General features: G+C 41.6%; 8 protein-coding genes across 21 annotated transcripts; 2 read left to right on the forward strand and 6 right to left on the reverse strand.

The window, feature by feature from the left end:
• The first annotated feature begins 11,067 nt into the window (after positions 1-11,067).
• Positions 11,068-59,090, forward strand: b3gat2 (beta-1,3-glucuronyltransferase 2 (glucuronosyltransferase S)). Its single transcript, XM_084375333.1, has 4 exons — positions 11,068-12,236; positions 35,496-35,640; positions 48,084-48,232; positions 56,600-59,090. Exons 1-4 carry the CDS (start codon positions 11,703-11,705, stop codon positions 56,684-56,686), a joined length of 915 nt encoding a protein of 304 aa, XP_084231459.1. The 5' UTR covers positions 11,068-11,702; the 3' UTR covers positions 56,687-59,090.
• On the reverse strand, positions 58,834-166,694 carry smap1 (small ArfGAP 1). Of its 6 annotated transcripts, none has more exons than XM_084375332.1 (11): positions 166,385-166,694; positions 151,736-151,869; positions 149,658-149,743; positions 144,201-144,276; positions 121,778-121,843; positions 117,291-117,365; positions 92,687-92,750; positions 84,942-85,063; positions 69,915-70,107; positions 65,235-65,476; positions 58,834-61,773 (listed from the first exon to the last, which is right to left on the reverse strand). In XM_084375332.1, the coding sequence occupies exons 1-11, from the start codon at positions 166,500-166,502 to the stop codon at positions 61,627-61,629; spliced, it is 1,323 nt and encodes a 440-aa protein (XP_084231458.1). In that variant the 5' UTR covers positions 166,503-166,694; the 3' UTR covers positions 58,834-61,626. The 6 variants fall into 6 exon arrangements, with proteins under 6 accessions (XP_084231458.1, XP_084231454.1, XP_084231455.1 ...); XM_084375328.1 differs by having other exon boundaries at positions 65,235-65,479; XM_084375329.1 differs by having other exon boundaries at positions 121,778-121,846.
• Positions 166,695-170,167: 3,473 nt separating this feature from the next.
• On the reverse strand, positions 170,168-187,775 carry slc1a4 (solute carrier family 1 member 4). Its single transcript, XM_084375892.1, has 8 exons — positions 187,104-187,775; positions 181,468-181,510; positions 178,420-178,485; positions 175,867-176,033; positions 175,499-175,732; positions 174,044-174,238; positions 173,715-173,849; positions 170,168-173,389 (listed from the first exon to the last, which is right to left on the reverse strand). The coding sequence occupies exons 1-8, from the start codon at positions 187,616-187,618 to the stop codon at positions 173,140-173,142; spliced, it is 1,605 nt and encodes a 534-aa protein (XP_084232018.1). The 5' UTR covers positions 187,619-187,775; the 3' UTR covers positions 170,168-173,139.
• Positions 187,776-193,218: 5,443 nt separating this feature from the next.
• On the reverse strand, positions 193,219-231,166 carry sertad2b (SERTA domain containing 2b). 2 transcript variants are annotated; one of them, XM_084376053.1, is made up of 2 exons: positions 231,022-231,166; positions 193,219-197,769 (listed from the first exon to the last, which is right to left on the reverse strand). In XM_084376053.1, exon 2 carries the CDS (start codon positions 197,763-197,765, stop codon positions 196,473-196,475), a length of 1,293 nt encoding a protein of 430 aa, XP_084232179.1. In that variant the 5' UTR covers positions 197,766-197,769; positions 231,022-231,166; the 3' UTR covers positions 193,219-196,472. The 2 variants fall into 2 exon arrangements, with proteins under 2 accessions (XP_084232179.1, XP_084232178.1); XM_084376052.1 differs by lacking the exon at positions 231,022-231,166 and adding an exon at positions 207,788-207,933.
• A 3,336-nt stretch (positions 231,167-234,502) lies between these two features.
• Positions 234,503-244,076, forward strand: inaa (internexin neuronal intermediate filament protein, alpha a). 5 transcript variants are annotated; one of them, XM_084375375.1, is made up of 8 exons: positions 234,560-234,648; positions 235,444-236,806; positions 237,972-238,223; positions 238,482-239,507; positions 240,867-241,097; positions 241,282-241,809; positions 243,282-243,406; positions 243,540-244,076. In XM_084375375.1, exons 4-8 carry the CDS (start codon positions 239,214-239,216, stop codon positions 243,730-243,732), a joined length of 1,371 nt encoding a protein of 456 aa, XP_084231501.1. In that variant the 5' UTR covers positions 234,560-234,648; positions 235,444-236,806; positions 237,972-238,223; positions 238,482-239,213; the 3' UTR covers positions 243,733-244,076. The 5 variants fall into 5 exon arrangements, with proteins under 5 accessions (XP_084231503.1, XP_084231500.1, XP_084231501.1 ...); XM_084375373.1 differs by having other exon boundaries at positions 237,983-239,507; XM_084375374.1 differs by lacking the exon at positions 235,444-236,806 and having other exon boundaries at positions 234,558-234,648; positions 237,983-239,507.
• A 924-nt stretch (positions 244,077-245,000) lies between these two features.
• pcgf6 (polycomb group ring finger 6) lies at positions 245,001-251,723 on the reverse strand. 2 transcript variants are annotated; one of them, XM_084376621.1, is made up of 11 exons: positions 251,666-251,723; positions 251,232-251,348; positions 250,961-251,060; positions 250,276-250,372; positions 250,027-250,082; positions 249,860-249,919; positions 249,364-249,481; positions 248,879-248,906; positions 247,617-247,715; positions 246,046-246,132; positions 245,001-245,928 (listed from the first exon to the last, which is right to left on the reverse strand). In XM_084376621.1, exons 2-11 carry the CDS (start codon positions 251,298-251,300, stop codon positions 245,878-245,880), a joined length of 765 nt encoding a protein of 254 aa, XP_084232747.1. In that variant the 5' UTR covers positions 251,301-251,348; positions 251,666-251,723; the 3' UTR covers positions 245,001-245,877. The 2 variants fall into 2 exon arrangements, with proteins under 2 accessions (XP_084232747.1, XP_084232746.1); XM_084376620.1 differs by having other exon boundaries at positions 251,511-251,707.
• Positions 251,724-257,539: 5,816 nt separating this feature from the next.
• On the reverse strand, positions 257,540-269,009 carry LOC311270164 (RING finger protein 122-like). 3 transcript variants are annotated; one of them, XM_084374899.1, is made up of 6 exons: positions 268,520-269,009; positions 263,920-264,088; positions 262,085-262,127; positions 261,932-261,973; positions 260,903-260,985; positions 257,540-260,199 (listed from the first exon to the last, which is right to left on the reverse strand). In XM_084374899.1, the coding sequence occupies exons 2-6, from the start codon at positions 264,039-264,041 to the stop codon at positions 260,079-260,081; spliced, it is 411 nt and encodes a 136-aa protein (XP_084231025.1). In that variant the 5' UTR covers positions 264,042-264,088; positions 268,520-269,009; the 3' UTR covers positions 257,540-260,078. The 3 variants fall into 3 exon arrangements, with proteins under 3 accessions (XP_084231025.1, XP_084231024.1, XP_084231023.1); XM_084374898.1 differs by having other exon boundaries at positions 263,932-264,088; positions 268,017-269,009; XM_084374897.1 differs by having other exon boundaries at positions 268,017-269,009.
• A 3,061-nt stretch (positions 269,010-272,070) lies between these two features.
• LOC311270422 (uncharacterized protein) lies at positions 272,071-273,560 on the reverse strand. Its single transcript, XM_084375274.1, has 5 exons — positions 273,481-273,560; positions 273,292-273,384; positions 272,928-273,176; positions 272,721-272,813; positions 272,071-272,361 (listed from the first exon to the last, which is right to left on the reverse strand). Exons 1-5 carry the CDS (start codon positions 273,517-273,519, stop codon positions 272,188-272,190), a joined length of 648 nt encoding a protein of 215 aa, XP_084231400.1. The 5' UTR covers positions 273,520-273,560; the 3' UTR covers positions 272,071-272,187.
• Between the last annotated feature and the right edge of the window lie 3,239 nt (positions 273,561-276,799).

Here is a 276,799-nt window from a genome sequence, read left to right on the forward strand (position 1 = left end):
TTTGCACGTGCACTACTCAGGTATGTACATGTTAAAATAGATGTTTGGTCAATGTCAGTCACGAGGATCGATGTCGTCACTGACTGTGTTTTCCAAACCACTGCACTGTACTGCCTTTCTCAAACAAATCAGCTTGGATTGGTTCAGCGTGCTCAGAACGAGGGAGTGAGAAAGAATGATAAATACACAATGAAATAAGAAAAGAGCGGGAAAGAGATGAAATGGGAGAAGAATAAGACAACCAGCCGGGAAAAGTCACAAAGAGGAAAAAGAGACAAAAGTGAGAGAGAGAAAAGGCGAAATTGATAAACAGGCACAGCAGTGAAAGAAAATCTTTATTGCATTTTTTATCCAGACTGTCTGAGGAAAGGAAGGCACAAGAACAGAGTTATTCTTTTGGAGATTTGATTGTGCAGGCAGAGAATAAATTCAGTACGCTGCAAGGTCCTGAAGAACACAGGTGAGGCAGTTTTATCCTCTATAGCCTTTCTCACAAGGTCTAATATTGTTAAGCTTTCAACCAAATGGTCAAAGGTATTATTATAACAATGAACTCGACAGTATTAAAACCATGAGTTTATTGTGTTGGTTGATAACAGCATAATCTGCAGTCATTCAGTCTACTGAAATCAGAAAAAAGGAACTGAAAGTTTGTCACAATTCGTTGAGTTGTTCATTGTGACATGATTGAATTGCTCTGTTGGAAATTTTCCTGGATCAATTTTCATGTATCCAACTATGTTCCAACTATTTTTTTTTTTCCAGGCATGATTTTTCATGGGAGCGCCCTTTAAAGAAGGCAGCCTTGATTCACATCATGAATAATCATGTTTCCACCGAGCATTGTCCTGCTGCTCAGGGAAGCATTAACTGTGGTTCCTGCCGACACAATGTGACCACTGAAAGCTCATTTAAAGGATCCTCGGCCCTTAGTTAGTGTTTTAACTATCGGGCGAAGCAGCACAACAGATGGATGGTTTACTGAATGGGTCTGCCCGGCTCAGGTCCAAAATGACCTCACAGAGATCCCAAACGACCGTAAAGATAAGCAAAATGACCACAAAGTCACACAGTTACCACAAAAAGATACAAAGTGACGACAAAGAGATAAAAAAAAATAATAATGAGCACAAAGAGACACAAAATAATGACAAAGAGATACAAAGTGACCACAAAGAGATATAAAATGATCACAGAGACACAAAATGATTACAGAGACACACAAAAAGATCACAAACAACCACAAAGGGATGTAAAATGACCACACAGGCACAAAGTGATCTCAGACATACAAATGACTACAAAGAGATAGAAAGTTACCACAAAGGGAAAATGACCACAATTAGAAATAAATGATCACAAACCAATGAAAAACATCGACAAAGACATGCAATATGACCACAGAGACACAAAATGACCACAAAGAGACGTCAAATAACTAAAGAGACATGCAATATTGTTAAAATAATTCTGCGTAAATTTAGAACTGGAGGAAGGAGATCGGAGTCAGCTCAAAATACAAACAAGGGGTTTAATCTTGTACAAGAGGAGCATTCACAGAGCAACACGCAGGTCAATTACAAAGTGAAGACTGCCTTTCTAAGGAGGGAATCAGGGTATTTATCTCTCTCTCTCTCTCTCTCTCTCACCCTGGGTGTGTAATGACTATAACAGATGCTGATTCAAACCTTCCTACAGAGAGGAGGATGTTTACCTTTAGTGTCTGTCAGTTCCTTACTTAGGTCATAAAACAAGTTTCAAAAAAAGTAATAAAACAAGGTCAAAGGAGAGGTCACAAGCTACAGGTCACAGTTCACATTTAGCAGTCTCTCTCTCAAGAGGGCTGTGTAACATCAATTCACATTCCTCTACAAAATTCTCGTCACAAATATGACCACAAAGAGATGCAAAACAAGCATATAGACACAAAAAAAACGACTACAAAGACACGGAAACTGACTACGAAGAGATATAAAGCGACCACACAGATACAGGATGACAACAAAGAGACAAAATAAAACGACAGCAAAAAGATGCTGAAAGACCACAAAGACACTTTTAGACTTTGTGTCTTAAATGGGACTTTCACATGCATTTGAATATGAGGCAAAACCTTAACTACTGTCCAGAGGTCTGGCGTCTGATGGCAACGCTGGAAGGCAGGGTAAAAAACTGCCATCATATCCTCCTCATGGCTGTCCCACACTGCCTCCCCCATCAGACTCCGTGAACTCTGTCTTTTATGTGGTTGCTGTCTCAGTGGGATGCATCGTACAAAGGCGCACACTTCAGTCTCCCCAAGAAGGCCTTCATGCTGTCTCCCTCAGTTTAGCCTATAACGCACTGAAGCGAGTTCACATCAAACATCTACTGTTTATTTCAATTCATTAAACATTGATTGCATTATCATTTTATGTTATAATTTATTACACCAGTCGGGTGGTGATGAAGTAGTTTGATTATTCATAAGCTTTTTTTAATCTTCAGTAGAAAATACAAGCAGTGTAGCAGTGTTGTGTTTGGTCACGCTATCCCTACTGTAGCTCCCTACTGGAAACATTACATGATTTTTAAAAATAGCTACACGACCCAACCGCTACACTGATCATGCTGGCGATGTTATTGCTGCACAACTGGTCATGTCCTTCTTCACTGCCATTATTTGCATGGCAAAAAAAGATATGAATAGTGCTCTAGCCACAAACAGATTGCAGGTGCACATATGACAGGCTGTAGCTGGTGCCCTTTTGTAATACATAAGAGAATTTGAGATGGCAATGGATTGGATTACATTATATAGCTCTGTCATCAACATAGCTGGCAGCAACTAATATCAAATGGGTGTCGAATATAAGTGTGACAAGGTGGTCCGACTCCAAACCCTTCCCAATACATGAAAAGTATTATGTATTGCACTGTATTTTTAAGCGTTCATCTAGCTGATAGTTATCAGACTGCATTTCAATATACTACAGTTTAATACAACAACACCATAAACTTAGGCCTTGTAAAAAAAAAAAAAGACATCTCTCAGACAGTATCAACCAAGGCTGAACTTCATTGTTACTTTCTAATTTTGACTGAGGCGATTTATTTCATGACAGCCGTATTGGATTGCATCAGGACGCACAGGGGTTTCTAGCTTTTGGTCAGTCAGTGTAAAAAATATATAACCTGACAACCAAAGAGAGATGTCTCATGGGATCTTTAGTCTGATCGCGAACATTTGGTGATCTGTTGTCTGCCATCTTGTCTCACAGTTCTGTAGACTCTTCTATCTGCATCCCTTACAGAATTGTATGTTGAGGAGTTGACCGTAATATACAAGTGCAGAAATATTGAGAAGAAAGTGCAACATAACCCCCAGAGTGCAAAAATACACGTAACATGAAGTAATAACAATGCCAAATTAACTAATACAAAAGAGGGTAAAATAACTGTTGAGGCTCTTCCTACATATTTAAATTATTTTGAGTTAAACCATTGTTCTGTCAGCACTGGGAGGTAAGAACTTCGTCACATTCATCTGTTGTTGTCTTCCACATTGAAGAAAATGTCAGGAGTCAGGAGACTGACCAATTTAACATCCAACAGAGTATTAAGCTCTTGACTTTTTTGGTGCTGCTGATGCATTCAAATGTCAAGCGGCGCCTCTCATCCCGGTGCAGAATGTATCGAGTCAACCCCCCCCAATCTGAAGAAGTGCTGGACAGAAACTTATTTCTATGCTAATAGTGCTGACAAATGTGTTGTGATCGGTTTGCCATTTTTGAGCGGATTTGAATTGTCCCCTTGAATTGAATTGTACTGTGAATTATCATATAATTGCATTTTCAGCCGTGATTTATGTGCACACTGGAGCCGCTGTGCTCCAGTTAGTTGGTCGTGGCATTTCAGCAGCTGGTCTAACTCCAAACACTGCAGGATGTTTCTCCACCAGTAAACATCAATCTTTTAGCCCTGCTCCCCTCCCCTCTTCCTGCTCTTTTCTTTCTTCATTCATTTGTTCTTTCTCCATCTTCCTGTCTTACTTCCTTCTTTTCATTCATTCATTCTTTTTTCTTTAAGTTTCCCTACAGGCGATGCTTTCACTTACTCCTTTATACCTTCCATCTTCCATCATCTGTCTCAGCTGTATGTGAAGAAATGACAGTGAGGTACCCTCAGGGTTATTCAGTTGCTCTGCCTCCTTCATACTGTGCACGCACATACACATGTGAACACACTCATCTCCTCTTCTCTGTCATTTCTGTATCCGAACGCTTGGCATTGACAGATTCTCTTTCCGTCTTGTTGTCTACGCTCCAGTCTGTCATCCTGCCTACAGTAATAATATTGGAAATTTGAACATGTATGCCAATATCTACAATTTGTGTACCAAAAAGCATGAAGATTGAGACATTAACACTCCTGATAATTGCTTAATATTAATAGTAATTCATATCCATATTAGGACAGAAGTGATTCTTAAGCCTGTCCATTGAAAATAGATGGAAAAAGTGTATTTTTGGTAATTTTTATGACATTTAGTATATTTTGGAGTCTTTCTCTGACAATGTTGATGAGCCACACTGTTCCCCCAATATTTTCTGACAAATAACTTAATTGTGCTCAGTGTTACAAAATTGAAGCTGCTGCTAAAATGCTGAACAATGACATATTACCATAGTAGAAACTGTGAGTAGTGCGTCCTACCAGCCTTAAGTAGTGAGTGTACTACTTCAGGATACAATGTAGTATTGACCAATTGGACCAATTGGACAACAGATATGACAAACAGCAATATAGAAATGTATATGTAATATACAGTCCTACATTGTGTCCTCTAGTCTGACCTTGATGGTGGTCTTCCTCTTCTCTGTGGACAGACTCATCTCTGTCTTCCAGCAGCACATCCCACTAACACACAGAGCCTCAGCCCTCCACATCTCTGTGTGTCAGCACACTGCAGGGTCCTGGCAGCCCCCAATCACACCGACATCCTGACATTTGACATCATGTCACTATAGCGAAGCCTTCAGGGTCAAATCAACAGCATGTACATATCCAACCCTACACTGATGACAGGCAGCTGACTCAAGTCTGTGTCAAAGGTAATAGTGCTGGAACGTCATCATGGTTGACTTTACTGGGACCAGCTTGTGTAGCGGTGATGCTTTTAATAGCCAGATGTAGAGAGTTGTTCCAGGACTGGTGTGTACATTTACAAGGGTGGAGGAATAATGGACTGTGTGGTTTTTTTTTTTCAAACTGCACCAACTGCTATCACACTTTGACGAAGTGTTCAGGTAATGCTGAGCAGATTGGAGTTTTAGCTGTACAAACATTCCTCAGAGCTCTGCAGGTAGAAATGGAAAGAAATAACACACACTGGCTGATATAAACCTCCAAAGATTTTTTTAGAGTACAGGTTGAGGCAAAAGCTTGAAAACTGGCCAAACAGCAAATGAAGTTAACACTGCACTAATCAATATTTTTATATTAGCACTGAATCAATGGTATGTAGAGTGAACGGTGTTGCTCTTTGTGACAAACCCGCAGAGAATTTGCCATCTGACTCTTCAGTTTGCCTCAACTCTATGGAGCCTTACTCATTAATTGCATTTCTATAGGCAGCTTTTATTTATTTATTTTTATTTTTTTAAAGCCTGGTTGCAAGCAAGCTGTCTGACAAAGCTAGCAAGTAGCTAGTGCACAGTGGGGCATTATAAACGTACAAAGGCTGATACAAAATATAATGCATAGAAACAACTCCAAACTTTATTGTCACTGCACAGTTTACAACGAAATTTCAGTGCAACTCTAGCAAGTGTAAGAACAGTAATAAATATATATTGCACTCGTCTTGATAAGAACTCAGCAGCACATTATTGCACCTAACCAGATATACAGCGTTGCACCAGATATTTAATAAAAATAAAATATAAAAAAATTGCACAGGGGAGTATTGCTCATAGCCAGTTTTTGGCAGAGTTCAGTTCTTTGAAATCTGGAGGTGTGGGTCTCAATAGACCTGTGGTGCCTTCCAGAGGGCAGCAGAGTGAAGAGGTGATTTCCTGTGTGAGATGAGCCCTTGATTATGTTAGTGGCCTGGCGCAGACAGAGGTTCTGTATATGTCCTCAAGTGAAGGTAACTGTGTGCTGCTGATTTGTTGTGCTGTTTTAATGACTCTCTGAAGTGCCTTTCTATCAGCTGCAGTGCAGCTAGCATACCGCACCAGGGTGCCGTAGGTGAGTACGCTCTCTACAGAGCAGCAATAGAGGCACAGCAGCTGGGACAGGTTGGCTCTCCGCAGTGTCCTCAGGAAGTGGAGCCGCTGATTTACCAGAGAGGTTAGGTGCACCGTCCATGTGAGATCACAGTGTCATCCGCAAATGTAAAGATGAAAATTGTGCTGTGGGGTTGGTGTGCAGTCGGGGTGTAGAGAGAGTAGAGGAGAAGATGCAGCACATAACCCCGTGGATGCGCTACTTTAGCTCTGAGGTAACCTGCAATTTGCAAAATAACTACTAACTAAAGTTATGAATTAAATGTAGATTAAAAAGTTCAATATTTGCCTCTAAATTGTTCCGGAGTGGAAGAATAAAGTAGCAGAAAGTAAAATGCAAGTGCCTCTAGACTGCACTTGATTGTTGTATTTGAGTAAATCTACTTAGTTACATTCAATCACTGGTTTATTGTAAAGAGGGATCTGGATAAGAGGATAATGGCGGGGAATCAGATCCAGCACCTGCAGGGCGAGGGAGGATAATGGAGGACTGTGGCTGGGCGTGAGCCTGGAGGGATGCGTGGCTGGCAGGGATAGCATGCAGGCTTGGAGGTGGTTGGCAGCTGAGTGATGATCCTGGGACATGGAGAGACAAGTTAGTAACATGAAACACAGCGAGAATAATCTCTGAGACAAAAAACTAGATTGGCCTTGAACTGCAACTACGGCAGGGGTGAAATAACAATCTGACGAAGAGCGCTTGAGGAGCCGGAGGTAGATGTACTGAAGGGGACGAGCTGATGAGAGGCAGGTGTGCAGACTGGGAGGGGTGACGGGCTGATTTCAGGCAGGTGTGTGTGATGAGCAGAGAGAGAGCCAGGAAGAGGAAGGGCGACCACGCCCTCACTCAAACACAGACGAGACATAAACAAAGAGACGCAGACAGGGGAGCGCTGGGAACACAGGGAAACGCGAGGAAATCATCTGGGGGTACGAATATAGCATAGAATAAAGGTTTGACTACATTTCATGGTTTGAGTTATTAGCACCAGAGTGTGTCCTCATTATATAAGCTAGCTCGTCTTTTATCCTTTGCTTTTCTCAGGGCCCACGTCTAATTTTACAAACCGTTTTTCCGCCCGTTGAGGTTTAATTCAGTCTCAAAAGCAGTTCTAACCCTGAAAAATCTGCATTTATCATCCGACAAAGCTTCTGTTATTAAAAAATATGACTTGATTCCTTAGCTGAGAGACTTAACAAGATACTGAGGTAATTTGTTGGAAAGCTGCTCTTTTGCATAACAGAACAGTACGAATTGTATCTGCTGCAGGACTGGTTGAGTGACAGAAAGTTACAATAATGTATATTTAAAGGTGTCTATTTTTGGCCCAACTGTCCCTTCAGTTTTCTGTCACTTACATACTTAGACAGGCACAAATGCTTGCTACAGATAAAATAGCATTTATAATGTGGAGACAGGTGAGTGACAAGGCAGCTTGACATGTGATTGACAGGTCTGACAGCATGACAGGGGGAGGAGATGGGAGATTTTTACAAAGCTTGATGGATCAAGACAGGAGTCACGGCTTGACACTGGACTGATTTTTATTGTGCCTTGGCAGAAAATGGTTAAATTAACCTATGACTTCTTACTCTCAACATGTTCCACCCAAGCAAATTTGAAAAATAAACAAGGTTGCTACAAATCAAGTTTCCAAACGCTTGATTATCCCGTGTACATTTCCATGTCTTTGAACAGCCCCCTTTAGATCTTGTTTTCAAAGTCCTGTACATAAAATAAAAATGCTGTTCCTCCTCCGTGTCCCTGCTGTGCTACTAATAATATCTGAAGCAATTTTAATCAAAATGATCTCATTTCAAATTACATTTTGCTTGACGAGTCCTCTTAATTTCCAAATTGCTCATTGTGTATGAACAGATGGAAGAATGTGCAATCACGGCTGATAAAGCAGGGCCATTTAATATCGGAATAGAGCCTGTTAAATCACTCGCTATCATCACATCACTCTCTTTAAAGTGATTTACCACTGAGTGAGCCCATTACCTGATTTTCACCCAAATCACTGAGCATGCGATTGATTAAGCCTCTAAGAGTCATTTTGTTTGGGGACAATGCATTCGATAAGTTTCAAGGTGCCGAACATAGCGGTAAAAACAACCGGTGGTTAGTACCGCCCACCCTCACCCTCAGCATTCCCTTAGCTGCTACCTTATCCAAACAATCAAAGGTGCTTTCATCCTGTGAAATTATGAGCTTGTTTGCCTGCAATTAGTTTGGTGTGAACCAACTCTATTAGTGTGGTTCAGTGATTTCTCTTCTCTTGCCTCTCGACAGATCCCTTGATCCGTGTTGTGTGCATAATTACCCATCAATGATTAGCTTCTCGGCTGAAGTGGAGAACACCAGTAAGCCAGGAGCTGCGCACTTATCTGCATCAAAGACCCCTGAACGGATTCACGATAGACCACAGACTTTTGATCCAATTCTGTTCAGATGAACCCCATCTGGGAAGTCAGCTGTTTGGTATCTGTGACCTTGAAGAGTGTGGGTGATAATAGAGTGTTGCAGCAAAGAGTCCTAAAACCTGGAAGTGAGTTAGCGTTTTATTCCCTTCTGGATCTCTTGCCTCATAGTTGATGGGATTTGTGAATGGGTGTTTTGTTAAATGCCTGAAATAAGGTCTGTGGTTAACACAAGCTTGAGGTAACAGAGTATCAAACTTCATCATGTCGAACATGGCAGGCGGACTTTAGTTGCGAACTGTTAAAAACATATAAGTGGTGTTCCTTATGGAGGATCTTGCTGAAAGAAATGTTTAAGTATCATAAACTTGTTTGCCACAGAGTTTATTTTCTATAATTAATCAAAATCCAATTGAAAAACCCCCTGGGCCTTTTATCAAGGAGAACTAGGGTGATGCTAACTTCCGGCTTAGCCTACAGAAATACGTCATCCCTGCCGCTTTCATGACACAAGGGAAGAGAGAGCCTATATCATCAGCTATTTTCTTTATATTATTTGTGCCTTTGCGGATGGCAGCTGTGTCAAGTTTGGTCATCGTGAAGTCAAAAAGACGCAAGATTTGGTCGGTAACATGTTACCACTTTTCCTTTATTTTACTCCATTGAACTCTGTCAGTGTGTGTGTAGTTTAAGAAACGCGACCCTGACTCACTCTAGTTTTAATTAAAGCAGTCACATTTATTTTGTTTATATAAAATGTTAGAAAATAGTGAGGAATGCAGGTTCCTACAGCTCAAGGTGAAGCCATCAAGTGCTCGCTTTGTCCAAACAACACCTCGAAACCCAAGAACATTCAGTTTACTGTCATATTAGAGCAAAACAGTTGACAGGCTGGAAGCAGTTATTTCTTTGCATTTTTCTTTGTATTTAAATCATGTGAGCACTGGACGTCCTGGTAGCCTGTAGATTTAGGATCCATACCACTGACTCAGTATTGAACATCGTTAGACGTTGATATTTGGTTGGTTTCAAGTTATGGTATTAAGTTACCAAAATTCAACGTCTGTCATTCCAATGTCAAGAGTCCAACATCTTTCTGATGTGACATTGACGTCTGGTGCCAGCTGGGTCCCCTCCTTATGACTACTACTACTACTACTACTAATATTAATATAATTTACAGTAAAGCTAGTTTTAGATAGATTGATCCATCTTTAGATTGTTGTTTGCAGCCTTTCTTCACATTGATCTGTCTTCAGATCAGCATAAAGTAGCCCGGGGATACACTCAATTATTATTTTCCTTAATCCGATGATTACTTCTGCCAAAGAGGTTGTCCATTTGTGTTTGTTGGTTGGTTTGTCAGCAGGATTGCATAAAAACTGCTGAACACATTTCCACAAAACCTGGATTGAAGATGGGGCTCAGCCCAGAATATACCCCATTAACTTTTGGTGCAGATTCTTCTTTAACATTACGACATCGGGCATTTTTCAACATTTTCTTTTATTTCTCTGGTAAATTAGGCTTAGATCTTGATGAAAGAAAAAAACCCAGCCATGTTTAAGTGGCTGATATCTGTGAATGAGTACAATTCGATGTGGATCCTATCTATTAGTCTGCCACGACACGTTGGAGATGATGATACTGTCTGCATTGTTTTGTTGTACTCTCGGTTGGTTGAGCTTAAATTATAATTAAGCAGTAATGGGTGGTTTAAAATTGAGAGTGATACAGAGCTCTTTTGGGCCTTGGTGAAGGTATGCAGTCTATTCAGTCCCATTCCAGTCGTTCCATTAGTCATTTCATCTGACAGTAGTGACAAAAGGCCATCATAATTACCTAAAACCCAAGGTGCCATCCTCTGGTAGCCTGTTTTGTGCATCCAAGACCTCAAAATACGCAATCAAGGGAAAGAAAACAAATCTTCACAATCCGTAAAGAAGCTTAAACTATGTTTTCAATTTCTGTTCAGAAATGTGAACATCCAACTAACCAAAATGCTTGCCGGTTAATCTGGACCTCACATGAAGTCTCTCCACACAGCCGACATATCATGATTATCTCTCATCACTTTGTCCTGACATTTTTACAAGATGTAAGTTTGAGTCATTGCCTTGAGTTTGGGATAACAGTGTGTAAGGAGAGATGGGAGTGAAAGGCACGTTTGCATTAGTTATGCTGTATTTCTGAAAATTAATTTTTCTAGTCTTATCAGTGTAGAGACCCCCGGAGGTCTCCATGTCCCGAGACAGCTCAGATCAAATCCTCCCTGTTTCTGATTTCATAATTTATTCTTAACAAACACAGCAAGAGCTCCGGCAGCACAGGCTGCCCTCTCTCTCCCTCTCTGTCTCTGTGCTCTCTCCATCAGCTGGGTTTATTCTCAGCGGACTCTGATGCACAACATAACAAGGCCTTTCTCCCTTTTCCCCTCCTCTCTCTCTCTCTCTCTCTCTCTCTCTCCAGGTTCTCTCCTCTATCCCGTCTCCCCTCCTCTGCTCTGCACCTGCTCCTCCCCTCCTGCCTTATTATCCTCAGACTCAGAGCAGCGCTCCGTCCTCGCCAAGTGATGCTCCACGGCGGCGCACATCGGTGGGTTATCACCGCCCGCTGCAGGGGACACCGCTCCGGCTTGTTTTTCTCATCTGGAAACAGGCACTGAAGGGCGACAGAACATGGGAATTTAACGGGGCTTTTGAGAGAGTGAGCTGGAGGAGGGAAGGACGACGAAGAAGCACTTAAGTCCCATCCGAGAGAGGAGGAGGAGGAGGTGGAGGAGGAGGGGAACTCCGGGGAAACGGTCCCGCCGGGACGGGGGAACGCAGCGGAAGGTTTTGCGCTTGATATAGTTTGAAATGGACTCAAGAGGTCTGCTTTTGTTGTTTGTTTGTGAGGAGCAACATCACAGGATTTAAAGGAAAGGGGTTCCTGGAGTTGCGGTCGGTGCATTTGGTGTGTGTGATGGAGTGAGTGAGAGAGAGGGCGCACGGTAACTTCAGCCTCGCCATGAAATCAGTGTTTTTCAGCCGCTTCTTCATCCTGCTGCCCTGGGTCCTTATTGTCATCATCATGATCGATATCGACAGTAAAAGAACGATCCGGGCTCCAGCAGCCGCTCGGACCGGCAGGGCGCAGCGGGCGGCCCGGACCGGCGCGCCGGGGGTCGGTGGCACCCACAACCAGACCGCCCTGCCGGTCATCTACGCCATCACTCCGACTTACACCCGTCCGGTGCAGAAAGCGGAGCTGACCCGTCTGGCCCACGCCTTCCGCCAGGTGCCCCGCTTCCACTGGATCGTAGTGGAGGACTCGACGACGCGCACGGAGCTGGTGGCGCGCTTCCTGGCCAAGTGCGGCGTGCCGTACACACACCTGCATGTGTTCACTCCCCGCAGGTTCAAGCGCGCCGGGATGCCACGCGCCACGGAACAGAGGAATGTGGCTCTCGCGTGGCTCCGGCAGCACCGGAGCAGGCGGGACGCCGGGGTGGTTTTCTTCGCGGATGACGACAACACGTACAGCCTGGAGCTGTTTGAAGAGGTAGCCCTACATTTCATATATCACCTGTGTTATTACCGGATATCCCTCACTTTACAGCTGACCGAGGGGATATTCGTGGCGTGTGTCTAATCAGTATTTCTTAAACTTTTTTGTAAAATATCTTAATTTAAAGTGTTTTAATTTGAAAACCAAGAGGAAGCATGGGGTTTATTGTGATGCTTCATGGATTTATTGCTTAAAACAGTGATGATGGAAGAAGATCCTGATGAATCCTGATGAATCACACACAAGTCTTGCATTGAACAAATGGTAAAAATATAAAATTACAGAAGTATCATCAGCATTAAGGCTGGTTACAGCAACACAATGTACCATCTGAAAGCAGAAATAGCACATACATTAGTTTACAAATTTAAATTTAAACCTATAAGTAACTAAAACTGGCACTCAGTAGAGCGCATACCTCCGCATAGGCCCAAAAAGTCCCCTTTAATTCCACCACTATCAAACTCCATCACCCATAAATTGAACTCATCAGATAGGATCTGCACATTGTACTCACTCATGGATCCAGCCTGATCCATACACTATCACCTGAGAAATGAACAGAAAATGTCCTAAAACGCCCTATATTGCAATTTTAAAGAGATGATTTTAAGTGAGGCAGCTCACTGGCTTTATGAGTGTACATGTGCTACTGTACTGATGTGTTGCTGCTAGACTACATTTTAGGATCTACCATTGTCTTATAATTGGCACCTGGTGCCTTTTGGCAAAGGTTTTTGTTGACTCACTTTACAGTATCAGAAGCAGTCATTATGCTGAATGGCCCCTTTCTGAGTCCTGTTATTACATCATTAGATGACATTAGATAATTATTCATAATTGCAGCATTAACGAGTCAACAGAATTGAAATGTTGCAGTCGATGTACATGGCACTAACTGCTGTAGGTACTGTTGGGTTGCTTAATCCAACAGTATTGCTTCATATCTTCATGTGCTGATCACCTTTTTATGTGAAGAAGGTTAAATTGTTAAGTAACTATGAACTGTAGCTGTCAGATGAATTAAAAGTACCTGAAAATTGTATTTAACAGCACTTGATCAAATTCACTTAGATCCTTCCCCAATGGTGTCGGAGCCCTCTGCCAAACAGCCCTGATGAATCTTAAATGCATCCCTGCACACCCTGTTGCAAAGGATATTGTCCCATAGATTTAGTTACTGATGTCATGTCAGGAGATAATAGAGGTAAGAGCCATAGAAATTGACTATTTGGGTCCTTTTTTCCTACAGCATCTACACTATGAGGGTAAAAGGTCTATTTCCCCGTTTCTGAATACGTTTGTACCGTGCTGGAACGATTATGCTGCACAGGAGAAGCCATTGTTTAGCATTCCCCATACGAGATCACATCGAAATTCACCAGTTCTTCATGTTGATGGGATCCCACCGGAACGTTGCTAAAAAAAACTCTGGGGAGGCTCCAGACCTTGTTTCAAGACCCGCTCGTTCCACCCGAGATGCTGTTGTTAAACCAATGTATTCTAGTCGTGGAACTGGTAAAACTACATGACAGAAAGACAGATGAGAGAGATGGATGGTGGCCGAGGTTGTGCTGGTGCTCACTCGGGGTGTTTCGGTTCACCAGGGCTGCCACTTCTTTCCAATCTTTATCACAGCACCACCACTGTCCAGATTTCTTCTGATTCACTCACCCACACTGAATTAATGTGACAAGCAGGGTTGTGTGTGTGAGAGTTGTAAGATGGCGATGCTGGACTTTTTGAATCATTATAAGACATATTTTCATTTTTATGGTTTCAGTATTTCTAGTTTTATGATTTTATGCCCCTAAATCAGTATACTTATCTGGATGTAAAAGCCTCTGATGTAGCATGTAGACCAATTTGAGACACTCAGAGTCTTCTGATACATAAATACTGATAAAAAACATATCGACCGACAGTCGTCTGTAAATCTGAGTATGTCGACAGGCCAGATGCTATGCCAGCTATATCGACTTCTCATATCGGTAAACTGACACTCAAGTTTATGTCTGAGAGTATGTTTCCGTAAGCACATGTGCATACGTATATGGGTGTCTCTTTTCACATCACTGTTAAAGATCCGTCGTCCTCGATATTAGAGACACGCAGCTCTAAATGTCCAGGTAACAAAGAACGACGAGCCAACAGTAGCGGCAGACGCAACCAAACAACCCTCTCACTTTCACATGCACAAACACTCTGAATGAATGCTTCTCTGATTGCTGATTGCCTGCTCTGATTACTGCCATTCAGAGAAAGCTAAAATTGCTATCATTTGTTCCAATAATAAATTGTTCGGAATGCACAACATTTTTTATAACTTATCTGTTAACTCTGCGCTGAATAATGTAGTAAAAACCGAATGGAAAAAAATGATTTCAGTAGTTGGAAAATAAATTCAATTTCACAGGTTCTTCATTGAACGATTTACTGGCTGGCGAGCGCTGATGATGATCTCTGATCACGATGGACCCATTCAGAAATGTTGTGCTGTCCTCTACCTGAGCATTATAACGAATGAAAACGATGAAAAATGAATGTTTGCATTGCAACATGTTGATATGAAAAGGCTCTTTTCTTTTCCTTTTGAAAGCAATCTCAGCTTGCATCTAAAATCTGTTCTTCAAACAGCAGGGTAAACCGAAGACGAATTTACACTAAGTGTGTTTGACGCATTGTATTTGAGCTCTGCAGCTTTTCTTCTTTCCGTTTGGTCTGTTTGGACATGTGAGAGCGGAGCCTGATGACTGATGAGTCTAAGAGAAGTCTTGTTCACCAGAGAAGACAATGTAACCGCTGGAGAAATGCTCTAAATATATAGGTTTAAGGCTGCAATGGATGAATTTCCACTATTGATTGATCTGACAATTCTTGACAACAGCGGGAGGTGCTCCTTGTAAGTCTTAAATTTGCTTGTTTTCGTCAAGCCAAACAGTCCAAACCCAATATTAGTCAAAGGAGGAAGAAGAAAACAAAAAACAGTCAATGCTTATGTTTTACAAGCTGGAAATATTTCACAGTTTTGCTTATCAGTTACTTAAATTATTAATGGGATATCACAGTATTGGCAGCGTACATTTCTGTCCTTTACTAATTGATTAATCAATTATGTAAAGGGTTAAACAGAAAATGAACTGCAGTCTGGGTTGGTGCTCATACCCATCATGCTTAGCTAAAGTTACACACAAATGACCCAAAGGTCTGTCCAATCAATCCAAATGCAGCAAAGTAAATTATTCACATTGGTTCAGCCCGAAGAAATCCAGCTTTGATTTGAATCACATGCTGACTCTCGACGGCTTATCCATCTTTTGCGACCCTGAATGCAGCACTTGGGTAAAAAGCCTCTATATTGTGAGCCCAGTGTGCTAGCAGAGACTACCCTGACACGTATTCTCAGTGTTAGATTGTGTGCCTGTGGCTCATCGTATAGAGCGTGTTTGATTTGTTGATAGCACACTGTCTTCTCTCTGTCCTCCTGCCTATTTCATTACTTAGTTCCTCTGTGCAGGTAATGGCCTGTCATAGAGAGATAATAGGCTGTCATACGGCAGTAATAACCTGCAGAAACTGTCTGCAGGCTTTAGACTGATGGCAGTAACTGTGCTTATAGTGGGTGGCAGCTTCAGATTAAAAACCCTTATATCACTTCAGGAGGAAAAATGAACGAGTACACGTTTCTGCAACTAAAATATTATTTCAACGTGACCTTTTGGAATATTAATTCTCATTGTAACCTTTTGTGAGTTTTTCTTGCAATTCCAGCGATGATTTTGTAAAACTGGCATTCAAGGAAAGTCGGGATTTTTCAAACCCATCTTAATGCAATACTATCATATCTATAGAGTCACGGCAAAGCAATACCCTAGGGATGTATATCAGATCAGGCCAATCAATTATCGGCCCACTGATGGCTGAATTTATATTATTATCTATTTATCATTGTAGCCAATAACAAGAGGTGACAATGCGAGGCTAAATTGCTTTCATGGACTTTACAAACACAACATCTGCACATTCTGATAGATGTGGTGGTATCCAGCTTAAAAGTTGGTTTGCAATCTGTCAATAAAGAAGAAGAAGAAGAAGAGGAAGAAACAAACTTGTTGCTCTCATGAATTTACCTTTTTTACTGTTAGGTGTGCATAAACTACAGGTAATGAACTTCTTTTACAAATACAGAAAAATATGAATTATCCGTTATCTTACTGGCATCAACCATGAGAAGCAGGTCACTATCACTTATCAGAATTGGCTTTAAAAAATCCTTATTGTGCAACCCTAAACAAAAACAACAGTCCCTGTTACACATCCTGTTTTATGTCCCCTGCCCACCAAGTTATATGAAACCCTGACCAGTCATTAGAAAAAAAGCTAATACCGACATAAGAAGATTTTTGTAATTTGAACATCTGCCTATGGAGATTATGCTACACAAAGCGCAGTGAGGGGGAAAATAGACTTAAAGCATTACAGTACTGCAGGCACCGTGTGTTTGGTGGCACTCTGAACCCAGAACACAATACCCAATACTGTAGGTACTGGTTTAAAAAATTGCTACACATGCTCTGCATCATGGGATTAAAACCGAAGCTGATGCGTTTAAAATGGATGATTGAAAAACGTGGCTTAAACACTTACTGTGTAGTCAAACAACAACAACAAAATGCTGCCAATGTGGATGGCCCAGAAGCCAAATCAAGCGTGTCTTCATCCTGGTAGGTGTGTTTGTAGGTTTGTTGCTGGTGTTGTGTCCTGGTGACAAATGTAAATCCACCCACCATGGCTCAGATAGGGTCAGGGTCAGTATAGAGAGGAGGAATGATTACAACATGAGTAATGTACAGTATTAGACCAATTAGACCTAGAAACCGTGATGTCAGTGCTATGAAAAAGCAGGAAAAGACCTGGTTGTATTAATAAGTAGGCAGGTCGTGTAACTTACTGGTCTAGTAAGGTGGAGCACATATCAGCAGGGGGAGCAGGCTCAACACCGGAGCTCTCCGTCATGTGAACGCCTGTTCGCTCACTCTTGTTTTACCTCGGTTTCTATCACTCTCCCTCTTCACCTTCTTTGCCTCCTCTGTCAGTGTGGTTCTTTTTCTTTTGCACACTTAATTCAGTTGTTCCACCGTTACCTGGAGGAAAGTGACCGGGGGAAAACAAATGCCTCTCCCTGTTTTGGTTGCGCAATTGCAGACGCGCTTCCTTGGCGCTGTAATTTCGTCTTTTGTTGTTCCGTGAAAAATCCAGCCTGGTGGTAGACCGAACAGCATGGTGGAAGTGAGATTGGTGTCATTTCCTGTGCAGCCATTACTCTGTGCATTCAGTACTTATGTCAGAATGATATGTAGAAGCTGAAAAAGTCAATTTCTTGGACAGTAAATGTACCACAGTTATCCTTCCAGAAATGTTTCCTTGCATGATTCTGCTCCTTAGCCCTCACTGACTCAGCAGACCAGAGATAATTTTAACAAGGAGCAGATCTAGAATACAGTACAGGAGAATTAACTCAAACTGATATAATATATTTAGACATTGAGCAAAGGTGATAATCACAGCTTTTGGGAGGTTAAATCCATGTTGATTTAAATAGGAAAAAGAATGTTTCTCAATATTTAGATTTAAACCAATTTTATCAGTCTAGTTTTTACTGTAGAGCTGAAGGTACGTCATTTTTGACCCGCAGTTGCCCAATTAACAAATGATGAACCCCAGCTGGGACAAAATCTGCCTCATGCTCGACTCTGAGCTGTTGATTACATGAAGGTATCTGCCCAGGCAGTTTTTGCTCCAAACCACCGCAGAGTAATGAGCAAAGTGTGTCCCCCTCCCCCCTAATGAAAAAAACATCGGTACATAGCAAATGTTTAACAGGCCTTCCTTCTCTCTGGCAGCAGAGTGAGAGCGAGAAGTCAGGTGGAACGGCATTTAGCATTAAGACTAGAGTTAAAGGGTGTATTTTCTGATTCTCGCACATTAGTCAGGTCTCACTTTGGCATGGTTTATTATGCACGCGACACGTTCCAGCTGAGTCGACTCCTAGTAGTCAATAGGGTGTCAGAAAACGCAAGGCTGCTCATTGAATGCCACCCATGCAATTACACCTTGATTGCTCACACACAGAGAGACAGATGCACACACACACACACACACACACACACACACACACACACACACACACACACACACACTGCTTCCTGTTGCTTCCTGATGGTGATTTCTTGATTTTCCCTCAAGATTCAGTGTGCCACCCTCATGGGGGCTCCCTCACTTTGGACCACATTAACTTGGTGTTTATAAAAGTTTGAATCTCTCAGATTTCTTTTTATATCACCTCTCAATCAAATACAGTTTTTGGAAGGCTTACCCCGGCTGTAGTTTCTTCTAGTAATGTATTCTCGTGAGGACAGTGAAACAACACTTACACCCAGAATGAGGGGATTGTAATAGGGTTATGAATTCCCTAAGCCACAGTGAATGAGGCTCTGTTGATGACTTTTGGGTTGTTTTAGTGAAATATCTCAATAGCACAGTGGAAGGAGTTTTCTTGTGGGAGAAATGAACAGGGAACAATATTTGACTTTGGCAGTCCATTAACCAAAAATACAGACTCATTTCTGAGATCTGGGAGTCTCCCCACATCACTAAACTGACGTCAAGACAGCTAGACCCCATTAATATACAAGCTAACCATCTCTGGGGATTGTTTGAGATGCATTCGAACCAAAAAAGGTTGAAAAGGTGTAAATGTACCTGTCTCTCAAAGACACATACGCAGTCTGTACTCATGCTCATAGTGTATCTACAGTACATCAGCATGGAGTCTGTGAATATAGCCACTGTCTGATGTTCTTAAAGGTCCCATATTATGTTCATTTTCATGATCATTGTTTTTCTAATTTTGGGTGTCCACTAGAAAATCTTTATATGATTTACTGTCAAAACCACGTACAATTTTTCTAATATTGTCTGTGCTGCAGCTCCTCTTTTCACCCTCTGTCTGAACGCTCCCTTTAAGGCTCTTTAAGGCCACCCTCCCGAAAAGTCCCGTCTGCTCCGATTAATTAGATCTCACAGACCTGAACAGGCACTGCCCACTGATCAGCTCTGTCTGTGTTTTTGCAACCACAGCTGTGCGGGGGGCGTGGCTGAGGGCGTGACATTGTGTAGGTGTGACATCACAACCTTTCTGAAGTCCTGACAGCTCATTTGAAGGCAAAGTTCGTCCTTTTGGGTTTTTTTGCCCCTGCCCCCCAAACATCCTGAGTCTACCACTGATTACCAACATTTTATATTTATTACACTCATTGGCTTTACCTCCAAATAAAGGGCTTTACGATTCAACTCTGATCATCTAGCTTCATGTTTCTTGTGTTTTATCATAACCAATAGAAATTATAGTTAAAACTACAAAAGTAAGATCCAAAATGTAATAAAACCCGAGTTATCCAATAAAACTACTGCTGACCCCAACTATGTCTGGCTCAGTCAGTTTTACAATGGAGGAGCCCAATCAAACTTGGCTGCGAAACCAGCAATCAGGAAAATTAAGCTGTGCCTTTTCCTCCTTCTTCATTCCTGAAAAGCTGACTCTGGGGATGGAAGCTTTTTCAGCTGACGGCAGCATGGCAGGGCTGTTTGATTCAGCTGCAGCAGCCTGTCAGCGAGGCAAGACTTTCGTCAGACCTTTTTTGAATAATTGAACTCCCCCGGCCCTGAGAGCTGCGCAGCAGTCACGGCGACTATTTTAGGGAGCAGGTACTTAGGCAAATGCTCTGTGCTGAAGTGTGACTCTGGGACACCTTCCTCGAATGGTGCCACAGCAGATCTAGCGTTGCTTTTTTTTTTTAGTTCTAAATTTGGTGTGATGGCTTTTCAGATTGTGTATTTGTGATGGAAATCCGTTGCTGTGCTGAAATGCAACTGAACTGGAGAGCTCAGAAACTCTAAGAATAATTTGTTCCATTTGATTTTTTTGATAATTCATCTTTGAAATTAAATTGGATTTTAATTATACTTTCATACTGCTAATATTCCCTTCTCTCATATGTTATTCATCTTACTGGGCAGTCAGTCGGTGTCGGGGAATTAGCTAAATTACTTTCTATTTTTTGAGGAAATGGTCCAAAGACACGTAAGCAAACATTAAGGATATATTTGATCAAGAGTCCGAGCGGCAGACTCCAGGCCTGCAGAGAATCGCGGGGCGATGGGGGGTGGCACAAAGAGAAACTGCTGGGATAACGGAGCCAGAGCGAAATGGGAAATTCAATTTCCTCAAACCCCTATGAGCAATTATCATAATTACATAGTGTAGTGGGAGAAGCGGGGATGGGGGGGTTGTAATGTCAGGGTAGCGAAGCATAAAGGAGATGAACCTTGGCGAGAGAAATTGTCCGTGGTGGGGTTGGTGGGAGGATAAGGACGGGGGAGACAGGAAGGTGACGGAAAGGTTGAAGGCTTTAAAGGGCCAGTTATAACGTAAGACGATGTTATGCACCAGCTTGCTGCATATTTTCCCAGCCTTTTTTGACTACCCCCTCCCTGTACTCACTACTCCCTCATCAAACCCCCTTTTGTCTTGTTTCACCCCTGTGTGTAACAGCGAGTGGCATACATTTATGTTGAACAGAAGCTGTGTCTCTAAAACCCGTGTTTATAGCTTCTCATGTCTACAGACGAGCTTCTATGATATCTCAGACATTTTCAAAAATGATAACGAAACTACACTAACCCTTTCCTGTGAACTTGTGTGGGCAGGAACCACTGATGAGATCTTCTTTCCTTTAGGACCAGCACAGTATGTGGGCTAGTGGTTCTCATGGGTTTGTTGTAGACACAGTGGTGAAGCTTTCTAATCCCTAAACTTTTCGGTTGATGAAGTTTGTCTACTATTTCAACATAATAATTAAAGGATGAGTTAACCAAAAAATGAAAATACAGTCATTATCTAGTCACTCCCATCTTTATGGAAAGTCGGTTAAAGCTTCACAGATAAAACAGCACTGCAGAATTCTCCCAACAGCTAAAGTAGCTGGTCATGTCACAGTTTCTGGGATTTTTTCCATAATAGTGAAATGTTGTGGAACTGATTATGAACCAGTCTGATTAGTCATTATACATTAATTATGTCAGCAATGCGTCAGGGTCTGTCATCAGTCTGATCTCTGCTGAGAGCTTGCCACCCACTCACAACCTCGAAGGAACTCTTTATTTCACAGTCATCCTTTGGCTATGGTTTAACCGTCTTCCTGTCGCTACTGCTACTTAGATTGTACAACGTTTTCTATAGTGTGTCCTAAATTAGCCTCGAGAGTAAACAATGTAGTAAGGCCTTCCAGTTTCTTAGGTTAAGTAACTATAACTAATCCAGAGAGGTGTTGATTCAACTGTGTGATCATTTCAGATGATTTAGCTCACAGTGCTGTTGAATTGTAATGGTTATAAGAGAGGTGTTAGGGCTAAGAACTAGCAGTACTCTGACCAAATGAAAAACTACCAACTCTTTTGAAGCTGTCTTTACACAGTGTATCACCTTTCGGTAGGGAGGTCGTATTCACTGGGTTCATATCGTATCATATTGATATGTTAAAACACTAAGTTATCAACAAACTAACAGATCAAGGCCACGGTAGATCAGCAAATCCCATGTTCTGTGAGCTAAAATTGCTGTTTTTATCTATGTAGTTTGGTGGATTTGAAGAGAGCACAGATGGATATCACTGATATCATTGATTAATCTCTCACATATAGTATGTCTGTGCAGGGAGGATTGAAGGCTACGCATCCCAAGTCCCTTATGTCACATTGTCCAAAATTTGGCGTCTTTTGTTATAAAAGACGGGGTGACGACAAACATGAACATTCAACAGGTCAACACACATTGTCACGAGTTGATACAAGTGCAGAAAGATTGACTTTGTTCCAAAAAAGTGTCTTCCTCGCTGTGTAATATTTGCAATCATCGCATGAACCCCTCCTCGTGTGTAAAGTCCTTAATACATAACCAAAAAGGTAAAAATGACAAGTTATGATTTTATGGAGTACCCAGTTCTTTAACTCAGCATCTACAGCCACAGTACATTGTGGGTATCCAGACACAGTTTGTGAACACAGGTTTTAGTTTCCTTACAGGCAGAGCAGCAGTAGACATGAGAACTGCTACTCTCATCTCAGTCTTGGCAACATATAAAAATACATACACAATGTTAAGGTTGCCAGAAGTATCAGTACCTCTTTATACCATGCAAAATCCAGATTGGACAATATCAGATGTTCCGAAGCTATAAAAAAAATCTACTGAAAGATCTATAATCAGATTTTCAACCCAAATCTGCACAGATGTTAAAGGGATATTTCGGGTCTTTTGATGTGAGCATTGTTACACTGTGAACGGTACCAGCAGTGAGACGTCTTTAAGACACCTGAAAGAAGGCCCACCGAAAGAGCCGCCGTCAGACAGCAAAAGTGCAGTGCACAGCAGGCACAGCTGCGCCTGATCGTAGTAGTACACACGTTGTTCGGTTCAGGGAATGTAGTGCCAATGGAAGAGGCTGTGTGACGGTATGTAAAGGGGCAAAAATGCTCTACATTTAGTGACACTTTAACGGATATATATATTTCTTTTGGTGGACCTTCTTTTTACTGGCTGAAATATGTCTTGCTGCTGGTACCGTTTACAGCAGTACACTGCTCTGCTTCCTGCCGGTGCTGTGCGCTGCTTCTCCACACAGGGTGAGAGCTGACGGTCATGCACTGCAGGTAACACACTGACTAGAGATCAGCGAGTACATCATGCAACCCAACATCAAAAGACCTGAACTATCCCTTTAACATTATTACAACTTGACTTTTCTGTGCCAGCACTGTGTGCAGGTTGATCTTTAAAAAAAACAAACACATTTTTTAATTATTATTATATAAATATTGATATCGTATTATTTTTTTTGCAGTGGTATTGAAAGATGTGTCGAGTTTGCACACAGGCAGCTAGTTCCCCTGCTGGAAAGAAACACTGTGACATTACAGCATCTCTGCACGTTTGTGGATATTGTCACAGAAATCACTCCGTTTCATACTCCACACACACACGCACACACACACTTAATAAGCATGCACCCCCATCTCTTTCATCTTTTTCCACATAAACCCATAAAGCATTCAACCTGTGCACGTATCATGCACCATTGCATCACGGTTTCATAGCCCGTCCCCAGACTCTCTAATTTGATTCATTCATTTTCTCCCAGCTCATTTCTTCCCTCCCTTTCTCCGATTGCCTCTGCCATGCATATTAATAACACACAGATAAAAATACGCTTGATTAAAATCACACCCGGCCCAGCCACCCGAACACTCGTCCCAGTGCGTCAACAACACAATGACGGCTCTTTCTCCGGGGCAGGAGGCAGGAAACGAGAACATCCATAATGGATTTCATATACCTCATCATTAAGAGTCTCTTTGTGTGTACACACAATTCACTTCTCACCTATTTGTTTGCAGGGGAGGGAGTCAGAGTTGATTACCCGACTGAGCCTCAGTGCTCCCAGACAGAGTGTCCTGGCTGTGAGTCAGATGAAATGTGATTCCTCTCAGCACTGTATTTTTCACCCCAGCTTTTCTTTTGTTTACTTGTAAATAGCATGCGTTTACTGACTGAGCTGCCAGCGCTGTAATTTGTCAGGACTTGGAGGTTGTCGTGCACCCAGCTGCATCTGAAATGATTTTTCATGTGCGGCAAAGATGAATTATTTGTTATCTCAGTGCAGCGTCTGCCCTCTGGTGAAGATATCCATATTGATAATGAGACAGGAGCTTTTGTAACGCATGACAGTGTCCGCTTGTGGCTCCTTCTATACAGCCCACTGATGTACAGTACAGAACAAAGGGCTAAAGATTCAGCAGGGAGTGAAGTGAGTGTGCTGAGTGAGAGCAGAGAGCGTGTGTTGTTTTACGGTCTTATTAGGGGAGGCAGAAGACTGTTAGTTAGTTATATTTCCCTGGAAACATTCTACAAAATATTTTTCTTGTATGAATTTTGTTCCATTTCACTCTCCATAGGTGTATGAAATTGCAGACTTTTGGACTTGAGTCACATGACGAAACTCGATAAAGACTTGACTTTGACGTCCAGGACTCGTCACATACATTCTAGCCTCGTTAGGACTTAAAAGTCCACCTTAAATGTCCAGTTTGTAAGAAAGTTGTCTCATTTCCAACTTGTCAATTACATCTTCTTTGGGATTGTAGGTCGGGTCGGCCCCCATCCCAAAGCATCAGTGTTTGACGAGTTGGAAACGAGACAACTTTCTTACAAACTGGACCTTTAAGAACAGAAATGAATATTATTTTTAGCAGCTTTATAGGTCATTCTGTCGGTCCACAAACAATCCCCCACCCTTTTGGTGACCACACCTTTTGTGTGTGTCTGTGTCTTGATGACTTTGTCACTGTCTTATTCATGGAGGACACCAGGAGATAGTTTTGGCATCCAGGTAATTCAGTATCAGTGCTTGTCTTGGCACCACCTGGAAGTTGGTTGACATGTTCTCTGATCCAAACCATATGTTTTCCATTCTTATCTTATTTCTGTCTATTCTGTATATACTATACAACATCTATCATCGCTCCACTGTTCATCTTCCTGCCTTTTCTTTACCCATTTAAAGCGTTTTGTGGGGTTGGAGTATTCCTAACCTCATTTTGGCACGTCATAGCAGGATAAATACAAAATTATTTGACATGAAAATCGGGGAAAAACCCATCAGTCTGGAATGATTGTCAAAAAAAGCTTTTATGTGTAACATTTGGAAATAGAAGAAAGTAGTAAAAAGTACTTCACATTCCAGGATATGAACATAATGTGCTTTTCAGTTTTGCCTTTAGAGAAAACTCCATTCAACCAGAAGCTTAGGGAAGGCACATTGGGATCTCTACACAGTGTTAAAATGTGAACAAATTGTATTGGTATCCAATGAGGAAAATATTTGCCTAACGTGAACAAAACTAAGACGACTCTCTTCAGATTTAAAATGTGTAGCAGCTTCAGAGACAATGAAAAGAAGACTGAATGTGTGGACCATCAGAATCTTTACACCCTGAGGAGAGATGCTTTCTCGCCTCGACGAATGAAGCTCGACCAGAAAGAAAATACAATATCGCTAGAAAATCCCACTGTGAGCTCACACAGAAACCTTTACTCTTTCTCCTTCCCTAGTTGAGTCCCTGTGGGGAGCTGCAGAGCTGGCTCTTGATGATGAACCTGATCATAAGGATGAACTCTGTGGTTTCTGAGAGACTTGTTTGTGTTCTCAAATATGAGCTAGATTACTGTGGCCTGTTGGAGTGACATGTAGTACTCATAGCTTCTTTAAGACCTGGATCCTACTCTGTTGGGACTGAGAACAGGTGTAAAAGCCAGCTGTGTTCACACTATTACTGTTCTTTGGGTAAAATTGTTACAACAACCCAGTTGCCAGGATAAATGTAGGCAGTGTATGTTTCTGCAAACAATTAATATGTTGAAACTTCACGCCTTCATGTTGCTTCTTTAGGTTCAGTTTTCAATTTGATGACAATGCTCTGCTCGTGGTCTGGTTCGGTGTAGGCTCAGAAACCACTTCACTTAATATTAGGAAAAGATCATGTTCTGGCTAACTGGTTCTGTTGCCACAAACACGGCTGGAAATTGTCCCGAGGTGAAGGTGAAGGTGATATGACAGGTATGACATGTAAAAAAATTTAATGTATCCGTGTCTTCATTTTGTGTTTTTCCTTTTGAATCCCTTCCTTCAGGCAACTTTTTGTTTCAATCTGTGTTGAACACACTGTATTGATTTCAAAGAGCTGTGTCTTGGCCTACAAAGATAGGGTGTGTGCTCTCCTTCCCACTGTAACAACTATTTGTATGTTGTTTAAAAAATATGGATTTTTACTCAACTTCTAATGAAAAATAAGCACTAAAAAGCATGCACACACACACACACACAAACAAACACACACACACACACGTCCCAAAATAGCAGCCTTTCTGCACGGAGGATTACATTCGAGGTTGCGTTGACTCTCTCTACGACTCCATATTCTCCTAAGATCATTGCAGTGTTTTTCTTCTCAGATAAAGGTATAAAATGTCCCAACAATGAGTCCTCATTGTTTGAAATTGGTTTTGTTAGCAGTAAAAAACACGAGTTGATAGTAAAATCAATGACTAAGAGAGCTCCTGGTTTACTCCTGAACTGGTGCTAAATAAAACCTGAGCAGCAGCCAGAAACAGAAGAACCAACTCACTGGTTAGCTTTCAGGCATTAAAGGAACGATCGTGCAGCTGCAGTCACAGCTGCCAACTCAGGGTACTACTCACAGTAGCTCATAATTCCTACTTAGAGCAGCAAAAGTCTGGAAGGTAAATTCAATAAATCTTCATCTCCCGATGTGAAATCTAATGGCTGTTTATCTTTCTGTTTTCCCTTTCTGTTTATCTATCTGTTTATCTGTTTACCGGGATCAGCTTTCACATTTCTCACTTTTGCTGCTGCTGGCCATTTGTTTGATCTCACAAATTCCTACTATTAATTTGTCTTGTCAGTTACATTGTGGAGGAAACATGATTGCTGCCCAGATTATGTTCAGTGGAAATTATTTTTTTCGTCCCAGTGAATGAAGTGTAATGTCTTTTTTTTAACATCATGTTATGGAAAGATTGCCCTTGTTAATGAAGTAAATACATCATGTGCTTGAAGTCTCTTTGGACAATATTCAAACAAGACTTCAATATTTCTCTTACCTGAAGCACAAGCGGATGTTAATATTGCCAGCGCGGATATTGTTGGAAAACAACATCAGTGAGCATTTTGCAGATAAATATCATTATCAACATCTTGCAACTTGGCAGATTAGTTAATTAAAAATGTTTCCTCAATGTGCTGCTAAAAATAGCTTTATGTTTCTTCCAAAATGTGCCTGCTTTTGCAAACTGGAAGAATATAAATGTGATTTCTGTGAGACAAAGTCGTCTGAAGATATTCACTCTGTTCTTCTCACAAATCAGTCACTTACACCCTCTGAAACTTCAAACCGTCCTCAGCAAAAACCCTGTAGCTGCCTGTAGCGTCCGCTCTTACATACCAACTCAACCTAGAACATTCTCAACTATCAACTTCATTTACTGGTTGAGACAAGTTAGGAAATGTAGCTTCCTTTCTCACATTCATTATTCTGTATGGCCTCAGAAGGGTTGTCTGGATGCAAAGCTGTTTATTGGATAGCTTCAAGGTCTGAGGTCTATTTGTCATTATACAACGCAGGGCTGGATACTGAAATGAAAATGTGTACATGTGGTTCCTTCATGCTGCAAAAACATAGAATATATATACAGTAATTTATATACATATATACATAAACGTAAAACGCAGATCCACCGCTCCTGGTCCTGCATGGTATCGGCTCAGAACATGGTCTGCTGCATACAGCACCTTGATTCGGGATGTTGTGGTGAAGCCAGGTCTCTGCAAAGATGTGAGAACAGCAGTGTCTGATCCCATTTCGTACATTTCATTTGGACTGGGACAAGAAGCAGCCTTGTCCCAGTCCAAGCTGGGATCTGTTTCCTCTCCTCCTGTTGGTCTGGTTGGATGGTTGAAAGATGCCTTGGGTAGTGATTGTCTCAAAGTCTGCTGCTCTTAATCAAAAACCTGCACTTTTTATCCAGTGCTGATGTATTTCTGTAATAGGTAATATGTGTTTACAGCAATAAAGCTGAACAAATAACATTTACAGCAAAAATGAAGCAGAATTTAAAGGAGCAACTGGCCACTGCGCCCACATGTGCCTCATCACATAATACACTTCAGCGTGTAGTGGTAGAAATCTGATCAGGTTCACTTTTGGTGTATATTTACATGGTGATCAGACAAATAAGACAAGGGAGAGTCAGAGTTTGCTTTTGCAGCTTACTAGCTGAGCCTGGCCCACTTTAATTTAATCTACCAGTCACAACTGAGTCAGATTTTCGTGTGTGTACACATACTTTGCCAAAAAAAGGTGATTGTGATGTCTCTTGAATACGGTGTGTAATTTATTTGTACCATTAGCTAGCCTTGGCTTGCTAACTGACGGCTGAACTTCACTGCCACATTCTGGTCTGACCAAGCCTCGATGCAATATTGCGCTGTTGGACTGAGTCTATTAAATTATCCATGGCTACATTAAAGTTGCCCTTTAATGCGATGCAACGCACTCCTATTAACTTTAATTGGTGCCTAATGCAAATTTAAAAAAAAAAAAAAAAAATCGTGCTGTTGTGAGGATCCACAGACAGATTATAATTATATGCATATATCTACAGTGGCAGGGTCACAGAGTTGAAATTTCTTGGCATCTGGCTGTATCAGAATCGTATATTAGATATTTTATAGTCAACCTGGAACTCGATGTGGCTTCTGAAAGCAGCTTTACTCGAAGATGTGAAAGGAGGATAGTGGAAGCAATTGTCCTCATGTGTGTCATTTATAGAAATGCTGCTGCTTCCACTTTCATCATTCAGCTCTTAGGTTCATTACTGGAGATAATTACAATACTCGTCACAGCATGCAGACATAATAACCATTGTGCTCATTTATATAAAAAGCTCTTGTCTGGAAACGGCTGAACTTAACCTTGTTCAGGAACCTCATTCCAGACTGAAGACTGCTGTTGTGGCAACCTGATCGTCAGAATAAATGTTGGCACTGAAGGTTTCTGTAAACCACGCATATGTTGTTGTGCTTATGGTCTGGTTTGGGTTAGGCACAAAAAATACTTGTTTAGGGTTCGGAAAAGATGGTTTTTGGCTTACCCGGCTCTCTTGCCACAAACACGGCTGGAAAATGTTCCAGCATCTCCTAAAAAATATCCAAAAATCCAGTGGTTTCGTGCTTACAAATGTTGAAATGCAGTCTTGAACAGTGGTTTCTGACTCGGCATCCATAACTGGTCATACCTGACTGTAACTGCTTTAACCGAGCTCCCCTTCTCTTTTCTTTTCTCTTCTCCCTGTGTCGGTTTTTGTCACATTATTTGATGTATTTTTCATCGTCCCTGCCAGGCAGGTAGTTGCTGTAAAAACAGCATGTACTGTGTGCTCAAGCAACCTAAATACAGTTAAGACTACAAGTTTGTGCTACAAACTTTTCTTGTGCCAGCAGTAATCTGCAGATGGTGGCATGAAAACCAGCATGTACTAAAGCAGTCGCCACCGGGCAGAATAATGTACCATCTGTCGAAACACTGTCACCCCACAGCTTTGTTTGGCTCCCAGCAAGCATTGTGACATTGAGTTGTTGTTGAAAAGACAACCTGCACTGATGTTGAAAATGAAAAACAGAGACGACATCTGTATTGAGCTGCCACTTGCATCAGGAGTCCAGTCCAGTATCATTCTGATATCCGATTAAAACTGTCTCCAAAGCTGGTTTAATATAACTTTTTTTTTTTTTAATAACATATTTCATATTAGAACATCGCGTTGTTGAAAGGTTGGGCTTGATTAAACTGACACCGAACTTGCACGTCCTCTGATCATCTGTCAAATACTTGCTCTGTATGCCGGGGCAAAGATTAACTTGTCATTTAAATGTGATTTTTAACCTCAGACGCTCTAACATGAAGATTTGAGAGGTACTGAGTGTGAGTCTAATGACACTGCCACCCTAGATAGACAGACTCAGTGTGGCGCCTGGCCACAGTCCAGTCATAATGGATAAATGAAAGCTATAAAAACAACAAGTAGGGTAAGCAGCAGTATAATGTGCTGTTGATATAGCCTGGTGCTGGCAGCCCGCAGCTCTCAGCTCTCTCATTTAACGCAGTCTGAAGAAGCTCAACAGGCATTTGTCTGGGTGTCATTTTTAACTAAGCTGTGCAATGGATTATTGACATCTTACTCCTTCAGTCAGACATCTGCCTGAACCCTTCCTGCATCTAATTGGTCGAATGAACTACTCAGCGAGCCGTCAGTCGTCTTTGCTTCTGATTTTTTGGACTATGAATGATTTGGTCTGAACCAACAAAATCACGTCCACACCCACAGGTCCCATACTTTGCTCAATTTCAGGTTTATACTTCTGTCTTCTAGAAAATGTTTACATGCGTTGATGTTCAAAACATTGTTTTTCTCATGCTGTCTCTAACTGCAGCACCTCTATTCGCCCTCTGTCTAAACGTGTCATTTAAGCTTCCGTCTCTTTAAGACACCTATCTCCATCAGATAAATGGCAAATGGCGGTGAGATAAAAGCAGGAGACAGGAGACATCACCAAAGCTGAGGACAACATATTGAAAAAATCCTGTCTACATAAACGCGATTGATGACAACTGATCACCTGTGAGGGTCTTGAAGGGTTGTCCCATTTCACAGGGGGAGATTTCAACCACTGCACCATGTCACTCTGTTCTGAGGAGCAAGGAGGCACTCCAAAGCGAGAAAATGGAAATGGGATTGAGCCTTAAAGCGGGACAGTGTAAAAAGCTTCAGAACGCATGAATTCAAGAGAATATTTATAAATTGACGGTCCCGAACTGTGAATTAAACACATTATTACTTTTTTGACCTTCTCTCATGTACAAACATGGTCCAGTGTGAAAATTCATTAGGTTGTTAAATTGTGCCGTTGTGGACTAAAACTGAAATCCCTCTGCTCTTTATGAGCGTTTATGGGTTTTTTATGCAGATGTTTATAAGGCAATAATTTCATCTACTGTAGGAGACTTGACCTTCTAGAGGATGTAAACAAACAGTCATGTTTTTTCTTCACTGCAGAGAAACTTCAGAGAGCTGCAGCTGCTTGTCAAAACTCTTTTAATGTGCTTTGAAAAGTGCCAAAGGCCAAAGACAACAAAGACAGATATTTCTGAGTGTGTTTATGCCCGAAATAATGTATGTCTTTCACCATGTTGTGGTGCAGATCTTGTTAAAGGCAGGCCAAGCAGAAACAGCTCAAAATGTTATAGAGCTGGGTCCCCTGCGCGCACAGGTAGCCTCTCTGAATATCTTTGCACAGCGATGGACCCTGTTTCCATTCTAACTCTCTAATAATGTGCGAAACTGCACTAAGCTTGCTCTGAGGTGCAGCATTCAAACCAGGGGATCATTAGCAGTCAAAATAGGACTTAACCACTAAGCCAAAATAACGATCGTACTCCAGGAATGATCTGGGAACGACCGACGCGCACAGTCAGCCTCCCTTTCTTCTTCCTCACATTTTCTTTTCATCTGTTTCTTTTTTTTTTATAAAGCAGAGGAGTCTTTGAAAAATGACCTGAGAGAGAAAGGCAGACAGCAGCAAAAGAGAAACGACGGGCGAAAGGTTTTAGCGTCACGCAGGCAAACTCAAGGGGCCACGGTATTAACGGGGAAACGGCTTCAAAGCTGCTGACGTCACTCGGGGGCCCTGATGGAGAGTTTGTTGGGGTGCAGGACGAAAGAGATGGAAAGGAGGAGAGAAAAGGAAAGGGGGGAAGAGATGCTCACCACTTCTCTGGAGGTGCAGGATCCAAAGATAAAGTCACCGCGCCTCATGAAGATGAATAATTACAGTTATCATCTGTGACAGTTTGATATTAATAAATATCCCTTTCCTGTTCTTTGTCTCTCTGCTTTAAAACAAAGGGGATTCAGTCAGCTCATCAAAGCTTTTACATTTAACTCTGAGTAGCTCTTTGCTCCGGCACACAGGAGGTGACGTTTTTTTATATACTGACAGTTTGTCTATGCTGAAGAAATGTGATATTTTTCATGATATGTAGTCAACATCATGAAGGGGTGTGTTGAACATAACAGTCAACATCTGGAAATGTTTTAATCTCTGTGTTTGTATTTCATATCAACTTGACTGACATCCCTACTTTTGTCAGTTAGACCAAACCATGTGAGATACAGGTGTGAAACTTGGTCGAGCACTGAGGACTGAGTACTCATGTAGAAATCACTACTGAGTAGTCACGGCACATAATGGGAACATGTTGACATGTATCGTGGCTGGTCTCTATTTTAGACATATTACTCACCTAAACCAGTCTGGTGACCAGGTGTTTTGGGAAATGAAGTCATGTGGAGAAATAAAGAAAATAGTAATTTTGCAGCCTGTCAAGAGTTTTTAAGAGACACAAGTTGTCTTTCATGGACCTTTAGTCTGACATCAAATTCCCCAGCCCATGAAAATGACCATGTAGGTCGACCCATATTTACGGTTGTTGTTAGGTGCGGTCGAGTGGTCGTAGTAATTTTTACAGCAGCAAAGGAGGAAGTCAGGTGAAATAGTATGAAGAGTCACATGTCTGTTAAGGGAGGAGGTCTGGGATGGAGGGGGACTCAAAAATCAACTATCTTTCTTCAGAATAGCTCTAAGAGTTTCCCTTCATTAGTCCTACATAGTGTTGCTTTATTTGTCCACCTTAATGCACACACTCTGGCTCGCCTCTCCTTTCTGTTTTCTCTCTACCAGCGACGTTATTTGCTTTCTTCTGTCAGCAGTCCGTTTTATAAAGGAGACCAAATAACACACCACACGTTTAGGATTGTTCCACCAGTGACTCTGTTGTCATAACGGCATGTGAGCCGCATGTGGGCGACGCTTATTGTTAATTATCTAGCCGATCGAAACCCAGTGTGCACCCAACGACAATGCAATAACCAGGTCCACTTGGTGCACCTGTACAAAACAACCGCACAAGTAGTCCTACATTAAAAAGGAGAGGACGCAACACAATCAGTGTGTTTACAGGAAGGATGTAATAACAGAGTGCGTCTCTCTCTTCCTCTCCGGAGCTTGCGTGATTGACAGTAGATGGGAGGGGAAGAGCGAGGGCTGATTGTCACCAAGTTAATAGATTGCGAAAGGCGTCGTTCTCGTGGATGGATTAAAAAATAAAAGTAAGTATGGTTAAAGGGGTCGCCGAATATACTTGGGCGGCTGTTAGTATAGATGCCCAGGTAAAGTGTATTTGTGGGAAACTCTGCAAATCATACAAAAAAAAGCAGTCTGATCAATGTCAGTCAGACTTATCTTAAGTTTATATTATGCATATAACGATCCATGCAGTCAAGTATCTAAGATACCATGGCTTTTGCCCTGAAGGCCTTTATTGTTGTTTGCTTTGTCAACTGACAATTAGGTGGCTGCTGCTGCTGGCTGACAGATAACACTCCCTTTAAACACTTTTCCCAGCCCTTATGTTTTAAGAGGTGCACCAGCACACTTAAATGGAGCGGAGCCTGTAAGTACAAGGATGTCGTTTCACATTGTGGGTACCTATTTAAGGTCCATGGCTGAAACTTGGTGTCTCCAATAAACTCCACTAACTCACATTTTCTGGTCAGGGTCTTGTACATTTGCGTAGTGATTAACATATCTGTTAGAGGCCAGTACTACAGTCAGCAGTGCCTTTGAGCTACACGTTCATATAAACTGTGTTATTCTTTCTTTGCAACTCCGTCTACAGTTCTGTGTCTGTCATTGAACTCTGGCGAGGTTCGATATGCACTTGCTTGAGGCAGACATCTTTTAATGAGGCTGTCAATGGCTGACTGACAGTTCTTCCCTTCCCTGGTACAACAACACAAACCTTTTCTTCATCTGATTGGATACTCACTGGGCTGTAATTGGTTTTTGATGTCTTCATCCAGCTAGACAAACATTGCAAAAATGTCAAATTTCTCCTAAATTATTTACCAATAAAAACATTTTAGTTGAGGTAAAGCTATTTTTTATTTTCCCATGGACCATGTTATATTCTCAGCTATGCTGTGATCTCATGCTCCAGGTCTTCCCCTCCATGACAGCTTGGAAGTTTGCAACAGGACTGTAAATCTCTCTATATGCTGTGCTATACCTACACTTGGCTTCCCGTGGCTTTAAAAGCCAGAACTCAGTGTGAAGTCTGGGCGCAGTAATGCAGTGCTGCTTACTGATTTGGTTTTGTTCTGTTGTTCTGTCATGAGCGACTGGCTGGAGGCTGTTTGGGTGAGCGATGAGGAGCAGTGTCTGAATGAACGGGCTTCGGGGTGGCCAGGGCTGGAAAATAGAGTCTCACACACACACATATATGCATCCACACACAACGGCAGGATACAGATGTCTCATACTCCCAACACAGAAACTCAGCCGTCCTCACACAGTCCGGCCCCCCACACCCCCTGTCTTTTATCTCGCTCTCTCTCCGTCTCATTTCTCGTCGCACCGCTTCTGGCTGTGTGCAAATTCATTCACTGTGAAAATGGAAGGCAGCTCCGCACAGCACAGTTTCATTTAGTCTTCTATTCAGTTAGCCACAGACTCCCTGCATGCTGCTCTCACCCACATTTCATATTAAATTAAAGGTCTCTAATCACTCACACAAACTGACACACGGGTAATTCATTTCAGGATCAACGTCACCGGCAGATTCGCTGACTTTCTTTCTGGGGTTTTTTCGACTTAATTGCATCGGCTCAGAGTGGACATCGGCTGTTGGCTCAGACTTCACTTCCAGTTTGCTTTTGCAGAGCTTGTGCTGCGACAGAAGAGAAAATGATTGTTGATCAGCAAGTCTGACCGCAATTTGCAAGAGATGGCCAGAATTTTAGTTTCAAACGTTATAAACAGAGTGTGTAGAAACAACAGTGTTGACTAAGACCTCTATGTCTGCTGCTTCACACCTTTCCTGTCCCAACCTGCCATGTCTTCTGTGAGGCTGTGTTCAGTCCCAGTCTAGTGTTCAGTTGTGTTTACTGTGAGGTGGCTGAGCCGACTGAGTGAGCCCCGTTGATTCCCCTGTCACCCGAGTTTGCAGGCACACTCCCATCAGCTAAAAGGATCTGATCAGATCACCCTGATTTTGTATTCTGATGTTATTATACAAAATGTTAATGTATGGTTTTGTACAGTGGAATCGTCATGGCTGTTGCATATTGTTTGCTGATTATTTTTTTAAGTGTATCTGTGTTGCTGAATGTGACTTGGTTGGATTCTCCGCTGCTCAGCGCCTGATTATTTAAGGAAACACCTGTTGGCAATTAATCACAGAGCGAATCTGAGGAAGCTGCATGCAAAACACATAGTTCGCTCCTTGTTGTTTTAAATGAAACTGCAGTAAAATAGTGTCAATCCGTTCTGGTGTGGACAGAGAGGACAGCTTTGTGTTTAACTGTGTTGTCTCATTTGATCTGTATGCATCTGTACATGTTTAGCTTGAGTTAATGCAGTTGTGTATTTTTCTTCTTTGCAGATGCGCAGTACTCGAGGTGTGTCCATTTGGCCTGTGGGATTTGTAGGCGGTAGAGCGTATGAGCGCCCCCTGGTGTCCGGGGGTAAAGTTGTCGGCTGGTACACCGGCTGGAGACCAGACCGACCGTTCGCCACCGACATGGCAGGTAAGGAACAACTCCAATGAGATATCAAATTACTACTACTCGTTGTGTTACATCAGAATGTCTTTAATGAGAAATCCATGGAGACTTCTCACAATGCAGTCATCAGCATATTTGTTTCGTTGTGACTTTAATTTTGCATCACACTAATGTAAATTACTCTGGAAAGATCTCCAGAGGTTGATTTCTAATGAATGTGGTTCACCTCTGACCTTTCCACTCCATCACTCATGTTGTTTCATAACGTTGGTAGATTGACATCAAATTTAAAGAACACGTTCCATTCATGAATGATTGTAAATCAGAAATAGGGATATTCCCTAAAATCGACTCATTTCTCATCATGAGGAGTAACACTCAGCCAGGAAGCGTGAAATATGAGGTGTTGTGCCCCAACTGGAAGAAAGGTCTGGCAGAAGGATGACATAATTTTGCTTAATCCAAACTGGAAATAATAAGGCTTAATAAGGTGCTTTACAAGAAAGCTTTACTTGCCTCTCTTAAGACTAAATGGATGACTGGTACTGAATTTATTTTGTAGATGATCCATGTCTAGTTACCCCCTGTATCCTTATTACTTATCCTGGATTTAATAATGTATTTGGACTGAGTAGATCATTCATGTAACATCTGGAGGTAAAAACCTGGCGAGTGGCAAAAACTGTTTGTAGAAAGCTCATGGCATTCTGGTCTGAACTGTTAAATGGTGGTGAAAATGAAACGGTTCCTCTGTTTAGTCTTCACCGCCTTGTGGAAACATGGGACGATTTTATTGATCAGTTCATTGATTACAGAACAGTTACAGTCAACTGGACCGTTTTGGCCTGCCGGCTTTCATCAGAGCAGAGAACAAACAGGAAACAAAACGCTGCTCTGTCTTTCTATGAGTTTACCTGAAGAGATTGGACAGCTTTTCTATTGAGCCTCTGTTTATTCATGGATTAATTTACCAGAAAATGAGATCAGATCTTTCCAATTCACATCCTGACTGTTACTCCTCCACACAGGAGCTTCGGTGCAACTTTGCTTGATTGTTTATTCCTGAGATAAATCACAAAGCAGGATTGCAGAGAGTTGAATAAAACTATTCTGAAAAGATGCAGATTGGATTGGATCAGAACTAAAAGAACCCAGTAGACTCAAAAAGAAAGTCTGAGGTTTCAGGAAGCTCACCAGTTTATGTGTTGTCAGTCTGTTCAGTAGATACTGCATGTAAGAGAGACTTCTATCTATACTGACAGGTGTCGACATCATGTCGTCTTTTAAGGTAGCTCTGAAATCTAATTTTATACTTCAGGCCTTGACCCTGATGTTACAGTTTCATTTGATATTTTCTAGTCCTGCTGTTAATACTTTTGCTTTCTGAAATTTCGCAATAGATGAGAGCAGGCATATGTCACTTTCCTTTCACCAGGGTGACCATGCCCTCTTTTGGGTGAACACAAACACTGCAAGAGCAAGGACGTTTCATTAAAACCTGGATATAGTGTTGGAGACGGAGCCCCATTCATTCCTATGAAAGCTGCTCAGTGGCGCTTTGAAGCCAAAAAAGCTTGACTTCCCGTGTATGAAAACACCTGAATCTTCTGTGTTGTGGGACCCAAGAAGCAAACCATTTACAGATGCTTCTTTCACAATGTAAGCTTATGGGAAAAAGTATTTTTGGGTCACAGTGCATCACCTGACGTTGTAATTACACAGTTTGGCCACTATGAAAAGTGGCTTCAAAGCCTGGCGCCCCCTCTGGGGGCTTGTGTGAAACTGCCAGCGCCAAATTGAAAAAAACTAGTAGCACCATGCCTAAAAGCGACCTCATGGCATTTTGCACATCAAAAAACAAAAAATAATTAATTTAATTAATTTACATTAATTGAGCTGATCTACTCTCTAATAATAAACCTCGTAAAAAAGCACAAAGTTAAATAGGAAGTCCGGCTAAAAAACGCCCTGTTTTCCACTCCTCTCTGCTCGTAGTGAAGTCTCTTCATTAGCACAAATAGCTATAAAAGCAGAGGCAGTGATTCAGCTCTGCCACAGTGATATGATTAGTTAACTGTAATATTGGACGGATCATGAAACAGCCAAATAAAGTTTCTTAATGACAGAAAAAAATGACAGATGACAGAAACACATCACCAAGACATCCATTAAGGTAGATGTGTGTGTGTGTGTGTGTCCACTTTGATTGAGGTCGGAATGGAAGGACACTCATCAACCCCTAAAGAGCAATACTGCAGTCTAATTTTGTGCTATTAAATTAGCAAAGACCTCAGCATTCACCACCAGTCAAATTAGGGCTGTTTTCACCCAAAAGAGCAAAGTGTACCCATCTGGGCTGCTCTCATCTGTCTAAATTTCCCTGAAAGCCTGATGCTGAAAGAGTTTATGACTGAACTATCCGACCTCATCAGAAGTAGGTCTTTACTCAGATGTCCTCAGAAAAGGTGCATTATGATACTTTGCCACATACAAACTTGTCAGACAAGTTGAAAACCTTATTTTTTCCACTGTGTCAAATATTCATTCAAATACTATGAAATAAAAACAAAAAGTAAGTATAGCTGACCAATGTAACACATGTGTTCCACAAATTACTTCACACGTCACATGTGTGTGAGTCCAAATTTGTCTTGTAGTTATTATGGTTCTAATGGAGAGTAAATACTCAGCGAACATCTCCATAAATCTATCTACATCTGCATATCTCCTGAGTAAAAGCCAATCGAAGGAGCGTTCAGGACTCCAAAGAGAGAATAATTTATCACGCTGACCAAATAATAATAGCCTGTCACTCCTAATTCCACCTCAGCCATATCCTGTATTTAGACATCTGCAGGAGACGTTAGTTGTTAATAAATAATATTAAACGTAGAAGTGTTGTTTTATCTAAGATACAAATGACGACTGCGTGCTTATCATTCCAAACACATATGTGGACATGGCCGAGGGCGCTGCCGCAGAGCACACACATGCACACACACTCTCTTCACACACACGTGCACAGGTCTGCCCCTGGGATCAGTGTTAATTAAACCATGATAACAAGAGCGAGCATCTCTTTTTCTCTCCTCCACCTTTTCTGCTCCACCACGGCCCAAGATCTCATCCCTCCATCCTCCTTCCAGCCATCCCATTCCACCTAATCTTACTCTGACACACACACACACACACAAACACACACACACATACACACACACTTATGCTGACTGTAATTATCAGCCTTACTTTTACACGGCGCTATATAATTACACTGTCAATTTGCAACGCAAAGATTTACTGCTGTGGCTGTGTTATGAGGCATTTCTTCGCTTTAAATTCTGCAAGAACAACAATGGCTGTGCCGAGCGAACGGCCCAAACTTTATTCACTCTTAAATTATTATTCATAGGATTTACAATGGGGTGTCTGCAGAGCGCTGAGTGAGTGCCAGTGCGTGTCCTAATAGTATTGTGTTATACAGCGCTGTATTGTTAGCAGATCACTAAAGCCTCCCATCTATTGCACTGTCTCATTTAGCTAGACCCAATGGAGCCTGGACAATGATGGTGTGTGGAGTACTATTCACCTCAGTGTGTGCGTGTGTGCACGTGTGTGTGTGATTATAGACACGTGCACACACTGACGCACGCAATTACTGAATCATGTATCTGGTTGAAGGCACACAAGCACGCACCTGCCAGCACTTCAACTGATAGGCATGCACACGCAATTTTCAGAGGAAGCATCTTAGCAAAACAGGGCAATTGAGTATATGCATGTATATCTATGTACTGAGCAAACACAAAAATATAAGGTGGGTGCGCACACAGACACACCAACACAAAGACATTGTACCTTTGCTGAAGTGGTACTTGTGCCTCAGGAGTGTTCTCTGAGATAGGACATAGAAGTGTTTAACCCTCAGTAACCCCACTGTTTACCCTGCTCCTGAGATGGTGAGATGAGAGGAGCAGAGGGGAGGATAGAGACAGCGTGTAGAAACGGTTACAGACCCGTCCTCCTGCACTGAAGTACTGGTGTAAGAGTAGAACAGAGCAGAAGCAGCTGAACAGGGGACAAAGACATTAGCCAAATGTGTGTCACTTCTAGCAGAATATAAATGAAGCAGATAAAGAATAAGTGGTGCGGATCTTAATTTCTCATTTGTAACGTTTAGTCACTTACAGTGTTTATTGTGACAATAAAATGCACTTTAATTTGACAGTTTGGCTCTGCTAATGCATTGTGTCGCATTGTGTCCGGCTGTGCTGACTTGGAGTTATTTCAATTTGAAACTTTTAGTTTAAACAGCGCACTCTGCTAGCTCCAAGTGAGACGACACCGGGACCGAACAAAGCCTCAGACTGGCAGAGGCAGCTGGCACACCGGGGTTGAGTCAGCTAATAAGAGCACTAGCTGCACGGCTAACTGAGCTAACTAGCTAATGGGGGACAGCTACAGTTTGCAGCGGTTAGCTTACTTAAGCAACAAGGAAAACTCCAAAAATTACTTTGGTACTTATTTCCTGGCGTCAGACTGGCCTCATAACAGTTAATGACATCTTAATGACATGTCCAAATTATGCTACTGTAGTGAAGGTTGTCACCTTCGTATTGAAAGACCCCTTTGTGTTAATGACAGGTGTTACGTCATGGATCTGATGGTGTCAGGTCAGTCTTAGCCACATCCCTTCAAATAAAGTGCTGCCAAGTTTATATTATGTTGTAGTAAAACAACAGTCAAAGTCGCTGTGATCGTCTTCACAATTCATCCCGAGGCAGTGTGAAGTGCCAGAAAAGACAAATCTGTCCCATTCTGCGTGCACTTTAGATAACAGCAGTGTGGTGTACAGTTTAAAGTTAGAAGGCTGATTCTGTTTCACTCGATGCGGCAGCCTTTGAATGCTGCTCTGCACTCTGGTATGGAGATGGAGCCTTCATCCTCCATGTCTGATTAAGCCCCTTGTTGAAACTCTTGCATATTTTTTGGTTTGCAGATTTCCACTTTGTTCGCTCTAAAATGTAGTTTGCCTCGCAGCATTTTAGCATGAAAAAAGAAACTGGAAGACACCACTGGAGGTAAAACGTTGAGCTGCTATGGTACCATAATTATGGCATTTCAGGATCAGACTGTTGGGTTTTAGTAGTGACAGTCGTGTGGTAGCATTAATGAGGTTTGGAGAAGGTGTCTTTATTTCACTACATGCATGACAGTACAATAGTCTTTAGTGAGTCTTCAGTGTGTGAATATAGAGGCAGACACACACACTAAATATCTTGGGTTAGAGAGGGATTTTTCTTGGGATAAAAGGACCAGACATAGGCAAGAATACCTGAGAAATACCACGATATTGAAAGCCTATTTCCTACCACTAACCAGTCCTTCTCTTGTTTTTCGATTTCATATTTTCTGATAAATTTTGAGAAGATAAGGCGGTAGTGTCAGTAATGTCTTCCTTTGGCTTCTGAAGAGACATATGAAAGCCTGGATTTGGATTCATTCCTCAACTCAAACAGCAGAACAGACAGTGCTAGTGGAAAATGAGTCATTTACTGTCTTCTGAGAGAAGTTTGGACTGTTTCTGAATCAACTTCAGTCTTTCCTGGACCCAGCACGTACTGTAAGCGCCATTAGATGAAGGTGTTTCTGCTTGATTTTGTCTCAGTTGGAGGCAGGTACTTGTTGCCATGGTGTCTTTGTACCCCACATCCCAGTGGTGACCTGTCAATCAAACTGTATGGGTGGTACTGGGACATGTCTCTCCTTGGATTTTCATTTGTCTTTGTCTTTATTGAAACAAGAAGAGAAGCCTGTCACCGCAGTGTTACAACACCTGCTGATCGAGGTTGCTTAAACAGTTAATTTATTGTTGGCTTATGATTTTATTGTCATAACGCCATGGCTGCCGAGTGCGCTCCTATCTGTTTTTGCCCTGGAGGTAAACTCTTTTGAGTTTCATCGCAGCCTCTGAACTGAAAATGAATCACAGGGCGATGGGATGGAACACAGATGGGGAGAAGGGATGAATAAAGGGAGGAAACAAAAATAAAAAATTGATTGCATACTTGCATGTAAACCTAGAGCACAACAGAGTGATCCCCTCGGGCTGCCAAAGCTTCGGGTTACACTACAATGAGACAAATCAATAAAGCACGAGAGACCATGCCAGGCATTGTTTTCTATCTCATTTTATCGTCTTGTTTATTCTTCTATCAACCTATTTTCCTCCAGATCAGATCCTTATTATGTATTGTTCCCTGTTTGATTTTCATAGCTGTAATATGAAGTTAATTAGGATTAGAATTGGGCCAGACAGCATATGAATATTATTTTGTTATGATTATTAGACTACAAATCGTCTGCATTGCAGTAAAGCGATGTCATTTTCTGACTGCTCTACTTAATACTTGCCTTTACCCACTTGGTCATTTTATCCACATTACTGATGAATTTTTATCAAAAATCTCATTGTGTTAATATTTAGTGAAGCAAAGTTTTCTTTCTCTAGTTCACTCATAAGCTACATAACTTTGTGTTTAAATAATCCTTGAGGTTCAACAAGCCAGAATTTGTCTCCTTTGTCATTAAGCATTTGCAAAGGGATTTTTTTTTTTTGTTTGAAATGTGTTATTTATCAGCTTGGAGTCTTTTTTCCGCTGCCTTTGCTGGGGCAGGATTTCTTGACATGTTACCAGCACCTGTTGATTAGTGGAATAGAGTGACACCATCACTGTGTGTCAGTATGTGTGCATGAGAAGGAGCTAACAAAACCGGGACCAACACTTCCAAAATATTCCTCTGTTGCACAAAAAGTGGTGGTTCAACCATCGTAAACATTACAGGAACTGTCTCAGCTCGTCCTGAAATTGATGTCAGTGGCTTTAATATGTTGAATAAACCGTGTCTGCGTTACGTACTGTAATTCTGTTCATATAATTCATTCATTGCTATCAGAAAGTACCACCCCAGTGCGGGCAGGGTCTATTTTGGCCACATGAAGTACAGCTGAGGAACTATATTTAGACTCCAGTAAAAACAAAGGTAAAGTTCAGTAGTTCCTGAAATGGTTATGGGCCCCTAGAAACAGGCGCTGAGCTCACACAGTAAACTCTAATCTCACTCTCTCTCTCGAATGATGAATTACATGCAAATCTTTTTTCTCCAAAAAGGATAATGTGGCATTTAATGATGCATATAGTCATATAGGTCAGCTAGAGTAGGTCAGGAGTAAAGTGGGACAAAGTTAGTGCAGAGCCTGGACGATAGCCTCTTGGGCAAATGGGGCTCAGATAAGCCCTGATCTCCATATCACTGAGGCTGGCTGCAGGTTAGAAGATGTCTATCTTGTAATTGCTCTCATATCTGTCTGCTCCACCTGAGCTGCATTTATCTCTGTGATTAGCCTACAGTATCGCACACACAACAGTAATAAACCTGATACCAGAGCAACCTAACAAATGGTATTATATCAGGGTCTGTATGTGGCTTTGTGTACGTATAAGGCATTGTGAAGTTGCAGAGTTTGCCTCTGGCATGGAGAAAACTCAGTGGTAAATATTTTTTTTTTTTTCATTCAAAGCTTCTGTTGAGGCTTTTGTATGAAGCTTTGAATGTCTGTTGTCAGATTTCAAGGTCACCCTAAAAAATTAAATGAATAAGAAATCCTCAAACAAAATCTCTAAATAAAAACTCAATTGAATAGAGTGATCCAAGGCAAGTACATAATATGGTCTCTTTTTTCTTCCCGACTTCAGTAATTCCCTGTAATCGTGTTAGAGCCAAAATAGATTATTTTATATTTTGTGCTTTTATTGCTTATTGTGCTGTTAGGACTCAGACGCGGCAAAACAATGTCAAAGAACTTGCAGAAACGAAGGCTGACTGTTGCATCGCCTCGTGTCGCCGTTTGTCTCGGCCAAAAAGCTGCACTTGAATACACCGCAAAGATGACAGCAGTATGCCAACTTTCTCATATGTCCGCACCTGCGTGAGCGGAAATAAGTCTCCAAACCAGGCACCAGTGGTCGTATTCGTCATTGAAAAAGGGAAACCGGAAGACTCTGGACCGCAGAAACACACCGTTGTTATGATAAAGAAGCACCACTCTCGTTTATATCGAATCAGAAATATGTCTTGACACTGGCGAAGAGGCGAGGCTCAGTGGGCTTACCCTTCTTTTTCTGTTTCAATCAGAGTGATTTCTCTTACTGACGAGCTCTGCCGCCGATTCTACACTCTTAATCGGTCAAAAAGTCGCCGACAAGGACTAACTATCAGGACACAACTGTGGGCATAGATGATTGGTGATGTATCAGGGTCCTTAGACTGCTGCTACAAAGCCCTGTTAAAAGTGGAGAAAGACTGTTGTCATTCTCTCTCATCCCCTGATCATCAAATACCAATGCTTGGGGTTGGTGGTTCGGTCCAAGCCAGCATCTGTATTTGACGACCTGGGTATGAGACTTAACAATCAACCATCATGCAAGCAACAGCAGTGCAGGATTCAAATGTTGATTTTGAATCTGAATGTCAATGTTATGGACGAAGCTTCAAAGCTTGGAGCTGTTGGATAGAGTACAAAGCATAACCTCCAATTGCTTCTGTATGAGTCTTTAAAATGGCTCCCAGTCTCACCCTGGTGTGTATTTTTGTGTCTGTTTGTGTGGGTGAGTGCAGGATGAAGGGTGAGGCTGTTTGTGATGGTTGACCTGTTCTAAAATGCTGCAAAGTTAAGCCTATAGAGAGATGATAAGCAAAGCCATTTGCATGTCTACAGTCTGTGTGTGACCCCAGCTGACACTCGCATTACTCAGAGGACGGCTGTCTGCTGGCCATGTGTCAGTACCTCAGGACAGCTGCAGCCTAGAAAATGCTGTTCAGCCACGAGGGAGAGGGAACAGAGAGGAAGGAAGGATGGTGAATTATTTGGGGTGAATTCCCACACTAATGCGCTGATTGCCAAGGCGTGCCACCCACTAACGATTTGCATAAATAAATATTCAGTCATTTCTGTCGAGACCTTGCGCACAGAGGATCGCAGACATTTCTGGAAATATTCTCCGGTCACGCTCTGAACTGGAAACTTCAGCAACCCTCGGAAAAATACTGCTCTGCTTAAAACCTAACTACACCTACACTTTCATTTTTCATGCCTTGATGGGGCATTTAATGGCCGTACCCATTTACTATGAATTACACACACTTTAAATTTGCCTACACCATGGTTTTGGGATTTTCTGTGTTTTTCCAAGCTTCCAGGCAGCCACCGATTTCAGCTTGTATGAATATTAACTTGACACTGAGTCAGTTTGACTTTTTAATAACTAACATAATGGTCGCAAAAAAAAAAAAAAAAGCACAGATCATTTTAAAAAGGCTTCGGGCTTCGTGCAGTGTCAGGGCTCTGACATCCAACACTTTAGGTTCTGGCCAAACACTGAAAATGAAGGAAAGCACATCCATGTTTGGTCATGCATGCTTTCCACGTTTAAAGGAATAGTTTCACATTTTAGATTTTAGAAACAACATTTTTTGTTAAGACAGGTAGTTAGACAACGGTTGAGCACGTTGCTGTGATTAGCTACAGACTGGATGTAATGAGAAAGCCTGGCTCTTTTTAAAGTTTTGAAAAAATGCTAAAAATATAATGAGAATCTCCTTGTTTAATCTGTACACAAATACTAATGTAAAATGTTGTAGAGGGAGTTAAATGCTATAAAATATCGCAGGTTATTCGTCCACCCAGCAATGTGCAATGTGCTTTCACATTAGTGTTTGCATAAGGATGAAACAAACGAGATACAGCGTGTTAATTAGTGAGTTTTAGATTTCTTTGGAGGGGGATTTTTGAAGTTTACCAGGCTGTTTACCCCCTGCTAGGTTATGCTAAGCTGGGCAAATCACTTCCCTACTTAAAGCACAGTTATGCGACTAATGATCTTCTCTTACTTCTAGCAGCGAAGCTCATTCACAGCCTACAAATGGTCCCGCATTCATAGTTTGAGAAGGAAGATTTTGTAGCTTGCGAGAATTGACCTTGTATAAAATGTTGTGTTTTGGGCACTGTTATCTCCTTGACTGGCCTCAGTGAGAATAGTACACAATGTGAGCTCCTACCAGTTCTACTTGGTTATTAGGCTTAGGTTCGACAGTTTCTTTCTTATTTCTGTCGACTGACTCAGCAGGAAGACTGAGACAATGACTCCAGAGGCAGCATGAAGGAGAGAAGGTGCTGATGGGATTTGTTTTCAGCCCAGTTGGGGTGTACTGGCTACAGTGTGGGGTCCTGAAGGGGAATGCCACAGAGGACGAGACACTGTACTGATCACTGTATGTTACCTCTGGACAGCTCGTTGTGAAATTTGACAATCCAGCAGGATTAGGAGTAATTCAAAGATTTCTAATAAAAAAAAAAAGCATGCTGATAATATTTTTAAATAGAATATTTTTTAGACTGGTGTGTGCATTATGTGTAGGGAAAGCTGGCGTAGCGTCAGGTGATGTTGGTCGCTTGGATGAAACTATTTGATGTATTGCATGGAAGTTTTCCTCCCCACACAATGAATTGTGACAGCTTTAGTGATTCTCAGACTTTTCACCCCATTTTCTAGCCAGTATTGTTCCATTTTTGAGGAGGTGAACGTCGACTGCTAGATAACTGTGGTGGCTTCATGTGTAGGCTTCTTATGCCTGAGAACATGAGCGTAGGAATTATTTAAAATGTGGGGAAAATGTAACGAGCTTCTGGGGATTCTCCCTCAGAAACTGTCTAACAGGGTAGATGCTATTTTTAGTGTCTTTTTGGTGTCTTTCATCACGCTGCTTGATTCATTTATCTTGCTATACTGGCTATGAATGAGTGCATTTTGCAGTTTCATCTGGAGAACATGTTTGGTCCCAGATCACATAGTGGGGAAGATATTAAAAAGCTTAAAGTACAGAAATTGATTTCATGCATAATTCATAATAGCTGCATGGCACAGGCTCCTGATATACACTTTTGGCTTAAAGTACATATTTGCTAACATTTCAAATAGCAAATAACTTAAAATACAATACATAGAACCAAAATAACCAAACAAAATCTCATGAAATCCTCATATAATAGCTATGACACTGATACCTTAAAGCCATAACACAAAAGCATAAGTCAAGGTTAAGTTTTTGTAATTCAGTCAGTACCTTTGAAAAGCTAAAGTCTTAATTATCCGTCTTTCCTTTATGGTTGGCCTGGGATAGGATAGGATTATTACTTGTGCTACCTTCTTGCCTTTGGATGTTAACTCTGAAGACGTTGAGGGAGAAACTGGAGCATCACATGACAAAGCACTGCAAACAAATGCGACACAGTTCAATCATATTAAGCTTTGGGCCAACTACCAGCATTTGCAAGCTTTAGGTCTGACAATCATCAGTTTTCTGTTTTCAATATAATTTGAGAGAGAATCGCATAGGAAAGAGTCCTGAATGTCAAGAGCAACAGTTAATAGAAATGCAAAATTACTTCATGTGGCAATCACAATAACACAGATAACCTGCGGATTACCGACAGAAGAATAGAGGCCAAACCTCTTTGTGCGGCAGAGAGACACTTCACATGATAAAACTGCGCTCTGAAAAGCCTTGTATAATGACAGACTGGAAACAATTTATAATAAAACCTTTACTTTGAGCTCATACATCTATTTTTTAGTCTGCAGTTTTTATTTCCCACCGTGATCCACAGCTCCGTCTCTGAGCACATCTCTGAGTCAGCTAGAGTTGGAGGCAGAAAGATGTAAAAGAGGCACATCATGTGTCACGTTCAGACCTCTGCCCTCAGGGTCAGACAGCACATCAGATGTGTGAATGATGTGTTCTCCACACACATGTTGATGAGGACAAGGTTAAGCGCAGCAGAAGAAAGGGGTCAACTGGAGCTTTTGTGTTATAGATTGTTGCCTTTATGTAAAGTGGATATTTTGAGTTATGGAAAATAATTGTGAAGACTAGTCTCTCAATCAGATTCTCTTTTCAACCTTCAAACGCGTTTCTGGTTGTAGGACAGCTAATATCTCTTTGCTTTCAAAGTAATTATGCCGTGTCAGATTTTCCCTCACTGCTTCCAATTTTTCTAATCAGGTTGATTAAATCTGGTTGCAAGCCAGCCATTAATCTCCACCTCTCCTCTACTACAACACACACACCGGCACCCTTAGCATTCTGACTTCTCTCTCACTGTCTCATGCTTTTCTTCTTCTCATGTATAGTAAGTACAATTATCGCAGGAGAATGGCAGACCCCTGTGGTAAATGAATTTCATATCAGCCATATCATAGTCATTAGATACACTAATACACTCACTCATTTTCTGCTGTGATTATAATAGCCTCATAATGTGCTTTTAATTCACGCTGGCTAACCTCAGCACCCTCTTTACGACATTGTTCCCACTCGTCCTCATCTTCCTCCCTCTCTCTCCCCCGCAGGTTTCGCAGTGAACCTCCAGGTGATCCTGGCCAACCCGCGGGCACAGTTCAAGAGGCGTGGCTCCCAGCCAGGGATGCAGGAGTCGGACTTCCTCAAGCAGATCACCAAGGTCACTGAGTTGGAGCCTAAGGCCAACAATTGCACCCGGGTCAGTAACCAGGCACTTCTGATGCCAAAGTTTGCAGAAACATTTCAAATTAAATGTTTTTTCCTCCAATGACCTGTCACATTATTTGCTGTAAACATCACAACAGGTGCTCCTTCTAACTTCAGACCATTGGATTCAGATTTTTTCTCCAGTTTTAAAAGTAATCCAGCTGAATTTTAATAGTTAGGAATTCATTGAGGTTCACACTCTATAACTTTTCATTAGTTATTGCCACATTATTTGAGTGATGTTTCACAGGTGTTATTTTTACCTCATGAAGTGATACTGAAACCTGGCACCTTGGTGACTTGACAGGAAATGAATGAGCTAAAGTTAGAGACTGCATGAAAAATGGCCCAAAGATTGTTTTTATATGTGTTTCAAAACCAACTTCACCAACCAAGACCTCCTCTCATTGCATGCACACCTTCCATTTGGCCATTCGACAATAATGCCAAATGCAATTCTGCATTTTTTCACTGTTAAAATGTATTTTCTATTTTGACTATTTGATTTCACAGAGAACATTATTATTTAGAGATTTTATCAAGATTCCCTTCAGACTTACTTTGAATGATCTTAAACAGACTTGATCTATTATTTCATTAATTTAGGCGCATGGGTAAAATATTATGAGTTCAAACTTGAACATGAATTTCTACATCGAAGCCCTCAAGACAATTTCTAACAACTTTCTGTGTACGCAGTAGGCAATTTATTTCCCTCCACTCAGTCTTCACACAACTTGAAAATAACAATAGCTACGTCAGGATGCTGTTTGTTGGCTCCAGCTCAGCATTTAATCCAATCTCACCGATGAAGCTAATTGGAAAATTTAACACTCTGGGCTTGAGCACCAAACTCTGCTGTTGGATATTGGACTTCCTCACCAACAGACCCCAGACAATACGGATTGGCAGTCACACCTCCTCTATGTTAGTGCTCGACACCAGAGCCCCCCAGGACTGTGTGCTCAGTCCCCTCTATAGTATAATATATATATAGTAAGTATGTGGATGACACCACCATCACCGGCTGCATTGCAAACAACAGTGACAGTTCATATCAGGAAGAAATCAACAATCTTGCGCGGTGCGGTCCCCCAGAAATTAACAAACCCCTCTTGGTATGAATCCAGATATTTTGGGTGAAATTATCGGACAGCAGCTTTGCATCACACCACTGTATTTTATACAAAGCCCTAAAGGTCAAAGGTCATTTCTGTTGTCAAGATTTAATTTAAAAAAACAGCCATTATGCAGTTTAGATTCTCTTTAAAATGAAGTGATTTTTCTTCGTTTCACCCCTCAAAGTCATTGTTGTTGATGATGGGTGGGCAGGATTGGTCAGTAATGTAACAAGTACGTTATCAGACTGCATTGACCTGCATATGGGAGGTGGGTGACTCAGACTAGGGTTCAGTTTTTCGTCTTAATAGTAATATATTTGTCTTAATCTAGCACTTGTGTGTTTGTATATGTGTGTGTGTGTCGGATATTAAACTGCAGTCACCATCACAGCAGTATCTAACCATGGGGCACCTCTCCCCACTATTGACAGCATGACTCATGCTTTAAGCTGGTGGCACAGGCTAAACTTAGACACACACAGCTTGAATTGGATAGAAATGGCGTTATAGCGCTATCAATTCTAGTTGTGTGCTTAGACAGCTGAGATCGATGCAGCTCATCTCAAATCACCACAGCCCCTGTTGGCACTTGGTTTTATGAAGCCACTCATCCTCTTGACAACCATCACCGAGCCGCCTTAAAGGACTTTTGGTGAGAAATGGATTCTATTACATTTTTACCCTTAAAGGAATACGAGAGCAAAGATTGTTAGTCCCCAGTCGGTCCAAACAAAGAAAATTCATTTTAAAGGACTTTTGTCTTGTTTGTTGTTTTAACCGTTTATGGATTTTCTTTTTCTGATACTGTTTTAGGTGATATTAGCAGTGGGCAAGATCCATCAGAGCCCAATAATCATAATAATTCTCCAATCATTTCATGAAGGAAGTCCACTTAGAAAAGTTTGTTTATCTTTATCAGTCTTATCCACAGTTGACACCATTTTTGTGGCCATTGTTTCTGTCACTATTTTCCTGGTTCTGACAGATGACATCCCTGCTCTTTATCATGGCTACATATCTGATTGATTTAGTCAGGGATTGCAACACAAGACGCAATTCAGAGGTCTGAAACCAGGCTTGGTCTGTTGGATACTTTGGTACAAACCAAATACTTCGACAATTAATTGCCACACAGCCATAAGGGTTTGGTAAAGCTATTGTTAATTTCTGGAGGATTCTTCTTATTAACTTGTAAGCGTCATAAGTAAATATTATTATTGACCTACACATTTTTTGTTTCACAGTTTCACCTCAGGACCTTACAGGTACAGCACCTTACCCTGAAAAAGGCACTTGTGGGTTAGTCCACTCCCGCAATAGGGTCAGGGCAGCCCGTACACTCATTGGCACTGAGGCATTGGCTAAAAACTGGGACTGATTCTGCGGGTGCTGTACCTTGGCTGCCCACTGCTCCTCCAGAGCTCCAACCCCAGCTTTAAATGTGTCTGTGTTAAGTTGTTGAGTTAGTTATTTGTACATGACAGTAGATGTAATAAGAAAGGAAGGGGGTTCAGAGTATGTTCAGACTTCCCTGCTTCCCTTCAATCCTGTAATTTCTAGTTGTTTGACTGCAGCATCCAGCGGGGCTTTGGTATTGTTGATTTTTATTTAATATATTTAGTCGAAAACAAAATTGTTTTATGCTGTTTCATCCTGTTTATCTCTGTCCATTACATCTGCAAACAGTATTTTCAGCCTCTGTGGAGAAAAACTCAGCAAGCGGTTGTTTCATCTGGACTCAACAAATGTGAATTGTAAATTTACCAATTCACCAGATGCGTGTAGGTCACATTGTTGCACTTTTAAGTCCCTGGTGGGTTGTGGGTAAATGTTTTCTGCAGGGAATAGAATAAAGACCCCCAGTGCTGCTGGATCATCACTTACTGGTGGCTGCTGCTGGCTGGCTGCTGCTGCTGCAGACAGCTCCATGTTGAAACTATCATCATCATTATCAGCCCCATTACACTAATGGAGGTGCCCTGCCGCTGATATTAATATAGGCCATTAGCAGGCTGTGACATCATCAGTCATCGCCCAGCACCGCACAGACAAGAAGATGTGATATCAGCATTTATCACGTCACAGTGACAAAAGCAGCGGGATGTGACATCATCGTTCATAAAGCCCCTGTTGTGTAGTTAGAAACTGTGACAGTTTATAAAGCGGTCATACCTCAAAACCAAGTGACCAACTCGGCCCTTTGTCGTGTAGACAGAAAATGTGATGTCATCATGAAATGTTCTTGTGAGTAAGAGATGACATCATCACGGATCATAGATGTGTGAGCAGAGAAGATGACAAAAGACTTTTGTACAATGAACAGAAAACAATACAGAAAATAAATGATAAAGGGGTCAAATGTAATTATAATAGCATGATTATTTTTAAATAAGTGATCAAAAATAATGATAATCATAAAATTTAAAAATGAATAACAACAATCCATTGTGCAATGTTAACAAAATAAGCTAAACAAAAGCTGTTCTTTAAGTTTTCAATAGGTTGTATTTGAGCTTATTATAGCTGAATATTGAATAGACAGAGATGAGACAAGATAAGCCTTTATTTAGCATGCTGCAACACAATACATAGACATCTTTGACATAGCATCAATATTGGTATTTCTTCACATTGTGCTGATAATTTGAGTTCATTTTTTAAACGTTTTAAACTAAAATCCTTACATATTGCACCTTTACATTGACCGTAACCTTGTTAGCAATGTAGCATTTATGGAGAATCAATCAAGCCGTCTTTAAATCCACGAAGAAATAATCCCAGTGGATGCTTTCCTGAAGGGCTCAGTGCGGATGTTACCAAGCAGAGTCACACCTCTCAAGAATAACCCCAGGAAATCCTCTTTAATATCCTCCCATAAAACCAAAGTGACAATTCATGATGAAAAGAATAAAATATCATTGTCATCATTACTCATAAATTATCATCTACCACCAGTGGTAATCCAGACAACTAATAACATCATCATAATTTAAAATGTGAAGAGTATACTGTACAGTGCATTAAATGAACATCATCATTAGTCATTACACAAGTCCTAGTTTTGTTGATATATTGAAATATCTGGGTTTCCACACCTTGTGCTTGACAGATTTAAGTAACCCTCAAGCTGAAGTTGTAATGAAAACCACTTTCTGTTGGTTTCGGCTGGTCTGAACAGTTGTGATTGAAATGATTTCCAGCCACTGTGACACACCCTAACTCCAGGCTCTAACCACTTTTGAAGAAGGTATCTAGGATCAGGATCACAGAGCCTGAATCCTGACCTTGACAATGGAGGGCAGAAATGCTCATCTGATGGCCGGTCAGTATGTGGAGACGACTGACAGGAGCTGTGATGTAGTTAGAGCAGGAGACTAATGGCAACAGACAGCAGTGACAGGACAAGAGAGGAGGGGGAAAGCAGGAACAGATGGAGACAGATGATAGCACAGGAGGAAAATGAGATAGAGTGGAGAGGGGGAGAGGAGGGAAAATAAAAGCAGAGGATAGGTGGATGATCTGACTGGATGTGTAGTTAAAAAGAAGACACCAAGGAAAGAAAAGCGACACAGAGACGTCTGCTGCCATCGACTGAAAGACTATACCGATGTTTATTGCATTTGCATTGGCTTTCAGGTTTCTGCTAAACCTAATTTTTATTTTATGAATGTGGCTAAGTGCATCTCTGACCACCACTGCATCTGGTTTGGAGGATCTGATCCTAAAATCACTACAAATGGATTTGATGCACATTTTCCTCTCGGTCCCATTATGGGACAGTCGTGGTTTATCACAACTTGGGTCTTGAGACGTGTGTGAGAAGTTTATTCCTGGAAACTGCAGGTGACGAAAACAGTCTCAAGTTGTTAAAGTGTTCGGAAGGATGGAAATTTGAACATCGGCTGAGAAAGATTGTGTGATAAGATCAGCTATTACGGGACCTGGTGGTGTGATTGTTTCCATTGAATTTATGTATTTTTATTTCTTTGGTTAATTAATTTAAAGCATAACTCATGTAGCCTTATTCTGAGATGTAGAACTGACATGATTCTGGTTTGCCTTGCATCTGCAAGTGTCTCAGCATTTTTGTCATTACTATAAGTAAGACAGCAGCAGTATCTTGTAAAAGCTGCATTGACCTAAAAGCTATCTCAGATGTAGAGAATTATGGCTCATCCATTCATTGATTTGTTTGATGCACTTATTCAGCATTTGTAATGGACTGTAGTCATGTGGTAACACTATTGTGTAGAGTTAAGTGTCATCAGCGTAAGTGTGGTAGGAGCTGTTATAATACTCTAAGGTCCGTGCAAGGAGAAGCATATAGATGTTGAACACAGGGAACTCCATGTGATTTTTGTTTGCTCAGATTCATGTTTACCATCATCTTGTAGGTATGATTTGAACCAATGTTTGAGGGAATTTAAAACAATGTCTCCATAACATGTTGTGTCCATCTGGGAGCACTGACAACTGTAACATCTTACTCAGCACATCTTATTCCTCAAAAAGAAGTCCGATGTATCTTTATCAGCTTTTGTCAATGACTCAAATGTATTCATATCAGTCTGATGATCAGCCTATAATCATATAAGATTCACAATGTAAATTTTGGCCACAAGTTGCAATAATCTGGAATTAAAGTTATTTCAAGGTCAAACTAGAAGCTGTTGCTACCCAATCGTCCTTTCGCTGCTTCTCTACCAGTTCCTCCGTCTGCTGGGGAGAATCTAGCCTGTCCTCACGTTATGCTATTAAGGCAAAAAAAGAGAAGCAGCTCTAACCTGGTAAAGCTTTTTGTCTCAGAGTTGCCTCAGGGAAGGAGAGAAAGATAGCGCTGGAGAAAGAACTGAGAGGTAAAAACGGGAGCAAGGCCATAAGAGAAAAAGTGGACGTGATGAATGAGGAAAATGGAGAGCAAACTGGGAGAAAGAGAGGTGTTTGAGTCCGGGGGAACGGGGGAGGGCACTCCGACTGCATAATTGGTGCGAGTGCACACACACGTGCACATCCTCACACACGCTCAGTACCATTTTCCCCACAGCTCTGGAGTGATGCTTTAGTGGCTGCTACATTAGCCTCGTTAGATATGCAAAGTGGGCCAATTAGCAGCACAGTGTGCAGGAAGTGACATGTTCCACCTGAAGAAGCCCAGAAACTAAGGCAGCCAGCAATAAATCATGCTCCTGTGAGTCTGTGTGAGTCTGTGTGTGCGTGTGTGTTGCTTTGGACGCAGAAATGTCACGTGTGAATTATAAGCTCATTAGCTCTTTCCTAAAAAAGTCATTCTTAATCCACACGACCTCACTTGAATCTCCGAGGAGGAAAACTTGTCCCGCTCTCCAGGAAAATATTAATCTTTGCATCCATTGCGGTGTTTTGTCACCAATATATTGCTGTGAAATTGGCTGCAAACGCAAGACAAACAGCTGCGGTGAGGTGCGTGCTGCTTTTGATTTGATCCATTTCAGGAGGTGTCAGACTGTTTCCTGTGTGAGGAATCCCTCCTGGCAGGCTGGTGAGCGTCAGATTCACAGCAGGAGGATACAATTCCATCTGTTTCAAAGAATACAGCCGTGTCTTTCATTTGACAGATATTTCATCAGAGCATCATCAAGGAACGAAGCCCTTTACTTCAAAAAGTCTGAACAACAAGGGAAAAACAACTACCCAGTAGCTTTAGACCAATACATGGGGGTTTCATGAATCCCATACAGTACATTTAACTTCAGGGGTGAAGTGTGCGTCAGTCTGAGGTTCACTGATCTTTGTGTCAAGACGTATAATACTAAAGTGGATCTGAAGGGACTCGTCATCACGTCCGATCACATGTAATTACCATCACAGGAGAGATATCAACCTTTTTGATAGAAGCTAGAGAGAGTGATCTGTGAAGAGCAGAGTGATATTACATATTTCTACTCTTTGATCGCACGTGATCACTTAGTGTTGTTGGAGCAGTCTTGCTTCTGGAGTGGTGTTCTCTTTGGTTTGGCTGGTCCATTTAGATCGGGTCCAACAGTCCACGGGTCTGCTTTGGACGTCTTGTATTTTTTTTTGCTGGCTGGGTTCAAGACGGTCTTCAGTGCATCCGTTTCGTCTCAAATCCAAAACTTCACTTTTGTGAGGACAACATGCTACAACAAAGTTTAACGAGGCAAGAAATACAAGCAATCAGACAATCAGCGCGCTCAAGGGCTCAGTCCCATTTCCAATTTTTCCCCCTACCCCTTGTTTTCAAGTGCCCCTCAGAACAGATCTACAAGAGGTAGTTGTCAAATCTCCCCTATGACTTGAGACAACCCTTTAAAACACACAACTGGACATTTCCAACACGGCATCTTCTGCTGTGTTGATTTCTCTTACTGCTGTTACTGTGCCAATCCAGGTATATTGTCACAATGCAATTTGCCATTTGTCTGATGGACGTTTGTAGTTCATTAACTTCATGATATCAGTCAAGTCATCAAATAAAAAGGAACACCACTTCATTACCTGTCCACTAGCGCTGCTTTATTAACATTAGCAACCAGTGCTCCTGCCCTGCCAGTCAGCACTGCTATTAGAGGAGCAGTACCAAGTGCAGCAACTTTGATGTCATATGCCATCAAAGAGAAGACATCAGCAAACTAATAGCAATTGTTTTTTGCTTGTTTTAATGAAAAAAGGACCAAAATAGATTGAAACGAGTCCTCACTACCCTTGGCTGGAAGTGTGCCTCTGTTTGGGGGTCATGTAACCCTAAAACTTCACCCTACCCCTCCTTGGATCATATTTTTTTATGGTTTGCATTTGTTTTAATGTCCAAATAGGTGAGGCCACACTTGGGTTTAGTCCAATAATCTGACTGCTTGAACATTATTGGACCTTTTCCTCAGATAGTTTACACCTGTTAGAAAGATTTACTATAAAACAATAAAAAACAAAATCGTCCTGTAATCTACTCTGTTTTTAGTGTCACTTTCATTGTTTCTTCATGATTTTCTAAAAGCTTTCTCAGATATTCTTCTGCTCTGACACACACAGAAATTCTTGGGCACAAAATATCAGGTATCAGCTGATTTAATCCAAATAACATCAACCTGAGTCTTTGGTCTTACGTGGTATCAGTTTAGCTCCGCCAACCACCTGCATCTGTGCTGTATTTATCCAAGCATAACAGCCTGTTCATTCTTTATTTATCCCCCAGCATTTCCACCGTCAGCAGATTTCCTCACCCCTCGCCTTCTCTTTTTCAGGTGCTGGTTTGGCACACTCGCACAGAGAAACCACACCTTGCAAATGAGCCCAAACATCGGAAAGACACTGTGGTGATTGAGGTGTGAAAAGAGGAGCTGAGCAGCGGATCCTGAACCAGAAGCTGATTGTGGCTGGCCATCATCTCTTGGCTGGGACTAACGGCAGCCCCCTGCTTTCTCTCCTTATCGGACTAATACAATCTGTTCACGGCGAACACAGACTCTGAGGAGCTGCATGATTCAAGACTTCTGGCTGTCCGTCAAACGTGCTCCGTGAGGACTGGACAGCGCTGAATATCTTTGTGTAATAAACTGGGATGACTCTGACTGCGTATTTCCTCCATCCACGGCCTGCTGATGTAAAAAAAAGTGAAGTATATGTGTAAAAAAACAAATGTCGCTTATTTGAAAAGTGCCATGTGAATCATCAATGTCATTTTTAATCATTAATACATCATTGTCAAATTAACTGTGATACCTATAATTACCATACAAACCAGACTTGTGGTCCAGGTAACTGCCTACTTCTTATGACAGCGGTCGTGAGATGCTGCTTTTTTTAAGCGGCTAAGAAGATTTATACCAATTTCTTGTCTGTGCATGTATGAAGCAGGTATCAGGAGGATACTGTTAGCGTTTAGCATAAAGACCATGAACAGCCAGCCTGGCCCTCACCAAGAATATGCCTACCAGCACCAGTACATATTAACACGCCTTTTCTCGTTCAGCTGGGCGCAGCGACAGTGAGCTAGCATACAACTAGATACAATATGTCAATTACTCAAGTGTGGCAATTTGTAAGATATAACCAGAGTTTTTAGGTCAAAACGTTCAAAAAATGAACTAACATTATCAGCTGAATGCGAAGAAACAACAGTGTTGACGTTATGTCGAAGACGTCTGTGTGCTGCGTTGCTAACCAGCGAGCCCTGCCTGTCCTGTCACTTTGTGTCAAGTGTCTCTCTTTTACCGGACTTAGACGAGCTTAATTGCCTTTTAAGCTCATGAAAAAAAAAACTGTTGAGTTAAACTCAACAGAACGAGGCCTAAAACTCTTGGTCTTGATTTGTCTTTTCTGCAAACACCTCTGGTTTGGTCGAGATAAATCCTCAACTGACAGAGTAAGATGTGAAATATATCAGCTCCACATGCTGATGACTCTCCTGCCCCCGCCTGCTGTGTCTTCTCGTCCCTGGAGTCACAGTCCTGGTCTGGCCAACTGAGCTGACTTGCTAACGGCAGCTAGTAGCTACAGCCAAAGATAGCTAACGTTACAGCAAGTATAGTGAGCAGCCGTCGTCTGTAACTCTGGTGGTATGCTGCCTCTTAAATTTTCGGATACCGTCGACAGGCGGCCATATCTTACAAGCTACACTTTTAAAGGTGTTGGTACATGTATTGTTGAACTTCGGAGAGAGCCAAGCTAGTTGTTTTCCCATGCTAAGCTAAGCTAGGTTAACCACAACCCAACTCCAGCTCTGTACCTGCACACAAAATTGGTATCGTTTTTCTCATCGTACTGAAATATGGCAAGTATTTCCCAGAATATTGAACTATTTGTTTCAAACAATATTTCTGACTTCGTTTACATATCTCTCGCTGAGCAGATTAAAATGTTGGAATGGAATTTTTTGCATCAGCTTTTCACTGTTTATCGTCTGCTAAAGGTTGTAGGTCTGTTTGTTGATGAAGAAAAGTACCCTCTTCATGTGTTCATGGTGGCTCGTACCTGTAAAATGCCAATGAGTGACTAACACACGCAGCTAGACTTTCCAGCTCTGGTCCTCTTTGTTTAAATGAATTACATGTCAAACTTAATGTGGTAAAGACTTACTAATGCTCTTTAATTACATCACCCCGAACTGCTCATATATAATGAACTGGAACGACCTTTGTCCTCCTCTCATTCTCTATGTATGTGAAGTATGTGATCAGGTTTGGAAATGGCTCACGTGAAGTCACAAGTAACATCTCTCGTGACAAGCTGCTGTCAGTAATGTAGTCTGTGGGCTGACAACAAAGAAAACAAGCCTCACAAGTTAAACGCACCTGCCAGCGGAGGAATAAAAAGGTATGAATTGAGCAGACGGGGTAAAAAAAAGAGCACATCAGACGGGCCGCTACGAATTTCCTTCAGTGCATGTTAACGTCAGTATTTGTCCCGAAGACTAAAGTTTAGGGTGGACTGTGTTGGTGTATGGTGTAAACGCAGGGAATAAAAACAGGATTAAATCCAGGATTCAACAGCCTTTATTTCCAAATGACCCTCTTGTAAAACTTGGAACGGAAAAAAGGAGCGAACAAAAGAAACTCCAAAAAGATAAAACGGTACTTTTACAGTTAAAGAGTCATTGGACAGAGATGAACACAGAAAACTTCCTGTATATCTTTTAAATGCACGGAAAACACTTTTTTTTTTTTTTCTCTGTACTAGGCACCAGAAAATGTAAACACATTGGAAATAAACCTGGAGGACAGTAGATTTATTGAACATGATGATGTGTTCTTCACACTAACCACATGTATGTGCAACAGTTATTGCATGGCAGAGGGACCCTGTGTATACGGACATGAATCTCTGCATCGGCGCTTGGCAGTGTGATCGTAACTCTGTGTGCACATGAGTGTGTGTGTGTTTGCTCATTCCTCCTCTGTTCTCACTCTCACGAAAAAACAAGGACTGGACAGTGGTGATGGGACCCATCCAGCATTTTCATACAGGTCCCCTTTTTGCTAGCACCGTCCACTCCAGTTTAGCCCTGTGATCGGTCGTCCAGGTTTATTTGCTTCAGACTAACTGTGCTTCTCTTGTACTGCACACAACAAAACACCACAATAAAGATGGCGGATGGCAGAACATACGGTTACAGCGTCATACATGAAGGGAGCAACATTTTGGGTGTCACATTTATCCAGTTTTTTAAAAAAAACAGAAAAATGTTGGAAGTGAACTGACGGTTCACTTATCTCCGCTGTTGCCTGACAATGATCTGAGAGACGAAACCACAACACAGCGAGAGATACAGTACCTGCTCTGCTATTTAAAGTGCAGAAAAAGACAAACCGCTGTGATTCCAGTAGTGCGAACATTTGCCTCGGGGAAATGGTACATTTGAACAACAAGGAATGTCGTAAACTGGGTCGGAGCCCAGTTTTCCTGCAAATCCAGCTCGCTTGGTTTTAAAACACTTCAAAACGCCGCAGCATGGCTACCAAAGACACCCCGGGGAGCCAGGGGACGCCCAGCAATTACCGAGACTTGAAGGAGGAGGATACCAGCGAGCAGTATGAGAAACAGGGCAGGATCAATTAATTCAACTGTTGATACAACTATAGATAATGAATAGCTGGCCAGACGGTGTTGTCACAGCCAGTATACTGTGTGTGTGTGTGTATATAATTTATTTATCAGTGGTTCCCAACTGCTTTCGACTCTATTTTTTCCTTTTCAGAGGAATGTCTACTTGCAACAGAAGCAGGGCAATAAATTGAATAAATTTTAGTTCTTGTGTTTTATGTGTGAAGTGTCTGCAACGCTGAATTATTACAACATTCACAAAAAGGATATTTTCAGCCTGTAGAAGTGTAGAAAGACAGACAGCTGGCTTCGTTAGCCGTCTTGAGTTACAGCAGACCCTCATACTGCGACAGGATATCTGTAGTTTTCAGGACTGTGGCTCGAGACACTGCATCTACAACAGGGTTGGATTTACGGACTTGATATTTTTGGATGTGTGACTATTAGCTCTCTTACAGACAGAAACAAGAATTTATTAATTGCAAATTCAGGTGGCACATGGTGCACGTTTTGCACATTTAGGCCTTGAAATACTGATGTTTCAGGCTAGTTTTAGTGACATTGTATTGTAACATTTTAGCTGTATTGCCCGGCCCTACTTGCGATCTCTTGCCACAGTTTGAATTGAACCGAGTTGGCAGAAGTTCGAAGAGTGATGTTGCATTTTCTTACAGTTGTTGAACAGTTTTTAAAATCCTTGGAGCCAAGGCTCTCCAGTATGTCGCTATACAAAAGCATTTTTTTTATCTTTCAATCCTTTATGTCTATCTTGTGACCCCACCCAGAGGTTAGGAACCACCGGTGTGTAAGATCTTTACTGTGGAGCAGCTCTTACACTGGCTGCAGGGGGAAAGAAATTACAAGCGCTTCTAATGAGACACTGTTTGACTTAATACTCTGAATGTCTTAGAGTTCCTTGTGGGAAAATGGTCAAATTACATAACAATGACTCGCTGAATCAGTGCAAAGTAACGTCTACTGTATAAGCAGCTTTGAGCCCACGTCAGTCAAAGTGACTCGAAAGGAGAGAACTGGAGAACCTGATCTCCAGATGTTTTCCTTCCGAGGAGCGATGAAGAGAAACTCAAACCAAACAAAGTTGCTGAGAGTCGAAGCATCGACCTCTCTCTTATGGCTCTGTAAAGAGGAAGGTTCACATCTTATTCACATAAATACAGTACTGTTCAGACGATTATCTGCTACGAGGCTCTGCTCGCCCTACAGAGAGGGGGGGGGGGGAGGGGAGAGGGAGGGCTACAATACACACAGCAGAGAGAGGGGTGAGGACAGGGTAGCATAGACCAACCACAAGATAGCCATATCTACTGTAGGTACTGAAAGACTATTCACTAACTATCCATTTTGGTAATGATATCATATCACTAGAATAGACACTCGGCGTTATTGGTCCAGCAGCTTTTCTTGTTGTCGATTCTGCTGTTTTTTGTCTCTTTCTTCAGACAACAACGACTAAAGGAAATCAAAAAATGAAGCAGAAGGATGAACAAAGACTGGAAACGACAGCTGCCAGTCTTTCTTTTTCTTCCACTCCATCCAGTGTGATGTCATCTTGTTATTTTTTTCATTTTAAAGGAACCATGGTGAAGGTGTGTCGGGTTTGGGAGGGGCAGTCGGACTACCCCCGCTGTGCGTTGTTTATGCTGAGGAGGTGGGTGGCAGGTCGTTTTATTGCCGTTTCCCCCCAATCATCCTCTGGAGCCTCTTCTCGTCACTTCCACAGCTGAGTGCTGAGGGTCTGGCCGGAAGCCGTTGGTGACGCCGCGGGCCAACCAGCTGCTGGAGCTCCTGATTGGCTTAAAGTGGCTGGCGCTGGCCCTCCACCACTCATGTTCATGCCTGACATCTGCTGGGTCATCTGAGTGAGAAAATAAAAGCGAGGGGGGGCGAGAGAGAGACAGAGGGAGGGAGGAGGGGAGTCAGTTAAGAATTCATCTGAGCAAAAATAGACAGCTATTCTCTCCTCCTGTTAGCAGGGCGGCTGCTCTCCATCCTTTACCCCGACTCCCCTGCCTCCAACACTCACTTTTTACCTTCACCTCTGTTCTTAAATGCTTTTGGCTCCTCCTGCTCTCTGCCCTCTCTCCCTCCCACCACTTCCCTATTCCCCAACAGACTCTTCACCCCATGCCTCCCATCTACCTCCCCTTCTCCTCCTTCCATCCTGTCCTATCTATTATTAATATGCTTTGGTGCAGCGCTACTCACTTATCTGGTCATCTGAGAACTGTGGGTGAGTGTGTGTGTGTGTAGGTATGTGTGTGTGTGTGTGTGTGTGTGTGTGTGTGTGTGTGGCTATGCATGTATGTCAGCCAAGCTCGTACATATTGCAACCAAGCGCTCGTTCATCAGATCACCATTCCATGACGTCTTTCTACACAATACACACACACACACACACACACACACACACACACACACACACACACATCTCACCATCTACCTCCCACTTTGACAGTTCAAAGGTGGTGATGTATGTTTGTGTGTGTGTGGTTTATGATCTCTCATTAACCTTCGCAGCTGTCAAGATGCTGACTACAGTTTTGATTGCTGAGTGCAACCACACACACACACACACACACACACACACACACACACACACACAGTATGATAAGGACTGGGTATAAGCGGTGTGTGTTTGAGCAGCAGGTAACTGACTTAGAAAACTCTGAGACAGATGTGCTGACAAGCCTCCCAGTATAGATCCAGTATAGACACAGCTGGCAGTCATCATCAGTTCGGACATTTTACATATTTTCACATGAAGACACTACGTTTGCTATTCAAACAGATGATTGTTTTTAAACTAACAACCTGTGGAAATCATGTAATGGAACGAAGAAACACTGTTATGAAAAGAAGGGAGTAAAAGAGTACCTGGATGAGAACAGGCTGCTTTTAAAAACGTAATAGAAATATAGAGTTCAACTCTGGAAACATTCATGTTAAATTTGTTCAGAAAAGTTTGAAATTGTGAAATAATATGTGTGTTGAATCGAGGAACTAAGATTAGCTTTTTGGCCGGACACAGATAACAAGATGGTATCATCTAGTATGCAACAAAACAAGCCATTACAAGCTGTAACTTGCCAATTTCCTAAACATGATAAAAAAAAACTCAATAGGTATCAGAAAAAGATAGAAAAGCTTGAAGTCAACACAGTACAAATATCTACTGATGAAATAAAACCACTGAATGTGATATTACAGCCGGTGAAAAGAACGAAAACATCGCAATTTTCCCAAAAATGTAAAGAGCATTCTCAGGGTTTCTTGGATGTTCAGTACAAATTTTAACCCAATCAATGAAAAATAAGCGATTAGTGAGGCTAAAAACACACATTTTTATAAACACAAGATTTGAAAAAATAATGAAATTTAGCTTCGAGGACCAAAATTTATAACTAGGAAAATATTTTGACTGCAGCTTTATAATTTTGCAAGGTCCCATTAATTTAATAAAGGTTTTGAACTTTTTTTTTTCCTAATAGGTTAAAGAAGAGTTATTTGTGAATCAATCATTTGATTAATGTCTCTTTCTCATTTGCAGCCTCGTCAGACAGTTTTCCTGAAGCGAATGAATCAGATATGAATTTTCCTACAATGTACTTGCATACAGTATGATCTAATATTCCTCCCTTGATGTTGACTGACAGACTACTTAAACATAAAATTAGCTTTAATCTAACATAGTTGACATTTTTATTAACAGTGTCCTTGCTGCACTTGGGCTTGATAATCAATGTCTTGCTTAATTAAATCCTTAATTGGCAGAAACAGTTTAAGCTCTTCGAGACAAATGCGCGATTATGGGCTAAATAAATAAACTTGACTTCACTTGACATTTGGGAGCTTTCTCTGTAAATATTGGCAAGTTTGATCCAGATGTAATTACACGCATGACACAATCAGAATGCTATCGGATCAGCCAGACCTCATCCGAGATGAAAAGTCTAAATGACACCTCCTCAGTTTGGATACATTCAAAACCTATTTTCCTAAAAGGGGAAACAGACGAACGCTTCCTCTGTAAAGGAAATCCAAACAGAGCTCATACAGATGGTCTCCTGGAATGAGGACACCATGTTCGCTGACCCGTCTGCCAGCCCCATCTACTTAATTTGCATTGCAGTCATCCAGTCGCTGTGTGGGCAGAATCATAGTAATAAGAAAGCTCGATCTACCACCAGCAGGTTTAAATGGAAAGACCCATGATAACATGTACTCAGATAAAGATGCAGGTCGTATGTTTATACCAGGCGTAAAGACAGTCCACAAAGGTAAGACCAGGGCAGAACACACTGACCTGTTGACAGAGCTGCTGTGACGAGAGCACAGCTACTTTACTCTGTAAATCCACTCTGTGAGTAGTGGATCTGTTACTGTGTCTGCTGAGAGGTGTGAGGTGGGGAATACAGAGCTGTCTGTTTCAAATCAAACACGTCACAGCTGTCCTATCAGAGGTTGGCAAGGTGGAGGTCAGCAGATTGGATTTTAACTACAGGACCAATATTGGGTCCATACTGTATATTGGTCTAATCCCACTGGCCACAGTCAAACGTTTAATTGTTCAATTAATACAAATAAGTGGCTACAACACTGAAGATGTGAACATGATTATGTATGATAATTCACTTCATTAAATGTCGAATGTCAAAAAAGATCTTCACATTATTTTAAAGGAGACATATGCTCATTTTCAGGTTCATCATTTTATTCTGGGTTACTAGTAGAATAGGTTTACATGCTTTAGTGCTGGAAAACGCATCAGTTTTCTCAGACTGTCCAGTGCTGCAGCTCTGTATTCCTCCTCTGTCTAAAACGCTCTGTTTCAGCTCCACTCTGGGCTCGTTTTATGTTTTTAAACGACTCTATCACCACTCCTCGACCAATCAACAAATCCCATCAAATGTTGGTGAAGTCATTATGTCCGCGCTGATCAGTTCATGGTGCTGGGCAGAAAATTACTTATGAAATAACCTTGACTATAAAAAAAAGATTAAATAGTTGATTAAAGCTGCGCAAAATTAAAAACATTGTGTGAGACCATATATCAACTTTTACGACCAGGATAATAAAACTATTTCACAGGTGGTGTGACACAGGCGGGAAAAAACAATATATTTATGACATCTTTATTTATGTCACTAGAAATACGTGTAAGTAATTTTTAAAAATGAATGTGCAGAGAAGCTGGAGTTGAATTACAATCAGTTAAATGTTCAAATGAGTTCATCATCACCATGAAATTAATGAAGCACCTCATTCTGAGTGTGTTTTAGATGTATAACATATATTTTTGTCTGTCCTGAGTGTTACCTGGCTCATATTCCACTGTCCTTGCTGCTGTCCTTGCTGCATGCTGTACATGTTCTGTCCTTGGTTGGCTGGCATCGCGCCCTGCTGCTGCTGCTGCATGCCCATGTAGCCGCCGTTGGGCATAGCCACGCCGGGCATCATGGCCCCTCCGCCCATCATGGTGGTGGGCGGGACAGGTCCACCCATCCCTGGAGCAAAACCCTGCGGAGCGAACTGCATCTGAGGCTGGCCCATGTACATCCCTGCTGGAGAAAAGAACAACATAAGCACAGAAAGGTTTATATAAGTGCTCAGCAGGACTACAAGTTCATTTTCCGGCTACTGAGTGTATTTTTAACTGAACATAATAGAGAACAGAGCCGTGCTGAAGTTTTCCTCACATACTGTAATGAATCCAGTTTCGCTTTAATTCACTTAAAGATAAAAAAAAAAAAGGGTTCGTCCTCGCTGCAGCAGCCCAGGGTTCGAGTCCGACCTGTGGCCGTTTGCTACATGTCATCATGATTACTATTTATCATAATTTCATCTCATTAACAAAGGCCTCACTGATTTCTCTTCACTTTCCAAACACAAACAACACATTTTGTATTGCTCCTTCACATTAAAAGCATTCAACTGGCACAACAGGAGGTGGCTTTTATGGCAAAGCAGCCATAAATAATGCCATGCATTTGGCACCAAGGTTAGCCCTGATGAGTCAACTCTACTTTAACGACAACAAATCAACTTGGACTAATATCTTGTGGCAGTTTGAAATGAATGCATGACTAATTTCATAACGAACATAAATGCCCGGTCGGGGCGGCTGTAGCTCAGGAGGCAGAGCTGCCATGCAAGGTGCCGACCTACTCATCAGGAGCAAATTGAGGCTCCTGATGAGCAGGTCGGCACCCTGCATGGCAGCCTCTTCCATCAATGTATGAATGTGTGTGTGTGAACGGGTGAATGTGACAAATGTTGTTAAGCGCTTTGAGCGGTCAGTAGACTGGAAAGTCCAGTCCAGAAACATCAAAACAACCACATTAGACGTTTGCTTGACTGGGTAAAGATCAGCACACCCAAAAAGCAAAAATACTTTTTTATTGCTGCCTCTAAAGATGAATCTGAAGCTGTAGAATATCATATTTCTAAGAAAATATATCACCCATAAATCCATTTGCACGTCAGCGCTGCATGAGACCGCTGTCGGGATGTGATAAGTGGCAAAATAAAACATGAATTTATCAGATTTGTACTGAGTGGAGAGATATAGTGACTGCATGTACAAAATGTCTTCCACCTGATACTGAAATATAGCTTCTTTAAGCACAGTCCCTATCACAGTGGTGAGAAATATGGCCAAAATCTTCTTCCACGGTATAAATAATGTTATATCACAGTCACAGTATGTTTCACAATACGGTAACTGTTTTGTAAATTCAATTAAGAAATGGTTTCAAACAACCGTATTGTGCCACACTTTATCACATTTGATTATTCTTCTGTTATTTGGACCTTGAAACTGAAATACTTTCAAAATGATGTCTCTACGAGAGGCTTTATGTGAGTCCTGCTGCTCAAATCTCATTACCAACACAGCTGGATCCCCAAGATCACACGAGAAACCAGACTTGATGTGCCCTAAACATACAGCATAGACACTAAAGGCGTTTTCTCAGAATCGGGTCCGGACTTTGTCTGGAGTTGCCCTTTCACACATGTAGCACACAACAGCAGATTGCTTGTTTCGGATGTTCTCAGCCACTAGAAATACTGTGTTTGGTGAGGGTAGTAGGAGGACTCATCAGCAGTGATGGCTGTTTATGCGTTGATATCAAAACCACACGTAGTTGGACGTATCCGCAACACCAACGAAAGAGTAGAAAAGCAATATACAGGCGATGAGAAAAGAGTACGAAGCAACTGCACTCCCACGCCCACTCGCATGCTGTGAATTCTCCAGACTGCGACCTGCTGTACTCACAAATGCTCGATCGGACATTAGCCAGACTTTGTACTAGGGATCTGGGCAACGGTATTGCCAAAATCTCCAAAAAGTATGCGCATCATATTGCCTAACTCTATCCTATCATGTCTCAACGTTTTAACATCCCTGACTGGTACAGACTCAAAGTGGAAATGTTGGTAATATTTTGTAACTTCTGTTTAATTTCATCATGTTGGTATTAGCTGCAGTTAGAGCTACATCCCCCATCCAGAGATCACATCTCCACCCATCCACACACACACACACACACACAGAGGATGGAAGTCTGTGATTTGGGGCATTTAGCCTGGCGCAGTTCTCTTGGCTTTGATCTCCATCAGCATTTATTTGGATTCAGAGCGGACAATAAGGCAGCAGAAAGCCCTTCATCCGGATTTCCATTCCTAATCCTCTATACATCAGTGTAATCATGCAGCAGTATAATCAATATGCACGAACTGCTGCTGTACAAATCTGCTGCCTACCCACTACCATTCAGAAAACATGTACCACTTATGCTTTCCCACACACTCCGAACATGTTCAGGTTGATGCGTATGTATATACTGTATGCATGAACGTCCGCCTACACTCACACACATAAACAGCCTTGGCACTTCAGTCTTTCCACATAATAACTGTGAGATGAGTGTGAACCTGCAGACACTTCTCTATTTTTACTGCTGCAGTGGGACTCCGGTAAATGCAGCGTGGAGCGGACCTGCCTCTTTTTCAGTACACTGACCTTTCATCTGCCTTCACTCTCCTCCATTTTTATGATGCATCTCTCCTCTGATGCATGTGGGAAAGTGTGTAGGTGTGTGTCTCCGTTTGTGCACAAACACCTACATCTGAGTGTCTCACTTATGTTATGGTACTGTATGTTTTTCCCCCGCTTATGAAACACAGCATGTGGATACTGTTTGTTTACGTTCTTCATGTACAACACATCTAAGCTGTTTGACTGAACGAGGCACAATATTTTTTTACATGGCTTTGTATTGCATTCAAACTGCATTAACCCATAACTGCCCCAACCTGCGGATCAGCAACCCCACAGATGTCCCAAGGTAAGTCTGAGGGGCCACGAGATAAATTAGAAGATAGGAATAAACAAACCACACTGCATATCTGCTATTACATTTTTCCTGTTTTGTTGTTGTGATTTCCCAAGAACACATTCTGTTGAGCAGGGATTCAGCCGGGTCCTCGGCTTGCAGTCCAAGCACAGCGCTCTAGGCTGAAAACAACTTCTCTTTAACCCTGCAGTGAATAGTTAGAATAATAAGACCCAGAATAAAGGACAGGCTTTATTCCCAGTAGCCTTGGTAGGTTGCTGTTCCATTAGAACAAATAATATGACTGGTTCTTGTTTGGCATTTGATTGGCTGCTATTTCGAGACCTAACTAAAGATTGAATGAGAAATTATGAGTTATTTGGCATTCAGTAACTAATCTATTACTCATACAACAGAGTAATGATGAGAAGACCATTTCTTTCGAATCAGGACTTACATTTTCATTCTGGTCTGTCTCTTAAGGTTTCGTTGGACTGACCTTAGATGAAATGGCGCTGTTTTTTTCCATTGCGAGGCAGCTGGATTCACAAGATCATGTGATCTCACAAATGATCGAGTGCATCACATTACTTTTCTATCACTTGTGGTTATAAAGGGTTGATCTATGTGAATTTTTTTTTCTCTTATAAATTTTAAATGGAGAACTTATTAGCAAAAAAAATCGCAATGTAAGTTCAATATATACTCTCCTTTTGGCTCTGTTTTGGTCTCCACCAACTCCTGAAGGAAAGATAAATGCTGCACGATGTTCGCCAGCTAATTGCTAACTGTGTCTTACTGTTGTCTGGCGACAGGCAGTAATGAATTGTGGATTTAGCAGAACTTTCATGGTGAAAAAGGCTGCCTGCTGCTGGAAACGAGGCTGATGAGTGTGGTGAGACGGAACCTAAACAATAAAGTTGCCAGTCGTAAAAACCAAAGCAATTAAATGAATGATGCCTAAATGCACTGTAAGGCTGAGGTGGCAGAGGTGTGAGATGGTAATTGTTTGTGGGTTCATTTCACAGCGACACCTTTCATAGTTGTTTCATTTGTCAACATTAAAAAAATACTGATTAGTGCAGCTTGACATTTGGTCTGAGCACACACGAACACTGTGGGCTCATACATGAATCCCCTTGTTTTCTATAGATTGGCTTTTGTATGATATTCAGCTGATTTGTTTGCTGTGAGCATCAGCACATCATTTGAGGCCATCAAGATAAGGCCAAGTGAAGATCAACCTTATTTGTTTCCACTTGGAGCAGAAAAGGCTTGGATTCAGGTATATGCTCGATAGGCAAGATGCTACCTGGTGTGGGGGCGGAGTTTGTTGCATTAGCTTTAATCTACAGTACGATAGCTTTGGTTGAGCAGCTGAGATGTACAAAAGGTTATTTTTGACCACTATAAGCCTTTGCATGCTTTGATTATTTTCTGTAGTTGAACAGAATGTATCCAAACTAAAGGAGTATGTGCTTAAAAGTTGAGATTAACTGCTGCAAAATACTTTGGTTTGAACCCATTTTAGCTTGTCCGCTTCTCTACGTAAATTATGTAGAAGCTGTATGGGACGATCAAGCTTAACTGATTCAATATGGATGACAGAGGGTTAAAAAAGATGCTACGTGTGTGTGTGTGTGTATGAGTGTGTTACCTTGTCCTGGAGCAGGCTGTTGCTGGCTCTGCGGCTGACTGCCCACTGAGCTGCTGGCATACAGAGACAGGATGGAGTCTTTAGATAAAAGCTTCTTCTGCTCCGCCTTTGTGGTGGTAGTGGTGGAGGTAGAAGAGGAGGCAGAGGAGGAGGTGGAGGGGTCCGCCTGCTGAGGTGCTGTACTGGAACCAGACTGTCAGGGACACAGGGGGGAAAGGATGAAGAGAAATGTCATGAAATATGTAAAGCTTCACCCAAACATATTTTTAGCTGGCGGTGTTTAAAGTACCTGCTCTCGGTCACCTTACGGCATAGTGCATGCAGAGATGGATATGCCAGGAGTAGGACTGGCCTGATTTTTTTAAGCTAGAGCAGATAGGATACATCAGTTTTGGCACTGATACCAAAACAAGACCTTTTTCAAAAGCTTACAATTATTTTTCTGCATCTTGAAAAATCATATTAAATCCTAAAGTGGAGTCTTCATTTACCTTATCAGCAAAGAGGATCAGGCCATTTGAAAAAAGGATTATATTACAAACAGGCCTTTGTGCCTATTTTTATATTTTATCATATGTTAGGTAGGCTCTTGTTTTCTCAACCAGTTCCATTTTAATATGTTGTTGTAAGAAACTCACCCGCTCCTTATTTTCCTTCTCTTGATAAATTCAACATAATATACGTGCACCCTGTCTAACCGCACAAAGTCAGCTACTGGCAGTGAAATTAAAGACTTCCTGAAAGAACAACAAGGTAAATCAATTAAAAATCCATTGGTTAGAAAAAAACTAAAAGCAGAAGCAACAGTAGTGAGTAAGAACTATTGACCATTTTAATACAAAAAGGTAGAGTTTTGTTTTTCTCCAAAGTTTTTATTTCTTAACAATGAAATTGCAAATGTTAAAAGAATGCAACTATACAAGACTTTTAACAATTAAAAGTTTAAAGTCAAATTTTGATTTTGACTTCTACTGAAGTTCACTTGCTAACCAGCTAGCCCACCGAGGCTCCACTGGTCCCCAAGCTCCCATTCTGAACAGCGAGCTGCGTGGCTAACTGAGGTGACTAGCTACCTAGGTTACTCTGGACACCTGCTGCCTTCCATAGGTTCTGTATGATTTGACAGGTGGCCAATTCTTACATATTGCACCTTTAATTCTTCGGTGTGTTTCAGTCATTTAGAGTTTCATAAAGTGTAATTAACTGTTCAATGTTTTTGCCAGTTATATTATCTTTAAGACTATACAGGCAACAAAGAACCGAATACATCCAGTATGTATGAGGGAATATACTCCCTGTATATTCACTCATACATACTTGGATATATGAGGATGAGAAAACGATAAGACAAGGCTGGCAAACAGGAGAGAGGGGAAGGGAAGAGAAAAGGTAAAAATAAAGGGAGAAGAGCAGGAACTGCATAAAGGACAGGAAAGGAGAGAAAAGAATGGAGGAGACAACAGAGGAGAGGTATTGTCGCTGTAAGTGAGACAGATGACATTAATTAGGCCGCTGCACAGAGAGGTAGACATGAACTGCTGCAGACAGGACACACACACACACACACACACACACACACACACACACACACACACACACACACACACACACACGCATCTTTTCCTTTTTAAAAAAAAAAAACCTTTCAGGCACACACCCATTATGTCTAATGGATGAAGCTGACAAAAAAGTAACACCTGCTTAAGAGCTCTGTGCAGGTGTGTGTGTGTGTGTGTGTGTGTGTGTGTGTGTGTGTGTGTGTGTGTGTGTGTGTGTGTGTGTGTGTGTGCGCGCGCTTGTTGCAGGAGCCACTGTTTATCACACTGTCTCTCCTTTTCTTATTCGTGAAGTCCACCTGACTATCGCCTCCCCCTTTCTCTCTCCATTCTCTTGCTCTCTCTCTCTCACACACACACACACACACACACACACACACACACACACACACACACACACACAGGTGAAAAAGGGGCAAGAACATTTCACACACAACCAACCACACACACATCACACATTCTATTAGTCACACACAAACACAAACTTAATACTCAATTGTACATGCCCATGCGCGCGCACACACACACAAACAAACACACTCAAACAAACAAAGAACTTTGTGAGTGTGTTGTGCTCAACTGCTTAGCAGGCAGCTCTGCTCCCCTCTGTCTCTTTCTGCTGACTTCCTTTGACGAGAGGACAGGAAGGAGGAGAGGAGGGAGGCAACGGAACAGAGGAAGAGATAGCAGAAGGACGGAGGGGGAAGGAGATGAGGGAAGATTGTAGAAGAAAAGGATGGACGTGGAAGCAAGTCAAGGGAGAGAAAGAAAAGGGAGAAAGAAGGTAAAAGGACAGGAGAAGGAGGGGAATGGACAGGATGCAAAAAAACAGAGGAGAGCAAGGTAGGGAGGACAAAACAAAAAAAACGATACAGAGAAGGAGAGAGAGAGACAAAAAGGAAGAGAGAGGGCAAGCTGAGAGCAGAGGAGGCAGGGGAAGATGAAGGAATAAGCATAGCTGTAGAGAAAAGATGGATAGCTAATCATGCCAACACAACGCACGCACACTCTCAGGGTCCACTTTCTTTCAAGTGAAGCCGGCTGAAGTGAGTCGGGTGTTGAGGGAGGCAGGACGGAGCTTCCTTTCCTATAAATAGCTGCAGCACATTAGCGTGATACTTTCTCCTGGCGTGAATAGGAGGTGAAAGCAGGCAGCAAACTGTCCTCACCTGATCCGTCCGATGTCAGCCAGCTATATAACATGACTCAATCAAGGAGCTAAGCCTATTTGCTGCTAAGCTTGTTCACAAAGTTGAAAAATACATTTAACAGACTTCAAATCCCCCCAAACTGCAGTAATCGTCAGCCATTCAGCTTCCTTCAAGGAGTCATATTTGTAGAATGGACGGCATGAGTCAGACCGGCTCTGAGCTTGTGTGATAAGACCGTCATCCATAGTGGTTCAGGAAGGTCGCAGCAACATGTGGAATGTTAACCAATGAAAACTGCTCGGAGGTGGGGGAGCTGTAATTAACATCATATTAAGTAGGGAAGGGTACCAAAACTCGATATTAAAGGGGCCCCGGGGCTAAATTATTAATAGACTGTATTGATAATTTCCGACGTTAATGGTTCTTTTATCTGTACTTTTGGACGTTCTGGTGTAATTTATTATCACGTTGTTGTGGCCTCTCCTCTGCTGAGCTCCTCCACATGCACACACAGGCAGTGAAGTCAGCAGAGCAGAGAGGCGCCGGTGGAGACAGTGAAGTGAACCAGGTGAAGATAACTCCAAGTGTACTCGAGCTGACAGCAACAAGGCTCATTACTGTAAGTGCAATAAAGCCTTTGCGAGTAAAATGCAAATAGATTATCAATACACCTGTTCAACAAGCATAAACATGTTAACATGTAGAAGGCAATATTTTAACCTGCTCTGTCTGCATTCCCTCATCCACCGCCACTGTTTTACACAAGTACAGTGTGCTAGCTCGCCTAAAGCAAATTGTTACACAAAAGCACCAGACTCTTTAAAGTTGGCTAATTCTTGTGAACTCAGCTGCTGGCTGAGATAAACCAGCCCCTCCTCCCTCTACCAGCAGTACATGCAGGCTGTGAATCACCTCAGCAGAAGGGAAGAGGACTCATACCGACTCTTAGTTCTTTACAAACTTCAGTCAGTATTTTGATTACAGGATATTATTTATTTCATTCACAGTTTAGATCGGTTTCCACTGAGATATTATTGAGTTTAAAGTGATTTTGCAGTTGTAAACATTATTGTTGCTGCTCTAGAAACAATATTGTTACATTTAAACAGATTAAATTCTGTTCTTGTTTTGAATTTGTTCTGTCATGAAATAATATATCTTTTAAAAAGCAATTATATCATAATGAAAAAGAACCGATATGAGTACCTATCACTAGCAATACGATATGTGAACAAGCTTTATACTGTGTAATTGTAGATGTATGGCTTTACGGTCGCTGATAGCAAAAGACAGGTTTGAGAAATTCATATTAAGGCACTGATTCCTTAATAGTTGTGTTGGCACAATACTGAATTTTAAACTTCCATAAAATACCTTGAAAAATATTGATGTTCGCCAAAATTGACGCAACATTGAGGGCATACAATTTGAGATGTTTTATTAAAAGATAAATATAACTGGGCTTGTTTACTGTGTGTTCGGAACAGCAGCATCGAAATTAGTTTACATCTGGAAGAGGGGCGGTGTGGGCACTACGGCAGCGCAGGTGTCACAAAACACATCTGTTATTTCTGACAACATTAATTCACGGTGAAAACGTTCCAGTAAACCAAAAATGTTCTCAGCACTTAATGTAAATTAAAAATGAAAATAATAATACTGATTGAGTGACAATGAAATTGAGCAGACCGTTTTCCCAGCAGACATTTTGACATGTGAAACTCTAAATGTAACCAATAACACCGAGTTGTTGTACTGCATCGTATTAATTGCTGGAATAAAGCCTTTGTTAATGTCATTAGTCCAACCTGCTCTTTTCCTGCTATGACAGAATGAATAATATCTGTTGTGAAAAAGGTCTTTGAATCTGACTCATTTGGGGAGAACAGAAACAGCAGTCCTGTGATACTAACAAGGTGTATTTAGCTTTCAATGGGGGCATGACAAAACAGATTGGAAATCACTTGGATACAGTTTTACATTCATTTGGCAACTTATTTTGTTTTTTCCTCTCCAATATGCATCCACAACTGAAACTGGAAAAGGGAAAGTACACACAGATCAAACCACCAACCCTATAATTAATGACCAACCACTACCATGTGACTTACAACATATATTATAGAATATACTGTAGTGGTCTTTAAAAACTGACGATATCATTGTTTGGAGCTATCAGTGTCAAAGTAAGTGAAATGAATGAGAGAGTGGAGATATTTATTGGTCTTTACCTCTTACTGATGCACGAGTTGAGGACTCTTTTGGCAGGAATGCAGTTGCTTACGACTAAACATTTTCTATTGGCCTTTCACTGATTCCACCGTCTGTGACTGCCAGACACTCCAGGAGCATTAGCTCCAATTGCACTGAAAGAACAGCGAAGCGATCCAGCAGATTTCTTGCCAAAGCCAAACTGGTGGCACACAAAGTGAAATGCAGCGATGGATCGCTGTAACCTCACCTCTAACGGATGAGAAATTTAAGTAGAGTGTGTCACGTGCATCTATCTTTTTTTTTTTTGTCTTACTCAGTTTCATTGAGAAGGGCAACGCACACCGTCCGCATAGTGTGTGATGTGCTATGTGGCTCCTAGCAGCGCATTGTGTAACAGAAAGTCTCTTCAACAAGGCTCCATTCTTCTCAGCCAATGTTGGTGTTGATGTGTGCAGCCAGAGCTCTGAATTACCACTCTGACAGCCTTTTCCTCACTGTCGCTATTCATAGACCTCTACAGCCAAACACACACACACACACACACACTAGACTATCTGCCTCCCTACAGTTTTCCATCACTGCTTGAAACACTCATGCACTCCCCTCTGATAGACCATCTGTGGCTTTAAAAACCACACCAGGCTCGGTGCGTGTGTGTGTATGTGTGTTGAAGGATTTGTGCTAATTTGCTGAAAACAAAAGCAAAGCTTGCCTTGGAAATCTGAATTCAAGAGGGGGAGTGCCAGTAAGGAACATGATGGAGAGAAGGAATGAAAGAAAGATTGAGACAAATAACAATGAAGAAGAAATCAGCTGCTGGTGAATTCATTACCTCATCCCTCTTTACCTGCATCGACTTTTTCTTCCGCTCAACAAACTTAACTCATCTGTCCTCTTCTCCCTCTCCCAGTCGTTTCTTGTTCCTTTTTCCCTTCTCTCTTTTGTCCTACACAGTCCTCAAACACAAACACGAAGCACTTGCACAAAAGCTTCTAATTTATGTCCATTTTAGTAGTATTGGTCTCTGATGTATTTTGTATTATGCTATTTCACATAGGCAATAGTCGGTACTGATTCTACGTTAATTGATCGTCAAGTTCAAATTCAAGTTTGATGAACACAAACAAAAACTCAACGCCCTCTGTTTACTTGTGTTACAGTAATCAGATACTGTGTTCTTTAATAAGAGCCTGATTGCCCTTTTTTCCCTCATAATTAATCTCAGTTTCTTTTCATCAACACAATCTTCCTTGTGGCTCCTGTAAATCCCATTTGCACTATGTTTACGCCTCCTTTTCAGCGGCGGTGAATTTTCCACACAAATATGACAGTGTGAAACAGTGTGACCTCAGTAAATCCAGCGAAATACATAATCAGTCTGCTATTATTTGCATAATCCTCCCTTAAAAGCCCATGCAGTGAAGGGAGAGACGCACCTTGCAGACACAAATGACGCACAAACTGCCACTTCAGCCTGCAGCATCAGTTTGATAAACGTGTGCTCGGGGCATGGACAGAATTTGTCTCAACATATTAGTCTCGGAAGCCTCAGTAAATCTGACCCTAGGTCTCTTATTGATTACTTACAGTGTGGGTGAACTACGTGAACCCACCAGCTTTAGGAAAAGAACAGAAATAAGGTTGGTGGTGATGATTCAGGCCAGAGCTTCTGGTGTCCTTGCCCTCACCCTCCACCTTACTTTATCTGTTCATTCCTCTCCTAACCTGCTCTCAGCCCACTCATCCTTCTTTTCCTAACTTGTTCTTCTGCACTTTGTCTCATCTGTCACTCTTTCTCCTTCCTCCCATCCTTCTCTCTCTGTTTTTCAGTGCCTCTTCTTACATTCTTTTGAGTTTTCTTGGTTAAATCCATTAAAAACTAAATTTTCCTCCTTCAGGGTGGGGTGAACGAGAGACGGAGGACAACATATAGACAGAGCGTGTGTGTATGTAAACGAGAGAGAGAGAGAGAGAGGAAGAAGCTGGGGATAACACAAATCCTCCCCCTCCTACAAGGCTGTAATCGTATTTTTGTAATTGACGTATTCGCAGATAGGCGAGCGCTCCCCGATGCCGGTTAATAGCTGCACGAATCAGCAGGCTGCCAGCTTCCTCTTTCTTCACGCACCCAGCTAATCACAGCTGTAAAGCAATATCCGCCTGCTGAATCCCAAATTCAGCCCTCTGCGCGTGTGTGCGAGGTTGGGTGGATGTGTGCTGACTGTCAAAACAGCGTCCTTGTGTGTACTGCTTGTATGTATAGGAGAGGAAAGAAGTTATCTGAAAATGGAAAGGTTGGTGCTGCCAAAGTGAGTTTATGAGTTTCCTCGTGGGAGCGTGAAGCTGCACAGCAAAGTTTGCGTCTGAGTGAAGAAGGGATCAGGAGACGCACTCATTATACATCTGAGAGATCAATGGGTGTCGTCCTCTAGGAAGCAGAAATGTTCACACGCCGTCAGTTTGTAAGACTTGTTGATCGCAGACAAACAAACACAAGCTAACCTTCACGCCAGTGCAGGAGCAGTCGTCATCCGCATAACTGTCTTTCCTTTAAATGCTGCAGGAGATGTCAGTGAAAGTCTGTACATCCCACCAGACATGACCGAGGCAAAGACAAGCAAGACCTCTCCTGGCTAGTTTGAAGGCAACATGTCAGAAACGTGTTTCACCCTTGGTGTGTATTAACGCACGGAGAATAAGACAGTCCTGGCTGTGAGAGCTGCAGTGAACTCCATTTTCTGAATAGAGAGGACCGTGGGGGAAACAATATGTCCTGTTTGACATTCAAATAACAGAGTCTACAAGACAGACAGGGCTGCCACAGGCGGAGAGCCATGTGAGAGCAGCCTGTCTGCTATCAAACAGCCGCTGTGGAGCAATCACTTGCTGTCTTTGAAGTGCTATGTAACAGTCCGTGGCCATAACGGATAGCCTGGCACTACCGCAGAGAACGAGTCATTTTTAATCTAATGACTAATAACGGTACAAAGGCCCGTCCCATGGATCACATGTGTAGGTTATGATTTCATCTGACAAACAGCGGTGGAAAGCAACCAAGTAAAGTTACTTAAAAGGGAAGTCTGCCATCAAGATTTTCAGTTAGTTTTCTACGACTACAACGTTGGTAGTATATGCAAATTAACATCTCTACATTTTGCCTGCACAGAGAGGCCCAACTTTCTGGCCAGCAAAAGTAAGGGCTGTTGTATCATCTACAGATTGGTTTGGTTCATATTTTATAAGTGTGCATCCACAGACACAAAGAGTGTAGTCAGATCCCGAGACAGAAAGCCACCGTCTCTCTGTCTCTCTCTTGGATTGAGTGAGGAGCGTCTCACCAAACTCCAATTAAACTGTCTAGTTGATAAACTACAAACCAAGATTCTGTTCCTTCACTGCCTATTTCTGCCTAAAATGATTTCAGAAACATATGTTAGTGTACTGTTAAGCTGTGATACGAAAGTATTTGTTACCAGCTGGCTGTTTTACTGTTTCCCTACTTCAAAACAGACAACAAGCGAAAAACAAGTGCTATCCAACTCACAGTATGTCGCCTATAAGCAGGAGTGTTGTGGTGATGCGGCGGAGTGCATTCTGGTTGTCATAGGTTTTTTCTGCCTTTTGAGCAGGAGGGAATACCACAGGCACTTTTCTCTGTTTTCTCTGGTCATGTATCACCAATTTCAAAAATATGTGTGTCTTTCTATGGTATAGACAGTCCAATTTTTATCTAAGGGCCATCTTTCATTGATTACTGTCAGCAAAATGGACTTACTACTCAGAAAAACTGACGCATCAATGCGTGAGGAGCATTTCACTGTTGAAGTTACTCGAGGTGATTTCAGAAGTTAAGTCCTTTAGCTCAGTACAAGTCCCAGCCTTGGAGTCGGGCCCCCTCTAAGCGACCACAAGATAAATCTGGAAGTGATGAGATGAATAATAGAGGACGAGTACTTTTGTTTTTATACTTCATGCATGTACATGTTGCTGATAATATTCATGTCCTTGCACTTAAGTGCATCAATGTATTGGAACTTTTACTTTTTAATACTGTATTAACATAGCTGCAGCCAGAAGTGGGCAATAGTGTAGAATTTTTTACAGCCTGCTGTGCAGCACTCTACAGTCTGAAAACCATTTGCATCGTTCAGCCTCTGAAATGATGGTTCAAAGAACAGCATGCATTATGCAGCTCATGGTAGGTGTGAAATTCCAGTCTTGTCTCTTTGTCCACTGCTGGAAAAAGGTGGTGTCCAATGGACATCATAAATCAAACAGAGTTTTTCATCACAATTTAACACATAGTCTGGCTTTTGCTGTTTATATCTGTGATCTATAGTTCTAAACCTATAAAACCTACATTGCAAAACTCCGCACACAATTTACATCGTTTTCATGTTCTCATTCTCTGTTGTATGCTAGTACATTCCTGCAAAATGTAGTTAAAAAGTCTATTAATTTCATCATTTCATCCCCTTTTTTCCCTCTTGGTGCTGTACACCAGCATGGTCTTAGCTGCATTTTAATTTATGCACTTTTAATCATAAATTCGAGTTCATAAATTCCACTTAGAAATGCTTGTACAGTGAGTCTCATTCATGCATATATTTGAACATACCTAACATTGATTAAAGAGGCTCCAGGTAAGACAAGATATATGAGTGGAAGGACGTTACAAGAAGGAGGCAAGGAGCGTAAAAGAGAGGAGCAAAAGGACATATGAAGGACGAGGAGGAGCATTGCTGTATGTGCAGATTCAAGGAAAATAAATTCATGTGAGAGAATGAATGGTGAGTGACAGTGGTGAGGGGGAGGGAAATGGAAGGACAGGGGAGAGGGAAGATGTATAGAGGGAATAATGGAGCATAGAAAACAGTGAGAAACAGAACTGGTCTCAGGTGTAGGCCGAGAGAGGGAAGACCATCACAAAGAGGGTAGAAAAACTACTGTGGCAATATTAACAATGTGATCTCACACATCAAGTCGAGAATGATGCAACACTCTATTCTAATCAATCAGAAGATATTTAATGTTGCAGACAGTATTGCCTTCTGCAACATTAAACAGTTTTAATTAATTAAAAAAGATACTGCAGTCATATGAACATATGATAAAAATTAGAGTTTATTGATGGTGTCCATTAATGGGTGCAGCCAATCATCGTCTTTGGGACGATGACAAGGGGAGTGTGTATGTTGATGTCTTTAAATTGGACAAATGGGACTGTAGTCAGCTTCCAGTCCAATCCAATCTATCACTGGACACATGCCGTTTACACTGATAACACTGTATGGCTTTATTCTATAGGACAGCTTGAGAGATGACAGGAAACAGGATTAGAGAGAGGGGGATGACTTGCAGCAAAGGGCCACAGGTCGAACTCGAATCCTGGGCAGCTGCAGCGAGGACACGGCCTCTTTATATGGGACGCATGCTCTACTGACTGAGCTACTGTGGCGCCCTGAATTTGTGGTACATTTTTACACAGTGGTGCTTTTCATCTTTAGTCAACAGCTGTCATTTTTTTCATTTGTTGGTGCTAGACTACATCAGCTCTAGCTGTCTAGCTAATAAACATTAACTCACTGAGTTGGTTGTCTCCAGCTGGCTCTTATGATGACAAGAACCATGCAAAAGGATCTCAATTTTGCACTCGATGGCAAATAAATAAAAGATAATGAGCGCCTTTTCATTGTTTTTGTTTTTTTTCCCTGTGTTTTATGTATCGTTGTCCTTTGGTTTAAATGTTTTTTATGTGCCTTGTTAAATGTATAGTATTGTTGTTTTTTTTTAATGTATCTTATGTGTCTTTTGAAGCTGTCATTACACCTGCCCACGGACTGCAGTTGAAAATTAGACCAGATGGCTAAACTGTCACATTTACAGAAATGTTATTCATGTGCAATCTCCCTGTTACTCTAAACTGTATGAATGAAAATAAATAAAATGAACAGTTTTAAAAAGGTGAAAGGCTTAATGGCCTAAAAAGTCCTCATCCAAAGGTTAACAGGTTTAAACAAACTACAATAAAAGAACAGCTTTGTGCTTGTATTGCATGGTTAAGCACATAAGCCTTATTATTGCACTATATGCACGAAATTATAGGGAAAACATTTATTTCTATAACACTGTTCAAATGTTTACCATGGAAGTAGGCTCAATGAGTTACTTGGACATGCGATGGAAAGGTTAAGTCAATGGTTTTTGGGCAGAGCCCGCCAGCTACTATACAGAACCCTTACCATCACCCATCAAATGAAATGTAGGCCAATTATCTTCCCTGAATATTAATGATGATTACTATTCTGTGTTAGAATGACAAACAGCAGCCAATCAGAAATCCAAATGCACTTAATTTGAAATTCAAACTAGATTTAGGTTTTGTTTTTGATGCCAAACTGTAGCCAATCAGAAATGCCAAAGAAAAACTGCTCTCAGGAATTATTCCAACTGGCAGTCTACCAAGGAAAAAGTCTGAGGCTACTAGGAAATAAAAAGCAAAAGGATATATAGGCTATCCTATTTCACAGGCCGATTTTTCTTAACTATCAAAGGAAATGAGCTAAATTGCGAGTTATTGTGAGTCCTGCACTTGGTGGTTCTATGTCAATTTCTTCACTGCCGGTTGTATCGAAGTAGTTTCAGTTGTAGTGAGTTGTACTTGGCCTGCATGTGGAGGACCTGGCTGTTTCCTTGCATAATGGGATACGTTGTTGGGAAAGCACAGAGCAGCAGCCTTGTCTTCTTCCAGAGAGCAGGGGAAGGCTGGGCATACTTGACCCACATGGTGCCCCAGCCAGAGGCGGGGAAAGCCACAAAAGATTCACGACTAGACAACAGTTTAAGAAAGCTGTGGTGAAAAGTTGCAGTAGTGGTAACTCTCACTCCAATGTTTGACATGAGAGGAAATCCAAAGCTTGAGAGACCTCCTTTGCCTTGATATTATTCCTAAGCAATAAAATGGTCAATACGAAACTATTTTGACTGCACAGCATACAACACCTACTATACGGTTGTGATCAAAAGTTTACATACACTTGTAAAGAACATGTACCTGTATATCATGGCAGTCTTGAGTTCCAATGATTTCTACAACTCTATTTTTTCTGTGAAACTGTATATTCAAAACAGTCTGTACAACTTTTGAGTCTGACACATCTTATGAGACTGACAACCCAAGATAGTTGTGTGATGATGTGGTCTTGAGTGTTAAAAATAATATGCCTCAATATGCTATATCCATTAGATGTGGTTTGGAAGACTTATGGAAAAGTGAGGCATTCATATGTGTTTGCCTTTTCAAGCGACTAGCTAAGTTGGCTATGGTGGAGCTTACAAAAAAATCAAAGATTCCCAGTAGTAATTACCACTTTGTACAGTAATCATGGTAATTCCCATGTAGCATGAGTGATGCATAACCCACCGGAAAATGAATGGACTTCTGCTGATAAGTTAATTTAATGTGGAAGTGTTGGAAGACATTCATGATTGGCCAAAGGGGGGCTGCAGTGTTACCTCACATCACCTGTGACCAAACAAAGGGCTTCACAGGGAAGAATAAAAGAGGACTGAGGAGGAGAATTTGGGATTAATGGATACATGGAGATGAGCAGAGGAGTGAGGCAGAAACAGAGCAGCGGCAGATGAAGTCACAGAGGAGGTGAGCATGGAGGGGAGATTAGAGGGTAAGTGGGAGGCTGGCAGTGGCAGAGGGGGAGCTTGCAGTTACAGCAGCTCATAATTGTTCTTCATGCCTGGGTCCCTAGTGAGCTACTGCCTGGTTCGGTCCCAGGAGGCTCAGAGGTGTGTGTGTGTGTGTGTGTGTGTGTGTGTGTGTGTGCGTGTGTGTGTGTGTGCGTGTGTGTGTGTGTGTGTGTGTGTGTGTGTGTGTACCAAAGTGAGGTACAATTTAAAACCTAGGAATAGGTCAGCCATTGAAAGAATGAATTTTGAACTGAGGAATGTGTCACTGTGAATATGTTCTTGGTGTGTGTGTGTGTGTGTGTGTGTGTGTGTGTGTGTGTGTGTGTGTATTTTGCTCTCATGGCATATGTAATGCATGTCACCTTACCTCTATGTTTCTTGTATGTGTATATTCCATGACTACAGGTGTGCAACTGTATGTAAGCATCTTCCGAGTGGATGTTGTGTGAAACATGTGTGCCTGCATGAATGTGTGTTTCCTCATTTCCAGCCAAGCCGAGGTCAAAGGCCTCAATAGCATTTTAAAGTCAGCCCTGCTCCTTGAAAAATGTTTAATTCAACCAGCTTTGTTTCCTTGAAACTAGTCGTTCAAGGACTGAGACAGGTAAGAACAGAATATCTAGAAAATATAAAAGAATTTCCTTTTTTCCCCTTTTGTTTTCTCTCTCTTTTTATTCAGACAAACGCCTCATTTTGTTTTGTTTACCAAGAAAATAAAGACATGACCAAGCACACTCATTGGACTCTATCACTTTGTTTTCTGATTTCCTCTTTCAGATATCTGTGATAGTTTGGCTGATGATGCAATTGTGATTTAAATCATGACTATTTTCTATGAACTCTGGGCCTGTATTTGTGTAGTCTACAATGCGTCAATCAGGGTTAGTTTGTATCAAGCATAATCACAAATCTAATAGCATTATTTTGGTTTCAGCATGAAAGAATCAAATGAAATCCTCCCTGGCAGGATGCAAATAATCAAACCTGTCAGAAAAATCAAATTTAATTCAAGGGGGGCTATCAAGGTTTCTGGGGGCAGTGCATGGAACTGTAAAATGTTTTGCAGAAACTGAATCAGTTGTATCCAAAGCACAGTCAGGCAAACCAAAGGTGACCAAACAATCAGAAGATCAATACATCAAGCTTAGTTCACTGAGAGACAGAAAAACAACTCTACCACAGATACAGAGTTTGCCAAACAAACAAGTCTCCAATCAACAAAAGTCCTGTCAAAAAAAGGCTGTCTTGTAGTGTCTGAGAGGACGAGTAGCAGTTTCTAAACCACTTCTCCGGATGGAAACAAGGCCAAACACTTGAAATACTCAATAATAGAATTTCACTGAAAAAAGTTCTGTTTATTAAATCTAAGTTAGAAATGTACAGCAGTAACAGGAGGGTGTATGCAAACAGACAAACGGTGAAACATTCAAGGCTGTTTCGCCTCCTCTGGATTCAGACACCTGCACAGAACTGTCTCCACCCTGACCAAGGAGAAGTATCTTTGAAGTATAAAGTGTGCATCTTTGTGGAGAAGGGTTCACCCCGCAGCAGAGCCCGAACACACCACAAAGCTTTGACAGAACTACTTGGAGACTAAAGAAGACCAAGGAGTCCCGACTGTCATGGACTTTCCTCTGACGTCTTACCTATCAAACATTTATGAGGGCACTTTAAGACTGAGAAAGCCAAGCAATCTGTGACATCACAAGAGGCTTTTTTGGAAAACCGTCATATCATATTGTGATAACATGAGTCATCAGGTTTTGCACAGTCTTATACAGTCCATGCCAGAAACTAAACCAGGCAAACAATCCGAGGCTGAGTCGGGCATGTCTTAAGAAGAAAAGCAGTGGAATTCAAAATAACGCGAAAATGACACTCAGGGACCAGTAAGATAATTTATATGGAGGAAAAACCACACTTCCATTGTAGGGCTGTGAGTAGTATACTCACATAAGTATACGTAAAGGTATTTTGCACAAGTAATCCTTCCTCCGATTGCCAATCACAGTTTACCCATGTGTTAATCGATCAGCTGCTTAAACAACATGTAAATAACATGTAAAGCAAAGGGCTGCTCTCTTCATTGTTGCAGTTCATTATTCCTCAGATAGGCCCACTCTCTCTCTCTCTCCCTTTGAAGGACATTGGTCAAATTAATTCAATGAAGGAGAGTCTATGACAGTTCGTTTTGATATGATCCTCAGAGAGTGTGTGTCAGCACGTATGAGGGATATGGAGTGTTTGTGTGTGTGTATGAGTGTATGTGTGTTTGCATCATGAGAGTCTCCACAGACTCCCTGTGTTGCAGTCTGCCTGTGGTGATAAGCTGATGATGAAAGCCAGTGTGTGTGTGTGTGTGTGTGTGTGTGTGTGTGTGTGTGTGTGCGCGTGTTTCCTACCTGAGCCTGCTGTGTGTTGTTGGACGAGGGGAGAGGGTTGGAGACCATTGGTCCAAAGATGTCCAGGTCATCGCTGATTGGTGCAGCACTGCCGGAGCCCTTCACACCACCGTCTGGAGCATCTGAGAGAGGGAGCGAGAGAGAGAGAGAGAGAGAGAGATCACAAACCAAAAGTGTCCAGGTGATAGAGATGTCAATTTATCACATCTGATGCAATTTCTGTAACACCTTTTCTTCATTAGCAGTCTGTTTTCTTGACGTTTACATTGAAATGTTGTAGATTCTGTCAGTTTACAGTACAGTATAATTTTACATGACGCTCTACGCGTACTGTGTGGCCTATATACTGTACATCCTAAAATGCTTTGGCAGCACAGTGCAGTATGTTACCCTTGATGATAACGCTAAAAACATACATCTTTTAGGACTATTGAAGGCATTTCGTGTACACCCCCTGGCAAAGAATTCTTTCTGCGCTGACAAAAAAAAAAAATCAATTTCTAAAGAACTCAGAAACTGTGTTTTATGATTTCTGATGAAAAATTATGTAATAGGATCAAAAGCTGGGAAGCAGCTGCAAAATGGACCTTGTGCTGAAGTTGTTTTCTGAATATATATTCAAACACATTCAGGACATTTACATTACTTAACATTTACAATGTAAGACTTCTATTAAACCAGTATGAATATAATCAGGATGCTCAGAGTAGACTGCAGGCACTGAGAGCATTACCAGTTATTCAATACAACCTTTACATACTTAAATAAGATTTTCGCATTCACACTCATTTGCATGATGCCCCACACAGCTCAATTTACAATTATCATGCTTATTAATTGGAACATCCTCAAGAAAATTCTGATGACTGCACTCCTTCAGTAGTTAGCTTTGCAGTGAAAATGATTTCCTTTATACTTCTCCTTTTGCCCTTGGAAAAGTAATACTTACCAATTTGCAAATATATTTAAAATTGTAACACAGCACTGAATTAGTTTTGGGTGTGATTAAGCTCAGTTGAATTAATTAAGAGTCTAATATTATACAATTCTAAAGAGACACATTCAAACTTTAAAAATTAAAAGTTTCAAAAATGTTAACTGGAAAAAGGATATTTTTTCCCAGATGGTTCAAAACTGATTTATTGCCTATTGGGGGGTGAAATGAATACGCCTCTTTCACAGCACACATTCTGGTAGCCGAAAGGGCTCAGGTGTGAGTAAAAACATTTAGGTGCACCAGTTCAAGTCCTGGTATTGTGCACGTTGACCCTTTGGGATGCTTAATGGTGCATCGATGGAACAAAGCCGTCGTTATTATTGTTAGTAGTTCAACATGTGTTTGTTCTGCTCTGGCCAGTCAACGTGTGCTGTGAAAGGGTCTATTGTGTCATGTTGGCCCACTGACAAGATTTTATAGGACACAAAAACAGGGTCATAATTCATGTAATTGGTAACAACGGTGCTTGTTTGGCTATGACATTCAAAATGTCTGCAGTGAAAAAGCCAGATGTTAAAAGACACAAAAAAGGATGGTGGACTGGTCAAATGAAAGAGTAGTCAACAGTCATGTAACGTCTGTATCTTTAGTAGTTACATTTACAGAAAAGCAACTGTCTCAAACTGCTGTTGGCTCATTTAAGTTTAAGAAATAGTTACCCTTCCCCCCCCCCAAATGGAGATCCTCTTGTTACTTATCAGCAAAGTAAGATATTTACTTGATGGTTACTTCCCAAGAAGACTTAGGAAATCTTTATCAGTCCATAAAACATATTTTCAGCAATCTCCTAAACAACTGAAGTAGATAGGGACTAAAAACGACCAAATTACCCCATAAAAACGCTCCGTACAGCTCATTCGGTGTAATCCAAGTCTCTAAAAGCCCCAAGATCCCAAATAGTAATGAAAAGATATTATTTACACCCTTTTCAAGACAAAATCTTCACTACAGCTAAAAGTGTTGCATGCACCCTGTCTGAAGTGGGTGCACAAGCTTGATGGCACTTTCAATTTGGGATCTCAGAGCTTATACTGTACCATACAAACCGTATAGCCATTTTAAGAGGTTATTTTTTGGGGGGATTGCTTTTTTTTAATTTTTTTTTTTACATTTTATAAATAGTAGGAAGAATGCTGCAACACTGTTTTGCTGTGAAGCTCCAGAAATGTACAAAACTTCAACTGTCTTTCCATTGGCGTGGGGGTGAGTAGATAATGACTGAATCTTAATTTTTAGGTGAACTTTCTGATGGATTTATTGTCTTGTGTTATACAAGTAAGTAAGATATAAGTTTAAACTACGGTATCATCATGCAAGAACTGTGTTGTCCAGGGATCGACTCTAATGCTGAAGAAGAAACTGCGAGTACACAATGTACAGTCGTCTGAGAGAGAGAGAGAGAGAGAGAGAGAGAGAGAGGGCAGTGATGGAGAGGCAGAAAGGGGGAGGAGATGGAGTGTGTGAAAGGGAAGAGAGTGAAGAGAGGGAACTGTGTGTGTGTAAGAGCGAGCGAGTGAGCAGCGGAGGTCATTTATATAACTACAGTGATGAAACATCCATAATTTAGCCCTTTTTAAAGTGTGAACAAGATGGAGCTCCTTTAGCCAGACAGCAGGTTACAAGGAAACCCATTTACCGAGAGAAGCCCAGAAGACCTCCTATTAAGACTCAAGCTCAAGAACTACTTTGATTGTGACGTCTTCCAATCCTAATATTCAAACTACTGCTTGTTGCCCTCAGTTCATCCTGTCATGCCTTCATGTCATTGCCTGGCTTTTATTTTGATAGTTAAATGCTGTAAAAAGTGCTGAAGCCTATTATGGCTGCGATTATTACTTTAGGGGCTGACATGACAAGGTACGTGTCACGTTGTCGCATATTGAAAAAGAGAGAGAAAAACAGGATTTCACGTGCATCAATTACCCTCCAGCCACTCTAAACCACCCCCTCTCACCAAATACTCATTCACCCATTGCCATGGAAATGAGCTGCAGGGAGAAGAGGGCCCATCATCGCCATCATCACTGCCACGTCGGGCAGTGTGCCCCCCCCCCGTCCTTTATCACGGGATGGAGACGCTTCTTGAGAGCACTCTCGACTTCACCATGGAAACAGACCAATAGTTCAGGCCGGGGGTGTGTTTTATAATCGACCTGAAACCCTCTGCCCCGAGAACACACACACACACACAGACACACACGGACACATATATGGAGTTTCTCAGTGTCTTCAGTGAATACAGCGACCTCATTCAGCAGTAGGGGGCTGTCACATGAATGACTTGGCAACCACCACGAGGGGTAAAATGTCTGAATTGATTAAGCCCCTGACTCTGATGCAACATTCTGATTAGATTTCACATAAATACATGTGAAAGCGTTCTATGATTATGTTACCCAGCGGTTTGAGACGCTTTTCCATCTCGCCGATAACAGAATTCACGGGGTCTTGGTCTTTGAAGTATTGGTACAGCCATGAACCCAGAAGCATGTTAATTTAACCCACTTTTCCCACAAAACACAAGTCACAACTAGGGCATGAAACAAAGTTAGCTTGATTCTGGGAGCGAGTGAGTCCAGAAAAAAGGGACACGAGCCCAGTTGGTGACCGCAGTCATTAGCTGCTGGTAGTCAGTCATTAGAAAGAGGTTGGTGTGGAAAACAGACAGAAAATGAGCTGCTGCTGGTACAGTATGTTTGTTTACAAGTGATAAAGGAGGTAAGACACCACCTCTGTGTCTCAGAATGTGCAGTGATATCAAATTGTGAACAGATAGTGTAAATTAGATTGTGATGTGGGTGTGTTGATGCAACTCCTTATTAATGGATTACTGAAGGGAGAGAAGAACAGCCTGCAGTTTCAGAGTTGGACAATTATGTAACCATGCAAACAAACATCAGCCAACATTTACATAGTTTAAGTCTGTAACACTAAGAAACAAATCAACAGTAGTCTCTCTACAGTCAAGACTGCCCCAGTGGCTTGGACAGACAGGTACACTGCATATCAATTGATTTGAGTCATCTATTTACACACAATCTTGAAGTGGCATAGCATAATCAACCACAGCAGCGTCTGCATTATTACCTAATCTTACCACACTGACTTGTAGAGGGCTCCAGTATCAAATTTTAATTGTGCACTATCCCTCAATAAAGTTGTAATAATTTCTTCAAAATACCATAAAAGCTACTGATATGTTCTTCCCTTTGGTAACGACCCTTGTGTTGTTGGTACTTGCTCCTCTAAGGAAAAAGGAAATGATCCAGTTGTCTTTGCGACAGCGGTGCCGACAATAATAATAATGCACAGCTTTGCAAATGTTTAATAAGAAAATAAATGTTTGTGACACAGTAGCTGTAGCCAAGGATGCACACAATGCATTTTGGTGAGAAGCGACGAATGACAGTATGAATCAGTTTGTTTACAAGAAAACTCCACAGGGTTCCTTTAATCACAAGATCTGTACGGCGTTATCAGATATATTAATATTAATAAAGAGCAACCACAGAGAGGGCTAGAGGCGGCACAGCGCTGTCATCGCTGTAACACAGACCCTGACTAGACTAACATCACTGTTCTCTCAAAGATGTGTTTTCCTGGGCCACACTAAATCATACAGTATGTGTTATAAGATGAATCCAATCTGGAGGGCCGAAACTGAGAAAAAAAGAAGTTTTTAAATTCAGCCTTGGATGTACTCTTAGCATGCGGATGCATGAAGCACACACACTGTTAATGATCTTCATTGTTTTGGACTACTCAGCTGTATACTCAACAATTCTGCTGTATTTCTCTCTTTTTTTGTCTCTCTCTGGGGTAAAGATGCCAGAGGCGTTTGGCAAAAAGATCAATATGTTAGATCATGCATTCAGAAAAAGTTTGAACTAAAATTAAGTGAACTGAAGCAAAAACTCAACAGGCAAAAAAAAGCTACATCCCAGGCAATTTCCACAACAATAAAATGTTTTTTCTCTTAATTGGGGAATAAGAAAAAGACTAACCTCAGCATTTCTACTGGAGGTAAAGCTCAACATTGCTGCTAGAATAGAGGCGACAACATGGAGGAAGACTGCTGTTTATTCTCTCTGGACCCAAGTTTCAATTCAGCGTGTCAGGACCATTATAGTAGAGAGAGACCGAGGTAGAAGTGGAAGGGACGTAGAGACAGAAAAACAGGAACAAGCAGACAAGGGTGCTCCATCAATAAAAGTTTTTCAAATTGATTTAGTGGCTCCTGAAGGGATCTATTTTGGCAGGATGGAAGATCTCTGGCACAGCATTTATCATCCTGGGACACAAAAACTATCCAAAAAAATGTCAAATAAATACAAAACGTGTTTTAATACTGTTATATTATTTTATGATATAAGATAGTTAGGAAAAAGTCAGTATTTGCCACATTGTTTGGCAAAGCAAGTAGAAAAAAAGTGCAGTATTGTAGTAAAGTGCACATCTGAATGGTCCCACAATATTATTTTTAATCTCATTCCAGCAGAGACAGCTAAAATGAATTAAACAGAACAGAGGAATTGGCAGAAACACACACAGAAGCAGAGGCAAAAAGTGGGTCTTTGACAGCTGCAGAGTGAGGTAAGTAGAGACGAGGAGGGATGGATGGAGTAACGAGGGGATGTGTGAGTGCTGAAGGCATACTGCCACGTATTTGACTTATTGATTATGTGTGAAATCTCATCCACTCGACATAGCTGCAAGGTGTGTAGCATTGGTTATTTATAGCAGGGCATCCACTCCCACTCTTCCATGCTGTGGTCGGGAATGTTTGATCAATGCTGTCTCCACTGGCTCTTTCTTCTGTCAGCTCAGCTTACCCTCAGCGAAGTCTAATACAACACAGTATTGTTTTGGAAAAATGCAGGAGGATTGCAAATTAAACATTTATGGTGAAGAGCCCGAACCGAATTCAACTTTTTCTGCTGTGTTTTAAATGTCCAGGTCAACGAGCACGGAGCAGAATCTCCAGGCGGTTAACTGGCCAAGACGCACACTGTGTACTCAAAATGTCACAGGTTTGAATCCAGCTTGTGACCTTTGTTGAATGTCATATCCTCGGTGCATTCAATCTTTCCAGTGTCTCTGCTGTTGTGTTCTTCGTGTAGGCATACATGCCATTAAAATGCATGCATGCATAGGGCTGGGCAATATATCAGCATTATATCAATATTGAGTTGTGAGACTGTATGGCCGGAAACCAGGAAGACAGATAAGTGTTGTCTTCCTGGTTTTAAAGTCTCTTTACAGTAGAGTGATGTCATTTTCTGAACTTACCAGACTTGTCCTGATACTGGTCTTTACCCACTTGGTCACTTAACAACATTACTGATGATTATTTATCAAAAACTGTCAAAATATTGTGATATTTGAATTTGTTGTCCAGTCCATTTGTGAAGTGTTTCAGAGGATATTTCAAAACATCGAGACGTATAGCAAAAAAATATTGTTTAATATAAATTTTTAGTAACTATAAATTTCCCATTTAATAATGATGGCTTTTTATAAAAAGTGTTACCAATATTTTTAAACACGTCAAACATTATTGAATGTGTGCAGCTGAAGGTCCTTTCCCCTGTGTCTGGGCCCTCTAGTATAAAGGAGGCCCTAGACATGTGCCTAGATCCAGTCCAGCCTCCAACACTGAGAGGCTTTGGTGGAGTGGTTTCATACACAGTTCACTGTTTGAAGCATATAAACATATTTTTACGTACAGAGGTATTAGCATGCTGTGGTGAAAAGTAGCAAGACGGGAAACTACGTTTGTAGGATTGTGAACATAAATTGCACTTCATTGCTGAATTGGCCAGCATGCTAAAACAGTATTCAGCAAGGTGCAAATTACACTTAATGCTGTCATCAAGTTCATGTTAGCTTCTTAGCGTCTCTGCTTCTGTACTGCATGTCTTATCTTTACAGTGCAGTTATCTGTCCTGAATAAGATGTCAATCCCACACCCTTTCTCTTATTGGATGGACACTGCAGAACATTATGATTTCAAAAGTCAAAGTAAAAAGGATTGAACTTTAAGCAAGCGGAAGCAGGAGGAGATTGAAGTGAACGGGAACGCAATTTGGTTTTACTTCTTCCTTCTCCAACTTCTTTCTCCTTTGATGCCACAAAAATGCACCTTAGTGAGTTCATGCTGAAAAACCACTCCAATTATTTCGCTGCAATTAAATTACGTACTATACCAGCTAACGACAGATGAAATAATCATTAAAACCTTTCCTGGAATCTTCAAACATTTTCCACTTGATTGTTGCACAAGAACCCTATTATCTACTCAAGTGAGCAATAACGCAGCATAATAATGTTTTTCCAGTTACAAAATAAACTGATACTGCGCAGTTTCCCCAAAGAACAAAATTGTTTACGCTCCCTGTTCGGATTACACATGAAACATAATTAGATAGTCGAGTACATGACTGGACAGTCGTGTCTGACATGCAGGTCTGAAGCCGCCAGTGATGTATTAACTGTCAGACGGTATAATAAGGTCTCTGTCCATGACTCAAATAAAGCCTGACAGCATTAAACCTTTCCCCTTATAATGTCACACGTTATTGAACCTACAATTATTACAACATCAATCTAAACATGTTTTTACATCACCCAGCATAATTGGTTTAATTTACATATCTGACACATTAGGCAGGCATCTGAATACAGTCAGACACGTTATTATATTGTCCACAGGTTATTATAAATGGGTAGAAGACTGTACATGTCTTACCCAGGCCCAGCAGGTCCACAGCCGGCTCGGTGCTCTCCATGGTGCTGGCTTTACACTCTGGCTGCTGAGAAAGACAAAGACACAGAGACAGGTTAAAGAAAAGTGGTATGTTGGTTTAAGGTCCATTCAGCCACAGCTTCTTTGTGCTCTCAGTTTTACATGATTATAGCAACAGCCAACATGGGCAAAGAATTGACTTCGGATGAAAACCAAGAAAATCTATTCTGCTTTTCGCTGAAAAGTAGTATAGTAGACAGCCAATGTCACTCACTAGTCATAAAGCCATAGCACAGCTGTAGACTATAAACCCATTTCAATTGTAGATTTCATTCATCATGATTAGATTTAAAGAAATACTGTTTTAGAGAATGTCCTGCAATTTTGATATATCCTACAAGAAGTTTGGGGTCATTCTGCTTCGTCTAAAGAAAGAAAAGAAAAATAATCCATTATCCTGGATTTCAATGGAGAGTTTTCTTGTTTTAAGGGACCCTGTGGAGCTTTTGATCACTAGAGACAATGTGGAACTTTGTTTTGAGGCCCTGAGTCCCTGTTTTGTATCTTGTACTCTACTATCATGCATTATGCAGACAGATGACGTAACCTTCCTGCTGATAGTTTTAGCTTTAAGCCAAGAAGTATAAAAACGCACTTGCAAAAAGCAGGGTTACAAAGAACTGTTAGCTGAACTGATGTTAAAGCAGCAATTAATATTTTTATGACCACTGGTCTGAGGAAAAAAGCTGTAAAAGCAATATGGACAAATTATGACCTCATAAAGTTGATATGGTGAACGTCTCAGCAAACCTATTAACATATATTGAAAACATGGAGCAACGTGGGCATTCTTTGGAATAATGTTTCGTTCCCTCCAGATGAATTTAAGCCCAACATTCACACTCTTTTAAGCTCTGTTTTGTTCTCCACCAGCCACTGAGAAATCTGGCTCTTTAGCTGCCAAATTCTGAATTCTGTAGAGTTCACTAGCTAGCTGCAAACTTTGCCTGCCTGCTGTTTGTTGGGTAGTTGCCAGAGATTTTCACTGAAAACTGCTGCATGAAAAGCGAAGTTAATCAGAGATGTAAAAGTGAATCAAAACAGTGCAGCTGGAGGCTGTAAACCAAAACAATGAGCTGAAAGAAGTTAAAGAGCTCGGAAGGTACATGCAAAGCAAATCAACTGGATTTGGATCGACAAAAACATCAGTCAACAGCAATATTGTCAATCACCTAATCTTTTAAGTCACGTATCGAGTGAAAATACCACATATTCGCTGGTTATATCAGCTGTCTGCCAGTGGTATATTGCTTAGACAGTGTTGTATCTGATGAGGAATCATGCTAATTGAGTTTTTAAATTGAAAGCAAATGAGGGTAGTAGGAAAAAAAAGAGGCAGAGGAAGAGGAATAGGATGGAGTAAAAAAGAAAATGAAAGACAGACTGAGGGAAGGACAAAGATGAAGACATTTAAAGTCAAAGGATAGGAGAAAGAGACAGGATAATGAAGAAGAGAGGATGAGGCTGGATAGAGTCAAAGTGAGATTGGAGAGAAAAATGTGGTGAGGGAGAGAGAATATAAAAGGTTAACATGTGGGCCATGAGAGATCTACAACGCTGGTAACAAACCCAATTTCCCCCCAACAAAAGATCGATGGACCACATTAAATTCAATGTCGTTCCAATCCAAGGCAATGAAAACAATTACCGTGTCCACGCCTAATCAAGAATGCATTGGCTGTGAATTGATGTGTGTTGGGACTCCAGAAAAGCTTGAACAGCGGCGGCGAGAATCACAGCAGGAAGGTCGTTTGTGTACAGCAGCGAAAAGGCTGATTGTGCTGTGCATCCATATTGACCAACAGTGAAGTGCAGTCGTACAGGAGACTAAAATACCAGGTGTCATTAACCTAAGTAGTCAGGGTAAGGGTAAAACTGACTTCATGAGAAACTAGCATGGCACCTCAAGAAAGGCCCAACAGTCACCAACAGGCCTCACTGATTACAGGCCAAAAAGCAAATTTATATATTTAATCTAAATATTTTCAAATATATTTATTCTGAATTTACCAGACTGTTCTTAAAATTTGGTCAGGATTCACTGATCCATGTTTTTCTCCCAACTTCTGATACCTCAACTCAGGGTATCTGCTGATACAGAGTACCACACAGTACCTGTCCTCTTTCTTTCTCAGATTTAAAATCTTTGAACCCTCGCTCAGTGGATCTCTCAGAATAATTTCTCTCTAAAGTAAGTTGAAGGCTATGAGTTGCTGCGGCACGGCAGGTCCCTGGTTCACTGTGGTGGAGTTAATGTAACCTACAGAGGAAACACTGAATACTACAATAATTTGTACATCTAAAGATCTTACAGTACAAAATGTTTACCCATCAGTTAAACTTACTGTATATCGATAAAATATAATTGTGGCTTCAGAAAAGCCCTCACCTCCATTAAGACTATTTCCAGGGAGAGAGCAACAAGAAACACATATTATGGTGCCTGTCCATTTGATTTCAGACATCTCAGACCATGCAAAGTGTTACAAAAATGAGATTACATAGCCTTTCAATGCTACAACCCACACAGCTGCTGTGAGACAGAGAAGAAAGAAAAACGAAAATCCTAAATGTCACTCTGCATAAAAAGCTTAAATTCCCCGCAGTATGTCAGAAGGATTTGTAATGACAAGCTGCCAATAGTTTTCTCCAACGCTGGCACACGCGTTGGGTTTTCCAGTTGTTATCCGGGATGACACCAAATGATACAGCTGACAGACGGCTAGCGACAGACTGTGATTGGCTGTCAGCGTCAGTTGTGTTTGAGGACAGAGAAAGTGAAATTGGAGAGGAGACCAGCAATCGATAACCACCCACACCACCGCCATACCCCCCGAACAGGTGAATAGAGTCTTCCGTGATGAAGGTGATGCCAGCTTGAATGAAAACCACTGAGCAAACCAAACCCTCCGACGACTGCTGTCACATCAGATCGCTGTCAAATACACACCAGACAAAGCTATCAGCTGACGGCTGTCACACTGAACGTCTGACTGAGGGCAAAGTCTGCTGAAAGTTCGTCCCTAAAGTACTTCTACTGAAGCCAAGACAAAAGTAGTGACAGTGAAGTACTGTGGAGTCCCTTTAATCATTTTATATCCCATACAAGGTCACCAGCAGAGAAATAATTCCAGTTGCAGCTACTTTCATGTTTTGTCGTTCTCGTTTTTGTCGAAACTCAACACCTTCTGCCAAATGAAAAGGGAGCAAATTATACCCTTTAAGCTACTAGAAAATCTCTGCAGGAAATGTTGAGTTTATTGACAGCAGTTAAGCAACAAGCCACAAAAATGTTTAAGAGATTGGAATTAATTGGTGAAGAACGAGCTCAACTTAAAATCCACTTACAGGCTTTCCTTGAGCTTTTAGTCTGGCCCACTGGAAGTAGACTGTGGGTAAAAGCCTGCAGTTGGGTAACTATTTCAGTTGGCATTCTCCTCTTTTGCGCTAAATGCATGTCACTGTTTTCAAAATGCCCGTCGCTACGAGAAACAACAAGAAGATCATCAAAGCTAGCAACCCACACACATGACAAGATACCCTGGCTAACCCTAACCTGGTCACTGAGAGTACAAATTTAAATAAGCTGGCAGCTATAACCTTTTCTTTTGCAGGGATCTAGCCATTTTAATGTCAGGGCTCACCTCCCCACATTCGAATGTTCCACCAAAACAAGTCCCCTTTGACACTGTTTTGCAGGGGCACTGTTGCATTATTGTCCAGGGCTTTGCGCTGCCAAAGATGACATTGATTGGTCTCAGGAATTGAAATTGTAAACAAGAGCTTTTTTTAGCCCTATAGCAAAATGATAATGGGTGCAGTCAGGCCTTTCACCAGCGGTCTGGTTATGCCAGACTACTGAGCTTTGACAGAAGCGGGTCACGGCTTTGAAGGGAAAGAGGTCACATTCAAAGTCATAGTGACTCAGATTCAGCACTAAATTCAGAAAAAAGGTGGTGTCCCAATTGGAAAAAAGCTGATTTGTGGGTCAGTGGTCTGGGTTAGGGCAAGGTTATGGTTAGGCAAGTAGTGGTTATGGTTACGATAAGTCTATGTTAAGTCTCCAAAAGTGACATGAGTCATGTCAACAGCTCATCAACAGCTGAGCCTCTGAAAACAAAATTTCGTTCTGTGTTCACTTGTTGCTCACTGAATGACAATAAAGTCTGTCTAAGTCTAAGTCTAATGTGTGTTTGTGAATAGGTGACTAATAAGAAAATTGTACTAGTACTACTGTTAAAAAAAACAGAGTGGTGAGTATGACTTGACTAAATTGTTGTACTGATGGAATTAGTGCTGTGGAAATGTGCATTATGCTGAATTTACCATGTGTGCCATGATTTACGATTTATTCTAATAACTTTTATTTTTAAGCTATTCAGTTCAGTTATTGTTAGTGACAGTAGGGTATTATTGAGTCCCATATATCTTCTTTTTTTTTTAAGTACACAAGGCCAGGAAGATTACAGATCATGCAAGATTTCCAACATCTCAGGATAAGGTTCCAACAAAAAAAGAAAAATCCAACAAAAATGACTGAAAAGCATTTTTGAAATATTTCTTTAATTCACGTCAGGACCAGCAAGGGACTCATGAAGCAAAGAATTAATCAAGACAGAGAAGCTAGCTGCCAGAAATGGTAATACTGTGTATAAATATTCATTAGGTACGAGAACATGAAACTGGACCTAAGATCCCTCGGGTACCTGTGGCATCCTAATTACATCAAAGCATGAGATAATGCTATTATAAAAAGTGCTTGATGAGATGCTAAGCAGCAGTTTGAAAGCAGGCAGCAGCCTGCATATCTGGCATTTATCCTTCTGCATGCAGCTTATATTATGTGGACAGTAGAGAGTGACATCACAAAAGGAAAACAGCATTCTGGACATGCACACAGAAGCATGACATTTAGCTTTTAGGGATCTCTACCACCTTCAGCACCTGCACAACATCATGCCAAACAATGCAGAAGGAAGAAAAAAAGGGGGGCTGCGGTCAAGGCAGCTGAATGACAATACAATAATGAACAAATATCATGGTTTTCATAGTGGAATATAAAGGGCATGTCTCTCATAGAGGAATTGTCCTGACCTCAGCCGGTACTCCAAGGATGATTTTCAATAGATATCTTCTGTGGATATGGTATGAAAATAAACTTCAATCCAAAAATATTATCATCAGTCCTCAAAGGGTCTATTAGTCAAATCAAAAACACATATTTTGCCTACACACCCCAACCTGGCTGCCTAGAAAAAAAAGAAGGCAGCCGTGCAAGTGTGGTGATGTAGAGAGGAGGGAGGGGATTGCTAACTGCAAAACAGACAGGAAGTTAGCTAAAATGACAACAACGCTTACAGCTTTAATTATGTTACACTACTTGAACTTGACAATTACTCTATTTAGAATAGGACTGGGCAGTATCTTGACTTTTTAAGATATGATGATATATTTTCAAACGAGATACAGTTTGAGACAATATTGTTTATATCGATATGAGTATATTTTGAACAGGAAGTCTGTTTTAATAAAAGTGCTTGTGACATCTCAGATGTGGTTTTAAGTTACAACTTTAAAAAAAATACCGAGATATTTACTGTGAATCACAGAGATATGAACTTTTGTCCATATCACCCGGCCCTAATTGGGAATTATGGCTGGGTGAGTAAATCGTAGAGCTATCATGTAAATAGCAAAAAAATATGCAAGCAGCCATCCATGGACTTCTCTCACAGTATGATCCAGGAGAACCAGTTGGGACTGAAAACCAGAGATTTCAACACATCTTCCTCGAAGGTATCAGCTCTCATTTGAGACACCCAAAATGTAACGTGTAGGGAGCTTAAGATGTATACCATCTGTACTGTAAGGCATCCCTGTTGTGGTGACGCTTGTTATAGGATATCCCCCTCTATCACCACATTTCATGTCTTTGTCTACTGCTAAGTAACGACAAAATGTCCCAAATACTCTGAAAACAAGACGTTTAATTAAAAATATTGAACAGAGGCACAAAACACCAGCGATCAAATTCAGTCAAAAAATATTTGTATTGGCTTTCAAAAACTAATATCATTCATACTCTGGGGAGTACTGGATCACCGACAACTACTGCACAAAAATGATGACACCTGGAACCCACTAAACGTACACACATAGATACAAAAACACACCTCAAGCCCTTTACAGAGCGGCTCACAACCCACTGAGACTGTACTCAATAGCCTTACACAACACAACAATCCACTGTCCTCCTTCACACGTACGAGAGGCAGATGAAACAAACGTCTTATCCTCTGAGGAGAGGCAGTGCGAGGTGATGGAACAAACAAAGAGCAAACAACATTAAAAGAGGGAGAGGAAAAACAAATAGTGTGGAAAGAGACGAGTGGGAAATGAGGGCTGGAAATCAGTTGGCAGAGAGAGTGAGGAGGAGAAGGAGAAATACGGAGGACAAATACAAGAAGGACAGGAAATGGAGGACAAATAGGAGAAGGAGGAAGAACGACCATGAGGATGATTGAAGTAGGCATAAGACAGACAGCATCTGACAGTGCAGCGAACAGCAGCAGAGATAGCAGAGCTGCAGTGCTGCTACCAGCACTACTGGAGCTGCAGTCAATCATGGGAGTTGTTGTCTTCATTGTTAAACAACCACCACTGCTGCACCGATGCACCGTTACCTTGAACAAAATTAGGACTTCTCTGGGTTTGAATATTGTTGGGAACATTTAGGATCATAGACGCACACAACTCAACAAAATGTATAAAGTTGTTTTTATAAATTTTGCATATTATATCTTTAATTCATTGTTAATGCAAATGCAACATTTCCTCCATTTTAACCTGGAATTCATTTATTACTTTTCCTAATCAATTTGAATTACACCAAGTGTTGTCATGCAGTGTTAAGCTACTGTCAATTCCACCCGCTCCAGATGTGTCACATTAAAAAGCCACCCTGATGAAGGCAAGGTAGCCGAAAACACCTGACAAATAAAGCGAAGAGCTGTGCGATGTGTTTCACACTGATCTGCACCTTGATGTGTGCGTGCTCTCAAAGTAAGAAAGTGGCATATTAAAAGCCACCATCCGTGCAGGAAGTGTTGCACTGACAGTCGCTAAACACTGAATAAATAAAAACAGCAAAGTAGAAGTGATTATAACAAATCAGTGAATTAGAGCAGTGTGACAGAATTAACTCGACTCAACGTCCTCTCACTTGCTTTTTCTGAGCTTCCAGTCGATGCTGAGACCACTGTTGGGCAAAGCTCAATAGGCTAGTCTAATTGTATCTATTTCACATGTATTTTACCAGGAAGTCTCATTGAGATCAAGACCTCATTTGCAAGAGAGACCTGCCCATGGTAGCAGCTGTACAATTACGAAGGTCCTATAAGGTATAATAATAGGTAATATTATGTAATATTATGTTCAAAATTGTGTTTTCATCGCCTGAAAATAAGAATCTTTGTGTTTCTGTTACCTAAGAATGAGACTTTGATAGCTACAGAGGGGGTCCACTGTGTTGTGCCACCATGATTCTACAGTGGCCCAGAAGAGACGAACCCAACACTGGCTCTAATGAAGGTCTTTTGCGACCAACGTAGGGTGAGTTGAGGGTTGTTCAGTTGGGTGATAACTGCAACCACACCCCTAGATGTCACTAAATCCTACACATTTGACCTTTGAGATGTGTTGTCATTTTATGATTAATTCCGATCACTTCTACTTTGGCGTTTTTTGCATTCCTTGTTTACCTACTTCCTGCATAGATATTTCACAGTAAAAGCTTCCCAGAAGCTGCAAGTGAATAATCCAAAGGTAATGGATGGCCTTTAACGTTCAACTGAGATCCGCATTTATTAAAAAGAGAAAAGAAAAGAAAAAAGTTGGGAATATGACAGGATTATTGTTGCACTGATGAAATTAGCGCTGTGAAAATGTACATTATGCCGAATTTACCGTTTGCACCATTAATTGAGACTACTTGTAGCAACGAAAGGAGTTGAACCAGAACTGTAGTACATTAGTAGTTGCTGTTGCGCTGCAGGGAGCGGATTGTTTTCTTGTGGCTGACAGCTGCCTCATTAACACTATAAAAGAGAATAATAAAACTGCCAATGGCTGGATGAGCCAGTGATGCCAAAGACAGAACCACAGTTCACTGAGGAGGAAAGGGAGGATGAGGTCAATCTAGGGGGAGGGGAGAACGGGGAATAAATGAATGCGTGAAGACGGAGAGGAAAGCTGAGTGTCGGATGTGAAGCGACGGAGACGGAGAGATGAAGAGGAATGTAAGCAGGGAAGGTGGAGAGGACGAGGAGGTGGACGGTGATGATGTGGAGGACAGGCAAAAAAAAATGACAGGAGGGGATCATGACAAAGGGAAGAACAGGGAGGGAGGAGAAAGACAGCGTGATGAGTCATGATGAAGACAGAAATGGAAGATGAGAAACAAAGGATGAACTGAGGAGATGACAAGAGGATAGAGATGACGAGACACTGGGCAGCAGGCCAGTGTGTGTGTTGAAAATACATTATCAATACACATCGAGATGTCCATATCACAAAGTGGGCAGCACCCCAGCTCCACCCGGAAAGACAGAACAAAGTCTCTGTGTCTGTGAGTCTGTGTGTGTGTGAGTGTGTGTGTGTGGCACCGCAGTAAGTCAGAGGCTGTTAAGTGTGCCAGGCTGCTGCAGTTCTGCACCATCCAACACGATCTGTCACTCAGCTGGTGGCACTGACACGCACTCACACACTCGCACACTCACACACAATCTAAAAGGTTTTGTCACAGAGAGGAGATCTTAAGCTGCCACACGAAAGCATCTCTTCCACCCAGTTACATTCATCTGACAGTCATGGAGAGCCCATTGCATTTAAACACACACACACACACACACACACACACACACACACACACACACACACACAAAGACAAAAACACCATGACATAAAAACAAACAGGTAAAAAGACACATACTCGTGCAAATAAGGTGAAAACAAACACAAATTCAAGTAATGCAAACAAAAACATGCACAAAAAAACAAACACAGTGGAACACAACACACACATACTCTCCAAATATCTGCATCCACAGAGACACAAACAACACACACACACACACGACTGTTTGAGGAAGGTCACGGTATGGTCTGACGGCTGATGCGTGACGGTGCTGTTCAGGGAAAAGAATACCTAATCAAATCAAAACACTGGCAGCTAACACACACGCACACGCACACACATGCACACACACACACACACACACACACACACACACAGAAACACACATCAATTTAACCAGGGTATTTTAAGGTGTTTTCAGAAGTGAATTTTATTTGTCACTAAGCAGGAGAGCTTTCGGAGCATCGAGAATCTTGTTAGGCTGTGTCTTGGAGAAAGTGGCAGGCAGCTTCAGGTTAGAATTTGTTTGCTGGATTTAAGGAAAATACACACACACACACACACACACACACACACACACACACACACACACACACACACACACACACACACACACACACACACACACACACACACACACACACACACACACACACACACACACACACACACACACTCACAGCGGCTGCTCCGATTCAGGGAACACACACCCAATACCCAACTTGTCTTGAGGAACACACTTGACGAAGTGGATTAGATGTACACACACACTCAGGCACAGACTCACACACATGGACTTAGGCATGGATTTAGGGAACACACACAGCTGGATTTGGGAAAGGCACGCGCAACAAGCTGGATTAGCATGCTGGTGCTAATACGGAACACTGGGCTAGCGATCTCCTAGGGACACAGAGCAATTTCTTCAGCTTTTAGTGTTTTTAACCTTTAGAGATCAAAGTTGTGTGAGTGGTTGTGTGTCTGTGAGGCTGTTTTGTATTTCAGTCAGGCTGCTTTTTGCTTGTCTCTTCCCACATAGCCTCTCATGTCCTGTTCCAGCAGTGAAGAAGCAGGATTGGACCTCATGTTGCCGCTGTGAACCCACTCTCTGCCACTTTGCATAAAGTAATTGGATTTATGATGTTTTACATATGGTTTCCTGACTATACTGAGCGTTCAACAACAAACACAAAACTCTGGTGTGTGTGCGCACGCACAATGAACTGAAAACTGAAAGTGTGTGAGGAAAGACTGAGTGAGAGAGGGGTTGTAATTACAGTATGTCTGCATGTGATAAACTGTGTTATCAGCTCTATTTGTTTGCAGAATAGTTGGTGTTTAAGCAACTGTTGGTGTGCAGGTGTGTGACTAACCAATTAGTATAAATGAGATTGATATTGTATTGGAGAGTGAATGAGACGGTAGCTGCACTGGAACGGAGGAGGACAATATTTGACGAGTACATTTTCAATAAACCCAGAGCCTCTATACTTTGCATTTGCACTGTTTAACTACTTAGTAGGCGGCCAAGGCACCAGATTCAATTGTTTTTTTTTGTCTGCATATTTGCTTTGTTCAGTTACCATGGTAACACGTGCCATTCTCCTCTATCGCGAAGTGTCGAAAAGGCCCCTTTTTACTTGTTTGCGCACACGGTGTCCATGTCAGTCTGCGGTAACAGACTGACTTTCTCAAATACACTTGTCCTATCCAAACTCTGGCTGTTTTAACAGAAGCATCAACTTGGCTGTGGCTCAGGACGTAGAGCTGGTTTTCTGCTAATCAGAAGGTCAGTGGTAACCCTAACCCTAACCCCAACCCTTAGGCAAGAAACTGAATCCTGATTTGCTCGCAATGGCTGCTAAATTAGTGTGTGAGTGGAAGCTCGAGAGGAGAAGTTAAAATGAATTTCTTTAGCGAACATCCAGAGGAAGATTTGGTTCACTGCTTACACTGATCATGGAAATTACTCATTCCTTCCAACAGCCAAAAAAAACATCAAAATAACACGCATATCCTCAGCACTTGATTACATTATTTTAACTATTTATAAATGTTTGTCGCAGCTGTTTTTTGTTGCTACTTCTTGTCTAATTCTGAGTGGATTGTAGATTAATTTAACCCAAAAGTCTGTTTCGTCCAAGAACTGGTAATGTCAGATAACAAAGACATACTGTTACTGTTACAATGTTACAATGCTTCACAAGATGCATCTTATTAACTGTTCCAGGTCGAGCAGCCATATAAACTTCTGAAGAAAAGATATTTTGGGAGGCAGAGGAAACTGTTTTACTGATCAGGAGCTATAGTGTATGATTCAGCAGATCCCTGCAGGTCATAATATAATAAGACTCTACATTAAAACAGTAGTTGGTTAATTTGTCTATTCGTTCATTCCATCTTTCACATTATCATTCAGTTTTTATCCCTCGTGGCAGTGCTCGTTTTTAAAGGTTACTTTTTATTTGGTTTCAGTCGGCAACAAGTAGTTGTAGTAGTTTCATGGACGAATTTAAAACTGGTTATCAGGCACATTTATTGTTTATTTGACTGTACAGTTGAGGTCTTTATATGTTCACTTATAACCAAGACCTGACCTTGGACCCGAGTTAGACAGGTTTGAAATTATACTCCCTTTCCCGTTGCTGCAGGGTGTGTGTGTGTTAATATGTCTAACCCGAACCCTAAAGAAACTGATCTAAGGTGACTCATTATCTGCGCTGTTGCTGACAGTTGGTATTCTCATTAAATTTGGGTCTGTTTGGGTCAACCACATGTTGGATCAGGTCCTATTGTTAAAATTTGGGATCCCTGAAGACCTCTACAGTGCAGAATGTAGAGGAGTCAAATGAGAGGTGGTGGTGGCCCCGGTTTTCTTAAATAAAATAATTTGCCTGATGGCATACTGCGGCCTACAGTACATAAAGTTCTCAATTAAAGCCCAGGTCATAATATCATCTGATCAACGTGTTGCACTGGATTCAATTCAAGTTAAGGTTCTCCCATCTCCCATAGATAACCAGCAGCACTGGCCATTTCTATGACAAATATGCATGATATTCATTTTTTTTTTTGATATTATTAAAGGACATTATTGTCTCTAAGTGGTGTAACTTTGTGTTCTTTGATTGATAAGAGACTTTGTGTTCTTTGATTGATAAGAAACTTTGTGTTGGGGCAGGGTCCATATTCTTTTATTCAAACAATTTTCTATGGTCGTTTTAGTATTAGACGGAAGTAAAAAGAAAGTCTTTCAAAGGTTTTTAACAAGTCCTGTCATGTCTGAAAACAGCCATCAGCCTTTCTTTCCGTTTACCCTGAATAGCATCTTAATGCTGATACTGTCACCGACTTTGTCTGACTCTCTGTCTTCATGTATCTTCCTCTACACCATTCTTGATAATACTTCTACCTACCATAGGTTCATGCACACACCTTCGCTGAAAACGTTTTTTCTGCATGACTAGACCTTTGTTTTTTGAGTTGTATATTTACATTATCCCAAATATTTCCGAACAATGTTTTAAACAAGAGAAATTCATAATTTTATTGAAGATAACAGTGCGTTTCATTTGGTCGCCTGTCGATATAACTTGAGATTGATGAGGTAGGAAGTCTGCCAAGGTGACTAAAGGTAAAGTGGATAAAACTTTAAGCATCGCCTCGTCTGTGAACATTTCTTCCTGAGTCACGTCAGATAGATGTTCATCAGCAATGTTGTTTGTTTAACAAGGAAGACAACAACTCCCAAGATCCGACACTTCTTACCTTTTTTGTTTCATTTTGTTTGAGGGACCCCTAGTGGCAGGAATTAGATACTGTGCATTTAAACTTCATCTCTGCTCTCTACAGTGTTCTCCACTACCATAATAACAAACTTCATTCATCCAGGGAGAGTAGTATTACCTTCATCTTCCTGCTCTACATGCAGTATATTCAACTGAACATGTACATGTACTGTAGAACTACTCACTTATACTGTAGCCAATTGAGCAGCTGAGGAAAAGCTCATTGTTTCCCATTACAGAAGAGAGAGACTGAACCTAGTACGGTAATGATTTAGTTGCATTTGCAGAAATGAGTGTAATTAGAGTAAAATATCAACAAGACAATACGAAAATTGCTAGCCATAACATTTTGCTTGTGCCAAGCTTTTTAAATTTGGCAGGTAATCTGCTCAAATGCTTTGCTTGGACACGATTTCAGGCTGAATGATGAGAAGATGAAAGACCATTCAGTGTGATTATTAAAATACAAATACGAAATAACAACAATAATATTGAAGGTTATAGAAAAATAGCTGCATGAAACATCTAGAATATTAGAAAACGGCTCTCAACAAGTCCCTTGCTCCCTGCAATATTTACCGATCACTGTCAAAATAAATAGGTTAGAGATCATCGCCTTCACACACATCAGCAGGGCCTTGACACAAATCTATGGCTGACAATAAATCTGTGGCATGATATATTTTACAAAGCCCTGAGCTCTGTAAATGCCAGCTAGCTGAGCAGACCTGGCCTACTCTGTCTGGAGAGGTAAGCTGGGATATAACTGTCTCAGCGGTATACATAGTAGACCATGCTATTTCACAGCAGGGAAGATGTGTTTGTGTGTTGATGTGTGTGTACGTAAAGGGAGGAGCATGTTGCTTTGTGTATTTGTAAATCCGTTCATTTATAGTGGGGTGATTGGATGTGTGTGTTTATGGTTGCATCTGTCTTGTGTGTGTGCGTGTGTGTGTGTGTTTTCTTGGGAAACAGGCCTGATTCTCTTCCTCCAGCAGTGCAAATCCAGTTTATTGATTGGCCTCCTTGTGGCTACGTTATCGATCCTTTGACTGCTAAACCTCAGAGAGCACTGTTTCTATGTGTGTGGCATGTGTGTGTGGCATTCGTGTGTGTGCATGTGCTTGTGTGTGTGTGTGTGTCACGTTATTAGTCACAGAACGCTGCTCCTTTGGCTGCCCTTCACACCATCCGCTCAAACTAACTCCAATCGACCACAGATATGCTTTAGCTGCTGCGGCTGCTGCTGCTGAGTGTGTGTGTGTGTGTGTGTGTGTGTGTGTGTGTGTGTGTGTGCCACATCCAATCATGGGAACCTTTGAGAGCCCAACTCAGTCCAGATGTACAGAGCACCTAGCGATAACACACTCCCCAAATCCCTGCACTGAATGAACAAAGATACACACAAACGCATCTACACACGCGCGCGCACACACACTCCTTCATTTCTATCTCCAACAAAGGAAAGCGCCAGTGTTTTCCATGAAGGAAAGCAGCCTCTTGTTCTCTTTGATAATTTATTCATAGGCTGAAAGAAAAAGACAACATACGCCAGCAGTCCGATGGGACGACAGTGATTTAGTGTTTGTAGAGAGAGAGACAGACATGCGGAGAGCTAGAGAGAGAGGGAGGAGGAGAAAAGGACAGAGGGAGGGACAAATGAAGGAGAGATGGAGATGAATGGAGGTGAGGAGAGGCTGAAAGCAGCCAGAGAGATAATGGAGTCACTTCTTGCCTTAAAAAACAGTGTTTTTGTAGCCTGAGTACACACTGTCGTTTCCCTTTATTTTGCTATGCACATGTCGATTTCTTGCACACGTGTATGTCATAAATAAATATTTTGACTCACTATCCTTAAGACCTGGCATGGTGCAGACATTACCTGACAAAAAGTCTCATCAACAATGATTGCTTAGTTTGTTTGGGAAAATGTGAACAAAAACTCAGCAGCATAGGCTCTGTGTATTTCACATCAAGCTCCTCATCAAAAAAACAAACATTTAGTTTGACTCCCTAAGCAGTTTATTACAAGTCTTGAAAAAGCCTCACGTAACCACCTAAAGCTGGAGAGACTGATCCAACCTGATCTGAATTAATTTTCAATAAGACCGAGAGGGGTGGTGTAAACCTTTGAAAATTTTAGCGCCAAATAACCATGTAAACGCCGATCGATTCTCTAGCTGGAGTAAAAACATTCTTTCTGTGCATGTTTTCCTCAAGTGCGTGTAGCATTAGGTGATATTCTGTGGCGGATTCACCTTTTTTGTTGGACTCTCTCCCTGTTAAAAGTTTGCAGGAGCGCTTTATGCGCTGCTGAGGTTGCAGCTTAATTATAAAGAACACCAGAAATGCAAATATTGGTCCCCAGGACACGATGTGGCCCCATCTTGAAAACTGTAGTAAAAGGCGGAGTGCATGAAGGATTGAATGAATGAATTGAATTGAATTTTCAGATCAGGTCAGGCAGAACCAATTTGGGCATAACAAAAGTTACATTCTGAATAAATACTTTGTGTGCATGTAAAAACACATCTTATCGGATCACTTTATTAAGCGTCCATGTAAACAGTTAAGTTGGAATCTCAAATCCAAATGATTTCAGTCTGATTGAAGAAATATTGTCCATGTAACCACAGCTGCTGCATTCCAAAAAGCATATTACAAGACAAAATCAATTAATTATTTTGACTGTTGTTGGATCTGCCACATTGATGGTTAAGGTTTAGGCAAAAAGGACTTAGTTATGGTTCGAGAGAGACGGTGTTGGTAGGCAAAAGCAAACAAGACAATTCTTTGTTGAGCCAAGCATCCATTCAAACCTCCTTCTTAAAAGGTTTTGTGGCGCTACATGAAGGTCACACCACTTCTACTTTAGTCTTGAGGACACAAAGTCATAATGAATTCAGCCACAAGAGGTTCTTCTCAGGTACTCATACAAAATGGATGTTTTTAATCATCTGAACAAACATATTTTCTGGTGAGAACAGTCTCAAAACACCACTCAACTTGATTTTGAGATTGACAATTTGGCAGGCCTGTGCTTCATAATGAAGCACGTCTACAATCCCGACCTTTGCCCTCAACACCAAAAACATGTAATCCTAATCCTTAATGTTAACATGTAAACACTAAAAAAAAAAGTGATGTGCAGCCAAATGGCTTAATTTTAGAGGATTTCCTCAGCTTTCTTTCTCTGTAAGGACACAAGTACATCACACACACACACACATTCAGATGCCAGCTTCCGATCAGTGCTGTAGTCTAATTAGTGCCTGCAGGCCTGGGATAGGAAATGTGGAGAAGGAGACAAAGTTGATCTTTGACAACCCCAATCAAGCTGAATAAAAATGGTTCATTTGAATACAGAGGAAAAAAAACAACTACTTGATATTCTGTTTTGCCTGTCAGACTGAATATCTGTGCATGACTGTCTACATTCATATCAACACCTGCATTCAGTTTTTCAAATTTCCACGTTATCTATAGGATTGCCTGAAGTATTCCTCTGTATAATTCAGTTCAAAATCAGATGATCACCTCTAATATGGAGTTTTCTCTATGACTGCAGCTGGTGAATATGTTACTAAGATATAATTCAAGAAAGCTGAGCAGAGAACTCAATGCTTGCAGTTAATTTTTCATTTAAATGCCCAACATATCCTTCCGTCAATTAACAGATACATCACCCTGTCTGCCCTTCAGCTGAAAACACAAAAATAAATGATTTGGTCTGTGAGGAGTGAATTTGAGTGGATTTTGAAGGTCAAAATACTTTTGAAGTAATAACAACAGAGCACAAAAAAGGGCACATGTGAAAATAATGAGTATTGGCAAAAAATATTACTGACCTAGAGCAAAACCAAAAGCGTGAGCCATCAAAAGGATGCTCTTACATCTATCACGTCTGGGCAATGAACAGAAGACTATTACACAACATTTAGAGGTCATATGCTCTGCTGGAACTCAATCAAACATCTTCTGAAATGCAAACACTGCTGATGATATTATATTAGCCTTGTTTGAGGTTGGGATGTTCGGACAAGTCAATGGCATCTATTGAGAAGCTGCAACAAGATGTAAAATGTTGTACCACTAGAATTCTGCACTTGTACAAAACATGGACGAGCTACGAAGCAAAGCCGCAAATTTACTCATCAATCATTCAAGTCATCTGTTCATCATCTTGGGCCATGAACTGGATAATCCTGTGGCACAAAGTTTCCAAATGTGACTGGACCGAGATGGATCAACTTCTGATGGTGAAATGTTTAGAAATAATGTATCCACAGTTTTTTTTCACAATGTAAGGCTTGTCTATCGCCAACAACTCCTGTGCCATACAAGAACGTAACACTTTCTGGACTGAAGACAAACCTTGTTACCAATCAGTACGTTTTCATGCACACTTAAGTCGAGCAACAATCATAGCACGATTAAGCCTATTAATGGGACTACTGCCATTGTCCTAGTATACAAGCACCAGGGGAGAATCGAATTATTGATGGAAGTATGTCCGACTTTACCACAATAGGTGGCGATATGCACCGTTTCAGCTAGTTGCTACTGGACCTTCACAGTGACAGGTTTGGGGGGGGGTTATATTTTCCAGCTAAGGAAACACACAACTGCCACATCTCACATGGTGAGTTAGTTATTGGGTGTTGATAGCGCACATCAAACAAGTTGTCAGAAACAGATTGTCAAGGTACAGTATGTGGGATGTGCCAATCCAGCGACCCAGTGTGACAACATTGCTGCTTTAGGGAGCACTGATGCATATTGCAACCAGGAAGTCTTTCTAGGGCTACAGTATGATTCCCCTTCTGACTTGCACTGTTAAGATTCATGCGCAAGTGAAACTACTCTTAAGGCACTGATATGCTGAGGTAAGGTACAGCAAGCAAGTTTCAATCACTAACACACTAGATTGACGTGCTGTAAAGGAACAACACAGCCCAACATCTGTCTAAACATCTGTCTTATTACACTAGGGAAAACATCTATACTTCAGTACACTTGATTAAAGAAGTAAAAAAAAAAACACCATCAATTATAAAAACCAACATGTTTCAGCAAATATCGCCTTCCTACGAAAAATGTGCCCACGGTGCTGAGGGTGTAACATGGCCTCCAAATCCAAGAAGTCAGCTACCAAAACAACATCTAGGCTTTCTTTATTTTATTCAGTCTATGTCATCAATGCTGAAGCCTGCTGCATGGATACACTGACAACAGAAAAATGAAGCAGACAGTACAGAAATAATGAGGTGAGTTAATTGAGTCCTTACCCAATAACTCAATGACTCACTGAAAAGTGAATGGCACTTTTGCATGAGTGAGACGATTCGTTGCACAAACTCAAGTTAAGAGCCACATTTTTACATTTTCAGATCTGAAGCTTTTAGCTGTTACTTTAATCTCAAGAAAAAGCATCCAAGGTTTTGTGTAAACAAGTGCTGAGAAGAAAAGATTGTCAGAATAATTTCAGGAAAGGGGGTTCATGATCAGGTTCATGAACTTCTCCAGAGACATGGCAGATGATGAATTCATGCAGGATTTAACCTTGATCTTTTGGTTACAGAACTGTCTCACTATCCTTTCAACAACACGTGTACCTGCACCTGAAGTACAGGTCTGGCCAAAGTCAGTCTCTAATGTTGCCTCCATCCGCAGTAGGAGTGAGTTAGTCTGACACTTCGTCTCACAGTTCCAGTCACAAAACTTCAATTTATTCCCTTCTCCTCAAATAACACACAATAGCACACACCCAGAATTTTTAATACTCAATTATTCAAACAAAAGCTGCACCGAAAATAAAAGCAAATTGTAATCAAAACAGAAATGGATGGGCAATCAAAACCCAAATAACCCCCTACCAACACTGCTGCAAAAGCTGCAGGGAAATAATGGATGCTTCAATCATTTTCTGAATTAAAAGTCTTATGAGACAGAGCCAACTGAGTCCTACAGCAACAGCAATTATTTTTAAATTATTTCATTAAGGCACATGGCATGCTATGAATAATACCTCTGCATTCCACAAACTTTAAGGAGTGGCATTTTCAATATTCTTCTGTTATATAGAAAATGAAGGAATGGGGGCGTGTATCACCAGTAAATTAACTTTAATGAGTTGATCAATTGTGTTTATATTGTTTACTTTTTCACTTAAAACTTTTTTAAATCAAAATTGGTGTGTGTAAACAAGTTTTTGAAACACAGAGCGATTGACTCCTAGCTGATTAATTTTCGGTCGATCGAATAATCAATTAAACAAATAATCATTTCAGCTCTTAAAGTTATCTAATGTCATCTTAAACTATAATCTCATCTACAATGAAGACAGACGGAGGAAAACACTGTGGTAAAAGAGTAGAAGTAGAAGGCAAAACATATCGATAACTAATAAAAGTTTAGGTCAACCCTTCAGGCTTAAGTTAACTTTGGCTAAATGGGGATTGTGTAACTTTCTCTTGGGCTCTGGAGGAGCTCTGTCAAGTTTGAGAAAATAAACCTGATGCTGTCTCAGATTGGATTGAAAGCTTCGAATCTGGACAGAACAGAAAGTCTGTATTACAACCTGGGGAGTGGAGTTTGAACGAAAACAACCAAGTGGAGAGGATCTAACAAAAGAAAGAGATGCTTCTGGTTACATTCATGCAAACTGAGGATCCAGCTTGACACTTTCTATGGACTTAAAGTTACAATATTATGTGCCATTTCTTGTAACTGTCACCTGTGAGTCTCAATTGCATGGAAGTGTTACATGAAATCAGTGGAGTACCCCTTTAAAACACAGCCACTGAGGTTTGATACACAGCAATATTTATTATACTCCAGATTAATCTAATTTCAGCAGATGTGATACACACACACTATGCATGCATCATTATCTTTAATCATCACAATCCCTGGGTTTCACTGGACGGTTTTAATATCAAATGCTTACCCAGCCTGCCTCAAATTCATTTATGTAAAATTAGGTCAGTAACTGGTGCATTTAAAGTATTATACACACATTTTTTTAGTTTGTTTTAATACAAGCCAAGAAAAAGAAGAAGCAGAAGTACTGGTTGTTTAAACCTCTCTGAAGAGGAAAGGATATGAAGAGCAGTGATAGGAGAGGAAGTATTCCTGCTGATTAAAGCTTGGACTGCGACATCCTGAAACCAGTGTGTGTGTGTGTGTGTGTGTGTGTGTGTGTGTGTCCTCTACAGATATGTACAGTACATTATCTGCATGCAAAGATGAAAGAGGTGCTTTTTTAATGGTACTTTGTTTGAGAGAGAGGGTAAAGGTACACAGCAGACTGATGGGTAAAAACAAGAGGAGAGACAGTCAGACAAATAGAAAGGGAGTGAGAGGAAAGAAAAAGTGAGCGAGAGACTAGAGAAACGAGTAAGTAGAAAAAGAGGGGAGAGAGAAATACAGAGATACAGAGCGAAACATGGCTGTCAGCATGTTTCCTGCTATAGTGGAGATTAAACAGCTTTCAGCACGTCAGCATACACTTAGACTAACAAGTCTCTCTCTCATATATATATACACACACACACACACACACACACACACACACACACACACTCTCTCTCTCTCACTATCGCTCCTTTTCACACACACACACAAACACACCAAAAATGTCCTCGAATATCTCCTTGACACTGGGGCTCATCGACAGCAGGAGCTCAGCTGATAAGGAGGAAGAAAAGGATATAAACGACGCTGCATATCTCTGCCAGCGCACACACACACACACACACACACACACACACACACACACACACACACACACACACACACACACACACACACACATCGATGTATAACATATCTGTGGGTCAACTGAGAGGCTGCAACCTCCTGATTTCTGATTCAAGGCAAAGTCTTCCTTCTTTCCTTTCTTTTTTCTCTCTCACAGGAATAACCACGTTAGGAACTACGTAGGAACTACTTGTTTACCTCTGACTAAGGTGGTGCCATGTTGGTTGGTAACTAATTGATAATAATCAATAATAAAGCTTGAGAAAGAAAAACATCTACACAGAGTGAAATGAATAATGCCAAGGTATGATGTCTTTTATGGCTGCTGGATTTCATGACATAGCAAGTGTTACTGGTGTCAAGTGGATGCTTTAACAAGCAGGTCAGATTAGGCATCTGGCATGTTTGCTGAAAGAGGTGACATTTTCTTGCATCCACAACCCTGGAATGTGTCTCAGAATTGAGGCATATTCATCCTATCTTTCACACCCTTACCTTCTATTTTTAGCTACGTTGGCACCATGCCTCTAGGGACTGCAGTGTTAGCGGTTCAGTCAGTCCACCATTTCGGTCAAGACTGAAATATCTGAAAAAAATTATTAAATGATTCGCTAAAAGAAATTGTCAAGACATTAATGGTCCTCAGAGGATGAACGCTAATCACTGATGATCCTTTTTGCCTCTACAGCCGTTTAGGGTTTGAATGAAAGGTTCTGACAAAAACTGGATGGATTGCCATGAAATTTGATACGGATACTCATGGTACTGAGAGGATCAATTGTAATAACCTTGTGATCCCCTGACTTTTTCTCCAGCACACTCATCAGGCCAAATTTCCTCCAATACAGCCTCAGCTGCAAACATTAGCATGCTTACATGCAGAACTAACATGGTAAACATTACCTCTTTGCCATGGTTACCACACAACAGCATGTTTACCTTGCTATGAAAATACACCGGTGCTCTGAGCAGGCTTTGCTTTGCAGCAGCACCTGCCATTTGTCCATTTACAACAGTTCGTTCCAGCAGTCGGTCACGTCTCTCTGTGACCTGGCCAGGAGAGTAATGAGACCCTACTAGCACATACAGGTACATGAAACAGCTGCAGTTTTTTCTTTAATACAGCTGTTCTGTCTGCATGAGTCTGCTCTCGTTTTGCTGACCATGTAACTTCCACTTTGCATTTATGACTCCATATGGCAAGTGCAAGTAGCCAATCAAGCAGCATGTTATTATATTAACACTAAATTAGAAGTTTTTAGCTAATGAAAATTGAAACTATTAAAATATACTACACTAAGGTGTTGTGTGGATACATCTGGACTGGAATTTCCCAATTCAAATGTTTTCAAGGCCACAACTTCTTGATTTTCATGAATTTGAAATGAAGAAGAAGTATTTTGAAAAGACTTGAAATTAATTGTATTGTTAAGAAAAGTATGGGAAGACTGAGTAACAATACTAAGAGTCTGGAGGTAAATTTGTTTTCATTGGTTAGGAATTATCATATGCTGATTGCTTTTGATGTTACTTCACACAAGCCTCATGACTTCAAAGCTGCAACAAAAACAAGAGTTGAGATAAACAGCAGGTCCAGGTGTTGGCTTATGATAATAATTATCTAATTTATGATCTACACAGGTGTCTGCGTCATCTCGCAGCAGAAAGGTCAAAACATTCAGGTGTTTCTCCTTTATAGCCAGTCAACACTACATATCCTCTGTTGTAAGTATCGGATCCGACTCAGTATCAGCATGTACTCAATATTAAACTAAGCTCGATATTTAATGGTACATCCATATGCGTTAGAGACCACCAGGGCCATAACTAGACTTTTGTGGGTCGTATGCAAAATGTTGTTCGGGGTCCCCCATTTTGTGAAACTACGGCGGTGGTGGTTTTGTTAATTTATATTTTTGTACATTACAATATACAGTTTTCCCTGATAGCAAAGCAAGATGGTGAAATTGGTGATGGGCACCATGTCTTTATAATATAGGCTACCTTACTGTATCACCAAGTCCAGTCTCCTCAGCATCGACTGAAGTCAAGTAGATACAAGCAGCAAACAGACAGGCCTTGTTTTAGCTTGTTTCTGTCATACACATTTTTGAGACGGACAGGAAAGGATTCGTGATTTGGGACACCTGCTCGCAATTCAGGACAGTCCCAAATTCTGGTCAGCCTGGTGCTGAGGTGCTGAGCCACCACAACAAGGTGCTCTCCCTACAGCTATCAGACACACCTGTTGTCAGTTCAGTCCGCTCATTAACGTCACAATATTATTTCAGCATGGGTGCTTCGGGGACCCTTTGCAACTGCATAGTCTGCAAATAGCAAAAAGCCTGTTTTGGAAACCACGTTTCCACAGTTCATGTCCTTGTTATTTCCGCAATCCTTCCTTAAACGCACAGATAGAAGGCAAAATTGTTACATAAATATGTCAGGACAGAAATATTGAAATAGAATAGAAATGTGACTATAAATTCTAATAAGGTAATAAAAGGCTCTAGAGTTCATGAGCAGATGGAGGTAGAGTAAGAAATGTAAATGCGATCGAGTACATTTCACTCTCAGTGGGTACAGTTGGCCATAACCCTTATTCCATTTCCCTGTAGCGGGAACACACACACACACAGACACACACACACACACACACACACACACACACACACACACACACACACACACACACACACACACATATATACAGCAGTACCCATACCGCTGAGAGCTACATTATTCCCTCACCGCTTCGCAGGCCATGGAAATACTCTGAATTTACTAACCATGACCCAGAAACACAGACATTCACTCCTTCAGTGCTGCCACCCCCCGACTCTCTCCCTTCCCTCTTTTAAATTCAAGCACACACACGGTATAGATATGCATGACCACATACCAAAGCCCTTGCATGCGTAAACATGTGCTGAGTTAAAGGCCAATACGCAGCAACTCAAGCACATACTGTCTTCCACAGAAAGTGCATTCATATCACACACACATCCACTGGCCTCTCTTCCATATGTCGATGACTGCAGCTCATTCTGGAGCCGGCATTACATTCCAGCTAAAACACATTAGACTTTAACTTCAAAACACTTATCTTGGCAAATAGCAGTCATTTTGTCTCTCATGTATCTTTCTATCATTTCACAGATTTTATTTTGAATCCCAGTGTTATGCAAGTTTTTCTTTCATGATGTTAGGGCATCTCTCTCTGGTGCAGTGAGCGTTAACAGTCTAGCAACATTTTAAAAACACTAAATTTAGATATTTTTGCCAGCAGCAAGGGCTTCAATTATTACACATTGTGAAAGACAAGAAGAAGAGTGTTCAGAGAATAACATATTATTACAAACATGTTGGAAATGGCTATCTTGTGTGAGGCAGCCAAGGTTTAAGGTTCAAGTTACAGTATATGTGTGTTTGTTTGTTTGCGAGTGTGCATACATAGAAATAATATATATATATATATATTTTTTTTTTTTATGCATCACATGTTGACGTTCCTGTGCATGCATGAGAAATGATCCATACTGATGCATGAAGCAAACCTGAACAACATGAATGTTTATGAGGAGTTTCCCTTGAGGATTTAGCTCCCGCACCAACAGAGGTGGAGCGACTGCACAGACTCTCGCCCTCTTTGTTGTCACACATTGTGCATTCATAATACCACACTGACTCACACACACACAAAGAAAGCGGCACTTCTCCATGTCCCCATTCCGGCCTTCACGATGCTTAAACAGCAAAGTACATAAAGCACAATCAATGTCAGCGGGCTGCATTCTCGCTCTGTTTCTCCTTTACTTCTCTTTTTGTTACTGTTGCTGCACTTACAGGCAAGTTTTCATGGCCAAAACTTAATTCAAGTGCAGACAAAAGAAAGACAAAAACCTCAGCTATTAATGAAAGCCAAGAACCTGAACCTGAATAGTGGGAAACACATTTGTTTGTTATCAACAAACTAAGGTGGTAGAGACTAACATCGGTTTCCTTTTGTTCAAATCAGTTTAAAGTAAACTGACTCACTCTTTGCCGGTTACATGTAATCTTTTACTTGTGAACATAAACGTACCTTTGTGTTGTTGTGTCTCTCCACTTTATCAGTATTCTCTTTCTTCTTCTCCTCCTTTTTCTTTTCACGCTCCTTCTGTGAAGAGAAAAGGAAAGATAGTGTAAGACGGTGGAGTCAGTCCATACCAACTCACCTAGGCCCTTCCAGATCATGTCAAGGATTTTCTTGAAAGAATAAATCACGTAAAAACTGTATTGAGACCTGCAAAATACAGTTTTAGTCGTAGATTTTTGAAGTTAGGCTCTCTGAGCTAAATTTAATCGTTTTTGCAAATCTCCGTGTGAGCATTTTAAACCTCACCAACTGCTTATTCTTCATTTGTTTGGGCTGAAATTTGTTCTGAACATCCAAGAAACCAAAAGGATCATTTGCAAAATATATTCATTTTAAAAGTTGTTGCAGAATGTTTTATTTTAAGAAATTCATATCTCCACTAGTTTTCACTTTCTAGCAGCTGAATGTTGATTCTGTGTGGCATTAATATAGTTCTATCACATCTAAAGTTATTTGGTCCTGCATAAAAAATTCATTGCCACAGATATTGCTTAATTACTTTTAAAGTCTGTATATTTTTCCGAGAAGGATTATTTTAATTTCCTCGAAACCTTTCATAAAGCAAGTTCATAAAAGATTCAAAGATCTTGCATTACTCCCTCATCGTTCAATGATTTTGCGAACTTCAAAATTTCATAACTAAAAAAAGTATTTGGAGTAGAGCTATAAGACTTTACTGGGTACCATTCATTTAATACAACTATACAATATATCTACACAACCGTATAAATGCAGTAAGTGAATTCTGTGACATATGTCGCAGTGTTTACTGCCATGTATCTGTCATGCAACACCATAATTATCAGATAATACAGCTACAGCATTCAGAACCGAGACACTCGTCTTCATTAAATCACCATTCAACAACCATTATGAAATATTCTGTAGGAGGAAACATGAAGCCTAATGGTATAGATTTGCTGCACCTCATGGCAGGTTGAAAACAATTAGATCGCATTCCTTAATGTGATTTTAATGCTTTCACAATGCAGTTTTAATGTGCAGACATTATTATCGTACGGAGCATTGATGTAGTGTTTTTCAGGTTAATGGTTTTGTCTTGCTTTGCTATATGTTAATGATCCAGCGCTGATGCCAGCCACTGACAGGCTTTAGCTAATGACTGTCAGGATGCCAAAGAGAAAAGCTTCAGCTTCGCGGGTGAAACCTACAATCTTGCCATTGTGGTAACACTAACAGTCTGTTTCTCACTGCGTCTCCCTCTGTCTCCATTCTCATTGCAGTTACTTTACTGGCTGTTTATTTATAGCTATTTATGCTGAGATGGTTATTTGTCTTGAGAACGTAACAAACACAATCATCAATATTTAGAGCGATGCAAATCAGAATCAACAATGAGAGCATTTACCGTTATCCTAGAGTCTCTATCATTTGTGTCCTATGTGTGAAGAGTAATATAGATACTGGCCTTCATTCTGTTCAAACTGATTGATATTATTGGTTGTTCATCTCACAGGCTATATTTTGGCTGCATTTGTGTTGACATATCAATTAGCGGGTTTGAGTTTATTATATTTGAGGCGTTGGCACCAAGTCTCTGACTCTATTAACTATGAGCTAATGAGGCTAGCATTGCCCAATTTGCTCCAGCTGTATTAGCAGCCTATTATACTCCCATCTGATCCTCACTCATAAAAACGCAGCAAATTACAGCTGGGATCCTCCTCCACTTATTGTGTTGGCTGTGTTTATAGCTCTGGTTATTCAATCAGTTCATGTCCGCATGGCCAGAGTGACTCAAAGCAGCACTGACCTCGTGCACCGGTGTAAAGGACGATAGGTATTAGAGAATGGCAACATACTATGAAACACCAACACTCTGTCCGAAAACCACTCCCTAATCAAATTCTGAGTGTCAAATGTGTGCCCTATATGGAAGAAAATCAGCGATGGAACAATAAAAGTAGCCATCATGGCATCTAACCCTAACCCCTCCGCTCTTTATTATTACTCTATTGTGTTTTTGATTTATTTTTATGTTATTTTGAACAATCTCTGCCACAAGAATTTCCTTTGGGATTAATAAAGTTCCATGTTATCTCATCTTATACACACAAATTCCTGGTAACAATCCCACAGTGCAATGTGTTGCATTTGGCAGATGCAAAAATTACAGCTGTGCCACAGTACACCTGTCGGTGATGACGCAAAACAATGGTATATTTAAGGTGGGTGTCACTATAGAATGATTTACTGACTGTGTACTCAAGGCCTGACCCCAGTGGGACCCGTCGACCAAAGCTGGTGCACCATAAGGTTCGATTTGGCCCACCAGACATCTTTAGAGATTATAGTATAATACGTTTTTAAGCCGTTTTGTTATTTGTGAGGTAAAACTCAAAAATATAATCCAAAAAAGTAGTAATTATTTTTCACACTCTGAGCATAGCAGAGAGAGTGAGACTTTGCACAGGAAGTCAGTTTAGGGAACAGGAGATCTTAGCACCATTTTGTGTTTTCATCATATAATAGGTGTTTGATTTTGGCTAGAGGCCCATTATTACGTTTCAGTTTTGGCCCTCCAAGGGAAATAGTCTGAACGGTTGAACAGGGGAGTGATTTCAGACGCAGCCTGAGTTGAATGTCAAAAGATTTAACAAAGACATATTCTTGCTGCTGTTAGTTTATCTTGGAGGAACTATAGTGTGTATTTAAATAGCCAAGGCTGGCGTTAACCACGGCAGATTTATAATTTAAACTTGTCTGACCCAGATAACAAGAGAAGCATACAACAAACGTTACAGGATTAAAATGCAGCAAGCTAAAAAAATAAAAAATAAAATCAAGGGAGTCCCATTTTATTTAGGTCGTCTTATGGACAGTGTTATGTTCTGATAGCCGGTTCCTTTTGGCAAAATAACAGGATTTGTCAAGCTCCAACGGCAATTTCAATCATGTTATCTCTCCTCACTCTTATTTTAGCAAAGAGGAATGTACAAAACATTGGGGTGCCACGCTTTTCATTTTCAGCCAGCACTGACCTTCAACTCTGCCAGTTAAAATGAACATTACCTGCAGCTTTAGGTAATTAAAGTATATCCGTGAGGGCTTAAATGGAACAACTCTCTGGTTAATGTGCTCTCTGCAAACTGGTCTGTATCCAGCCAAAAAATGCTTGTAAGGGAAAGGAAACAGCACTCTACAACTGTGAGTGGAAGGTTTAGTAGTTCAACAAGACCAACAAAGTGACAAGTCCCCTCCAGTTTAATGATCTAGTTAGCTCCGCCAAGGACGTTATGTTTTCATCCATGTTCGGTTGTTGGTTGGTTGGTTTGTCAGCACGAATACACAATAAACTACTGAACGGATTTCCATGAAACTTGGATGGAGGACTGGTCTCGGTCCAGAATAAAACCCCGGTAACTTTTAGTGCAGATCAGGATAACAGGGCAGTTCCAGGATTTCGTATCACTTTCTTTAACATTGTGAGATAGAGCATTCTTTCATAATTTCATTAATTTCTCAGGGAATACTCCATGGATCTTGATGCAATGCTAGTTGATCATCTAGTCTTACTTTATAAATATTTTAAGCCTGTCAACTTAATAGTTCTGCATCAGCCTCCATGATTTAGAAACAAGTAGCTCATGAGCCCAAAATAAAGTTTATAAACATCAGGAGGCGACAAAAGTGAATTAGATTTATGACAATAGATTAATTAACATTTTAGATTTTATGCTGCTCATCTCGTTTTCATGTTGTAGCGGGTTGTGAACATTAATCAGGCTACCACTTAACACTGCAGTGCTTCTGCATTCTCATCCAACAGAAGCTGATTATGGATTCTCAGTTTTAGTCATTCATAACAACAGTAACAGTACTTTAAAAGCAAGTCCTAATTACATTCAATAAGGGATCTGAAAGGCTTTGGATTTAATAAGGTGATTCGATGCTTGATTTAATAAGATGTTGTCAAACTATCTAACAGCTCTGTGCTATTAAAGGGTGTCACAATTCTCAAAATCCACAATTAGAGTTGACTTTCCATTTCAAGGTCACAATTCAATTCAATAAAAAAAAAAGAAAAATCAGCACCGTCAGCTTTGCTATTGTTACACTATCACATCTGGATTTGTAAATATCAATGGATTATCGGTTTTATGCCTGTGACAACTGTTCACCAATGTTGCCTTTGAATTCAATTGAAATTCAAAGATCATTACGACTTAAAATAATAAATAATTTAAGATAAAATAAAAGATGCACCCTCCCAGATTATGTTGGCTACTTTATGTTGTAATTTAGCCAAACAGATGATGTGGAAGTCAAACAATCTGCTGTTGACCAGTGGGCTGTTCTGACCTTTCACTTGGCCCAACAACACACCACAACATATCTACAAAGCAACAATGCAACAGAGCACAACCACAGCAAAACACCAGCACACCACAGAATACAGGGGAGAGTTGCACCTCCTGTCTGCTCCTGTCAGCCTGTGAGGACGGCGAGCTGGAGGGAGGAGCCGCTTCAGACGACTTCTGCTGGAAGACAGAGAATTTCAGACAGAGAGTCAGACAGGAAGACAGAGACAAGGGGAGAAGTGGAGAAGAAAAAAATGAAGACAGACAGTATGAACAAGGAGAACAGAGTGAGAAGACAGAGCATTGCAAGGGGAGGACAGAGAAGCAGAGAGAGAACAGAGTTAATTAGAGGGAATGAAGGAGGATTTTCTCCGCTGCAGCAGGGTACTCTGCGCTTCAGTAGATGCTTCAAGCCAAGGTTATATTCAGCCCCACAGCTGCACAGAGAGAATGGTGTCAAAGTAGGGTCTCATACTCACAAACACTCACGCACACACTTAGAGACTGCAGGGATGACCTCTATTAACCTGCTGTTGACCTGTGAGTCAGACTAAGAGCAGGCTTGAATCGAACTCTGCAGTCCACCACCAACAGTAGCCGGTTGTTTTCACAAGCCAGTTTTTTATTTCTCTGCTCATCTGAGTGTTTTGTGGAGCAGGAAAACATGTCCTCCTCTGACCCTGCAGCCATTTCGGAAGATAATACCCCCAAAAAGTTTTCCAAACTATGACTTTGTTGCTCCTTTATTCATGAATATTTTATATTCAAGAAAAATACTTCAATGCACTGTTGCTATGGGTCTCTTAATTCAAACAAAACAAAATACATAAGTAGTGTGGGATCGCGGGATTTTTTTTTGTCTGTTATTGTTACACAGCCAGCATTGCTGATCAAAATCTATCTACGTGAGGCAGAAATGTCCACAGACAAGATAATGTTTTAAAGTTTAAATCACGTCATGTTTATTCACGCTCACTGACTTCCTTCTTCACACTCTGACAAATCATCTGGTGTTTTCCCAATTTCCCAAATTCCCCAAGTTGTCTGAGGGCATGCGAATCTCTCCTGGTCTCAGGGCAGAAGTTGTCTGAGGGCAGGTGAATCTCTCCTGGTCTCAGGGCAGAAGTTGTCTGAGGGCAGGTGAATCTCTCCTGGTCTCAGGGCAGAAGTTGTCTGAGGGCAGGTGAATCCCTCCTGGTCCCAGGGCAGAAGTTGTCTGAGGGCAGGTGAATCTCTCCTGGTCCCAGGGCAGAAGTTGTCTGAGGGTAGGTGAATCTCTCCTGGTCTCAGGGCAGAAGTCGTGTTTTTCTGTTTTAAGGCAACGTAGTTGGACAAAAGGGAGTCAACTGTCTCCTCTGGTCTCAGGGCAGAAGTTGTTTTGTAGGATTCTCCTCATGGCTGTTTAGTCTCATCTGGTCCCAGGGCAGAGACCATTGTTTCCCACATTTTTGTCTGAGGGCAGGTGTATCTTTCCTGGTCTCAGGGCAGAAGTTGTCTGAGGGCAGGTGATCTCTCCTGGTCTCAGGGCAGAAGTTGTCTGAGGGCAGGTGAATCTCTCCTGGTCTCAGGGCAGAAGTTGTTTTGTAGGATTTTCCAAATGGCTGTTTAGTCTCATCTGGTCCCAGGGCAGAGACCATTGTTTCCCACAATTTTGTCTGAGGGCAGGTGTATCTTTCCTGGTCTCAGGGCAGAAGTTGTCTGAGGGCAGGTGATCTCTCCTGGTCTCAGGGCAGAAGTTGTCTGAGGGCAGGTGAATCTCTCCTGGTCTCAGGGCAGAAGTTGTTTTGTAGGATTTTCCTCATGGCTGTTTAGTCTCATCTGGTCCCAGGGCAGAGACCATTGTTTCCCACAATTTTGTCTGAGGGCAGGTGTATCTTTCCTGGTCTCAGGGCAATAGTTGTCTGAGGGCAGGTGATCTCTCCTGGTCTCAGGGCAGAAGTTGTCTGAGGGCAGGTGAATCTCTCCTGGTCTCAGGGCAGAAGTTGTCTGAGGGCAGGTGAATCCCTCCTGGTCTCAGGGCAGAAGTTGTCTGAGGGCAGGTGAATCTCTCCTGGTCTCAGGGCAGAAGTTGTCTGACGGCAGGTGAATCTCTCCTGGTCTCAGGGCAGAAGTTGTCTGAGGGCAGGTGAATCCCTCCTGGTCTCAGGGCAGAAGTTGTCTGAGGGCAGGTGAATCTCTCCTGGTCCCAGGGCAGAAGTTGTCTGAGGGCAGGCGAATCTCTCCTGGTCTCAGGGCAGAAGTCATATTTTTCTGTTTTAAGGCAACATAGCTGGACAAAAGGGAGTCAGGATTTTCCTCATGGCTGTTTAGTCTCATCTGGTCCCAGGGCAGAGACCATTGTTTCCCACAATTTTGTCTGAGGGCAGGTGTATCTTTCCTGGTCTCAGGGCAGAAGTTGTCTGAGGGCAGTTGAATCTTTCCTGGTCTCAGGGCAGAAGTTGTCTGAGGGCAGGTGAATCTCTCCTGGTCTCAGGGCAGAAGTTGTCTGAGGACAGGTGAATCTCTCCTGGTCTCAGGGCAGAAGTTGTTTTGTAGGATTTTCCTCATGGCTGTTTAGTCTCATCTGGTCCCAGGGCAGAGACCATTGTTTCCCACAATTTTGTCTGAGGGCAGGTGTATCTTTCCTGGTCTCAGGGCAGAAGTTGTCTGAGGGCAGGTGATCTCTCCTGGTCTCAGGGCAGAAGTTGTCTGAGGGCAGGTGAATCCCTCCTGGTCTCAGGGCAGAAGTTGTCTGAGGGCAGGTGAATCTCTCCTGGTCTCAGGGCAGAAGTTGTATGACGGCAGGTGAATCTCTCCTGGTCTCAGGGCAGAAGTTGTCTGAGGGCAGGTGAATCCCTCCTGGTCTCAGGGCAGAAGTTGTCTGAGGGCAGGTGAATCTCTCCTGGTCCCAGGGCAGAAGTTGTCTGAGGGCAGGCGAATCTCTCCTGGTCTCAGGGCAGAAGTCATATTTTTCTGTTTTAAGGCAACATAGCTGGACAAAAGGGAGTCAGGATTTTCCTCATGGCTGTTTAGTCTCATCTGGTCCCAGGGCAGAGACCATTGTTTCCCACAATTTTGTCTGAGGGAAGGTGTATCTTTCCTGGTCTCAGGGCAGAAGTTGTCTGAGGGCAGGTGAATCCCTCCTGGTCTCAGGGCAGAAGTTGTCTGAGGGTAGGTGAATCTCTCCTGGTCTCAGGGCAGAAGTCGTGTTTTTCTGTTTTAAGGCAACGTAGTTGGACAAAAGGGAGTCAACTGTCTCCTCTGGTCTCAGGGCAGAAGTTGTTTTGTAGGATTCTCCTCATGGCTGTTTAGTCTCATCTGGTCCCAGGGCAGAGACCATTGTTTCCCACAATTTTATCTGAGGGCAGGTGTATCTTTCCTGGTCTCAGGGCAGAAGTTGTCTGAGGGCAGGTGATCTCTCCTGGTCTCAGGGCAGAAGTTGTCTGAGGGCAGGTGAATCTTTCCTGGTCTCAGGGCAGAAGTTGTCTGAGGGCAGGTGAATCTCTCCTGGTCTCAGGGCAGAAGTCATATTTTTCTGTTTTAAGGCAACATAGCTGGACAAAAGGGAGTCAGGATTTTCCTCATGGCTGTTTAGTCTCATCTGGTCCCAGGGCAGAGACCATTGTTTCCCAAAATTTTGTCTGAGGGCAGGTGTATCTTTCCTGGTCTCAGGGCAGAAGTTTTCTGAGGGCAGGTGAATCCCTCCTGGTCTCAGGGCAGAAGTTGTCTGAGGGCAGGTGATCTCTCCTGGTCTCAGGGCAGAAGTTGTCTGAGGGCAGGTGAATCTTTCCTGGTCTCAGGGCAGAAGTTGTCTGAAGGCAGGTGTATCTTTCCTGGTCTCAGGGCAGGAGTTGTCTGAGGGCAGGTGAATCTTTCCTGGTCTCAGGGCAGAAGTTGTCTGAGGGCAGGTGAATCTCTCCTGGTCTCAGGGCAGAAGTTGTTTTGTAGGATTTTCCTCATGGCTGTTTAGTCTCATCTGGTCCCAGGGCAGAGACCATTGTTTCCCACAATTTTGTCTGAGGGCAGGTGTATCTTTCCTGGTCTCAGGGCAGAAGTTGTCTGAGGGCAGGTGATCTCTCCTGGTCTCAGGGCAGAAGTTGTCTGAGGGCAGGTGAATCTCTCCTGGTCTCAGGGCAGAAGTTGTCTGAGGGCAGGTGAATCCCTCCTGGTCTCAGGGCAGAAGTTGTCTGAGGGCAGGTGAATCTCTCCTGGTCTCAGGGCAGAAGTTGTCTGAGGGCAGGTGAATCTCTCCTGGTCCCAGGGCAGAAGTTGTCTGAGGGCAGGCGAATCTCTCCTGGTCTCAGGGCAGAAGTCATATTTTTCTGTTTTAAGGCAACATAGCTGGACAAAAGGGAGTCAGGATTTTCCTCATGGCTGTTTAGTCTCATCTGGTCCCAGGGCAGAGACCATTGTTTCCCACAATTTTGTCTGAGGGCAGGTGTATCTTTCCTGGTCTCAGGGCAGAAGTTGTCTGAGGGCAGGTGAATCTTTCCTGGTCTCAGGGCAGAAGTTGTCTGAGGGCAGGTGAATCTCTCCTGGTCTCAGGGCAGAAGTTGTTTTGTAGGATTTTCCTCATGGCTGCTTAGTCTCATCTGGTCCCAGGGCAGAGACCATTGTTTCCCACAATTTTGTCTGAGGGCTGGTGTATCTTTCCTGGTCTCAGGGCAGAAGTTGTCTGAGGGCAGGTGAATCTTTCCTGGTCTCAGGGCAGAAGTTGTCTGAGGGCAGGTGAATCTCTCCTGGTCTCAGGGCAGAAGTTGTTTTGTAGGATTTTCCTCATGGCTGTTTAGTCTCATCTGGTCCCAGGGCAGAGACCATTGTTTCCCACAATTTTGTCTGAGGGCAGGTGTATCTTTCCTGGTCTCAGGGCAGAAGTTGTCTGAGGGCAGGTGATCTCTCCTGGTCTCAGGGCAGAAGTTGTCTGAGGGCAGGTGAATCTCTCCTGGTCTCAGGGCAGAAGTTGTCTGAGGGCAGGTGAATCCCTCCTGGTCTCAGGGCAGAAGTTGTCTGAGGGCAGGTGAATCTCTCCTGGTCTCAGGGCAGAAGTTGTCTGACGGCAGGTGAATCTCTCCTGGTCTCAGGGCAGAAGTTGTCTGAGGGCAGGTGAATCCCTCCTGGTCTCAGGGCAGAAGTTGTCTGAGGGCAGGTGAATCTCTCCTGGTCCCAGGGCAGAAGTTGTCTGAGGGCAGGCGAATCTCTCCTGGTCTCAGGGCAGAAGTCATATTTTTCTGTTTTAAGGCAACATAGCTGGACAAAAGGGAGTCAGGATTTTCCTCATGGCTGTTTAGTCTCATCTGGTCCCAGGGCAGAGACCATTGTTTCCCACAATTTTGTCTGAGGGCAGGTGTATCTTTCCTGGTCTCAGGGCAGAAGTTGTCTGAGGGCAGGTGAATCCCTCCTGGTCTCAGGGCAGAAGTTGCCTGAGGGCAGGTGAATCTCTCCTGGTCCCAGGGCAGAAGTTGTCTGAGGGCAGGTGAATCCCTCCTGGTCTCAGGGCAGAAGTTGTCTGAGGGCAGGTGAATCTCTCCTGGTCCCAGGGCAGAAGTTGTCTGAGGGCAGGTGAATCTCTCCTGGTCTCAGGGCAGAAGTTGTCTGAGGGCAGGTGATCTCTCCTGGTCTCAGGGCAGAAGTTGTCTGAGGGCAGGTGAATCTCTCCTGGTCTCAGGGCAGAAGTTGTTTTGTAGGATTTTCCTCATGGCTGTTTAGTCTCATCTGGTCCCAGGGCAGAGACCATTGTTTCCCACAATTTTGTCTGAGGGCAGGTGAATCTCTCCTGGTCTCAGGGCAGAAGTCATATTTTTCTGTTTTAAGGCAACATAGCTGGACAAAAGGGAGTCAGGATTTTCCTCATGGCTGTTTAGTCTCATCTGGTCCCAGGGCAGAGACCATTGTTTCCCACAATTTTGTCTGAGGGCAGGTGTATCTTTCCTGGTCTCAGGGCAGAAGTTGTCTGACGGCAGGTGAATCTCTCCTGGTCTCAGGGCAGAAGTTGTCTGAGGGCAGGTGAATCCCTCCTGGTCTCAGGGCAGAAGTTGTCTGAGGGCAGGTGAATCTCTCCTGGTCCCAGGGCAGAAGTTGTCTGAGGGCAGGCGAATCTCTCCTGGTCTCAGGGCAGAAGTCATATTTTTCTGTTTTAAGGCAACATAGCTGGACAAAAGGGAGTCAGGATTTTCCTCATGGCTGTTTAGTCTCATCTGGTCCCAGGGCAGAGACCATTGTTTCCCACAATTTTGTCTGAGGGCAGGTGTATCTTTCCTGGTCTCAGGGCAGAAGTTGTCTGAGGGCAGGTGAATCCCTCCTGGTCTCAGGGCAGAAGTTGCCTGAGGGCAGGTGAATCTCTCCTGGTCCCAGGGCAGAAGTTGTCTGAGGGCAGGTGAATCCCTCCTGGTCTCAGGGCAGAAGTTGTCTGAGGGCAGGTGAATCTCTCCTGGTCCCAGGGCAGAAGTTGTCTGAGGGCAGGTGAATCTCTCCTGGTCCCAGGGCAGAAGTTGTCTGAGGGCAGGTGAATCTCTCCTGGTCTCAGGGCAGAAGTTGTCTGAGGGCAGGTGATCTCTCCTGGTCTCAGGGCAGAAGTTGTCTGAGGGCAGGTGAATCTCTCCTGGTCTCAGGGCAGAAGTTGTTTTGTAGGATTTTCCTCATGGCTGTTTAGTCTCATCTGGTCCCAGGGCAGAGACCATTGTTTCCCACAATTTTGTCTGAGGGCAGGTGAATCTCTCCTGGTCTCAGGGCAGAAGTCATATTTTTCTGTTTTAAGGCAACATAGCTGGACAAAAGGGAGTCAGGATTTTCCTCATGGCTGTTTAGTCTCATCTGGTCCCAGGGCAGAGACCATTGTTTCCCACAATTTTGTCTGAGGGCAGGTGTATCTTTCCTGGTCTCAGGGCAGAAGTTGTCTGAGGGCAGGTGAATCCCTCCTGGTCTCAGGGCAGAAGTTGCCTGAGGGCAGGTGAATCTCTCCTGGTCTCAGGGCAGAAGTTGTCTGAGGGCAGGTGAATCTTTCCTGGTCTCAGGGCAGAAGTTGTCTGAGGGCAGGTGTATCTTTCCTGGTCTCAGGGCAGAAGTTGTCTGAGGGCAGGTGAATCTTTCCTGGTCTCAGGGCAGAAGTTGTCTGAGGGCAGGTGAATCTCTCCTGGTCTCAGGGCAGAAGTTGTTTTGTAGGATTTTCCTCATGGCTGTTTAGTCTCATCTGGTCCAAGGGCAGAGACCATTGTTTCCCACAATTTTGTCTGAGGGCAGGTGTATCTTTCCTGGTCTCAGGGCAGAAGTTGTCTGAGGGCAGGTGATCTCTCCTGGTCTCAGGGCAGAAGTTGTCTGAGGGCAGGTGAATCTCTCCTGGTCTCAGGGCAGAAGTTGTCTGAGGGCAGCTGAATCCCTCCTGGTCTCAGGGCAGAAGTTGTCTGAGGGCAGGTGAATCTCTCCTGGTCTCAGGGCAGAAGTTGTCTGACGGCATGTGAATCTCTCCTGGTCTCAGGGCAGAAGTTGTCTGAGGGCAGGTGAATCCCTCCTGGTCTCAGGGCAGAAGTTGTCTGAGGGCAGGTGAATCTCTCCTGGTCCCAGGGCAGAAGTTGTCTGAGGGCAGGTGAATCTCTCCTGGTCCCAGGGCAGAAGTTGTCTGAGGGCAGGCGAATCTCTCCTGGTCTCAGGGCAGAAGTCATATTTTTCTGTTTTAAGGCAACATAGCTGGACAAAAGGGAGTCAGGATTTTCCTCATGGCTGTTTAGTCTCATCTGGTCCCAGGGCAGAGACCATTGTTTCCCAAAATTTTGTCTGAGGGCAGGTGTATCTATCCTGGTCTCAGGGCAGAAGTTGTCTGAGGGCAGGTGATCTCTCCTGGTCTCAGGGCAGAAGTTGTCTGAGGGCAGGTGAATCTCTCCTGGTCTCAGGGCAGAAGTTGTTTTGTAGGATTTTCCTCATGGCTGTTTAGTCTCATCTGGTCCCAGGGCAGAGACCATTGTTTCCCACAATTTTGTCTGAGGGCAGGTGAATCTCTCCTGGTCTCAGGGCAGAAGTCATATTTTTCTGTTTTAAGGCAACATAGCTGGACAAAAGGGAGTCAGGATTTTCCTCATGGCTGTTTAGTCTCATCTGGTCCCAGGGCAGAGACCATTGTTTCCCACAATTTTGTCTGAGGGCAGGTGTATCTTTCCTGGTCTCAGGGCAGAAGTTGTCTGAGGGCAGGTGAATCCCTCCTGGTCTCAGGGCAGAAGTTGCCTGAGGGCAGGTGAATCTCTCCTGGTCTCAGGGCAGAAGTTGTCTGAGGGCAGGTGTATCTTTCCTGGTCTCAGGGCAGAAGTTGTCTGAGGGCAGGTGAATCTTTCCTGGTCTCAGGGCAGAAGTTGTCTGAGGGCAGGTGAATCTCTCCTGGTCTCAGGGCAGAAGTTGTTTTGTAGGATTTTCCTCATGGCTGTTTAGTCTCATCTGGTCCCAGGGCAGAGACCATTGTTTCCCACAATTTTGTCTGAGGGCAGGTGTATCTTTCCTGGTCTCAGGGCAGAAGTTGTCTGAGGGCAGGTGATCTCTCCTGGTCTCAGGGCAGAAGTTGTCTGAGGGCAGGTGAATCTCTCCTGGTCTCAGGGCAGAAGTTGTCTGAGGGCAGCTGAATCCCTCCTGGTCTCAGGGCAGAAGTTGTCTGAGGGCAGGTGAATCTCTCCTGGTCTCAGGGCAGAAGTTGTCTGACGGCAGGTGAATCTCTCCTGGTCTCAGGGCAGAAGTTGTCTGAGGGCAGGTGAATCTCTCCTGGTCCCAGGGCAGAAGTTGTCTGAGGGCAGGCGAATCTCTCCTGGTCTCAGGGCAGAAGTCATATTTTTCTGTTTTAAGGCAACATAGCTGGACAAAAGGGAGTCAGGATTTTCCTCATGGCTGTTTAGTCTCATCTGGTCCCAGGGCAGAGACCATTGTTTCCCACAATTTTGTCTGAGGGCAGGTGTATCTTTCCTGGTCTCAGGGCAGAAGTTGTCTGAGGGCAGGTGAATCTCTCCTGGTCTCAGGGCAGAAGTTGTCTGAGGGCAGGTGAATCCCTCCTGGTCTCAGGGCAGAAGTTGTCTGAGGGCAGGTGAATCTCTCCTGGTCCCAGGGCAGAAGTTGTCTGAGGGCAGGCGAATCTTTCCTGGTCTCAGGGCAGAAGTCGTATTTTTCTGTTTTAAGGCAACATAGTTGGACAAAAGGGAGTCAACTGTCTCCTCTGGTCTCAGGGCAGAAGTTGTTTTGTAGGATTTTCCTCATGGCTGTTTAGTCTCATCTGGTCCCAGGGCAAAGACCATTGTTTCCCACAATTTTGTCTGAGGGCAGGTGTATCTTTCCTGGTCTCAGGGCAGAAGTTTTCTGAGGGCAGGTGAATCTTTCCTGGTCTCAGGGCAGAAGTTGTCTGAGGGCAGGTGAATCTCTCCTGGTCTCAGGGCAGAAGTTGTCTGAGGGCAGGTGAATCCCTCCTGGTCTCAGGGCAGAAGTTGTCTGAGGGCAGGTGAATCTCTCCTGGTCTCAGGGCAGAAGTTGTCTGAGGGCAGGTGAATCTCTCCTGGTCTCAGGGCAGAAGTTGTCTGAGGGCAGGTGAATCTCTCCTGGTCCCAGGGCAGAAGTTGTCTGAGGGCAGCTGAATCTCTCCTGGTCTCAGGGCAGAAGTTGTCTGAGGGCAGGTGATCTCTCCTGGTCTCAGGGCAGAAGTTGTCTGAGGGCAGGTGAATCTCTCCTGGTCTCAGGGCAGAAGTTGTTTTGTAGGATTTTCCTCATGGCTGTTTAGTCTCATCTGGTCCCAGGGCAGAGACCATTGTTTCCCACAATTTTGTCTGAGGGCAGGTGTATCTTTCCTGGTCTCAGGGCAATAGTTGTCTGAGGGCAGGTGATCTCTCCTGGTCTCAGGGCAGAAGTTGTCTGAGGGCAGGTGAATCTCTCCTGGTCCCAGGGCAGAAGTTGTCTGAGGGCAGCTGAATCTCTCCTGGTCCCAGGGCAGAAGTTGTCTGAGGGCAGGCGAATCTCTCCTGGTCTCAGGGCAGAAGTCATATTTTTCTGTTTTAAGGCAACATAGCTGGACAAAAGGGAGTCAGGATTTTCCTCATGGCTGTTTAGTCTCATCTGGTCCCAGGGCAGAGACCATTGTTTCCCACAATTTTGTCTGAGGGCAGGTGTATCTTTCCTGGTCTCAGGGCAGAAGTTGTCTGAGGGCAGGTGAATCTTTCCTGGTCTCAGGGCAGAAGTTGTCTGAGGGCAGGTGAATCTCTCCTGGTCTCAGGGCAGAAGTTGTCTGAGGGCAGGTGAATGGTCTCAGGGCAGAAGTTGTCTGAGGGCAGGTGAATCCCTCCTGGTCTCAGGGCAGAAGTTGTCTGAGGGCAGGTGAATCTCTCCTGGTCTCAGGGCAGAAGTTGTCTGAGGGCAGGTGAATCCCTCCTGGTCTCAGGGCAGAAGTTGTCTGAGGGCAGGTGAATCTCTCCTGGTCCCAGGGCAGAAGTTATCTGAGGGCAGGCGAATCTCTCCTCGTCTCAGGGCAGAAGTCATATTTTTCTGTTTTAAGGCAACATAGCTGGACAAAAGGGAGTCAGGATTTTCCTCATGGCTGTTTAGTCTCATCTGGTCCCAGGGCAGAGACCATTGTTTCCCACAATTTTGTCTGAGGGCAGGTGTATCTTTCCTGGTCTCAGGGCAGAAGTTGTCTGAGGGCAGGTGAATCCCTCCTGGTCTCAGGGCAGAAGTTGTCTGAGGGCAGGTGAATCCCTCCTGGTCTCAGGGCAGAAGTTGTCTGAGGGGCAGGTGAATCTCTCCTGGTCCCAGGGCAGAAGTTGTCTGAGGGCAGGTGAATCTCTCCTGGTCCCAGGGCAGAAGTTGTCTGAGGGCAGGCGAATCTCTCCTGGTCTCAGGGCAGAAGTCGTATTTTTCTGTTTTAAGGCAACATAGTTGGACAAAAGGGAGTCAACTGTCTCCTCTGGTCTCAGGGCAGAAGTTGTTTTGTAGGATTTTCCTCATGGCTGTTTAGTCTCATCTGGTCCCAGGGCAAAGACCATTGTTTCCCACAATTTTGTCTGAGGGCAGGTGTATCTTTCCTGGTCTCAGGGCAGAAGTTGTCTGAGGGCAGGTGAATCTCTCCTGGTCTCAGGGCAGAAGTTGTCTGAGGGCAGGTGAATCCCTCCTGGTCTCAGGGCAGAAGTTGTCTGAGGGCAGGTGAATCCCTCCTGGTCTCAGGGCAGAAGTTGTCTGAGGGCAGGCGAATCTCTCCTGGTCTCAGGGCAGAAGTCATATTTTTCTGTTTTAAGGCAACATAGCTGGACAAAAGGGAGTCAGGATTTTCCTCATGGCTGTTTAGTCTCATCTGGTCCCAGGGCAGAGACCATTGTTTCCCACAATTTTGTCTGAGGGCAGGTGTATCTTTCCTGGTCTCAGGGCAGAAGTTGTCTGAGGGCAGGTGAATCTTTCCTGGTCTCAGGGCAGAAGTTGTCTGAGGGCAGGTGAATCTTTCCTGGTCTCAGGGCAGAAGTTGTCTGAGGGCAGGTGAATGGTCTCAGGGCAGAAGTTGTCTGAGGGCAGGTGAATCCCTCCTGGTCTCAGGGCAGAAGTTGTCTGAGGGCAGGTGAATCTCTCCTGGTCTCAGGGCAGAAGTTGTCTGAGGGCAGGTGAATCCCTCCTGGTCTCAGGGCAGAAGTTGTCTGAGGGCAGGTGAATCTCTCCTGGTCCCAGGGCAGAAGTTGTCTGAGGGCAGGCGAATCTCTCCTGGTCTCAGGGCAGAAGTCATATTTTTCTGTTTTAAGGCAACATAGCTGGACAAAAGGGAGTCAGGATTTTCCTCATGGCTGTTTAGTCTCATCTGGTCCCAGGGCAGAGACCATTGTTTCCCACAATTTTGTCTGAGGGCAGGTGTATCTTTCCTGGTCTCAGGGCAGAAGTTGTCTGAGGGCAGGTGAATCCCTCCTGGTCTCAGGGCAGAAGTTGTCTGAGGGCAGGTGAATCTCTCCTGGTCTCAGGGCAGAAGTTGTCTGAGGACAGGTGAATCCCTCCTGGTCTCAGGGCAGAAGTTGTCTGAGGGCAGGTGAATCTCTCCTGGTCCCAGGGCAGAAGTTGTCTGAGGGCAGGTGAATCTCTCCTGGTCCCAGGGCAGAAGTTGTCTGAGGGCAGGCGAATCTCTCCTGGTCTCAGGGCAGAAGTCGTATTTTTCTGTTTAAAGGCAACATAGTTGGACAAAAGGGAGTCAACTGTCTCCTCTGGTCTCAGGGCAGAAGTTGTTTTGTAGGCTTTTCCTCATGGCTGTTTAGTCTCATCTGGTCCCAGGGCAAAGACCATTGTTTCCCACAATTTTGTCTGAGGGCAGGTGTATCTTTCCTGGTCTCAGGGCAGAAGTTGTCTGAGGGCAGGTGAATCTTTCCTGGTCTCAGGGCAGAAGTTGTCTGAGGGCAGGTGAATCTCTCCTGGTCTCAGGGCAGAAGTTGTCTGAGGGCAGGTGAATCCCTCCTGGTCTCAGGGCAGAAGTTGTCTGAGGGCAGGTGAATCTCTCCTGGTCTCAGGGCAGAAGTTGTCTGAGGGCAGGTGAATCCCTCCTGGTCTCAGGGCAGAAGTTGTCTGAGGGCAGGTGAATCTCTCCTGGTCCCAGGGCAGAAGTTGTCTGAGGGCAGGTGAATCTCTCCTGGTCTCAGGGCAGAAGTTGTTTTGTAGGATTTTCCTCATGGCTGTTTAGTCTCATCTGGTCCCAGGGCAGAGACCATTGTTTCCCACAATTTTGTCTGAGGGCAGGTGTATCTTTCCTGGTCTCAGGGCAGAAGTTGTCTGAGGGCAGGTGATCTCTCCTGGTCTCAGGGCAGAAGTTGTCTGAGGGCAGGTGAATCCCTCCTGGTCTCAGGGCAGAAGTTGTCTGAGGGCAGGTGAATCTCTCCTGGTCCCAGGGCAGAAGTTGTCTGAGGGCAGGTGAATCTCTCCTGGTCCCAGGGCAGAAGTTGTCTGAGGGCAGGCGAATCTCTCCTGGTCTCAGGGCAGAAGTCATATTTTTCTGTTTTAAGGCAACATAGCTGGACAAAAGGGAGTCAGGATTTTCCTCATGGCTGTTTAGTCTCATCTGGTCCCAGGGCAGAGACCATTGTTTCCCACAATTTTGTCTGAGGGCAGGTGTATCTTTCCTCGTCTCAGGGCAGAAGTTGTCTGAGGGCAGGTGAATCTCTCCTGGTCTCAGGGCAGAAGTTGTCTGAGGGCAGGTGAATCTCTCCTGGTCCCAGGGCAGAAGTTGTCTGAGGGCAGGCGAATCTCTCCTGGTCTCAGGGCAGAAGTCATATTTTTCTGTTTTAAGGCAACATAGCTGGACAAAAGGGAGTCAACTGTCTCCTCTGGTCTCAGGGCAAAAGTTGTTTTGTAGGATTTTCCTCATGGCTGTTTAGTTTCATCTGGTCACAGGGCAGAGACCATTGTTTCCCACAATTTTGTCTGAGGGCAGGTGAATCACTCCTGGTCTCAGGGCACAAGTCGTATTTTTCTGTTTTAAGGCAACGTAGTTGGACAAAAGGGAGTCAACTGTCTCTTCTGGTCTCAGGGCAGAAGTTGCACAAATTAACAAAATGGCTCCTTGAATGTTGGTTACACCACCTTGACACTTTAGGAAGTTGACTTGACAGACAATTCCCCAAATTAATTATAATTTAGTGTTCCCTTTATTTTATTCATTATTAAACAACACAAATGTATGGGGTGTTTTATTGAGAATTTCACCTTTTTGAACAAGTTAAACTATTGATATGAAGTTTTTATGGTTACACCTCATTGACATTTTTGCCATTATCCCCTGAATATTCTCTGAAAATGTATTAAATCCAGAAATTTTAGATGAGGACTTCAAAAAGAGAAAGTATGCAAGTAATTTGTACGTTTATTTTCAAATTTTAACCTTTTTAAATTTAACTGAACCATAAGAACACAAAAAAATTGCGTCACGTCATTGACCCATATAACAAAGCTCTCAAAATCTTTAGACAAAAACACATTTGCTACACATCCAGTAGTTATGGAGCAAAAATAGCCTTCATTTTGTTATATGCTCTATAATGTCCAATAAAAATTACAGGAAAAAAAACATCTTTGACTACAAATTCTCCAGTATGTTCACTAGCTAGTGGATAACTGCGGCTGTCTGCTATCTAGGGCTGAGTGTGTGTTTTACAGTGAGTTTTTAGAGCTTTTTTGCTGGAAAAAAGATGCATGAGTGGTGAGAGTGAACCACAACATTGAATTCAAAGACCTGACAGCTTAACAATGAGATGGAGCTCAGTATAAAGCTCTGTAAAGCCAAGGCAGGCTGCAGATTCAGCAGATAATTATCTGTAGCTCATCTCTACAACATTGTTTTAAAAATACAGAATATAGCCCCTATGAATTTTAAAACCAGGTTTTCATCTCCTCAGGTTGCATTCACTCATTTATTTTTCTTTCTGACACTTGTAGGATGTTCAATGAGCATTATTATAGGTTAGTAAACAGTTGCCTGTCTACATAACAAAACAGAGATCAATATTTGATAAGATCGATCATATTATACCTGACATGTGTAAAGGAACGGAAAAACTTTTTGGGAAATATTTTAATTTCCCTTTTGCCAACAGTGAGATGAGGTGGCCGATATCATTCAATACATCTGTGTGTGAAGCTGCAGCCAAGATGCAATTAGCTTTATTTAAAGACTACAAACAGGGAGAAATAGACACACTGGCTCTGTCCAAAATGAATCTCTCATAAAACATATAAAGCTCATAATAGCTCTAATAGTTCATATGCTGTTGGTATAACATGTTCGTTTAATCCATACATAAACATTTCCGCTTGCTTTTGGAGATACAACATGTTAATAAGTAAGCTTAAAGTTACAGATAAGCATACTTTTGAAATGTGGACAGAGCCACGCTAGCTGTTTTACTACTGCTTTCAGGCTTTATGCTAAGCTAAGCTAAAAGCCTACCGGATCCAGCTCCATACTTCATCTCACTCAAAATAAGAACTCAACTAACTTGTATTTCTGTATCTCTCAAAGTGTTTAACAAATCCTTTGAAACAATTATCACTCACTTGTAGCTTGTTTCAGTCTTCATCAGCTCCTGAGAGAAGTACGTCTCTATTTGATAGATGCTCTACTATGTTCCCCGGCGAGTTGCAAATTTTGTTTGCTTTGTCCTTGGCAGATAGTGCACAGTGGGTTTATTGGAGCTTTTTCACAAACCCCCTGAAAAAAACTGATAAACCCATCACTCACAATGAGAGCAGAAAACAGGGGCATAAAGCTGAAGGGTTCAGCGATAAAACCTCCGTCAGTTAATCCCTCTGAGGTGTTCTGTTCACATCATGTGATCAATTAATAGAAAGAAAACATTAATTACTGCAGCTTTAATAGTATCTTTGCTTATGCACAGACTTTTCCTTGTGTAAGACGTTAGCGAGCCAAGCTCAATATGCATTTCTCCACTGCCACCGACAGAGATGATCACAGTGCCAGATGGACAGAGAAACTAAATGGATGGCGACAGGAGGGAGTAGGGAGATACAGGAGGAGAAAGTCAAGAAAAGATAATTCCCAAAACCACATTTGCATGTATATTACTGCTTTTATGTGCAGGAGCCTCAAGAGAATTCGCAGCAAGTAAGCATGTTTTTGGTATTTTTTATAGATGGTGAATAGGCTTGCTTATGCATGCAAATACAGTCTATCATGAAAGCAGGCCACCACTAATAAATGAACACACACATTCTTCAATAATGACTTGCCATTTTCAATCGGTCTTCAAAATCAATACCAATCCAATCTAACAAAAATCCCATCAGCTGCTCAACCGCAGAAGTTGTCAAATCTTTCCCGCCTGTAATGAGACATGTCAGTTAACAGATTTAACTAAACAGTTCTGATGCTAGCTCGGCCTCGTCTTTATCACCTCCTCTTTTATTCTTTGCCATCTGGCTGTTCGCTGCCTTTCTGCATGCACCATAGCTTCAGCTACTTCCCTAAAGATTTCTGCCTTGTCTTCACTTGCTGCCTATTATTTTATATATACTGTATATACATTCACGTGCACACAACCTCACAAATAGAGGTCGAACTGAGAGCCCAAAAGAAGGACATAGAACATATAAAACACAGATCTCTGCGCTCATTGAGTTGAATTGATGCCTCCAACAAGAGTGCATAATAAATGGCTCTTTAGTTATTAAAGGGGAGGTGGCAAAATGTTGTCTGTTGTCAAGTGTGTTTACAAGTTACGTGCCTTTTTGTTAGAAGCCACTGCCACACCCCCGTATAGCCAACTGGCATGAACAGTTAATCAGCCGTCCTTTGGCTCATGACCAACCTTTTCCACAAAATCTTGTGCAAGTCTGTGAATCCATTTGGAAGTTATGCAGTCAGCAGGTGGACAACGGTTTCTTTTTATACCACATAGGGTTTTTAAGTCACACAGATCCTCGCAGACCCACATGGCTTCACAATAAATATACAATGGGAATGCAGATCTGTGATTGGACTGTATGAGAGTCCTGATGTGGGTTGCTCATAAAATATACCCGTTCTTAGCATCTAAGTTACTAATAAAACCAGCCAGAGAGGAATGAATTGTCAGATAGAGGTGACATCATTACCAATCTTCCTCCCCTCCTCCTCCCCTCTCTCTAAACCACCTCAGGGTGGAAACTAACATGGACTGTGTCTTACTGAGGGCAGAACAGAAGAATGTTTTCTCAATTTTTCATCTCTCTCCATTTCCATCATCTCTCCCTCCGCAACTGTTAAGGCATCAAACGACTGCTTGCTCTTGTTGCCTGTGGTGGTGAAAGGAGCGCAGCAGAGATGTGAATTCAGAGCATTTTCCATCCCCTACTTATACAGTCGATGTCTTTCAGGTTTTTTTTTTTTTTTTTTTCTCTCAAAACTTCCTCCTCTTCCGACTTTGATGCTGCCGGAGATGTCGACACAGCACTAAACAGGCGCAGATGGGCTGATGATGAAGATAAAGAGAAAAGAGACTGGAGGGTAAGAGGGAGGAGTGAAAGGAATACAGAGGAGGGGGCGCAGAATGATAAAGAGTGGATAGATAACAAGAGGAGTGGTGCGAGCTGGGTGAAGGAGGGTGAACAGAGGTTGAACAGATATTAGGATTTGGAGATAGAAGTGTCTGGCTATCTGCTGTGGAGACTGCTGATAGTGAGACGGAAAGATGGTTAACATCTTAACTGAAATTTGTCCGCTGGGTAGACCTTTAACAGCTTCATTTGTACTCTTACAGAGGACACTCGCTGAGGAAAGTAGAACAGCTACACGGAGACTAATAAAACAAGAGTTATGGAGACAGAGAGGTGACTTTTGATGTTTAAGCTGCAATGTAACTCCAAAGTGCTCTAAAAGAACACTGAGTGATGGTCAACTGAACGACCTTGAGCTATATTTTTCAACATGGTTACAGTAGGTATCACACACTATAGGCTTTCAATCTAAAATGCATCCATGATAGATGACTTTTTATGGAACTGGATATAATTTTCTGACAAAAAGGATTAGCAGGAAATATATACACTTGATGCAATCTTTCCCCAGTAAGCACCAAACTAAGTTGCAAGCCCTGTTTTTCTTTATTTGCATATTTGTGTTTTACATATAGACTAGAAAATAAAAAGCTTTATGTATTAAACCAGACAGTATTATTTATTCAGTTCATGTTACTGAAATAAGATTTGCCCACAACGTCAATCTGCACTGAACATTTCTCGAGACAAAAAAGTCTTCAGCCATGCTAGCAGCTCCATGAGGCTGTTATTAGGCAAAATGGTGCTATGTGTTCAATACTAATGTCTGTATCTTGACATTTAGCAAGCAAAATGTTTATCAATGTTTACCTTTTAGTTTAGTATGTTAGCTAGCTAGCACTTAACAAAAAGCAGTATGATGGGAGAGTCAGTTTTGCAGGTCATTTATCTAAATACTGGACAATTTTGACTAAACGTTGTCACTAGATGAAAAGTCAAGTAATCACAAAAGTGATATCAATGCATCCTGAGGGGGAACATCATTGTGTGTGCCAAATTTCATAGCCATCCCATCCTATAGCCGTTGAAGCATCAACTGAAGGGGTCGCCAAAGTTATATCACCCGGGAACCATGCATGATTGTACAAAACTGTGTCCCAGTTGTGGATGTAAAGATAGTTGAAGTTGTTGAGATGTTTGTTGTTGAGAGCTGACTGAAGCTGCCATATCCAAATATATCACTTGAATAAAGCTTTGTTCAGTTTTCGTCCAGCTAGTGGCCACACTGGCTGGCTTGCTCTAAGTTAGTAAGCCAGCTAGCTAGGGTGGACGACCATGGCAGGTCAGTGCTAACATGTTACCAATGAGCTCGTCAGCCACAGCAGCTTACCAAAATAGATCCACATTCAAAGCTGCCTGAGAAACCTGTGACCTTAGCCAACCATGTAGCTCTTCTGCCGTCCATTGACATCAGAATAAAATAAGTTAGTGGAAGGAAAAAGTTAAGTAGGCTGCCACAGCTGGCTGCAGGAAGACACAGAATGCTGTGGACACAGTGGACAGGATGTCTCTATGACTAACACAGGCAAATAAGGTTGAAAGTCAGCAAAGTCTTCCTCCAGGGTGACTGTGCTGCTGTCTTGTGACATTTTTAGGGCAATCACTGGGCTCATCACAGAGGGGCTGCGAGATGAACTCTGATGTCTTGTTGATTCCAGTAACATTGAAATAATGCGTGGTCCATATACCGTTATAAGACGCACATACACCCACTAATTCACTCATGGCAGAACAATGGGCTCATGCTGCATGGGCAATGGAAATGGAGTGGATGCACTCATGTACTCCACTGCGAACAATGTACCGCAAGCTGTCCATTACAAAACAACACTGTCTTATATGCAGTACAACTTGCAATCCATGTCTGCATCAGTAAAGCTTTTTGAATGCCATATATTTGGTTTGAGGATACAAATGTACACACACTTGTGAAATGATTCCCTTTGAAACCGTATCTTCCTGTCCATCATTTTTTCTTGGACAACCACATTAGGAATGATCATTTCTATAAGGAATACGTCATGCCTTTAATCCAATTTCAGCTAACTGTATCACATAACAATAGTAACTCTGACCATATCCAGTTTGCATCTGCCAATGTCATCCAAACATGTTGGTTAAACAAGTGCAGTACAGTATGATGTAACTACAGTGAAGAGGTACACAACAAGAAAAGCCAAGCCAACTCATTTCTCACCCTCATTCCAATACACACACACACACGCACAAACTATAGCTCAGGGTTACTGTAGCCCGCCCTCTCCTCTTCGTTCTCCATCTGCACGAAACTGCTTAAAGTGATAATGAGTTGTTTTTAATAATTAATTTGCATATAAAAGCCGAGCCGTCTGTGTGGGTGGCAGAAACAGATCCTAGATCACAGTCTGGCTGCTGGCAACGCTTCAGAGAAAGCCAGAGAAAACAGAGAGAGGCAGGAGGCGAGAGGAAAAAAAGAAAAAGACAAACTGAGAAAGAGAACGAAGAAGAGAATGTGGGAAACTAAAAGGGGGACAATGAGAGGAAAGAACAGAGAGATGAAATAAAGACGTGCAAAAGGGAGACTGCTGTGAACAAGACATTTTGCATTAATGCAACGCATTTTGTGTTTATGTTTGAGTGTTTTCATCTCCATTTTTCCCACATTTTCTTTCAAAGCTGTTCAGTGGTTTGTGTTTGTGTGCACCTTCTTTCAGTTTGTAGCCTTGCTGGCTTGACTTGAGTGGGTGGCGGTAAGGATAGAAATGTCCTTGTTGAAATGTAAAACAGGCTCTGACATTGGATTGTTCTTAATACATTGTTCAGCATTTGGTCTAAGTGCAAGTGTCTGTGTTTTGTAAAACTTTTATACCTCTCTTCAGGGCTCAACGATTAACTCTCGAAATCTCAATTGGAAAAAGATGCATTGATTGTGCTAAATGATTATTGCTTAAATCACTAGAGCAGCAATTTACATTAAGCCTTTGTTAACATCTCTTTAGCTGTAAGAAGACTGTTTTTTTTCTAAACTGGAAAGTCACTGTAGCCTCAACATGACTTTCAAGCTGTTATTTTAAGGTAAACTCTTCACATGGTGTTGCTTTAATGACCAAGTTGACTTTTCTGTGACCGGTTGGACAATAAAGGAACCTAGGAGGACTTTAAAAGGTCATGACAGGAAAAATAACAGGTTTCACTAATAACATTAATGATAACTCTGTTCTGTTTGAGTGTTGCAGTAGGTTTTGACAGCGTGACAATGAGCCAGCATGCACAAAACCAGGACCCTGAAATCGAGCAGCTAAATAGATTTCAGCCATCATTTATTTTGTTGTTTACACCTGTGCTCTTTACTACTCTGACATGTCAAAATGACTTCCATGAAAAAAGCAAAGATTTCAGCAGATCTTGTTTAATACTTGGTAGGCATTCAGCTATGCATAAGTTCAAACACAGCATGTGAGTTACACTCATGAGTGATTTATGCATCAAGAATGATGTTTTCTTTTGTTAGGATGATTTACACCAGGAGCACATTGCCCATGACAATATGACACTGTGAAAATGTGATATTTTTGATGAGGCTGACATGCAAAGAATACTGTATGAAACATTTATGAGACACTAAAATAGAATACTGAACAGGGATATGAGAAATCATTTGCATTGAGATTACACTAATGGCAGGCTGTCAGTATTTCTCAATATTTCCCCACTGTGTAACATTGTAAGCATTGTGCAACAATGAATAAACTTCAGCGAAAGTGTTTTTATTTTGTGATTATTCAAAGAAAGTGTCTATAACTGTCAATGTGTTCAATTGAAATGGGAAATTCAGCTTGCACTGCTTAATTTACCTTGAGGAGAAATCTCTACCCTTTACGGTGTTGACATTGACACTATTTTTTATTTTTTATTTTCATTATTTAATAATTTTGTATCATTAAGTTATGAGGTGTTATTTGACCGACAAAGAGTTGTATCATATAAATACTTTGCATATGAAGTCACCACAATTGTTCTTTATACAACAGTGAGTTTTTCACTTTTTGTTCCAAGTCGTAAGCGTCTTTATATCCCATATAATCCAAACACTGCAATAGATGAAATGTCACTCTCATGTTTTCATTACAGTAAATTAAGTTGCTTTGAGGCTTAAGTCTATGACAGCAGTGACAGTCATTGAAAACAAAACCTGAAGTAACAAAGGAAAGATTGGGATTGAAACATTTGCATTTGAAAAAGTTGTACTGGCACTGATACAAATGAATCATGGCACTGAAATAAATCATATTGAAAAATAAAACACAGACATTCAAACTTACACTACATACAAGTCTGGACTTTGCAACCTATCAAAGTGGGGAGTTTAATGCGAAGCTAACCAGCCACAATCTAGCAAATAGTGTTGTTGAATTGACACAAACTTGCCTGTTAAACATGCTGCACTTTGAATTGCAGCCTGTTTAATTGTTCAGCTCTACCTCACATACAGTACAGCCAGGACAAATGACTAAAATTGCTCGAGAGTGTTAATGGTCCATTTTTGTAGGAACCATGAACATGAACACATACGCGCACACACATTTTGGTGAGTGTACACGCTTCCTTGTATATCTCACAGTATAGAACCATCCCACTCATATCACTGAAACTCTCAAAAACACACACCTCACACAGTTAATCTCACTGGAAACGAGACAAGGAGATGTGCCCCCACACACATACACTATCACATCCTTTCTCTCCAATCATCCACACAAAACAAGGTTCAGTCTTGACACTGACACATACATACAGAGACATCTCGACTCACTGATAAAGACCTGTATCAGAAGATAAAAGTATTTCTGAAAGGTTATTCTCTTGCTGTTTGCACCAACTCTTCAGTATCAGATTCAATAAGACTGTTGTTTGGGCTGAAATCAGGGTTGGAAGGGATTTTGATGCCTTTCCACACATTTAAGCTTAGAAAAGCATTACTGGTGTGATAGATTGAAGTGCAGGGAAGGTCAGGGACTGTAAAAATACAAACTTTACAGGCCTGATGAGTGATAATGGATGCCAACCATGAGGCCTTGGCACAGACAAGTCAGTGCTGGAACTCATTCAAATGTCTTGTGTAAGGAAATGAAGCCAAATACGATAAGTAGCACATTTCAAATTTTAAAACAACAGCAGCCAAAACAATGCGCACACTCTTTGATGTAGCTTCTGATCATTCATGATGAAGTCTCCTAAAATAAAAGCTTGTGTATGCAGGTACTTGCTACTGTTTTTTCAATCGTAAGGAAAAGCACTTGGTAGCCTTTCAACAAAAAAGGAAACCATAAGTAAGCTAAAGGGACAGAAAAGCTGTCAGTTTGCATTTCAGTTGGTTTATGTCTGTAGCAGATACTGGCATCAAACAGCCTTACATCAACATCTGCAACAAACAGCAACTGATGAACATGTTCATGAAATGGCCTCCAACCATGGCAGCTCTGTACACAGCTCTGACAATGACATGGACTGACAGGCCAAAACTCAAAATGTAAAAACAAGAAGTGACACCGATACTCACTGGAGCTGTAGCCACGGCCTCCTTGTCGTAGTACTTTTTCCTCTCGTACTTGTCCCTGATGAACACTTCCACCGCTCTGAAGGTTGGGATTAAGGACTCAAATACTGCACAAAAATATCCAAATATCCATTATACACACATGCAGTACATACAGTATGCTAAAATTATCAAAATGCTGAAAGAAAACATTGTCCACAAACTTTGCTTTCCTGATTTTAGTGTTAGCTACTGCTGGCATTAGCAAAAAGAAGTGATTAGGGAGGTTGCCAGTTTGAATTTCTGGATGAGGTTAGAAATATACAGTAGGTGGAGTATGAGACATTATGACTGTCCTTCAAAGTAAAGCAAGATCACAGTACGCGCACTGAGGAAGAAATATTTAATGTTTCAACCCAAACCATGATCTTTCCCTAAACTATCCCAAAGACTCTTTAAGCCTAAACTGACCAAACCTTGATCAAGGCAGCAAAAGATCAGGAACAGATCATATGAATCCTATGTGTCACAGTGATTTGTAACAATTTCAAAAAGGTACTGTTCTTGCCAATCAGGTCAAAAAAGTTTAAGTTTTAAATGCAATGAGAAACAATGTCTTTTGTTGTCTAGTTTAGAGGAAGAGGAACTTTACACTCCCTATACTGTACAACTACTGCTAACTCAATTAGTCTTAAAGTGGGTTTTAAAGGTCCCATATTATGCTCATTTTCAGGGTCATACTTTTACTTTGGATGCCTACCAGAAGAAAACAACATATTTTTCTCATACTGTCCATTGCAGCACCACCCTCTGTCTCAACGCTCTGTTTTAGTGCCTCTCTTTTTAAGGCCCCCCTCCAGAAAAGCCCAGTCTGCTTTGATTGGTCAGCTCTCACAGGCCTGAGCAGGCAATGCCCACTGTGTTTCCACACTTTCTATAATATGGGACATTTAAAGCAAATCCCAAATGGCTTCAAATATAACATCAAATTCAATGTTCGGAAAAACGTGCAATATTAAGCATCAACACATGCACGCCAATTACATCACTTGCCCAAATTAAACAAGTATTTAACTCACTGGTGTTAAGTCTATAAATTTGAGCTGTCCTCCAAGGTGTGTTTGGAAGACAGTTAACCTTCGATAAAAATGTGTTAAACTACTTACAAGAATGGTATAATCCAGAAACCACCCCTGATAGATAGATGGGTTGTATCTCCATGCCTAATGGTATAACTGACATTACTACTATTGTTGAGATATCCGAGTGATGGATCAGTAAACTTTTGGTAGATAATTCTATAAAAAAAAAAAAGCACTCTCAAACTCACTCCCACATACTCAAACTGAAACACTCCCAACACGCCGCCAGTACACCCAGGCAATACATCAGCGCTAATCCCAACTCTCTTATCTCCCTATTTCAGCAGCGACACTTCTGTCGGATCGAGTAATAGACTTCAAAAGATTGAAAAATGATGACCACACGCATGAGTCAAGCTTCGAGATAGGCTGGAAGAGGAAGGCTGCTCCAGCTGCATCTCAAACACAGCGCTGATTTATTACTGTTGACTAGAAACATCAGTGCAGATAGGATGCTACACTACAAGACTGAGCACAGCACTAAAAGAGTGTATTGGATCAAAGTGTGCCAAATGACATTGTGGTTATGTACATACAAGCACAAAGGAGGAGGATAAAGTCGAATGGTACAACAATGAAGCCCCTTTAAAACGGACCAAATGGACCAGAGAGACTGACATATGGGCCCGCCGCCGACCTTTAACATAAATTATATCCAGTCCAGTCGCTCCTGTCCAGCTCTGATGAAATGGATATCCTACAGTTGAAGTGATTTCATATTTATTACACCGTAGATAAGATTGTCCTGGTTAACAACAGGAATAATGCTGATATATGATGTATGTCTATGGCTCCTTAGAGCTAAGTTGAGCCGGTTCAGTGGAATTGGCCAAATTGCTGACTGACGGTTGTTGGATTTGTAAGATGTGAATACTGAATATAATTATATACCTGAACCAGCAGACTCAGAGAGGTTGCCATTTCCACTGCCCTCCACTCAGTCTTCACACACCTTGAACGTAACAGCTAAATAAGAATGCTGCTTGATTTCAGCTCAGCATGAAACTGATTGGCAAACTAACGCTTGTTGCTTGGGTACCACACTCAATCCAATATCCAATTATGCAAGATCCAATTGCAAAAAGAGATCAGATTGGCAGTCACACCTCCTCAAATCCAGTGCTCAACAACAGAGCCCCCCCCCCCCCCACAGGGTTGTGCATTAAGCCCCCTCCTGCTCACACTGTTGAGTTGTGAGTCTGTTGTCAAGTCTTTGGATGACATCGACATCAATCGTGCAGAGTGGTGCACAGTTAGCAACCCGTTGCTCAACATCAAGGAGATAAAGACACACTCCTGTCTACATCAGTGAAGCTGAGGTCAAGCAGGTCAACAGTTTTTATGTTCCTGGCAACCACATCACAGAGAACCTGTCATAGTCATCGCACATTCCCACCATGATAAAGAAAGATCAGAAGCTACTGTACTTTTTAAAAAAGCATATAAAAACTAAATTCATATGCCAGGTCCTTCTCAACATTTACAGACGAGCAATAGATATCATCTTGATTGTAAACATCACAAACTGGCATGTGGTGTCCACGGCCCACGAAAGGAAGGGGCCATGGACTTGTGATTAACACCACCCAGACCATCATTGGTACCCATCTACCAAGCAACAGTGATATTGGTGTAGAGAGGTGTCTGCACAGAGCTCATAGGATACTAAAAGACAACACCCACCCCAACCACAGTGTGTTCACCCTGCAGCCATCTGGCAAAAGATACAGAAGTATCCGCTGCCGTACCACCAGACTACAAAGCACCTTTTTTTCTCTGGCTCTTCCTCTACACTCAGTAGGACTACAACTTTCATTTAGTTGTGTTGTAAAACAGTAAAACACACCTTGAACCTTGACTTCCAAGGGGTTAAGAAGTACATCAGCTGTACTGTTTTGCTGTTATATCAAAAACAAACAGTCCTTGATGTTGAAATTTCTTTTCTTCTAGAGTCTTGACCACTATGAAGACTGTTAAGTTTCTGGAGCCTACTCACATAGTCAACGTAACTACGTCATGGGCTTTCCTGTAGCTGACAAAAGAACAATCAGGGGTCAATCAATGTGATGATTTAATTTGATTTGATTTGATTTGATTTGATTTGACGTGCACCTTCTAAAAAATGTAGCTTCACATCGGGGCCACAGCAGCTACAGACACACCACAGGATGATAATAAGAATCTTGCGCTGCTTGTGTTTTCTTTAACACGTGTTTGATGCCAGAGAAGATTGTTGATCGTGAAGACAAGATACAGCAAGCTGAAGAAAGGTTCAATTATCGTCTCCTTTCCCGCAACACACTTCTAGCAAACATATCTCCACTGCACAGCTTCTCACCACAACACTACCGCTCTCTGTCAGAGTGGATGAAAGAGCGTAAACATGGAGATTGCACAGCAGTAGTCTCTCATGTGAAAAAGACAAAACAGACGTTACCTGAAAGTAACCGCAGTTCTACAGAACAGGCTGATATAAGAGGACTGTCATTAATCCCTTGTGTTGTATGTGATTTTTAAAAAAAACAGAATAGCATTCTTGTCAGAGTTTAAGATATAAAGATAAGGTTAAAAATGCAAATACAAAAATGTATTATTCAAGATTTTTTCATCAAGAACCCATAACAGTCAAACACAAAAGCACATTCATCAATATACACACACACACAAACACGTAGGAGTTGAGAACAATATAGCAAATATGGCAGGGGAGTCAGACTCCATTTTTGCATTTACATACATAAGCACAGTAAGTAGCAGGGCCACAGTGATGTGTGAATATGAACAGAGAAAACCACACACATACAGGCGGTAGCTCCTCTAATCCTGGGTCTGTTATCTGCTGTTTTCAGCCAGCGGCGCTGCTGTCAGAACGACTAATGGACTTCAAAAGAGTGAAGAATGATGACCACCCGCACAAATGGGCCTGCCAGATACAAGATAGGGTATTAGAGCAGCATTTCAAACAGGGAGATTATTTATTTCAGTCTGCTGGTGGAAATATGAACATATGCTGCTGTGTTAACCACACAGCTGTCTTGTCTTGTATCGAGGAAAAGGGCAAACTGGAAAAGTGCTGTTCCATCGCGGTATACACAGACACTGCTAGGGGTGTCCTGTTTGAATGTGTGGAACGACGTTGATGAAGCAACTCTGTCACTTCTCATTTGGTGCTAGAAACAGTTGGGGATGTGCAGACAAAGCTGAGGTTTAATGATGAGGATGAGTCAGATTTGTTACTCATTATTTCTCAGAAAAAGGCCCATTGCAGGAGCGATTTCATGTAAGTTAAACTAAGTAATATGCTGATAAACTGGATACGCCAAGTACAGGATGATAGTGTCATAATATTACAGCGCTAACTCGCTTATCGCAGCTTACTAACAACCCGGTTGTTCAGTATTTTCATTTAAAAGAACAATCTGCATTTTTATTGTCTTTTTTGCAAAAGTTGCAAAAGGTTTCAAACACTTTTTTTTTTCGGTCAGTGCTGATGTCTCAACTGTTGCCTCAGTGTCGCTGATGTTTCAACAACAAACACTCCTTGATCTTGACATTTCTGAGACTTGATTACAAACTAATACGTTTTTGGAAGGGACTGCTACCAAAACCCTGACCCTTACCCCAAACCTAAAAACACCCCAAAAGCCCTCTAACCCTAACCCTGACCCTTACACTTTCCCTGACCTAACATTTCGATTCTGATGGCAGTGGGATGTTCCACAAAGTTCCATCAACAGGGCACGAGGATGACTTTGATGATTGTTCTGATACTTTGATAATAATGACAATGATATGAATCATATGCTATGGCTTTAACAACCATCACAATCTCAATTGAAGTGAATACCTGGAGATTTTGGAGCAACTAGTCAGACAACTTTAAAAAAAACCACAAAAAAAATAGGGAATATCTTTGGAAGACTGTTTTTCATCCCTCCAATAGGCTATATTGAAGCTGTTCTCGAGGCTCATGGTGAAACAAAACACCTTCTTATGGGTGACAAATGAAAGGAATGTTATACAATTTATGTTGTTTTTTTCCTCTTAAATGTCACCCATCTGTATGTGACAACTATGGGGACTTTAGTAATTCTTATGCAAATGTCGGGTACATTGTGAGTTTGTATGCAAATATAGGGCAACATATATATGGTGATGCAGGAACATGTTACTTTTCATACAAATGTATGGTGATATGCAGTTTGATGTAGTGTTAGATCAGCAGTTTATATTCAAGTGTTTTTTTACACCCATGTATGGAGGCGTGAATTATGACAAAACTGAGTTTTCATGTAAATGAAGTTGGGACTGAACAAACAGAAAGCAGGCAGAAGGATACTGGTCTGTCTGTGGCCGTCTGAAGCTCTCCGGTAGGTGGGCTTCATACAGCTGTTTGGCCCTGCGGTTGCCCATGTCCACCATACTCTGTAAGGGAGGAATGGAGGAAGGAAGGAAGGAAGGAAGGAAGAAAGAAAGAAAGAAAGAAAGAAAGAAAGAAAGAAAGAAAGAGAAAAAAAAAGTGGAGTTAATACTTGCAAAGTAATCAGCAAAAAGCCTTTAAGTAGGTGTCGAACACACACAGAAAGTTCTTTCATTCATCACATTTGCATTCAACTCAATTCGCCCACCAACTCCTTCCCATGCACGTTCACACACATACAAACACACAGAATGAAAGACACACTGGCCGTATGTGTCAAGGCTAAATTAAGAGGAGGGTGATAAATGGGGTGATGATAGGAGAAGTGGAGGAGATGGAGTCGGAATAATCAGCCATCCAGAATTAATTAGTCATTGAAAACAGTGATTAACATTCAGAGTGAGAGCCTTTCTACTCGCACTCAGCTGATGGATAGGCACTGCCTTGAAGATACACACATACACCGTCTTTACCAGAGTACACACATACACACACACACATACACACACCAAACAATTGGATATATTAATGACTGGATGATTAAATAAATTGCTGGCACGCTCAGGTGAGTTTCATAGACACACACACACACAGACACCAATTCTCCTGATTTATTGTGTGTAATTGAATCAATGTGACATGCTACTTACCCAAAAAACACACCTATACACAGTCTAATTACTGTTCTCTATATTCCCTAAGCCTGGCTGTGTGTTTCCACGCGTGTTGCTGAACTTGTCTATGCATGTCTACAACCCACTGTGTATGTGAAAGTACTGGAATGCATACTAAATACTGCATTTCTGTGGCAGCGTGTGTGTGTCACCTTGAACATGACATAGCTTTGTCCCAATATGGGTTCACTCAGCAATCCCTGTTAGAGTTACATTTTTACAGAAAAAAAAGCAAATCAATTTTAATTTGTGGGTATTTTCAAATTGGGTTATTTTGCCTGCATGTGTACAGGTGAATATCTGTATACAGTATGAGTGACAAGGAGCGACAACAAGGATTGCCTTATTGCCTAGGGCAAGTAAAATGCTGTGTGGAGCAAGTAAGTCTAGCAACTCAATTTCCTGAAGAGTTGTAATAATTCAAGTAATTAAAAAAATAATTAAACATTTTGTTTATTTGTTGTACTGAAGATTGAGCCAGCTAAGGAGTGAGCCATCTCATTTTCTTCTCATCTCTGCAGGGAGCTGTATATGAGCCGTACCAATCGGGCGGTCAGAAGAAAATGGCGGTGGTTAAAGACACGTAGGAACTGAAGCTCAAGCAAACATTTCAAACATCCTGGAAATTAGCTTCTCTTGTTCCCATTTCTACCATTATTGTACAGACAGTAATCACCTGGATTACTTATGTACTTAAGAAAAACATATACTGTAAATCTGATAGTTGTAGGGCAAAATCTTACATTATATGCTAGAAGGCTTGTCTTTCGTCTTGTGTTTTTTAGTGAGTCATCACTAGAAAGAGATCCACTGATCCCAGCAGTATGTGTATGACTTCTGTGTGTGTGGTTTTGACTGTGAGAGCAAAGGGTGTGATTTCTGACACAAATTGGGTCAATCTGGTTCAAAGGGCTAAAAGAAGACTCCACAGAACGTACACAGTGTTGCTCCAGCGATTTTTAAAAGCCAACTCTAATACTTTGTGTGACTTTCTGCTGCATAATATATAAAACAAATAATGTTTGAGAGCATCTGTGAGAACATTTGAATTTTGAGGGAGCAAAAGGCCCACACAGAGTATCATAGATATACATAATAGATACAATCAATATAATAATTTGTATGTGTGCCCCCCTGAGTTCAAACTCACAAAAGCAAACTGAGCAACAGTACTGAGAGGCAGTGAGAACAGTACTAACATGTGGACTGTCATTTATGGTGGCTTTTCCTTTAATAATCAAGTTGTCACAGTATTCCCATGCTGGTATGAGAGGTTTTGTGTGGTAAAGGTGTGTGTCTGGCCCTGGTTGTGTGTGTTTATACCTGGATCTGCTCAGGTGTCCACTGGTCCAGATTGACAGATTTGACCCTGGAGATGTGGACACCCAGGTTGCGGTGGATGCCGGCACAGCGGATACACATGAACACCCCGAGGTTCCATGATGCCCATCGAGGACCTAAAATAAGAAAGACAGAGAAAGAGAGAGTTCTGCTTCAAAGCTGCACTGCTAAAGTTTTAATGTAAAGGTCCTGTTGTGTTATCAGTAGTACTCCATCAGGCAATGTAGATTCACCCTTTCAATTCTCTTTCAATTAAAATCAAAATATTCTCTCTGAACCCTCTTCACCCCGACACGGTCCTAAAAATAAAATTCAAAAGGTAACTCTCAACACTTGATGCCACAAAGTGTGAAGTTGAAGAACAGTGTTCACAAATAGTCAGAACTCTGCAGTCAGTATGAGAACCACAGCTACAGAGATAAAGAGAGTCCCATCCACAGAAACTCAGCTCAGAAGTCAGAGTTTGGACAAGCTGTTTGACTGACAAGGCATTTCTGGGAAGTACAGCAGCATGCAGACAGACAGTATCGGAGTTGAACAGAAACTCAGGAAGTTAATATGAAAAGATAAAACAGAAACAGCACAAACATTCAACGCCTTTACTTACTTTGGCGAAGTTGTCTCACTTGAAAAACTGACACAGGCAAAATGTACACACTTCAACTTTAGGTTACCCTGAAACAGTTTGAAGACATTCTTATCAACACTGCTCAGGAAGTAATATCCCAAATCCCTTCAATGCATCTTAATGGGATTTCACAAAGGAGCAGAGCGCCGGTTGTATTATAGATATCATCTGATTATAGTTTGTGTGGTTTAAGAAATATTCTTCTCTATGAAAGTGCAAGCCTGCACTATCAGTATTAGCCATTTTCAGGCAAATGAAAATATGTACATAAATGATTTTTGACATTAAATGTACAAGGTCTATAGAAGGCTGCATTTAATCAACTCTAAATAAGAATGTTGATTTTTTTTTCATGGTTACAGACTTAGTATTCTATGGCTGTTTCAAGTTTGTTCTTTTAAAATGCAGGAGAAATATTCAATTCGTGTGCTTTTGTTGCATGTATTCTCAATTACTTTCATTTAGTGATTAATAGCTTTAATTAAAGGTCACTATAATTAAAAAACTGTTTCTAATAGGAGGGAGACTGCAAAAACAGGCCCGTTAGTTCAATGAAAGCTGCTTTGAGTTTAATAAGCTGAGTTTCAAACGCTTTGATTAGCTCGAGGGTCATACAATTTTTCTATGCATGGAGCCTAATCCTCAAAAAACAGAATTAAAACAAATAACAGTGCCACAATATCCATTACATGTTGTAGTATGACAGGCAGAGCTGTGGCTCCAAACTGATTCTTTCCTAGTGCAGTAAAGATTTTAATGGTGCAGTTGTATCTTTGCTTGCCAGACAGAGGCCACTGCAAAAATAACCAACATGAGGGTTACATAAAAGCCCTGGCAGAGAACTAGAGCAGGGCCATGAGCTTGCTGCACAGAACCAGAAGATGTGAAGGACCTCCAGGCTGAACCAGACAAGACTTTGATTCCTGTTGACACACAATCCTGCAATGCCTGTTGAGAGGAGGGATGGAAATTTGGAATTCTCCCACAAGCAACTCGCCTATAAGGGTCAGTTGGGTCGGAAGTTTTGAAGTCCTGCTGAATTTGCTGATATTTGGAAAAATACATTCAGTATCTTAAAAAAAATCTAACCTTTGCCTTGTTAACAAAATACACTAAATAACCTAAAAACTGACCACTGGCCATCTGATTTTACATGTTCTCTAATCATACTTTCTCCTGGGACATACGGCTTTAAAGGGCCATCATACAGTCAGATCAGAAGTACTTGTTGGATGGTTAAATAATTTGGAAATCCCCTCCCCCCATACCTTTATAAGGTCAAATTAGGCAGTGTCCAGCTATTTAACTATAAAGCAAGGAATCTCTGTCTGTCTGTGGTTTGCATATCTTGAGAACGATTTATCCGATCTACTTCAAACTTGGCAGGTTTGTTGCTGAGGAAACGCTTATGTTGAGTAGTGGTCAGTGTATAGAGCAGAAGCACATGTGTGTCCCATGTGCGCTTTCTGCATGCAAGTCTACAGCTGTCCATCCCCATCCTAGAGTATGATTAAGGCTTAGCTAATCCTGCTTTAGCACCCTGTTCACACCATAACTGGCCAACTGTACAAAGGTCACAAAGTAGTCAGGGAATCAACTTTTGTCTCTAGCGCTCTCTTTTCATTCTTGGCACTATTATATCTGTCACTTTTAATGTAAACAACCAAGTGCAACGCAATGAATGTTACTAATGAGAGACTTCTGAAAATGTGCACCGCTATAGATGATATCACATGTCCCTCTCTCTCTACAATGGCTGGCTTTTCGCTCTGCCTTTTAGTGTGGTGGCTGAGATCAGGTATAAACATACTTGATTTCTGAAGTAGCGAGACAACACGTACAAGCCGCTTCCTTTCTAGTATAACTCAGTCTTTAGGCGTGATACCAGGTATGCAGAAATCAAGTGCAGATTTAAGATACCCATTTTAAGGCTAGTGCGCTAAAAACATCAAGAAGTCAGTTTTCAACCAATCATGCAGCTAACAATATCTAGCTAGCTCCAGCTGATAAAATCGACCGGGGACATTTTCATTTCAGCAGATAAAATTGACAGTCGCTGGCAAAAAATGAGAGCCCTGCTTTTGTCTCCTTCTATCTGAAATCAAGGATCCCTTGTTTAAGAAATAAAGAATTTTGCAAAACTTTTAGCGCTGTAAACTGCATATGTGCAGTGCACATTAGAAAGCTTAAGAGGCATATCAAACTGTTACAAAAGAGAGTGGGATTTAAATGATCAAATGTACCATCTCCAACCATAAACACGACTGCCCAATACCAAAGTCACTGGACATCACTAGATGACATCATTGGCTTATTTGTAGATCTATGACGTCATCACATATTTGCATGTCATATATGAAGCTGTGCCAACTCCAAAATTGAAAAGGGGGTTTCAGAAGCTGTAAGACAATATGACATGCACTTTGTTAGAAGCAAACTAATGCCATTAAACTCACTGAAACCAAGACTGTTAACACACTCATGCATACATTTGAAAACTCTATAAAGGATCTTGTTTGAGCAAAGTAGTTGAGATGAAGTAAGGCTGAAAGCCTCTAGAAATCTGTGATCCAAATTCAATATCAGCCATATATAAAGTGGCACAAAACATCCCTTGCTTTGCCAAACCTCCATGGAGATGAAAAGGAGATGGCACGGAAATGACAGTCAAATCATTTTAATGGACGAATGGCTGCAGTCCCTCAACGCCATCGCTGGCTCTAACCCTCTCCAGAGCATGAAACTTACTATCTGTCAATTTGACGATTGAAAGCGACTTTGAACGCAGCGAGTGCAAAAGGATCAACTTTTATGGATCCAGGCTACGCAGTGGTGCTGCAGTGGGGACGGTTAGATGGCAGCGGGAATGCACGCAGTCTAGTGGGCATGCCGGTCTCGGGTAAGAGCATCAGTGTGTTAATGCAGTGGCACTAATGCGCTAGACGGCCTAAAGGAGCATTAAGGCAGGGATGACTGAGTGTTAAGCCTAAATCAAGCAGCTCATCCATTGTAAGCTGGACTCTATCTGTATGGATTGGACCTCACTTTGGTCTGCTCTTAGATAACCTCTTTCAAAACAAATGCATGGCAGTCCTCGCTGATTTCTCATCTACATGCAGTGACATATCGCACGTGTGTGCATGCAGTGGCTGGAAATCAATTTTTGGTGCAGATCATCCAGATCATACTGAAATAATCATAACAGCAGATTTTCATAATGGAGTCTCATTCTGGCTTCTGAGTATTTCTATTACTGCGAGAAAATCAAAGGAGCAGTTCAGCACAATTTGGCTGTATTGTGAATTGTGAATGGCTCACAAAAAGTACTCTATCGCAGAGAGACATGTGCTTTAATGTGTGTCTTTCATGCTAAACTGCGCTGTACTCTTTCAACCATCCAATCACATTTCTCTCTGGGATGAGGGGCAGCCAGCACTGATGCACTTTGATGCTCTGACTGGTGAGGGCCAGTGTCTGTAGATGATGACAAGCAATCACTCTGACTCACTTGGTGTAATCTGATTACTCCCCCTTTTGCAGCAACCAGACTTCATACAGTGTAAATGGAGGTTCAAGTTTCCTTTATTCCTTTAGTATTATGTGCATGGAAACTCTGTTACTCAGCCACAGTTCAACCATTAGCTAACAAGACTTTGACGCTCCAATTTCACTTCTTTTTTTTTTTTTTAAGTTGAGGCTGGTACAAATACACCATAGCATATTTTTTTTTAAGAGCTCAGCGGGTCAATTTAACTGAAGGCCAATGTGTCAGCTGAAAAATGTATCCGTTGGTATCAGCACTTGGGTTGCAAATAATTATTTTCATCCTCAATTAATCTGCCAATTATGTTTTAGAGTAACTGAGTTGTTTGATCTGTAAAATGTCAGAAAATGATGAAAAATGTTGATTAGTGTTTCCCAAAGCCTCATAATACGTTTACAAGTCTTGTTTTGTCCACAAACCAAGCAAATTCAGTTTACTCTCACAGAGGAGTAAAAAACAGAGGATATTCACATTTAAGAAGCTGGAGTGAGAGAATATTGACTTTCTTTTTAAATGATTCAATCCGATTGATCAATTATCAAAATAGTTGGTGATTAATTAGTTTGTTTGTTAGTTTGTCAGCTGGAGTACACAAAAACCACAAAAAAGCTCATGAAGTGACAGCCCGTCCAACAGATAACCAGCCTATTTGCTCTTTCTATCCCACTCCGGCTGCGAAGAGCGACTCTGGACAAGGAGTACAACCCAAAAGGAGCAGCAGCCGGCAGGCCAGGTTGGTGTGTTTCACTTAGAAAACTACGGGTAACAATCCACTGTATTCACAAAAATACAATGCCACCAAGCAGACCAATCACAGTCGTGCAGCGACGTGCAGTTACATTCCTGGGGAGGTGAACGTCGAGCTACAGTGTAGCAGAAGCATAAACCAAGTGGTAGCAGGGGGTCTAAACTGGGGATAACTTGGGTGAGCAACACAAGTATCACCCAGTTATCTATGCTTGCATAACACGCACTTTGGTGTAATGTTAAAGTTTTGTGGCAGATGCAGTATAGCCTTGGCTGTGGAGGGTAACAGCCACTGTGATTTACGAGTGCTGACCTACTGCACTGGTCTGTATCTATTAACCTACTGACTGCTGCATGGTCTGTTTGCATGCTGTCCGACTGTAAATCAGCCGCTGTTAACCTAATGTTAAACAACAACCACTGTTTGCGGCATCCACCCGAAATGAGTGGCTTACGATCTTTTCCCAAACTTAAGATGACCTTCAGTGAGTCTTCAAATTAATGCATAAATGCAACGGATGCATATGATTACAATGAACTGAATATTCAATAGATAAGCAATCACGTTGGTTCTGAAGCATTAGTATCTGTTCATCTGTGTCTCATGTGGATAATTCAGATTCAATAACAGTTTTATTATGCTATTCATCTTTACACTTGCTCTGCATTGAAGTTTGGACAAAAATAGACGGCTGAATTGAGATCTCTCAGTAGACATGAGCCCTGCAGTCCAAACACACACACAGAGAGAATAGAAACACACCAATGCTACTTTATAGACTGCTGACCTGATTAGACACAAATGAGTTCTTCTCATTCTCTCTCTCTCTCACACACACAAACACACACACACACACTGCCAAGCACTTTAGTGCAGGTAAATTAGAGCATATCCTGCGCACACGAGTATTTTCAAATGAACGTGACATCACAGACACACACAAGTTAATAAATAAGCACACAAACACAAATACACATTGTTACCTTCACGCATACAAACAGAAACACAGCGAGACAAACAAACAGAGTCATCCCAGCTAAGAGACACACAGACAGACACACACACCCTGGAGCCTCAATGAGTGACAGCGAAGGGGGGAGGGGGTCCAGCCGAGCATGAAATTAAAGCCCCAATTGTCAACCTGAGGACAGGACTACGACTGACGGGTCTGTGTGTGTGCGTACACATGTGGGTCGGCCACCACAGATAGCAGGTGTTATGTTCTTCCATAGAGATCAATCTGTGATTCGGCATGGGACGATATGAAAATTTCATGATCATCCAGACCAACATAATTGCGATACACGATATCATCCTGATAATCATCAAAATATCTGTAAAAATTAAAAATAAAATCTGAAATTGCTCTCAAACATACTGGAATCATTTTAACCTTACCCTTTGATAGGAAACAAATTGTTTAATTGCATCACAGATAGGACACATATCATTTAATGTTGGTAAAATCATCTCCCAGTTGTGTACATGCTGATGGCTGTTCAGACATTGTGTGAAAATGCTCCGTGGCAGCAAATCAGGAAGAAAATGAAAAATCTGATTCCACTGATTTAATTCCTGCAAGCCTATTTGATCAATATTTGTCAGCGAGAACAAAAGTCTGCGACAAAACTCTTATTTCTTCAGGGACAGAGTAAAGATACAAAGTTGAAAGCTTTAAGGCTTTAAGAATCAGACTTTGTCTGACTTGACTCATACAAATCCTGCAGGACCAATAATACTGTGACCTATCTGCTCTGAACCAGAAATCTATTCTCTCCACTGCTACAGCAACCTTTCTCCCTTTTCATTTGGATCATCTTTTGTCCTCATTTTTAGCCTAATTGCTCTCTAGCTTTTATATCCTTTTTTTATTTCGTTTTAATGTCTTCTTGTAAAACACCTTCAAAACTCAGCATTACCAGAGCTCTCTCTATGTTATTAATTACTTCTTTTAATTATGTGTGGCTGTAGGAAAGCAATTTACTTCTTCTACTTTTTACCTCCAGGACAAAAGAACCAATAGCTAACATTACTGCGTACAGTAGAGGCTGAATGCTGCCACAGGCAAGAAAATAAGCCATCGCTGCAATGCTGAAATTCAGTGGTATTCTCCTTTAAAGAGGGTTAACAGCCTCCATTTCCTAATTAATAAAATGTCCTCTTAGCGAGTCATCGGAAGGCCGCCAAATTGTTCAGCCCAGGCTGGAGGAGCGAGGAGAATGAGAGAGTGAGGAGCAGGATGCTGAGGGGGAAATAAAGCAGCGCTGTGCTGCTCCCTGCTGGTCCATTACTGTGAGTCAGTGTCAGCAGTAATGAGGGAGGAGTGGACAGACTGCTTCTATGAGAAGGAATGTTTTCCCCTCCATGCAGCAGTTCCCTCTTTATTATTACAAGAGGAAAGCCTAATAAAAACTCGTCATCTGCTCATATTGTCTGCTCTTAAACGAATGCAGAGGCGTTATGGTGCAGACAGTCTATAAATCATGGCAGATGGATACTACATAAAACCATTATCAGAGGTAATAAAGACTGAATCAGCCAGAGGGATATACACAGGGAGGGAAACCAGAGAATTGAAATAACAACTTTAAGTCTGCAATCTGGCATGTGGCTTGCTTCATTGTGTTTCCTATAGGAAAGAGATTCATTATACCGGCGCATCGGCAAGCCTGCCAGCCACAAGATTTAGGATCTTTTAAATTCAGCCAACAGACAGCGAAGATAATGGGCGAAGGGATAAAGTGAAGATAGGATTCCATCTGCTGGTGATAGAGGGCAGTGTAGTGGGTGTGTTAACATTCAAAAGCAGTGTTGTTGAACTATTTTTAGAATTGATTTATTGTCCACCATTGCTGATATAAACAACAAAAATGTTTTAAACATTCTTAAGCCAATACAAAATCAACACCACCAGAAACGACACACTCCAAAATGATCATACAGTTGAATCAACACCTCTCTAAAACTGTTTAAGCATAAACTGAACCTTATCACCTTCTTAAGGGGAGTTTTTATCGCATGAGACTGGTTTATTTTGGCAAAGTGTACCCAACAAACTGGAAACTAATGTCGAGCTAAACAGCATTGAAGAAACCCAAAATACCCGTCACTGTTTGTTTTATCTCATCAATACTGCGAAAATCTGTTCAGCCTGAACAGCTTGGTCATTTAGAGGAAAGTTAGGAGCCTTTAGCACCAGATGACAGAGGTGTACAGGGCAATTTCCTCTTCTCATTGTGCCAAATCAGCCATCTTTTTCTCAACAAACCAGCCTCACATTAAGAGTCAAATATAATGACTCCAATGTTATTAGTCTGGTGTCATTCAAAAGATTTCTACACCAATTATTGTGTAAAAAAAATGTATTGTAAAAACATTAAAATATATAAAAATGTAAAAATATATTGTGATTATTTTTATTTTGATATGATTCACAAATGATCATTTTGTTGAGATCTGTCCCAAACAAATATGTGGGCCATAATGCAATTTTAACTATATTTAGATTGACGGTGCAGCCATAATATGATGGGATGCAAAGCAAAGTATCGTAGGACTTGTCAACAAAACAATAACTCTTTTTGTTTTTTGTTTTTTAAATAAATGCCTGGTAACACCATATAATAACCATCACTAATAAATAGTTGACTCTGTGGAACTTCTGTGTTGTGCTTGAAGCCGGTCGCTAGTTCATGTTAGCAGACTCCATTTCTAAACTCCTGTTGCTCTCTGTTAGCAGAGCAGAGAGGCACTGAGACGAGGCACCTGCATAAAGTCACAAAATCCGACCTGAGTCCTTCACAAAGAAATCCACAGTCCAGCAGCATTAAACAACTTAAACAAATCATATAGGCTTGTACAGGCAACTGAGAGAGACGGGGAAGCCAATTACTAAAAATTGTTAAACAGAGCGCCTTTAAATCTAATAGTCATGTGAAATAACTCTTAATAAACGCTTATAGTTAACTAAACTTTTGTTAACGATGGTTATTATAAAGTGTTACCGATAACTTCACTTAAAAACTGATGGAAACACATTACAATGCTACAACATATTATCATGTATGACGTTTTAAAGTGGCTTTAGATTAATCAGTTCTGAATCTGCATCCAGAGAGAGATGTCAGACCATTATCACTTATATTGTTGCAGTATAATGGCCATTAGGTGTTGAGTGAGAACACTGAAGTATATGTCTTTGTTCACCAGTTTGATTTATGGCCAACATTAGCTGACACTCAAACAATAACAACACATCAGTTCTTGGAAGTCTTCTGACGGAAAGCTGCCCTTGAATCTATTAATGCTTCAACATAGAAATAAAGCTTGCATTCTATCTCACACATTTGTAATATTTGCACTAAACTTGCTTGACAGTCAGAAACAAACACAACATATGTGACATTAAGCCAAACCAGCCACTACACCCTTTATATGCAGGCAGCTGCGGCTTCTAACTGATGACTGTCTCCTCCTGTGGACACCGCAAGGCTAACCTGTCCTTCACACCTTTAAAATGTATATAATTCCAGGTGTGTGTGTGTGTGTGTGTGTGTGTGTGTGTGTGTGTGTGTGTGTGTAAGCCTCTGGGTCCAAATTAGTGCGAGTGTGTGTGGGCCGGTGCCAGTATTTTATGTGTGACAGCAGAGAGGTACCAAGGACAGGTCGTCAAAGCGCTGAGTGCCCTGCAGGCGTTTGCCAAGATCTGCTGTGCCAGCGCAGAGGAGAGCATGTGCCAACTCCGAGCACCCCCAGCCACAAATCATAACGCTGACACACTGCCAGCCACTCTGTGTGTGTGTGTGTGTGTGTGTGTGTGTGTGTGTGTGTGTGTGTGTGTGTGTGTGTGTGTGTGTGTGTTCGTGCTTGTGCATTTGAGTCACATTGGTGAAAGGATTGTGTTAAAAACAAAATTATAGTCTGGACTCTAAGTAGTGGATGGACTGAGAAGCCAAGGAGGACAGAAAAATGGGATTGCAATCAATAAGGGCTCCATATCTCTCGTTCTCTACCGCTCCCTCTCTCTCTCCGTCTCTCACACACACACACACAGAAGATGTAGGGCAGTGTGTGTACACAGGAGACAGGAGTGAGAGTGGAATTACAGCTGAGAGGCTAAGATGAGTCACCACACTGCAGTGGTCACAGCGGAGCTGCCACACCCAGACACACTGACTGCAGCAGGCAGTACGGAGGAGCGATCACGCCAAACCCTAAAACAAACTGATCAATCACAGCTGAGCTCTGTAATCTGAGTGTTCAATCAGCCACGCAGTGAATGCTTGTTTTAAAAATCGATAACAGCTAATGCACTGACTCCGCTGTGTATGGAGTGCACTGCGTCCACTGGAGGCGTCCATGTTCAAGCTCCAAGAGAGACAATTTAACAAGTTGACAAACTCAAGTTCAGTCCTGAAAGTCTTGTGTATTGTTTCAAGGAAACAATGGGAGATGTTTTCTGGGATACTGACATTAACAAATGACATAAAGATGGTAACCCACATCAGCTCTGACATTTTCAGCCAAAAGCCAAAAGACATAAATAATACAAACGTAATGCCTATTCAATATCACTGATGAATCTGCTGGTTATTTTTCACATGTTTTTAAATTCAAATTCAATCATCTGTCCTATAAAATGTTGGAAACTCAAACCATTTCTGAGCCCAGGGTGTCTTCAAACGTCTTGTTGTTTGGACCAACAGTCCAAAGATTTTCTACTAAATTTTACACGAGAGGAAAAAGAAAATCCTCCCAAAGGAGAATCTGGAATTATAATAATGCTAATGTTTTAAAAGATTATCAAAATAGTGTGTGTTGTGTGCTTTAAACTGCTATTACATTATACGTATACTACATAATCATATGTTTGGGAGATTACAGAGTACAAACTTAACTTGTTTCTGAAAAAAACAAAAACGTCGAGGTTGAAACTTTTCTCGTTTCTTAAACTACAAAAAATATACAAAATATCTATAGAATCTGTAGACACATTCAGTTCAGTAATGATATTTACTGAAGTTTATATTTACTTATATTTATATTTTTCTCCTCCATTCCACTTAAAGACTGTACATTTTGTAGTCTTAGGGGTATTTTACAAGAACAGCTCGACTTAATTCTGGTGGCTTTTTGCAGATAATGGTTCGGCTCATTCAAATAATATTCAACAGAAAATAAGTTCAACAAATAATTACCACCCTTCAGGGATTCAACAATAGTCCAAAAAAAGATAGAAATGTAATTTAATCGGCCACCGCTATCTGTGAATGTCGTCTTTTTTGCTGGTAGCTGTCAACAAGGCAAAGACACCAATGTTAAGCTCATATATCGGTGCTCCTCTAATTGCTACATGAGTTTACCTGATTGCTACGTAATAAGAGCTAATTAGGACGCATTAAATGAAAGGAGGAGTTCCCTGCTCCTGCTGGCTTTGTTTTTAAAGCCTTGTTCTTTTGTAGTCTTTCAAATAACAGCTACAAGATTGGGATTTCTTAATGATGCCAGACTTTTCACACTTTCTGATCCAAAATAACTTGCTTGCATCTTAAACTTGCTCAGCACAGGAAAAACATGTAAACTGATATCAATTTTAAATCTTATGAGGCTTTTTCACAAGACATCTAGTTGTCTGGATAAAAATAGCTGTGACATATTGAACATGAGTCATAGGGCATGGCTGAACACTGCTGCTTTATGACTAACATAAGTAAACACGCCTCAGGCTGCAGGGTGCAGGGTGCAGGGTGCAGTGTCACTGACTGATGCAGAAAACACAAATCTTTAGATCACGTTTTAATGCAGTAAAAAAGGGTTATTCACTTCATCAGCTGTTATAATCACTCATGGCGTGGATGAGAATCAGGAGTGACGGGACAGAATTAAAGTTAAACTGTTGGGAGAATATTTATTAGTGTTTAGGAGATGGATGCTTGAGTTCCATAAATCAACTTTAGACTTGTCTTGAGCTCAATCAGACCTTTTTTAAGACAGCTCTGGTTGTAATGTCGGATGCGTAACAGTTTGTTGATTCTCGTCAAACATTTATTTCTAAGAGTCTTACCTGGAAAGCAAACATCAGACTTGCCTGTTGTCAGACAGATCATGAGACATGCTAGCTGGGACTTTTTTTTTTTTTTAGCTAAAAATGACCAGGATTCAATATTTCCCACTCAGCTTTAATACTTGACAGGGATTTACAGGTACAATCCTCCACAATAGCTGCAAATCAACTCACATGAGAACCATACGTACACTACTAACACTATTGATTCCATGACTAGTGATGCACAATATATACTGAGCTGATAAATCCTTGGTCTGAGAATGGAAAATTGAAATGAAATATGAATAGTGAAATGTGAAACAGGCGTAGCACACTGTTGTAATGCATCAAACTGCTGTATCTGGGTAGAGCCACGCAGTGTAGAGAGAGCCAGCGATATACCATTTTGAAGGTTTACCGTGGTGTGAAAAAGTCTTGAATTCTACTTTATAACTGTTATTGAAAATATATATATTTCAAGTTTATATCAAGTTTCATGTCTGTCAGGACAAAATATTTTATTAAATTATAATTTAAACATGTTTTCATTAATTTAAGGGTCAATTTAACTGAAAGTTAATAATAATTGTGTAAGTAATCATCTTTACTCACTACATGTCAGTCTGTAACTCTCAGGTGTGCATAAACTACAGATTAGGATCTTCTTTTTTAAAACAGTAAATATATTATCGATGAAAATCCATATTGTACATCCCTAACCATGACACCTGAGTCACTCCATCTGCTGACAAAAGCCGTGAGATGTGGTTGAAAGCTTCAGAGCAAACAAATAAGCCGCACCTTGTTGTGTGTTTTTTTGTTTGTGTGTTGGTTTTGTCAAACTGTTGTTTCAGGTCAAGGTCAAGCATAAAAAGCTCAGCTGATATACGTGACACTAAGCCACTGAGAAAGACAGTCAGCTGAATGATCTGCAAAAAGCCACTAGTGGGATTTTTTTTCTTTAACGTTGACATTATTTCTGAAGACTTTATTTACAATAATACATGTAATGCATCTGTATGGCATGAAAGAAAAAACATTCCCCTGTGTGCCTGTAGGGAGCAACAACACCAGGCTGGAGTCATTAAATGCTTTGTAGATTAAGATCAAGATGTGAATTAAGAAGAAAAGATGCAGCATCAGCAGCAGGCAGTGCAGTATCATGATATAACCTGATTCACTGGCTGAGGGAGGTCTGCTACTACAGATTGCAATGGTCAGATGGCAGCATCGGCATGGTGATGACGCAAAAGGCATTTAATCTCAGTCATAGGTAGCCCCGATACGAGCCGTTCACAGTCCGCTCAAAACTCGGAATTTCATGCTTCCACACTTTTCGCCAAACGCAGACGTTTATGCAAAAGTCACGTTCCTGTGACAATTTTGCACACTCTGTTATGCAAAACATTATGAAATGATTATGTACTTTTTAAATTGATGCCGCTCACCACCGGGAATTATGTAGTGAAGGCACGCAAATTAAAAAAGTTCACGTCTTATTGGGATGCATTGCTGTTTGGTGCATTGGATGTATGCCGAAGTGAAGACTGGTTCTTAAATATTTAAGTAGTCTCTTTGATTTAAGTTTATCTTAGAGTCTGTGCGAGGGAACATAAAACTTTCAGATTTATGAATGGAGTTTCGGGGGTGGTTATGCTCTGCATGAGGACATCGCGAGTCAGAGGTAAGGTGTTGGCTGCAGCTGCAGCAGCCCGGCAGCATCTGATGCTGACGCGGGACATCCACAAAGGAAACGACACCTGTAATTTAATTTTCCCCACACGGGACACGCACGTTTTCCGCTCATTAATAAAACAGTCAAGGACATGACATCGATACCGTCGGGCAAAATCTGCGCCAAGTTACCCGCACACACACGCACACAATGCAAAACCGGAATTAATGGCCATCCCGATTTCAAAATAAAAGCGTCTAGCATGAATTTCGAAAACAAACTTTAAAAGCCAGCTGAGAAAAAAAGTACAATATCCATGCCTTTACAGATAGTGAGAAAAACCCTACAATATCATAATCTCAATGGAAATGCTGAGCCCAACATTCCTCATCATAGATTTTAGGTTTTATTAACAAACAGTATCTATAATGTGAGTCAAAGTGTTAACTAAGTCACAACCTAATTTCAGTTTCGATTCATTGTACTTTAAATCAATAACATACAATTATGGGTGATTTCTTGTGGTATTTACTGCCTCACATATCTTCATTTTTTATTATTATCATTATTTTTACTATTATTATTGTTATAACTTTAAAGAGAGCTTGATGAGGATTTTACTTTGAAAGTGACAACGGAAGTAGTACATCTTCTGCGGTTAGACAAATGTCGGCTAACGTTATATATTCTGGCTTTATTCTGACAGGACCAGCAATAACTGGGTTTACTTTGAGCAACACGAATATAAGTAATGACGATAATCATAATATTAATCGGAATGACACACGTACAGGCAGCTAACGTAGGCTAACAGGGAGGGTTGTAACTGAAGCACAGCCGCACACAAGTGACTCCCATCAGTCTAACGTTACACTGTGCTGCTAGCTTGATCGCACCCGTTAGCTGCCAACTTCCCACATCATTTCATCCCTTCACACACACACACACACACATCTCTGACATGCAGGTGAGATACAGATGAGGGGCTCACCTTTTGCCTCGCAGTCGGCACAGTACTTGTTTTCGTCTTCTCTCAGCAGTTTAGACAGGATGGCCTGATGCTGCTCGTTCAGTTTCTGGGCTTTTTCTCTCTCCGACCGCGTTGTCATCTCGCCAAAAGTTTGGGACGCAGTCGTGCTTGTGTTGAGCCGATAAAAAAAACCCACCGAGTGCTCAGCTTGTGTTAAACAGGGTGGGACATCCCCGTGTATCCGCACTGTACCGCCTGTATTCAGCTAGCTTGCAACCTGCTAACAAGGTAATATGGATCTAAGGCAGCATCATCCCTGCTGCCTTCAGTGACTGTCGGAATTTTTGGCTGCGGCACTTGATTCAGAATCAGCTCTACTGGCCCAGTATGTTAAGGCACATAAGGAATTTGACCCGGGTTGCCAGTTGCTCTAAATTTACTTACACACATATGTACAGTTAAGGCAAGGCAATGCCTATTTAAATTCTTGGCATAAAGATTACATTCAAAGACGTGAAAAATTGCATTTAAAATACATTAAAATCATGTAGGAAGACATCAAAAAACAAAAAATTAAAAGTTAATGTTAAGAAATAGGAAGGTAAGATAAAATAGTATAGGTTTAAAAGATTTAGCAGCTAAATACACACAGAGAAAACATTCTTCTAAAACAAGAACAGCAGACATAAACCGATAGCTAGTATGTTCAGGCATTCGGGTGAAAATAAAACACTATGAGCAGCTTCTGTATGATGTTTGCAATATCTTTGTGTCACTGGTCGGGTTGCCCACTCCTCCAAGTGCATAGAAATGAAATAAGGAGTGTTACTGGCAGAGGAGAGATAGGGGCCATGACAATGGTTGCAGTCTTAGTCAGTAAACTGTATTAAATGATTATGGATGAGGAAGTTGTGAAAGCAGGCAATATGATGTGGTTATTTGCAGTAGTAATTTGTATGCCCCTTTTTGTATTCAAGTTTTTTCCAAAAAGAAAGATCTGAGGTTCAGCAGAAGCCTACAGACATGAGCTGCCCTATGTCAGCAGAAGCCTACAGACATACTGAAAACGCATTGAATCCCATTTAAACTAATGGAGAATCCCAAAATTACACCAAAGGCCAGGCCATTTTTTTTATAGCAAGTCAGAGTTGAAGGCACATTTTAGTTTTAATTGGACTCACATTCATCCATTAGCAAGGCTCCTGCCTGGTTTTGCCCTCTGTGGTGCAGACCTCACAGAGTTATCTACCTGTGCGTCGTGTACTACAGATGTCACTGCAGCCCATTCATGCAGTTACACAACTAAAAGAGGGTGAGAAACTCTGACACCTGGTGGACAGATGACATCATTACAGGTTGTCTAATCACCTGCTCAGTGTGTGTTTGTGTCTTTAATGCAACCATGTACAAACAAACACACATGAGTTTCTTAAATTAGCATCACTTATTGTTATGTATCTATTGGCTGACTTGTTTGATTTGATATTATTGATATGTGATATATCAGCTATATGGAAATGTGCCGGTTTAACCAATTTAATAAAGGGTTGTGACACACTAGTGATCCCGGTGACCTATTTCAATTATTGATTCCTTTACCTAAGTATTTGAAAACCATAATTATAATCAATTATCACGGTACATTAAAAATAATGATATAATTGTCCACAGTTGCTGTCAAGAGAAGACCAGGACAGATATCACCAGCAAGCAACAACAGCGGAGAGACTGCTCCATGTCCAGCAGAACCTCCAGTGGTCAACTAAAGACAACAACGTACGTACACTCTGCTCACATTCAACTCAGAGATGAGATGAAAAAGTCTAATGTGCTTGTTTTTCTACAGGGCAGAAAGACAAAGAGGCAGAGGAGCAGGATTCTCACCAAAGGTCAGACAGTCTCTCAGTGGACCACAGCCAGTTTTCATGTGAAATGTGATGATTACTGCATGATATGTAACCACATAGGATTATATTTGCCAAGGTTAGATCACACAGTGTGAAATTATTCCCAAAGCTCAATTAAAGAGTAACTCGATACACCCTGAAAATCTTGTTTTTGCTTACCTTCATGTCAGCTTCTCACCCGGCTGCCACCAGTGATGCTGACTGTGGTCAGAAGTTAAACCGGTTTGAAACTTTTAATCACAGAGAGCAGCGGAGCACTGTCCATCAGTCAGGTGTCGAGTTACTCTTTATATAGTCGTGGAAAATCATTTGACAAATATTATTAAACATTAACCTTATTACATCGGAGTACACAGGGGAAACAAGGTCGCTTAGAGTTTTTGGCACTATTTGCCTTTATTGGATTGCAGCAGAGCAGAAACAAGACATCAGGGCAACAAAGGTCGAACCGTTGTGAGCATGCAGCACTTTTAAAGTCACCACAAACGATCTAAACAGTACATTTGATCAGATTCAATATCAAACAACACACAGAACAGCTTCCTTTTTTTACTTTTCAAATTAGAAGTGATTATATTCAGCATTGGTATCAAATATATGACCCAATGCAAGTTTAAGAGGTGTTTTCTAGTCGACTGATCTGTGTTTTTGTTTGTCTGTCTGAAGATGTCGCTCAACTGCCTGTTTGTGACATGTCACCTACTTCAGGGTCATGAGGTCTGCTTCACACTTATAGCCTTTGGTTGTTTATAGCTTTGTGATTAATAATGACTGATGCAATAAATATCTACAGTATATTATATGCCAGTGACGTGGGGGTGCAGCTGGACACTTTGACAGCAGTCTCAGACAGGAGGATGCTGTCCAAGTTGCAGGCGATACTGCTGTATGACTTTCACCCTCTCCACAACGCTCTGGTCAAACAGAGGAGCACCTTCAGCGAGAGACTAATTGCTCCGAAATGCAACACTGAGCGCCACAGGAAGTCATTCCTACCTGTGGCCATTAAACTTTACAACTCCTCCCTCTGATCGGACTCAAATGGCTATATATATATATTTATATATTTATATATGTATATATATGTGTATCTATGTATATTTCACATATACCATATTTTTTATTGCACTGTATATATGTACATACTTGGGTGGTCATTGTACACTTGAGATTGAGATTGTCTACTTTATTATTCTATTTTATTCTATTTTATTTTATTTTATTTGTTGTCTACTTTACTATTGCATTATATCTTTATCTCTTGTTCCATTCATGCTGTATTTTATCTCTACTTTGCACGGAGCATCTGGAACTAAAACAATTTCCCCCCGGGGATTAATAAAGTATTCTGATTCTGATTCTGATTCTGATGTATATCAAATGTGATAGATGGTCTAATAGATGTCTAACAGAGAATGGCTACTCAGTACAAGTTCTAATTTCCAATTTCTGAATAATAACAATGTGAACTCATAATTAAGGTTAGAAAAAACGGTACGCTTTTAGTTTGGGTTGCATGAAAAATTTTACTGTATCACCTTTAATGTTGACAGACAGCAGGACCAACAGCAAAGAGACAGCTGTACAGTGTTAGACATAGATATGGCACAGGCAAGGTAGCTACTATTACGAAACAAAAACAGAAATTAAAGTAGATTCCTAACGACAGGTTGTCAGCAGAAGAATTCATTAAAAATCTTATCAATAGCAATAAAAAATTGACACTGAGAGAAAAGTGTTAAAATGAGAAAGTACAAATGATACAAAAAAAGTTAAAACAATTACAAATAAATTAATATCAAATATATATAGTAACTGTACCACATGACATGTAATTACATGTGATTGTACCGGATATACTAAACAAAATCTAGTCATAAAACTCATCTTTAGGTTAACAGAGCAGTTGTTAGCTTAGAAAAGTCATTTATTAAATCTCAAATGTTAAGAAATTGTCAAACATACCAGTTTACCTTCTGTTTAAAGCAGACAGTTTCAACATACGCACCATGACCCAAAACTAAAGCAGCACCACCACATCATAATGAGCGTGTCAGACATTAGGCGACAGCAACATGCATTAAGTTCACATACATGACGTTCCTTCATCTCTTAGTGGTCTTCACTTTAAAATACACATCACAAGACTCATCACTGGAGCAGTCTCATCACCGTTATTCCCTATGGAAGTTAAATAAAAGATCAAATAAATATTATGACAGTTATCATTCAAAAAAGCCCCTCGAGTGTTTCAGACAGACAGAGAAATGGTTCAGCCGAGCACCCTCAGTTTGGTGCTTTCATTTAATGCCTGGCGCCACTAGAGGGCAGCACATGCTCATCCTGTCAGTCAAGTCCTTCCTAATCCAAACTCTACACTAAACCATCAGAAATTTGGCACTTTCCTTCATGGACATCAACCATGACATGGGGCAAGGCTTTAAAATGTTTTTTTCCGAGATCGAGGAAAAGCACTGGGCCTTTTAGCCTATATACAGCTAAAAATCCCACCACATGAGCCATGATATTCCCTTTAAAATAATGTATCCCACAGACTGAATACAAATATAGTGTTTAAATCGTCCGTCACTTATCTTATATCTGCCGTTAAATTTTTGCCAATAACGGAGGTAGAGGTTTTGGTGAAGTCAGATTGTGACATAAAGTAGCCTGAGATGTGCTGAATCACCACCTCAGGTCTTGACAGATAGTGAAATTATACAAAAAACAAACATCATATAACCTCCACTGAAGATTAATATCATGATGAAAGCATCGGAAACACGACTGGAAGGAAGGATGGATTCACAAAATAATGACAAACAGTATGATGTGAACTCATCGTGCATTTTGGTCCAATATTTGTGTTTTATTTGATTTTTAAGTGAATTTCCCGATTTGCTGGATTTTCGCTTAATCCCAAATTATGGACCTCACTGACAACCATTTATTAGGGTAATAAATTTGAGACTGGAGTGTTTTTTTATGATATCAAGATACCTTCAAACTAGAAGACTTCTTTTGGGCAACAATAGTGGGCTGTATTGGGTATCTTCTAGTTTGTTATCTCATCAGGACTTGACATATGGAGTTCATTTCTGTTCTGTGTTTTGACTGGGAGCTGATCTTTACACCATAAATAAATCTTTTATACTATTTAGTTTGTTACATTCGCTAGCTAACTTGAGCGTCACGTCAGTTATGCACACGTTACTAGCACTAGTTAATGTTAACGAACTGATAGCTGCATGTTAAAGTGCCTGAAATTTCATTCTACAAGCATTTGTTGTATAATGACAATGACATTAATCTTGAATCTTGCATGTTAACATTAGCTAATTAGCTTGCAAACAAAGTCCAAAGTTAAATGGCTATTTATCAGACCTCTTGGTGACATACTCAAAAGCAAGTAGCAACAAGGCTACCTGCTACTTGTCCGAACAAGTCGCAACAGTAAGATAGTATTATGTAACAACTAAGAAAAATGACAATACATACAAATTTGTGTAGCTGACTCACCCTAATTTAAAAATGATTAACGTATAAATGAATCTTTTGCAAGCAATTAGCTGAGAAGGCTGTTGCTCAGTGGGAAGCCATTATTGGAAGCTACCACACAGACTTCAGGAGCAAATTTGAAAAGCAACTACTGCTGTCATTCCAAAATAAGAAAAACACGCTTGGAAAATCCTGATATCACCTGGGAAAAACATTACGTACCTCATCATGTTTGCAGTTGGCTTTCTCATGAGGTCTTTTTTCCGTGGAATCATAGACTTAGATAATGATGGTTATGTAAATAACACCAATATTCTCTGTGCTCAGAGATAAATGGGATTAGTCTGGGAATATAACACGTATCAATGGGTTTTCCCACATGAAACCATGAAGGCAGTTCAGGAGAGATAAACAAACCGGTCCAACGTCCAAAACAATGTCTGTTACTCTGTGTCACTAGTTCAACAGGATTGCCCAAACATAGGGCTAATTCCTAACTCAGAGTTGAAAGGTAAATGTTTGACATTGTTTGCCGACGGTCAGCAAACAAAAGTCAGGGAACTTCTTGTAAAACGCCGTCTGAATCGTGACAAACAGCGGTTTCTAATCTGGGCCCAAACAGTTGTTTCTCTTTACGATCTGATTTGAATTTCAACTTATTTGCCGTTTCCATCGAGCTAAAAAATGAAAAGTAAATGAGCTGAACAAATAAAATGCAAATACATACGTTTCCACCAGCTGAGCAAATGTGATTAAACCGGCATTCTGAACGTGTGATTAACTTATAACAGACAGTGTCAAGCAGTTTTTAGATTTGGACTCAGCATTTGGTAAGTTGTTAGTATTCTATTATTAATGTTGGTCATTGTATTTGCTGTCTGTGGACGAAGACAAAGAAATGCACTTGATGATGTTCTAATGTACAAACCGTTATGGCTCTGAGCATCTCATACAGCGCATGAGACAGCAGAATACGACATTTATGGGAATGTTTTAGGATCATTTTACACAATGTGTGTTTCTATCCCTGTTTTTTTTTTGCAAAATGCTTTCATCAAAATTATTCAAAATATAAAATAATTTGCCACAAGTGAAGGCAAAAAAACTGTTTAGCTAGACTGAGGAAAATGTTTTCAAAATGAATAATTCTCAAATTCATCATACCCTAAGCCCAAGAGGCTGAATTTCATAAACACTAGTTGCATGGGAGGCAGTCAACGCTCTAGGCAGACTGTTATGACGGCACTTTCCTGGCGAGTGAAACCATCAGTGACCTTGTTTTTTGAACGGACACTGAGTCAGAATGGTGCATCAGCAGCAACGTCAGAGGTGTCAAAAGGTCACGGGGCAAGAAAAAAAGTCTTGCTCAGTTCACAGGACAGACTCAATGGCTTCCGGCGTGGCCCCTGAGGCTTTGGTTTGGATCTTGACGAGCGGCGAGGTCTCCTCCTCCGCCTGGGCGTTGGCCACCACCTCCACCCGGACTTCGTCCAGCTCGCCCTCCTGCTGCTGCTGCTCCTGCTGCTCCTGCTGCTTCTTCATTTCCTGCTGGTTGATGTGGTGGAGGATTCCAGCACCCAGAGCATCGCCTTCCACGTTCACCACCGTGGTGGTGCGATCCCTGTACGCAAAGACAGAAAGTTAAGGTCAAACTGCTTTGCAGATCATCTGTCGCAGCTACTTGTCTTCATGCTTCCATTATTTCACCCCTTATCCTCACAGCTCAGATGTTTTTGTTGCACAACTTGAGAGAAAAAAAAGGAAACCCTGGAGGGAATTTTGAAAGCCTTGGGTGCTATCTGAGAAACAGGAATACTCTTTCAGATCATGTTTAATCATCTGCTGTGTGTGTTTGCTCTGCAATGTTGCTCAGGCAGACGTGATCAGACCTGCATCTGTATTTATTTTCTGACAGAAGCGTCAGTGGGTTCAGGGGCTTTACTCACACAATCCAGTCAACAGCCAGCATGAGGGAGAGGTCGTTGGTTGGCAGGCCGATGGCCTCCAGGATGATGGCGATGGTTATGATGCCACCGGCTGGGATGCCCGCTGCACCGACGCTTGAGGCTGTGGCTGTCACCCTAGAAGTAATGATGCAATTGTCATATGAATGATATAATACCATTTGTCACAGAGGAAAAATAAAGTTGACTTCTTGACTTTGCTGGGAAATGTGAGAGCAAATCTACGGATGGATGATTGTAGCGTGTTGTGATCTGTTCATCGTTATGCTGAGCAACAACAAGTAATTGTTGATATCGCCCCGCGAACTCACAGGATGGTGAAGATCTGTCCGGCGTTCAGCTCAGTGTTGTTGAGCTGAGCGATGAAGACGGCGGCGATGCACTGGAAGATGGCCGCCCCGTCCATGTTAACAGTGGCGCCGATAGGAAGGATGAAGCGGCTGATGCGTTTGTCCACACCGTTGTTCTCCTCTACACATTTTATCATAGAGGGAAGAGTTGCTGAACTGGTGAGAAAAAGAAACAGAAAGAGCATTGTCATATGCTCTGACAATTTTTTTTTTTAATCCAGTCTTTGTAGCTGTTGCAGGCCCTCTGCACGCAGTGTGCATGACTGGTGAGACCGGTGAGTACAAACAATAGCCATGTTCAAAATCAAGGTCAAGGTAAATTTTATTATCCTGACTTTGGCTCTATATAAAAAGCAGAGTTCATCGAGATGTGTGCCAGAGCTTTTACTGCACATCCTCACAATGCATTCCAACCTATTCTTGCTTTTATAAAACAAGAATAAAGCATTTTCATAAAAGGGAAGTCAACACTGCACTTTATTATTGCCCCCACATACTTGTACTGTTGAACAACTTCAACAGCCTGGCCTAGAATAAAAGCAGGGGGGGATGTGTGAAGGCTTCCCTCTGAAGTCGATTATCATTTCTTATGTTTGGGACACATTAATGTCCAACTAGGAGTGTTTACACCAGTCAATAAAATCATCCACCACTGGGCCCCGGTCAAAGTCATCGTCGCTGAGTAGAGACACAAACTTTATGACATGTCTGCAATCATAATGACACCAACACTCGTTAGTGTATAAAACAAATAACACAGAGGAGAGGTCACACCCCTGGGGGTAGCCAGTAGAAGATAAAAGGATGTTAGATAAAATGCAATTGACTCTCACTCTAACACTCACTTTAAATCATTAATGCAGAGGAGAGTCTTCGCTCAGTGTTGCTTTGCTCAGTGCTTTGCACATTATCAATAGTGTTGGAAGAAACATACAGTAATTGTGAGTATTTTGCTATTCTTTTTATAGCAATTCTACCCATACCAGTTTCATCTGGAAAGTTTCTCTTGAGGTCGCCGCTACAGCAAAGGTCATGAAGGTCACTAAACTCTGTTTGCAGCCCAAACATGTCCATGCAGAGACGAGGCTTTGCCCTCTGCAAAGCATAATGACGCTCAGTAAATTTCATAGCAAACTGCCAGATGTTTCTTGTGTACAAACTGAACTTGTCACCAGATAGTGGAGCGGGAGGGAAGGTCAGGTCAGTCAAAAGTGAAGCAAATGATTAAGCTAAAAAGGCTGAAACTTTATTTTTCAGTGTGCTTTACAGTGCATTGCGACTGCTCACTGAGACGCACCCCCGCTCTGATACTGAAATCCACCTGACATTTTATTCACATAGATTTCAAAGCAAACTCTTATTCCCATTTCAGTACAGACAAAAGTTAATCTGGGACCCTGTGATGTGACAGAATACCTGGAGCAGGTGGCGAAGGCAGTGGTGAAGGGCGTGATGAGGCCTGACAGGAAACTGAAGGGGTTCTTGCGTGTGAAGCCAAAGTAGATGAGCGGCAGGACGATGCCTCCGTGGATAATGTGACCCAGGATTGAAGCAAAGATGTATTTTCCCAGACTCGTGACCAGAAGAACCACATCTTCCATTTCCACAATCTTACTGCCCACCAGGAACATGATGCCAAAAGGGATGTACCTGTGAGACACAAGAGGTACGAACTTATCAGGAAGGAAAAAGCAAAAAGGAAAGCAGCAGAAATGTGGGATGTCACAAACTACCAGTATCACCAGTATTACTTAAAAATCCTGTATGAATCCAGCTCTACTCACCACATGATCCAAGACACCAGCACCATGGTGGCCTCGTTGAAAGCATTGAAGAAACGAATGAGTTCCTCCCCCTCATCTCCCAGCTTCCTCAGCGCCACGCCAAATACCATGGCAAACAGCACCAGACCCAGGATGTTCATACCATCTGTTTCTGTACCGACGGGCACCTAAAACACACAGCAGAGTCAGACCGTATGAGACTGGACACAGTGAAGACATTGTGGGAGGAAGAGCTGTATCGAACCATCTCAGTGGTGTCGTACTCTTAACATGGGCATCTTTTCATTATAATACATTGTATACATTATTAAAAGTTTACCGTTCGTTTTTGTATATCGTGTTTTTAACATTTTTGATCATGTAGGTCTTTTTAACTAGAGAAGTTAGCCTGTCAGCATATATGCATATTAGTAGAACCAGTCACCCGTCTCACTGATTTATGATTTAAATCCCTTCCAGGAATGAGGTCAGAGCTTTACTGCTCGCTTTCGCAAGACGGTGTTCGTCAGTCACTTTCTTTTTTGGCAGCTCTTCCAAGCATAGAGTAAAAAAGAGTCATAGCTACCTAACCTAAAAAAAACCACAACATACAAAAACAAACGGTAAACTATTCACAATATATACTGTGAAAAGTGTTTTACAGATGAAAAAGCAGCAAGTTAACTACGGACATATACTGTTCAGTTGGCACTGGAAGCAAAAGGGTGTGTAGTTTGTAACGTGGATAAACGTCACACTACGTTGCCCAAGTGGAGAATAGTGGCACTAGAGGAGAGGTAAGGGGTTTGCCAAAGTCTTCAGGAGACATCATCTAGGAATCATGGATGTCTGTACAACATTTTTGTGCCAATCTATGAAATAGTTGTAAAGACATCTCACTCAAACCTCACGAGGTGCCAAAGGAAAAGTCGAGGGGTCACTAAGTCCTTGGGTTTCTTCTTCTGGGGACCATGAATGTCTACACTAAAATGTTTTACCCTTCCATTTGTTGCTGAATATGGCTTGCATGGCTTACAATGTTAACGAGACAGGACTGGTTTTCTTAGGTCATGAAACATGGTCACATACTGGGACCTCAATTGTAGCCTCTCATTATAGAGAGCGGAGCTTGTCAAACAACTGTGTTGATACACTCTGCAGTAGTTGATACGACACCTTGCTACAGAGTGTGCGTGTGTGGGCACATAGGTCTGGAGGCAGCTGAAGGATTCACTGAACTGCATGATGGATAACGAATAAGGACAGGGACAAATCCTGAGCTCAATCCCTTTCCATTGTCCTGAGCTCTCCCACAGCTCCACCAGCTTCATCCCCTGGCACTGGGGTGACTGTCCACCATGACCCACGACAGACAAATACCATGGACAGGTGCCAATATCAGATCCAACAACTGTTCCCTTATACTGGGTCATTGGGGGCAAACCATGGCCACTGGGGACAAGCAGTTGGATTTAAAGTTATTAGGTCGACTGTATGTTCAAAATTCAGCTAATAATATAGAAACCTCTGGCCTATTTAAAAAACTCTCCCTCATAAAAGCTATTCGAACACAGGTTGTGAAGAAGCATTCAATACATTCTTAAAAGGTTCTTCAGTACCTGCTGAGTTAAACCATTTGAGCACATTGCTGCAGAGAACCTTTAGAAAGGTTTTTTTGTAGCAGCTAACAGGAAACCTAAAAAGCCTTTTGTGCTATCATGTCAAAGGCTTTTGTTTGACAGTCTAATTTCTCTGTTTACACATTATCTTCCTCGCAGGCTCAATTGATACCTGTTGGGTCACGCTGACCACTGGCCAACACTGTTGACTGACTCACTCCAAAAACAGAAACCATATCGTCACAAGTTGTCCCATGTAAAAACTCACTTCTGTGCACAAGAGCAGAGAAAATAAAAGCCTTTCCCCTTTTCATCGCAATGTACAGCTTCTCCCTCCCTTTTTCTCTTTTCTACCTTCACTGGTTTTAAAGTAAATGCTAATGATCTATTTATAATGAGATTGATTTGTCGTGAAATGATATAATTATCTAAATTAACACATACTGTTTACTGTTTAAGGTTAGTTAAGTGCTCTTGAGTTCTGAAAACCCCGAGACATTTTTAATCTTTGAATAAAAAGCAATTAACCTTTGACACAGATACAGCGTTATTTATAATGTCTGTGTAATAACACCCTAAAATAAAATGGCTTTGTAAAATGACCCTGTTCTCATGACCATGTTCACTTCCAGCATTTCCTAATCAACCTTGAAACCATTCTCCCTAAAACAAGTCATCCATTAGTCTCTCACATCAAGCTTATTCAGTGAGTTTGCACCCATGGGTGGTTCACACACACACACACACGCACACACACATACCGTTCCGAGCAAACATGTTCTCCAAGGATCAACAGTGACCTCCTGTTTTCATTCTGGGAGAGTTAACTGACTCATGTAGACACAGAAAAGAGCACTTTTCCTTTCAAAGGTTCATGTGCATTTAAAATGTGCAATTGCATCATACATGTGTGTGTGCGATTTTGTGTGTGTGTTGGGATGCTTCCTGCTCCTACCTTTTGATAGAGGATGGTCCCGTTGGTGTCATTCCCAACAGCAACCATCTTGTAGTCAGTGACATACTGCAACATAAAAGACAGGAACACTTGTTCAGCCATACATTTTCGTTCGTGCACTGTAGTGCTGAAATGTGCTTTTACAGTGTCAACATGCAAATATATGTCAGTGTTTCTCAATATCAGTTGTCAATGTAAACTGGACATAAATGAGTGGGTTTACATGCACACCATGTATGATCTGGTTTTAGTAAGAAAAAAAACAACAGGTAAGTCCTTATCTCCAGGCTAACAACAATGGACTGCTTGTAACCATAAACACTTCTTCCAGGTTTGTGATCACTATCTGTCAAAGTACATCCTCAACTTTCATAGAAGTAGCAATATACAGTAATACAGAATAAAACTCTGGCAAAGGCAAAGTAGAGGACACATTTCCAAGAGGGAGAAATCAATCCAGCATGGTGACAAATATGTCATTCTGAAGGAAAACAAAACTGGGTTCTTTCCCAATTGCAGAGTTAAGTCAGTCAGTACTGGACCTTCCAAACCGATGCGAACAGGGACATAGAGAAAACTGAACATATTAAAGGGAGCTGAATAACTGCTACTTTTAAAAGCCATGTCCTAAATATGATCAAAGACTGCATAATTGATAAGCAAAGAGTTGGAACAAGCATAGCTTAGCATAAAGCCCAGCAGCAGCTTGAAATGTAAACATGAGAATTTCACTTGTAGAGAAAGTTACGTGGTGTAATTACTTCTTGACGCCCACCTCGCGTTCTGTATGTAGCTCATAGACAGAAGAGCGGCGTCTATTCTTTTAAATTCTATTCTTCTTTAAATTCTAATCATTTAATTTTGTCACTGAGTGAAAAACCTCGACTGATGAAGGTTTTGTTTCATGGTTAAGAAATGTGAATTGTGTTCATAAAAACTTGTTAAATGCAGTGACAATGTTATAGATAAGTATTTTTTGGAGAGTGGTTTCACAAATGTTGCTAAGGAGAGAAAAAATGGACTGGAAATGATGAACTAAACTACGGCTGCCCCATAATAATTGACTAAAGTGTTCTTCATACACAGTGCTACTATACTACTCAGACTGAAGTCCACAAGAGAAAATTCTCATCAGTAGCGAGTTTGTGCAGGTTATGCTGCAGCTTATTAGCGTCACCCACTATTTCTGCAGTCTGCAGTACGAAGCCTTGTTTTGATCCGATGATCCTGTTTGCCCCTAATTTACTGCATTACACTGTTAATACAAACTCAACACTTCCTGTATATGTTTCAAATTCAGTGGAAAATTCAGTTGCTTTTATAGTAAAACATTACCAAAACTTGTGACTTGCAAGGTTCACGAACATGACTACATGAAACAAACTGCTATCAAATTTTCTCCAGTTTCACTCAGCTGAAGTCTTACTCTATTTATCATTTTGATGTTAACCTTTAGAAGAAGTCAAGTTAAGCTGAATTGTTGTTGTGAGAAATGAAAACAACATGTTGCAGTTGCACTACTGGACTGTAGTGCTGCTACACTCTTATTCATGGGCTCCCGTTATGTTTCCTTTTCGAGCGGCTGATTCATGTCCTGTATTGCTGGTTTGGCCTGATCTTAGGTCTCAAACCAGTCAGAACATTTTTAAATCGGCCCAACCCTATCGGAAAGTTTGTCCAATTTTGCGGCCACCCCTAACACGACTTAAGATGGCAGATGAGCAAGTTTGTAGTGAGTTATTTTCATACGTTGTGTTGATACGTCCATGTTTTTTGGGAAGTTTTTAATTATTTGTTCCTGTCTTTTGAACAATGAGACTTGTGTGCGGTTATACCGTGTTGTTAGTTGTTCTGCCATAGTCAGAGTCGTTGCGTTACCACTTTTGTTATCGGCACTGTCGTTAACAGCCGGTTTGCTTTGTCTGTGCCCTGAAAAACATATATTTGAATAAATATATTAATATCATAAACATGCAAGGACTAGGGGACTTATGGCTTGATCTAACGACTGATGCTGACTTGGAAAATCTTAAGCCTTAAAAAGTGAAATGACTTAAGAACAAGTTATGTTCATTGCTCCTCTAAGGGACGCAGTATGTGCATGGAGTTTGGGGCCAGTTTGAAACTGTCCACTGAAGTTCAGATAGTTTCAGCAGTAAAAGGAATCAAGCAGCTCTAACACAATGCTGTCTCTCTCTGCATTTCTTTAAACAGCCCTTCTGAACAAAGGTTCCCAACGTCTTGGCAGATCTATGGACTTTAAATGAGGCTATAGGTTCTTGGAACTGCGACATACTTGGACCTGCAGAGATATAATAAGTGACTATAGTCACAAAACTAAAAGGAGAGCCCTTGCCACAATCTGAATCGTACACATCATTTGTCTACATGTCCTTTTAAGCATCTAGCTGCTTGTCATTTTGTGTAAATCTCCCCTGTCCTCTGCTTTCTTGGTTTAATCCACAGTTGGCCCCATTCCACAGGGGCTCTACCACAGTATAGGCTGGGTGGGGGGGATAAATATTGAACTCTATGACCCGGAGTATGACTGACCTGTGACTAAGTGTCCGTTTGTGTACTCTCCTTTTTGTGTGTGCACAGCCATTTTGTATCTCCCCATCCCCAAATATTGAACTTTCCTGGTTCTTATTTTAGCCTGAACAGACATGATCATAATTCTAGGAAGTGGAGCGGGCCGGGTTTAAGAGCAGCGAGGCGAGGTGTGTTGCTAGGCTGGTTGAAATGGAATGGTTTCGCCATGGTAACGGCTGGTAAGGGACAAGGAAAAGAGGCATTTGGGCAAGCAGCAGTCTCCGAACAACTCCTCATTAAGAGGCATTGTGAGGCTCTGGGCACTAAGGCCAGAATTTATAGCCTAGCAAATGAACGTGGAGTGGCATCCGCGTGGTTGGTGAAATAAATTCTGATGAACAATCCACACAAGACACAGGTGGAGAGGAAAAACATGAAGTGGTGATAAAGAGGGGAACTAGGTGAAAAATGGAGACAATGTGGTGTGGTGGAGTGAAGTGAGGCGCTGGCACTCACAGAACGGAAAGCAGCAGCCACCAAGTTCGCTGGGAATAAATTCCTGAGAAGGGAAGAGAAAAACAAGTTAGAACCACAGAAAATGACAGCTAAGTTACCGCTGTAATTGACAAACATTTGGCTAATATTGAAGCCAGTGGTTTGTTATAAAAAAAAGCAATCAAACAAAAACTGAGCACTAGTCTCAGAAAGTCTTTTAAATCTGTGTGGTTAACCCATCTCAGTGATTAACTGTTCACAGGATTGGTTTGTCATCACACACTCGTTGTACTTTGGCTCTTTTCCCAGGACCTTCCATTAAGTCCACTGTTCCCAACACATGACTTTCATAAAAAAAGTGTTTTCTTGCAGTCCATCAGCAGCGTACAAGGTGTGGTTGTCGCCTGTATATTCTTAGATTAAAAAAAATTAAATGTCACTAACGTTTTATTTAGTCATATACCCATATTTGCCATTCTATTCACAAGACTGCACTGTGACAGCAGCACAGTTTAACAAGGTAGTTTTACTCGACTCGGTGTAACAATATTTTTGCTCAGAAAACCCCCAGTGAGGCAGCTGGATTCATGAGACCACATGATATATGATCTTAGTCAAACACATGTGAAATCACAAACGTATCTTCCTTGGCTTCGAGCTATGTGCTTGTGGCCGAACACACAGCGGCTCAACCAGTCAGCGTCCATATGAGGAACTACTGGCAGCTACAGGCGTGGTTTAGATGTGCTGACCAGTGAGAGAAGTGACTGTTCGTTTGAAAACAACAATATCAGCTCCAAAAGAGGCTAGCTTAGATGCTGCTGTAGCATCAGTTATGTCAGAACTGGAGAGTATATTTCATTGAAAAAAGAGAAAAGAAGATTTTCTCAATGGAAAAATATGTTTTTGCTCTTTTCCTGATGATTTCGGTTAGAGTTTAATTTAAAAACAGGCTCAGATTTGTCCTATTTACGACGTTTGCATTGCACTAGAACTTTACGGGATTGTTTCAGCTATTAGTCAAACCCTCAGATGTTGCCAGGGAATAAGAGTGGGAAAAACTTTAGATTTTGATTGCAAAGCACATGAAAATATAAATTAATGATCTTTGATGCAAGTGAGCATGGTATAAGCAGGATAATGCCCTTCAAGCTGTCTTCTGTGTACATATGCACATTTTTTACACAAATTGAACCCATATACATGAAGGGTTTGCTGAACATATTACTATTTAAAGAAAATTCAATAAAAAAATAAAGTTTTTGTGACTTTTAGGCATTCTGAAGTTGAAGAGTTCAATGTTTCCTCCTGTCACATGACCGAGGCGAGGATCTGGATTAACCCTGGGAAACCAGAGCTGAGAGCTGGCATGCTTTTCCCACGGAGCCTCCTCTCTCTCTGATTTCTAAAGCTCTGTTACATAACAACTTGATTTCCTAAAACATCTCAGCCAAACATCACGCATGACCCTTTTAATTCAAAGCAGCTGCAGAATTAAGTTATTCAGCTAATGCGGTCGGAAGTGTTTCTGGCTTTCTGGTTTCTCTCGGCCACTTTACATTCTTAGTCAAACACTTATTGCATTATGGTGACAGCTTTGACCGTAATTGCAGTCATTGCAGTGTGTTGCTACCACTGGCCCAAAACAATTATAATAATAAAGACAGTGTCTCTTTCGGGCTTCTCTGTTGTTGTGTCTTTTAGCATCTAACACCACTTCACAACGGCAGCATCAGTGGCAAAACAGCCACTGTTGTAGGTATCTTAAATGGTATTTTAGAGTTTGTAACTTCCTGGAAACTCATTAAAAATGTTGATGACTCATCCTGTACTTGGGGGCATATACAAAATATTTGTCCAATAAATGCTTTCTGTATTTTATGACACTGTCATGGATTTATAAAAATAAGAATGTCACCTGGAGATCGGACCTCACGGATTACTGTACAAAAGGTAGGGTGAATGTCAGGGTGGACGTATGGGTGAACAAAACGTCAGATCAACACTACAGTGTTTTTCAAAATCTCACTTAAAGGACATTAAGTATAAACAGATACAAAGCAGATACGGCCCATGAAACTTTGAATTTGAGCTACCCTCCTGCTGGACACGCCATGTTTGTCCATGTAATAAGAGTGTGTGGACAGAGAAATCATACTAAGCCCACTTGACACTCACAGAGAAAAGACAATATTTGGACTTGAACATTTCTCAGAATTAGGAAAAGGAGATGAAGCTCAGCGTAATTTCGATCAGGAAGACTATCTTTTCATTCAACTCTCTCCCTGATCCCTCCATTCGCCTGACATGGGTGTTACTCTCTCTTCATTTAACCAACCAGATTCTGCCACGAACACTATCAGCCAATCATGTCTCTGCTGTCAAACTTAAAACCGCTCTCCTCTCTCCCGTCAGCTGTCATTTCAGGCATTTCGTGCGACCCTCTTCCACCCCATCCTCCTCCAGCTCTTCATCCAGTGGTTAGGTAAATACGAGTCTCTCCTGATTGAAATCCTTCCTGAAATGCTTGGAGCAACTGGTCACCAGTATACAGTAAATATGTCCACAGTGTAACACTGGGAAATAACAGCAGAGTGTCCACCTGCTATGGTGATAAGGAAAAAGTGCTGACAGCAGCAGACGGTGATCAGTTTGTACTACACAGTGTTGCTGGGGTCTAACCCTCCACCTCCTTCCTTTCCTCAAAATACACTCAACTCTGTCAACAGCTGTCAGCTTTCCCGCACACTGTGGGAACTTTATATTAGGACTCCTCCTGTAGTGCTCACTGAAGGCCAGCGGGCAGGCTGATATTCAGGGCCGCCAGCAGGGGGGAGCACCAGTTCAAGGGAGGCCTCTCACCCTTCAAATAATCTGCGTTGGGGCAGTTGGAGTTCATCTTATCCTGGACACAAGTAAAACTATCTGCGGCCCTGCTGATATTTATAGGCGAGGTTGCCAGGAGCTGGAATATGTGTCTACTGTGTGTCAGACATGGCTTCTGCAGGAGAAAAACTACGATTACAACATTAAGGTACTAAGGGTTTCTAAGGGGGCAGCGCGTGGAACTCTAAAATGCTTTGCAGAAACTGGATCGATTGTATCCAAAGCACGATCAGGCCACCACCATCAGGAGATCTATACATGAAGCTTAGCTCAGATAGAAAAGCAACTTCTTCACAGATACAGAATTTGCAAGATAAGCACACCTCAAGGTATTGTAAGAACTACTTGAAGACCAAAGAAGACCAAGCAGTCCTGACTGTCATGGACTGTCCTCCGCAGTCAACTGACCTCAACCCCACTGAACTTTTATGAAGACACTTGAAGACTGAGAAAGCCTTGTGGCATCCCAAGAGGCTTTGTGGGGCAACTTCAAATCGTGCTGGGGTTACATGAGTCATCAGGTTTTGCAAGACATTGTGGAGTCCATGCCAGCTCTAGTACATGCTGTCTTTAAAGCTAGGTGGGGACATACCAAGTAGATATTTTGAAATTCATGGAAGTTATTCAAAGATTCAACTTTTCATTCAAACTATTAAGTTGTTTGCAGTTGGAGGTGTCCTGTCAACAGTTTCACAGTCATCTCTTTAATAATGGTGGATTTTTTTTGCTGCAATGCCGCAAGTGGCCACTGAGAGACAAGATGGCAAAGATGACACTTATCCTGCTCCTAAGAGAACGATGCTGCCAAACACTTGAACTCAGACAAAACTCTTAAAACTGGCAACCGAGTTAGGTAATAATTATGGTGCCCACTCAATCAGCCCACAGGATCTTGACGTGCCTCGGCAAAAGTTCACTCTGTACCTTGTAATTGCCCTTTTACCTTTTCCCTCTGACAGGACAAAGCGAGAAGAAAAGCATGAATGAAGTGGCACTTCAGCATTTTCCTTACAGCTGCAGAACCCAGTGGTGGAAGAAGTATTTAGATCATTCAACTGAGTGAAAGTAGCATTACAACAATGTAAAACCTCTGTGTTATGAACAAAAGAGCTCTGACTTACGTAAAAGTACAGAAGTATTAAAAGTAAAAGTACTCAATCATAAATAAATAGCCCATGTGAGCCCATTATCACATTTTATATTAGTGGATTACTATTACTTATAGGGCTGGGCAATATATCAATATTTTATAATTATTGTGATAAGAGACTACATATCATCAGTTGTGTCAGTACTGTATTACAGTAAAGTGATGTAAAGAGCCCAACCAATAGTTGATTTTGGGGCCGATGCTGATACTAATATTAGGGAGTGAAAAATCCTGACGTACCAGCTGATATACACACAGGTTTTTCACACTGATCCCTCAAATGTAGTAAATCATTTACAGTTTAACCATAAACTTCACTGTCCAAAGACGTCAATACACTGAAACAGTAACATTTAATAATAAAATATTATCCCAAGTGTCTTTTTCTGCTTTATAACCTATGAATAAAAGTTTTCATATCAGTAGATATCAGCAGTGATGGAATGTCACTAAGTACATTTACTCAAGTACCGTACTCAAGTACAATTTTGAGGTACTTGTACTTTACTTGAGTGTTTCCATTCTCTGACTCTTTATACTTCCACTCCACTACATTCTGTAAGGCAAATATGGTACTTTTTACTCACTACATCAGTTTATTAACTTTAGTTACTAGTTACTTTCCATATTACATGCTGCATCAGAGCCAAATGAGTACATGTTTAAATTAACTTATTTCATTGACAGTCAGTTTTAAAACAAACAAACAAACAAAAAGCTTATTCCAATAATGAGAAAAATGCTGAATATCTGATCTCATAACTGGCCAGGCCAATAACTGATCAAATCATAGTATATAATATATACTGTACATACAGTACATATAAATATATGTATAATTTACTTTTACTTGGGATATATGCAAAATAACTTGTAACCAACACATATAGTGGAGTGAGTCTGAATTGTATTGGAGTAGAAGTACACAGTGGCATAATATAGAAGCACTCAAGCTAAGTACAAGTATCTCATTACTGTAACTTAGTTACTTTCCACCACTGAGTGAGCTGCATGTGGAGGAGAGGACTCGAGTTGCTGCTTTTTCCTTGTTAGGCTCAAGCAAAACCAATTCAGTTTCAGAAAGGATGCTGGAGGCGACTGTGTGAGTGTTCATGCAACACAATCTAACTACATACAGGTGTGTGTGTGTGTGTGTGTGTGTCTCAATTTGAAGTGCAAATCAAGGCAGTTTTAGGAAGTTACACAAACAGTCTTGCTTGACTTTTTTGAGCAATTAGAAGGGGACCTGCAATCTACATAGTATAATCCTCTACACACACTGATGCGCTACACATTGTATTTATTTCATCTTAATCTTGTTTATGTTTTCCCCATTTTCTCTACAATCTCATGAAGTAAGTCTGTGACCTGGGTATTTAAATAAATGTGTACCCCACTCATGCTTGTTACAGCAGTGAGTGACTTCAGGAGCGTGTGTGTGCTCCATGCTCAGTGTGTGTAACTAACCGGTGTTCCCAGTGCGCCTGAGGCACGCTGTGCCACAACTCCCCCCGGGACTGCTGCGACATCACAACAATCCGCCTCATCTTATTCAGTGCTGGCCTGTTTATGAGTGTTTAATATTTTTAAAAAGAAAATGATGAAAGTCGTGCTTCAGTACCTGGCCAGATCTAAAAACGAGTCCGCGGTCTCCTTGTTGTTGCTGACGCTCTCCAGTCCCAGGCTGTTGGTGTTCAGGGCTCCTGCGCCCACGCCGGGTTTAATAATGAAGGCCAGTGCCACCCCGATGCACGAGGCGATCAGCGTGGTCACCAGAAAGTAGGCGACGGCGATGCCCCCCAGCTTGCCCAGGGAGCGGGTGTCCAGGCTGGCGGCGCCAGATACGAGGCTGCAGACGACCAGCGGCAGGATGATCATCTTCAGCATACGGAGGAGCATCTCTCCGGGGAAGGCGAAGTAGGTCATCTGCGCCTTGGTCAGGTTCATGTTGCGGACCATCATCCCGAGCCCGACGCCCACCAGCACCCCGGACACCGTCATGATCACCAGGAGGTTCTTCCTCAGAAACTCCAGCAGCTTCTCCCTGCAGCTCCTCTGCGCGCTTTTCTCCACGATCCGGTCGGTGGAGGCCGAGCTGGGCATGGCGTGCCCGTTGATCTCGCTCTTTTTCTCCATCTTTTTCCTCTGCGGAGCAACGTGGGGAGGCTGAGTCCGGCTCTCGGCAGCGTGGGATAGATGCACACACACACACGTCGGGCGCACGCACTGTGCTGTGTGAAGGCTGGCCCGGCGTTAAGGCTGAGGGAGAGCCAATGGAGAGGGAGCGACGACACACAAAGCGAGTGGAACATGCGCACAGGAGCCGGGGCTTTATACCCAGAGCAAATGATGCAAGAGCAGGGGAGATTGCCAGGGTCTGTGGCAATGTGGCACATTTTCTTCCATAAACATGTGATGATTAAAAGAGCTTCCCAGAAATATCTTCCTCTGGCTCTGCGCCCTCTCTTCTCTTGCTCCATGGAAAGATCAAGCATATAAAAAAGCATTTCATATAATAAGCCATACCACCTCAAGTAAACAATACACAAGAATAATGAGGATCAGCTTTCATGCTGTTTTCTCCTCTGCTCTTCTGCAGCTACATTTTTTCCAACACAAAAGACCCATTCTTCTTGCAGAACTTCCTGTTTTAGTGAAACACACATCTGGACTTTTGCTTTTCCTTGTTCCTCAGGGTTTTTCTCTGAAGCAACTTCACAATGTCATCAAATGCCTCAAACACCCAATTCAGGGCCTGTCCTCCTCAGTTTGGTGTGATACCGAGATTGAGCTCAGTGCTTTCACAACCCTGGGAAGAACAAAGTAACATGATCACCTACTATTTGTAAAGATATGTCTAGTTTTTCCTCCTTATTCGTCAAGTTTGAATCAAAGATCCTTTCACTTTGACATTTTATAAGCACACACGCATGTGAGGTGACATTTGGCTCTCAGGCAAGTCAGCTGTCAGCTTCACAGACTGGGAGTGATGGGGGGGAGCTGTCAGCACCATGGCCAGCGCTCTGTGCCTTCTAGGGGGCGCTGTTGCTTGCTGTCTTCCACCTCTGGATGAGGCTGTTGATTTGAATGGAACAGCATCAGTGAGAGATTTCATTTAATAATGTTTATTTTGGAAGGCAGGAGGTCCAGAAAGATGCTACTCTAGTCTGAAGTAAGGACTATTATATTTGCATAGTGGCTATTAGATTTTTACCCATTTGCATTCTTGTTGCGCCTCTGGTGTTTAACCACGAGGTGGCAGAATAGTAAAGCTGTTGTATTTACACACAGCAGATGAAGGAAAGTTTAAGGGTTAACTCCATCAATTTGAACATTTAAGTGTGTTTGCAGGTCTTGTGGAGCACTACTGCATATGTGAAAATAGTCATTTTTTCTGGCTCTAGAGGAAAATGCATGTAATCTGATAGATTTCCAGCTTTGCACTTTGGGTAGTGTAGGCACCAGGTTTTGAAAAGGAAGAAGGAATGCGTGGGAAAGAAAAGGTCGTATCCATCTTGATCATTTGTTTTCAGACTGTCCATAACAGTCCAACAGTGTTATAGGAGTGCAGTGTGAGACCAGTGGACTGCTTTTCAAAACCTGGTGCCGACATTACCCATAATGCAATTTAGCCAATGAGTGACACCACTGCAGGTAGTTTATGTAGATTATATGCAACTTCCTCTGGAGCCACAGAAGGCTTTATACTACTTTTTCACATATGCACTAGTACTCCAAAGACCTGTAAACACACTTCCATGTGTCAAATAAAATGAATAAATAAATAAAACCCTTTAATTATGTCATGAGAGCAAAAAAAAAAAAATGCAATAAATACACTTCCTGCTCTGCTGGAAAGTTTTTTAATGTTCCTTATTGTTAGATGTCTTTTTATGTGATTTAGTTGTTTTGTAAAGCACATTGTATCATTGTATTGCCTCTTTTCGTATTAAATGTGCTTTACAATTATGTTGTATAACATGTTTTATTCCTATTACATTATTATTATTAGTAGCAGTAGTAGTAGTAGTAGTATTACTGTTTTTGTTATACTCACATTAGCTTAAAGATTACTTATTTGTGACTTTTCTTTTACTATAAAAGGAACTGTAACTTAAAAGTGACTTACTTTTTTGTTCAATGAATGAACTGAGCACTATTAACTGAAGAGGATATGCTGAAATACATTTTTAAAAAATGCTATCAATAATAATAATAACAATAATGATAATAACAATAACAACAACAATAATAATAAGAAGAGTACCAGTGCCCCCAAAAGCAACAAAAAGGATAAAAAGATTAAGAGATGAGTCATTATTAGAAGCAGCTGTATGTATGAAGGTAGTTTCTGCCAGGAAGCGTCTTTCAGTCAAAACAAAACAACAGACGGAAGTTGCGTGGGATCATGAGAGTTTTCGATTGTAGACGACCACTATTGCTGACGAAAATGTACCTGATGTGACTCAGGCACAAATGTTCACAGACGAGTTTTATTCACATTACGTTTAGTCATGTCTGCCGACTCCCTTTCTCACTTTCTCTTGTTTTGAGACATTCTCATGTACAAATGTTACATATTATATCTTTAAACTGCTTGCAAATCAGGTTGCATTGTGGGCAATGTGGGCTCAAGGATTTGGAATCGATTCTGACCCTTTTAAAACAGCGCAATGCTAAATCATTTGAATAGGCTACTCTTTTAAGTGATACATTTCTTACTTCTTCACCATTTTCATTAGTGAACTTGTCAATTTTTTGTAATACGTTTACTTTATTGTCTGATAACGTAATCAGCTGAGCCTTTTCTAAAAGAAGACTAAAAGCACTGTCATGTTTTAAGTCTCCACTCGATGTTAATACAAGTGAATGAGCAGCAGTATCTAGAGGACACAGAGAGAAGCAGCTCTCTGTCTCACTGCCTCTGTTACTGACTGCTGTCTGTGTTGTCCTCAGTGACCTTAGCTCTGCTGTTGCTAAGTTGAGCAAAACTTTCCCTCCCTCCACCAATAGAGACAGATTGTCCCCCTTCCCCTCACAGCTGTGCGGCCTGAATGCTGGAAATAACCACCGGCCTGCGGATCAGGAGTCATGGCTGTTTGACAGTGGCAAATGCTGGCACTGTGCCGCAGTAAACTAGACGAAAAAAAAAGCAGGAAAAACAGAGAAAGGCTCAGGCGGAGATTTATAGTAAAGACTATCAAGCTGTTACTCACAGACATATGTACAGTATCCAGTGCAAATAGAAACCGTGCAGCGTGCTCTGTGCCTGATTTGATGGATATCATGCGGCAATAATTGTTTTCTACTGTAAAACAGTTCTGATCAGATTTTAGAAAAATGCACTATGCAACCCAAAAACTGACTAAATCTAGTTAAAGGTTTAGAGGTTTAGTTGTAAAATAAGCTTGAAATAAAAAGATAATTAGCTTGAGATCTTAATAAATAGGCATTAAAAAAATGGCCATTCTTGGCTTCCATAGGGTTTACCTCATATCCCGAGGCATCCGCTACAGCAGTCACAATAAGAAACTGAAACATCAGCTGAAGTCATTTTCTACTCTCTAGCTGAACGCTAATCTCTGCTGTCTAAAAACTTTCTTGAGTGTTTGTTTCTCTCTGTCTTGCTGTTATAAAGCTGGAAATATATCTGAGCTAGCCGCAGACTTGACTTCTGTCGAGTTGTGATGCTGCGGAGGGTCTACGGCTAGTATGAAATTGTATTTTCTGAAACGGCTGTAATAGATAAATGTCGAATAGAAAACATTAGCTTGTCTGCAGTAACCATCCAAATGAGGTGAGCCACAAAACGTACTGCTGAGAAAGGCCCTGTTCTAAGGCATCCAGATAATTAATGTTGTTACAAATTTCACTTGGATTCTGAATGAGGTTTTCAGAAAAAGTAAATAGCTTTCTATTTCTTTGTGTTCAACGAATAACATGAAGCTATTTATGGATGTATTCATCTATATTTTTTACTCATTTTTGGGGCACCATAGTACTACAACATAGTCTTTGGCAGTTGTGGAATAAGTACTGTAACATCCGTCAGCCTGGAGATTGAAGGAGTCACAGATCTCTCTTAAAACAACCATAAAGCCTCGGATAGAATTAGATGATTTCATGTTTTTCCCATGCAAATAAATTTGTCCTGAGAATTTTCACCTAATTTTGAGTCATGTTTTAGCTCCAGGGGAGTCAAAACGCAAATTAAGGCCAACAATCTGACATTCAGGAAGGGAGTCATCTTGGACGTATGTTAAGTGGTGAGTGTACATGAGTGCAGCCTGCGTGGAGACAGGCCCGTGGATAATATGAAGGACACTGACGTCATTGTTGGCCTTATTCTTGGCAATATGGGGGTATATATGTATCTTGTGTCCCTCAGTAGCAGGAATATGCCACCTGTTATCATCAACAAAATTCCATTCCACTTTTTTTTAATACATCATTATCCACCATTTTCTTTGTTTATATTACCCCCACTTCTTGTTGTCCCTCAGGCTTTAACAGCCCATCATAATCAAGGTAGAATAAAAGCTCTGAGAGCTTTTCTACAACCTTCCAACAGTAAAACATACAGCCTGTATAACTAAACATTTGGCAATTTTCTGGCATGAAAGAGAAGACACAACATGATGCAAGTATGGATCTTTGGTCACATGATTAAAGGGTTTTCAATTGTGACAAGCAGTTGAAAGCTAGCAGGTAGTCTTTGAGTTAAGAATACTTTGTCTAAAAAATCTAGACTAATAATCTAAAAAAAATCTATTTCAGCATTATTCATTGAAAACCTGAAGTGTCAGTTAATTATATAAAAATTAAGGTCAATGTGTTTGTGGGCAAGCATGTCAACATTTCAACAAGGTACATAATAACAGAAATTAAAAGACACAACAGACTTCTACTCTTTTTAACAGTTTATTGTATATATATATATATACATATGCATATATACATACAGTATATATATACACTGTATATATACTGTACATATATTTAAATATATATATAAAACTACAAAAGTAAGACTGTTTCAAATTCATAGACCGCTGTCCATTATCTCATATACTATATGTATATTATATATATATATATTATCTACAGTCCACATTTGGATCCCAATACAGTGATCAGCTGACAGTTTCTCTCTGTGTGTGTTTGTGTTCTATTGCATAGAAAAAGGCACAGCTCTGAGGTCTGTGAAAAATACAGCCTTTTTAGAGGAAATCAGCCTCAACCGCAGTCAGTCTTTCTCAGCGATGCGAGCCGCTGCACGATCGGACAGCGCTAAAACAGATTCGGTAACGAACACTGATCATAAAAGTCTCAGGAGCTTGAATGTTGTTCATACTATGTACATTACTTTTGGCATTGAAGCGTCTATGACAGGCTTTGGAGTCTTGACATCTGAAGGTTGGAGACGTTTTTTTGAGTATTGCTGCATGAACTGTTCGCCTTCAACTGGAAAATGATGAACAAAAAAAAGTACAAAAGATGTAAAAGTTTGTGGCCGCCACCCCACAAAAATCAATAACAAAGCAACAAACAAATAGATAAACAATATAACTATCCATGGATATAAAAAATGGCTTCCACCCATAATTCCACACTCAGATACATTCCTATCTGAAGTACATTCCTACCACACATTCTGTACACACATTTACAATCCAAATGTTCACTTCACATCAAAAATAAATATATTTACACAAGAAAAGAAAAAAACAACAACATATGAATAAATAACTTCATTGACCAAAAAACAAGCACTCCAAAATTCAAACATAGTGAAAGAAACAAGACACAGTCGTCCACAAACAGTATTAGTCGGTGCTGCTGTCTGTTCGGCTCACACTCTGCTTTGAATTCAGTTCACTTACGTACTAGCTGAGGTCAAATTCACTAATCATCTTCCATTGGAACAAGTTTTAACATCTCTGCGGCTGCACTGCTGTCGGCCAGCACGGTAAGATGAGTCAGACTGGATTCCAGATAACACATTCTGTCCCATTAACAACCACCGAGTCCGACCAGCTGGGACCGCCGCTAGAAATACTATTAACATTTTACACCATAACACGGCTTTGTTGGCAGACACATAAGTGTTTGGGGTTTCTTGTCTGAACTGTTGGTTTACTTTGAAGGAAAATCCAACCTAAGGTATTTCAAACACCTATTGGTGATCTATCATGCATGAATTGTTATATTGCTGTGAGTAGGCAGACACATGTAGATGATACATGTATAACGATAAGATAGAGTGCACATCAGTTTTAACAGTGTTTGGTGGCAGGAAATGTCATTAAAGCTGCACTCATCAATATTTTTATAATATTACTGGATCAGGTGGTTATGTTTAAGGTGTGGCTTGTCGTTGTGAACTCAGATAATTATCAATTATCCAAACTCAGAGCGTTCTTTTGGCTCATTGTCCTGGGTTACTGACCCCCATCCGGCCAAAAACCCCTCACAACAATCATGAATGCAGCTTATAACATCAAATCTACAACATCTGGGCTTTTTAAGAGCCACAATTTTGCACTAATATTCAACATTCATACAGAGTGAGCAGGAGGGGGCAGAATCCAATTTCACCAAAAGTAGCTTCATGACAATTATAACACTTCACCACACAGCAATTCGTGAAATGCACTGAACATTGAGTGGTGACAAATCAGTGTCAAAGTATTCCAGGGTGGACTTTTCTTCCAATGTTTGAGCCAATTAGTTAAACTTTTGTCACACTGTCTGATTTTTTCTGTCTGAATATTGTAGCAATTACAACTTTATGTTTTGTCGTATCAACTCTTAAAAAACAAATCATGTATTGGCATCTTGAAGACTATTGTGCGGTCTTGTAACTAGCTACTACATAAAAAGAAAGATGATGGGTCTGTGATTTGTTAATACCTGCATCTACAGCTGGCCTTTTCTACCAATCAAATGGTCCTGGTGCCAACATGCTGGTCTATTTTAGAATGGGCTATGTGTAAATTATGACTAAATATGTGACTCTGCTACACACGTGAAAAATATCCTTGCAACAGCTTGAATGTGTCTGATAAGGAAGCTTCGGATGACTGTGAAATAACCTTTCCATGTGGAAAATTACAGTTAACAGCCAAATATGTAAATTAAGGAAAGTTGTTAGTTAGATTTCAACTTACAAATAATCAAACATAACATCAACTGCAATGTTTTAAAAGGGCAATGTTAAATTTGTGTAAACAGGACTATTAAACTTTAATAGATAGCATATAAAATGGGCAACAGTGGGCATTTGACTGACAAACGGAGTCTTTTGCATCATTGCTGTATCAAGTTAACACTGTGGTTCCAGTTTCCTACTTCAGTGGAAATCCACATTCAAATTATTTACGCGACAGATTTAGCCCTCCTGCTGTCACGTGTTTAAAACATCCATGGGTGTTGGGTTCAACCTCAAAACTTTACTGCACAATGCACAGAAGAAAGCAGCCCTGAGATTTGGCATATACGCTCCTATTCTAAACTCAAGTAAACATACTCTGCAAATATGGGCTGTGTGTAACACTGTATGCTGTGCTGTAATTTGTCCGTCACTCATGTTGCTAATTCTGTAGGATACAAACCAAAAATAAGGCATTTCTACTAAAATATTACTTAAATATTTACTTTGTGTGATTCTTAGTAGTTCTACGGAGTCACCACAAAGACTTTGCCTGCAATCTGAGATTGCTGTTTTGTCTTGAGTCCTGTACAGCCAAATTTAATGTGTTTGGAGCTGAAAGTCTCTGCTTAGGTTGGATTTTTCTGATCATCTACATTGAACTGGAAAGCAAGAGTTGGTGGTGGTGCTGAGGCCACTTTGAATGTAAACACGTCAAGCTTTCCAGTGGGTGCAGCTCATTTGAATCCTGCTGTAACTGAAGCAAGATAACGAGCCCAAATAACAGAGCCCATGTAAAAAAGCATCCAGTACAACTACACTGTATGTGCCTGCCAACGTGGAAGGGTAAGACAAAAATAAGTCCTGAACTGAATTCATTGACATGATGTGTACGAGAACAGACATCTCCTTCTACCAAAAAGGTTTAACAAACAACCAGGCGATGTGTTTTTAGAGCTATTCCCAAAGCGTAATTATATAGCCAAGCTAATATGTAATGAAGCACACTGGTAAAACAATGTATTCCTCGTAAAACCTGTTTATGCTTGCTTTACAAATAAAACATAGCATCTGTAAAAAGATAAAGATTAAATAATTATTATTTGATCTTGAGAAATTACCTCACTTAATAATAGTTTAATACAATACAATAAATTAAAAAAAAAACATTGAGGAGTGACCTCGCTAGGCTGTTAAAGTAAAAAGAACTTGAAAAACAAATACTGTAAAAACGGGAATTGAATAAGTGGTCATTTTGAAAGGCACTCATTTGCTAAAAGCCATGTATTCAGTGTGTTTGTGTGTGTGTGTGTGTGTGTGTGTGCGTGTGTGTGCGTGTGTGTTCACTTGTATTTCTACACCTGTGATGTGTAATTATCCTCACAAGGATAGAATGATTGCAAAATCCTCCAGAATGAGGACAATTTGCAGGTCCTAATTTGATCTATTTACAGTTTACCTTTTAGGGTTAAGGCTTAGGTTCAGGTTAAAGATTAAAACTAGGATTAGGTTTAAAGTAGGATTAGGGAATGAATGGAGTCAGTGGAGGTCCTCACAAGTATAGAAATACAAACTTATGTGTGTCTTTGTTTCCCGGTTACTTCATTTCCATATTTGGAAAGGCGAGCACAGTGCATGCACAGTGTTGTGTAGTAGTAGTTGTCATAGTAGTACTAATTGACATCACCATTGATGTTTACAATTACCGACCTTTGAAGAGAGTAAAAAAAACATAAAAACAATAAACAGGGAAACACCCAAATAGTTTCCAATTTTTCATTCCAGTCTGTTCTCCGGATTAAACTGTCTGTGTGTTTCTGAGGTGGCGGTGTCAGCGAGTCATGAGCCCACCAACACTTCCATAATGTGGTCCAGTTCTGTCAGATCAATTTTGAAAGGCTGATTGGCTGAAACCTGGGGGGCGGGGCCACTGTATGGCGATGCCAGTGATTTTAGGAGATCGTCTGCTGTCACCACTGGTGACAGTTTGGCGAGGCCACCGCCTGCTGTCACGCCCACAGCCCCCGTTGTCGTACAGGGGTCAAAGTCATACATGGACGTGTCGATGTCGGCGAACAGGACATCATCCAGCGCCAAGTCTGAGAGAAACCCCGAGGGTGAGGAAGAGGATGAAGGGGAGGAGGGAGAAGAGGAAATGTCTACTAGGCCACCAGGGGGCAGTATGGGCAGAGTGTCCATTGGTCGGAGCTCGGTACAGCGGCCTTCCGCCAGCAAGACGCCAGCTGCATCTGGTTTAGCACCCATGGTCCTGCAGTCTCTGGGTGGGCCCGTGGGTGCTGGGGAGAGGGGTGCTAAGTGGGAGGGTTGGGTGAGTGGCGTGGGAGCTGGGGAGGTAGTCACGGTCGTAGTATTAGCTGCTGCTGTCCTTGTTATGGCTGTGGGAGGACCCAACTCCATGTCACTCAGAGCGGAGGGGAAACCGTCAATGGACGGGGCAGGCACAGGCACCCTGGAGGACGCCTGGCTCAGAAGTGCCGAAGGTAGCGGGGGTGGCTGTGCCGGGGGAGGCGACAGAGGAGGAGTGGGTGGGGACTGAGCACAAAAGGCTGAATCTCCACCATCCTCCTCTAGTAAAGAGGCTGGAGTGAGGCAGGCTTCTAGAGGGGCGGGGCAGGCCTCCACACGGTTGGGGCAGGCCTGGGATGCCTGGCAGTTTGGAGGCACCATTGGGTGGGGTGAAGGCGGTGGGGCGATCACCGGCATCAACAGCGCAGAAGGCTGGGGTACTTGTGCCGTCGCAGCCGCCGACAAAACACCAAAGGAGGGTGGCGCCTCACGGTAGCCCTCATCCATGGGGTCATCGGGCGGCGGTGAGGGCGGGAAGAGCAGCGGCCGCAGGGAGCCTTCTTGCTTGAGTTCATCCTGGATGCGCCGCAGCATGTTGTTGATGAGGACGCGACGCTCCAGGCTGGGCTCACCAAGCGGCCGCTGGCTGTACAGCTTCATCAAGGAGATGTTGAAGATGGTCTGCCGTTGCAAGGTGTATGACACCTTGGACAAGCCCTCCGGACCGAGGCCTAGTCCCCCTCCCGCCACCGACGCCTCCAGCGTTTTGCCTTCCAGCCCCTCTTCATCCTCGTCCAGCTTCCGCTTCGCACCTTTACCGAACATGTATCTGAAAAACACAGAAACGGGACATTCATTTGTTGCTCGTACGCAGAAGTCAATTGCATAAAAAAGTAACTAGCATGTCATTTACGACCACGATTCTAAAAAAGTTAGGCTCAGGCATGCCAATGTCAGCTGCAGCTGCTGCAGGGAACCTGGCTTTCAGGCGATCAAATACGTTTTATGTTTGACCAGGTGTTTCCTCACGCTAGACATGTTTCACTGCTCAGCTTTGTGTTTTGCATTACAAATATTGCAGAGTGTTGCCCTGACTCAGAGTAATTTGTTGCAGGGTTGACATTTCACTCCCTATCTTTCTCTCTATAACACTAGTTTAAAGATACGCTGTCGGGTACCGATAAGTTGCACCAGTTGATTTAACGTTGAGTTCCGTACCCAACCCTGTTAGTCTGCACATTAGATTATCATTGTCATACCAGATCTCTCCTAAATTTAAACACATATACTGTATATTCACCACTAAAGTTTGCAGACTGAAACCCTGCAGCTTAACCATGGTGATACATAAAGCTGCTTAAACGCAACAAGCTTACAGCAACAGGGGATTTAAAGAAACATACATTGAAAACAAGAGCAGCTGCAATGGTTGCATACTGTAGCACAGCACACTCACACAGACACACACGCACTCAGAGACACATTCACACACACACACACACATACTAAGTTATGTAATAGCAGCGTTCCCTGTTGTACCACAGGATCATAGGCCAGATTTAAAGCCCAACCCCCCCACTCCACCCTCCCTCCTCCTGCCATACTAGAACAGCACATTGAGTTACTTACACCACTTTCAGACAGCACGCGTATTTGAATCGTGCTGGACCTGTTCCTATGAGACAGCTGTTTCACTGCTTCTCATTGTTAACAGAGACTATTTGTCGTTTCTTCAATGATAGACCGCAAATTTACACTGAATCACGTTGAGTAATTTACTCAGTAAAAGTTACGTTTCAGTTTCACCTCAATGTCTGTCAGTCTGCACTCTCACTCGATCGCCCACACATGCACTCTCTCTGTCTCTGTTCTCCCTCGTTTGTTGGTGGGCTGGTTAAGTGACATTTAAACGTCAGCATCATTCAATTAATTTCCATTCATGGTAGCAATGCCAGTTCACCACAGCCGGGAAGTGTCTGACCCGAGAGGAGGTCTGTGAGAGAGAGGGTCGGCTGATGCAGGCTGACCCATACAGACAGACCTCAGGCGGCAGTATGAGCGTCACTGTGTCGGTCTAAACGTGGTATTATTGGGGGGGGGAGATTTACAGTAGGGGAGAAAAGAAAGAAAGAGAGCTACAATGATGAAAAAACAGAACATTCCCTTAACATCCATATTACAGTATATTAACAGATCTCTCCATCTAATCAACTCCAACTATCTGATGGTGTCATTATTTGTGAAACAGAAAAAGCAACGAGGCAAGAGAGAACGACCATTAAAAAGAAAGAAAGAAAGAAAGAAAGACAGAAACAGGCATCGCTGCAGTGTGTTTGACTCTAATCCAGGCTGACAGGCTCATGCAGCCAGTCCCTGTCTACTCACACACATACACATACATAAGTACTGCGCATGCGTCTCCTCTCTCTCTCCCTCACACACACACACACACACACACACACACACACATACAACCACACACACAGGAAGTGTGAGCTGCAGGCCCAGTCACCACGACTGGTTGGTTGCCATGACAAACAGAGTCAGCTGGGAATTCACCCAAAGAGATGACAAAGAATGGGATGGGGGAGAGGAGGAGGGGTGGCGAGGGAGGAGGGGGTGCTGGGGGGCAGGAAGGAAGAGGAGGAAGACGGGGAGGAGGAGGAGGAAGCAGGGTAGGTGAGAGATTGGTTTGGAAAAGGTGGGAGGGAGATGAGCAACTTTCTCTCCTGCCCTTCTCCGCTTAACTTAAACTAATGTTGTGGTGCCTCTGAGCAAGGCACTCAACCCCAACCTCCTCATTACTTAACACTCTGCAATCGACTCATAAATGTCAGCGCAAGCTGCATTAAGAAAATGCGGAACAAACCTTTACTTAAAACATTTTAGATTTAAAATACATTTTAAAGGTAAAACACAAAATAATTAATCCGTCTTTAGGAGAATAATTGCACAACTTTTTTTTAGCTCTAATTACAATTTCTGATTTAATTAGAGCTACAAACATAAGTTTGTTGCAAAGCACAAGTTGTCAGAAACATATTAATACTATCAATTGAACACTTCAACTGCAACAAATCTTTGTTTCAATACAGGTGATATTTAAGTTAGATACAACCATCTGGTGGACAATGTATACAATCTAATCAATTCTAAGTGACTGTGAAAGTTAATCTGTTTTTATAAGAGGTTTACATTCCTTTTCACGTGGCCAGCAATGGTCTGCAGGACGTGTGAGCGTCCTTGGCCTGGACACCCCTCATAAATGTTTTATCTGTGTCACATACTACAGATTTTTTATTTTATTTATCTCAATCAAGATTGTATTTTTTGCCAGTTTCATATGAAAGTTAAGAGCTACAAGTTCGGGCCGGACAGACATGAGAAAAGGTGTGGTTATGAATGAGTGTATCCTGACACTATTCAATTATTGACCAATTTCTGTCACTGTATTTATAACCAAAGAAGAGATGCCAGCAGGCACTGATCTCTGGCAAGTGTAGAGTAGGAATAGACTCATTTGGGGGCCCTTAAGCAAATACCTGATTCTAATACTTAGATGTTTGAGATTTTTAGTCATCTACTACTCGAGTTTCTGCATTCACTGCAGCTGCTTATGGAGCTTCTAGGAAAATGGCGAACAGAGTGTCAAAGAGAGAGCAACAGAGTTAGTTTCAAAGCAGTTTGCGGGTGTGTGATTGAGAGCTGAAGCAGCTGCGCATGTCTGACTCACTGACTCATGGCAGGGTGTTTAGACTCTCTCGCGCACGCACACACACACACACACACACACACACACACACACACACACACACACACACACACACACAGTGAAGGGCTGACATACCAGAGGTGCCCCACCCCTTACATTCCTCTTCATTATCCTCCTCTCCTCTTCCCTTTCCTTCTCCTCCACCTCTTCTCCAGTCACTCTTTTACCTCTTTTCCATCTCTTTTTCATCCTCCCCTCCACTTTTTAATTCACACCCTCCCCCCTCGTTCCACTGACTGTCAAAGTTCACAGGCCTAGCACCATCCTACACCCTATGAGCCATGTCTAGATACGAACACAGCAGCAGAAGAAAAACACATCATAATGAGTTGAATAGATAAAGCACAGCAGTGGAGGAGTGCTGCGCTCCAAAATGGAGCCACGATCTTCGTTCAAGGTCACTGTGCGCCACTACTAACTGTCTCGCAAAGAACTGTCTTAAAATTGCCTTTTCCAAAAGATTTTTCACAAGGCAGGAATAACTAACAGTCTCTTGAGACCTTCAAAGCAAAAAAAGCAACCAGCTATGACTAGAAATAAACCAACCTACAGTTTTGAAGGTCAGTGTTATCACTGATATTTTCAGACTGAAGCTTAAAATAGATCTTTTATTCAATAGTTATTCATTTGAAATTGCACAAAAAAGTTGCACAATACAATGAGTTCAGTGTTGGCCAGAAAAAATAGTACTTACAGTGGTAAGAGGAGGATGTGTTATTTGTTTCTGTTTATATCTACTTCTGTGAAATCTAATCTAAATGTATAAGAATAACTTTAGGTTTAATGTCATCAACTGTGTGATCAGTTTCAATGTGTAATCAATCAAATTGCACAGGACATCTCATGATGTGTTCTGTTTTCAGAGTTTCCTCCTTTTTTCCTCACCCTTGAAACCATCTTCAAAAATGTGCAACAGATACTAAACAAATCAAACATTGTATTGAACAAAATCAATACAATCAAGTGGTTGTTTCCAGCAGAGTGATCTGATCCATGAACGTCAGGCAAGAACTTTTCTTTAAATCATAACTTAAAATGATAGTTTACTATGAACCGTCCACACAACTAGGCCAAAACAGTGTGTCCTCTTTAGAGCTAATTGATGTGAATACACCCAGTACAATCATGGGGCTACATAAATAATATTTTCATTGTCAAACAATCAGTAGTTTATTTTCTACTCATTGAACAATTAGTTGTTTGGTCTATAAAATGTCAAGATGATGTCCTCAAATGTCTTTTTTGTCCACAACCCCAAGATAGTCAGTTTAAGGGAGTAAAGAGGCCAGAAAATATTGAAAGAAAATAAGCTTGAATCAGATATTTTTTGTTTTTAATTAGTCAAACAGATAAATTATTACAATAGTTTTTAATAATTTAATAATAATTGATTAATCATTGCAGCTCTAAATACAAGGAAAAGCACCAACGTCGGTTTACTCTCAAAAAGAAAGGTCTACATTTGGCTGTGTGTGTTTAGATGACATGAAAAGTTGATGATGCCTTCAGGGAAGTGGACCTTGAAAGTTCAAAAATAATATAAAGCAAAGAAAAACACACAGAATGCACAGTGAGATTTTATATATCTGAATGACTAACAAGTACAAATCTCATCATGAACTGATGCTGTAAAACATAAAAACAAGAGTGTTTTCTACATTTAGAGGGGAGGCCAGGTGTGTGTGCAAGCATGAGTGTGTGTTAGCCTGCCAACTGTGCTTGCAAACACACATCAGACATGTGGGCCGAGCATATTGTTCAAGGAGCTGGCTGTAGTGAATATGTGTGTGTGTGTGTGTGTGTGTGTGTGTGTGTGTGTGTGTGTGTTGTGCGGTAGTGGGTAGTGCAGTGCTAGTGGATGGACTCTGCAGTGATATTATGATCCTGTAACCGGATACGCTGGTTTCCATGCCTGAGCTGCACATCCACCCCTCCCCCTCACCTCCACATCGGGCTATTTCAGGTTCTCTGGATGCACAAAGTATGGACACACACTTCACACTGCACTGCTGCAGGTACATGAATGTGCAACTGTGCTGTATGCTTAGCGTGATATGTATTAATGTCAGCGTTCTCATTGCACGAAGGCATACAGGAGCACACATGCAGTTCACAGTCATGACTGTGCTTCCACTGCTTCTCCTCGCTGTAATGTATCCAGCTCTGCACATGAGGACGACACTGTCCAACTCACTACTGTGTGTGTGTGTGTGTCTGTGTCTCTTTCTCTCTCTCTCTCTCTCTCACACACACACACAATGTAGAACTAGTAAACACATTCCAGACAAAACCCAGAGGAAGAGATAGTGCGTTGTAGTCCTCGCCTGACCAGACCCACTACGCTCAATAGCAGCTACGCTTCCCCAAACAACTTAAGATACAGTTACACCATGACGATAGCCACTACTACTACTGTTTCTACCACTGCTCTTACTACTACAGCTCTGTCTACCAATAAATACATCCTGGTTTTTAAGCACAAAGTGGACTTGGTCATTCAGAATCATCATCAACCCCTTGCCACTGGCTCTTTTGCATGGGCCTGCCAAAAAACAGGCAAACACCCGCACCCACGAAAATACAGTATGTGTGTCTTTTCCCAACAGCTCCTCTCAACCACATTGGGACTATCTGTGGTCATCAAAAACCTAAAACATGGAAGCAACACAATTAAACTGTTGAAAATGTGTCAGAAAACAAATAAGGTTTCAGTTCTCACATGCGGTTAAAATTGTGAAATGCTGGCGGGAGTTAAAGGTCATTTTATTTGTTTCTCATCTAAACTGGCTTCAAGTGCAATTTTGAAGCCAACGTTTAATTTTGCCATATTATCATAAAGATGAGCTACAGTATTATTATGGCTTTGATTAGGGCTGCCTGATATGGTACAAAAAAAAAAATCACAATTCCGTTATTTTGACTGGTATTACAAGTGCAGTATGATTCATGGTTAGTGGGAATGATGATTTTTGCATCACAATTTTCATTTTATATAGAAAAAACTATTAAAATCCTACTGATCCTAACCTTTTATCTTGAGAACAAGATTTGTAGGCCAGGCCATCTCTGTAGCACTAAGGCAATTCATTATAATGCTCTTTTATCACACATTTTACTGTTATCAAAAAATTCACATTGCAATTTCAAGAATAATTTGATTAACTGTGCAGCCCCATCTTAGACTTGTGCAAGTGTTAGCTATAGTAACTTGTCAGACATCCTCCAAATTTGCTGAAACCCTGTATGTTTGACCCCAAACAGTATAACCAAACTTGGAAAACACTTTTATTTTGAAATTGCAGAGAATTTTTTTTTTTCTCAGCAGAGTTCAGGTTGTAGACAATAAGCTTATCATACACCTGTAAACAATGTCCATGTGTGCATGCTACAAACGTGTGTGTGTCTTTTTCCCTCAGAGTGATCATTAACTCTCACATGACAGAGGTCAGCTGGGGATCACACAGAGAATCCACTACGATTTCTTACGTAATGACAGACCTGGTTACAAAACACTACAGCTCCTACTGCGCAACATGAAGCATCCCATTAATAAAGAGACACTTGTGTGGGCAAGCATGGGTTGGAGTTCACCACTTGTGACAAAGATGTTATTTTCAATTGATAAAGAACTGAAAGCTCTCTTGAAAACCTAAGAGATTTGTTTCTCCAGTTCTTGTGAAAAATAAAAGCAATTCTTCGGAGCAATCCTTTTATTATCCGAATGAATGATTTTGTGGAGTTGATTTCTAGTATTTTAAGTATAAGTTTAGGTGTTAGAAGTCAGTGAGGAGATTCATCACACGCTCAAGTGAGATCACCAACATTATAAGCAGTGTGAAGGAGTAAGAACTGAATAAAGGAGCGCAAAGGTCAGGGGCAAGCTACAACCACTGACTTTTTCCCCCATTTTCCCTGACTCATGTTGAAACTAAACTCAGTTGCCAGTTTATTAGGTACATATAGCTTAGTGGGGGTGGGTGAGGGTGGGGGGTGGGGGTTGAAGTTTAGTGTTTAATCTATCCTCAATGACAGGACTGGGCCAGACAAAATATCAGAAACACTTCTGAGTATAAAGCAGTGCAGTTCAACAGCATCATAAACTACAGCAACTAAAGTGGCTGTAAATTATGCAATCATTAAGGCAGGATTTATAACAGGGCTGCTATCAGTAAGTTAAACCAAGATGTAAGCTGCACAGTCAGTACACAGAACACTATGAGCCAATCCTAAAACAGAGACCTGACAGGTGACTTTGCACACGTGTCTTATTCTTTAGGATCAAAGGTACTATGAAAGTTAAAGGGAAATCCCAGTGTTTTTAAACATGTGACCTCTATTTATATGTTTTGGTGTGTAAATGATGCATACTTACCAAAAGTTTTGCAGTTGGTACAGTAGTCAGCTGGCAATCGTGAAACAGCTGTTACGTAATTCTTTTAATCAAAGTTGCGTCCACTGAAAGCTGAGGTTGTCTGACAACATTACAGAAACAATTCCCATGGAGATAGAGCCGTTTTTTAAATAATAAGATCTAAACCTTGTGTGTAACCAGAAACACAAGTCTCGCTCAAGGAGAAGTCTCACTCGAAAGTCTCATGAGAGGTAAGTTGTTGCAGGAAGACAACAGTGGAAAGGGACAGAGGCGTTTTGGAGTTTACCTTCAACAAAACTCTCTGTGGGAATCATTTTCGTTTTATTTTCAGACACTTAGAATAACAAACCACAGCCTGTCAGTGGCAAAAACAAGCACTTCTAGTTGATGTGCCTTCACTGTTGGAGTTGCCCCAAATGATTACTTTACAGCCACTGCAGCTGCCTGCCAGCTGAGGTGATCTACTGACCGATTCCAAAACTTTTGTTAAGTATGAAACATTTACAAACCAAAACATGAACATATAGGGCCATTGTTTTAAAGTATCGGAATTCCCCTTCATAGGGACAAAGTGTTGATAAGTTAATCAAGTGTCAATTTTGCAGAGTTGTGCGGTAGGTCAATGACACAAACATGCGCAATAAGTGGGTAGGTGCATCTCATATTTTTGGTCATTAGTGTATTCATACACACAAACTTCCTCTTCCCGTCCTCTCTCTCTCTCTCACACACACACACACACTTAAGTCTATAAATAAAAGGCAAAAGAAGAGAGCAGATTTAGGTCAGCAGACGTGTCTACATGCCGTCGAGCGCTCCACTCTTTCCTCCGAGCCTCTTTAGGGAGAGAACACAGCTTGACACTTGCAGTGAAAAGGCCTCAGAAGCCGGTGAAATCGACAGCATTCACCCGTCTGGTCACTGGGTGTGTAGTAGTATCCACCTTATTACTGCAGTATCTGCCTTATTACTGCAGCGTGCACTGTATCACAGCAGTATCGGCCTTATTACCACAGTGCCCACCTTGTTACAGCAGCACCGGCTCTACTGCTGCAAGTGTCATCATTTTTACTGCAGGCAGCACCCTTATTACTTAAGTATAATCCTTGTGAATGCAGTACAAGCCTTATTACTGCACTTGAAGCCTCACTGCTGAACTGTGAGCCGTATTACTATTACTGCTTATAGGTATTCATCTTCTGGGGACATGCAATATGGAGGAGCGTGCTACATCCGTCCCTCATTGGGTAGCCGATGCAACGGAACTTGCTTCTTAATGGAAGTTCAATCCTTAGAGACTGAAAAATAAAAGCCTGCAGCTGTCACCCTTTAATACATTTTCGTATCAACATCTTCTAAAAAATGCCTGTGAAGATATGTGTTAAAGCTGATTTATAACATCAAAATTTCCTCCCAGCTCGATAATGATGCATGAAGGAAATTTGGGACCACGGGTGCTAAAAAAGAAGAAGAAAAAGACAGGGGGTGCACCTTAAAACCCTAAAAGGCTGACCCACTATGTTTTCCCATTTTGTTTAAGCAGTAAACTGTAGAAAGGAATTCCACCATTGTCGTGTCTCTTATTGGAAATGTTTCAGTACATAAAATCAACATTTTTTTTAAATGTACCCTCTACCCCACTCACCAAAAGCTAGACTTTCCTCTCCCCACAATGGTCATCTGCTCGTCCACACAGTATAGGCAATTGTGTAACTCTGCATCACATCTGGCTGCTCCTGAGACGGGCTTCAGCTCTGATCAAACAGCGCTCTGTGGTCTGATGTGAGGCTATATTGTGGGTTCTCGTCCAGGCAAAATAAGAAACTCTAAGGTGACCTACCTGCATCTTGTGGGTCACAGCAACAGGAGCGATAAAGTAAAGAAGTGGCCCACTGTCATTTTAAGAGCAGACTGCTGTGGAGTATGTTACGAAACAGAGGCTCCTCCACTCGCTACAACAGCTACACTGACTGAGACTGTCCAAAACACTGGAGACCAAACCACCTCCAATTATACTAAAAAGCACATTTCACTACTCGCAGCAGGTTTACAGGTGTACACCAGCATGTGTCACACAAGTTGTTAATAAAGACAAAAAGAAAAGTCCATTTTATCTTTGTGCTGTTATTGACATCTCTTGTAAACCGAGTCATTACACTCAACCCGAAAATAGGCCTTTATTCACTGAACGTCGTTCACATGTAAGACCATTTAAATCTATAGAAATGTATTTTAAGCGATTTTAAGAAGTGAGGGGAAATTACTTTTTTAAAAACAAGACTAACCAGCGCAAAATGGTTCACTTACCCAACGCTATTCGTTGTGGCAGTAAGTCAGAGTGTCTGTGGGGATAACACTCACTGTATTTCGGGAAAGAAAGTTTATAAGACTACTTTTCTCCGTCGTGATAAACTAGAAAGTGGCGGCTGTTTCGGCTTTTAAAAAAAAATTGCAATGAGTTTGCGTGTAATTAGTTTTTTAGCGAGTGCAGAGACAGTGGAGGTGTAGAGCAGGGGGAAGCTAGTATCCATCTATTACGAAAACTTTTTCAGCCAGACCCCACGACCCACAGAACCAACGGCACTTTAACGGCTGCCTTCGCCGTGTCTATTATTCATAGAAATAGGTTACGCTGCCTTTCCGTAATACACGTCCTCGGCCGTGTTTTACTCCGCTCTATGAAATATATAAAGGGTGTCTTACCACATCGAGGTCCGCCGGAGTTTGAAGGAGAAACATGGGGGATATTTAAACAGTCCTGTCGGCTACAGAAGAACAAGCCGTCCTCGCTCCCGGAGACTCTGGCACACAATGGCGCTGATAGGAGGAGAAAACTGCCTCCGCTCACAGGAACGCTGCTGCCTTCACGGGCTGTCCGACATACTGGCGAGGTAGGCTGCACGTGAGCTTATGTCCCGTTGTCGGTGTCATTTGGAGCAAAAACGAAGATATAGGTCCAACAGTTGGACACGGACAACAAGTTAATCACGTGGAAAATCAGCGTTAAGCGCGTCATAGATTTTATACATATATATATAAATTGTTTTTAAATGTTATTTTTCACGTCATACGATCGTTGTTCATGTTTGAGATGGGCTCATGTATAATGCAATTTGAAATGTGCATGTCTTAAAACATCAACTCCATCCCAGAGGTCGTTGTCATTGTAACAACGGAGTAATTACTTTCATGACACGGTCCGTTTTGTTGCGGTGGGTAAGTTTCCGAGGAGCACGTGAAGGCAGCCGGAGAAGCTGAAATCGAGCAGCTGCCCCGAGAAGTGGCGTCGTCAACCTTGCTCCGCCCACACACACACACACACACACACACACACGCATGCACGCACACACACACACACACCAACACGCACGCACGCACACGCACGCACACACACACACACACACACACTGTATGTTCTGTAAAACTAGTTAATCAAACATTTACAACATTTAGAAAGTGGAAGCAACGTTCACGTGTCGAGCTGTAACTGCAGTGTCAAGCCCTGTCAACACATTACACATCCATGCACTGCACAGTCCTGCGCTTTTGAATGATCAAGTATTCTATCAGAGAATTTCCTACCGTGTTTTTCCTTTTTCCTGTACCGAAAACTTGAAATCCTGCATTTATGTTTTTCTTTTAGCTGAAAGAGAATGCTGAGGCGTGAGTGATGCCCGTTCTAACCGGCAGCAGATGGCAGGAAGATGTCCGGTAAACTCAAACAAAAACCAGCAGAGTATGCTTCATGAAGACAAAACACCAGTGAAGCATTCAGGGGGCAGAAAATGGGCATCTTGGACCGTTTGTGCCCCCGATGCCCCCTGCTGCACACTCAGTTATGCCCTGATACACTCACAATCACAACACAAGTGTCCCTATTTTTTCAGACAGGCTGCCTGTTGTCAAGACAGGCTGTATTTTAGAGGACTTGCTGAAAACTGTTGATACGCAATCATTCAGCATGTAGGCCATCATGGTGAATCCAAAACTCTCCACTGTAAAGGCCTGGTCACACCAGAAATTGGCACGATGAAATTTCACTGCACACCTTTGTGAAATATTTGGTTGTAGAACATGGACACGAACCCTCACACAGGAGGCCGGCGTTCACGATCATGTGAAACCAAAAGTCAACAACGGTCACTTCTACTTCCACAACGTACCATACCAAATTGCGACGATTTCCCAACGTTACAGATAAAGGTTAAATAAAAGTAGATGGTGCAAATCAGCCAATAAGCTATGATAGCTTCCTCCATCTTGGCTCTTTGTATTTCTGTTCACGACTTATTGGTCAACACCACAAACTTGCAGGTCAAAGGTCAGGTCAACTGCTATCACTGTGAAATAACACCATTACAGATACCTTAAAGGTCCAGTGTGTAAGATTTAGTGGAATCTAGCGCCGAGGTTGCAGAGTGCACCAACTGAATACCCCTCGATTCACCCTCGCCTTCAAAGCACGTAGGAGAACCTATACCTGCAGCAAAAAATTTAAAGGCTCTCTCTACAGCCAGTGTTTGGTTTGCTCATTCTGGGCTACTGTAAAAACATGGTGGTGCAACAGTGCAAAGTCTGCAAGCCCCTCGAAATAGCACTAGGCTTTGTAGCCACAATGCTGAAGCATTGCAAAAGATTCAGACAATTTTATACCCGTGAAGTCAAACTTTTTTGGCTTCATGTACCTTCTGAGCAGCTGTCATAGGAATGAACGAGGCCCCACCACTGCAGCTGTATCCAGTTCTCATTAAATGGCCATGGGACTCACTGCCTCTATATATAAAAGGCTCTTTTAGGTAACATAACAAAACTATAATTGTGGATATTATATTTAATTTCTGTCAATAGATCCTCCTAAATCCTGCACACAGGACCTTTAAAACATCATTGACTGAAGGCTGCAAGACACAAAAACTTCCATCATTGGACAGTGTGACGTTTGTGAGATTTTTTTTATAAAAGGCTAAACTGACTCAGCTCAATCAGTGCAGACAGCAGAGCATATGGAAACTGCTGCCGAAATATTCTGCTATTCTTGGCATCAGGGCTTCTCAATATATCTCCATCATGCGAACAGTAACGCCTGAATGAAACCTCAGCTGGAGTACGGCTAACAGACGGGTTAGCTGAGGTAGCTCTGTGTGTGCATGCACACGTAGCTTCTGTGGTGAATGGAGATCTGATTTTAGTCCTGTGTTCATCTCTCTGGACTCCGAGTTGACTCATGAATGCAGAGCAGAGAGGAGGGATGGCTCTAAATAAAGATTTCAGGTCAAAAACAGGAAATGGCTCAGTGAGCAGGGAGGGCAGGGCCATAGCAACACCAACTGGAGAGCTGCACCCACAACATCTCTCCCTCCCTCCCTCCCTGCCTTCATCTATCTTTATTTATTTCTCCCTCACTCTTCCTTTATTTCCCTCTCACCGTGTAAAATCTGCTTGTTCCTTGTCTTTCTCGCCGTTCTGCAGTTGCTTTATCCTTGTTTTTTTTTGTTCTCTGGCTCCGTCTTTGTCCCTCTTTTTGATTCATTTTTCTCCCGTTCTCCATTTGCTTTATTTTTTCTGAGGTTTTGATTCAAACTCAGCGACTTAATTGACAAGAAAAGAGAGTTGCAAAATAACAATGCAACACAGTTTATGCATTCAACCCATAATGAAAGGTTAAAGTATTGTTTCCAAACATGGATTGTGAAATGTAACATAATCATTAGCATCTACAATAATATAAAAGAGGCACAAAAAAGCATTTAAAAACTAGTAAATGCTCTGTTCTTTTGTTATGACAGTCTCTTTGTCTACGTTTCTCTGTGCATGTATCAGGTTGCGTGTGTTTGTCACTATCAGTGTGAGCGTGACTCATGGTGAGTTCACTGGTCCCACTCATCGCTCTGGCCCAGTACATGAGGCTACATGTTGCAGCATTGGGTGGTAACGCGCGGGATTACGACACGTCGCTAGAATTAGTTTGCCGACCCTCATGTTCCATTTTTACTCACTGCGACAACGCAAGAGGCATTTTTATATCATCATGGTTTGTAAATTCACACAGACACACGAGCTGAAAAATGCCAGGATGACACACACACACACACACACACACACACACACACACACACACACATACACACACACAGGTGGAATAATTGATTCATACGCATGTGTCTGTGTGTTACTCATCAGTTTTGTTTACGTGACCGAAGTATTGATTCTTTGACATATTCCTCTTAAAAAAGGAATCACTACACACTACTTGCACCATGTTACTGATTCTATGAAGGACTTGTAAGTAGTTTGCAGTGTATAAGTACTAGTTTTGTAATCCATTACTATCACCTTTACTAATACTGTCTGTGCTACTGCAATATTTACCACCGACAGCTGCTATTACCGCGACAGTAAAGACAGCTACTATGATTTAACACACTACATTAAACGTTACTACTACAACTATTACTAACACTGATGCACCAACTGCAAATTTTTCTAAACACAGTCATCAGCAGTTTCTTATGAGATGAGTTTGAGGTAGCGTCTACATGATCAGACACACATACTATACAATATCACGTCCTTACACAAGACAGCCAGTGAAGTAGTTTGTTTTCTACTCCTTAAAATGTCCTCCAGCAAAAATGTCCCTACTTTGCACAAATACCCATACTTTGAATGTCCACTAGCAGCAACTAGACCTCGAGACGGACCAACTCCATATGCAGAATATTATTAACAGCTATGACCAGATAGCCTAGATACGAAGCATTATTAGCTGTTATGGGAAGTCCACCAATTTTCTAATCAGCTTACTCCACATGGGGAGAACCACACAGCAAGTGAAAACAGTTGTATAATGCAGTGCTTCTGTGTTAAGAGGTCACGAGTTGGCATCGCTTCGCTTCAAAGCGTCACAGGCTAAAAAGGTTTGAAACCACTGGTATAATGTGTTGTACGGCTCTGAAGGAGCTTTGTTGAATCTAAAAAAGTAGCTCTGATGATGTCATCAGCGTTATGTTGACTTGGGGACCACAAATTCATGACAGAAAGCCTACGTGACAAACCGGGGGCATGGAGTTTAAAACACATGGGAGTTTTCCAGGGATGAAGGATGCAATGAAAAGATGCTTCTGAGTTGCACTATGGGGATTGTAGGATCTAGATCCTCTTTTAGCTTGAAGAAACTCTTTTGCCCTATAAACGGCTTCAAAATCATTTTGATGATGGTGTCTTGTAATAGGGTGAATGTTGTCTCTGTCACAGCCACTTGTTTCTGCACTGTGCAACTTAAACATTGCCTTCTCGAACTGTTTGAAGAGGGGTGTGGAAGAAAATCTTAGTTGTCTTGTATCCCATTTGGGAACTATAAACCCCCAGGACAGATTTCAGTTTCTGATCACACAGCTTTGAACATATCAAAATTCAGAATTTGGAGTAAGTAATGTCGTCATAACAACCAAAACAATTGAAACTGACTAAAAAAAACAAGAGAAAAATCGAGTAAAACCTACTGAAAGATCCACATGTGCTACAGATTTTTGGGAGTGTGTGTAAAGACGACCACAGCATATTATTAATACTATTAGACATGGGTGTGGCACAGCAGCCCAACATGGAGAGAAAGAGGGACAGGGGGAGATGGGGGGGTGCACCCATCTGCTTTCTTTCCCATTCTCTCTCCGTCTCTCTTTGTCTCTCCCTCCTCCTGTTCTCTCTCTTTGTCTCTTTATCAGTGTCCATCACTCCCCCTCTCTGCCCCGTGCAGCCTCAGTCACACACACACACATGGGGGGGTTATCCTTGATTCAACACCTTATATCCACGATGAGTGCCACAGTTATGCATCGTACTGTTTAAATTAATATAAATGCCCACGCAGACACACACAGAGCTTGAGCGTTCGTTAGCAGGCCCCCCCCACTCAGCTCACCATCCTTCAAACACTTGTTAAGTGTCTTGACTTGCACACTTCAAAAGGGGAAGTACAAGTTAGAAAAGCAAGTCTGCCACCCGCAGCGCTGCCATTTTAGTTAAATATACTCCCAAAATGTAGTCGCACCAGCGGTTTCTTGTAACGTTGGTGATCTAAGCGTTTACGCTCATCCTGCTGTGACACTCAACAGCAGCTTTTTCCTGAATTTATATTATATGAATGTTCTCATGCAGCAAATAACCACTAAAGAGAAATGAATTGTACAGTCAGAGGAGAATTAACATATGCTGCTTTTCTTCTTTGTTTCCCTTTTTTTTTTTTTTTTTTTTACAAGACACTATTGTCTTGTCTAATGTATAACAGTGTGGTTAAATGGAGCTAATGGTGACGAACGGTAGAAAATGTCTGGCTTGGTATGCATTTCTTATTTTCATTACTGGTTTACTGTAAATACATAGAACTTAATGTTAAATATCACATAGAAGCATATTATGCATATGCAGCTCACTAGGAGAGTAGACTAGGAGACTGGCGAAGACGATTCGATACGTGCAGTTTTTATGTCTGGTGACCATTAAAAGTGAAGTTATGGCTCTCTCCCCATTCATTTAGACAGGGGCCTGGTCTTGTTAGCCTGAAGTTACTGCCCCCTCTCATTTTTTTTTCTCCTCACACTCTACTGTTTGCATTTAAAACAAAAAAAAACCAAAACAAACAGATTCATTTATTTGTAGTTCAGCTTTGGAAATGATGCTAAAATCACACATCTGCTATCACAAACTCCTGTGGTTGGTCCGTCTGCCCTCACACATCAAATGAGGTGCAATGTGGTCCTTTCATAGATCCTGGAAGAAAAGGAGGCTTCGTTTGCCCTGTTGTTTTGGTCCACACTGGGGTTTGAATGACAGCTTTCACACCAACTGCACCAACTACACAAACGCACAAGGGTTCATTGTAAACGAACTGAACAGGTTAGGTGTGAAAGCACCCTTAATGATCATCATCTCAAGATTTCAAGCTGTTATCTCGTGGTCATGACTTAATGATATCATTACATCTTTGTCAAGATGACAAATGGGGCCTTTTAGGGTTTATTTAAGCCGGTGACAAGCGTACAGTTTAATTACAGTGTTGTCTCCACATAATAAAACTGTTCTCAAGAAGATCAGGACTTAAATGTGCCATTGTCTCAGGATAACGGGCTTCTGCACATCGTGATCTGCCTAATCTGGTTGCATTATTGAGTCATTCCTGTTATCTTTGAGATAACAGTTTGTTATCTAAACAAAATCTGACAATTAAGTTGTGATCACAAGAGTTTATCTCAAGAATAGATCATTAATTATCTTCAGATAACTGGCATCTAAATATCATCGGCAACCACAGATGCTTCAGGCTTTGGTACAGAATGGATAGTTTGTGATCAAAACTGTCACACTGGCTTTCATTACGGCAGCACTGTTAGCTCAGCTACTCAAAATCAGTTTCATTCACTGTAGCAATGGTTTCTGAGGGTTTTCTCACAGTTAACCACGTGATTTCACACGTCCCCCCCATTTGCCATGTAGTCATTAGTTGTCTCCGTACAGCTCTATCGGCGTAACTCAACAGTCTACGCTGTAGCTGTCGAGCGAAAAGCGCGAGCATGCACCCCATTTGAAGTCGGTGCACAAGCTCAATTGCATGACGAGGGTGTAAAAATTGTCTTTTCAATTCAATTTCAGATCTTTGGGGCTTCTGGAGACTTGAATAAAGCTGGATGAGCTGTTTTTACATTTTTAAAAGAAGCCCCCACATACTTGTAATGCTGCAACGCGGTGAAGCTCCAGAAATGTTTTGTGGACTGACTGTGTACCTGACTTTTTGGGTGAAATGTTCCTTTAAATCAACACACCTCAGCTTGCTGTGAATGCAGGTATTTGCTCATAACATCGACAGCAGTTTTAGTTGGGTCCTACTGCCTACTGGGCCAGGAAGTCTTTTATTAAGGCATGTGCAGGTACTACAGCAGCACCCAGACGCATTCTGGAGCAGTTCTGGTGCTGTGTTTAAATGGCTCTGTATAAAGCAAATCCACAGCTCACATAACTTGATATACCTTCTTTATTCATGCACTGGAGCTTAAAAACACACCAATGAGCCACCTCTTGATTTAGTGATGCATGAAAAAAAATCTGAGGTTTTTATGTCATTATTCTTTCCACAGCCATAAAACCATCCTTCTTCTGTGAACAGACGAAAGAATTCAAAGAGATAGGTCTTTAAATAGAAACTAGTTCGAGCGCTCCAAACTAAACTTTCCGTCTTGCGAGAAGAGGGCTTGTGCCTCGACTAGGAACACGGGTGAGAGACCCAGACAGAAAGGCAGAAAGAGTGAGCGGGAGGGAGGTGTGTTTACTCATGGCTGTGTGACGCCTCCAGTGTCAGGTGACTTACAGGAAAGAAGTTGTTGTTCTCTTTTCTCGCTTGCTCTGTCTTTCTCTTTCATTCGAGTCCTTTTCCCTATTTTCCCTGTTTCATAACTCCTCAGATGAATTGTTTTTCTCTTCTCTTTCTCGCTTCACTGGCAAGTTGTTTATCAGACTGCCGAATCAGAGTACAGCGTGTCCAACACAAGCAGGAGGTAATGCGTCCAAATCATATTGGATGACGAATTATTGAGCTCAAAAGCAGTCGCTGTGAATGAATAAAAGTTTTCAAGTTGAGTACGTGATGTTGTGTTAAGCCAGTCAAGACATTATGAGACACTGTAATAAGCATCCCAGACCTACAGTACAGTGCTCTGTTGTACGTTTTAATGGCATTTGGCTTGGAGCTATGTGAAAAGTTTTACCCCGCCTTTTAGTGTGTGTGTCTGTGTGTGTGTGTGTGTGTGTACCCATCCATAGCAAACTGGTGAGTGTGACACATTCCAGCGGGACAACTCACCAATAGTCTAGCTGTAGATGGTACACAGATATCTCTGTCCACTGGGAAAATTCAACAAAAAACACATTGATAGAGAATTCAGTTCTCACATTTTGCCGATTTTCTTTTTTTTTTTTTTGACAATTTGTGTCACAGATTAGCTCCATTCTGAGTAGTCTAACTGGTAGAGGAGGAACTGATGGTTGTAGGTGAGTGGTAGTAATACTGGAAGCGTTGGTGGTGGTATTATTAGCAGTAGAGGCGTACAGTCATAGCTGTAGAGAGAATGATGATAGCTTGTTACAGACTAGTACTCAGTCATTACGTGTGTGTGTGTGTGCATTCTTCCCTCCTGCATACCTTTGCTGTCTTGCCTCTAACAATAAATTCTGCAGCGTTTTTCAAAAGTGCACTTCGAGACAAACTGAGCTGCAGTGTAAACTCTGAGGAGGGAGATCCTGTAGCTGAAAACAGGAAGGTCATTAATCTTCGAGAGAAAGCGAGCAGACTTAAAAGTCATGGCACAAGGAAGCAGCCACAGCGGTTCAGCTTTAGAGACTAGCAGCCAGCAACTATGGTTTAGCTGGTTATCCATCTTTCTTTTCTCATTTTTTCCACCCTCTAGCAGCGTCTTTTCACTGGCCCTTCGCTCCCTTCCAGCCACAACATCCACAGAGAGCTATTTTACCCCTCTGGTGTTGTTTTATGCTTTGTTTTTTACCAGGTATACAGCCAGAACAATATAATAAAAGAAGTGACTGATAGACAGAGGGAAAGAAAACAGTCTTACATAATGAAGAAAATCAATAAAGGTCAGCTCGGAGTGGAAGGCCGATGTTCACTGTCCTTTCATGTACCCCAAACAGAACCATATTGGACCGTAACACATCCGACACCAATATATATAAGACTTCTTATCTAACGTCATCTCTAATCTGAGGTGTCACTGTCAGGACATCCCAAAGATACATACATCCTTTCATACATACAAGGCTCTTCCACATCCAAAAACAAATATGTGAGTAAACGTACAGAGCAGAATTTTACCTTTTTGCATTTGGACAGTGTTCTCTACGTTTCCCAGAGAACCACGACACGTCAAGTTGCTTAAACCAACACTCCAAAATCCAAAAATATTCAATATACAGTGATGTGAAAAGGAGAAAATCCAGCAGATCTTCATATTTAAAAGCCTTGAACCAACATGTTTGATACGATTTCTTGAAAATGACTCTTTTCATCAATGACTCCATCAAAACAGTTGGTGTTCTCTACATTCATTAATGGATTACTTGACTAATCCATTCAGCCCTGTCCTTAACTTACTTTAGCAGATGTCCCTCTAGTTCAGGCTGCAGTTGGTTCAGTCAGCACACATTATGTGCCCGCTGTGATTCATCTACAAAAAAAGTACTTTTCTAGTAATCATACCTTAATGTGACATTGTCTGACTCCTCTAAAACGTTGCATTGGGGTCACAGCGTCCTCCAGTGTCTCCACACATTAAGTTTGATGAGCAATGTCTCCCAATTTCATTAACTTCTGCATGTGTCATCATGATCATGTTCCAACATGTCCCTACATGTGTTTTATTCAGTCTCACTATGAACTGCCCACTTTCCTCTTTCAAGAAAGTCATTAAAACAAACAGTAAACGAGCAAAAGTTTATGTAGGTCGGCTTTTTTGGAGACTAGGGAACTTCTGAAAAAGGAAAAAAACACATTCTTCCATTTACTTTTACAAATTAAAAGTTTAATTTAAGTAATTAAGTAAATTTATGTGGCCTGGTATGACCAAGCTTCCAGTAACATTGTGAAAGAAGTGGCTGTTAAACGATTGATACATTTCTTTGTGAGTGTCACAACCCCTGCAAAAATGATTCAATTCACTGCCATAATTTGATCCAAATGGTCCAATAACATCTGGAAAATCTAGAAGCTGGCTCAGCTGACGGAAATCTCGAGTGCACACGCGCTGTGGGCCCGACAATGTGGAAGATCTAGGTAATTCTATACCTGGGATGTCGAGCTCTTTTGGCGTCATGCGCCACTGAGCAGCTTTATCCATCAAGCTGTATCCAGATTTCCCTCATTAGATCCATGGGTATGACCAGTGACAAGCTAATGGTGGCTGACGGTAGCTAATGTTATCAACTGTAGGTAAGAACTGCTATCTGACAGTATGCAGCCAGTTTGCGGGTTAGGGTTAGCTTCTCTACTTGCTGTAATCAGAAAACTGCAGAATAATAATTTTAGTCACGGCCCTTTGCTGCAGACAGATTACTCTTCTTCCATTTGATGTTTTATCGTTGCAGTTATCAGTTTGAGCAACGTGCTGCTGCAAGCCTCTCAGATGTGAATGTGTTGTTCATGTTGTAATACTAGAAAACATGATTCTTCAATATTTTGAACTCTAGTAATCCAGTTACATGCACAGTAATCTATTACTTCTCTCCCTGCTGCTGCCCTCCCACGCCAGGCCAGACCGGCTGAGTCAGCTCCGCTGCTCTATCACGATTCAGCCTGACACACTTTCCCTCCCTCAACCCCCCTCCTCGTTTTCCTTCATGAATCTCTTCATTCACTCTGAGCCGCGCTCAGAACTTCCTCACTTCTCTGCTTTCGCTGTCAGCCTCTTTCTGTTCCATCTGATTGCAATCGCTCCCTCTCTGTCTCTTTGCAATAAGACATAAACATCCCACCCTCCACCTCTGCCTCGCTCTTCTCCTCTGTTTTATTCTTTTCGGCCCCCTCGCTCCCTCCCTCCCTGCTGGCTGCCTTCAGGGTAGCAGAAGGGAAGTGAATGGCTTCAGCCCTCCCAGCTGGTCCCATCACCCAGCAACCCAGAGCAAAACAAAAGAACACACACACACACATACAAGTCTACGAACAGGCAACACGAACACACACACACAGACGTTCACTGGCAGATGAGTATATGCATGTTCTTAGACACATGCAGACAGATATGCAGATGAATGCACGCACACACGCACACACACACACACACACACACACACACACACACACACACACAAGTACCCCCACCTCTGCATCCCCAAATTCACATCCATAAACAGCCAGCCATCCAGCCGTCCTCAGCAGACTCCCACCCATCATCCCGTCCTCCAGTCCCCCACCCATCACCCATCATCCCCTTCTCCCCTCCCCAGCACCCTCTCCAGACACCCAGTCCTTTGTCCACACCCTGCTCTGCACACACACACACAAACACAAAAAAAAAAACATATTTGGGGGGAAAACAGACGAACATGCGTTGGTCCAAAAAAGAAGTCGGTCGACACAAAGCGTTTGTGTTTGTGGTGCTCACACACAAACATTCACACACAAACATAAAAACTACAGCTGAGCAAGAAAACAGGGCTCAATTGTTATTTTACATTCTGTAAGAAGCCTGTGGCAAGTCACTGCTCACGAAACCTGCATGGCCGTGTGTGCGCTGAAGCTCCCCCCCAGAGATCCTGTGTTATATATCATCAGTGTGTGATGGTCAATGTTATTTCATGATGAAGTCCTCTGACTACTGTAACTGTTTACTTTTGCATCTTCTAAAGGATCCTTTGGAGTTTAGACAGACAGAGTAGTGATGATAAAACAGTGGTTTGATTTGTATTAAAATAACTGCACCATGGCTGAAAGTGGGTATGGTACAAGCAACACAGTATATTTTGTCAAAGTAAAGGTCACCAGAATATTTTTTTAACGACCAGAAATCTCAGCGATAATGAGCAGGGCTGGATCGCAACGCTTGGGGGGCAAGGTGTTGCCTTGGGTGCCCTATCATTTCAGTTCTTTAGCGGTGCATACAGTAATTACAAACACATTTGCTGTTAATTAATTCATCACAACCTCATTTGTATTCAGTGACTCTGGGCCCCCAGTAGGTCAGAGGCCAAGAGCCGTTGCACACTCCGTCCACAAGCTGAAATAAGTTTGTCTCGCGAAATGGTTCAGCATGAAAAAGGTGACAGTTTGTCAAGCTACTAAGTTAGCTTAGCAAGCTAGCCTCATGAGCAGATGCTCGCTTCCCTTTACTATGCAGTGATACGTTTGGAGGGTCTAGTTTGGTAGAAGGAAAATAGTTCCTACATGAAACTGCTCACTACAAGGTCTGTGGATTATCTTGAGTAACCGGGTCATGATTTCTGGAAAGAAACATTGCTGTTGAATTTTAAAATGTATTTATGCCATCTAGTTTCATTATATTTGAGGAGAAGGCCAATATCTCCAAAAACAGTCTAGATGGACAAATAGCACAACAGGTAAAAGGAAAAATATGTATTTCTCATTTTGGGATGAACTGTCCCTTTAAGCTCACTTTGGACAAGGTTATGTGAGGCTCGGCAGGAACTTTTCAAGTCACAGACACTGAAAGTAGTTCAGATGACGCATGAAGTCAGGTAGGGTGTATAGGCCTGAAGAGCGACGTGTAACAGTAACCTTTAAATCTTGATATGGTTCAAGCATTTCAGACCCAGTTCAGCTCGTGAATCAGATCGTCTGCAGTATTAAGAATCAGAATGGAAGATAAGTAGGTGGTGAAAGTGGCGCAGCAAATGATTTCAGAGCGCATCATCTAATTATAATTTTAAAGCATCAGTAGGTTTTTTTTAATCATGGAAATTCATTCTTGACCTCTCAGAACACGGTATGTGAGAAAGAGTATGTCAGTGGGACTCCCTCAGGTGGCTCTACAGTCACAAACAAACCATTCAACACCTTAAGATCTCTGCTGCTACACCCTAAAGATACACCACCCCCTGACAGAAAGACTGGACGACAACAGACTAGATGAACGGAAACATCATTCACATCCAACTTCAGACCTTTCAACAGGAGATCAACAACAATCTTTGCAAAACGTCCACTTGTTATTCGCCTTTTGCAGAAATTTCCACCATGTTTTCTACTTCCTCAGTGGTGGAGTTAGCTTGGTTGTAACAGAGACAGACCAGTTGTCATCATGCAACCTTAATATGGATCTTGGGTTACAAGATAACAGGTGGTCCCATGGGAAGTGAGCAAAAAAATGTCCTGCTCTTGCCCGCCGTGCATGACCTTGATTTCATCCTCATCATCTCTCATACCCCAGTGCAACCCCAAACAACAAAACAGCAGCAGTCAGTGGGTTTTTCTGCAATAAAATGTAAGACAAGTAGCATGAATATGTCTGTGGTGCTCACATGTGAATCTGCACATCCTGTACAGAGCATTAAAAAGTCAATACATGTTACAGACCACATCCAGACAGTTTTATAGTACACGGATGTCTGTACATGTAGCTATAGGCTTATCGATTCTACATTTCGTTGATTCTACATCCCATTTTCAGTCGTCGCTGTAATGTACGAGGCATGAACACACAAAAAGAGACCAACAGCAGCGGATTTTAGAGCACAGCTCTCACAGAAGAGCTGAAATAGAGAAGCTATTGTGCAACAAACTAAAATTCATCTTTATAATATCAGAGGGAAAGCTGTCAGAGCAGGGCAATGACTGGAGGGGAGAAAAACAAACTGGACTACTAAATATTTAGTTTAACTTTCTCCTTCAGCATAGTGATTGTGAGCCAAACCAAACCTGTAAGAAAAATGCTCTGCTTCCAAGCCTTTTCAGCCCAAACTGCTCGAACAAACAAATACAGGAAAAGTGAAATGAAATGTGAGGTTTACTGGAAACAACACAACGTGGAAAACCTGAACGTTGCTTCTGCGGCCTCGGGAACATAAGAGCTAATAGGATGGAAAATTGGAGGAAAATGATCTGACCTGAATCCAGTCCAGAAACATCTGGTGTGATCCTGTCTAAACACACTACTCAAACATCAGTCTACTCCCACACCAGGCCAGTTGAGCCTGGTCCACCAGGGCTCAGGCTAGTCCAGATTGGCCCAGTGTGGTTTGGTCCAAAGCTAAAACAGCGTAAGACCGGTCCAGTTCAGCCCCGTCCAAAACAGCAATGTCCCAGCCTCATCTGCAACGGTCTTAATCAAAATCCCCCCGTGTAGTGGCCCAGAAACACAATATAACCCACAGCAAACACAAACACCTGACCACATGCAAACACACACACCAACACAAACACACACAGTCCTTACACGGCAGAGCGATGTGTTTGCTGTCCTTCACATTAATAATTGAGCAGAGAAATCCGCTATGGAACGAGCCTGCCAGAGAGTCATGAGAACTGGCCGCAGCTGTCCACACACACACACACACACACACACATACACACACACACACACACACACACACACACACACACACACACACACACACAATATATACAGCATATTAGATAGAATGTATATGTCTAAATAAAATCTGTATTTTGCAGTCAGACCCATGATATAAACATACGATCACAGTGCAGACCTACACCCACGACCCCTCGTCACAGGTTGCACATGTCCAGCAACAGATGTGATTAAATTCAACATGCCTATTTTCTCTTCTGGTGACACTTTACGATTGATTTGATTTATTATCATCAATAAATGTTACATTTATTGCACTGTTAACAAACAATGAAATGCTTTATTAACCATTTATTAATGACAGTGTCGCCTCTCTTCTTCCCTTGTCTTGTTAACTCTCTCATGACCCCTCATATTTGTGTTCGACCCTCTGGTTGGGCGCCGCTGTCTGTTTTTGTCTTCACGAGGGAGCAATGCAACGTAAAGCAAAGAAAAAACGCTCTCCTTCTGGGCGATCGATCTCGTGCATTTCGATTGATTCAACTGCGTGCAGTATGTGCATGCATGACCAGCTGTGTGTGAATTTGTGGCCCCACGCGCACACACACTACTCGCTTCCACACAAAGCCCAAATTATGGTGTAACACACATCATCATTCAGTCAAAGACCCAAACAGTAATCTCCCCAAATGCTACTCTGCACCACTGACACAGATATGAGCCACTTGAATGGCTGCCAAGCTGACACAGCACTGTATAACAAAGTATATAATCATTAGGCCATAATCATACAGTGGCTGCGAGCCAAATATCCCAATATCAGGCCTGGCCTGTTAACACTCCCTCACTCATTTACCATGGCTGATTCTTTCAGCGTGGGCAGTCCCTAATGCAATACTGTGTTAATGACTGTACACTGTGCTTTATGAAACACTGTAGCTGCTAGTGGGAGGACACATCGTCCTGAATATAGACTGAGTGCACACTTTTATCCATGTAAACCCATGTCAGTACACACTTCTAGGATCTGCTATCTAAAAAAGCAACACAATGTCAACATCTCAGTTAACAATTAGATAACATCTACAGTACACACGTCTGCAGGCTGAGCATGACGGAGTAAGAAAATGTACCAAGTCAAGCTGAACATTTACTGGCGAAGGCTTCATATTAACCCTACACATATGAGAGTGGTATCGATCTTCTCCTCTGACTCTCAGCAAGAAAGTGTATATACATATTTCCTGAAATTATTCCTTTAACTAAAGCCACATGATGTGTTTTTACTCGCTTCACTGTCAAACGATTAGAAACATGATATCTATTCATTGTTTAAGAGACAATTTATCTTAAATTTTATCGAAAAACTTGCGTGTTTCAAGTCGGGACTTGCCAATAATGAAAATAATAATTGGCTGCAGCCCTAAAGTAAATGTGCATTAGCACTTGTATTAGTCAAAGATAAAAACTTAAGAGTAAGATGGTCTTTTGTGCCTTTTTTCTGTAAAATGTCTTGGATTTTGTTTTGCTGACAGCGCTGCTTCCACCATAGATGCTATCATTAGCATTTAGCTCAAAACATCAGTGCGTCCAAGTATAGCATCACAGGGCCATGGCGGCTGTAGGCTCTTACTCTTGATGAGTGATGTCATCATCATTTGGCGGCCACAACTGTGGTACTTTCTGCCAAAAAATTACACTCAAGACTCCTTGAAGTTGTTTTTGCTACACAGCTTTCATGTAATGACCATTACTTTTGGATTTTTCCCCGCTGATTCCTCGTACTTCGAATGAACACGTCACACAGCACACTTGACTAAAGTTATTTACTTGTTATTTAACTGAGATGAGTTCTTTATCAAGTCAGATCCTTGTGTCTTCCATCTTCCCCATTTAACATGCAACACACGTCTGAGTGACATTGAAGTAAACCAACTGCCGAACACACACACACACACACTGTTGAATGCAAAACACACGCTGGTATCACCGCAGCCTGATGATTCGAATGTTGAACTGCTCTCGTTCAGTGAGTCTGAGACAATATGTCGAGCACCGAACAACATATTCTCACTGTCATTTGCACATTTATAGAGTGGGAGGCAGGCTGTGTGTGGGAGGGGGTATTCCAACAGAGTACCTGACGTAACACGACTACTCTACAGGTAGTGGAGCAATGAGTCACACTGTCGAGGGAGGGAACATGATAACATCTGTGTGTGTGTGTGTGGTTTAGTTACTTCATTGTTCTGATCTGAAAAATAAAACAATGTTGACTAGACAGATGTTTGTGGAGTTTCATAGATGACATCATGATGTGTAAATCGGTCATAGTCATAGACAAGACTACACATAGACTAGGGGGTCACCGTTAAAATGATGTGATACCATGCAAGGGGCATCATTTTTTTAAATACTGGATGTCCGCAAGACATATGTCTGTCTGTCCGTCCGTCCGTCCACCCGTTTGTCTGTCTATCCATCCATCCATCCATCCATCCATCGTCTCTCTGAATGCAGCCTCATCTATTATTAATACTTTGTTCTTTTGGCTCTCATTAAGAGGCCTGCTCTGCAAACGCTGCTCTTCTGACATCCGATCCCCCCGTTCATGTGTGCTTGACTGTCTGTGTGTGTGTGTGTGTGTGTGTGTGTGTGTGTGTGTATGTGTTCTGCATGTACAGCATGTGTGCCTCAGATCTATACTTGTGTAGCCTTGTCTCCTCGGGATTTCTGAATGCAGCACAATGCTTCCACGGTCATTAGATACTAAGTGCATTGTGACGCACATCATAAACGTACTGTAAGTATGGTACGTGGAAAACAACATGTGCATATAATGTTGTAATGAGTCATGCTTACAGCATAACGCTTTTCCTTGGAGCTAAAAGTAAATTAATCTTAATAAGATTTTTCATTTTTTGAACGTTTTTAAACTGTCGTTTGCTGGAATGATATATGTAAATAATTAATTCAATAATTAAAACAAAAAGAAAACTAAATAAATGGTTTTAATTAAACTAACCAGCTTGATGGTTTTACAAGTGCCTTATTATTAAAAATAGAAACAAAACAAATAAAATATAAAAACAATGCTCATATCTAAAGCAAATACTTTTACACCAACATGGACAAGAAGTCCTGAAAATGATCTGGGTATTATCTACTGAGCTTGCATGTCAACAGATTAATCTCACAGCTGGGAGAACTCCCTCTGCTGATGAAGACCTTGTGAGATGACGAGATGACGAGAAGCCAATAAGCGGACCTTGAGTTGCAATTTTTTGTCATACTACGAATTCCAAGGTCGAGAATGAACTTCCAAGTGTCTCGATTTTTTTAAACTCTGGTTTCTAGTTGGATTTTTTTCCACGTTGTGCCACATTACAACATGTTTCAAGATCTCAAGTAGATAAGAAACACTGTTATTCATGTATTCATGCAGTGAAGCACTCATTACGAAGATAATCTACAGATTTACGGAGCACACCCAAGCTCACAGACGGCAATAAACATAAAGTACTAAAGATGTAAACATTAGCGTGTGTGAAAATGTCTCACTTGTGCCTCATAATGCCTCATGGTAGATCTTTAAAGTAAAGTTGAAAGAGGTGATAAACACACAGGCAGAGAGACACACACACATAATCACCATGTGCGACAGAGAGAGAAAGAAGGAAGCGAGAAAAGGTGCCGCTTGTGTGAATAATGAAAAGGAGGTCAGTGCCTGAAGGGGTGGGGCGATGGTGAACGCTCCGCTCAAAGTAAAGGCACTGAGAATATAGTGCTGTCACACACACACACACATACACACACACTAGACCGTGTATTGTGATGATGGATTGACAAGTGATGAGGTAAACTAAAGGTGTGTGTTTGCATCTTACTGATAAGGTGCAAATGCTCCTGTAAATCTTACAAATAATTCAAAGTAGGCTACTCGTCAGTGTCATAAAGACCTTTTACATCCATTGGTGACTACATTTCATTTGATGAAGAAGTTGCCATACATATTTTGTCAAGTTAACATGTTGGGGTTTTTGAGCCTGTCTATTCCTGGATGAAGAAGGTGAAGCTTTACAAGACTGAAGCTCTGTTAGTCTTTAAAGCAGCTAATTGGTCACTAAACTCCACCCCAAGCACCTATTCCCTGCATTCAAAGAGTTTTTTTTGGTTTTTTTTAACCTTCCTTAAACCAAAAATACCAATAAAAACTCTAGGAAGTGGATAAAACTGTGTATTCATCTGCAGTAAAGTAATTCGCAACCATTAGCATTAGTAGTAACCTAGCATTACCTACAAGGTCAAGAGTGAGCACATCATTAACGCCCTACATTGGTTTATGAGATTTGGGGTTGACCCAAATGATTCGAAGCTTTGAAGCCTCTACTGTTGCCATGGTAATCTACATCCGAATCGGTATTTGATTGTCTTGACAATCAACAATAACTTCAATCTTTTTCTTTTAGGATGAAGTAGACGTTGCGTTGGCTCCACTGAAAGAGAGGCAAAAGACCGATAAAGAGCAAGAAATTGAGCTCCTCTATGTAGATGCATATTTTTGTTTTTAAAAAAGTCACCTAAAAATATTAATAGTCAGTTTGACGGATTTTTTTTTTACTTATGCAAGTTAAATTAGCTAACTAGCTAACTGTTTATGTGCTGTATGAGAACAGCAAGCTAGACAGGGTGTTGCAACCTCAAGTAATGGGGACCGGGGTTATCGAACGGTCAGTCCTTCAGTAACACTGCAATATTAACTAGCTCTCTAAGATCAACCGCCTTATCATCTGTATTATTGTGATTAGAGCTCACAGCCGACACAAGTGTTTTATCAAGTGAAGAGCAGTATTTCTGGGGACTGAAACTGATGATAGTCAGTATCTTGCTGGTGAGCGACAGCCGATGGGAGCCACAGTGAGGGTCCAGCATGACATTCAACAAATGGCAGCTGAAGCCCACAACATTTGCAGGAACATGATCTGCACCTCCGCCTGCTGTCTGACTGACCGGTAAGCCCCCCCTTACACTTCAAATTTAAAAGGATTATTCTGAATTTAGACTGTTCAGGCCTTAGTGAAACATACCCCTTCATCCACAGGTCCATATTAACAAGCTTATTACAAGCATGTAGACACAGGGAAACTGAGCAGAGGGTCAGAGGCTCAGGTTCACCAGATAACCCTGCTCATAGGGTAAATTAGAGGGCATACCTGTTCACTGTTAGGGCGAGTGTAGTGCAGTGGAACGGCAGTCCTACTGAGGGATTATTGTGTGGCGATGCTATCATCACAACCACTCTCCCACTGTCTATTTATAGTTCACAGAGCTCTCCCTCCCTCTCTCTCTCTGTCTCTTTCAGTCTCTCTGTCAGATTCTCCATACTGAATGCCAAATGCATTAAAAAGGGAGAAGGTCAGAAAAAAACAGAAACACCAAACCAGCAGTTAGTGGTTTCAAACCAAGGGAGAAATATAGCACCTGTCCCTGATCTTACACAGATTTGCTTTTCTGAAGTCGGAAACTTCATTATTTCCCCCTTTATGACACGCAACTAATCATTTTTCCAGGACAGAAGACGGCGTTATATTGTATTTGCATGTGGAGAGTACAGTGGATATTGGTGGATGCCATTCAGAGCTGTCCTGTTCAGAGCAAGACATGACTGGAACACTGCCAGACATTTGTGTGGATGGTCTCTCCAAGCACCAGGCTCTTCTTCGCACCAAGACAGCTGTCTGCGGCCGCAGGTCCTCCTTCACCCTCAGACATTTTGAGACGGTCAGGCGCTTATTAAGGCGTTTCATTAAGATTTCGCCCTGAAGTCACACCTCATTTGTGGAGTGTTGTATCTGAACTCTGGATTATTAAATTCAGTTTATTTGGTCAGGAGAGAACAAACTCACCCATGCTTTTGCTTCGAACACCAGCTATTCTATCTTGTGGGTCAACAGTTCAGTGTGGCAGCAAGGGACGCACTTGCCAATTTTATTTCCAAAGTGAGATCAGATTTGATTAAAAGAAGAAAGAAAAAAAAGCTCAACTTTTATCTGGAAATCCTTATAAAAACCCTTTTAAGCTGCAAAAACAACATTCACTCAAAGGTAAAAAGTGAGCTATGGTTTCTACTGCCCAGTTTCCAAAATGTAAGAGACTGGTGCCTAACCACCAAAATGTGGCCAGGCACCAGTCTCAGCTCTCAGCTAGCATTTCAGATGTACTGCAGGGACCTGGCCATAGTTCAGGGTCCTGAATGTATCATCCCAGTGTTCAGACATCCAGTGTTGGCTGCTGGATGGCTGCTGATTTTGTCTGCCAGACGGGCCGCAGTGTCTGAGCCCCAGGCTGGGAGCACAGACGAACCACGGCACCTTAATCTGGATTAGCTGCTAAATTAGAAGCCTGGTCGCTTGTGTAATCCCGTTGACAAAGTTCCGGCAGTCCCCATGGCCATTTGACAGCAGCCGATTCATTCAGGCCAGACACAGTGACTGACTGATACGTACAGAAAGTATAGTTATCTCACACACATTTTGGATGGGTGCTGAGAAAATAACCATTAAAAGCACCTTACTAAAGCTACTGAAGAAAATCTGAGTACTCGTATCCCTGAAGAAGTTATAAGTCATCATGAGTACAGTGATGGAAGAAGTATTCTACTTGAGTGAGCTGGTCCCGATACCACAATGTAAAAAATACTCCACTACAAGTTAAAGCTTTCAAAGACTACTTGTGTAAATGTATCATCAGCTAAATGTACTAAAAGTATCAAAAGTGCAAGTTTTGATTATGCAGGAGAATGGCTCCTGTCACTATTATAACATGAAGCCTGTCCTATTCCTATATCCCCTATTCTGACACCTATTGTAGTGTGAAATACCACCGAAGCAATTTTGAATACTTCGCCAGGTGTTTATATGTCTGTCTGTCCGTGGAGATTCTGTCAGCAGGATAGCGTCAGACAATGCAAGACACAGCCATGACACACGACAGGGCACCGGAAGATGCAGGGTAACAAGTCAGGAAGGGGACGGGGACGGGCTCTCAGGTGGAACTGCTCACAACTCGTAGACAAAAGCAAGGGCCCCAACTAATTCATTGTAAAAGGTCACGCTTTAAAAAGGCTGGGAAGCACTGGTTTGATCTTTAAGAATGGGTTGTGTTTCATAATTTCATAAAGTTTTTTGTATTTTGTAAAAATACATATAAATGTATAAATGTAATGGAAAAGGAGTTTTATATGTCCCTCTGTAGAGCGGAAGTATAAAGTTGCGTAAAATGGAAGGACTTAAGTAAAGTGGAAGTACCTAAATTTTTTTTTACTTTACTTTCCACAGCTGTGTGAGTACAACCAACACAAAGTGAACCTCAGTGGGGACATTATGGGATCGCTTAAGTTGATACCAAATAAATTAATATATAATTATGCAGTATAAACAACATTATTAAACCTGTACAGAAACAATGCAACAGCATGGGAACAACAGGTATGTATAGAGCTGCAACAACTCTTAACTGATTAGTCAAGTGAAAGGAAATTATTTTGATTATCGATTTATCATTTCAGGCCTTTTTCATTGAAAAATGTCAGACATCGCTGATTCCAGCTTCTTAACTGTAACAGACATCACTTTGGGCTCTGGAAAGTTGTGATGAAGATTTTTTATTTATATTATCTATTATTTTGAGATTTTTATAGACGAATGATTAATCGATTAATTGTGAAATAACTTGGCAGATTAATAATGGAAAAATAATAGTAAATTGCAAGCCTGCTGCACACTGTGTGCAAACAATATTAATAGCCTACTACTATTACTACAACTACCACCACACTAACCATTGAAAGAATAATCTCACAATCCTGCAATTATTTTTTTCTTTTCAGTTTGAACTTGATGACACTAGACGCATGCGTCTAAGCACACACACACACACACACACACACACACACACACAAGGCACAGGGACTGCTGAGCTACACTGGAGCAGCGCAGCAGCAGATCAGGATATGTCTGTCAGTCAGCGGTGGTGTGTGTGAGCTTAACACAACTTGGTTATATAATCCAGGCGGCAGCAGCAGCAGCAGCAGCTTTGCCCGGAGCGACAGGAGAGCACACCGTGGCCAGGTTATCCAACACCCACAGGTTATGGTTGAAAGCCTTTTCAAACGAGACCCCCTGAAATAATCTAACAAGTTATTGATGTTGCCTTACGGGAAAGTATATACAGTATATCTCACGGAGGAATAAAGAAAATAGGCCTGCATGTTGATCTTTAAAATCCTTATTTAAATTCGGCATACAGATAATGCGCCGATCATAACACACTTTCATGTAAATTCAACTTTCAGGAACGATCCTCCCCGGTGCCACTTTCTATTTCAGCAGCGGAAGAGTGTCGGCCACTGCCAAAATCTAAGATTTTATGATAATAAGTCACGTCTGGTGTGTCACATGTATGCCGATTTGAAAAGCAGCTTCAATGCATTAGGCTACATATGCCTGAAGTGTGGTTATATCGCGTGTCAGCTTTAAACAACAACAAAGATTCACCAAACAACCATTTTCCCAGTGCAGTTTGGCGATGGACTGTTCATGCGCGACACAGTGATGCGTAACGGGATTTCCACGCTGCGCTTTTCCTCTTGAGAAAGACGCTGACTGATGTAGACAGACAACAGTGCCTGTCCACACTCATATGTACGTTCAAATCATGTGTTTACCACAGGAAGAAACTACTTTCTGACCATGTTTAAGGTGCTTCAATAAGGAGGCAACGCGCGGACAGATAGAGAGGGACAGAGAAACATAAGAAACTAACAATAACCAAGACCAGCAGACACCAAAACACCCGACAAGAGTTCAAGATGCAGTTTGAGACACTCACCCTCTATGGCAGATCCGTCCAGCACGGAGCTAAAGTAGACAAATAGACTTGGAAGAAATGGATTTTCTTGTCACGGCAGAAAGCTCACTCCGCTGCTGATGAGATGTCTAATTTCTGTCTTAGCAAAAAAAAAAAAAAACAACAACTGATGGACCTCGTACAGACTCAGTCCACCGTCTCCAATGTCACAGATCGCGGCCAATGCGAAGTCATGTAAGAACAGCCAGTTTGGTGCTGCATTTACGTGTCATGAGTGAGGTAGTAAATACGACAATCTACTACTCTTGTCCGTAGGTGGTCAACACATCATAAAAACTTTAGATTTCAGATGCTACATAACGTTATAAAATGCACTTTACGATAGCTTTAGGGTACAAATTAAATAGGGTAAAGGGCTTTCATGTGATGAAATGCAGGGTTTAAGCAATACAGGTCGCATTTAACCTTTACTTTCAGGTTTGTGAGAATCAATGGGCCTAATTATGTTGACAATTCAATACTAAACCGTTTAAATTACCTATTCATATAGAAAAACATGAAGACATAGGCTACATCTATAGATTCTCCCTGCTTAAATTCCCTGAGATTCTTACATGCCGTGTTAAATTGGAAACACCCATTTATTTCCACAGTCCCTGAACGCATCAGCATGCAGTGTGTGACAGACATGTCGTGCAGTGACTCACAGCTGAGTCAGAGCGTCGTGTCCCGCCCACAGCGCGGTGGCGGCCAATAACGCTCCTGCGAAGCAGGCACAGTGGCGAACAGTCACGCAGCCCACCGCATCCCCTCTGTGTGCGGTTTAAAAGGACGCCAACTCCCGGTCCATGTGCGGAAATCTTTCCCATTGACCATTTAAAAGCAGGTGGGCGGGTATACATGTTACATATTCATATGTGACGGATAGGAACAAGGGAAAACAGTCAAATCATTTAAGGCTTTATATGTCAGTCATTAAATTATAAAAGTGAGGTTTCACTTATCTAATTTTGAGAGTCTGTAATTTAAAGCAGCATGTCAGTTGTCATTATTGACAGAAACCAAATATATGTCAGGCCACTGACTGTAAAAAGATACACAGTGTATCAATAAAATACACTCCTAGCTGACGACACCGAAATATCACCAAAACTATTCATCTTCTCCAGAGTGCACGCAGCCGGCACAAAGTCATGTCAATACACGTGTCCTTGTGTCTGCCAGGTTCAGACCATACAGATGTTTGCCTGTTACGATGGTCACGTAACGCCATGAGTGCAGGTCCCGTTCAAAACATGCTGTTCAGGGGCCAAGCACAGAGCTGTGTACTTCCTTTATTCAATGTCTAAATTGCACACGATTTAACACTGCACTTCCTTGGGTCCTCAGCAACACACCTGCCAAGTGTGAAGTAGATCGGATGGACAGTTCTTGAGATATGCTGATAACAGACAGACATTTTCCTTGTTTTACGGTTGGACAGACTCCTAGTTGGTCCCTGACCAGTCATAGAAATGGTGAACTGAAGAGGGGTTTATGGTGCTGGTTGTCTTGTGTGCTGAAAAGTTTAAAATCAGTAACAAAAACCAACTGCGACCATTCGAGCTTACAGCACCAAGTCATTCCTCTTTGCTTCATCGTGTTTACAGGTGTGCAGGGAAGACCGCGCTGTGCTTTTATTGGTCAACACTGAGCATGTAGTGGAGTTTGCCATAGGCGATGGGGCCCAGCTCAGTGTGGCTCAGCTGCCTCCCAGAGTTTAAGGCTGCGACTAAACACACCCTCTAAGAGTGATGGATGCCAGCTTGAAGACAAGGGATACAGTACAGAGGTGATATACGCGGATCTGACCAGGACTATGATTCTGGGGGCAAGGAGACCCACCAGGCAGGCAGAAGAGAGGTGAGACAAGAGAGGGGCAAGAGAGAGTCGGGCGTCATATTTAATTTATGTCGAGTCTAAACGAAGTGTGTTCCCTCTGAACACGGCATTGATGTGTGTCCTCCACTTTGCTGTGGGGAAGTAAGGGGTCTAGACTGACAGGAAACTGTGATGGTGCTGGTGGTGGCTCACTTGTCTCATTATCCAATTAATGTTGATGTTATCTGCCCTGAGGATTTGTTGAACACTGGTAACGCTGTGGAGCAATGTCTTAATCCTCTATTTGCTTGTTTCATGTGCCCAAATTTCACACTAGTCCACTGTTCAACAGTTGTTGGCGGTTACTAGCGGGGAAACATATGAATGCACCATTAGAGGCAGGGAAGAAGGAATAACATTTTACAGGTATAAAGCCATTTTACAATATTTTTACAAAGGTGTCGGTTCACAGGTGTATTACTGGTCTGACAATAAGTAAGTAAGTAATAAATTCACAGTACGGTACCACGGACACACTATTACCATAAGGTCCTCAATGCTATAGTGATGGAAGTACTACCCTGAACTATAAGGTCATTATTCATTCTCTGTATAATGCTTATATATGGTTACAATATGTGGCTCAGCTCTTTATCTTAACAGACAGTTGGTTTCTCTGAATTAACTGCAGTGCACACACACATGCCCACAAACAGTGATTCATCGGCCTACATATCCAGGATGTGTAGTGAAAGTCTGCTGCCCTCTGTCTTCTGAAATCTAACCGAGCAGGCTGACATGTGAAGCAGCGCTCTAACAAAACGGCTTCTCTCCTGTTTTATGACAACCCCGCATCCGCCTCATCTCACATCTCCATCACCACCAATTACTGGACAGTATTCACTCCAGAGTGATACAGTGATGTACAAGATTACAAGACATGGGAACTCTTGATTTGCATCGACCTCTACTGGTAATCAGAAGGAACTGCTACACAAATTCTCTCGAACTTCTACTGCACATCTTTAAAACAAAATAAAGCGTTACAATATGTATGTATGTCTTTGAGATGGCTTTTAATAATTGTTATTATTATTATTATTATTATTATTATTATTATTATTATTATTATTATAAGTAGTAGTACCCCCTCTTAATGTCTGAATTGTGCCACCTTACAGTAAATGTTACAGAAAAGAATCAGAAATGCTGCAACAAGCTTCTGGAGATTTTCCTGAAGTCATTCCAGTATTGCAATACAAAAATAAACAAATAAATAAAATAAATAAATATTATTATTATGCATTATTATGTATTGTGTCATTGTTTAAATACATTTCTACTTTAAAATTACACTTTTATTGAATGTCATTGCAATAATGTAATCTAACATAAGTTTATATTGATACATCATTTAAAACACTTTAAAACACAGTCAAGACTAATATCAAAATCGATAAAATTCGAGACCAAACATATATTAGACATTATAGATACACAGTTAGAAGCGGTACAGATCAGTTGGATATTGATTTGCAGGCTGATTGGACAGAGCTTGACGTGACGTCACGTGAGGATTCCGTGGTTGCTAGGTTTTGTCTCCAGGTGCATCATTCTAATAAGAGCTTAATTTAAACAACAACAACACATCGGACGGTGAAGAAAAGTTTGTCACGGTCTTTACTCGACTATTTCTTCAAAATGAACGATTCAGCTGAGGACTTCTTCACTCTGGCGATGACTAAGGAACTGACGACGGAGAGAAAACAAACTTCCATCATGGAAAATGTGAGATTTGAACTCTTAAACTCTCTCTCTGAAAGTCTCTTCGGTATTTTCGATGTATTTTACCGTCTCATATTTAGCTAGTTGGCTCTAACGTGAACCATGGCACAGAAAATACATTAAAGTGGAAATGCGGATTAATAAAATAACACCCACGGATGTGCTTGTCATAAATAATAAAGTAGGAGAAGGTCATTTTTTTACTTTAAAAACGTGAAGGCAAGGATCAGGTTTGGCTAGGTTAGCCTGTCTGTTCATTTAGAGAAGAGCAAACGTGATTAAAATAAAATATCTTTGATATGCTATATTTAATAAATCATATATTTCCCACATATAACCCAATATACATCCAGTTGAGATACAGTGATATTGTAAATGTAGTTATGAGTGACTTTAAAGTAGATTAAGTAGCCTACTTAGTGTGATATTAGATTTGCGCACACACAGTATAATGAAATACAGTGATGTGTGGTCATTTTATAGCACTTTTTCTTCCAGCTTTGTTAAACACTATGGCACAATACCAACTGGCAAGGCCTAAACGTGGGTCCTGCTTTATTACCTGATATTGAGGCCTTGAGTCAAAAAAATCTAGATTTAAGACATTCATTATTCAAATTTAAAGCTTACATGATGCATATTCCTTAATTAATATATGTATTCAGGTCACCACAGTGACGATTAGACTTTTTTTTTTTGTCCACCTACAATTTCCACCAGATCCTGACTTTAGCATCTGCCAGCAACCTCCACCCAAAGTCTCTCCCACCATCCTGAATTGCTACTTTTTTCCTCCAGATTCCATCAGACAGCTGCAGCCTGAGCCTCCACCCACTGCCAACAGCTTGCATCACTGCCTCCACCTTCAGATTGCTGCAGCCAGAACCTCCACCAACAGCCTCTGTATGCAATCTGCAATGCCTCCTCCTCTGGATTCTTGCAGACATCTGGAGTATGAACCTCCACCCTCAGCATCTGCCTCCAGCTGTTGCTGCCATCACCTTAAGATGCTGATAAAATAGCTTCAGCCTCCAGCCACAGCCTTCTCCAGCTCTTGCCTTTAGCATCAGCCAGCATCCTCCACCCACAGCCTCTGTCATCAACCCACACTGCTGCTTCCACCTGCAAATCAAAGCACACAACTGCATCACGACTTCTACCTGGAGATTTTACCAGACAACTGCAGCCTGAACCTCCACCCACAGCCTCTGCCAACAATTGTAATCGTTGGCTTCAGTCTCCATCCCCAGAATCTGTCAGACATCCGCAACCTGAACCTCCACCTACAGCCTCCAGCATCCTGCATCGTGACTTCCTCCTCCAGATTCTACTAGACACCTGCAGCTTTACCATCCTCCACCCACAGCCTCTGCATGCAATCTGCAATGTTGCCTCTTCTGGATTCTAGCAGACATCTGGAGTATTAACCTCCACCCACAGCATCTGCCTCCAGCTTTTGCTGCCATCACCTTAAGATGATGATGAAATAACTGCAGCGTCAGCCTCCACCTACAGCCTCTGCATGCAGTCTGCAATGTTTCCTCCTCTGGATTCAAGCAGACATCTGCAGCCTGAACCTCCACCCACAGCCTCCAGTGTCCCACATCTTGACCTTCTCCTCCAGATTCTACTAGACACCTGCAGCTTTAGCCTCCACCCACAGCATCTGCGTGCAAAGTGCATCATTGTCTCCAACTCCAGATTATAGAAGAAATCTTCAGCCTGGACCTCCACCCACAGCTGCTACCATAATCCTACATTGTTCCCTGCACCTCCATGTTCTAGCAGACATCTTGAGCTTGAACCTCCACCTACAACCTCCAGCGTCCTGCATCGTGCCTTCCTCCTGCTGATTCTACTAGACACCTGCAGCTTTAGCCTCCACCCACAGCATCTGCATGCAAAGTGCATCATTGTCTCCAACTCCAGATTATAGAAGAAATCTTCAGTCTGAACCTCCACCCACAGCTGCTACCATCATCCTATATTGCTCCCTGCACCTCCATATTCTAGCAAACATCTTGAGCTTGAACCTCCATCCATAGCCTCTGTCAGCAACCTGCATTGCTACTTTCCCCTCCAGATTCCAGCAGACATCTGCATTATGAACCTCCACCCACAGCCTTCTCACAGAATACTTCACCTCCGCCTCAACATGAATGTAACTGTCTCAGACAGTTTCACTGATGTGTTTACTGTGTGTGTTTCTGTCATAAGTGCATAATCATTTAAGTTCATAAAGTCATTAAAAAGTTGAAATGTTTCTAAAAGATATGGAGGCCCATTTACCACATCTCAGTTCGATAAAAAAAGATCCTGATAATGAGATAGTATCTCAAAATAATGAGATACTATCTCAAAGTTGCGACTTAGTATCTCAAAATAACGAGATAGTGTCTCAATATAATGAGATGGTGTCTCAAAATAATGAGATAGTATCTCAATATAATGAGATAGTGTCTCAAAATAATGAGATAGTATCTCAAAATATTGACTTACATATGAAAATAAAGACTTAATATCTCAAAATAATGAGATAGTGTCTCAAAATAATGACCTTGTATCTCAAAATATTGACATAGTATATCAAAATGAGATTGTATCCCAAAATAATGACTTAGTATCTCAAAATAATGAAATAATATCTCAAAATATTGACATAGTATATCAAAATAATGAGTTAGTATCTCAAAATAATGACGGGTACGATAAATTAAAGCCATATGGCATGTGTATCAGTGGTTGCATAGATGGCTTTTCAAGATCTATCTCATTTCTTTGAGATACTATCTCATTTCTTTGAGATACTAAGTCAATATATTGAGATACTATCTCATTATTTTGAGATACTTTCTCATATAATGACTTACAGGATCTTTTTTTTCATCACACTGGCGGAAATGGGCTTCCATTAAAAGGTACATAAACATGTCTGTTTAAAAATATATTGCTCTTTATGTAAGGTCTTTACTGCAGAATGTAATGTGATTGCAGTTTAGTTGTGTAGCATTGTGGGAAATGTGATGTCGTATGGTGAGGTCATGTCAGTAGCATTGTGGGTCAGAACAGCATGGCTGCGGATGAGGAACATGCGACTCCAAAGTAACCATATTCTACATGTGGTCCAAGAGGTGCACTGCACACAGTAATATTCTTTATATGTTTAATGTTTATGGACATTAATGGTGCATTTTAAGTTATTTTATTTTACTTCAGCACATTTCGGTTATGATAATGTGTTCCGGACTGTTTAACGGCCCCGGCTTGAGAGACTTTGGCAGTGAGTGGAAGTTGTATGTGATTTGTGAAACTTTTATGTCTTTTAGTTTTGTTGTAGGTTTCCCGGTGTCTGCTGAAACAGAGAGAGAGAGAGTAAATAAATCTTCATCTGTATGAATCGTGGCCATTATCAGATAAATGCAACCTGAACCTGCAGTGCCAGCACCTGCTATGATCATTCACAGGGAATCGTTTGCTGTGGTCTCCATGTCCAGATTCGAGCAGACATTTGCAGCCTGAAAGTCCACCTACTGCCTCCGCTGGCAAACTTGATCTCTGCCTCCACAATAAGATTTTCCGTAAGAAAAGTTCGTCTGTAGAAGTCATGAAAGTCAAGTCAAGTGAAAACAGGAATGTAACGTATGCTTTATTATGGTACAGAACAACTATAGTTCATACTTCTGGTGTAAAATGATTCACTCTGTTGCTTGAGTAAGTTTTATCAAGCCAGTGATCTCACAGCATCAATAGGCCTGGCTTACAAAGTGTATCATATTCACAGTTAATAACAGTAACAGCATGGATTGAAGTGCTATGAGTGAACTTTCTTTGCTTAGTCCATGAGATGCAGGGTTGAGAGTGGCAGAGAGGAGGAGCTGTTGGATCATGGTGGCAGCAGGTGCTCCCTGTGCAGGTGAATTTGGGAAGCGCTGATACTGATGAGCTGCTGTTGCTAAGAGATTCTATCATAGAAGTTTAAAATAAGATAAAAAAGAAAAATATTTTTTAGGTTCATTTGACTATTAACTATGCTATCAATTAAGTTTTTTCTAGCAGTGTACACTGGACTTTCAAAATGTGATGACAGACAGCACAGACAAATGTTTCGTTCGATCTGTTTCTGAATCCAAATCACAACCCGTACTGAGGGTAATAGAAACTGTTTATACTCCAGTTTGGTACATGTGATACATGCGAATTTGGGAACAAGTTTCCACATACCACCGACAATATAGAGCCCACTTTACAGCTGCTCTACCTGCTGGTATGACAAGTGAAATGCATGACGCACGTACGCACGAGTGCTGATGCGCCTCTGGACCGTTCCATTATTTTACGCCCGTGAAATGAACTCGAGCCATGTGTAAAAACATATGAATCAGTTTTAATTTGAATCACCTGAAATGAAAAAAAGAAAGAAAAGGATGTGGCGTCTCTCTCCACGGCACACATGTTAAAGAGGCGTGTACCGTCATGCGTAAAATGGTTCGCTCCACCTGTAGCCTGCAGTCTATAAGCTCTGGCAAAGCTCTTTAAGTCTGTTAGTTTTACCTCTGACTGGGGCAAAAATGAGTCACGGAGACCGTTACACCTCGTCATCCTACCGGAAGATTTTCGGGGACTCTCCGAGGTTCTCCGTCTCCTCTTCCCGCATGAGCAACCCCTCTCCGCGGGGCTCCCCGGTGCTCAGGTCCATGTCTGTGTCCCGCAACAGCGCGTCCTCCCTGAACATGTACAGGCGGGTTCGCGGGTCCACCACCTCGTTCTCTCTGGTGCCCACTGACTCCCTGGACTTGTCCCAGACCTCCGTGGCCAACAATGAACTCAAAGTCATAAGAACCAACGAGAAGGAGCAGCTGCAGGTTGGTACTGAAACAAGTGATTAACTTTTTGAATGTTGGGTTACAACAAAAAGATTAATCAGTTGGAGTACTTTAAGTGATAGGTGGTCTGTTGTCATTTTGTATCATGCAGATGTGATATTTGGTAGTTTCAGAGAAAATGTTAGGAGCATTTAATTGGCAGAAAGCTTAGTGAATAGTAATAATAGCTAATCAGGTCCACATTTAGCGACTAATTAGCTTCCTATTCTGGTGTCCCAGTCAGTATCAGGCCAGGGAGTTATCTGGATTCACCTGACAGCAGAACTAAACCAGTTTATATTCAATGGAAACTAGTGACATCAGCAATCATTCTGCAGACTTACAAAAGGCAACCTGTCTATTGACCATTTAAAGAGCTCTTTCAGACATGTTTTTGTTCATACTCTATACTAAATACTTTAAATATTTTGTGTCTGGTATGGTTGTACAAAAAATGTAAAATGAAAGTTAAAAGATTTCCCTCCTTGAAAAATCCAAGCAAATCTATGATTGCTCTGTGCTGTCACAAGATAACTTCCTCTTCACTGACTAATGTCAGTATTTGTGACATGGGGGCTTCGAGTTTCAATATCACACATCTGTGAGCTGCACATTGAACCAACGTTTGTGGCCAAACTAGTTGTGATGTTACAAAATCATGCCTCATATACAATAGGGTTTAAAAGTAGACTGGCCAAGATACTTCTGCTTTGCATTTGGGGGTCCATTTGTGGAGTCCATACCAGCTCGAGTGGAAGTCATTAAAGGAAAGAGGGGGACGTCACATTTGTATTTTGACGAGTGGTCTCTGGCTTTTGGACCCTGTACGTACACGTTAAATTCAAATTTACAATCATCAGATAAATGTGAAAACATCCTTCTAGACTCAAACGCTTGCTGCACAAAATAGATATTTAAATAGGCATTTTTCACATTAAGAAGTTACAGTAGGAAAAGCACACATGTAAATAATACAATTAATAATGGCTGATATCCATTTAGCTGCTTGATTTGCCTAATATTGGCACGAGTGCTGTCTGTCTGCTGCTCTGTCAGCAAACCGTTTTGATCTACCATTTCTGGAGGAGAATGAGAAGGCTCTCCTATATTTTTATAGGGACAGTGGATCAAATTATTTGTAATGTGAAAGGGGTCACTTGTAGGGATGAACCCAGGGAGGATTATAACCCACTCAGCAGTTCCCCTCAGCTGTGATCAACCCTGTTTCCAGTTGCAGCAGGCAGCTCTGAAAAACCCTCAGTACACTACACTGTTTAAGTTCAAGTGAGTCAGTACCTCTGCTTTGCCGCCTCTCTGGTGGGACTTTTGTGTGACTATAAACATTATTCTGTGTCATAGGGTCTGAATGACCGCTTCGCCATGTTCATCGATAAAGTGCGGCACCTGGAGCAGCAGAATAAAGTGTTGGAGATGGAGCTGGTGACACTGCGGCAGAAGCAGGGCGAGCCGTCCCGCATCTCTCATCTCTACCAGCAGGAGATGAGGGACCTGAGGTCACAGCTGGAGGAGCTGAACAGGGACAAGAACCGCATCCTGCTCGAGAGGAACAACATGGAGGACGAGCTGCAGGTAAAGCCATTAGGAAGTTTTGATACCGACAATGAGCGGCGATTACTTCTTCTATTCCAAACAATCCGATCATCTCTACTCTCATCTCATCTTTCATATTGTTCAGCTCTTACTAGCAGTTTAACTCACCACTCTCATCTCCTTCCCTCTCTCACAGTAACTCTGCTCTCATGTCTCATTTTAGAAGCTCAGCGTGAGGTATGATGAGGAGGCAAGGGCACGGGAGGAAGCTGAGCAGACCTTGAGGTCCTTCAGGAAGGATGTGGATGATGCCACAGCAGTTCGCCTGGACCTGGAGCGCCGTATGGAGTCGCTGATGGACGAAATCTCCTTCCTGAGGAAAGTGCACGATGAAGAAATCCAGGAGCTGAGCAGCATGATGGAGGCACAGCAGGTGTCCGTGGAGCTCGAGCTCGCCAAACCCGACCTCACCTCGGCTCTGAAGGAGATCCGTAACCAGTACGAGTCCATCGCTTCCAAAAACCTGCAGTCTGCCGAGGAGTGGTACAAGAGCAAGTTTGCCAGCCTCAGCGAACAGGCCACCAGGAGCAACGAGGCCATGAGGGCCAGCAGGGAGGAGATCAGTGAGTTCAGGAGGCAGCTGCAGTCCAAGACCATTGAGATAGAGACCCTGAGGGGTGCCAATGAGTCTCTGGAGAGGCAGATTGCAGAGATGGAGGATGCTCACAACGCTGAAGTCACAGCCATGCAGGTAAGCAATCATGGTCATTGAAAAGAAAAGTCAAAATTATCTCATTTTAATAAACCAGGGGATCATAAACGGATCAGCCACAACATTAAAAGTAAAAACAAAATCTCTGATCTCTGATCTCATTACAATGACATCTGTCAAGGGGGAGGATATGTTAGGCAGCAAGTGGGATCAGTGAGATCTTGATCAAATGGGCAAGTGTAAGAATCTGAACGACTCTGACACGCATCAAATTGTGATGTCTACGCAACTGTCAAAGCATTTCCAAAACAGCGGGTCTTGTGGGGTGTTCCCGGTTTGCAGTGGTCGGTACCTACCAAAAAAGGTCCAAGGAACCCAAGATTCATTGATATGCATGGGGAGCAAAGGCTAGCCCGTCCAGTGAGATCCCACAGAAGAACTACTGTAGCCACACGGCGCAAAATTGATAATTAAAGTTGCTTTATGTATATTTTTGACCCAGCAGATTGGGCCATTTATAATGAGGATTTATAATACAGAAATGTCGACCTTCTGAAAAGTATGTTCATTTATGCACTCAGTACTTGGTCGGGGCTCCTTTTGCTTGAATTACAGCCTGTGGCACTGCTGAGGTGTTATGGCAGCCAAGATTGCTTTGATAGCTGCCTTCAGCTCATCTGTATTGTTGGGTCTGGTGGTGTCTCTCATCTTCCTCTTGACAAAACCACATAGATTCTCTGTGGGGTTCAGGTCAGGCGAGGTGGCTGGCCAGTCAAGCACAGTAATCCCATTGTCAGCAAACCAGTTACTAGTAGTTTCAGCACTGTGGGCAGGTGCCAAGTCCTGCTGGAAGAGGAAATGATTTCATCATCATTTCCTAAAATGCTGGAATCGGCACCAGGGAGGACACAAGTCTATTCACCAATCCGATAACATGCCATTTATTTATCAGAAACAGGACCCAGCAGCTTCCTCTACACCTATATGCAACTTTATTACTGCATAAGCGACTTGTGGTTCTCTGAACATCTCTAGATAAAATCTACATACAGAATGGGGGGAAATTTGAAAAAGAGAGATCCTGCATGTCTCCGATAAAGTTCTGTCTCTCTTCACTTACAGGAAGTTTGACAATTAAGTGTTGAGATCGTCTAATTCAGGTTCAAGGTCTGAAGTCAACTAAGTGTGTGTTAGTCACTTTACCAGCATCTGTGTCGGTCAGACTGAGTGAAACAGTTCTTAGTGAAATGACATCGCATGCCAATTAGATTAACCTCTGACCTGCTAAATCGGACACAGGAAGGCCATCTGCTTTCACTGGCTTTTAATGGAAGATAAACCTAAGCCCCAAAGGTTATTGAATTCCTGTCAGGGATAGAAGGAAATCCTATGGACAGCAGTTACACTGCACAGTACAGTATATACCTGTAAGTAGGTGAATTTAGTTTGAAAACTGTGTCAGACACCACTGATAACCCTGTCTGACTCCTTTCTTATCTCCAATGTTACAGGACACTATCGCCCACCTGGATACTGAGCTGAGGAACCTGAAGGGTGAGATGGCTCAGCACCTGAGAGAGTACCAGGACCTGCTCAATGTCAAGATGGCCCTGGACATAGAGATAGCTGCCTACAGGTGCTGACCGGATTAAAGGAAAAGCCAGACAAAAGATCTCGTGACCAATAGACTCATTAAAAGTCTTTAGGTTTTTGTGAGGTGTATTAATCTGTGTATCCGGTCTGACATGTGTTTCCTTTGGTCCTATAAGGAAACTGCTAGAGGGCGAAGAGACTCACTTTAACTCAGGGATGTCGTTTGGTGCTGCCAGCTACAGCTACCAGCCTCGAGCCTCCACCGGCTCCTCCAAGAGCAGCCAGAGGGACAAGGACGGGTCCTCGAAGGAAAGCTTCAAGGAGAGCAGGGAGGATAAAGATGAGGCAGACATCAACTCCAACAACTGAAGAAAGACAGACAGAGACATCTGGAAAGAGAGAGTAGAGATGTACTGTGTGTGTATAGTGAGTTTATAGTCATATACTGTATTTGTCAAGGGCGACACTAAGACAAATGTTTTGGAATGAGAGCTGAAACTCAATATTTTTGATTAAATATCTTATTGTTGACTAATTATTCTGAAAAACACAAAATGTAATGTTTTTCCTGCCGTCTCAGTATTTAGATGATCAGTGGCTCAGTTGTAAATCTTCAACACGAAACAAATAACCTGAAAATCTGGACAAACATGTACGGTACGTTTCCAAAGAACATGTTGCAAATATTGAACCACAGTAAATATGTGACCGAGTATTGAATGTTCTGAGGATGAATTTCCATTTTGCTGCTTGTGAAATTGCACTGAAACCTGTGTGACAGGTGAGCACAAAGCACTGCTCAGACAAACAACAGTTCTCAAGTCTGTTGTTGCAGCATATTGTCAATCAACTTGAACCTTAACCTGTGCTATGAAGTTAATGAAGATATAATGAACTAGATCAGTCGTCAAGCACCAGAGACATAAAGCTGCAGCTTGAAGTCCTGGAAAACTTCAAAGTCTCCTTATTTTAAGAACAAAGTTCTCTAGTATTCTACATTTGCCTGTCATTGTTGTTGGGTTGTCAAACGTAAGATTTTCAGAGCATTTTAGAGATGATGGAGCTGCTAGTTCAGTTTAAAGCACTTTAGGCACATAGGGTGTATGGAGGACGACACCATTGTGTTTTGTTTAGGGATGTTACAAAGTGTAGATGTTTTCCCTGCTTGAAAACACGGATACAGTTCTTATTTGTGTTGGACCTATAGTTGGAGGAAGAGTTCACATCACGATGTGTTAACTTGAACACAATACTTTGCACTGAATTCAATGCATCTGATAGTACATGTAGTCCACCTGTTAGCACAGATCATTTCACCTGGCTGCAGTGTCAATGTATACAGCTACTGGTCTGTTGTTCCAGTTGCACTGAATAAAACGACATGACAGACAACTTGTTTTCTTTGTTTTTATATGAAAATCGGCATATGCACTAATACAGGAGGCTGTTTATTCAAAGCGAGCTACATATGAATCTCCACCGGAGATGTTGTTTGCTCATAATAATGTTTTCTTAGAGCATTTTCCTAACCACATCTACTTATGGTAGAAGGAACTCAGATATACTAAGCCTCTGTTAAAGATGTCAGTCATAAACTTGAATACAAAACAAGAAACAGATGAATTAGGAGACATTAGTCAGTTGTTCAGTCATTTATTTATTAATTCTGACAAACGCAAGTAAGAAAAGTATATTCAAAAAAACCCTACCAAAGACTTCTTTATACAAAATCCCTTTAAATTACTCCTTCTGTGCTCTGGTGAGTTGTACTGAAAATAGGTTGCATCAAGTATATTTATATCAGCAGACAGTCGGTACAAAAGTGAACAGCTCTTAAATTAAAGGTGAGAATCAACATGACGCAGGCAGTCATTAAAACAGTATAATAGAGTATAGACCTAAACTCTTTAAGCACACAGACAAACCTTTGGTCGCGGTAGTCCTTTTGACATAAGCCCTGTGAATCAATATTTTCTATTTGACATCATCCCCAAAATCATAAATAGCAAAAAAAGAAGTTTTTCTATCCAGTTTTAGCTACAGCAGCAGTCACATTCTTGTGTGGAGAGGAAGCACACTGAACAAAACCTAGAAAGACACCTTGGCAGTGGGAATACATATTCACATTCATCTGGTACAAATCATTTATTAAATGCTGGCACTCAACTCAACTCAAACATATGTCACCTGTGTCCAGTAAATTAACAGCAGACACAGGAGTTTTCCTGAATATAAGATGACGATCTTTTAATGCTACAGTGTGAACTTAAACATTCAGGTTTACATCTATTCATTTCGAACTGTTCAGTAAAGAAATCCACGTTTTAGAGTCCCTGAACTCTCTTCTTCAGCCACCCAGTATATTTCCTTGTTGCACTTAAGTTTTGTGAATAGTTTTGTAAGCAGAGTTACAGTCCAAGGCAGTTGTGGAGTAGTAATAATGCCAATGTTGAAACCTGACTCCACATAAGTCAGTTCATCCTCTCGGAAGTTAACTCCATCCACCCCTCGATCTCAAGACTGGGAGGGCAGGACCAAGCCGAAGTGCAGCACCAACAGACCATCCTGCAGCAAAGTGATTACAAGACCAAAAGGATCACTCAGAAGTATTCCTCGCTGTCAAAAAAACTTCCCTTATTAAAATTGTGGTTTGTTCATTCTGTGTGTTTTTGTGGTTCTTACCTGTAGTGCCTCCTCGCCCACAGTACTCTGTATGTCTTTGAGTGACTGGTAGTGATCTAGGAGGTGATCTCCACAAACCACATCCACCTGCAGAACACACACACAGACATTTCACACCACTGCTGACCAGCCAACAAGTCCTGTGATGCCTACAAACAACTCTGTGTGTTTCTTCTGGTCAAGTTTTGAGGCATTGGGGTCAGTCCGACACAAAAGTCTTCAAAATTCTAGAGGGACAGATTATGAGGGCTTCACACCGTCCCTGGTGCGAGGGTGCCAGCACCAAAAGATACATCACTTTGCCTCTTGTATCAAGTGTGCAAGCTGACACAGTGAGGTTGTGTATCTCCCAGTTTTTGAGACTAGACCCCCACGGAGCGTACAGCGCTTTTCATTTCAAGATGGACGAGATCAAAGGATTTGTTTTTGTTTGTTTGTTCTCACTTTGTTGAATACAAAAGTTCAAACAGGCATCTGTAGAACGCAAATCACTTCAAATAAAAAGTAAAGTCGTGCCAAAAATGTGGGAAAACTTTTGAGTGACCGAAGCACTGAATGTCAATATATTTATGATAAACAAAATGAGCATTTAAAGGAAAAAGTTGTATAATGGACAGCGACCCTTGGCTAGTGTTTCCCTGTCCTCTCCAGGTTTGTTCAGACAGGCCGGAGCAGAGCAGCACTGAGGCTAGGAAATCTGCATAAGCTGCTAATCCTCATCCTCGTGTTACGAAATACAAAATAAAACCAACACCTGAACACTGTGCCAGACTGACTACACTTAAACATTTCTGTTCATCTGTGCTCTGAGGAACGGGGACACCTCTGATCACTAATAGATGTAATCACGAGCCTTCTCTTACATCATATCCACTGTTCTGAGACAGACGTGGTACCATGGCACTAATTTGATTATAATCAGATTAACGCTGCCTTAAGGAGTGTCTGTTGTTCTTTATTAGTAGGCCGCCTGCTGAGTTTTGACCTGAGCAGTTGACCCATCTACGTCGGATTCTGCTTGCATTCAGCAGTTGTTTCATCTCCCCGTCGTCCACATGTGCGTTCCTCACTGTAATGCTTGTTGTTCTGGTAATGTTTCCATGCCGTATATTTCGAATGAGGCTGACTTTGACAAGAGTCTCCACAGAGATGAACTGTTGGGAAATTCTCACCAGTCAATAAAACTGAGAAAGTTTCTTAAAAGAGAGAAGAAAATGTCTTCACGATGATGCACTGTCCTGCCTTTGACTGTGAAACCTGCATTGTACACCCTGCTTGTTCTCTCAAACATTTTTTGTTCATCCTGACATCATCAGAATGGTATCTTGTATCATATAAATATATATATATCATATATATAATTGCGGTCTTCTAATACGTAAAAGCACCCACTCACTGTCTTACTTACATGAGTGTGACCGTGGTCACAGTGCACGCCTACGCTACACTATTACTGTAATGCCTACTTCCTCTGCTGTCTGGCTTCCAAGTCTGTCTAAAGCAACAATCAGGATCAAGATCATGGTCATGTCACTTTGTGAACTCATCAGCTGTAAGCCTGGCAGACTCACCTGGCAGGTTGGGCTGAGCTCCATCTTCCTTCTGATGAACAGCTCCACGTGGCGGACAGTGGCCTCGCCCGACACACGTACGTACCGTCTCTCTAAGGGCTTAACAGAGACAGGGTGATTAAGGCAGAAAATAATGTATTTGATGTTTTTCAGAAGAATGTAATTCATCATAAAGTATAATAGAGAATTCAATTTGAGTGATGTAACTTAAAATTTTGAAACCAAAAATATGAAATGATGTTGGGTCTGTTATCACACTTCGCTTTTAAACTGACACAATAACTCGAGACTTGAATAACTTGGACTTGGTCAAGAGTGTCATTTAAAACTGAAAGGGGAATCCGTAACGTCCAACATCACCAACAGAGCCACTCGCTTGCTGTGAATACTCAGGACAATGACCTGCTCTATTAACACATCAGGCTCAATCGGAAATTACACAGACTTTCAGTCTGGTGTGACGGCCCTAGGCCATAGGCCATTATCTGCGTTGTCCCTTTCCTGCCTGTGCTCCTCTTTTCAGTTTCTTCCTGATGGTCTGGCCCCACCCACCTCGTTGAGGGATTGGTGTCACCTATAAAGAGCCTTTATAAGCCAGGTGATTCCACGATGGCTCCCTCCTGGAAGGCTGGTGCCTTTTTGGGCACTCCATTTTGGTTTTGTTTGGGTTGTGATTATGTTTAGTTAGCCTTGGTTCATGTTATATAGTTTAGGTTAACACCCACAGTTACATTGCACCCAACACCCATCTTTCACTACTGACTTCACACCTCATAGTTTGCTTCTGTTGAGTTATCTTTAATAAATTATTTGTTTACTTAAGCGGTTACTGTGTGGACCTTCCTTCTTTGTTGTGCTCCTGACTGAATAGTGAATAGTGCTGGTTGTAATATCAGCAATATGCCGAGACATTTTTCTATGCAACATGGACTTAAATTCCTTGAATGCCGAGTATTTAATACTCATGAGCACTACTGCTTCCCAAATGAGCACCACGTTCGTTACCAAGGATAAATATCCTGTGTTATAGTGATATTAGTGCTCCGTAGGAAGGCTTAGCAGGTGTTTTCTGGACTCAGAAAACCTAAATGAAAAGATTGCTGCACAAATATTCTCTGACTCATCCATTTAAGATAGGCAGGTGGGAATCGAGAACCAATACTGTCATATCACCCAATATTACCATATCATTTCTGTTGTGCGCTACCATAATCTGATAAAAATGGTTATAAATTCACATCATCAATAATTTAAGTTCTTACCTTATAGTTCCTGATGCCCTCTTCAGCCCTGAAAACAAAACAATTGTTAATATACAGTAAATACAAAAGGTGCTGAGCAAGCAGTCACAGTAAGGAAATGGAGCCATCTGGTGGTATGTTTTTGTAACTGCGTGGTCATTTCATTCACCGCTGCAAACTGGGCTCCCCTGTTTCCTGGAGGCAGTCAGTTGTATTTATGTCTACAGGCCAAAAGGAAGGACCCAATCTTTTGAACTACAACCTGTAACCTCTTTTATTTTCCAGGTGATTTCCATGACTGACACTAAAAGACAGCATTGATTACTGGTTATTTAGAGAATAATCATAATCCATTATAACCCATTATATTACTTATTAGGCTAAGTTCCATAATACTTCATAACAGCGGGTCACAGCCGTTTTTTGTTCATCATCATCATAACATATGCCTTATAGTCAATATGGCTATGACTAAGGCTGGACAAACTGTCTAGTGAGATCCTTACCCAACAAACTCCAGCAGCAGAGATACATCCAGCTCAGGAGGAATAGTGAACACTGACTGGGGAATGTTATCCTTCTTCTGCCTCTTTAACACAACAGGAGCTGGAGTGGAGACCATGACTGCAACAGAAAACACAGGGCACAGGGTTTTATTAAAAATCTCCATCGTTTGATTTCTTTTTTTTGTTGTTGTCAGTCTTCCAATGTTGACATCACAATCTGATAAAGCCAATTTGCTGCTTGTTGACAGAGAACGTAGTGTTGTCATTCAAGGCCAAATGAAGCTCACTGACCAAAGGTCTGTTAAATGTCATTTTGTTAAATGCTATTTGATTGCTTATCTGCGGTGTGTGGACATTGAAATGTATTTAACTAAACAATTTCCTATTAAGGAAAACAGGAAATACTGTATGGTACATTACACACAGTGAATAATTGACAGGTGTTGAGTCAACGTTGCTCTTAACCTGTTTACTTCTAGTAAATGAACTACTTCACCTGGTTTTGGCACGTCCAGCCCTCTCAATTTGTAGAAGTGACACATATCTTCCCTCACAGCTGTGGTACAAAAAAAAGGTCAGATTAGAATTTTAATGGAAAATGACACTTTTTGACATTATTTGCATGAATGAAAGTAAATATGACTGTATATGTTCTGCACTTACAGTCCTCAAGGAAGGGAACCATTTTGTAAACAATATCCTGCAGTTGTCTGTCAGGCCTGCGGGAAAACAGAGAAGCATTTGAAGCTCAGCACTGACAGCAGGTTTACAAGCCCGAAATCCAAACGTCTGTCTGTGAGTTCATCATGTCATCATTTCTGACTTTTGACAAACAAAACAAAAAACAAAACAGATAAAAAAAAATTGTAGCGTATTTCCACACTTTCAAAGTGGAAAGAGTGACAAACCTACCTGATGTTGTAAAGCGGTTGAGTCTGGTGGACTACAATGCTGCAAGTGGGACACCTGTTGCTGTGGAAGAAGTGCTTCACGATGCAGCTTTTGCAAACTTTGAGAAGATAAAACATAAAAAATTATCACACAATTAATATTAATAATACAATTTAATATTCTATATTGCTCTTCTTCTCCTCTGTGTTTATTGGTGGACTCAAAACAAAAACAGCTACCTTCTGTGTCAGGGTTTTTAAATGCTGTGCATGTTCAAATCAATTTGGCTTCGTATTATTGGCTCTTTTAATCGATTATCATTATCGAAATCATGCTTTTACCTTACATACTCAGATGCAAGCAGTGTAAGGGCTGCACGATACAGTCAGAGAGTGATACTGCGATTATTATGACAGATATTGTGATATAATTCATGATTATTATGGATGGTTCAATACATGACAATTCATTAAAATCATGATGATGTGGCATTTCTCCCGGTCTCTGCCAAACAAACATGTTTTATTACATCTGGAGAACAAGCTTTGTAGGCCAGAGCATCTCTGCAGCACTACAACATGTCATTAAAACAGTTTTGTGACACATTTTCCGTTTGTAAAATAACTGCAGTTCTTGCAATTCAGGTTTTGCAGCCCTAGTATCTCTCCTGAAGTCCTCTGAGGACTCTGGAGTTACTGTCACTCACATGTGTGCAGGCACTCTGTGATGGTGGTGGCATCGATGAGGAAACCGCAGCACAGGCCGCAGCGGATGTACGGGTAGAACTGATTGAGGGGCAGCTTGGGCTGTGAACAAATGAAAACATACACAGTCTTTAAAAATACCTGCACTCACATCACCTGAACTTAAACTACTTCTAAGCATCAACGTATGTTTAAGTCAACTATGACTGCCAGCAAAAGGATGGAAATGAGACACATGCGTGCTGTGAGAAAACACCTGTGCACGTATCTTACCTCGTCCTCTGAGTCGCTGTCTGACACGTTGGTTGACCCTTCATGATGTCCGTATGGAGGAAGTGACATTCCCAACAGCGGATAATATCGCCACAACCCGCCGACCTTTCCTCTTCTCTGTGTGGGAACAAGATACCAGATTAAATGGTTTCCTTTTCAGTAAGACTTCGCTCTAAACGTCGTAGTTATTAAAGTTGCAAGTTAGCTTCTCTTGACTAGCTGGCTAACGTTAGCTTGCCTATTATGTGCGGTACTAAAAACAAAAACACACGCGCTCACAGTTTGCGGCTACAGCTTAGCTGCTAATGTTTCTTGTATCGACCGGACTAAACGTTTCAGCTGCGCTGCTGCTACAAAACAACACTTCTGCATAAACTACACGTGTTTCCTAACTTTAACTTAACTATACTCTTTGTTGCCTTCTGCACACTCACACAACTTAACGACTCAATTTCCCTCGCGCGTGTTCCGCGAGGGGCGACATTAATACGACTTCCGGTCAGGATCCTTCAGAATAAATGTGACCTGCCCAGACAAGTTATATTTAACATACATTTGAAGGGGCACTGTGTAGATTTGGAGAAGAAATTCAAACTCATAGTTTTAATATTTACATTATTAATGACCTAATAATACAAACTCTGGATTTTTGTCCATAACTGAATAAACAAGCTGTTCTCAGAGGAAAATAAGGTGAAGCGAGAAAGGTGGCGGGGGCCGCCCAGGGCCGTAGCCATGAATTTAAAAAACCTAAGGGCATGCCCAGGCCCCCAGGAAGAGCGCCAGGCTTTGAAGCGAGAGTTAATAGTGACCACGTAAGTCGTCACGTGATGCACTGGGGCCCAAAAAGACTTTTTCCCATAAGCTAACATTGTGAAAGAAGGCGGTAGATAGATTGTTTTGAGCACCACAGCTCCCATGAAATGTCAGAATTTGAGCCATTCGGTCCAATAACATTTGGAAAGTCTAGAAGAGCTGCACAATTAAATATTTTTTTATCCCGGGCACTAAACCAGAAGTTAGCCGGCTCAGCCTGCGGGAGTCTCTACTGTGCACGCCCTATAGGTCCCACAAAGCAGAAGCTATGCTGAAGACAGTCGAGTCATTTTGCCATCATGCGCCACTGAGCAGCTTTCGTAGAAATGAATGGGACTTCACCTCTATGGCTGCATCCAGGTTTAATTAATAGGTCCATGGTCATCCCCACCCATCCTTTAAGAAAATTTGAGTATAAATCTGTGCATTTCTCTGCAGAATAATTTACTAACATGGGTGTCACTTTATAATAACATTCATTAAAAAATGGTACATTTATAGTTTATTAGATTAAGTTAAATAATTTCCCTGATAAGAAATGCTTCATAAATCAATTGTACAGGTTGAAAACATCAGTTGCAACAGTTGGAGCCAGTTCCAGTGCCGTTTAACAAGACTAAAAGAATGATCAAACTGAAGTGGATGCCCAATGCAAAAATAAAATAACAGATAATAATTCCGAATTTTGTTATTGTTATTCCAAACATAATAGATACATTTCAAGCATTTATTTTGAAAATACAAAGACGTATATTCCGGTTAGGGTCTCCACTGGCCACTAGGGGGCGCCCGAAGCACATTATATAGGTCGGTGCACGATTTACTGGTGACTTTTCTTGAGGAGCAAAAGTCACTCCCCTGTTTTTGTATTTGTCACTTCTGTTCTCTGTTTTTGTTTTAACTTGTCTATTTTTTTGTATATGCTAGTTGTGTGGATGCTGCTGTGTTCATGGCCATGAAACTGGCTGCAAGGCTGTAACATCATGAAGGGATTATAGGTGCAGTGAATTGATATGATTGAGCTGGCTGATAAAAGCATTTCTAATTGGCTTCACTTTCATGGACATTTTAATATTTTATGGATTGAAAAGAGCATCTGTACATGTTAATCTTAACTACATTTTACCATGTGGTATGGTTTTGGTTTTTTTTGTTGTTGTTTTTTGTTTTAATTACATAATTTATCATTTTACAGTGTTGTACAGTGAAATAATACTATTTTAATGACAGCCAAGACCCCTTTTGGAGAGAATGAACAGACAACCCAATATCACCCTTCAGTTTTGCATCATGATGACCCCCAATGTACTGACAGTGCACAACATCATGTTTGAGTGTATATTTTGTGTATTTATATTGGCAAGACTGGTGGTGTTTTCATTGTGAACTTACTTAAGCCAGGATATTAGTTGGGGAAATCCAAGTCCTCACCTCTACATCTACAAAGCATCCTTTATAAAGGATTTCCTTTATAGTTGATGTGTTTGAATGCATTCAGAGGGAGTGTCAGGTAACCTTACTCCACTCCTAAATGACTGCTATATAAACCAGGGTGGTATGAGCACATTCACTTATCAGTCATTTATCAAGCATACTACTTCTCTAACTGCATTTGTAGATAATCTAATTATTTTAAATTTTCTTTAGTTTTTCAAAGCAAAGGCCCACCTGTTGCACACCAGAGGATTATATTTTATTTATTATTTATCAGTGAAGCACTGGCAGCATTACACCTTCACCTCTGTCTGCTTTGCATACAGTGTTAGTGAATCAGCCAGTTCTTGAAGGTGATAAGGGCTGTCCTGTTTTGCCATAACATCTTATACCTTTGCACTTTCTGGGCTGAGGACTGTCAGCAGGGTGAACCAAACACACCACAGACTTTCACTCGAACAGTTGCTGCCACAGAAGTAAAAGGAAATATTCTGCATGGAAGAAAGTGGAAGTAAGTCACAGATGACGAAGATATGACGGAGAAAGAGAAATGGTGTGTATGGCAGACAGCAGAGTGATCGTACAATACAGAAAAATTGGAGATAAATTACTAAAATGTAACAAAATATTTTAAAATAATTTATGACAGTAGAAATAAGAGCACATGGGGAGGAGGGGGCATGACAAGACAAACAAAGGTCCCAGGCTAGTCTTAATACAGGCACTTTACGGTTCATATGTCAACATTTGCAACTCTTGTGGGATTGTTTTTATAAAAATAAATAATAAGAACTTAATAGCTAAGGTCATTCAGGCATCTGATTCGAATACCTCCTGGGCGCCTCCCTCCTTTTGTGGTTTTCTGGGCATGACCAACTGGTAGTAAAACTGTGGGGCACACCCATAACTTGCGGGAGGGATTACATATCTCATCTGCCCTGGGGGACGCCTCAGAACCCCCCAGGTGGAGGTGGAAAGCTTTGCTGGGTAGAGGGATGTAGATGGATGGTTGATTTTTCCGTATTCAGTGACAAGAATTGCAATCTACTACAAATCTTACCAAGTACTGTATGTTCATCTAATTTTAAGTCAAAACATCTTAATACAAGACACAATCACCTAGAAAGCGTGCATTTCACGAGACATAGGGACTTGTTTTTTGACAGTTTTCCCTCATTCCATTGGCAGATTTGTCTACTTATTACAAGCAAGAAACAATTTTTGAAATAGAGTCCAATATTTACCAGCAGCTTTTTAGTCTGTGTGAGTGTAAGAAGGGCAAAATGTGATCCTGGAGACACAAGAGCAGCTTGGAATGTTTTGCCAGGTGGTTATCTGTCTGTCTGTCTGTCTGTCTGTCTGTGGACAGATCTTTATCAGCGTGTTAGCGTCACGGTAACTAGTAGAGATCAAAACAAAGTAAATTTTTGCGGACGTTGCAGGTGGTGTGATCCCATTGCAAGATGATCTCTAGTTTTCTCCTTTATATATTAGTTTAACTGTTGTTGTCTGAGGGGCAGGGATGAAAGGCGACACCCTAAAAAGCATTTCATTAACTTTTTTTTCCACTGGAAGGGTACACTAATCAGTACACATGACATTTATTCCCTGTCTGTGCATCCTTGGAGAGAGATCGCTCATCTGTTGCTCTTTCTGAGGTTCCTTACACAGGGAGTTTCTCCTCATTTGATCCCAGGGTCTAAGGATAGAGGGTGTTTTCTACTCTACAGATTGAAATGCTCATTGTGGTTAATTTCTGATTTATAATTATGGGCCAATTAAATAAAATTGACTTGACTTCTAAATCTGAGAGGCTTAGTGAGAGATGTTTGCAGTGATGGATCAGTCACCTCCATTTATAATAATCCTCTTTATCCCTCCACTTGATGTAATCAGGCAGTTTGTGTGCTGAACACTAAGTGCTCCCTAATATCTGGTACTTTTGTGGTTAAATATTAACTTTTTTCTTTGTGAGGAAGTGCAGACGGAGCCAAAGGATGTCTGTGAGAATAGAAAACATTGGTACTGCTGTGTTTTTGGGAGTCAAGTGAGATTTCTGCCTCTTAGTGTCTAATGTTTCAAGTGTCTTTGCAAGCCCATGCAGTTAGTCAGTGTCATTAACAGAAGATCAGCATCCTTGGAAACCTTTCATGGCTCGCTTGTGTTCTTGTGCAAATATCTCGATGTAATGACTGAGCAGGGGATTTCCAGGCATCTGCCCTCTGTGGGTAACACCTTTGTGTTGTCTGTGTTTGTGTGTGGTGCAGGTTTTTGCAGTCATGTGCATCTTAGTATCTGCATGATCACTTTATATTCACTTGTTCTGGTGACATCATGAAGGACTCCACAGTTGACAAGAGACCATGTGTCAGAATAATTTTACTGCTATAGAAATTCTCAGCACTTTATTTTCTTCACCTTTGCTTGTGGAAATGGGGGAAACCCCATTGAGAATTAGGAGGAACAATTTGGGAATTTACTATTGGTTTAAGTTAAGTGTTAAATACAGCTCTGTAGCCAGGTGTCCTTTTGTGGGATTACTGGGAATTTACACAAAGGGAGAAGAGCCCTAACCTTAAAAAACCTTTTAGGAATCACTGGTCTTGGACAAGATGATGTGACTTTGTTAGTTAAAGGGGCACTATGTAGTTCTGGAGAAAAAAAATCAAACCCAGAATTTTAATATTTACAGTATTAATGTGGCAATGACACAAATTCATAAATATTTATTTTTTCCATAACACTGTTTGAAGCTAGAGAGTAAAATAGTATGAAATTTTGTTTAAGGTCAGTTTGTTTATTCAGTCAGAGTTTGTGTAGGTAAAAAAAAAGATCTTTCTCTTCTGATTAAAATGTGTCTCAATCCTACATAGTGCACCTTTAAGTTTTCTTCTTTTACAAGAAAGGGACAACTTCACGTATTGTATTCAATGCTGAATCCTGAATCCTGAATCCTGAATGCTGAATGCAAGGCACAATTGATTTATAATTTACTGTGGCTGTTGTGCAAAGTTTGTGAAGGGAGTGTGGGGATATTGTGGTTCCTAGTTCAATGGTAAGTTGAAGCAGACAGCGCATTCACAACTATTTGCTGCTAACAATGGCAGGTTAACTGGCAGTTATGTCTATGTTGCGTTACACCACCTACATCCTTCATCTGAGTGATCGGATCTCAAATGCATCCTCACTGCATCTGGAGAGCGATCACACCTGAACTTAAATCTGTCTACTTGTGGATCGGAGGGACACATGTTGATACCAGGTCTGAACCAGGACGTATTTGTTGAGATAGATTAAAAAAAACAAAAAAAAACAGCACATTATTGACTGTAGAGGGCAGCGTTCCACCTCAAAGCACAACAACAACAACAACAACCTGTTTTTGAATGACTTTTCACCCACATTACATTTCACAGTTTGCACCTTATGAAACTCAAAGGCCAAAACCTCCTAAAACAAAGATGCGGCACCATTACTCCTCAAAAAGCAGGTCTACCAAAAGTCATACTTAAGTAGAAGTAAAGATATTGTGCTAAAGTTTTACTTTGGTAAAAGTAAAGGTACCCCATACTTAGAGTACATTTGATGTACTTATGTGTCAAAAGTACAAGTAAAAATAAAATTTACATATATTAACATGTATGTATATACTGTATTCTTCGGGGTGGCTGATTATCCGCCTGGCCAATTACCGATATTAAGCATTTTTCTTCTTATCAGAGTCATTGTGTGTTTTTGTTATTATGATTTTAAAATGCACTACCTCCGTTCTTATGCAGCATGCATTTTGCAAAGAAGCTAGTCACTAGAATGATCTGATAAATGTTGTGATGGTGTTGCAACATTTGCCTTCAGTTGCAGTGGGGTGGAAGTATTAAGTAGCATAAAGATGAAAATACTCAAGAAAAGTACAGTACTTGAATAAATGTACTTAGTTACAGTCTACCACTGAGTAGCACGATTGTATAAACTTTGCATGTATTATAATGATAATATACAAATAAATAGTCAAGCGTAAACATGTAGCAAAACTAGAAAATAAAAGACTTGGATCCATATGACCTTATTAAAAACAGTGGTTATATTTTTTTTTTCTCTGAAGTCAGAAAATGTAAAAGCATTTACAATTTACACAGAACTCATGGTATATTACACGATACATACATACAGAAAATGGTGTTTATGGTGCTCCTCACTCAGATATGAAACCAGCTCAGACAGGCTCTTCATATCAGCGCAGTGAGTCTATTTATATCACTACAGTACAGAGCAGGTCTTCGACTCTGGGAGCTAAGATTTCATTGAAGAATGGTTGGTTTTAGCATCACTGACCCACAATACCTTCAGTGAAAACTTATAATACAAAACAGTTCCCTAAGAATAACTTAAATACATGTATACGTGTTATTTAAGTGGTTGAGTCAGTTGTAGCTGAACGGATGTAGTTGTGACAGCATGTAGTTGGCTTTTCTATCAAACCCACCAATGACTCATCTGTCTCGCCATTTAGGGCTTCGCTACCTTCAATCTGCTTGGCAACACAAGTATGGATGGATCTGACTGACTCAGAAACAATGGGAGATTTACAGACAAAATGCACCTACGCCTGCTTACATATGTCCTGTTGTGTTAAAAGTTTTCCACAACTGCACAGCTTTCGTCAAAGTCTCTGCATTTGCCATCAAATCTGGGGCAAAAATGAGCCAGAGAAGGGCCCGACGTCTTTAAAGCTGGTGTCTGATAGTTTAATGTTCTTCTTTCCAAGACTCCAGGCTGTTAAGTTGTGGTGACGGACGCATCGTTTTCATGTGGTGCTGCATGTCAGTTTTGGGTAAACTGAAAACGAGCAGACTGAAGTTTGCCACACAAACATTTCTCAGAGGCAGAGCTGCTTTGGAGGCAGAAATAATCTCTTTAGTTGGGTTACGGCATTAACATGCTGAACAATGGGAGACACAGAAATAGAAGACATAACTTTGTGTGTCTTATTGGATCCCATTTGCCACTCGAATGATTTCCCAAACAGCAGAATCTCCACACTCAGATAATGATACAAAAGACATCTTTTTGGTGACAATGCCATGATGTTGCTGTTGTATTGATGTCACATAAAGTACTGTAATAGACTTTTTTATCTTCCCCAGTTTCTTCCAGCCCAGTCACCAGAATAAAATGTTGGCATTTTACATGCTGTACCCCAGATATGTTCAAATCTCTACATTTAATTTGTATCATGTCAACATTTCTAGAATTGGTCTCATATCACATTCAGATGAAATGTTTATGAGCTGACTGTCACGTCAGGAGGAGGAGAGGATGACGTCAGGAAAATGAGCATAAAGAAACGTACACGGCCAACATTTATTCTGCTAACTGGGTCGGTTTCTCCCCAAAAGATAATCAAGTCATTCAGTGAACTCAAATTTCAGTGGGTGAAGCTAACTACTGTTTTCCTCAAGGCGAAGGAATTTATCAAACAGAAGCCCATTCATAAAGGCGAGCGGTAACATTCTTGCTCCCAAAAATGTGTAAGTAGCATTTGTGATCGTACGTTGTGCACTGTTGCTGACGGACGCAGTCTCTCATAATGACAATATATACAGCAAAGGTGAAACATTGGTATTTTTTGCCAAAATAAATGTACATGGCATCGACACAACATCTTTCATTCCATTGAGAGAGTTGCTGAGGATAGTGTGCTGTATAGTGCACTCAGTTTTTCTGCTGAATTTCTGTGAATGTTTTCTTTTGCATTGTTTTCCTTTAACATTAAAGAGGTCATATTATGCTTTTTTGGTTTTCTCCTGCACTGCCTGTAATGCCTGGTTTGGAGTCGAGCCTTTACTTCCATAACTTATGTGCGTCACTATGTAACAGGCGTTATATAAATATATATATTTATATATATATTATAAAATATATACAGGCGTACCACAGCCATGCTTACCAGCTGTAGCGGTGTCGTTTCGGATCAATTATAACGTCCTTGAATCACACTACCGTGCTCGGCATGACCCGCACTACTCTGCCTCTGATTGGCTACATCCTGCCTCTTAAGTAATGTGCATGTGCAACTCTCATCAGAGATTGAACAGAGGCGAGATGTCTCACTCCGTAGCTAAAACGGAGCGTTCAAGACACAGTGTGAAAACGGATGCTGAAGCAATGAACCATATGGGAAAAATAATGTGTTTTTGAAAATTAAACTATGTAAACCTATTCTAGTAGGACCCCCAAATAAAAGTATGAACCTGAAAATTAGCATAATATGACCTCTTTAAATGAATTTTAAAAAAATTGAGTGGCCTTTAGAGGATCTGCAGCTTTAAGGCACTTGTGCATTAGCTTAAGCATCTGAAAATTGCAGGATTTAGGCTTGATAGTTTGGCTAAATCTGCGATCATGAATGCTCTGCTACCTCTGTCTCAGAGTTATACAGTAATCTCCCCCCATATAATTCTCCAGGTAGATTCTTTGGCTGTGCACTTGAACCCAGACAATTATATGAGTAGCTCTGCCTCATCAAATGTTTGCATTGCTAAAACTACGATCTGTCGGACAGTGAAACAGGATGCTCTTTAGTGACAGGTGGCCCTCTCAGACCTCCAGGAGACTCTGTGGCCGCTCAGGTGCTTGCGGGGGGTCAGGTTGGAGGCGACAAATAGGCTTGTTGCACATCGGGCAGACGCTGCGGATCTCTAACCATTTGAGCAAACACCTGAGAGAAGGAGATAAATGAGAGACGTGTTAACTCTTTTTGTAATTTCAAAGGAAGACAAAGTACGCAAAGTTACACAGGTGGGTCGAGGCAGAAACTTAAGGAAGCAAAACAAGAAACAGAAGGTCTGAGGGTTTACTTAACAGTGGTAAAACAGGACTTAACAGACAGACATACAGGATATTTGCCCAGTTCACACAGGAACAGGTACTGGCGGTGATACAGGTAGAGAAATGTTGGTCACAAAGGCGAGCAAACCAGTCTGAAAACACTGTTGTCAGTGTCACACCTACGCTACGGGGCAAAACCAGGTCTCAGGTGCATAAATCATGCTCGTGTTTAAACCTGCAAGGACATATGTTGTCAAGAATTTGCTCGTCATTTTCTGCAGGACTCCCTGAAAAAGTTGCTCAACATCATTTTCTGAATTTTACCGCTACTCTGACTGCCTCCGCTGTTAAAGTCGAAGGCAGAAATCCATCATGAATTTATGACATTCCTTTCTCCAAGATTGTTTGCAATCTTCAGTCTCAAACATGATGTATGAGCTTGTAAACTGAGCTGCCTGATTGCAAACAGCTAAACAAATGAATCCATTTTGAAGATTTTTCAAGAGACGGTTGTGCATGTTAACAAGTACAGATCACATCATCAAATGATGCAAGAAAGTTTGATGATTACCAATCAAAGTCGTATAACTTACTTCTTGTGAAAAGCATGGGAACACGGGCACACTCCAAGCTCGTCCCGGCTGCGAAACTCTTCTAAACACACCGCACATGTTTGCTGAAAAGGGGGAAATGACAAGTTGTAAATTCAGTCCATGACCAACGCTCCTGTCACCTTAACTGTTTTCAGTTAATAAAGTATATCCTAATACAGTCCCTCAATTCAGGCATTATACAGCAGAAACACAAAACATCCAGTCAGCCTGGACACAATAATTATGTAGTATAGAACGGGGAGAAAGCATTAAGAAGTGTACTAAAGGCTACCGCATCATCATGGATCCTCCACCTGCCCTACTCCCCACACTCCCTTCACTACTCTCCACTAGTGTGTCCTCTCTACTGTTATATTCTGATGTGCAAAATATAAAATTGAACACACAATGTCGAAAGCCGGAAACCGAGTCAGCTTGCCTTCAAAACAAAATAAATGAACAAATAGCCAAACATATTGAGATTAATTCATGACTGTTATACATGATATTTCCTCCATTAGATAATTACACAAGTTTTTTCATTCTCTTTCTTACCCAGACTCAATAGAACCACTTTAAGAAATAAACCAAAAGGAAACACAGTAACTTAAAATCATTGTGTCATCCAGATTACATCCTATCCAAGTTTGATGAAGGCTTATGGACCTAGATTTTTGTTTGGTTGTGTGGTTATCCTCTGAACTTCAGTGACCGGAGTGACTCAGACGTTGATTGCATGTGCAGCCTGTAATCAACATCATGTACATGTATTACATTTAAGCTGTAATTGGACGACTTTGCCAACAGTAATGGTTAACATGGCCTCCCTGTTTTTTCAGCAAATTACAGATTTACTGAAGCTTGTTACAGGGGTAACTTTGTTGCTTAAAGATGATTTTGCTACATTTCAAGCAAGTCACTGCAGAGTTTTTCACAGTCACACACATTGTCCAGTTAGCATCGGTCATCTCCGTTCCTTTAAACTGCTTTATAACGGCGCACCTCCCATCCCCCCTATAATCAACTTACACCAAGCAGGCTCAGTTTCTTCCCCGCTCCTTTCAAAACAACCTGTTGACAAGAACAGATTTGTGAAAAAATGCATATAGTTCACCAGACAAGCAATTAATTAGTCTGAATTACAATCTGACACTCAAACAGGATATAGTCTTATCATATTACCTCGTTATAGCCGTACTGCTCTCTTGCACCCTGTCGCCTGAGCCTGTGAAGCACAAAAAAAGCAAATATTATAATGTGATTTAGAGTCATAGAAATTCTAATGTGTGCCTGGTGGCTCCATATCTGTCTTGCTGTGGACATGTCTTGACATGCTGCGTGAATCAGCTGAGATACTGCTTCAAGCAGTGCTGGAATTCACACAATGTCAGATTCAAGTAACAGCCTGTGCATCTACGCTCACCGTGAGTAGATCTATAAGACTTTCCAGGACATGCCCTCGTACGAGGATCCTGATGTTGTGTTCAGTGAAGTAGAATAAAATGTGTATTCAAATTTGAGACACACGCCTTTTTCGAACCTTCTTGGAAACGATAGATTTTTTACAGATGTTCTAGGCAAATCTGTTTTTAAAAGTCTTTCTGGCAGCCAAATAAGTTAACAAAGTATTACATTTCTTAGCCAAGATACAGCTCTGAACAGGTTTTTCCAGAAATCCTGGAAGCACACTGACCTACTCCTAACCTGTCTGTTATAGCCCTAAGCATCTCTTTTACCTTTGTGAACAGATAATCCAGTGGAGTGTTTCTGTGTGAGGCCTCTGCGTCAACTGCGTCAGCCATCACGATTTGTACATGTAAAACCAGCCCATAATACAACTTCTGGCTTCTGCTGGGCTGGTGGTTTCATGTGACTGATACCAACTGCCCCGAGCCAAGTGGTACAAGATGATGTCCAACTGGCAAGTCCAGCTATGGGTGAAGCGTGTGCTCACTGCTAAGACCACCGCCTTAAGTTTTGTTTTGTCACAAACTGTACTGAAGGTAGAAAATGTGTTCCCCCAGTGACCGGAGGATATAAACTTGCCTTTGCGCTATTTATATGTGTTTGTTAATCAGTTGGTTGAAAGCTGATGGCTACTAAAACTAAGGTGCTCGGCTGTTAAATTCAAATTTTAAAGTCATGCAGCCTATTGATATTTCAATCCTGATGCATTTTAATCGGAAGTATTTTGATTAACAATTTAATTTCTGTAAATGTCATAGATAAAAGCTATAGTCTAGATCTCTTGCTCTCCCCCACTGCAGATAAAAACAACAACCACAACCATCAAATGCCAAGAAGTTCAGGTATGCTCTGAAAGAAAAATACAGAATATTTCAAACTGTTGCACAAGTAGTTGAGGCAAGATGACAGAAAGTCGAAACGACCTGAGTTCTTCAGACCATAACTTTGGTATGCACTAAAGGTTAAAGATTAACGATCTGTTGTAGATGAATTTGACTGAATGATTTCAGTTTTTTAGCACAAGCCAAACACGAGAACAAATGTTGGCGATGTACATTTCTCCAAACCGCCGATATGTTGAAACTTGACATTTCTTCATGTTGCAACTTAATGTTTTTAATGTTGTCAATTTGATGTTGGGACAACGCTGTGCTTTTGGTCTCGTTACATTTAGATTAGATTTAGACAACACTTGTTAGGGGTTAGGTGAAGATCATGTTGTGGCCTAACTGGTTCTGTCGAGACAAACGCGGCCAGAAATTATGCCAGCGTCTCTAAAGAATGTCCACGCTGTTTCATGCTTACAAATTTTGAAATGCTATCTTGAAAAGTGGTCTCATCTTACTGCAACACCACCATGATCCCCTCCTCATGACGTGAAAGTCAGCTCATATGCATGCAATCTGAACGTGGTATGAATACAAATTTAAAGTATACACGGTTTGCAGAAACGTACAGTGCCAACAATCTCAACTGGCAACTGGAACATGCTAATACTGATTCAGTAGATCAGTCTGACAACTGTGTGAATCCTGTGCAGGAGTTCTTACTCAGCTTTGTACCTAAACAGGTAGCAGCAGAAGATGAGGCTGAGCATGAGGATGAAGAGGCCGATGCCCAGGATGATGATGTAGACGTTGAGCGGCAGGTGGAAGAGCTCTTCGGATGTCATCTTGCAGTGGGGGTCGACGCTCTGCAATCTAAGGTCACACAGACACCCTGAGAGGAAGAGACACATAAAGAAAGAGGTCACAGAATGGAGACAGGAGCAGAAGAAACCGCTAAATCAACGTGGTTAAGCTACCGGGAAGAATAAATCACATGGGAATAAGTGTACACCAGTACCAGCACAGTGCCATAGCAATCACCATCTTTTTTCACTGTAAGAAAATGCAGTATTTCCTCAGATTTATAGTCTTCTTCTTCTAGTTAGGATGAAAAAAGCTCTGAAACAGTATTTAGAAAGAGGCATCTGAACTATGCATTGAAAATGCGTTTATACCAGTTCATATATTAAGGCATACTTGTGTGGAGGCGGATCAAGAGTCAATTCAAACTTCCCACAGAGTTAAGTGTTCACTATTTTGACAACTGGCAATCGGACCGCATCATGTCCGTCATATTAACATGTAATATTTCACAGTGTTTTGAGTTGACTCTGTCTTGACACAAAGAACAAGGCACTCGTGAACATGGCCTGCTGTTGGTAATCATGCAAATACACATTCATGTTTTCAAATGTATTTTGAAAATGTATGAAAATGTCATTTTAAATGCCAACAGGAAACAAAGCTTCAGTCAGTCAATTCACATGTAAGGCATGCAGCCGTCATCACACGGCATTTAGAAAGTCAGCATGAACTACAAAGAAAAACTGGATGACTTTCCACACAAAGTGCTTAAAGAGTGTTTTACACATGACATTTAAAGACTGAACCCATTTGAAAGCATTCATAGATTGAGCCACATTGTTTATTGCTTGGAATGATCTTAGCATAAATGTTTTGCAAAAGTTTGTAGTGGTGTGGGTGAGCTTTCATTGTTTCATTTCTCTATGAATTATCTGATTATCGAGCTGTTTGGGTGCCCAAGACAAAGAAGCAGTACCAAACCTGAGAACTCACTCTCGTTGCTGGGACTGACTTACACACTCAAAACTGGGTCGACCACAACTTTGACAGTTTATTTTTGCCTTTCAACTTAATTTCTTAGGTTAGAATTACGCAATTGATCAAATCACTAAATGTAATGTGACGGTTTTCACTCTTAGCGACGAACCCACAGATTCTTATCACCCAGTTCTGCAGTTCCACTCAACTCTGCAGAGCATTTTAGCCTTTATCAGCGCAATGTTTTGGTTTTAAAGTCGCCACTTTTAGTTCAGTTTCCCCACTCTTCTCAACTTTGTTTCCAGCCACAGCAGGAAGCTGTTTTTAGCTAAAAAAACCTTGATGAACCCACTGTACATACCTACCCAGCAACAAACAGCAGACAGACAGAATTAGCTACTAGCTGGTAAACATAGTGGACCATTTAGCAGCTAAAAAGCTAATTATTTTTTCTCAGGAGTTGCTGGAGAACAAAAGACCTGGAATATTTTCTGTATTCTGTTTGTCTTCTTGGAATGAGGTATGACAGCCCGCTAATGGGTCCTTGCCAGTGTGTTTCCATGGTCCACATATGTCTTCACATCAGTCATATGCCACACATGGATGTCTGATGTCTGACAATCCCATACTTCCCCTGTGTCCTCCTCCTAAGGATATGGGGTAAGACTTTAGGCGGCATATGTGTGCACGTTTCGGTGTAACTTGTAAGGCCTGGCACACGCCACGCTGCAACTGTAAAGACTCGTGTTTCAAATTGCAATGTAATACTGCTTACTAGGTTTCTTGAGCGACAAAAGTTTTTTGACCATTGAGGTAAAGTTTAGATAAGGTTATTTGTAGAATCGCGTAATAACAGACGTTGAGGTGCATCATTTTCTAATTCTGTTTAAGACTGAATAAGAGAGAGCTGTGTAGAGAAAATAACTTTTGACTATTTTTTCCTGCTGATATATTTAAACTGCAGCACTGAACTACTTTTTGTTATTTGCTCAAAAGGGTTTCATCGAAGCGCCTGCCAAATAAGTGTAATTTAATGTAATATAAAATCAGAATGGCATAAATCTACAGCAATTAGGATCAAACTGAGTTACCATCTATTAAGGGAGAAGTTCACTGGTGATTTATATCCTCATGACATTCAGTGGTTTTATCAAGGGAGAAATCTTACACATATTAACAAAGTTCATAGATCCCACAGCAAAAGCACCTCTCCAACACTGCAAAGCCCTTTCATGTGAACTTTTACAACCATCCTTGCGTCACACAGGAATGTGTTCCACTTGCTTCTTGGCCGAAGACTAGTCACTCGCTGTAGTTTGAGCTCGGAGAGAAAGAAGTGATTTCAGCCTGAGGGGCTTGAACCGGGCACTTTTCATTCCACATGATGCATGCGAGCCTTAAACAGCTGTAGTTAACTATTTCTTAAGGTCAAGTGCCGCAACTTAGCACACTGCGGCGGTGACCTCATGGTTCAGAAGTCATTCTTTAATAGACAAGGGGTCACAGCAGGACAGTGTGAGTGGTTTTAGGGGAGGGTTTGAGAGAAGGTTTGGGTGAAGGAGGAGGCAGCTGTAATCTAAGCACGATGTGAGTAAATCATTGATAGTGGAGCGCTAAAAGGTAGGCCACTGTGCAAATGTATGCAGTCTGGACAGGACTGTACCTGAACACTGTTAAAAAGAAAAAACAGCTTTGGTTTCTACGTGTAAACGATCAAGTAGTAAGTTTGTGTGGAAAGTCCCTCATAAGTTTTAAATTTAAAATCAACTAGTACGATTAAAGACGGGCCAATAAAAACAATCAAATATGTAAGCAGGCAGCTTTAACGTAAGTTAACGTAACAGTTTCACTGGTCTGGCGTCTGTTAATTCTGTTAGCTGTCACACCTGGCAGTTACTTTGTGTAAATATTTAGTAACCTCTACGTGCGAAACAGTAGTTACCTGGCTGCAACTGCAGTTCTTTGAGTACACACATCAGCCATGACGGGTTTTGCCATCAAGCCTTTGGTGAACACACAGCCAGCAGGAGTTGCGGCAGAGAAAACATTAGGATGAGAGGCCAGAGATGGACGAGCATCAGATATCAACCTTAATTCACCTCACCTGGACAAGGTGGAGGGAAAATAGAAGCAACCCCATCCCCCAAACAGCCTGTGTGTAAGGGTAGCAAGGTGAAAGTGCTGAGGTCGCTCTTTACTGGTGAAATGAGGCATGGCAGTAGGAGTGATAGTGGCTGAGGAAGACTGCAAGCATCTGGCACTGTCTCCCAGTGAGAAGAAGCAACCCTATCCCAGCTGTGCCAAGCCCATGTATTAGCACAGAAAAACAGCCTGTGCTTCAGTGTAGTACAATAAGTTGTCATTTGTGGACAAGCGCAGAAGAAGAGTCTGAAGCTGACGTGGGTATCCTACTCGGCTCTGATGACCCAAACACCTGGGGCAGTAAAATAAAGCAAAGCCTCGGTGGTCTGAACATAGTTTGCCTTTATCACTGTTGAGTGAGCCAGAAGTACACTCCAACAACTGGGAAATAGCAAACACAAGACCGTGAGCTTGCAAGGTAAGCTCTTAAGCAAATGCTAGCAACTCATATAGGTGTAGCTACAGCTGGCCAGCCTGAGCGGCACAAGCCTAGCAGTTTGCAGGAGTGTCATCTAACGATAGCACTGGGACCACAGCTAGTCAGCCATTTCACTGCCATCACTGGGCGATATGCCCTACATGCTTAAAATTAGTTTGCATGTACTTGCCTGTATGTTTTTTATTACAGTAGTGCATTCAAATGGACCTGCTTTCTGCGTGCCGGTGCTCCACCACATGCAGTTGGTGCCCTTTTTAATTTTTTTCACCCCTGGCCCTCAGACAGCCTGAGTACGGCACTGGTGAAGACTGTTAGAGGGCAGAGCACATATGAAATATAACCAGTTTGGGTGGTGCAACTTAACTTAGTGATGCATAAATATCCACTTGCTAAACAAATCATTACTAGGCTAAGTCTGAACTTGAGGAAATGGTGCAACCGGCTCCAGAGGACTTACCTTTACACCACGGGACGGGACGCATCAAATGTGAGAATGTGTGGTTGGCAGACCCAGAAGATCTTTGGGGTCGTGACCTCTCCAATATAACAAAGTCTGGTCTCCACAGTAGAGGGAGCTTTGACCTCCACGTCCACTACTTTTTAGGATCAGACTAGTTGATCCTGATAGTTGATAGAGTGGATGTGAAGTGAGGAAATCCTTGTGGTCTGGGGGTTAGCAGACCCCAGTTCCTCAAGAAGACATGAGGCCCATCTGAACAGTGAAACCTCAGTCTGCATACACGATACAAACATCCACTTCAATTGAGAGTTAGTATGCCCAAAATCTGGAAGTGTATCAGGGAAAGAAATGGAAGTATTCCTGAGTTATCCTCACTGAAGGACAAAGAAAACAGTCCTGGAGGTGAACCTGTGTGCCTTGTGGACAAAAAGACACCAATATAACTGACAGTATGGGGAAATATACTCCTACAAATCCCATCCAACACTCTGGTTATGTACCTCTGGCCGAGCGCAGTCCTCGCTTTTTTGTTTTGTCTCCTCTTCAAAACATTGTCACGAGTCTCTCCTTCCCTTCCTCCTCTTCTTTTCCCTTCTCCCTCCTCTGCCCTCTCCTTTTAGATCTCCACGTCGCCTTCCTCCTCTCAGGCTGTGAAAACCTGCTGTGGCAGGAGAGACAAAGGGAAGGACATGGATGGGTTTCCCGGCAGCACAGCCAGCCAGGCAGGCAGTGAGGCAGGCAGTGAGGCAGGCAGGCAGGCAGCCTCAGTGTTCCTGTGGAAAGCAGCGTCTCATGTCTTCCCCTGCCTCTCTGCTCTGAACAAAGAACACAAGGAGGTATACAGTATAACACAGGAGGACAATTCAGCTAATGTTAATTCAGATCCAGGCTCTCCTCCCTTCTCCTGTGTTTTCTTCTCACAGTCACTCTCCTCCTCTCTCCTTCCTCGTCTCTCTCTTCTCCACTTCTCGTCTACAGCCCTCAGTTTGTAAACAGATCCCTGCTCATGTGATTCGCTGTCTGCAACGCAGCTCTGCTTTCACCGCCCCCTCCTTCCTTCTTCCTCCCTCCCTCCCTCCTCCCTCCCCGCCTTCCTGCCCACCCTCCCTTTACCTCTCGCCCCTCTGGGTTTTTCCTTCTACCCCCCTTCCTTTGCAGCTGCAAGCTATTATTGAAGTAGCTGCAGAGCAGATGGCAGACCAGCAGATGTGGAAATAGGTGTGGAGAGAGGCTGTGATATGATAGCTGTGTGGTAGTTTGATTGATTACACACTATTTGTGTATTTAATCGATACCAGCTCATGTTTAGACAAACTTCTTCCTTGTTTATAGAAAGATCATAACCTCATCTGATTCAGATTGGGGATTTTTGATCCATTCCCAGCCAGGCTGGACCTTAAACCAGACACTCAGGGGGCCCAAAGGTGTTATGTGTTAAATATGTTTCACTAATTTCACAATTTCACTGAAAATACATTTGTGCTGAATACACAGACAATGCAAAGTGTCAACAGGGGCCCACAACACATAGTTGCACTGGGAATGGGCCAATATACATAAATATTTAAGTGTCATCATAATTCACTCAGAGGTTTGTCCATCCAACCGTTAACATGGTTTATATAACATGACACATACCTTGGACATACAGTGTACATAAAGTTAATAAGTGAGCTTTCTCCCATATTGTCAATGCTTTGTCATGATGGTTATATACCGCCACTAAACAGTAACAGCCAATCATCCAGTAAACCTTATTAAGGTTTGTTTAAGAGTGAAATAACAGTATGTATGTATTTGGCTCCTTTGTTGATTATTATTCAAAGATATCTTTTTCATGAAAAGTCCAAGGGAGAACCCATTACATTTTTAAGTCGATCCAAATCACGGGGTGCACAAATGGTTTTTAATATCCCTTAAAGGTGCATTATGCAACAAATGAAATGAGAAGACGAAAGAAAGAGAGAGAGATGTGTGTTCAGAAAGTTAAACAAGATAGGTACACATGAGAAAGGAACATGAAACAGTCAAGTAGTTAACGCAGCTGCGACAGATGGATTATAAACTGAACAAATCATCAGTCAGGTGAGATGTGAGAGGACTCAGATCAGAACCTGAAGTTTGGACCCTCTTCTCACCTCGTTCTTTTGAGCTGCAGCTCAGTTCTGCTGCTGGAGAACTGCCTCACTGTGTTTGTTACTTGTTGCTACTTTATTTGCAATGCTCTCACCTGACCAACTGAACTGAGCCAAAGGAGTAAACACTCCAGAGTTCAGCTAAACCACAACACACACACACACACACACACACACGCACACACACACTTGGTGCACTGAGATTATGTGCCACATCGCAGATATTCAGCTCTGCCAATTAAGGATTAATACAAGGATTAATACAACCAGTGAATTTTATTCTGCCTCCTTTGCCGCTTTGACATATTTGTAAAACTACTATCTGCTAAATGATTTCAGTTATCAGCAAGTGATCGTGTTCAGTTTGAAGTCGACAACAACATTTTCTCAAAGGCAAAATGTGTGCGGCCCAAAAAGAAAGACAAATGAAACTGTATTGCTGTGTGCGCGTGTGTGTGTGTGTGTGTGTCTGTGGCAAGATTATATATATATATGTGTATTTATTATTCATCATAGAATCATATGCGTGTCGGGTAAGCTGGAGGCCATGTGACCACACAGACAAATTAGCACATTTTTTCTGGAGTTGCCTAAAAATAGAGCCATTTTGGGATAGAGCGAACTGGGAGATGTGAAGACATATAACCTTTGAGAAGTGTTTCATTTCATTATAACTAAAGTGGTGCTGAAGGAAGATAATTACTTGGTGAAAATTCTACTCACAGCTGGCAGGAAGGCCTTCACAAGAAACTGGCTTGAGACAAACCCACACAGACACAGACAGTAGTTAGACGGAGTGATGATGATGATGGAGAAAAAAGAGCGTAAGAAGTTGAGTTTAACAGAAAATGGGAAAAAGGACTAGGCTCCGAACTGTATTGATAATAATGCAGATTATTGAGTAGACACTTAATCTGTAGGCAAACTGACTATAAAATGAAAGTGTTAATCATATTTTATATATATTTACAACCTGGATGTTAAAATAGGAAATGATTCCCCAGAATAAAGGCAAAGGTTTAAATCAAAATCATCGTCTGCATGGTTGCAAAGCTGTATAGCATGTCCAAGTGTCTTACATCCAGCTATGACATGCTGAATGAGGCTGACATCTGAGTAACCAAGGGTCCATCTGGTGGCTGATGTGCAGAAGTGCAGCATATGGCTGACTGAGATCCTGGTAAGTAGCATTTGTTGACCAGTAATCCTTCTTATTGAACCAGAAAATAGAAGGTCATAACTCCACTAACACAATATTTAATTAAACAAACAAACAAACAAACCAAAAAACATGATATGCACCTCAAGTAAGGATTTTAAAGGCTTTTTGAGTTGGATGGATGCAAAACTAGCTACTGTTGACCTGCATAACATCTTTTTTTCCTCCTCAGTTTTAAGGGGTATTATGTGGGAAGATAGCAAATAAATGCTTGTTTGTCGAAATATATATGAAAAAAATTTCTCCAGGAAAAAATGACATTCATCCTGTGCATTTATTACATGCTTTTTGATTTTGTGTATAAAGGGAGTTTATATAAAAACACATGTTATTGTTAAAATGCAATAATATCCAATTTTTGTTGTAAAGAGATTTTTATTTTAGGGAACGCTGGATTGAAGCAGATTAAACCGGCCTAATGAGTCATACAAGCTCACCACGTTGACCTTGTGGGTAAATGCAAATTGAGACGTCACACTAAATCATAAACAAAACCATAAAATCACACTGTGTAAATAATTACCTGCAATGCTGTTTACTAAAAGACTGTGCTAAAAAGACATAACACAATTCTTGTTGCTGATCTTGTTGAATACATTTGACAATTTGAATTTTGGAGAAATTTTCAGCAAATGTTACATTTTCGTTTCTTATTGCAACAACACAGCATCCAGAGTTTTGCAATAAAATGTCTGACTCTGCAGAGATACTTGTATTTATTCAAATGATGCTCTGTTGTTTGGTTGATTTGAGCATGGACACTGTTTTAATCAGGCTGGCTGCTCTAGTGCTCTAGCTGTAACCGTCTCAGAGATCATGACGAGACCTTAGTGCCCGCTGCCGTCCTTGCAGAGCATGCCCCACCTTCTTGGCTTGCAAAGAAAACATCAAGGCGTCTGGAGCCTGTGTAGAGGCCATCTAGCACATCGATTAGCCACATGGCGGTGGACATGTCAGGAACTGTCACCAGGGCTTTTTTCCTCTCCACCTGTAGGCTCATAGTAAGGTTAAATCACATGGTGGAGCCTGCAGCAATAAACAGCATCTCAACCTTTTAAACACATAAGACATCATTTCTGCTGTTAGGGGTCTTTCTATCAAAACAAAAGACATTTGCAGAGCGTTGTGTGGGCAGGGCCGGGCAGAGCAGAGGGGCAGAGTGTAGGCTACTGAAGTAAAATTGAATAAATACATACAAAAATATAATATTCATTATTGTTAGAGGTATTCAGTTGACAATCTGTTCCTCATGTTGATCCCCATTTTCAAAGTTTGTCCACCATAGACCACACTGGTGTTGTGACTGTAAATGAATGTCATTTCTTGCTTGGATTTAAGAGTTCATACCTTCACAATGTTCACGCTTGGAGGGAGGAGGCTGAACACATGGCGCCTTTGACCGACATGTTCGGGGAGGTTCCGAATACAAAGACACGCACCCTGACAAATAAAAGGTTTTATTCAAATTCATCCAGGAACTTTAAATCAGACACAAAGCAGAAAAAATACAAATAAAACATGATGAATTTAGCAAGAGTTTGGATGCCTCTGTACCTGGCTGTAAACTGGTGGATGCATTATGTCCATCCGTCTCTCAGGTGGCATGCTACTACGTTTCTCTGGTGGGAGGCAGGGGGGCTGATGTTGTGCTCTTTTTTTCCCGAGGGCCTCTATGACATGCCTCGGCTCTACTAGATCCACTTGTAAGCCTGTGGTGCCATTCAGTTTCATCACAGCTTTGGCAGCATCATCAGCGTTAGAGTAAGTCACCACGCCACTTGCTAATCCATTTTTCACTATTTTCTGAGTTACGAAAGGAAAATATCATATCTTTACTATTTGAGAAAAGTGAAACAAAATTGTTAAAGGGCAGTCAATGGAACTTGTTTTTTACCAAGGAAGGTTGTAAAACAGTCACCTGAACACTAATGACATCTCCAAATGGTGAGCACGTTCTGAGCAGATCCTCAGAAGTATATTCTGTGTGATGCCACCCTAAGATTTTGATCATCTGTCAGAACAAAACATTTGCTTAAAACTGACATCTGACGCGGTAAAGACATTTTCAGAGAGCAGTTAGTACACATTTGCATTAATACACCCTTACCTTTAAATCAGTAGGCAGTCCCTGTTTGTCAATGTCCATCCTGTCTGCACAACCGTGTGGCAAAAATCTCCAAAAGTAAACGGCAGGTGGTGAAGTATTCCAGCACGGCAACAGTCAAGTTCAAATCAAAAGCCCAGATACAACAACAATGAATGAGTTTACATGCACACTCGTATCCTGTTTCTGATCATATTCTGGGTGTGGCACATCCCTGTATACATAACATTATTCAGGTTTCTGATTGCCTGCCGACTTCTGTCAGGGTACTTCAGGTGGCGCATCCAGGTTTCTCAAAACAGGGATATGGTCTTATCCAAGGTTCTCAGATCAGGATATGTTTTAACCTGTTTACATGCACAACACATTACCAGGATACTTCAAAAACCAGACCATAACAAAAGGTTTGAAGGTTTATTTAATTGTCATTTCACAACACAGTGTTGTACAATGAAATGTAAGTTGTTGTCTCTCTCTGCTACAGGGGAGATAAGCTTTTTTTTTTATAGCGGAGTGTTGAGGATGAGTTAAGTCTTACAGCTGCTCTGTGGTTTGGTGATACCAGTGATGTTCTGGGCAGTTTTAATCACCCGCTGTAGAGCCTTCCTGTCCTGGGCCGTGCATGAACCATGCCAGTTTATGATGTTTCAGGATGTGTCAGGATGCTTTTTATTGCTTCTCTGTAAAACTGACGAATTTCCATAAGAAGTAGAACCAAGTGTTCACCTGCTCCCCCTCAGCTCCACTGATGTAGACAGGGGTGTGACACTGAGCAGCAGATTAGAGATAGTAGATTGTTTTCTGTGCACTGCTCTGCAAGATCATTCATTTCCTCCCGATATAAACTCTCATCGTTATTTGTAATGCGGCTGATAATGGTAGTGTCATCCGCACATTTCACAATAGAGTTCTCTCGGTGTCTGGGAGTGCAGACATTGAGAGTCAGAGTCTGACCAAATGTGAAATATTGTCACAATCCCTTTTTCTGTTCCTGAGTTACGGTGTTGAATAATGACCAGAAAAGGGTTTTTGCAGAACATTATGATGTCACAGTGAAGTTGACCTTTAACCCTTTGGATAAAAAATGCCATCACTTCATCATTTTATCCAGTGAGACATTTGTGTGAAATTTTGCAATGAGAAGCATAATAATATGCATAAATTCTTGAATTATGTCCAACGACGTTCTGTGAGGTCACAGCCACCAATTTCTAATCAGTTCATCCTGGAGTCTAAGTTGACATTTGTGTTAAATTTTAAGAAATTCCCCTCAAGGCCTTTCTGAGACACCATGTTCACAAGAATGTGACAGACTGACTGTCCACCATGAGCTCATTGGTTTTGCTGATATCGAGCTGCAGGTGATTGCACCATGTGATGGCCATGGCTTTCACCGACCCAGGGGCATAAAAAATGGACGACTTTACAGTTTCAAAAGTGTTTATTTTAACAGGTTCAGGTTAATTCCACTGAAGCTGTTTCCTACCATTCAATCCCAGTATAATAGTAGCTGCACATTCATCATCAATACAGTGCAAATGTCGTTTTATGATCTGACGGTGTCATCAGTTGGACGAATGACCTGTGTAGTTCAAATTCAGTTGCAAAATGTCAACAAGGTGGAGGGGACATTTAGTGACCTTTCAATTGATAATAGAAAATCATCTAGTCTGTGTTTCCTCCTGTGGACATTGTGGAGCTGAAACTGACTGTTTCAGACAGAGGGGGAAAACAGTGCTGGAGCAATTGACAGTATGAGAAAACTGATGCATTTTGAACATTAATGCATATAAACCTATTCTCTCAAAATAAAATAATGAACCTGAAAATGAGCATAACATGTCTCCTTCAAGTGAATAACTTTTGTTCTTACCCCTGAATTGGGTCTTGACAGTATTGTTAGGTGTAATTCTAAGAAGGGTCCAGCGTAGGAGTACCGTTTGGTTTCACGGTATCTGGGATTATAAAGAAGCTTCTATTCATATTGATCTGTCTGCAGTGTGCTTGATGGGACCTTGGAAGTGACAAGTTACACACACAATGCACCAAAACAGCAAGCATGTGGGTGTGTATGTGGGTTGCAATAGGCCATTGCCATTTTTCTTTACCCTGGAAGGCTCCGAAAACAGGTTAATCCAGCTTTGATAAACCTCACAGATCAAGCATCATGCATCATGTAAAACTATCAACTACCACTGACTTAAAAACAAACACACTTTGAATTCGATTCCCAGAAATAATATTTTTTTCTCATCGGTGTCTGGAAAATTATAAATTTGTCACCAAAATATAAAAACAGCAGCACTGAATGAACTCTGAAAGCTGTTCAGTGCTTCTAATTATTTGTTGATTGTTGTTTGAGTCTAACTTTAAGACAAATATTGTTAAAAAAAACATATTTTGTACATTTCAAATGGTAACTTTGTGTGTTGCTTGTAGGCTGCCCACTTACTGTTGCTCTGCACCGCCTCAAGGATTCAAACAAGCTGTGTCGAGATGTAGAGGTCAGTCATTATTTAATACTTACTGCACGGGATGTGAAGTAAAAGACAAGTTACAGGAGACCAGCCTGCTGGTGTGTGTGAGTAACGCAAGCGATGCATATCTAATGAAATAAAGTGTTTGCCATTAGGCACTTTTACACAGGAGATGTTCTGACATGTAGGAAAGGCATAGGCAGAAATAAAATAAAATAAATGATCGCTTAATATTCATTTAGCTGCTTTCACTTCAGGGTACAAAGCCATTATTAGGTTATTAGCAACACGTGTCTCTGATGTGAAAAAGACAGATGCCATCAGCAATATCTACACAGTAGACTTTGTGCTAAAACATATACAAACATATACATACATGGCAAGAATAAAGCTTGTGCAAACATTAACTGTGAGCTGTCAAATCAAAAATCATCTTGTGGGACTTATTCTATAAGAATGCTCCTGTGAAGGTACGACGAGGTGCTCGCACTGGCACCAATGTAATCACTGCACAAGAGCGAACACTGGCTGTAGAGCTGTAATAACATTGGGAGTGAACCTGTGCTCAGTCATAACCCCACATTTTAGGTTGAATTGACCTGTTCAGCCAGAACCATGCTGACTGTCTAAAAATCACTATCCTCTTTGTATTTCCTCTATGTACAGTATAAAGCCTACAGTATGATCTACTGAGGCAGTCTGACATATAGCAAATAGTTTTGTTTCAGGCTCATTAAATAAAACTCATGTTTTCTCTGTAACTGAATGAAATAGAGCACTAAAACAGATCTGAAGACATGTAGCAGTTCATGTCGACCACAGCGTTGAACTGAGAAAGATTCAAA

Source organism: Pagrus pagrus (assembly GCF_965226575.1).
Source record: "Pagrus pagrus genome assembly, chromosome: 15".
NCBI classification, from domain to species: Eukaryota; Metazoa; Chordata; class Actinopteri; order Spariformes; family Sparidae; genus Pagrus; species Pagrus pagrus.

What these genes read in the sequence shown, in the direction of transcription:
- sertad2b (XM_084376053.1), bottom strand. Translation starts at nt 197,765, where the DNA reads ATGTTCGGTAAAGGTGCGAAGCGGAAGCTGGACGAGGATGAAGAGGGG.
- LOC311270422 (XM_084375274.1), bottom strand. Translation starts at nt 273,519, where the DNA reads ATGGACATTGACAAACAGGGACTGCCTACTGATTTAAAG. An exon ending in ATCCACCAGTTTACAGCCAG is followed by an intron (nt 272,814 to 272,927) that starts GTACAGAGGCAT and finishes TTTATTTGTCAG; the next exon opens with GGTGCGTGTCTTTGTATTCG. An exon ending in CAAGCGTGAACATTGTGAAG is followed by an intron (nt 272,362 to 272,720) that starts GTATGAACTCTT and finishes ATGAGCCTACAG; the next exon opens with GTGGAGAGGAAAAAAGCCCT.
- LOC311270164 (XM_084374897.1), bottom strand. Translation starts at nt 268,041, where the DNA reads ATGCGTCCCGTCCCGTGGTGTAAAG. An exon ending in AGCAGTACGGCTATAACGAG is followed by an intron (nt 261,974 to 262,084) that starts GTAATATGATAA and finishes TCTTGTCAACAG; the next exon opens with GTTGTTTTGAAAGGAGCGGG. An exon ending in AGAAACTGAGCCTGCTTGGT is followed by an intron (nt 260,986 to 261,931) that starts GTAAGTTGATTA and finishes CCCCCTTTTCAG; the next exon opens with CAAACATGTGCGGTGTGTTT.
- inaa (XM_084375374.1), top strand. Translation starts at nt 239,214, where the DNA reads ATGAGTCACGGAGACCGTTACACCTCGTCATCCTACCGGAAGATTTTC. An exon ending in ACATGGAGGACGAGCTGCAG is followed by an intron (nt 241,098 to 241,281) that starts GTAAAGCCATTA and finishes GTCTCATTTTAG; the next exon opens with AAGCTCAGCGTGAGGTATGA. An exon ending in CTGAAGTCACAGCCATGCAG is followed by an intron (nt 241,810 to 243,281) that starts GTAAGCAATCAT and finishes CCAATGTTACAG; the next exon opens with GACACTATCGCCCACCTGGA.
- slc1a4 (XM_084375892.1), bottom strand. Translation starts at nt 187,618, where the DNA reads ATGGAGAAAAAGAGCGAGATCAACGGGCACGCCATGCCCAGCTCGGCC. An exon ending in GGACCATCCTCTATCAAAAG is followed by an intron (nt 176,034 to 178,419) that starts GTAGGAGCAGGA and finishes TGTGTGTTTTAG; the next exon opens with GTGCCCGTCGGTACAGAAAC. An exon ending in GGACAGATCTTCACCATCCT is followed by an intron (nt 173,850 to 174,043) that starts GTGAGTTCGCGG and finishes CATTACTTCTAG; the next exon opens with GGTGACAGCCACAGCCTCAA.
- pcgf6 (XM_084376621.1), bottom strand. Translation starts at nt 251,300, where the DNA reads ATGTCACTTCCTCCATACGGACATCATGAAGGGTCAACCAACGTGTCA. An exon ending in CACAGAGTGCCTGCACACAT is followed by an intron (nt 250,373 to 250,960) that starts GTGAGTGACAGT and finishes ATCTTCTCAAAG; the next exon opens with TTTGCAAAAGCTGCATCGTG. An exon ending in AGGGCATCAGGAACTATAAG is followed by an intron (nt 247,716 to 248,878) that starts GTAAGAACTTAA and finishes GTCTCTGTTAAG; the next exon opens with CCCTTAGAGAGACGGTACGT.
- b3gat2 (XM_084375333.1), top strand. Translation starts at nt 11,703, where the DNA reads ATGAAATCAGTGTTTTTCAGCCGCTTCTTCATCCTGCTGCCCTGGGTC. An exon ending in GCCTGGAGCTGTTTGAAGAG is followed by an intron (nt 12,237 to 35,495) that starts GTAGCCCTACAT and finishes TCTTCTTTGCAG; the next exon opens with ATGCGCAGTACTCGAGGTGT. An exon ending in GTTCGCCACCGACATGGCAG is followed by an intron (nt 35,641 to 48,083) that starts GTAAGGAACAAC and finishes TCTCCCCCGCAG; the next exon opens with GTTTCGCAGTGAACCTCCAG.
- smap1 (XM_084375327.1), bottom strand. Translation starts at nt 166,502, where the DNA reads ATGACAACGCGGTCGGAGAGAGAAAAAGCCCAGAAACTGAACGAGCAG. An exon ending in GGACACCTGAGCAGATCCAG is followed by an intron (nt 149,744 to 151,735) that starts GTATAAACACAC and finishes CCTCCCTTACAG; the next exon opens with AGTATGGTGGACATGGGCAA. An exon ending in CTGACAGGAGCAGACAGGAG is followed by an intron (nt 117,366 to 121,777) that starts GTGCAACTCTCC and finishes TTCTCTTCACAG; the next exon opens with AAGGAGCGTGAAAAGAAAAA.